The sequence below is a fragment of the Primulina tabacum genome, chromosome 6, assembly GCF_025594145.1.
Source record: "Primulina tabacum isolate GXHZ01 chromosome 6, ASM2559414v2, whole genome shotgun sequence".
Lineage (NCBI taxonomy): Eukaryota > Viridiplantae > Streptophyta > Magnoliopsida > Lamiales > Gesneriaceae > Primulina > Primulina tabacum.
The window spans coordinates 2,071,841-2,331,388 of NC_134555.1; the positions used below are offsets into that span (position 1 = coordinate 2,071,841).

Consider the following 259,548-nt stretch of genomic DNA (forward strand, 5'->3'; position numbering starts at 1 on the left):
TCAAAATTCCATAAAAAATCTATGTGTGATTTACTTTATGTTATACGCTTCCTTATCATTTTGATTCATCTACTGATTATCACTCTAGTTCACGAACTTTGAAGGTTGAGGTACGGATTCAATTGATAACATCAATTGAGATTATTGCTATTCAAATTTAAAAAAGAAAAATTAATGAGATATTTGTTCAAACACTTTCAAAGTTCCTACAAATATCAAGCTAGTGGGAACAATGCCAGTTAAATTTTTATTACATAGAAGGTTTCAAGCTATTGTCACATTTTGCATTGTCTTCAAATAAAATAAATTAATGCTTTCTAACATGATTTATTTTATTAATTTAAATATATCATACAACTGCGTATATTTTTCTCAATACAATTTCTTTAAAATCCAAATCTGATCCTAATTTAGGGTTAGGAATCAATCATTCATGTAATGGAAAACGAGGTATCCATCCAAATATTTGTGGGGTCGGAAATTAAATTTGGCTGCAAATGCAAAGAATCCTATGGTTCAAGATTTTCTTGCTACATGTCCACACAAAATGTTTATCATATATGAATTGGCCACCTATCTTTTCTATATATATAAAATAAATAAATATAATTTTTTCCTAATTTTTTTAGAAGCATCATAAATTCTTGAAATTATTATTTTATACTTCGAATCAATTTAGTTTTACATCGGCCTATACTTAAAATGATTCTTATTAATCAGCGACACCCGGAACTATTCTATAAAGGAACTCTAAGAGATTTTTTTATATTTAGTGTGTAGTGATTAAATCAAAACAATAATAATTTTAGAAAAGTTTGATTCATATAAAAATAACAATAATAAAAAAAATGATTTGAGCTCGAATGAATTATATAATGTTGATATTATTAAAGATGTTCAGCATTAAAATATGAATGAATAGAGTTAGGTTGGACAAAATCCATAGAATTGAGAAAAAAAATGATTAAAAAAATATATTAGAGAATTCTAAGTTGAAAATCTTCCAAATGAAAATGATCTGCTATGTTTTGGAAAACTTTTTTTTAATGAAAATGGTAAGCTATTATTTAAATTGGGCCAATGCCTCAAAATCTCACGTTGTATAAAAATGGGTAAAGATGATGACTGAGAAATTATTATAAAACTCGATTTCATAGATGGGCTCGATTTCATAGATGGGCTATCCTTGTAATGTTGTGGGCCAGACCAACCATAGGGCCCAAAGTGACTCGTATAAAACCCCGCGTAAAACCTCAAAACCGGAGTTTCTCTCGGCGTGGCCGGGTCAATCTGTTCCCACACATGCCCTCGTCCCCCTCCACGATACCTTTCCCTTGCCTAGTTTGTCTTCTTCTACGAAATCTTTACCACAATTACACTAAAATTTCTCCCGAATCCATTATTCTGCATGCAATTTTACTAAATATATGAGTTGAAATTTCGCTTAGTCGAGTGATTTCCGCGGGAAAATTGTCCTACCAAGGCATGTTTTCCCCTTCTGTCCCTGCCTTTTCTTGCGATTTACGATTCTCTTCCGCTTCTCCTTTCCGTTCTCTCGTCGGGGCTAGCCACACTTGTGGATACTGTCTACTAAGTCAAGCTCATGATATTTAAAAACCACGTTAAAAAGTACTATTCAAACAATGTTAATAAAAACAAAAAATGTCCAAATATATATTGAAGTTTTCATCAAACGCCAACCAAAGAAGACGCAGTTTCTTTTCTCTTCCATTTTATTTGATAAAGACATTCTATGCTAATCAAAATTTGATTTGACCAAAGTTTTAGTGAAAAAGAAGGGAATAAGACAAAAAGAAACCACAAATTATCTCATTCTCTACATGTATATATAAGAATAACATGTTTAAATAAAGATGGTTATACTCCAATAATGCAAACTATCCCCCTAAAATATAGGAAACTGAAAGGGTGGGAGAATGACTGTAAGGTCAAATGTGCATGGCCATATTTTTAACGTACAAAAAAAACACCCTCATTTTGTTTTTTTATATTCCCATGTCGAAATTATTTTGAGTTTGATGCGATGTTAATTGCAATCCATGCATATTCACACCGGCCATCCCTCTAAACGATTCTTCTTCTTGCCTAAGAAACTTACGATAAATCTGTTTACGATTGATCAACCTCTGGTTTGATCAGGAGGGTCTGTCTTTAACCTTCAAGGATCGGACCTTTTTTTGTGGTTTTTATAGGTTTCTCAGTCGAGACGTCGAGGGCGAAATGGGTGCATGTTGTTCGTGCCAAAAGGGTGGCAATTTCGAAGGTTTTTTTGTCGAAGGTGAAGAGCATGAAAGGGATTTTGAAGACGAAAACATCGTGTTAACTCGGGATGGCGGTGCACGTGTCAGGCTGCAGGGATCGTCTAAATATGTGTCTATGTTCTCTCAGCAAGGGAAGAAAGGGATCAACCAAGACGCCATGACTGTTTGGGAGGTACACGTTTTTCTATTTTCTGAAGAAGAATTTCTTCATTAGTAATTGATCCATGCAGAGATTTTTGGCTTTTTCTCTTCTTCTTTTTCAGGGACGATTTTCAAATGATTAATCCGTGTTGTTCATTGATGTTCATGTTCCCTTTCATTTGCTTTATGATCTGAAGAATTTTGACAGAATAAACTACCAAAAATTATACACGAAATTTGACTATAAATGCCGTGGTTTTCAGAGCTTTTCTGGGGACAAAGATATGTTCTTCTGCGGTGTGTTCGATGGGCATGGCCCTTCTGGCCACAAGGTGGCACGTTACATTCGCGAATCTTTACCAACAAAGATATCATCTTTATACAGACAGCCCAGTGTTGACGGAAATGATTGTGTTCTTGATGAGGAAAATTACGATGGCTGTGAAAATTCCGATTTCAATAATCCATATTTCTTGTCATGGAAGGCCAGATTGATCAAGTGTTTCCATGAAGTAGACGAAGAACTCGAGAATGAAGTCTCGATTGAAAGCTATTGCAGTGGGACAACAACAGTGTCTGTGCTTAAGAAGGTATAAATTCCCATTTGCTTGAAAATTTCATCGTCAAAAAATAACTAATTTTGGGAGTTCTTGTTTTTGCTTCTCGTTTTCAGGGCGAACATCTGATTATTTCAAATTTAGGCGATTCTCGGGCTGTTCTTTGCACGAGAGATGAAAACGATGAGCTTATTTCCGAACAACTCACAGTTGATCTTAAACCAAATCTTCCATGTTTGTGTTTCTTCTTCTTCTTCTATTAATTGATATCCTTTTAATATAATACATTGCCTAACAGTTTAAATATATATATCAGCTGAGGCTCAACGAATCAGAAGCTGCCAAGGCCGAGTAATGGCAATGGATGAAGAGCCAAATGTGTACAGAATATGGATGCCTCATGAAGATTGCCCTGGTCTAGCCATGGCTAGAGCTTTCGGAGACTTCTGTTTAAAAGATTTCGGCCTCATTTCCACTCCCAAAGTAACATACAGAAAACTCACTGAAAGGGATGAATTTGTGGTCTTAGCCACTGATGGGGTAAGAAAAAACAAAAGAAACCATAAATCTAACTTGATGGGTTGCTACATTGGCTCCATAAATAGTCGCTTTCTCGACTTCTGAGTTTTCGGAGTTCTGTCATCTAATGTAATTATCATTTTGGGCTTGGATTCTTTTATAACATACTCATGATCTAACATCAAACTCGTTGTCTCGTTAGATATGGGATGTGTTATCAAACAATGAAGTGGTAAGGATTGTTGCATCATCGAGAAAGCGATCCATGGCGGCTAAATATCTTGTAGACCATGCGGTTAGAGCATGGAGATATAAGTACCCTCGAGCCAAGATTGATGATTGTGCTGTGGTATGCTTGTTTTTCAAACGACAGAGGCCGGTTTTAACGAAATCTGTGTCGGAAATGAGCGAGTTGAGCTTCAACCAGACATATAGTTATGGTAAAAGTATGAGAAGTGATGATGGACTTGACACGGTTTTGAATTGGGAAGGTGGTGGAAGCTCTGAAAATGGCGGAAATGGCTCGGGTTTGGGTCCAAATAGGATGAGGAAAAGAAGGCAAGGGAAGAAGAAACTTGAGAATGTTGAAGAGTGATGGAGTTTGGATATAAGCTGAGTGTTTTGATTAATTGCTGAGTGGTTTGTGTGTAAATACTGAGGTGAAAAAAAAACCTAGTGTGGGCTTAAGTGGTTAGTGGGAGGGGAGACTCGAGGATATGTGTGTTGTGTAACTTTGGTTTGTTTAATTTATTTTTTTGAAAATTTTAAAAAGAAATTTTAAGGTCTATTTTCAAGTGTTCTGAACTAAATTTCAAATTGGTCATATTAGTATATGTTGTATATTTTTGGATTCATTTGATATTATCATAAATAGCATCACATAATTAGTAGTATTTCCTTGATTAATGGTTTAGCTTTACATGTGTTATCTTCTCACTTCTTTATTCATTTTGTTCATCATGCGGTTTTTTTAATAGAAGACTCGATGTCGTTATTCATGGGCATGTCTTTAGTGAGATGGTCTCACGAATTTTTATCTGTGAGACGATCAATCTTGTCGATATTCACAATAAAAATATATTTTATTTTCTATAATTAAACTTTTAAATTTAAATCATATACATTGAGTAAAATATAAATTCAAATTGAACAATTTTTAAATAATATTACTTCTCAACGCCGCCACCCACCTTATGATTTTACCATTTCGAATTTCGATGTAAAAAAACATCATCAATCTGTAAGCAACTGATATCGGACAAACAATTACACCGACTTGCTCGCCGTTTCACATTCTCTTATTCTCTCACGCTCCGTGGTTTTCTTTCTCCGTTCATTCTCTCATGATTTCTGCGTGTTTACTGGTTTTTTGTGTCGATTGATTGTCGAGTTTCTCCATTGGGGACAGGTGCACACTTTGTTTTCTTCTACTTTTCGTTGGATTTCTTGCGATTGTGCTGTTATTATTTTCATTTTTTTTTTGGCTGGCAATCAATGTTTTGAGTCAGAATTATGTGTCGGAAATATGATTGTTCCATCTGTGTGTTCTGGGTTTATAAGTAGTTTACTGAACTGGTAATGGATTTGTTCGAAGTGTTTATGTGTTCCACTGGATAATGTACATTTTGTGGCCATTTGTGGGAGACTGTGAAATGAGCGGTTCATTAGACTTGAGATGATTTTCATGGGGGATCTCGAAAATATTGTTAAAAATATATTTGAAGTTAAATTTAGTGGTGAATACAGGAAAGGGTTTTAAAATTTAATTTTTTGTCGATGGATACGATTTTGTAATGCTTTCAAATTGATTGGAATGAACCCTTTGGGAGGATAATTTGTAAGACGTAGTGATGAATTTGGCCTTGGGGAAATTGTGGTTCGTGGACTCGAAAGGACAAAAAAATGTATACCCCCTTTCTTTTTTTAGGATATTGGTGTGTATATGGACGATTGAATAATGTTTCACTTGAATGATTCAAGTATCATATGAAGATTATTTCTTTTTTATTTATGTTTCTTTTCATAGAGACCCTAACACAATCATTTACTTTCCTGGATATCGATTAACATTGCTGATTGCATTTTTTGTGTATAGGTAGCGAACAAGAAAAAATGACTGCCTACTAAGTTCTGAATCTGACAGTTCTATATTTTATTGAATTTGTTTGTGATCGTGTTCTATCTGTCCCTCTTATTGTACTGTTTTTGGGACTTAAGTTGTGGCTTCAGTTTCTCAACTAATTTTGATAATTTCTTTCAACTACTCCCCTATGCAGTATCAGGAGGAGAATTCAGATATTTAGTCTCAGTGGAACTTCTTCTGTGTGGATGGCTTCTATTGTGAAATATAGGAATTTGAGTAAAAACCAACTGGGAAGTGTCATATTTGGTTGCACGGATAACACCAAGAGCGAATGTATCACCAAGAAGCTTTTTGGTTAGTTTCAATAATGTTGGTATCATCTCCATAAATTTAGTACATTGTTCTGAATTGTTAGGTTGTTAAATACATCCTCTTATGATAAATTTGGGATTGCACTTATGTTATTCCAGTGGCATTTACTTCTTTATGTTTCTTAGGACTCCCAGCTCAGCACTTCTCATATGTAAAGAACATCGAACCAGGTTTGCCACTATTCTTATTCAATTACAGCGACAGGAAACTTTATGGCATCTATGAAGCCGTTAGCTCCGGGAAAATGTATATTGATTCATATGGCTGGACCTCAGATGGTTCAGATAGAACAAGGTATCCTGCTCAGGTATTATGTGGAAACTACTTGTTGTTTTTGGTTTTATCTGAGTGTGATAAGAATGTTGTCAAACTTCAAAGATAGACTGAAGTATCTGATCTTTTTTTTTTGCACAAAGGTTCAAATACGTGTACGTTGGGAATGCCAGGCGCTTTCTGAAACTCTATTCAAGCCAATAATTGTTGACAACTACTACAGTCAAAATCATTTCTTGTTTGAGTTGGATCATGTTCAAGCAAGCAAGTTAACTTCTAAACTCACCTCTCTAGCATTTGCTCCAAGCGTCTATACCCCACAAAATTCCCCGAAATTGTCATCAGCAAAGCAGATGTTTCCTCTAAGCATCCAAAGAAAGGAAAGCCAAGCTCCAGAGCGGCCATATTTTACAGATGATTTTGCCAACTCTGATGATCCTTTTGGAGCACTGGGTAATTCAGATGATTATTTGTGTTTGAATGGAGACAACCTGTTGATGGAGGCAGCTTTAGCCAACAAAAATGCCGAACCTGAAGAAAAGGACCTTATATACATGAATTTAAAAGAATTGGCCCGACATAGTCCGTCTTCAGCTGCAGCTATAGCTGGAAAATCTGGAGAAGTTACTTACATGGAAGATGTGGTCTTGGAGCATGAGACTTGTGTAAATGGCATGTCAACTTTGGGAAACAGGAATAATGAAGGGCCTTATCATTCTCTTGATTCTTACGCAACCTTATCACAGGTATTTGTTTCAGTATTCAAAGGCGATTTTGGTTGGGATAGTAAACAAGCAAATTGAATTGGTCTTGGAGGTTTTTGAGCTCAGCTGAAGTTTGATTGACACTTCGGAGTTGCTTGATGGCTTCTACGAGTAACTGAGTAAAGACATGAAGTACATTTATAATTGCCCTTCGTCTTCTTTTCGTAGCCATTCTGTAAATCCTCCACCCTATGCTTTTTTACAGTTCACGCCTCTCTAAAGCAAGTCAAACTCATCCCATGTTCTTGTGAACTTATGTAGCGTCAATTTCTAGCTCCAAAATCCCCAAATTTATTTAATCATCCCCCTGATGTATTTCATAGGTATATTTCCGAAAACCAAGTATTTCGGTCAGAAAATGAAAATAGTTTGAAGCCTTATTCAGGAGACATTTAATGTTTATAATTTTATAGCATCACAAAGTCAGTCAAAGACTCAACGCTGAGTCTGTGTATTCCTTTCTAACAGCACTTCCAAGTTATTAGCGCGACACTAGAAGATCAATCATTTATGAGATTTTCAATTTGTTCTCAAGTTTCAGTATTTATAACGTGAACATTTTTTTCATGCATTAGTCTTCATGATATTTGGACATAATTTATTGTATTCATATCCCTTGTTTTCAATTTCAGTTTGCATTAAATTTAAGTTTGGAGGTTGACAGGATCGGTTAGGGGGATAAATCGATGAGCTACAATAGCTCGGTTCTTGAAATATTGAACACCGATGAATTAAATCGAGTTTGGTGTTCAAACCAAGCGGAAGACACTCGAAATAATCCTTCGTAGAAACCGATTAAATATTTTGTAAAGCATTTAAAATATATGCAAGTCGAATGAGTAAAATATTTTGGTTGAAGCATTTTATCAAACACATGATATACAATATTTTGGTATTTGAAGAACACATAAAATGCTTCAACAATGCATCTTTAAAACTATGAAAATGATGAGCAAATTCAATAAATAAATAGACACGAATTTTATGGATGTTCGGAGACTTCAAATGCTCTTACGTCACCCTTTCTCCACCTTGGGAAGGATCCACTAGAAGACTTTGATTTATACAATACTTTGTACGAACACATTTCAACATAGGACTTATCTCTTGCCTAATTGAAACTCCTAGAACTCAAGATTGCAGGCAGCACCTCACAATCGGCATATTGTTTAATGTCTCATATGCAAAGACTACATACACAATTTTATCGTCTTTGTGCAAGACTCATTCAACTCTCTTGTATATATGTGAGTGATTGTGTGTGAGGAATTCATCATTTGCAGTGTACGTCTCAAATGTATCCTCACACAAGGGTTTGTGCTCTCAACTAGCTTATATATTCATGCTAACTGCACATGCTTTGAATCATCTTCAAAAGCTCTTGTTTGATCTTCTAGTTGTTGTATTTATAGGCCGCTCCAACAATGATATATACGTTAGACACAAGAATATGACCGTTAGGAAAGTTTTTGTACTGTTTCTGAAATTACAACGGTCAAATTCGCCTTGCTGGGCATTTTCCCGAGTGGTCAACTGGTTCAGTTCAACTGTCTTCAGCTTGGTCTAGTTCAGTTTCAGCTGGTTCAGTTCAACTGGTCTGGTTCAGCTGATCTGGTTCAGTTCAACTGGTCTGGTTCTATTGGTCTGGTTCAGTTTCAGTTGGTCAGCTGAAATCAGCTTAGCTGATTTCAATTTGTGCAGAACCAGTAGCTTAATCGTCATTTATCAGCATCTTAAGCTTCAATTCAGACTCTTGACGTCTGAAGATGATTTGTAGATCATCGTCTTATCTTTCCAACGCACACTGAATCGCTTCATTCTAATAACCGAGCTTAGAGATATGACCAAAATACCGCAACTGCTCATACCCAATTGATTGCTGTTTTCGTGCAATCAGTTCGGTAATTCACGATCAGTTAGACCTCGATAACATCCGATTTTGCCCAACTGGCCTGAAATAAGACTTGTTCCAAATTGAGTTTTCTGATCAGCTTAGTTGGCGGATTGTCATTTGAATCATCCAGATTGAGAGATATCATCAAAATACCGAAGCTGGCCAGAAATTCAGTTAGTGCAGAATTCAGTTTCAGCTTGCTTCTTGTTTTAATAACTTCACACTAATGTTAGAAACACAATAACAAGTTTTGTTAACATCAAAATAAAGATTGCGAACATAAAATGATCCAACAGAGGTGATCCTAGTTTAATTGGTTGCTTGCTGAAAATTTGAAATTTAATCTAAGTAATGCTCACATGACAAGGTTAGGTTTTGAATGCGAGTTCTATATTGAGAGGGACAGCTTTTTCATTCTAGCTTTAAATTTATACATTTGTTTATTCATACTATGAATGCAGCTGTATCGGGAAATGATGGAGCTGAAGGCTTTCAAGCAAGAACAAACATGTAAAATCGGAACTTTGGAAAAGAAATTGGTATTCCCTTTTCCTTGCAATATTACATAGGCTTACCTGTTTTATCGAGTTGAGCCCCATAGGATTTTTTTGTTACCCAGATGCTCATCTACATGAAATTTCAATAAAATAGGATGGATTACTGGTCTTATTCTGATTCCAGTGATACTGATTTTTCTTTAACCTTTTGTTAGTCAACAGCTCTTGATGTTTAACATCCACCATTCTTGCTCGAGAATAGCTATCTGATTATGATGTTTAAATGGTTTGGTCTGGTAAAAATCCCTACAACATTCTTATCTGATGCTTTATATTTTTTTAGGCTGAGGCAGAACTGGAAATTCAAAGACTGGGAAAAGTATGCATGAGATTTGAGTCCGTGCCTGAAACTTCAATGCCAGTTGGTGCTGCCACTGGCAATGAAACACCGGTTGAGTCTCCAGATCTCAATGAGTCAATATTTTTAGTAGGTGGATATGATGGTGTATCATGGTCATCGGCTCTACATTCCTTCTCGCCTGTGAATGATTGTCTTAAAATCTCTTAAGCCAATGTTTTCTGTTCGGTCATATGCCTCAGTTGCAAAGTTAAATAAGGAACTTTATGTATTCGGTGGCGGAGATGGTACTTTGTTGTATGATACAGGTATAGCATGATTTTCCTTTCCTTGTTTTCTCCACTTTTTTGCTCAATTTTTTAACATTTAGATCTGTTCACGTGAAGTTGAGTCGTACAATCCTGTCAACAACCAGTGGACTTTGCGTCCATCCTTGAACAGAAAAAAAGGCCACCTAGCTAGTGCCGCTATACATGGAAATATTTTTGCTATTGGTGGTGGAAATGGGGCTGAATGCTTCTCAGACGTAGAAATGTTTGATTCAGATGTTGGACGATGGATTTCTACACGCTCAATGCTGCAAAAGGTAACCTGAGCCATTCCTTATAATAGAAGAATATCTATTAAGTGTTGACTTGTTACAGGTATTATTACTTCACCTTTTCTGCATTTTTGGATGAATTTTTTGTTGAATTTTGATTTCTCTAAAACCACCACACCAAACCTACATTTTATTGAAATATATTAATTACCTGCAAACATAGTCGTTGGACATTTGCAAGCCTTTCAATTCAAAGAAGGTGCTATTATTACCAATAACCTGTCTGTTGTCATCAATGTTTTCTGCCTGGTGAATCCCCAGGGAGAGTTATTATATGCATATGCACCGTACAAAGTTGTCACTACGGCTTCTCCAATTTATTTTCTGGAAATGAAGGAAAACTCATTATTTTTCTCGGTTTTTCACGACTGTTTCTTTACAGCGTTTCGCTCTTGCAGCTGTGGAGCTCAATGGCGCTCTGTATGCTGTTGGAGGATATAATGGAATTGATTATTTGATGTATGTTGTTTAGCCAGTTTGCCACTCTCTTATCCATATTTGCCACTCAATATTTACTCTGGGTTTTCTGCTATCTCAGGTCTGCTGAAAGATTCGACCCCCGAGAACATTCTTGGACCAGAATCAGGAGTATGAACACAAGGAGAGGCTGCCATTCATTGTTAGCTATGAACGAAAAGCTGTAAGGCCATTTTCTGTATTTTCTTTCAAAAAGTACTGATCACGCTTTGGAATTTGGATGCGTTTGATACTTTTGACGATTATGACCTATCGATTTGCAAGGACTCTATTTGAATGGTGTTTTGCAGATATGCTGTTGGTGGTTTCGATGGGATTGATATGGTACCAAGTGTTGAGATATACGACCCTCGTGTTGGAACCTGGATGATCGGAGAGCCAATGAAGCAGAGCAGGGGATATTCAGCTGCTGCGGTTCTTAAGGAATCCATTTATGTCATTGGAGGCGTTAGAGCTAACGAGGTCGTACTGGATACGGTAAGCTTCTGGTGTTCTCTTCTGTTCTTTTATTCTTGAATTTAGAGTAATGGTTATTGCAATGGCAGATTGAACGCTACAAGGAGGGGTGAAGGTTGGGAAACAATACAGTCGAGGTCAGTCGGACAAAGGACCTTTGCCTCTGCCATTGTCTTTCACACAGATTGAAATTCAGCTCGATTTTTGTAAGCAAATAGGATGTAACGTACGCCCATAGGGTCGTCATCGATCGGTTCGGTTTTTATTTTGGTTTTTATTTCGATTTTTGGTTTTGAAAATGTATAATTCGATATCCGAACCGTTTTTTTCGGTTAGGTTTTCCAACTTAACAGTTTGTTTATTTGGTTAGATTTTTTCAATTTTGATAAATATTTAAATTAGTAATTAAAATATAATATATTATTTTTTAGTTAATTTTTTAATAAAAATTTAAAGTATGAAATAGTGAACTAAATCAATAACAATCAACTAAAAATTAAAAAAAAAACATTCTTAATTTGATTGGAGGATAAAATTATGAAATGATTAAGAGAGAAATGATAAAAAGAATGATTGAAGTAGAAATATAATATATGATGATAAAATAATATTATTTTTGATATGATTGTTAAGAATGAGATAATTAATAATTTTGTGATGAATTGACAAATTTGTCCATCCACTTCGGCGACGGTGATGGCGGTAGATGCGGTCGGTTTGCGGCGGCGGCGGTCGGTGGCGGAAAGTGGTGGTGAGTTTGGATATAGGAGAAGTGTAAAATTCGAAAAATAGGATTATTATTAGTTGGATAAATAATCATAAGGGGTGATGAGTGATTATTTTATCTCAATTAATATAACCTAATCATTTATAGATAGAATTGACTTGATTAAATAAAAATCATATTAAAAATGAGATTAGATGGGTTAAAAAACTATAAATTCACCTAATATCTCATACCAAACGTAACATAAATATTATACAATAAAGTATGAAATTTAAATAAAATTTTTATTTAATTAAATTTAATTTTTCGATCGACTTGGTTTTGATAAATAAAATTTTAAATCGCATATAAAATTTTGAGTTTGAATTGATTGGAACTAAAATTTATTTTTTCAACATTAAAGATAAAAAAATTTATAATACTATTAAATAATATTAATCTTTTTAGTTTTTTATTCAAAAGAAATAAAAAAAAGGGCTGAATTTAATTTATATAAATTGTAAGATTGAATATTTATTATAACAAAAATTACAACCGATGATAATAGTACAAATCAAATATTTTAATTCGTACAACAGTTCAAACAATATAATTAATAGTTTTCTCAATAAGTATGGTTACGTGTGATATAATCAATCTGACACGAAAGTCCGAAACTTGAAACGAGGTATCGATTTCATAATTCAAATAAATCAACTTCTCCCCATCTAAAAAAATCATTTTAGATTTGCAGTTCTACAGCAAATTTGCAACGGAAATAGCTATCCATGTACATAATTAGATTTGCAGTTCTACATTAACTGCAACATTAATTTTCCCATTGACGTGGTCAAAGTTTCAGAGCACGTGGAGGTCCAAGTTGAAAGTTCCTTGCCTCCCAGCTGACATACCTAGCCGTTTCATAGGATTCCCGCGTTCACCATCTCCAGAACTAGCCGTTGGGATCAAATTCTGCAACTTAGATTCCCTTGTTCAACGTACTCATAAAAAGGCAACCCACATGCCACCAAAAAGCCATGCTAGAAAACGATAAGCTTGATTCCATATAACCATTTCTCCCTCCATCTTCTTATATTTACCATTTCATGGATGATCAAATTCATTACTCAGTACGGTTTCCGCCGTGTCGGATGGAAAGAGAAGCTTATTTGAGGTGGGCTTCAGATAAAAGTAAAGAAAGGTGGTTGGAGCAAGCCCGCTACCTGTTTTGCCTCTTTCTGCTTCTTTTTTCCAATTTCAGGTTTGTTTCAGGCAAGAATGATGGTGGATCGATCGTCAAGCTATCAGATTATCAGGCCCTAATGGCCTTGAAGAGCGGACTTGTTGATTTTAGAGGGGTCTTGAAGAGCTGGAATGACAGTGGTTTTGGGGCTTGTTCAGGTAGATGGGCTGGGATCCAATGTCTCAATGGGCTGGTTATCACTATCCAGCTTCCATGGAAGGGATTAGGAGGTCGAATATCCGAAAGAATTGGGCAATTTCACGCCCTTAGACGCCTTAGCCTCCACGACAATGCCCTTGTCGGACCCATTCCCAGGTCTCTTGGGCTCCTTCAAAATCTAAGAGGGGTTTATCTTTTCAATAATCGGCTTTCAGGAACCATCCCTCTGGGGATTGGTTACTGCCCTGTTCTTCAAACTCTTGATCTCAGCAATAATCGGCTCACAGGCAGTATACCTCCCATTCTTTCAAACTGCACCAGGTTATATAGACTTAATTTGAGCTACAATAATCTCTCTGGTTCTGTTCCTGATTCTTGGAACGGTAACTTCTCTAGTTTGAGTTCCCTTGATTTATCTAGCAATAACATCGATGGAAGCTTTCCAGAATCTCTAACCAAGATCTCTTCTTTGGTTATCATAAATCTGAAAAACAACAATCTTGATAGCCAGATCCCATATTCCATCGAAAGACTACATAAACTTTCGGTGCTAATCTTGAGAAACAACAGGTTCAAAGGCCAAATCCCAGACACAATTGGTAATATTACCATGTTGACCTTTCTTGATTTGTCTAAAAACTATTTAACAGGGCAAATTCCAATTTCACTGGCCAATCTACCAAACCTTTCTTCCTTCGATGTCTCCTACAATAATCTATCAGGTGCCGTTGCATCCGTTCTTGCGAAGAGATTCAACTCAAGCTCCTTTATTGGTAACATGCAGCTATGTGGATACAGTGGCTCAACCCCATGCCCTTCTCCCCAACCCGATAATCTCTCTTCTCCTTCTAAGGGGTCGGCTATGAATCCCGGAGGACGAATGGGGACAAAAGACACTATTCTAATTTCTGTCGGTGCCATTTTACTCGTTTTGTTACTTCTATGTTGTGTGTTTATGTGCTGCTTGATCATAAGAAAAGCTGCATCCAAGGGCAAAAATAGTAACACCAGGGGCCTGGCATCCAGAAGCAAGATTGAAGTTGAATCGGGTGGTGAAGCTGGGGGGAAGTTAGTCCATTTTGAATGGTCATTTTGTGTTTACAGCCGATGACTTGTTAAGCGCAACCGCTGAAATAATGGGTAAGAGTTCTTACGGCACCACATACAAGGCTACACTAGGGGATAATAATCAAGTTGCGGTGAAGAGGCTAAGAGAGAAGATCACAAAGGCCAATAAAGAGTTTGAAATCGAGCTAGCGAAGCTCGGAAAGATTCGACACCTAAATATATTGGCCCTCAGAGCTTATTATGTGGGACCTAAAGGAGAAAAGCTTCTTGTCTATGATTGTATGCCGAATGGAAGTCTTGCTTCATTTCTCCATGGTAAGCCCGTCTTAACAAACTCCCGAATCTTTCTTACTATACAATGTTATAAATAACCCGTTGAATGTTTTTAATCTGTCGTGATGCAGCTCGAGGACCTGAAAAGATAGTGTCGTGGAAATTAAGAATGAACATAGCTATCGGTATAACTGAAGGACTGCACCACCTTCACACGGAAGAAAATATAGTGCACGGGAACCTTACATCAAGCATTGTCCTCCTTGATGAGAAGAACAAACCGAAAATTGCTGATGTCGGCCTTTCTCATCTAGTAATAAACGCAGCCAAAATCGACATAATTGCCACGGCGGGCACGTTAGGATATCGAGCACCAGAGCTTTCTAAACTAAAGAATGCGAATACCAAAACAGATATGTATAGCCTTGGGGTGATTATATTGGAGCTACTAACGGGGAAATCACCTAGTGAGGCAACAGATGGCCTCGAACTGCCTCAATGGGTCGCGTCAATTGTGAAAGAGGAATGGACTAATGAAGTTTTCGACATCGAGTTAATGAAGGATGTGTCGAATATCGGTGATGATTTGCTTAATACATTGAAATTGGCTCTGCATTGTGTGGACCCTTTGGCAGCAGCAAGGCCCGAGGCTCTGCAAGTTCTCCAAAAACTTGAAGAGATTCAAGCAGGCTCCACGGTTGCATCTCCGGCCGCCTCGGTGGATCAGCAGAAAAGTGAATAAAGAGATCATCTTATGGAGATATGAATATTAAAACGGATACTAACGAAAGCAGCAATGCAAATTTTCTAGGTGATAATATATACGTATATACATATTCAAGCACTCAGTAACAAAATTATTCATTCATTTTTGTACTTGTTATTATCATATTATTTGTTGAAGATTAGAGAAAATAAAATGGCCTTGGTTCATTCATTTTGCGTACTAATTTTGAATCAAGGTAAATGAACTATTTGGATTATCTTGTGGATTGTAAATTTATTTGCCATTCTTACCCTTTATTTTCTTTTGATGACAATTAATTTTAAAATGATTGATTATTGGAGTAAATTGTAAGGATTTCCTGCATTTTAATTGTGACAAAAACTTGTGTGAGCCGATCTTACGGGTCGTATTTTGTTAGACATATTCGGAAGTCAACGTTAATCTTAACATCAAAATAACGATAGGGACCAATTCAAAACAGTAAAAAATGAAGAGGGACAGAAATGAGAAAAATCTTACCTCAAATAATAAAGGAAAGTTTGTCTTCCTTTTATAAATGACTTTCGATTTCGGGCTGAAGTCTGAACCATTAGCCTCTTTCTTATTTTAGCTCGGTCGCTCACAAAATGGATGACCGTCCGATTGACAAAATCGACATCTCAGGCGCAACATTAGCCTCACTTCTCCATCGCTCCGCCGCTTCCCCGGCGGACCTACATGGCTTTCTCTTTGGTCACGCCACCCTCTCCACTCCCAATCCCCTGTCCGATGAACCCACCTCCCCCGCCACCCAAATTATCACCGTCACTGTCACCTCCTTCCTCTCCCTCCCTTCCCATCTCCCCCTCCCTCCGCCCTCTCCCTCCCCCGCCTCCTACCTCGTCGGGTGGTTCTCCTTTCGCCGTAAAACCCCCCTCCGCCCCTCTTTGAGAGATTCCACCACCACCCTTACTCTATCTTCATCTCCTTCCCTCGCTTTCACCCCCCAGAACTCCACTATTTTCCTCACCCCCTCCCTCTTTCTCCTCCTCACGACACCGTTTCAAGATCAGTTGATCCACACGCACGAGTACAAGGCTTTTCAGTATCGCATTTTTGCCAACTCATTCGAGCCCAAGAGCCTGACTATTATCAACATCGGACCTTCTTTTCGATCCCAATTCGATTCTTTCATCCCAAATGTTCCCTTCCCTTTTATGGATTTCGAACTCGGGAGTTCGGATGCGATGGCAGAAGATGAGAAAGAACAGACTTTGGCGAGTACGAAGAGGAATTTGATTAACCAGAAGCAATTGGACATGTGTGCGGAAGAATTTGATATTCGCAGGCTCAATAAATTGATGGGCTCGGAGGCTGCAAACTACACCAGCGAGTTGGAGGATTTATATGGTAAAATGCTGGCTAAGATGGATGGGCTATCAAGATTGGTGGAGCAGACCTCTGCGAAAGTTTTGGAGCAGGTGAGATTTGACAATAAAGATTTTAAGCTTGTGAAGATTTTGAAATTGGATTAATGTCGAAACTTTGATCTAGCACAGAGTATTATTCTTTGACCAACAATGGTTTGATTCTTCTCAGGAGAGTCATAACATGACGTTGAGGTACAAAGTTGCTGGCTTGGAATAATTCCGTGATGGTGGCAATCCCTTTTTGTCAGCTTAGGTAGTTTTATTACTCCTTTTTCTATTCAGCATTCAATCCTTCGTTTGGTAGTTTTGTTACTCCTTTTCTATTCAATCCTTCATTTGGTAGTTTTATTGCTCCTTTGCACCAAAACACATGATGAAAGGAGTTGAATATAGTGGTACAACTTAGTTTTTGGTAAGCCCAAAGGCAAGAAACACAAAAAATTTTGTGATAAATATGGACACGATTGATCCTGTCTCAATCCGTGAGATTGTCTGACAAGAAAGAATATGCTTATTGATTTATTGAATGTGAATCGAATTGCTAAAGGTTTTAGCAATGTGCCTGTAGTGGGTGGTGAGACTTGAGAGGCTTTCTAGATAAGTTAGCTTTGGATTTAAGGAGTTTTTGGGTCGCTGAAAATGGTACATTTCACATGTGAGTGTAAATTGACTTGTTATTTAGGACTTTTTCGAGCTACTTGAATTAAAGTGAATCACCAAAACATTAGGGGCTTAATTGATCCCTTGTCATTTCTCTCACATATATAACGAGAGCAATGCATTTGTTGGCACTTGAGCCAATTGAGCGTTCTTTTTTGGAGGTTTTCTGCTGGCAGATAAAAAGATAAAATCTTTTATTAGTTTAAATTATATAGGATTTGACTTTCTCCTATTAGGTGTGCGTTTTCACAATTTTACTGAAAGTCACAACTGGTCGTAATATTGCAACTCTTGAACAATTTTGGATTATTTTTGGTATTCTTTTGGGAATTTCCCTTGATTTTTCAGCCTATTTGTCTCTTTTTTTTTGTTCTACCACAATTATCTTTAGCAAATTTTAGATTTTATTTTAATTAAATATTTCGTCTTTATCCTGAAATTTATGTGTGTAGCGTGTCACAATGCTATCTGTTTGGAATCATTTGTGCTGGATTCACTTTGCACTTCCTTAATTGTGATACACGGAATATGTTATGTATACCGAAGGGATTTCTTAGGGATCGGACATTATTTAAAATTAGTTGAAATTGTCCTTACTAGTTTTATTTTGTTTGATGGTATCTGTGCTCTATAAATTATTCTGCTGTCTCCGTGTTGAACTGAGTGGGGGTTTCTATCCCATGTATGGTATCAAGGAGTTTAAACAAGTTGTGTTTGTTCATAATCAACGAAGTATATCTACGCATCTGCCTTGAAGCATGTCTGTTTAGAGAGAGAGTTTTTGCTTATTTTAAAGTGATTTTTCTAAAATTATTTTGAAGCGAGTGAAAAATTATTTGAAAATAAAAATATAAAGCTAATACAAGCTAAAGTTTGAGTGTGTGGAGAACAATTGTTTTCAAATTTAATTTTTAATAAAATGTCAACAATATCCTTAACTTATATAACATTTATCTTTTTTAATTATCTTAATTTTTGTACACGCATCATCAACAATATATTTATATAATTATTATCACATACTGAATATTTTCTATCAAAATTAATTTATTTTATAATATGAATGTGTGGGAAATTTATATAAGATTAATTAAAATTAAAAAAACAAATGAAAAAAAATTGTATAAATTTACAAAATATGTAAAAAAAATTATTTATGAAATTGAAAATTAATAAAAATGCAATATATATTTTTTTATAATTAATTTTTTAAATAAAATATTATTGGAATTTTATGGAAGATGTGTATGTTTTGGTTTAAGAGTAACAGGATTTGAGGTGCCTTCAAGATTCAACAACTGTGATCAATGAATCAATTGTTTGGATATGCCAAAATTTTGAAAAGCTTTTAGAATTTGTGTAGCAAAAACTATTATAAGGACATCACGACATTATTCATTTTTTTTGAGATTTTTTTTGGCGGGAGTTGTCTACAATTAACGTTTCTTGTCTACAATTAGCCTGAAACGTGGAGATCAATTGAATCATCTTTCTATGAACATTGAAAAAGTATTGGATCTTGCATACCTTGTTATTTTATTCGATTGTCTTGAGTTATAATGCCTTTACGGGGATTTCGTCGCTTGAGTAGCTCGTCCCTGCTTATTATCTAGATATTCATAACATGATGACGGCATTCGCCTCTGAGCTATTTTGCTTGTCCATTTCTTGCATCCCATTGATCTTTTTCCCCGACTCTAATCCGGTTTCTTCTTTGTTAGTCCATATCAAATAGTATCGAAGGAGGAGCCAAATGGTTGGTTAATAAGATGAAAGGTTCTACTCTTGCTGTTCTCTCTGCATTTCTACTTTTAAGATTCTGCAAATTGCTTATGGAAAGAAAATCTTACCTCCAACACATCAGTTAGTATATATTTCTTCTATATCATAAAATTAAAGCATCAAACTGCTTCTCTTGAAAGGCAAAAAGAAATCTTTCACCAATTTAAGCCTCGGTTCTTCATATAGACATGATGTATCTGAATTTCAGATTGCATTGATGTCACTCCTTTGATTAGAATCATGGATTGTGATCATGCACAAGCTTAAGAAGCAGCCTCCTCAACACTGTAAATTGAGACAATATTTGACTATTGCATATCGATAGCTTTTGATATTCTTGCTACATAGTCAGAAGATTTTTATTTTTTTGAAACTTTTGCTCCAAATAAATTCAGTCAACCCTCTTGTCCCTCTCTCCCAAATTTATAGTTATGCTCTGAACATCTGATCCTTGTCCTGAAAGGTTTACAACATTTAATCGGAGTTTATTCCATCAAGTGTGACAGAGAACTTGTCTTTTCAGGAAAAATGCAAAAACCTTTGCCAGAACTTCTCAAGGAGTATGACCTGGCTATAGGAATATTTCCCCGTGATGGCACGAACTACGAGTTCAATGAGGAAACAAAGAAGCTGATTGTTTATGTTCCATCAATCTGTGAGGTTGGTTACAAGGATTCGTCTGTACTACGTTTCGCAAATACTATAATTGGATGTCTGGATAAAGGTAAGCTCGCTGATATAGAGGGAATCAAAATTAAAGTGATGATTTGGGTTAAAGTGACTGGCATTACATCCGAACAATCAAAGCTTCATTTCATTGCTGGGATTAGGAAAACCAGAAGCAGGGATACATATGAGGTACTCGGAGATGGGATAGGCGTTGGTGGCAAATTCTATTATCTTTCTAATCTTTGGTCATCGGTTTAATCATCTAGAGTTGTAGCAATGTTTCTTGGGAAGTTGGACCATTTTTAATATGACTTGTACAATCCATCAATTGACTAGTATTTTTGTGAATGTTGTATTCTTAATTTGAGCTGACTTAATAACATGGCAAAAACTTGTGTGAGACGGTCTCACGGATCGTATTTTGTCGTATTTTGTGAGACAGATATCTTATTTGGGTTATTCATGAAAAAATATTACTTTTTATGCTAAGAGTATTACTTTTTATTGTGAATATCGGTAAGGTTGATCTATCTCATAGATAAATTTTCGTGAGACCGTCTCATAAGATACCTACTCTAATAACATTTAAGAACATTGATAAACAATCAGAAATAAATAAACTAACATTTGGTTGTATCAGTTCCTATCATGCAATGTTATCCTAGGTTTCTTGAAAAGTATTCTTACTCTCTTGCGTGGACATTGTATCAGGTCTTCACGGATCGGTCCGCACGGGTAGTGAGCGGGCGGGCCAGGTTGGCCGGGGGGTTGGAAAAAATTTTCAAAAAGAAAAATTATTTATATAGATTTTTTGTTGTGAACAATTATGAGATTTTAAGGATAAACTTCTTATTTTATAGCTTTCTGATCCCTATATCTATTCTATTTTATTAAAAGTGAGGATATGATAGTAACCACCCAGAGGGACACCAACTTTTTCTTCCAACTTTACCCTTATATGATACTAATATCACACTTTTGTTTTTTTAATTTCAACACACTTTTTTTTATATTTTTTATTTCAACAATTCAAATATCAATTTAGTTCCTTCTATAATTTGTCAAATTTCACTTTAGTCCATCGATAATGATAAAAAAGATTGTACACACGCATCGCGTGTGCAGAATAACTAGTTTTAACTAAAATTTTGATGTAGCATATTGAAAAATAATACATTGTCCCACGTCGAAATTTTAATAAGAGACGAGATTCCAATACTAAAAAATGAGAAAACTAACCCTTAATATTTTGTATAAATGTGATATCGATTATTTTGAATTTAAATTATTATTATTATTATTATTATTATTTTAAAAAATTAGGTGGCCCGTGGATTGCCCACCTAATCTACAGGCTTATCTTGGGTTGGTTGGGTTGGGTTCATAAATTCTCAACCCACCAAGAGTCGGACCTGGGTTTTTGACTAGGCCAACCCGTTTGACAGCTCTCCTAAGATGATCGTTTTCCCTAGACGCTGAAATGGAGCACCGTAAGATTTAAAAAATAAAGGATAACCCACAATTTAATTGGTATATTTCCAGGCCATTTGATTTCTCTTCCGACAACTTATGACAACTCAACAAGATAACATCTTTTCATAAAAACAGCAGTCTTCAGTGAAAAAATTTACGGATCAATTCAAGAACTCCACGTCGTGTGAACAGATTACATGAAGCCAAGACACCTTTTGAATTTACAGAATGATGGGTTTCGGATATTTCGTCCAGTACCATAAGATTCTGGATTAGACCACGAGCCAACCACACGCCCTTGTCCAGATGCACCCGTTTTTGTACTCTACGTGTCACTTCTTCAATGGCCAAAGGTTCGCAATTGTGACTTTGCCTTTTCTATATAATTCAGCCACCAGACTTCCAAGAATTCCACGGCCAGCCCATTCTGGATTGTGTTGATCCAACTCCCAGTTCTTCTTCTTTTTTGTAATCTGTTTGAAACCCTTTAATCTTTTGGAGAAGAGATGATTCTTGAGGCGATTTCAGCTGTTTCCATGCCGTCATTGCGTGGTTCTTCCAATCTTGGACTCTTACAAGATTTAACCAATCCAAATGCCATTTCAACTGTACCATCTCCTTGCTTGAACCCCTTTACATCTTCGTTTTCTTCCTCAATCTTCAGTCTTTCTTTGGCTAAAAGACGCGATAAAGGTTTCGCCACCAGTTCCACGAATGAGACTGCAAGTTTGCCACTCACCGGACTTGTGTTTCAGCCATTTGAAGAGGTTAAGAAAGATGAATTTATGGTACCAATGGCTCCTCTTGTTTCACTTGCTCGCCAGAGGTACTCCAAAGAGTGTGAGAATGCCATTAATGAGCAGATCAAGTGAGTTCTGGACAATCTCCTCCTGTTTTTATTGAAACTTTTGGTGTTTAAGTTTTATATTTCTACCTGGGTTTATTTACGTTGATTATTCATCCGGTGGGTGAAAATTGTGGTCCTTTTAATCAAAAGGGGATAATTACATTTGAAAAGCTTGGTAAATTCAACTTGGGGAATCTGGGGTATCATCTTTAATGAATTCCGGGCCTCTTGAGGGATCATATCTACGTTGGGTGTTTCAAAATTTCAAACTATGACCATTGCTACTGCTTGTTTGTTGGAATACCACAAGACTTTAAATGTGGTGCAGCTTATTTAACCTGAGCAAAAACTTGGCTTGCATATGAATGTTTCTACATGCTGTTATTATAATGTTGGATATGTTCTTATGATTTGAATTGTATCAGGCAAGAGTTCTTATTTTGAATCGTCGTAATTAAACAAACAGCAGAATTTGTGATTATAATTCAAATGCTGAAGTTTATGGATATTTTCTTCTGTTTCAGTGTGGAATACTCTGTGTCCTATGTGTACCACTCCCTTTATGCCTACTTTGACAGGGATAATGTTGCTCTAAAAGGCCTAGCAAAGTAAGTGCAAAAGACACACATGTTTTCTTGCTCTTAACTTTCTCTCTCACTTTACTTTTCTTATGATTTGAATGTTTAATATAATGATTTATGGGTAGGTTCTTTAAGGAAGCCAGTGAAGAAGAAAGAGAACATGCAGAAAAACTTATGAAATATCAGGTATAACATGATATGCAGTTGTCCATTGGCTAATCCAACAGAGATATGATGAGATATTATTTAAATTTCATGTAGATTCATACCCAAAAATATATTCAATCGCCACATCTAATACCAGAAGAAAACAAGAGAATCAAACTATCTTAGTCAGACATTATTTAACTGTGATAGCCACCTTTTCTGGTTCTAACTTTGACAAATTGCAGAATAAGCGAGGAGGGAAAGTTATCCTGCATCATATCAAGCTTCCACCTACCGAGTTTGATCACATCGAGAAGGGTGATGCACTGTATGGTGAGTTTTTCGACCTAATAAATCATGTTTTCTTTAATGTAACTTTTGTCAGGATCCCATTTTTTTTTAAATGCATTCTATTACATATTCCGTAAAAATCTTCTTTTGAGTTTTTACTAGAATTCTCTATGATCTCTTGATTCAGCGATGGAACTTGCCTTGTCCTTGGAGAAGTTAACTAATGAGAAACTTCTTAAAGTGCACTGTGTAAGCAGTTTTTAGACATTTTTATGCTGTTAAATTACGTCTGTCGTTTGCTGATCATAGGTTCTTGGATTCCAAACAGGTGGCTGATGAAAATAATGATCCCCAGATGGCAGATTTCATAGAGAGTGAGTTTTTAGGGGAGCAGGTAAGGATTCAACTTGATGGAATTTGTTATACCAATCTAATTGCATTCAAGAAACGTATTAGAAATACATAAAAGCCATCAAATCGAGTTTACAAGTTTGTTTCGCATTTTCCAGGTCGAAGCCATAAAGAAAATTGCAGAATATATAGCTCAATTGAGGAGGGTTGGGAAAGGACACGGTATGATCATATCTGTCTGTTAACCATGATGGAATTCTCAAATCTCAACTTCATAAAAAAAAAAACTATATCTAAAACAAATCAAATATTTGTTTTCAAACATGCAGGTGTATGGCACTTTGATCAGGTGCTGCTTCATGAAGGCGATGGAGTACTTTAAAGAAATCGAGGCCACGCTATATCAGAATCGCTATTCCATCCCGGTTATCAGTTCTGCTATTTGGTTACTTACTGTTGAATGTTGAAGTATGAGACAAAATCTATCCTGCAGTCATTATCGTTTGGTTTTCAATAAGCAATCGTTGTGTACTAGCAGACTGTATTTAGCAGCAAGTCGTGTTATCCTTTAAGAACATGAACAACTAATTCTAAATCACAAGACGTTTGGCTCATGTTTCTGAAAAAATAATGATGCTGGTAAAAGATGAAGCAAAGCTAATTCCCAAACAAAACAAAAAAAATTGAATAAAAAGGCCATATTATCATACTGTTTGAAAACATAATTTCCAAAATTTAAAGCCCTTGCTGCTACTTCCCCTCTCTGTATTTGGTGGATATGATGAGTGTATCATCTCCCACATCACCCGTATGTCCTTGTATCCGGCGCACGCCTCCATATCTTTGTAGAGAGCAATCAACCCTCTTCTTTTTTCTGCATAATAATAAAGTTAAAGACTTACAGAGAAACTTAAAAGTGGCAGAGAAGAAATATCTTGGAAGAGATATGTTTACCTTTCGCTCCATTTCTAAGAAGTGAAGCGGCACTAGCAATGGAGTTGTTGATTAAGGAGATCAGTTTTCTCTTCTCCATATTTATGAAGGATTCTTGAAAGGCCATTCTTGATTCTTGCCTATTTATATAATTTTTCTCCATCACTTGACCACTGCTAAATAATTGCTTTTATTTTACATGAACTAGCCTACAAATGGTAGCGAACAAATCATGAATAATTTTTTAAAAATTTGTCAAGTCATTCTGCTTCATTAAATTTTTGAATATGTTCTCTGTTTTTCCGAGGAATGTACTAAGAAGTTGGGTAGATTTTAACAAAGATGTTATCATTAATTCATTTCAGGAATTTAAATTTGCATTAATCCATTGAAATAAACTAATTTGGAGTATAATTTGTAAAAGAAGAATCTCGATTCGGAGAAAATGTAATATTCATCAGAAACAAACAAATGAGCAGGAAAAATAGGTGTGTAGTTTGGGCCCTAGGTCAAACGGTTGGTTGTTTTTTCTTTCAGTGCCTTTCTGCTTGTGTACACTCTCTTCCCCAACTAAAACAATAAACTTCATCGATGTTATGATTAAATCTAGGATTAATGCTACATGTACAATCACTTTTATATAATAATCTTTACGACAATAATTTTTATATGACAAAGATATCATTTATCAAAATCGCATGATAAATTAATACAAAATATCATGATATAATAGCAAAATCTGACGATATAGTTGTTGTAAATATTGGTGTACCATATATTTGTTGTACATTTAATATAATTATAAATCTAGAAAGAAAACAGCACAATCATGACAAATTTGGTTAAAAAATTTGAATGTAAATTATTAGTGTTGGCAACGGAAATATCATTCCTCCTTTTCGTCATAACTGATGATGGCTATCTTTTTTAGATGGTTATTCGGAATATTTTTCTTTTTTTTGTAACTCGGATCTCCGGGCAGACCGGGCCTTATGCTCGGCTAATCTTGGGGAAGACGGGTTTCCCCGGTAAATAAAATTAATTTTTTTTCTTAATTTTTTTAGTAGTTGTAATAGTTATACCCAAGATAATATGGCCAACTTCATCCCAAAATTTGGTATAACCTGTTCTTCCTGATTTAACACTACAGTACAGGTAGCAGAAGTGAGTTCCTAGAAAGTATGCATGTGAATTCTAACAAATTCTGGTAATGTAGTGACCTAACTCATTCCACTTTTAAAACAAAGTCAAACTTGCCCTATTGTAAATCTTCCGCTCATGTATTCAATTGATAGATAATTCAGTCGATATAAGTCATTAGTTTTTAAGAAATATATTCTGATTTATCAGCGTGTAGATGAAATTTTGAACCAATTTGCAGAGACAAAAGAACCATCAGACTCTAGATATTAGACAACAAAGGTCAGACAAATCAAAGATTACACATTTTTCAACATGAAGAACAAATTTGCATCAGAGTTTCAATAACAAATCATAATCTGAAGACTTTTCCACAAATTGCAAGTTAGAGTAAATACAAAGCAGAATTCAGATTCATTGCAACTTCATCATTTTCCAGATACCATTACATGCATCAAAGGCAGAATGCTTTGCTGGATCAAACTCAAAATTGTCAACTACTTTCTTATCTCTCAACACGATATCTGGACTCATTGAGTTAAAGGAGAATCCTTCAACCAGGGCAGAAGCTCAGAGAAAAATATAATATAAAAGTAATAAAAAGGATACAGCCTGATATTTTGGATAGATCATCCAAGTTTGGGATTATGTTTGTGACAGACGCATGCATTGAAAGCTTCATCCTACAAGATAAAAGAAAATTGCTTAGCTGCTGTCAGTAAAGAAAATTTGGGATAATGATTCACTCATTTTAAGCCATGAGAACATTGAACCACACGGAAACAGGGATAACTAAAAATTAAAAATAGCACCACACAACACCACTTAAAAATACCCAAAGTTTTCAAATGGGTCCTTACTCAGCTCTCAGTTCATCTTGCTCGGATTTCTTAAGGGTCTGCCTTTGTTCTTCAAGATTGGCCCTTTGAAGCTCTAGGTCATCAATTCCATTGACCGTTACTGTGTTTATAATAATAGAGGAAGTAAACCAATTTAATTGGAAACAAAATCAAGAATAGAAAGTAGTTTTTCTAGAATCAGAATATAATCAGCTACATGAACCCGATACTTATCTAAGCTCTTCTCTAAGCATTCGTTCTAGTTTTTGTCTATCTTCCAATTCTTTTTCGAGCAAATCTAGTTCTACATCAGCAACGCTTTCGGATTTTGCAGCGGCTTCTTCCTGCTTGCATGCTTCTATCTTCTTTTTGTAGTCTGGGACAAGTATAATTTAATTGACAGTAAGGAAAAATAATCAATCCATATTTTGAAAGAGCTTCATCTCCCAGACCAAACAAATATGTTCAAGGAGATGGATGCGATCACATAAAATTACAAATTCCACAGACACATAACTTCAACGATGAAAACAAGTCGAAGCATTAAAAGGTCCAGTTATTTATAAGCATCACCCGGAACAAATCGGCTGCAGGGATCTTAGGGGATTCAAATATCTTCTATAAAATTGACAAGAATCGACATCATAATCACGAAGAGACTCGAATAACCTTTAAAAATCTTACTGTAGTCAGTGGACTAGATTTAGTATTTGAACTCTCGTGTCTTGTGCCATAGCAGTTCTAATCGAGTTGATAGTCGAGAGAGTAGCTTCACTGGAAAAAAAAATGCTATACCTGAGCTCGAGAGAGAAAATTCTGCACAACAAACACAGCTCAAATCCTAGTTCTTGTCTGTCAAACTGGTTGATAACATTTATGTGTCTTAAAAACAGCTCAACAAATCAAAAAACAGTATGAACTCTAACCATAATTGTACTTCTGGGCTCTCGCTAGACACGAATTGAAGCATTAAAGCAGAAATTCTAGAGGATAATCGGTATGCAGGAATATAACTCTACCAAATATGTCATTGTTCGATACACGTACAAAAATGGGGCAACAAAAAAAATTAGACTAACAACCGGCAGAACTTAAACCAAATCCAATCATTTAATAACCCGGTAGAAAACGCAGTAAACATCACTGATTGGGGTGAAATTAATAACCTTCAACGGTTAATTGTACTTCGTTGAGATCTTTATCGCACTGAGACTGAAGAGCTTTGGAATGGCGCAGAAAATGCTGGAGACCAACAATGTCCTTCTCGTCTTTCAAGAAATCTATCAAGTTGTTGCTGTACTTCATCAACTCTTCAATATCCATCTTCCTCGATGACTCGCCCATTCTACGCAGCAAATCTTTCTCTCTCGAATCTAAATTCAGAGTGAAAAAAGAACAAAACATATAGTTGAAGTCGATTTTTAGGGTTTTCCGATTGATGGCGATAATTTGCTAAAAAAGTATCCTTTGATTTGGTTAGTATTTTAGAGATCTGATAGTGAATTTTGAAATGTTTGAACGTCGAAAATAGTGATTTTAGTTATTTAAGTAATATTTATTTTAAATTTTAATATTTTAATTTGACATTCAAAGAATTTGTATTTTTTATTGTTTTTGCATTATTGTCTGAAACGTTAGATTCATATGATATTATTTATGTGACAATGTTGTTTTTTTTAGGAAGACTAAGTTGAATAAAAGATAGTTAATTAAATGATAAAACATTTTCTGAAAAAGCATTTAGATTACTCAAAGTCATAAAGTTAAATTATTGGATAAAGAAAGTGACGTAAAAAAGACGGGAATAACGTCTACCATATTTGTAATAAATATAATAATTGATTTTATTGATCATTGAATCCAATTCTATAAATATAAGAACTTTTAAATCAGTTTGGCTATCTGAAATCATCACATAAGTTCAAATATTCAAGGTTTCAATAGATCAACTGCTTTCAATATTTCTTAGCACACACTTAAGCATTGTATCATATCATTGATGATCAGTTTGTGCTTAATATTTTCATTTCGAAATATTTGTAAAATGACAGCTTGTGTATTGTTCAGTGTTGTTTCAGTAAGTAAGCTAAAATAGGAGTTTCAATTAGGCAGTGATAAAGCCATGTTGGATCGGCTTATTACAAAAGTTATAATCTTCAAAGCCTTCTAGCGAACATCCTTTCCACTGTGGAAGAATGATTGACGTATTATTCAAATATCGTAACATTCAGAAACATTTTTGTGTTATTTAAATTTCAGTCGGCTTACTATTGACAACTTAATTGTTTTTCTTACTTAGCCATTGTTTTAATGCTCAATCTGTCAGTTTAGCTTCCTTCCTAACGGAAATTTATTTGATTAGCCAACTGATATTGACCTGAGGAGAATTATAAATCCAAATGTGTTAACCCAATTGAATGTTTGGAAAAACTGGTGTGATTGTTTATTCAACCCGCTTATAAGCAATCAACCGATCCTAACATTGTAATTTGCTTATTTGGCTATTGGACTGATTTTTACTCAATATGATTATAATTATTTCTTGAATTGTCAATATTTAAATTATAATTTGTGTGTTTTTTTTTTTAACAAAAATCAATTATTTACGTTTCATTATTTTGATAATTCTTATTCTGTTTGTATCACACATAAATTAATCTATGACTCGTGAAATTAGGTATAAGGAGTTAATTCATTGAGTTCATTTTTTAGTTTATAAATGTTATTTTTTATAATTCAATGAATTTACGTAACATTTTAAATATTAGTGTTAAGTATGTACAATTAATCAGCGAGCTTGTATATAATACTTGTATGTTTAATAATAAAAAAACTACATAGAATATTCCTTAAAAATTAGCCAAATGCCTCCAATTTTCTGGAAACGGCCTTGATTGGATCATCAGCTGAAAAAAGAGCACGTATAGCTTGGACCATAGCTTGGATCGTAGCTTTAGCATCTGATTCAACAATCCGGTTCGAAACTTAAACCTTCATTGCAAATATTTCAACCCTTATTTATTATAGTTTATGTTTAAATGGATATATATAATGACAAAATTTAAAATTTGTCAATCTTTAATTTAATAATAACAGGTTTAACTAATTTATAACCGAATATTGAATTCTAATTTATATGTTGAATAAACTGATGGAATGATAATATAGTAATTAAATTATATATAATTATATAAAAATTGCAGAGCTATAAAAAGTGGTCGATATGTCCGAGTGGTTAAGGAGACAGACTCGAAATCTGTTGGGCTCTGCCTGCGCAGGTTCGAATCCTGCTGTCGACGTTTTTTTTAAACCCATGAAAATGGGCCAGTCTGTGACCACGTATTACGAAAACCCATTTTGTCAAGTGGGCCGGTCAAGCAAAGCCCACCTCAGCAGAACCCGAGCCATCACCCACCCCCTACTCCAAACCGAAATTCCAGACTCCACAGCTTCTTCAGCAGTGCGCCAAGCTCTTCCAACCCATCTCATTTATTCAATCAATTCACCCCCTAATCTTACCGACTCATTTCCCTTCTATACCCCCCAAGCCCTAACCCATCGTTTCACTCCACGCAAACTCGCCCTTCCCTTTTGGTAAGCTCTCTCTCTCTCTTTATTCTTTCCTCGCAGGAACATATTTCATCCATCTCATGCGTTCCTTTTTCCAAGAAACGTTGGATGCAATTTCGCTTTCGTTTTCGTTTTGATTTTCGTTTGAACTCTCGATTGATTTTATTTCTTGATCGAAATATGGTGAATTCCAACAGTTCATTGGACTTTATGCTTCCGGTGAAGAGAACCACAACTGCAGCGGCGCTAGGAGTTGATTCCGAGTCCTCTTCCCTTAAGAAGCACCGCGGTCTGGCATCAGCTACGTCTGGAACGGCCGTTACCTGTACTATCAACATGGCTGGAGGAAGTTCCAATGGGAGTAACAGCGCCACCAACGACAAGTCACCGATGAGCGATGGTAAGCCGCTGGAGATCGACGAGGATCTGCATAGTCGTCAACTCGCTGTCTACGGACGCGAGACCATGCGCCGATTGTTTGCGTCGAACATTCTGATTTCCGGATTGCAAGGTCTTGGCGCCGAAATAGGTAGGAGCGATCTCTAATTATGTTGATGGTCGCGAATCTGTGTATAATATGTCAGTTTGTTGCATATGCGTATAGTTTTATGAGATACGTGTATGTTTGTGCCGTTTGATTCTTTGCGCATATATTCTTGTAATACAGAGTGACTGCAGCAAACCTCCTAAGCCGTATTTACTGGAATCCATGCCTGATCGGTATTGAACTGTCAGTTTCGTAAAATTTTACATGTCAAGTTTTCTTGCATATACGACGGTTTTAAATAAATGTCAACACAATGATTGTTCCGCAACATTGTGGTTTTTTAATCTCTAATTATATTTTCATTTTGCAAGCTGATGTAACTTTGAAACGTGTGTTTTGAGTTCTGATTCCTGTCATTTTGTAGAAGATTTCTAATCTTTTGTTTGTTTGCAGCGAAGAACCTTATCCTTGCTGGTGTTAAATCGGTTACTCTACATGATGAGGGTTCTGTGGAGTTGTGGGATTTGTCTAGCAGTTTTATCTTCTCAGAAGAAGATTTGGGGAAGAACAGGGCTCTTGCTTCTGTCCCCAAACTACAGGAACTCAACAATTCTGTCGTAATTTCTACTCTAATTACTGAGTTAACCAAAGATGATCTTTCTGATTTTCAGGTGCATTAGCTAAATTTTCCTTTTCTGGCAAGATCTTATTTGGATGTTTTTTATATGCTTAATGTTTGTTTAACATTTTTTATCAGTCGATTTCTTTATTATCACTAAATTCATCAAGTAGCTTTGCTTTTTTGTCTTTGAATAGTTCAGTAGTCTTGTATAGCTGTATTAATTCACATGGTTATCTGCTCGATCCTTCAGCATCTGATTGTTTTGCAGAATCTTAAGTGATCAATTCTGCTATTAGCTTACTTTGTTTCTCTATGTGTCGCTCCTCAGCTACCCTCTTGGTGGTGTCTATCAATCCCCCACACAGGGAGAAACTCTGATAATTTGTGTAATTCCCCCAAAATTAGAAGCAAATTGGGTATATCACATTTCCACCTTACAACCCAGTCGACTGAGTTCTATACTATTGAAGGTTTTACGTGTAACATCTGGTTATGGTTTGTACAACAACATGATAATCTTATGTTTACTGCTTAGGCTATTATTGAAGATCTCAAACATGACTTGTACTTTATAGATCTGCTTGGTGATCTTACTATTCTATATATGCTTTCCAGGCTGTCGTGTTTACAAATTTAAGCTTAGAGAAGGCTATTGAATTTGATGATTATTGCCACAAGCATCAGCCTCCGATTGCTTTCATCAAATCTGAAGTTCGAGGTCTCTTTGGAAGTGTATTTTGTGACTTTGGTCCTGAATTTACGGTTTTTGATGTCGATGGTGAGGACCCACACACAGGCATTATTGCCTCCATTAGCAATGACAATCCTGCCCTTGTGGCTTGTGTCGATGACGAGAGGCTTGAATTTCAGGATGGAGATTTAGTTGTATTTTCTGAAGTGCGAGGGATGGCAGAATTGAATGATGGAAAACCAAGAAAAATTAAAAGTGCTAGGCCTTATTCTTTCACCATTGAAGAGGATACCACTAATTATTCTGCTTATCAGAGAGGTGGAATTGTCACACAAGTAAAGGAACCTAAAGTGTTAAATTTCAAGCCATTGCGACAGGCACTCAAGGATCCTGGTGACTACCTTCTGAGTGACTTTTCCAAATTTGACCGGCCTCCTCTTCTTCACTTGGCTTTTCAAGCTCTGGACAAGTTCATAGCTGAGTTTGGGCGTTTCCCTTTTGCTGGATCTGACCAAGATGCCGAGAAATTAATAGATTCAGTTACTGATATTAATAATGGTCAATCTGATGGTAGATTAGAAGAGATTGACCACAAGCTGCTAAAGAACTTTGCTTTTGGTGCCAAGGCTGTGTTAAACCCTATGGCTGCCATGTTTGGTGGTATGGTTGGTCAGGAAGTTGTGAAGGCTTGCTCGGGGAAGTTCCATCCACTTTTTCAGGTCTGTCACTAGCTTGCTTGTGAACTCGAAATACACATGCTACCTAAAGTTCTTTAAACGAGGATCATGCATAATGCATACTACATATTTGAAGAGGAAAGATAACTGATTACTTTTTTTAGCATTTAGGGTTACTATGCATTTCAAGTAAAAGTCTTGACCCTCTCTTGAATATTGATTCATCCTAATTTTTTTGGTCAACAGTTCTTCTATTTCGACTCTGTTGAATCTCTTCCATCAGAACCCTTGGATCCAAATGATTTAAAAGCCTTGAATTGTCGTTACGATGCTCAAATCTCTGTATTTGGGTCTAAGCTACAGAAGAAACTGGAGGATGCCAAAGTTTTCATAGTGGGGTCTGGTGCACTGGGCTGTGAATTTTTGAAAAATGTAGCTTTGATGGGAGTCTGTTGTGGTGATGAAGGAAAATTAACTATTACTGATGATGATGTTATAGAGAAGAGCAACCTTAGCAGGCAGTTTCTTTTCCGCGATTGGAACATTGGCCAGGCAAAGTCAACAGTTGCTGCCTCAGCCGCCTCTCTGATCAACCCTCGTCTTCATGTCGAAGCTCTACAAAATCGTGCTAGCCCTGAGACTGAAAACATATTCGATGACACATTCTGGGAGAACTTGAGTGTTGTCGTCAATGCTTTAGATAATGTAAATGCCAGGCTTTACATTGATCAGAGGTGTTTGTACTTCCAGAAACCTCTTCTTGAGTCAGGAACCTTGGGTGCCAAGTGCAACACTCAGATGGTAATTCCACACCTTACTGAAAACTATGGTGCATCAAGGGACCCACCAGAAAAACAGGCGCCTATGTGCACTGTGCATTCATTTCCGCACAACATTGATCACTGTTTAACATGGGCTAGGTCAGAATTTGAGGGCTTGCTTGAGAAGACGCCAACTGAGGTTAATGCATATCTAAGTAATCCAAACGAGTATACATCCACTATGAAAAATGCTGGTGATGCTCAGGCTCGAGACACTTTGGAACGAGTTCTTGAATGCCTTGACAAGGACAGATGTGACACATTCCAGGACTGCATTGCTTGGGCTCGTTTGAAGTATAACTTCTTGTTTTTTTGTTGTTTTTGCGGATAAGATTTATTCCAGAAGCTCCTAATTTTATGCTGATGGTGTAATCAGGTTTGAGGATTACTTTGCAAACCGGGTGAAGCAGCTGACATATACATTCCCTGAAGATGCTGCTACTAGTAGTGGAGCTCCATTCTGGTCTGCACCAAAACGATTTCCACGAGCACTCCAGTTTTCCAATTACGATTTGAGCCATCTTCAGTTTGTCCTGGCAGGAGCCATATTAAGAGCAGAAGTTTTTGGCATACCAATTCCGGACTTCGTGAAGTCGCCTGAGAAGTTGGGTGATGCTGTTGACAAAGTGATTGTCCCTGACTTCTTACCGAGGAAAGATGTGAAAATTGTGACAGATGAGAAAGCTACCAGTCTTTCGATGGCATCTGTGGATGATGCTGTTATCATTGATGAGTTGGTCCTGAAGCTGGAAACGTGCAGGGAAAAATTGGCTCCGGGATATAAAATGAATCCTATTCAGTTTGAAAAGGTGAGTTCTTTTGTTTTTTGTTCTTTTTGCATATGCAACTGCCCCGTAGCATGAAGGGGAGGGGTCATATTTGGTGGAATTATTTGGAAATTCACTACCTTTGTTTAAGAATGTCCATAATATGTTTCACTTATTGTCAATTTTGAATTAAGGCAGTCAAAACCCTCTAATATCAAAATTGTTGAGAAGTCAGTCGGTCAGAAAGTGGATGGTACGTATCTTTCTCTGGATTGATATATATTGTCTTGAACATTAATCAAAACTAAACCTGCCTACATTTACTTCTGGTCTAAATTTTTATTCTCAGACCTATGTATTCCATCATTGTTAGTCTTCCTGGTTTACCGTGGTATTTCAACTGCTTAACTGTCGTAGTTGCAAAGTCTGGAGGTTTTCTTTTCTTAGCATCAGGAAAGCTGTTAGCTTATCCAATCTTGTATGCCTCGTTGACTTCTTCTAATCTGTAGGACGATGACACCAACTATCATATGGACCTGATAGCTGGTCTTGCCAACATGAGGGCAAGAAACTACAGCATTCCTGAAGTCGATAAACTGAAAGCCAAATTTATTGCTGGCAGAATTATTCCTGCGATTGCAACCTCCACAGCAATGGCCACAGGCCTTGTTTGCCTGGAGTTGTATAAGGTTCTTGATGGGCATCATAAACTGGAAGACTACCGCAACACATTTGCAAATCTTGCGCTTCCTTTATTTTCCATGGCTGAGCCAGTCCCTCCCAAAGTCCTCAAACATCAAGACATGAGCTGGACCGTTTGGGACAGATGGATCGTGAAAGACAACCCTACTCTAAGAGAGCTACTTCAGTGGCTCAAGAATAAAGGCCTAAATGCATACAGTATATCCTTCGGAAGCTGCTTGCTCTTCAATAGTATGTTTCCAAGGCACAAGGAGCGGATGGATCGGAAGATGGTGGATCTGGTGAAGGATGTGGCCAAAGCTGAGGTGCCTTCATATCGACGTCATTTCGATGTTGTTGTGGCTTGTGAGGATGACGAAGACAATGATGTTGACATCCCTCAACTTTCGATATACTTCAAGTAGTTTGAGTTCACTATTTGTTCTTCAGATTACAGTGGATGTGTGCCCACTATAAAACTTCATCTGGGATTTGGTCAATTTCCATGACAACAATTGATAGTGTTTGATAAACCCACATCAATTCGAAAATGCAAGCTGCATCTTGTCCATGTGTTTGGGAGTGTTTCATGCTGAATGTAAAATAGCTATATGTGAGATTTATGATATACTTGGGCCTTTGTTGACGCTCTATCTCACCAGGATTTGTGTAACGAGTTTATCGGAATTCAGAGATTCATGATGTTCACATTTTTCGAGCGGAACTCTGTATGTGAAGTTAGAAAGGGCTAACCAAGGTTTTCTATAATCACACTGTTTTCTATAATCTACGATGACATAAATTACTCTCTAGTTTTCATTACGAGGCTATGTTTCTCCGAATTTCTCCGAGGCGTTGATTGATACCTCTTCTAAATTTTACCGCGAACATGAACAAAACAAGAATATAGTATTTGTTCAGAAAGACCATAATAGTGATCGTAGTTCTCTATTGCAAGTTTTTATGTTTTACTACTTATATATCATCCATTAATATACGAGGGGGAAATAAAAGGAATATAACTTATTATACAGAACGACACCTACAGCTATACATTGATACACCACTGCCGGTTTCTTGTGTCTTCACATCCAAGTGGAAACTCTTACTAATGGCGTATCCTTCCATTCCAAAACCATCTCATGTTCTCTATAACCTTCAACTTTGACCTTAAATGCCCCCTCTCTTTCACTGACCATTTCCTTAGCTTCCGCCAAGCTTTCTTTGCTCAACTTCCGGCCTGCCAACCCGATTCCTTCTTGAACATTGTAGCTCTTCATCATCTCTTCCCAGTCTTGAAACCAATCAAAAGGGCTCATGAAAGGTGCAAGAAAAAGACTTTCTATGGTGGTTCTTGCCGCAGCCATGTAACTTGGGAGATTCTTCTCCAATGATTCAAAAAGCGCTTGATAATGCCTCAAAAGTTTGTCAAAGAATGACTGATAGCTTGAACAAGTATTCAAGCCATACCCTTCTTCACCATCACCGAGTGTCAATATTCCTGCAAATTTTGATAATAATTCCTTGGCTACTTTTAGGAATTCCAAGACTTGAGATCTTAGCCGCCTCCTTGCCATGTGGGGCAATCCCACCATGCAATTGAACACCAACCATTCTCTCCCTTCTCCTCTTTTGTTCATTCTTGTTATTTCATTTACTACATCCTCCCTACTTTTTTCTTCAATTTGAAGTTTACAGTTACATTGTTTAGCGTGACCTTGAAGCCTTTTCTTTGTTTCCTCAATGTCCCAAAAAGAAGAGGTGCCTTCGCCCTCTAATTTCACCGATGTGAGCTTCAGGGACTTGTTCTTCCAGCTCAAAGCTTCCATTAATGGTGCCCATTGAATCCCTTCTCCAATATCGAAGTCTATTACATGCACTTCTGCTGCATCACTCGGCATAGCTTCGATGATAGCCGAATTCGCCGTTAGATGAGCAAACCTCCCAATTGGAAGCCCTTGATAGAACACCATGAAAGCTTCAATCGAGTTCTTGATTGACTCGAGTCTCAAGTATTCAGTTCGCTTTTCCTTGAACTGGAACAAACTGAATGCGACGCGCTCTATGGTGCTTCCCATGGCACTGCTTTTCTCATTCATGGATTTGACAAGAACTTCTGCGAGATCCTTTTCTCCATTCTCTGTAGCCTCTGCGTGCGCCCTTAGCAAGTGATGGAGGCGTAATTCATCGTCCAATTCAATCTCCGTCCCAGGCAAACTCATCGACATGTCAAACACCGAGTTCTCACCATGTTCAATGGAAACAAAAGAACTCAATTCTTGATCCCCTGATGGAGGGCGAGAATTCCCATCGTCAGTCTCGTTTATCCACTCGCCAATTTCCATGAATTCTGCACTTGAAATAGTCTCCAATCCCTCTACCGATGAGATGATCTGATACTCATCACAAAGATTTTGAAGATCAAGAAACTCATCTTGGAACATGGTTTGATCATATGAGTTCGAAGAAATGACAGAGGATTCCTCATGGGTAGCAAATGAAGAGGAGAAATCATGGTCATCAATATCAAAAAAGTCCATTTCTTGATTGCAAGTCATGTATTGGTTTGAGCATGTTAGATTAAAGATTGGCCCAGATGGCGTAAGTATTTCTGGCTGCATCATCTTTCTTGATTTTGTTTTTCAGAGCAGAAGCTGAAGGATGAAGTACTGAGTGTGTGTGTGTGTGTGTTTTTTTTTTTTTCTTTTTTTGGAGGAATGAATTATCGAGAGTCGACAATGGGGAACAAACATATATAGTAGACACATGGACTTATAAATTCTTTTTATCATTATTAATGGATTAAAGTGTAATTTGACAATTTATGAATGACTAAATTGATATTTGAATGGTTGAATTAAAAAAAAAAAAAGTGTGTGTTGAAATTTAAAAAAAAAACCAAAAAACAAAAAACAAAAATGTAATATTAGTATCATATAAGAATAAAATTGAAAGAAAAAATCGGTGTCCTCTTAGATAGTTACTATCATGTGTTCAATCTTAATAAAATAGAATAATATGTAATAAAATAATATAGAAAAAAACTATAATATAAAATATGAGAGGAAGATATATACAAAATTTGTTCGAATAATAAAATATTATCTATTCTCAAACTAACAAATTTCCGGGGGAAGTCATCTTTCTTTCTTGAAGATTTCTTGGGAATGTAGAGACAATTTCAATATGAATATTTTAACCTCATAGGAATAAAGAAGTTTAATGTTTATTTATGTGTGTCATTTTAGCAAACAGATTGCGTACAATAATGGGTTTGTTGATAGGGAAACATAATACATATAATAATGCAATTTCATGTATAAGTACAAATTAGCAGTAATTTTTTGAATAAATGTATAAAATTTACTGGCAATTGACAGATTTCAAAGTGCTCTTTTGATTCTTATGAATACTGGAATCATTTCTTAATTATTGTTGTTGCTTTCCAATTATTATTTAATATATGCATTAGATTAGTTCATTTGTAGATAAATTAGGCTTTAATTTTAGATATATTAAAAGTTTAAATAATGATAATACGGTGTAAAAATGATTGATCTGTTTCGAGATCAATATTATATATATTACAAAAATTTGTGTGAGACGGTCTCACGGGTCGTATTTTGTGAGACATATATCTTATTTGAGTCATCGATGAAAATGTATTAATTTTTATGTGAATATCGGTGGGTTGACCCGTCTCACAGATAAAGATTCGTGAGACTGTATCACAAAAAACCTACTATATATATAATATATAAAAGTAGAGCATATTAAAGGGACATCAATTTTTTTCTTCCAAAATTTTATGAATATATCAGTAATTCTAATCATTTTTCATCAAATTTTTTCATGTTTTTTTCAATCAACTATTATAAATGGAATTAATAACTTTTCAATTGATTTATATATTATTTTAGATGTAAAAAATAATAATTAAAATAATCTTTTGAAATATTAAAATATATTATTTATATGTAGTATATAATATTTAATATATTATATTATCATAGAATTATAATAAAATATATGATCAACCAACATTTATCGAAAATGAAAAAGAATAAAAAGAAATGGTTGGATCATCTTATCTTTATATGATACGTGTGTGATGATGCTAGTATTAATTAGTCATATGATCCGAGATATAAAAAAGTTATTAAAAAACATCACATATTTAAAATAGCTAAAAATTATCGTATTTAAATCATTATTTTAATTTATTATTATAAAAACTTATAAAAGAATAGTTTATAATTTTTTAAAAAATTTAATATTATCTTTAGATTTTTCACAATAAATTACTTAATATATAAAAATATTTTTGTATAGCACACATCAGATACGAAACAGCATTAGTTAATTATTAAGCAAAAGATCTTTAGAAGTTTCACCAGTATTATTTTATTCATAAACACATGCTTACAGACAACAAAATCCCCTGGCCCGTAAAAAAAAAAAAAGAGCAACAAACGTTTTAAAAAAACCAAAAAAAAAAAAATAGTTAAAAAAATAGACACAAAAATAATTCAATTGAATCAAATTAAACAAAAAAAAATGTAAAAATATACTTATTTTACACAAATCTTTATTAAATTAAATAAATATGTATTCTAAATATAAGCAAATTAAAGTATGTCTTAATTATATATAATAGTTGTGTGATTGAATGTTTTTCGTTTTGTTAAAAACTAAAATCAGTGGTAATATTGTAACTCAAATACTTTAAACTGTACATCAACTTAAGCATCATGTTTCGATACAACTCAATTTTTTTAAATCATATAATAACACGAGTACTACGTTTCAATTGTTCTAACCAGCAGATACAATTATTAAACTCAACACAATCTTCTTATCAATAATTACACTCCTTGTAATTAATTGGACTTGAACATGTGACTTTGACTCTGATACCAATTATAGAACTGAACGAATGTCACTTTACAAAAAACTATACCTGATGGTAACGACGTAAAACCAAATATTTTAAATTGAATAGTAGTTCAAATCCAATATTTTAATTTTTTTTTACCAACTGAGACAATTATTAATCATTTAAGTTGATTACATCAAAAATTCAAAATAATAATAATAATAAAGAATATATTTATGCGTTATTATCAAAAGCATTTTAATATTCTCAATGAATTATCATAAACAATAATGGAAGCCAGTTGTATGTCATTATTTAATAGGTTCGTTCGTATCGATCGGCCAAATTATCCATCCTACTTCCATTAATTGTTGGCAACTCTTATAAACGACAGAGCTGGAGTTAGTTGTCCCTTTTTAAAATAAAATTTCTTTTATTTTTTTAATAATTTTGTAAACAGAAGCTATAGGAAATAGCAAAAAATATTTACAATTGCATTGGTTTTTTATTTTATGCAGTTTTTATTTTTTAAAAAAATTCTTCATTGAGAATCATAAATTAATACTTAAATCATGCAGCATTAAACGAGATAAATAGGTAAATATAAATAAATAAATATTTATATTTATAAACGTTTTTAAACTTGGTTAGAATGGAAAATAAAGAAGTCAATAATATGAAAAAACAAAAACAAAAAGATATTATTTAATCAATAATATATAGAGAGATGACATTTAAATGATGACAAAAACTTGAGTGAGATGGTTTCACGGGTCGTATTTTGTGAGACGTATCTCTTATTTGGGTCATCCATGAAAAAGTATTATTTTTTATTGTGAATATCGGTAGGGTTGATCCGTCTCACAGATAAAGATTCGTGAGACCGTCTCACAAGAGACATACTCTTAAATGATCTATTATTTTAATTGCTAAATATAATGTGGTAAAATCCTTTTGTGAAGGCCAGAAATAAGAATCTCCTAACCTCAAGGAATTGAATTTTACTGCAACATCTTTCTTTATCCATTTTGATGTACGCCATTGTTTTATTTGCCAACTTTTTTCCATCTGTCTTTACTTAAGTCTATATTTTTTGGTTCCAATTCGTTGTTTTTTTTTCTTCTTCTAACATTTGTTGGAAAATGCATTGATATTATTATAATTTATAATGGTTAATTTTCGAATTAAAAATATTTATAATGGTAATTTTATTTTTTTACAGCTATATATCCTTTGAAGCAAATTGCTGTAAAGCCAAGAGAGGATTGAGGAGCTAACCACTCAATATGTTGGATAAATAACTTGTTATATTAATTTGAGTGTGTAGACTCTATGCACTGTCTAAAAACTATATGGTATCATCATATCTGGAACAGTTATGTTCAATGAGAGAAGTAGAAGCCGTTTCCGTTGATGACTTGATTGATTTTTTCAAAAATTTTAAATCTTAGTTAAACACGTAGAATATAGATAAAATCTTAAGAAAATTTGAAAATTAATCAAAGAAAACCCTCGTGATCTTATTCTTCACGTCCAAGATTATGTCCCAGATCATTAGATAGGAATCCAAAGATAAAGAGAGAAACAAAAAATATTACTACGGTATAAACCAATAGTTTCAGAGTAAGCATTACCCAATCTCCAAATGATTCTTTCGGGCTTTTTTAAAATTTTATTCAGTGCTTTAGTTTTTTTTTATTTACTCACTTGGTGAATTAAAGTTTTTAAATTCGATTTTTATTCTATATATACATATATTATGTTTTGTCCGTCATAATTCTATATATATTTGAATTAATATTAATTATTGTGTGAGTGCGTGTCGGGCAATTGATGGGAAATTCTTAGTGTTGGTCATATTTAAAGTGGAATAAAAGGCCATGTGAATCAGTCAATACATAAAACACAAACAAAAAATTCCAAAAAACTGCCTCTTCAATAGATGTGCGTATGACATTTCAAAAGGACCAATAAAAGACAATTTACCATTCTAATTAATCAATAAGTTAGAATAATGACTTCAAATATAATATATATATATATATATATATATATATATATATATATATATATAAAATTTGTGTGTGAGGTTTGCACGGGTCGTATTTTGTGAGACATATATCTTATTTGGGTCATCCATGAAAAAATATTAGTTTTTATGCTAAGAGTATTACTTTTTATTGTGAATATCGGTAGGGTTGACCCGTCTCATAGATAAAGATTCGTGAGACCGTCTCACAAGAGACCTACTCATATATATATTAATTCTCTTCCAAATTTAATTTGGGCCGTTTACATAATCTTTTGCCCTATTTGGATATAAGCCTTAAATGATCTTCAAATAATTAATTTAAGCAAAACAATTCCTATAATTATTTTACATGAATTAAGAATAAATTTAGACATAAAAAGGTGTAAATTAACTCCAAATTTAGAGGGGTTTCCATATGATAAGAAGAAAATAATCATAGAATCTCACACGCGACAAATGTTGTGGGAACAATAGGTTAAATCGCACCCGAACTGACTCGAACTGGCAAGGCCTCGACAAGAACCGATGTTTTTGCATTTGGGATTCTGCTCCTAGATCTAGTTGGCATGCGGGAGGGGCTTGTAATTTCTGAGATGGACGGCGCGCGAAGTCACATTGGTGGACTGGGTGGTGGAGTGCATGCAAATAGTCAGCATATTTGATGCAGTTGATGTTAAATTATATAGTTGAAGAGATGGAAATAGTATTGGGACTTGGCCATTTTGTGCTCCCACCTACCCAAAGGGGAAAAAAAAGCCTATTAATGAAGTATGTCAATGGAGATGAATTGCTGCCATTGTTGGATAAATTAAGCTCAGTTGGTTCGAGGAGAAGTGTTGAAATCACATCAAGATTCTTGGCTTTCGGGTCGAGTGATGGTATCAACACCAATGCATCACGACTCATTTTCTGTAGGGGAAATGTCTTCTATTTCATACCGGCTGATGAAGATTAATAGCCATTTGTGACATAAAAATTTCATTCCATCTACTTTAAATAATCTGATTTCACGTCAATATCGGTGTGTGTACAATGTAACATAATTGATATTAAAACAAATATTTAAGTGCTTGATACCCAAGGGATGAACCCATCAAGATCTGGCCTAAACTCCCGGCCCATCTCTAAAGCCCAAATGGAAGACAGACCCATCAAGGGCCCATGTATTCTCCTATAAATATCAGGTTTGAGTGTTAATTTGAAAAATTCACTATATTGTTTTCAGCAGCACCCTTAGCTGCTCCCTCCATATATCCTCAGTCACTGACTTAAGCGTCGGACGGGCTACACCAGGACACCCTCCTGGCCCCCTCCCAACGGTCTTATTCGTAATTTCAGGCTCAGGGTAATTGCAAAACCTGCGTCTGGACTAGTGACACTAGCTGGAAGCGGACCCTAAATTTTCCGTGAGTATCACTTGGCGCCGTCTGTGGGAATATTTGAGTTGAGATGTAAAGATGGTAGGGAGGAGAGGGAGTAGAAGAGTTAACTCAGCGTCATCGCGTCCTCAGAGGGGACCCGAACAGTCTCATGCTGAGGCGAGGCAGGAACAACCCCATCAGGAGACAAGAACTGAACAACCTCGTCAAGAGACCAGGGTCGAGCAACCCCGTCCTAATGAAAATATGGGGAACTTGACCCTGAAGCAGTTGGGTCAATTTATCACTCGGACAGTGGATGAAGCTATGAAGAGGAACCAAGAAGCTGTGTTCATTGAAGAGCAGGCCACTCGTCCAGGAGCGAGAGGAAAATGTTGAGGGCCAGCAGAGCAGAATTGAAGAGACCCAGCCCCTCCCAAGCGAAGGGAATGCAGAGATTGGAGAGATGTGGAAGGAAATACGGATGTTGAGACAACAGGTGGGAAGTAGAGCGTCGGCCCCCAAGAAAGGAAAGTCCTTTTTCGCTTGCCATTATGAAAGAAAGACTTCCCCCGAGTTTCCGACAACCGAACGTTGGAGAATATGATGAACATACCGACCCCGAAGAGCATTTGGGGAGATTTGAGAATGCGGCTCTGTTGCACCAATATTCAGATGGAGTCAGGTGTAGGGTTTTTCTGGGCACGTTGGTGAGGTCAGCCCAGCAGTGGTTTAACACTTTGCAGCCCAACTCTATACGTTCTTTTGAGGACTTCTCATATGCCTTCTTGCACCGATTTGCTAGCAGCAAGAGGCACCAGAAAAATTATTTGAGACTGTTCGTGATGAAACAGCAAGAGAATGAAACTTTACGAGAATTTGTCCAGCGTTTCAACAGTGCAGCGCTGGAAATACCAGCGGCTACATCCTGACATCATGATAAGTGCCTTCACACAAGGATTGAGGGGAGGGGAGTTTTTCAAGTCGCTGGTCAAGAAGCCCACGTCAAGCTATGATGAACTGTTGGCTCGAACTGAGAAATATGTAAACTTGGAAGATGCCCAACGGTACAGAAGGATGGAGAACCGGCACGGAGGAAGTAGAGTTGAGGGAGTGGAGAAAGGAGGAAGGAAGAGGGGTGCGGGGGAAAGAGAGGAAGACAGAACTAGAAGTAGAGGTTAATTCTCATCACATGTTCCCCTGGATAGGAGTCGTGACGAGGTGATGGAGGTGAGGGAGCCCGAGAGGAGGTGGGAGAAGTCACGAAGGGTTGAGTGCAGTGCTAGATTTCCTTCGCGAGACAGATGAGAAGGATCCGCATCCGGGAGTCGACCGAGGTCTCACCCGTCCCCTAGACGTGGTCAAGGCCCTCCATGGATAAATCAGGGGGTTGGGGAGCAGAGAGGGGAATGTCGAGGTCAAGATGTCCTTCAGGAGCCCGTCGAACCGAGGAGGGGAACGAATGAGGATAATCACCCTACGAGAGGAATGATTCATATGATCTCGGGCGGTGCTACTGATGGAGGCTATGGGCGAGCTCGGAAAGCACATGAGAGAAGATTGGAGAACTTTGAGATATATAGTGGTGCAGACTTACCACAAGACCCCGTCATCAGCTTTGGGCCGGAAGACCTCCGAGACGTTGTGACTCCACATAACGATGCCTTGGTGGTGACGGCCACCATTGCCAATTATGATGTGGCAAGGATAATTATTGATAATAGAAGCTCCGTGAACGTCTTGTTCAAGAGCACGTTGGATCAAATGAAGGTGGAAGAATTTGAGTTTGAGCCGGTCTCCACCCCGCTGTATGGGTTTGCAGGACATGCCATCTCGCCGCTGGGTCAGATTACTCTTCCCATATCTTTGGGACGTGACTCTCGGCGGGTGACAAAGATGATAACATTTACCGTAGTGAATACTCCGTCATCGTATAATGGAATCCTGGGGCAGCCAGCCTTAAAGGATTTTAGAGTCGTGGCTTCCACTTATCATCAGAAGCTTAAGTATCCTGTGAGAAAAGGAGTTGGAGTCTTGTGCGGGGACCAAAAAGTCGCACGTCGTTATTATGAAAGAATCGTGAAGAAAGAAGAAAAGAGAGGTCGCGAGCATTCGCATGGAAGCTTGAGCTCAGTCTTACAGTTGTAGAGTCATTCGCAGAAGCTTCTAAGTGGGTAACTTTGTCCTGTGGAGATACAAGAGGAGCAGAGAAGAAAGTTAGAGAATGCGCTGGGTAATGCTCTAAAGAGGCCCGGGAGCACTTATCACCTTAGAGAATATTAATCTTGACTTGAATTTTGCTGTATTTCATTTCTAAATTTGTCTATGTTATCAGTTGAAATTTAATAAAGCCAAGTTCTTATATTAAGTTCATGGATGTTGTTGTATTGTGAGGATGAAATAAATTTTATTTTCCTACTAAGGCATCGCCTAATAGAGGAGCAGCGTATAGAAAAAAAATTTCATTTTCCTACTAAGACATCGCCTAGTAGAGGAGCAGCGTGTAGAAGAAAAATTTTATTTTCCTACTAAGGCATCGCCTAGTAGAAGAGCAGCGTGTAGAAGAAAATTTTTATTTTCCTGCTAAGGTATCACCTAGCAGAGGAGTTAGAGGGTGAGGATGTTGAATTTTTATTTTCCCGCTAAGTTATCACCTAGCAGAAGAGTTAGACGGTGGAGGCGTTAAATTTTTATTTTCCTGCTAAGTTATCGCCTAGCAGAAGAGTTAGACGGTGGAGGCGTTGAATTTTCATTCTCCTGCTAAGGTGTCACCTAGCAGAGGAGTTAGAGGGTGGGGGCGTTGAATTTTCATTCTCCTGCTAAGGTGTCACCTAGCAGAGGAGTTAGAGGGTGAGGAGGTTGAATTTTTATTTTCCGGCTAAGGTATCACCTAGCAGAGGAGTTAGAGGGTGGAGGCGTTGAATTTTTATTTTACTGCTAAAGTATCACCTAGCAGAGGAGTTAGAGGGTGGGGCGTTGAATTTTCATTTTCCTGCTAAGGTATCACCTAGCAGAGGAGTTAGACGGTGGAGGCGTTGAATTTTCATTCTCCTGCTAAGGTGTCACCTAGCAGAGGAGTTAGAGGGTGAGGAGGTTGAAATTTTATTTTCCTGCTAAGGTGTCACCTAGCAGAGGAATTAGAGGGTGGGAGGTTGAATTTTTATTTTCCTGCTAAGGTCTCACCTAGCAGAGGAGTTAGAGGGTGGGGACGTTGAATTTTTATTTTCTTGCTAAGGTATCACCTAGCAGAGGAGTTAGAGGGTGAGGTTGTTGAATTTTTATTTTCCTGCTAAGGTATCACCTAGCAGAGGAGTTAGAGGGTGATGGCGTTGAATTTTTATTTTCCTTCTAAAGTGTCACCTAGCAGAGGAGTTAGAGGGTGAAGAGGTTGAATTTTTATTTTCTTACTAAGGCATCGCCTAGTAGAGGAGCTAGAGAGTGACGAGGTGAAATTTTTATTTTCCTACTAAGGCGTCGCTTAGCAGAGGAGTTAGAGGGTGACGAGGTGAAATCTTTATTTTCCTGCTAAGACGTCGTCTAGCAGAGGAGCAGAGGAGTTAGAGGGTGACGAGGTGAAATCTTTATTTTCCTGCTAAGGCGTCGTCTAGCAGAGGAGCAGAGTTTGGCCGGAGAAATATTAAATTTTCCTGCTAAGGCATCGCCTAGCAGAGAAGTAGAGTGAAGGAGGAGAATTAAATAAAAATTTTCCTACTAAGGAATCGCCTAGTAGAGAAGCAGAGTTTGGGAGGAGAAAAATTTATTTTGTTTGTCGATTTATTCAGAAACAATCATTCACAAGGGAATATCTCTATTGTAACCTCTTCGAAATAAAAATCTCAACATGCTTGGGCGGGGCTTACGAGGGGTGAGCACGAGGGCAGTGCTAGGGCGAGAGGATGCGCGCTGGGGAGTTTGGGGCGAGGCTGCATGAGGGCGAGGGGCGAGGCTGTGCACTGGGGCGTTTGGGGCAAGGCTGTGCGAGGGTTGCGCACTGGGGCGAGGCTACGCGCTGGGGAGTTTGGGGCGAGGTTGCGCGAGGGCGAGGGGCGAGGCTGTGGGTTGGCGTGCGCTGTGCAGGCGAGGCGCGCGAGGTAGGTGAGGGGTGAGGGAGATGGGCGAGGCGAGGGAGAGGCAGGGCGAGGGACAGGGCAGGGGCGTGGGCGGAGAGGGCCTTGATGGGCGAGGGCGAGGGGCGAGAAGCAGTGGGGGCGAGGCTGTGCACTGGGGCGTTTGGGGCGAGGCTGTGCGAGGGTTGCGCGTTGGGGCGAGGCTACGCGTTGGGGAGTTTGGGGCGAGGTTGCGCGAGGGGCGAGGCTGCGGGCTGGCGTGCGCTGTGCAGGCGAGGCGCGCGAGGTAGGGGAGGGGCGAGGCGAGGGAGAGGCAGGGCGAGGGAGAGGGCAGGGGCATGGGCGGCGAGGGCCTTGATGGGCGAGGGCGAGGGGCGAGAAGCAGTGGGGGCGAGGCTGTGCGTGGGAGGGGTGAGGCGAAGCGAGAGCTCAGGGCACGTAGATAGATGTGGGCGAGATGGTGTGTGGCTAAGGGGCAGAGCGCGCGGGGTGGGTGAGGGCGTGTGGCTGTGGCGAGGTGTTGATTGGAATGAAGCGATCTGACAAAGAGGCAGAAGAAGAACACACAACTCACATGTTGTAAACCGAGAACAACACAATTAATCGAACTTTGAAACTACGATTCAGTTCGACTCGGGAGGGGGAGACTGGTGATACCCCAGGGATGAACCCATCAAGATCCGGCCCAAACTCCCGGCCCATCTCTAAAGCCCAAATGGAAGACAGACCCATCAAGGGCCCAGGTATTCTCCTATAAATACCAGGTTTGAGTGTTAATTTGAAAAATTCACTATATTGTTTTCAGCAGCACAGTTTGGTCTAAACTATATTATAAGCACTGATACTCACGAAAAATTTAGGGTCCGCTTCCAGGTCAGCGTCGGAGGGGCTACGCCAGGACACCCTCCTGGCCCCCTCCCAACGGTCTTATTCGTGATTTCAGGACTAGTGACACTTGCTGGAAGCGGACCCTAAATTTTTCGTGAGTATCAGTACTTATAATATAGTTTAGACCAAACTGCTAGCATGTTCTTGCGTGACCTGGTATGTCACACAGAAATGCGAATTCGGATTTTCATCGTGAACGTTCAATGTAACATTATTGGTCAAGAAAACATATACGAGCGCAGGAACATGCGCTCGAAACATTGATTCATGCGACATCTAAAACGTGATACAAGGAAAAGTTTACATAGTTCTGAAAAATTGCTATTAAAATTCAATTTTTTTTTGGTTTGTTAGTTGAATGCGAAGTGCTGCCACTCTTGTTAGCTCCGGGCACGGTCCGGCCCTTGGACTTCACTATTGAGTGGTAGAGACTACGAAAGCCACAGCCTTTTACGTCGCTAACACCAACTGGTCGAGAAAAACTAGCATTAGAACTCGGAGGAGGAGAAAACAGCAGTTTCTTTTGTGCTAGAGATGCAGCAGCTAGAGCTTGAGCATCTGGAAGAAACCTTTGTATCATGAAATCGGGAGACTGGTTGGCGTCGTCAGGCTCCTCGGTAGAACATGTTTTGCAGTTTTCCGCAAAGCCTTCCGTTGTTTCGGCTAATGAAAATAAATCAATTGCTTCATTACCTCCAAAGCCATCAACACGGTTACGGAGTTGATCGGCAATTTGGATATCTTCGTGAGCTCCTAGCCCTTTTTCAACTGCTGACGGCTGCCACCGGCTGGAAGGCGGAGGAGTTGGCGGTGTCTGATAGATGTTTCCTGTGTTGGCAGGGATTCGATCCCAAGAAAAGGGTGCCGCTGTGTTGATGGCGGGGGAGTTGAAATTTTCTTGCAATAGATTGACAGCGAAAGGGCAGTTCAGTTTTCTGGTCCGCTGCCTTTTTAGAATATGTTTCTTCTTGTCTTCCTCCATCTGTCGTTACTAAACATTATTGAGTTAACCAGTTCGACTATTTAAGGGTAAAGCTAGGCTGAAGTAGTTGATTGACAGTTGGGATATGGGGTTTCTCGTGTAGCCCACTAAAAGTTTGGCTTTTAGGCTAAAAGCAAAGGTCTATCTATTGTGGATGGGATTACATACGAGTTACGTGTACATAAATAGATTCGTACGTATAATTTTGGTCTCAATTTTTTTTAAACGGAAAAATTTTAATTTACTAATGTCAATTGTCTTTTCTCTCATTCGATGTGGTCCGCTACAAATAATATGAGAAAAATTCCATGTAATCTGTTGCTGCGTGTGACAACAAGCACACGCAAACCGGATGAATGTATCAAAAAGCGTGGAAGTATAAAGGGTTACGTTGCTGTTTCTGATATTCACGACTTCTCCTAAATTGTTCTCATTGAAGTCCAAAGATGTTACTTCACAGTTTATCGCAAACTGATGGGATTTCTCCAACGACATTATTTGCTAGAGACAGGAAAATAGTAGGGGTCGCGAAAACGCCCATGTTCACTGGAGTGGCCTTTTCACAGTTATCGTTTGAGAAATCCATGTAGCAAGCTGAAGCTAGAATAATTCAATGGGTAACTCATCCACTGGCAGGTTCCGCTTTTGGGTGCAAGTCTAGTGCACCGAGATTTGTAGGCATTTTGAGGATTTGGTAGAAATGCCAAGGCCACAATAAGAAATGTTTTATAGGCCAAAGAACACTCCTTCAAATCCAATCTCCCCATAGTTATTTGAGAGTACACTAAGACGCTAAGATGCCTTCGAGCCAGAGCCAAACTTGCTTTTTTGCACTCAGTATTTCACATTTTCAGTTGTGTAACATTATGATTAGAGTCTGAAATTTGAGAGAAACTGGAGAAGATCGAGAGTCTACATGCCAATAATTGTACGCAAGTTTTCCAGCCATTAAATAGTTAAGAGCTTTAGTAATCGGACGGGGCTTAGTAATTGGGTTTCAAAATTGCTTAAGCTTGGCTTATACAATCATATGCCCGCTTTTCTGCACCTCGCACGGGCCTCGCACGGTACCTGGAAGGTTACCCAGGCACATGAGGCGTGCGCCTAGGAGCTCGCTCTTAACAACTATAATCTACAAAATCCAACAGGGAATTTCTCCCTTGAGCTGGTTGTCGGACAGGTCCAAAAATTTTGATTGGTTTTTCCCGATCAGTATATAATAGTTCAGATTTCAAGAAGCTAGAGCTAAAACTTTGAGGATGGGAAATTGGGAAATTTTTAACCATTACCGGTTGCATCAATGGTCAAACTGTTGAAATTGAGTAATGTTCCCATGTTCATCAATCTTTTTCCTTGGCAAGTGAGTGCCACTGAAAGTCATTACAAAGCAGAACATAAAATTCCTTGAGTTGGAAGAAACATTCCAGAATTGCGAATAGGAGGCCCGTATCAGCTAGTAATGCTTAAATCTAGATCATGCAGGTTAAAATAACAGGGGAGAATCCCTACACTTGGAAAGTAAATTGGTCATCACTCATCCAAAATTTTTGCGACAAAGGGCGGTAGTAAGTGCATAGACCCCAAATAATTGAACACGAGATTGTTAAGGCTTTCAAAACGGTTGGAAGATGGTAGGTCTGTCTATATATGCGGGCTTCTGAAACCGTGGAAACGAACAAGGAAAAAGGTATACAAGAAATCCAACTAAACTACTCTGTTTTCTTGGTTGTTCTGGATGAAAGTGGGCCGGGGAACTTGATTATAATCCTTGTTTCAAATGGAACAAACCAAATTCTAGAAATCGTAATCAAACTCGATAGCGTATCAAAACAGAACAAAAAAGGAAAACATGAACCATAATGAGAAGACATTAGTAAAGCAAAATTGAGCATAACCAAATAAAAATCTCAAGCCAAGAAGACGTAACAACGTTCTAGTACAGATTAAATCCCACAAATTCGAAAATAGCATTGAGAGAAAGAAATAACACAAGGGCACTACTTAGATCTCTGTCTCATCTTTCGGCGCTTCCTCTTCAACCTCCTCATACGCTTCTTCTTCCACTGTTACAAATCACCACACAACACATGAAAGAAAAAATTGAAAAACAGATTTTAAAAAAGTCAGTAAAATTTATGCCTGTAATCATGAAAACGATGAATTTACAACAATTTACCTTGGCTCTCATGGCGAAAGAGAATTGGTGGCGAAATCAGAGCGCCTCCCTCTTGCAATGCGATGACAACGCGCAATTCCAAAAACCTAGAGTTAAAGCGAGTATTTATATCTGGTGTCCTTTTCATGGGGCAAGGCCCAATTATATTGGGCTTCTAGCAGCCCAGTTCAAGTTCATGCTCAACCCAATTTTTAATATGTAATATAAACGATTTTTCGAATTTCTTGTCTTTGGTATTACGTATTCTCGCATGTTTGATTTGAGTATATATTTTTATTTTGAATATACTGAGAAATTAAAATATACTTATTTTTATTTTTAGAAAATTAACTGTGGCGAAATGCGATTCTATCACATAAATTTTTTGAGAGTAGATCTCTTATTAGACGGTCTCATGAATATTTATGACGAATCAACCCTATTGATATTCACAATAAAAAATAATATTTTTTCATCAATGAATTAAATAAGAGATATGTCTCACAAAATACGATCTAGAGATCGTCTAACACGAGTTTTTTCCGATTTTTAACGGGGGGATTTGTTTTGTATAATAAGATATACAAGATTTGTTTGAAATGATCACAATCTAAAAATTTCATTATTCAAACAAAAAAATCCACGAGTAAGTCATCACAATCTCCCTATCATAAGCACGGAAAGATAGAAGGGGGCGACTTGCATTTCTTGGCATCTTCGCATGTGGAATGTGGCCGACAGAATTTACTAGCCATGTGATTAGGATTTTGATTTTCATTTCAGAATAGGCTTTTGTTTTGTCTTGATAAACCGTACATCAGCGTTTAGTATCGATATTATAAAATTCTCTACTGCTTCTTCAGTTATGTCACCTTGAAATGTAGCAAATGTTCCTCTCTTTGGTTTGTAGGCCACCAAGAATTTGTGTGATGACTTGAAACCTGATTTCTCGAAAGCATTTAAGAATGATTGGTGCTTGGTAGCATCGAGGAGAGAGTAGGAAATTGAGGTACTCGGACCAGAGGCTGCAGTCTGTTTTCTGGAGAATGATTTTTGAGACACCTAAAAAGACCAAGCAATGAAATAAACAGTGAGATTGCTGCTTCAATCATATCGTCACAGAACATAAGTAGGTTCTTTATAACATCTTCATATGTCGATACACCCATTAGTAAAAAAATCTTACTTACAGATTGTAAAATTCTTTTAAGGTTGTCCCTTTCTTGGGATGACCTGAACGCGCCAATTAAGCAGACGGGAGATCCATCTCCACATATATCATGAAAGTTTGCTCCTGTAAGAAAGCGTATGTGATTATCTCCTGATTCAGGATGGTTTGTTTTGGATGAAGCAACCTTCTCGTTTTTCTTCTCAAAATTTTCAAGTAAACCGCTGAGGTCTTGAACAGCAGATTTTAAATCTTTCACGACTACCCCAGATTTGAGAATCACTTTCTCCCCATTTGATAGCCAGCCGACAATAGCAGGAAGTGAATCGACCCCTAGCGCCCTCACAGAAGGATCAGAAACGTCGCGAACCTAAAAATAGTCAAGGTTATCATTAGTTCATTTTATATAGCAAACATCAAATATAAATCCAAGTTCGGTATATCGTGACAGGAAAGAAGTAATCACCCCAGAAACACACAAAAACTATTTATCGTAACGTAGGAGAGGGACACGCAAAATTACCACTGCATTGTAGAATGCAAAGCGTTTGTGGTATAAGCCACTAAGTGCCCGCCAGATAACAGGATTATTTTTCTTCGTAGACAAAAGTATCACTTTGGGCAATGTTACGGCTTCAGCAGCAACTTTGAACTGACTCAAGTTGACGCCCTTTGAAATTTTGGGTAAATTGTCTTGACAAAAACTTTTTAGGCCTTTCACATCTAAATCACCATTGTACTCAACCAAAGAGCCACTTTCACCTTTTGAGTACGAATAAACATAAACCTTTGGAGCTCTGCCTAAATGTACACCTAGCTCCTTGCAAAATGATGTTTCAGATTCACAGTTTATGCTTCCAACCTGTGTGTGTCAACATTTCCATACTCCATGAGTTGACGTTATCTAGATTAGTAGTATGTGAATAGAAAAAGAACTTGTACCTTCAATGCCCCCACCAGTGGAGCGGCAACCTCCTCTATAACAGATTCATAATCATAATATTGTTCCCCTTGGAGATTGGGAGAGTAAAATAACAAGAGCCAGCTCATCCCTCTGTCATTTATTTCTCTCTTATAGAATTTTGAATTTACAGATAAAATGCTCTTATCAGAACCCCGACCTCTGTATTGAGACCTACTTGAACTACCGAAACCACCAAATGGACTCCCTCCTCCCTTGCCACCTCCGAAAAGATTGGAAAATATATCATTTAAACCAAAACCAAATGAGCTTTGCCCACCATAACCAGGATCACCGCCAAAAGAAAAAGAGAATGACTTTGAACCTCCCTGTCCACCAGGCCCAAAATTAAATCCACTCTCTCCGGGCCCGCCACTAGTGAAATAGGTATATCCACTATGATCTCCAGAAGTTTCAGTATCAAATCCATGGTTTCCTTTTTCATCCCCAAAAAGATCATAGTTTTTCCTCTTCTGTTCGTCAGATAATATGTCATATGCTGAAAAACAATTAATATAAACAAAGATCAAGAGATTTTACCAAGAGAAGAATGTACCAGACCATGACCCCCAAGAGAACACGTATCAGCGAAAACAAGGAAATGAAAACAAAAGGCACGACCACCAACAACTCATTAGACATTATGTGAGAATAAAGTAGGGCAGAAATGTTTTCATTCTAAATAATATCAAACACGCACAAAAAAAAAAAGCAGAATCATGCTTGGTTATAAGTACGCTCATGTTATTTACTATTGCATTCTTTAAACAAGTTTGGCCTAACACTTTAATTTTTACACCAGCACGAATCCTTTCCAACCCCACCAAAGCACACCGACCGATTCTAAAGAATACAGTATTTCTTTTTCCATATTGGACAGTAGCAGCTGAATTTTTCAAATTGGCGGAGGAACTCAAAGTAGATGAGAATACTGTACCGTTATTAATCTCAGCAAACTTCTCTTGGGCACCCTTATTCTTGTTTTTGTCTGGATGATATTGGAGTGATAGTCTAACAAAAGACATCAACATGCAAAAAATCAGTCCAAGTATAAAACTTCCATGTGACCATAAGATTCAACCAAGAAGACCAACGAAACACAACAAAGAGCTCAAAATTGCAAAGCGGGCATGTACTTGTGAAAAGCTTTCTGAATTTCGCGTTGACTCGCACTGCGATCAACCCCAAGTACCTGATAGGACATATTAAACGTATCAAGTTAAAAAAAAATTGTAAAAAAAAGTTCTCCGTCAAATGATAAAAAGGTAAAGAAATTCTCAATGAAAGAAGCATAATGCTCAACTTTCTGTCCTGTTTCAAAATTGTAATATGTACTTCAGGTTATAAGAACCTCATATTTATACATCTTATTTATAATTGATAAAGCGAGTGTCTTATTCCCAACGGGAAGTAGATTTAACGGCATGTCATAGAACTCCATAATCGGCAAATCTAACTATAATTTCCTGCATATGCAAACTGGTACTGCTGATATTAAAAAAAAATTCAAAGGGAAGTTTGAACTTTTTCTCTAGCATAAGCATTAGACTCTTTCTAGAAGGCTAGAGTCCCACACGTAAACAAAGAAATACGGGTACGGCACCATTAATCAAGGGGACACCGGCACACAGGTGTGTAACCCTTCATCAATAAATAATCATACAAAATTTGAAGAATGCAACCAATTAATTCTTTGAAGAACTTAGCGCATTGTCCTGATTGTGCGAAGAGCCTCAATCGCAAGGAACGAAACCAACATGGATAATTTTTCAGCACTCCACAAATCCTAACTCCATCTTCTCCCAATCAAAAACAAAACACACAATAAAGGATAAGAAGATAATTCCGACAACAACAAAAAACTTGTATTAAAACCACGTGGAAGATTACCTTGTAAGGATCAAGCTTTTTGGATTCACAAGATATAATTAGCAGCAATCCGGCGGCAATAATCAGCAGTCCCAAACGAGCCTTCATGATTGAATCCTAAACAATCAACGCCGACACCTAATTTCTCACAAAAATTCCCTCGATGAAGCTTGTTTGATAAGCAACACGAAAGAGGACGGGAGAGGCAATTTATAGATTTGGTTTGGAATCGGGGCGGGGACGATTCTAGAGCAATAATGTGGGTACACGTGGCACTTTCAAAATTGTGCACGAGTTTCGCCCAATAGGATTTCAGCATTCCCGTCTTGTCGTGTTGCAGCTTTTTATTTATCACACAGTGACAGTGTCGTTTCATTTCTTCGTAGAGAAGAAATCAAATTTAAGTTATTACAAAAAATATTATTTTTTATTTTAATTATTATTAATTATTCTATGTTTGAATCAGATAAAAATATCTAAAAAAATATATAGATTCCTGAACAGGAAGGTAGTTATAATTTTTAGTTTGGTGGGTGAAATTTTGTTTCAATTTTTGTTGTTATGCCAATATATTTTGTAAAATTTTCCCTAGATATAATAAATAATTCACACAAATTAATTGTTCAGTTTGATTATAAAACACACAAATAGAAACCACTGAATTAAATAACTCCGATTTCTTTTGTGAAACTAGCGGAAAACAATGCAAATAGAGCAACTAAAAAATAGTAAGCATCCAAAATCAGTGAACTCCTCGACATAGATATCCAAATTCGATCTCCAACATCCAGAATGTACATCATAACGTCTTAAATACGATGTCAAAAATTCAGTTCAATCCAACATTTATATTTACGCAATTTGTCTTCTCAAGAAGATTGTGTAGAAACTATGCAATAAAACAACATATTATGTTCGTCGTCCGGAAACTGATTCAAATGACACAAACCCAATCTCTACCATTCCAAATTTATTTAACTGTCTTCTTAAATTACTGACCAATTTTTAGCTCGATCTAACGTTTCAATTTGTCACAAACATTTATGAAATATTATTGGTTTGCATAATGGAAATGCAAAAATACTTTCACTCTCTCTATCTTATAGTGTATTACTTTGGCGATTTATACATATGTATCAGACTACACAAATAATATTTTATTCCACTCTGTGCTACAAAATTAAGTTACACTTTGGTAAAACAAGTCTCGTTTGCACGAATTATTAAAAATTAAACGCATCAAACACTATACAGAACAAAACATGAAAGATGAAGAATTTGACTCACTTGCAACTATTGATATCTTAATAAGGTGCATAAGCAGATGTAAAATTTGTTTAATTTAGACATGAGAGAGACTAAGCTCATACAAAGATACAAGATCTGAATTTCATCGTGAACAAGTATGAGATTGAAAGTTTATTGAAATTTAACATTTCAAACTTATTATCGTCGACATAGATATCTAAATTCGATCTCCACCATCCAGAATGCATACCACGACGATTGAAATTTAACATTTCAGACATTATAAACACATGTCCTTAACATCCTAATTCTTAGGTCTTTAACTCCTAAGAAGAAACAGAAGTAAGGAATAAAATACCAAACCAGTTCTGTATCACCAAACTAGTACGCATTGATTCGATTGTCATCTCCAATTCCTTGCATTCTTGAAAGCGTCACAAGTCGACATTCAACATTGTCTAATTCGTATATTTGGCTAAGGAAGTTTTCCGCTTGACAGTCAGTTTAGACACCAACTTCGGATCGGTAACAAGCAAAGTAAACCCTGAATTGTAACCTTTTAGCACTCGTCCAACTGCTGAGAACTTCGTCACATAGTGTCAACAGTACATTCCACCATGATGGTAAGAATTTGTTCATTTAAAGTCGTCGCCGCAGGTTCCAAGACTGGAATTCTTCCATGCCACGCAAAATAAATAAACTAAAACAACAAATGAATGATAGAAATGAAATAATTGATATTTTAATGTACTTATATTTTACATTAAAATTTAATATAAATGCACAAATTCAGTGGAATAAATCACGAATTTACAATAATATATGGATTATAATTTTTTTTATGGCGAAGGAACTATGTAGCTACCTTTTGGTGAGCTTTAAATAAACCTCAAACTAACGTAATAGCTTGTAAACCACGTTATTCAAGTAAAAAACACTGGGCAAACATTGTGTGACAAATTGACACGAGAAAGTTTTGATATAGGGGAATTGAACTCCTGACTAGGGATGGCTATGGGACGGGCGGGGGCGGGTTTGCCATCCTCATCCCCGTCCCCGAATTCCATCCCCACTCCCATACCCGCCCTCATCCCACTTTTTCGGGTTCGGAGAATCCCCAAATCCGAAACTTCGGGGATCAACTTCTCATCCCCGCCTCAATCTCCGTTTCAAAAATATTAATATGATAAGATGATGACGAATTTGAAAATTTTTTCAAACTAAAACTTATTATTATCTATTATTATTAGTGAAAATATATTAATATATCAATATTAATAACAATATTATTATTAATATTTTAAAAATTAATAATATTATTAATACTAATAATACTATTAGTTTATTATTGATATTATTTTCGGGACGGGTTCAAGGATGGAGATAGTAATCTCATACCCGCCTCGAACTACATCGGAGATTTAAAAAAAATCCCCGAACCCCAATCTGAACCCGAAAAATCGGGGATCTCCATCCGTGTTTCGGGTTTTCCCCGTGGCGCTCCAAACCCGTGAGGAAAGTTGTCATCCCTACTCCTGACTATTAACCAACACTCACCTGGATGATCATGCGGATACATTCTGAAAATTTAATAGCATGTTATTTCTTAAATGCCTGGTATTTTTGTCGCAATATAAATTGGGGTAATTTACTATTTTCTAACGATGAATTATATGTATTTATTAATTGTCAAAAGGTCATGGTCGATTGGTGTAGTAAGATTTTTCATTAGAATCAATAGAAAATAAGCAACACAACATTTGGAGGATATAAAACAAAAATTTTAGCAATGTTTAAAAAGCGACAGACAGACGATCACCTGCCGTCTAATCTCCAGGCGTTTAGAGGGTCGCCTGGGCGAGGTCTAGACAATTTATATATGCATGCCTCCTACACAATCACCAAGGCCTATTCACCTGTTGGAACATTATTTGGCCGGTGCTGTGCAAACTGTACACTATAGTTATTGTCAGTTTGATTGTAAGATGTCCGAGGCTCGGAAAACATGGTCATGATACTGCACAACTTGCATGTATTTTAAAAATTGTTGTGTGATTTCCTGAATTAGGTTAAAAGTTTGCATATTTTCTTTCTTAAAACAAAATTGAAGAGGAAGAAAATAAAGTGAGCACGAGAAATAAATAAAATATAAGTGGAAAAATATATAAAAGTTTGCATATTTATCAATAAATACCGTCACTAACTAGTTTTTCAAAATAGTAACCAAATTGCTAAAAAATGTACTCGGAGAACTTATAATCGTTTTCAAGAGGTATACACCTTACTGTGTTTAGAGGAAAAATAATCCAAGCATGAATGTTAATGCAAAATTTGGTGCAAGCCCTTCGATTTTTCTCTTCAAGTTTTCATGTTGAAATATTTATTTTTCCCATCATCTCAATGGCTGGTTGCCAAAGCTGTGACCAATAGACCAAGAACAAGAAAAGGCTGGGCACTAGCCTGCAATGAATGCGCAAAAAGATCGAATTCATTAGTAAATGCTCTCAAATGAAAGATGGCATGATTAAAGACCTCATCTGATCCCATATTTTCTACTTTAAAAAAAAAATCAAGTTTCATCCTATTAATCACATCTTCTTTTCCCGGCTTGTCCCTATTTTAACTCGTGGATCCGCTCTAATACTTTCGTCGATGGTTACCAGATGGAGGGTAGAATAGTACCTGATATTTGACATCATATTTAACCGGGTCTCTGAGGAAGTATTTGAACTGCAGCACACAACAAAAGATTTAAATCAACGTACCAAGGTTGGAAATCTGATGTTCATTTCTTTATTTGTTTCTTCTGCGTTGTATCGACAACATTCGGAATGTTGATCAATAATAATAATGGCAAAAAGATTTGAGTTTCTTTACTTGGAAAAAGACTTGTGGGGCAATCAATCCAAGAAGTGCTAAAGCATGATAAGGTTTATCAGCACCTAGAAGATAGCCTGCAAAAGGCACAGCACATAACAAGAGTTTCAATGTATTCCCAAAATTATTACTATGATTCATACTTTGAGAGCCTTTAGTGGTAGTTTATATATTCAGGAAAAAAAATCATCTGAATCAATAACTATAAAGTATATTATCACCAGTCACAAATATCTGAGTGATGTCAATGGCACCAACACAGATCCATTTCGCAGAGTCAGAACCAAAAGCTACCGGAAATGACTGTAAAGCACATCACCGTTGCGAGTGATTGTAAATAAGAATAAGGCATATTTATTAAATCCCAGATTGAAGACACACCTGCAGTCCCATTTTTCTGTCTCCTTCAACACTCTTGAAGTCATTCACAATTGCTACACCAAACTAAAACATGAATGAGAATAAAAATTAGAAATAGTCTCAATCGGCTAAAGGGATCAGAATACTTTGAGAGATATCTCATACACCAGCAATGCTGTACAGAAGCGTTAGAACGACAATGTCAAGCGTAATGGTCCCGAACAAAGCTTGACCTGCCCACCTATTATTCATATAACAAGGCTTTTAACCAAAATTACACCGAAGTGTAGAAATACTTAATCTCCCACAGCTTACAAAAGACACTTGATATATAATTCTCATTTAATGGAATTACCAAGGTAAACTTATATAGCTTGCTCCCAAGGCGAAATTTCCAATCCACCAATTTCGTTTAAGCTGCGGTAAATAAGAATTTCAATCAGAGTTCAGCTGATCTTTTTTTTCGAAGTCGAGATAAATGTCCATGTTGAGGAAATGCAGGAGGTCTTGAATACCTTTAAAGGTGGCGCTGAGTAGATGTAAGACACCAAGGACCCACCAAGAGCAAGGTAAAAAATCACTGGAAAACTGTGTCCTGCCTAACAATTAGGCGTTACTAGGGGGAGATTTAGATTACTTAAGAGTAGAAATGAAATTGTTTTAGATTGCGTGCTTACCCACACATCTAGTAGACCAGCCAAGCCGACACCCGCTAGAAGTAGCACCCATATTTGTGTAACCACCTGAAAATATTGACAAATGTAATCAGGAAAATGCTTGCAGCATGTAATTCCAGACAGCAATCAGAGTACCACATACCTCATTCTCAGATATTGTGCCAGACGGCATTGGACGATAAGGCTCGTTGATGGCATCAATTTCTCTATCATACCAATCATTTAATGTCTATAAATTGAGTTGTGAAATATCATTATTGGTATTCTCAAATATATACTAGAATTATAATGTTAAGTAACTTGTCATGATGTAAGAATTACCTGAGTGTAGCCAGTTAGACATGGACCAGACATGATCATACAAACAACCGATTTAGCTACATCTTCGAAAGTCCAGTTGAAGTTTCCTGAGTGGGAATACCCTTTGTCAATATAGAATTGTGATCATAGACTTTAATATCACTACCAATACGAGATAGCAAAATGTCGAGATTTTACTTCATGGTTTCACGATTTCTTCTAACTATGTTTCTACTACGAGCACATAAAATGGTTACATTCACTTCAATGTAGGAACACAAATGAACCAAAAAATGTGGAATCCTACAGGTCCAAACTAATTTTATATTGTCATCATACTGATATCACGCTGAGGAAAAGTACTTGAGATCAGCCGGGAGATAAAAGAACCAAACACAATTTGGATGCAAGAAACATTAACGATAATGTTTTTGAGCTTGAAAAGAGTCGGATGCTTGCATTAGTGAGTAATATCACAAAAGTGTAATAAATTACCAGATGCAGCGGCTCCACATGCTACGCCCCAGATGAGAGGTGGCCAAGTTACAGGCTTAGCTAGCTGGAGTCGAATTTTCCACTTATCCTGTTGAATTGCACAAATTATTTGAAAACTTCATCTCTTATTCATTGTTTCCAATAACACATATACGATTTACTCGATCATTGTCTTAGATGCGGTCTTAAAGGTGAGTACTTGTATCAACCAGATACTTAAACAATTTTTTTTTATAATCTGCATTTACTATTTATGGTTGCAACTGAAAGCACCGATGCGAAAGGGCTTTGCAAAATCACAATCATCAAAGTTGGTTAATGTCCTTGTACCTGATTTCTAAAAGAAATATCAACTTCAGACTTAGGAGCTAATAAAGTGCACAAAAATTCTTGAAAGGGTGCAAAGTCCAATTCCTGATCACATTCTAAATATTCCTACAGTCATATTCCATTTCATCTAGAAGATCAAAATACATTTTGGCTATTTTAGAAACTGTGTCATGCGGTGAACATAATGCTAATGTTTGCTAGATCGAGATGATATTTGTGACCGATATATCTGACTGGAAAATCTAAAAAGCCAAGTTTAGCAAATTCCTTATCATTAGTAAGCTTTTCGAGATCCACTTTCAATGTTCATAAATATGTTAGTATATGATTATGGAATCATCCGAATCAACGAAGTTTTGAACTTTATATTGTCAGCCACCTAGCTTTCAGTTTCAGCATATTCGTTCGTGTAACTGTAAACTGGAAGGCAAATAAATTCTGATATTAACAAACAAATCAAACACTCACGGTTTCTTGCTTGGCTCCTTTTATGCCAAGAATCTGATTGATACTTGAACCACTCTCAGCAGGTGCCCTGTCTGGTGCACATACTAAAACAAATCAAATCTCATCGAAACCGAGTATCACTAACAGCCGAATTCCTCAATTACTCTAAAGCTGCATTTGACAGATGAATTTGAGATTCGGAAGTCAAATCTGCTGTTTACATTGGGCAAATAATTTTATCAGGCAGTTCAAATTATACATTTTTCTTCGATATATCTTTTGTGTGTATTTTGAAAGAACTTGAAATAATTACCTGCTACGTAGCATTTTAGTACAAAATGGTAGTTCGAGATACACGAACAACAGCCAATATTCAGAGCATGGATTTGAAATCATTTCATTCAATATTCTACTCCAAACGCAAATTGAAGTACTCACCATGCCAATCTACTTTTCAGTTTGCAAGACCCGCAAATCTAATCCAATATATATATATACCAAATATAATAAAATAAAAATAAAAAAGAAGCTTAACAAAAAGATAAAAAAGAAAAGAAATCGCAGCAGACCTTCATTTTCATCGGTTTCAGTGGCTCTCACCACACGCCTCCGTCCTAGTGCAATCCAGTGGAAATAAATGAGCAAACTTTCAATAAAATAATGTCGAAAATTTCGAAAGAATAAGCTTACTGTTAAGAGAAAGAGAGATTGATCTTGATGGGAGATGTGGAGTTCTAATCATAGCACTCAAATAGGAAGAAAATCGTTTGGAGTAGACAGTGTTGACTGAAGAAGCCATAGCAGAGGCAGGAGGGGGACACTTGACTGAGTTTAAGGAAGATCTTCAGTGAAAGCTCTCTGCGTAGTTAGCGCCCACACTCGAGCAACTCTGTTTTTTGCCAAAATGGAATACTACATAATATATTCTTCGAAATGGGGCCCCGAGGTTCGGTGGGTGGTAAATGGGACGTCAGGCGCGTCTGCGCGGGGGAGTGCAACTCATGGCCCGATTTGCAATGTGTAAGGGTACGTGCGCGACTTAGTTACTTCGAATGTTAGACTGATCAAGGTAAAATTGCACATATGTCTTTTGCTATTTTCCTAAAAATTTATTTTCCAAAATTTACTCTAAACATTTCTGGATGTGACCTTCCACTTGCCTTACTTGATGCTCTATATAGATGATTGTTGATGCTCCAGTTGAGCAAGTTTTAGCATTTCGAATGGCCAATCTATAAATAGTGCATATGGAACTCAAGTGCCTATATATAAAGACAGTCTCGAGCCCTCTCGCATATTACTTTCAGTTCTCTTCTTGTCTTTGCCTCCGCTCTGCTCCAACTTGTGATAAAGTTTAGGTACTTTTTCAGTTCGTCGACATAATATCTTCGTGCTAAGTTACTGCTGATTATCTTGTTATATATTGGAAAACAATTGTCCAACTTGGTACTCGAAGCCATGCCAAAGGGAACAAATATATTTTAAAAATATTTTACTTCATACATGTATATATTTGTTTTATTGTTTTTATACAACTCTCTGAATCTGCTCAAATTTTACATTACTTTATTCTTTTTTGAGAACTATGATATTGGATTACAAAAATGACATTATCTGTGTTAATATATGCATACGTTGATAAAAGAGTAGAGTTGCTTGTGTGTGTATTTTATGTTATATAAACTTATCGTTAATAAACTTATATGTTAAATAAAGTGTAAATAACATAACTAAGTTGGAGCGGCACCATGAAAAATATAAGGTTGTACTGGGATTCCACAATAACAAATTTATTGATTTTTTAAAATATAATTTTTACTTATATCATAGTTTATCATTATTCTAAATGTTGTCCTTCAAATTTTGCTTATTTTTACTTCTAAATGTTGTCCTTCAAAGTAATTTAGATTGTGTCTCGATTTCGTTCCATCAGTTAGTTAATCGTTAACAGTGGATGGCCGACGCACTGAGGACCACATGATTTTATTCTTTACCCCCATATTGACCAATCAACATCCATAAACCTAATTTCAGTCATAAATTGAACCCTTAAATTATGACTTAGGGATGCATAGCGAGATGAACTCAAATTGAGGGAAAATAATGTGCTGCTTGTCAAGTCTTAATGATAATCTACTGATTGGGATAAAATCGAGATACAATCTAAATTCGATAGATATAACTTAACACACACAAAACTTAAGGAACGAAATTGAAAATAAGGGTAAACTCTAAGGACATAATTATTAATTATCTATGTTTCTTGAATTAATACATTTGACAAAGAATTTAAAATTTCAAATAATTGTTTTTAAATTAATTTTGATGAATTTCAAATTTAATCATTTCAAATATTTCATTCAAAACAATCCCTCGAATCCAAACAAAACTTAAACTCGTGAATCAAGTAAATTACCTTTTAAAATTTAAATTTAAGTTCAAGCACAATCTCATCAAAACTCAAGCTCAAACTCAAACTCGATTGATTCGAACACACCCCAGTCGCACACGGCGAAGTAGTAAATTAACAAGTTCACCATATGAACCTCGACATTAAATTTGGGATAACCCAAACAAAGCCCAACGCGTAGTCCGAACAAAAACAATAAAAACAAAAAAAACCGTATGAAGCAGGAAAGAATGAAAGAAAAGCCCAATGCTCGGCCTAAATCCTAAACCCCTTCGCAGATTTCGTGTCGATATACATTCATAAAAAGTTTGTACTGTTTTTAACCCAAACAAGTCATTGTCAAATGGTTGAATTGGTGAAAGATAAAAATTTGTGTGAGACGGTCTCACGGATCGTATTTTGTGAGACGGATATTTTATTTGGGTCATCCATGAAAAAGTATTACTTTTTATGCTAAGAGTATTACTTTTTATTGTGAATATCGGTAGGGTTTACCCGTCTCACAGATAAAGATTCGTTAGACCGTCTCACAACAGACCTACTCTCGGGTCGAGAGTAAACTAGCCACATGGATTCTCGAGTTTTAATATATATACACACACAGAGACACATACATACATGTTTTTTATACGTTTTAATCACATCATTTCCTACATACATACATACAAGCATGCATGTTTTTTATACGTTTTAATCACGTCACTTCCCCTTGATTATGTATAGTATGATAACATCATGTCATAACAAGTTTGGTTTTATTTCGACACTCGATATAACTAGAACCTGATGCTAACCGAACTAGGAACCGAAATCCCCAGAAAGTAGGCTTAGTTGATGCGTATGCCCAACCGTGTCTCTCAAATGCTTCACGTTATGCTCTTGATGCTTCAGATTCTTGTGCCCAAATCTACACAGAATTGGATTCCCATTATGCCCAATCAAATTGGCATTCCTATGAAGTTGCCAACATGTTCAAGTACCAGTCAATTCTTATTCGAACCCAAGAATTATAGTTCCAAGGGCATTTCAGGAACTAAATGTTTTATGATGTAATAATACGATATATCTTACTTGATGAATATTAAAATATTTACGAATAAATAAATCAGTGTTGGATTGTGCTTAAGATATCCTCTAATTCCACCTAGTCTTATCCTTGATTCTCTACGGAACTACGATATTTATAAGATGCGCATCATACGGATTTGAGGGGTATAATAATTGAAATATATATATATATATATATATATATATATATATATATATATATATATACACACACACGTCTTCTAGAGGTGTGTAAGTTGGTGGAACAGGTATGAGTTTGAATAGTCACGAGGTTGATTCTCTTACCAACACTTTTTCGATATATATACACGTATTTTAGAGGTGTGTAAGTTGGTGAAACAGGTATGAGTTTGAATAGTCACGAGATTGATTATCTTACCAATACTTTTTCGAACGAATTTATTGGATAAAACTTGTACAATATGATTTACTTGACTAACATTGTTTTTTAAACTATTGTATTACCTCACTGATTTTATGTGATGTACAACGAAAAATAGCTATATTCGTTAAAAATTAAATATGCAAGATTTGACTTTTACGGTTTCTGACATAAAGTGTGTAATATAATAAATATTGGCTTTCAATTTAAAATTTTGAGTCAAATTAACCCTGGTAGATTACCAGTGATTTAATTAATTAATGGTTTTATAAGCTTGATTTAAAAGGTAAAGGCACTTTGCGCGTAATACTAACATATGCACCCAAGTAACACTTGGTCTAATGTTAACTCGCATTTCACATCTTCGAAATTTTTTTATGCATGAAATATATTATGTACTTGTGCCGATAATGTATGGTGCAAATAACGAAATGTGCAAAATAAGTTCGATAGTCTTAATCTAATGTCAATGGATATATTGAGAAAAAAAAAGGGGTTTTGTTTGGTTGTGTTTTATCTGAATTATGGTTGTAAACGAATTGAATGGATTAGAATATGTTTAAGAATTTAATTTCGAATTAGACTCGAAATAGATATATTCGAGCTCGATTCAAAGCTCGAAAAATTTGAATCATTTTATACGAATTTAGTTCGAATCAAAGCTCGAATTTCGAATTCGATTCGAAATATTCGAAAATGTTCGCGAACTATTCGAATTATTGCTCGAAAATAAATAATCGAAATCTATTTATATTATATTATTAAAAAAATCTAGGCTCGCAAGAAGTTCGTGAACTATCAAACAATATAATTTAAGTTCGAGTTCGGCTAGAAAAAAGTTCGACCATATTTGAGTTTGACTTAAATTCTATAAATTTGAATATAAATCTAATATTTTTCGAGTCAGATCGAGAAGTTTGTGAACCAGCTCATAAAAGAAGAAAACAAAGTTTCTTGTACCTTTCAAATTATTTAAGTTTATCCTGTCTTGATTCTTCGATATTATATAAAATATTTATAAATTTAAAATATATACAACGTGCAATATAATATTTAGAAGTTTTTTGGGATGAATGAAATGTTTATATTAAGGCATAGTTTGGTACTATAAGATAAGGAAGTGATTGATAAATAATCCTCCTTATCTCATGTTTGGTATTTTTTTAAAAAGCCAATGATAATATCATGGACCTTTGATAAATAATTTTTTAGAAGGATAAAATGTCCCTTCTATCAGGTGTGATGATTTTAATTTTATGATAAAATACACTACAAATGACTTAATTGTCCTCAATTTATAAATGATTTTTATAAATCTATGCTAGTAGGTAGAAATTAAAATCAAATAAATATTTTTATTTATTTTTATATATTATATAATATGATAATAATAAATGAATTCGAGATAATTATATAAATAATTTTATAAATATCAATAAAATTATTAGTATCACTCGATTAACCTTAAAAATTGATATCTGACTTGACTCACAAAATCAAGGGCTCAATTATCATATTATATAATATATAAAATTAGGTAAAAATAAATAAATCATGCAAGCACTATCGGCACATGAACAGATAAAAAATATGAACCCAAGCAACAATTTTGAAATTATAAAATTTATTATCATAAGGTTAATTTTGTCATTACAATCTAATATATAAATTTAATCACTCTTATTAAAATCATATCAAACATTAAATATAACATCCTACATCTTATTTATCCTTAACTTATCCTTATATTATATATCACATGTTTATCCTATTATGTGTACCAAACTATGCCTAAAAATAGTGATTATATTGGGTGACATGAAATTCCTTTTTAAAATTGATCTAATGTTTTTTTTTTCCTGAATATGAACAAACAAATCGAATAATTTCTCTCAGTTTTAATATCAACGGGTATTTTGAATTAATTATTTTTTTTTAACATGTCAGCACATGCACACCCATGTTAGATTTGGGAATACTAATAATCTTGAATTTGATGATAACGAAACTTTTATTATGTTATCAACAATTTACCCGTGTGTAGTTGCTTGTTCAAGTTCGAAGTACTCAAATGTGTAGTTGCTTGTTCAAATTGAAAGTTCTGAATGATGAATCCGCAATCAGCAAAGTTGAACATCTAGTTAGCATAAGTGTTTTGATGATATACTCTATCATTCAAATTAGCAGTCACCAAAACTAACGACCAGAAATCTAAATTTGTTAAAAGTCATACTTCTGGTCTGTTTAGCTAAATCGGATGTTATAAAAGCAAGCTGATGGTTGCAAGATCAAATTGAATGTAATGTAAACATCGATCAGCTTGACACGAGCAGCTGTGGTATTTTAGTAAGCCTGGTTAGCTAGACTATAAGAATGAAACAATTCAACGTGCTCTACGAAGCTAATACGATGATCTACAAATCATATTCACAAGTCAAAGTCTAAATCAGAGTTTGAAGGTTATGATAAACTACAATGAAGTTGCTAGTTCTGCACGGGAAGAAATCAGCAAGGCTAAATTCAGTGGACCTTAAATCAGCAATTCAAAATCCTGTTGGGATGCAACCAAAGTCCCATATTGAAATATCTAGAGAAAGATCATGGGTTAATAAAGATGGAATGATATCTCCATTGATATGAGGCCTTTTGGGTGGTTCCAAAAGCAAAATCATGAGGGTTAAAACCCAAAGTGGACAATATCATACCAGTTTGGAGATATCCGGATTCCATTGGTCCTAACAAGTGGTATCAGAGTCAAGGTCTAGATCGAGCCGTGTGGGTAGAATCCTCGATACCTAAACGAAGGAGGTGAGGGCTCCTGGTAAAAATCCTTGATTAAACTCTCGAGGTGGTTTATGCTCCCAGTATTCATGTAAGGCGTGTGCTCCAACGCAATGAAGTGGAGTAACCTCGATTGGAGGACGAATAAGGCTTGAGGGGAGGCTCGGACCATGAGAAGAATAGTGAAACTTCGTTTGAGGGGAGGATTGTTGGGATGCAACCAAAGTCCCACATTGAAAGATCTAGAGAAAGATCATGGGTTAATAAAGATGGAATGATATCTCCATTGGTATGAGGCCTTTTGGGTGGTTCCAAAAGCAAAACCATGAGGGTTAAAACCCAAAGTGGACAATATCATACCAGTGTGGAGATATCCGGATTCCATTGGTCCTAACAAATCCAACATCGCATAATTCAGCACCGCATATTCAACAGATAGATCCAGCATATCAAAAATCAGCAAACTGAATTTAGCAGACCAATTCGGCACCGCAAAATCAGCAGCGGTCAGAATTCAGTAGCAGTCAAATTCAACAAATAACCATCAACGCAAATATAACTGTTTCAATATCAGAAACAATACATAAACTTTTTCAATAGTCATATTCTTATTTAAATCGTTCATATCATTGTTTGATGCTATAAATACAACTTGAAGAACAAATATAATAATTGGAAATGGATTCGAAGCATGAGTAACATACACAAAGAAAATAGCTAGAATTAGAGAAAGTCCATGTGTGATGATACATTTGAGATATGCATACACCGTAAATGATTAAATCCTCGAACGTATCACTCACACATATACATTAGAGTATAGATTCAAAGTTTAGATGGACTTGTCAATGCACAAAGCCATTAAAATATTGTGTTTGTATAAGAGACATTAAAAATGATGCGGATTGTGAGGTTGTGGCCTACAATCAAATGTGTTAAGAGTTTCAATTAAGTAAGAGATAAGTAAAAAATTGAAATGAGTTTCTACTAAGAGTCGTATAAATCAAATTTTTCTAGAAATATTTTTCTAAGTAGAAGAAAGGTTGACATGAGAGTTGTTATTATCCGAACATCCATAAACAAATTTGTGCATATTTATTTTATTGTATTTACTCATTGCTGCTCTTTTTAAGATGTATTGTCGAAACATTTTATATTTTCTTCAAATGTCAAAATATTGTATACCGAGTGTTCGATAAAAAATTTCATCCAAAAACGTTTTTACACATTCAACTTGGATATCTTTTAAACATTCAACTTGCATATTTTTTAAATACTTTACCAAAATATTTAGTCGACTTCTATGAAATATTATTTTGAGTGTTTTTCATTCAGTTTGAAAACCAGTCTCGATTTAATTAATCGGCGTGCCAAATCGGCCGCAATTTCTTTTTCCCTCTCGAAATCGAACGTTTGGTAGCATAGTTTCGATCGCGTTTTGAATTTAAGGAAAAGGACCTTGTACTAATTCCACCCCACTCGTAAAGACCACATATTCATGCACTAAAAATCTACCCCAATCCCATCTCATTCAGACCACAATCGGGTCACTCCAATAATCAATGTCACAAGTTTTTTTATTCGTCTAGTAAAATAGATAATTTAATATTAAAACAAAACTATTTTAAAAGATTTGATTTTATGCTATATTAATTCACGAGTTATTCGAATGTGTTATTTCATGAGACCGTCTTATTATTTATATATATGAAACGAGTAGATTTGATCCATATTTATAATAAAAAAATCATACTTTGATGTCAAAGTAATACGTTCTTATGAATCATGTTGGGTAAGAAATCTGTCTCGTCATAAAAAAAAAGTTGTGCTATAATCTAACATGTCACCATGCTATGGTGTTATAAAAACAAAGATATTGAATTTAATTAAAATTAAAAAAATAAGTTGGTTGTTTGGTAGCTATGTGTGGCACATTTTATTTAATTTATTAATCAATTTTAAAATTGGCTGCAGGGTTATCTCCTGAGGGTCGCGGAATTTTGTCGTCCCCATGAATCGGTCCTCCCGAATAACATCGTTGTATTATTTGGACCAATTATGAGGCTAATATAAATTAACTTGTGAGCCCTCACTAAAAAAATAAATTCTGCTTAGCGACGGTTTATTCTATGATTCATAATCTCCATATGAGCTAAATTTTTTTTTTTAAAAAATGTACAAATGTTTTCTAAGTTTGCAACAAATTACTCAAAAATAGAATGTTCGGAAAATATGTTGTGTTCGATTCCATTGATTGTAACATCTATTAATGATCAGTTCTTTGTAAACATGTAACTCAATAACAAGCAGATAAACACAAATGAATACTGATTATCGGTTGTGAAAAAAGTTGGTATTCACTATCATATTCGTGTGAATAATAGAAAGTTGTTTTAGACTTTATGCGTTTATGAATTGGCAGCTCACATTTCTACCGATTTATGCGTATACGATGTGAGTGTTTTGATTTGGAATTCGAAATGATTTTATATTTGGATGAATTTGAAATAATCGAGTGTTTCGATTTGGAATTCGAAATGATTTTATATTCGGATGAATCTGAAATAAAACAGCAATGACTCTCAAATAACTATTTAAAATTCGAAATTCAAGGTCAAATTGATTTGTCTAAAACAAATTTAATGAATTTTTTCTAATTTATCGATCTAAATGCAACATTTAGTAATTTCTGCGGAATACTTATACAATATGTGTACCCAATAAAATATGTAAACTTTTTACAATATCGTGCAATTCTTTAATTCTAATATAATGCAATTAATGAAATTTGAGGTTTTTAACGAAGATTTCACAGAATAACAACGTGCTTAATAATCAGTCAATTATGTATAATAAAAAAATTGTGATTCTGACTTCAAAAATTAAGGCCATGATTGTATGTTGGAGTGAGATAAGTAGTGAATATAATCAACTTCATAATGAAAATTATTCATATAAAAAATACATGATAAATTTATTATTATTAAAAGATATGAAAAATATAAATGAGAGAATATATAAATAGAAAAGTTTGGAGAACAAGGTTAGAACCAGAGTTTTTGGAATCGAATCGGACCGACAGATCTTACTAGTTGAATCGGGACTCATTGACCTAAACGATCTGGATGTGTGATAAAACCCAAAAAAAAATTATCGAACATTTTAAAACCGAATAAAATAGTTAAAACCGTTGATCCGAACGATCTGATATAAATATATTGGGTCGGGTATCAATCCGGATAATTAGTTGCCAATCAATTCCTATTCTTGAAAAGCAATTGAAATATGTCCGGACTCGGATAACCGGTTTATATTAAATTTGAGCAGAAGCATATAAAAACCAAAACTCGGATAATTCTGACTTGTATCCACCGCCAATAAGCACGTCTCCACAAATATCTTTGTAGATCACAAGTCACTGCCTTACAAGAATCACAGTCAATCTATTAAAATAGAAGTAAATCCATAACATAATTATCGGTAGAAAATATATTATTTTATATAAAAGTCGTTCCACTTGTACAAGTAAGCCGCTATTTTAACGTTGTCTCGGGCAACATAATTCACGTTTTTAAGAAATTACAACCCCGAATTACATATTTAAACTGTTGTCATTTTCATTGTTAATAATAATAATAATAATAATATCAATATTTTTAATTTCATTTAACCTCAACCTATCTCACACCTCACCTAATTACGTTTAGACTAGAGAATTTGATTAAAAATATGAATTTAAATATGTCAAAATAAATTCATTTAAATAATAATATATATTCAAAATATATAGTTTCAAATATTTTTATCCAAATCCAACTGCATGAGCGAAAAAAATAAAATAAAATAAAAGAGATTTGAGTAAGTCTTTTGTGAGACAGTCTCATGAATATCTAGTTGTGAGACAGGGTCAACCCTATCAATATTCACAATAAAAAATAATATTCTTAGCATAAAAAGCAATACTTTTTCATGGATGATCCAAATAAGAGATCCGTCTCACAAAATACGACCCGTGAGACCGTCTCATACAAATTTTTGCACAATTTGATAACTTAATTATAGGGGCAAGTTCGACATTTCACCGAAAACTTTAGCCACAAATGGAATTGAATTATAATTATAAAAAGCAAAAAGGAAGAATAAAAGAATATTAATTAGTGTGGTATTTCTCCGATTCTCAGCTTTCCCTATAAATAGCCCGCCTTGGCCCTCGCCTACTGAGTAATACAAAGCAAGCTCCCCCACTCACAGCAGTAGGGTTAATCGGCACGACAATCCACAAGCACACAAATTTCACGTACGTAGAATTGCAAGCAGTGTTTTGTATATATACATATATATTTATATACAGGAAAATGGATGCTTATTCGCTGCATCTGGCTATGGCGGCACTTTTTGGAGCGTCGTTTGTGGCGGTTTCGGCGTATTATATGCACCGTAAAACTTTGAATCAGCTATTGGAGTTCGCGAAGGCGATAGAGAAGGACAAAGAGGAGGCGGATGAAGGCCGGGACTCCGTGGAGCATGTCAAGAAGTATTATCCGTCGAGGAGGAGCTACGGGAGGCGGAAGGCCAATGGCGGGAGCTATCGCCGTGGTTCAGCGTCTTTGCCTGACGTAGCTTCGTTTTCCGGTGCTGGTGGAGAGGTCGAGGAGAAGAGGAACGGTCCCGTGCACATTGATTATATCCCCCCGGGTTTGCCGAGGCTCCACACGCTTCCTGAAGGTATCCAAATGGCGGCAGGAGTAATGGATTTGTTTTTATAAACTCTATGTGTTCTGAATACGATAGATGTGTGACATATAATTTGCAAATTTTTTAAATCATAGTACGATTATGCAAATTTGGCTGGGCATTGTGGTTGCTTTTGTTTAGATGACCGAGTCAATTAGTTGAGTTCTATGTGCATAATTGGAAAGGAGGATAGCTGGAGTTTTGGAGCATGTATTGCTGTTAAAGCGTTGCGGTTGAATACATCGTACTTAAAGCTGTTTGGTGCCATAACATGGATAAAGACTATATTGGCCGATTTCCGTTGTCTTGCGTTCCATCTTCACTTATTTAAATTTAAGAATGCCAGTTTTACGCCGTTGTCTGTCACCATCAGATATGTTTCCTGTCCGAGAAATGCTGTGAAAAATTTAATGAGAATGGGGGAATTGTTGACAATTGATTAAGCATTTTACAACCGCTGGTTAAATTACTAGATGGCATCTGTAGGCTGAGAATGCCAAATTCCTATTTACCTGTATTTGGCAAACATAGAAATTAAAGTTATACAAACACTTGGTTAGGAACACCAGAAAACTACCATGATTGTGTAATATATAGAAAATGTAGCTAAGGAGTTGTTGACATCACAAACCATGTGAAAAAGGTCTGATGGTAAGGTTTTAGTACACTAGTTAAACTCATGTGTAGGCTTCGCATTTGTGCTTGACCTGATATTACGATTTCGAAAACAATTTGATAGTAAATTGTTCTTGTTTGAATATTCCCTTGGTTATGAAATATTGCAAGAGTTTGGTTTTCTTTTAATGAGTTACTGCCAGTGACTATGGTGGCATAAATTATGTTTCTTATTTTTTTTTTCACCTTATAATTGATCTTAATAATGAAGCCCGGGAACTTATTTTATTTCAGGGAAATCTGGTGGCGCTAGTTCAACAATGAGAGCAGGCCATCATTCTCGCCCCATTTCTCCCAAATCACCCGTTGCTAGTGTTAGTGCATTTGAGAGTATAGAAGGTTCAGAAGACGAAGACAATTTGACTGATGCTGCTCAATTAGATACGACATATGTTCATACTAATGGAAGTGTGGTGAGCTACATGGATTAATAAAAAATGCTCAGGCACAGAACACAAGCAGTAGAATGATATTTCCTAAGCATTTGCAAACCATGATATTCTTTCTATTCACATTTTTGAAAACTTTTCAATATTTAGTTGATTGTGCCCCTGAGTGTGAAAGCATATTTCAGAACTTGCCAGATCACATCCATACAAATGGAGAACAGATGCCAATGGCTACATCAAGCATAATTCGCTCACATAGTGTATCTGGTGACCTTCATGGAGTTCAACCTGATCCTGTTGCTGCTGATATTCTGAGGAAAGAGCCAGAACAAGAAACTTTTGTGCGATTGAGAATTTCTCCAACAGGTATTGTCGTTATCCATGCCATCTTCCATTGAATATTTTTCAGTGTTATTCTAGTGAGAGGTGTGTCGCGATAACTCTCAATCCTCACCAAGCTAAGGGTCTAGCTGACACGACGTTCGAAGCAGAAGCAGAAGCAAAAGCAAAAGCCTTTTATCATTTGTCTTTTATGGGATTTAATATAACAATGCTTCAAAGCTGATCAAATTTTTCATTTTGAATCATAGCTGAGTTAATCAAGTGTTTGTGGCTGTACTTTTCCATATGTAAATTTTCTTGTTGATTCAACTTCATTTCTAATCATCATGTGTCAAACGGTTGAAGTATTGCTGGTCAATATTGTGTCAAATATTTCAGAACTGTTGATATTTCTTGAAATTCATGTTACAAATGTGCAGTTCTGACTCTTGATATTGAATAGTAATTTGGTTTTTGACTTTTGTCTTCTAATCGTCAACTACTTGCTGAAGAAGTATGTTTTGAAAATAATTTCTGCACATTCATCTTGATTACTTTTATAAAGTGCTTTGTGTGGAAGCTTTGGTACATATGCATGCGAGAAATTGATTTCAGTTCCTTGTGATTGCTGTTAGAGACACCATCTGCTGATGAAGCAGAGGTTTACTGCAATCTTCAAGATTGTCTTGAAATGAGGAGAAGTTATGTTTTTAGAGAAGCTGTTTCTCCTTGGGAAAAGGAAATCATATCTGATCCTAATACCCCGAAGCCAATTCCAAACCCATTTGATCATACACCAGAGGTGAAATCTGACGTAAGGCTCTGTATGAACTCATGTTCTGGCTTTTTTATACTTGATTTTCTAAGTTAAATTTCCTTTTATCTTATGTTCCTTGTATGCTACTGACGCCCATTAAAATTGAATGTCAACCACGTGATTTGTTCCAAATTCATGCAGCACTATTTTCAGATGGAAGATGGAGTTGTTCATGTTTATGCAAATAAAGAGTGTGAGCTGTATTTCATTTTTATTGATCAAACTTTCTATTAGTAGTATGCCTCATAAATGTGTCTCTCTGTCTCTCTCTCTATTACCACAGCCGAAGAGAAACTTTATCCAGTTGCCAATGCTACCACATTTTTCACTGACTTGCATCATATCCTTAAAATTATTGCTGCTGGGAATATCAGAACACTTTGTCACCATAGGCTAGTTCTTCTAGAACAGGTTCATTTATCATTTTTGCAATAATTTGTCTGGAATGTTTATTTTGATGTCCATTTATTATGGTTCATCTGATTTATTCTTGGAATGCGTTTGAAGCAGAAATTCAACCTTCATCTGATGCTTAATGCGGACAGAGAATTCTTGGCTCAAAAAAGCGCACCACATCGAGATTTTTATAATGTGAGAAAAGTTGACACGCATGTCCACCACTCCGCTTGCATGAACCAGAAACATCTTTTAAGGTTTATAAAGTCTAAGCTGAGGAAGGAGCCAGACGAGGTAATCTGTTGTTTCCTATTACCCTTTCATTCCAGCTCTCATTCTAATAACAACAGAATTTATCATGAGATCAAAATGATCAGAAGGAAAGGGGAAAACATAAATGGAAGTCAAAGTTGCAGAATCTATGAAGTTAAATATTTTAATGTGATGCAGCTGCATAGGGATAACCCTCATATCCTTGTCTCAGGTTGTTATTTTCAGAGATGGGACATATCTTACTTTGAAAGAGGTGTTTGAGAGTTTGGATTTGACTGGGTAACGATATGGACTTACACTTGAGGGAAAGGATGCACATGCTTTCAAAAAAGTGGAAATGTTATGTAGTTTATTTTTTACTCATTGTTAATATGTAAATGACTTCTTGTTCGAATATATTTGACAGTTACGACCTAAATGTTGATCTATTAGATGTCCATGCTGATAAAAGCACCTTTCATCGCTTCGACAAGTTTAACTTGAAGTACAATCCCTGTGGTCAGAGTAGACTAAGGGAGATCTTTTTGAAGCAGGATAATCTGATCCAAGGTAATCTCTGATGTTGTCACAAGATCTTATCAAGTGCTTTCCCCCCCTGATTTAAGCTTCATCCCCTCTTGATTTTGGTTGATTGTATTTATTGATGGAATTTAATTTAACCTGTAATTTTTTCAACAGGTCGATTCTTAGGTGAGCTAACTAAGCAAGTGTTCTCAGATTTGGCTGCAAGTAAATATCAAGTGCGTGTCTAGGAGAACGTTTCGTGGATTTATTTGTTACTGATACAATTTTGTATGAATTAGGGTGTCATTATTTCTGTTTGGGTTGTCACGATGTTGGGGATTTTTAATTTGCTTTTTGATTGTCAACTCATTTTAAATTTTATCTTTTCACCTCTCATATATTTTATTTGTGCTATGCTTACAGTTCCTAGAGCATATGTTTCAGGGGAAAGAAAGTAAATAATCTGTATATGCCATTTCTTTCTATATTCCTTTTGTTCCTGAGATCTTATCTTGCACTTGAACAGATGGCTGAATATCGAATATCAATATATGGCAGAAAAATGAGTGAGTGGGATCAACTGGCAAGTTGGATTGTAAATAATGATTTGTATAGTGAAAACGTTGTATGGTTGATTCAGGTAAAATGTTGGTAACTCATTCATTTAATATAGTTTCTGTGTTTGTGTATCATATTCTCGCTCACCAGTGATTATATTATAGAGTTTTATTTTGTAAGAGGAACTCATCTAATGGGGAATAAATATGACATCCTTTTCAAACAAGTCTACTTGATTTATACCAATCTGAGATGAGCATCACTCAACTAACCAGAAAGTTTGTAAAGTAATAGGATACTATTCTTCTCTGAACATTTATATGCTGATAAAGTTTAATGGAATATATGCACATGCATAAAGGTTTATCTTTATAATGATGCAACGCGAAAAAATAAAGTAAGAATTAGATCTTTTTGTAGAATTATATTAAATGGAGTAGGTTGGAGTGTAATCTCTTTCTTTAATTGTCACATTTTTCTCGTGCGTTTGGCATTGTCCGCTTTATCTGCCAGAATATCTTTTAGCATGTAGAAATGTGAATGATGTCATTCTCACTTTAGAAATTTTGTCTTGTAGCTCCCTAGGCTCTACAATGTGTACAAGGAGATGGGGATTGTCACCTCATTTCAAAACATCCTTGATAACATCTTTCTGCCTTTGTTTGAGGTGACTGTTGATCCGGATTCACATCCACAGTTGCATGTGTTTTTAAAGCAGGTGATTCCCCTCATATGACTTCTCTTTCAAATTCTTAAGCACGTTTATAGATCAGAATTTATTAAAATTGCAAATGTGCTCACCTCAAATCACCAATTTGGTTCTATTGATATAATGTATGTGTTATGCAGCGAGTGTTCATTTTGGGACACGAGTCATTTTGGGGAAAAACCGGTATAGTTTATGTCTGGACGGTTTCTTTTGCTTTACCTTAGATACTGCTTGGGCCTTTTGGTTACACAGCCCTTGAAAATTAACTTTTATGGCAGAGAGTCGGATATTCAAATTTAGTATGAAACCTATTTCTTCATGGGATTATGATAAACTACCATGACCTTTGGTCTAAACAGGTTGTTGGACTGGATCTTGTGGATGATGAAAGCAAACCTGAAAGACGGCCTACAAAACATATGCCTACACCTGCTCAGTGGACCAATATATTTAATCCTGCATTTTCGTACTATGTATACTACTGCTATGCTAACCTCTATACCCTGAACAAGGTACAGAGCTGTTACTTTGTGATCAATCTCTCTTACCATGGTCCCAAAGGTCATAGTTAAAATTCGTTCCTTTTTTACTTGTACTTGCAAGCTTGCATGGCTGTAATTTTTATATAGCTTGAGCACTCAATGTCTATAGGGGGTCATTTTATCCAGGATATATTTCAGTCAATGATAATGTCCTTATTAGTGAGGATGCATTTGTCCCCTTTTGCTTAGTGAGCTGTGACACGTACTTGTTTCACCATGAACATAAATGTTTTTACTAGCCATGCTTTGGTCAATGTCCTGCAATTCTACTTATTGGTACTCTTATTTCCAAATTTTTTACATCACTTTAATTGTCAAAACAGCTTCGTGAGTCGAAGGGTCTGACAACTATTAAGTTTCGGCCCCATTCTGGAGAGGTGTGTGTCAGGTTTCATCCATCTAAGTGTTCATTACTTTTATGGTCTGTATACATCACTTACACTGTGTGATCAGGCTGGTGATATAGATCATCTTGCGGCAACATTTCTTACATCTCATAATATTGCACACGGAATCAATCTGAGAAAATCTCCCGTCCTTCAATATTTGTACTACCTAGCCCAGGTAAGAAGTCTAAGATTGATATATGCTATTCATCTTATTCTACGATGGTTTCTGGTGGTCGGAACTGACATATAATTCAGATTGGTTTGGCGATGTCTCCATTGAGCAACAACTCTCTATTTTTAGACTACCATCGAAATCCTTTTCCCACGTTCTTCTTGCGGGGTCTCAACGTGTCCCTCTCGACTGATGATCCATTACAGATCCACTTAACCAAAGAACCTTTGGTTGAAGAGTACAGTATAGCTGCTTCTGTAAGCGTGCCCAACTTAGTTTTCCACTTGTATATACTTGTTCATGAAATCTGACTCTTGTTATGACCTTTTCCTATTGTAGGTTTGGAAGTTAAGTTCATGCGATTTATGTGAGATCGCTCGGAATTCAGTTTATCAGTCCGGTTTCTCACATGCTTTGAAGGTATGAAGTTATGGGAATTATTGACGTTGATGGCATTGATGTGGACCACACATCAAAGGCTGTAGGCACTTGGCTATAAGAAAATTTGTTTCTTGTCAAAACGTAAATATAAAATAACTTTGTTTTCATGAAAGGCACGTGATGGTAATAAAAGGTCTTTCTGCTGGGTAATGAAATGTTTTAGCTACTCGAACACATGCCTTTTTTTGTAATAAGCAACATATGTTTTTATGGAGATGGTGAAAAGAAAGTCAGAAAGTTTAGTTTTTTCTCTACTCTTTGCTTTAGGGGATCAAAAAAGTTTTTGATGTCCCATGGGCCATGAATCCAATATCGGTGCGTTATATCTTTGGTTTGTTTCAATTATAAATCTGGTCTGTTGAGTCAATTTTGTTAATCTGATGCAAGTGTATGCAGTGTGACCATTTTATTTATCATCCTCTACCTAGAAGCATTCTGTAACAGAATCGTAAGTACTTGAGCTTTGTTACTAATGCTCATACTTGAATATCATGATTTCAGTCTCATTGGATTGGGAAGATGTACTTTAAACGAGGACCGGACGGAAATGACATACACAGGACAAATGTGCCTCATATTCGACTAGAATTCCGTGAGATGGTATGCTGTACACTTCATAGATTTATCATAAATAAAACAAGATCTGGAGAATGTCACGCTGTAAATTCTACTTTATCTAGATCTGGAAAGAGGAAATGCACCAGGTATATTTGGGCAAGGCAAACTTTCCCCAGTTTATTGACACATGATGAGCTTGGCTAGTCTTCATTCCGAGCATGTGATGATACCATGAGATACAAAGGTGTGTTTGGCTTAATCTTGCATCCTGTATGAATTATGAGTATTTGACAAACATGGTTTTTCCTTTCCTGTGGTTACAGGGACCAGCGACCCAATCCTTTGAAATTTCTGCTGTAATATAAGCTAGAGCTCTCATCCGCGACGAATTATGGATTCTGTGATCCTGCTTTGGGATGTCTGCTTGCTCAAGAAGAGATGAACCTGGCCCGAACACAACCCGTAGCAAAAGTTTTACTTAAAACGGTATATAAATATATATAGGAGTTATATACCCCGTATATCAAATAAGTGAATCAAGCAAGAATGTGTACCCTGCTAGTCAGGAGTCCAATGCCCAACATGTGAATGTTAGACCTTGAAAGTTGTATGTACACTAGGAAAAAGGCAAAACATAGAATAAGAACGGGTAAACTTTTAACTTAAAGGAATATTTTATTAGAGTTGTAGAATGAATGGATTTCTTGGTAATGTTGGGGCTAACGTACTTCAATATATTCCAAATCAACCATTCAAAGTGTTATTTTTACACGGGTACGATCATTTTTAATTTTTTTCAAACAATCAATATTTACTTAATACAATTGAAACAACCATATAAATGTAGCCTTTTCCATTTACTATATGGCCCATCATAACTATTAAATATTACTATTGATTCGGACACACACGTCGTGTTTAATATATATTATGCATAAATATAATGTGTATGGTCGTAACTTAAAAATAGAATCCTTAAAATAAGACAACAACGTTGTTGATAGAGAAAGAAATTGATGCACTGGAGAGATGAACATGTCCAATTAACAGAAGTGGAGAGAATGTCGATGAAAATTGTGATGAGATGTTGGGACAAAGATGGAAGAAAATTTGGTGTCTTACAAAAACAGTTTCTCTAACGTGGCCATATATCTATTATATCTATTATACTAGTTACTCTGTACACGCGATGTGTGTGTACAATTTTTTTTATCATTATCGATTGATTAAACTGAAATTTGACAAATTATGGAGGGACTCAATTGATATTTGAATTGTTGAAATAAAATAAAAATAAAAATGTGCGTTGAAATTTAAAAAAAAAACAAAAACAAAAGTATAATATTAGTATCATATAAGGGTAAAGTTGGAAGAAAAGTTGATGTCCTTCCTAAGTGGTTACTATCATGTTCTCAACTTTAATAAAATAGAATAAATAATAGTATGAAATTTCATAAATATCAAAATTTGAAATTTTTATGTAGAGAATATTTTAAATCTAAGAAAAAATTCTAAATCAAATCAAGTAAAATATATAATCGAACGCCGTGATCACTATGGTAGTATTTATAAGGGTTTTTGTGAAAAATTGATTATAATTTTTTTGATGAAGTTGCAAAATTTTATAGAATGGATTCATAATCAACTTTTTTAAGTGATGAAGCAAATAACTAAATTAAGCGAATCAAATTCGATGTTATTCGGGTTATTGCAGCAAATCAAACCCGGACTGACCCAACATGAACCGACCCGACCTCTTTCGGAGCAATTGAATTTGGAAGTACTCTGACCTTAAACCCTAAGTCGAGTTACATTTAAGCTTTCATTCTTATCTGTTACTACTAAACTGTGGCGTCTCATATTTTATTGAGACGCATTGTTCACACTCACCGGCGCAACCTTCTCTCCCCTATTCCGTTCCTAAATTTCGTTAAATCAAGGTATCTTCTGTTATTGTTTCGTGTTTTCAAATTATTATGTTGTTCTTTAGATTTATGTGTTTTATTGTATAGATGGCGTAGAATTGTATAAATCACGGTATTTTTGTAGATCTGGGGGTGACTGAATGTAAAAAATTATATGTTTTGGTGATTCATTGTGTTAATTTTATTTTGCTAAATCAGAAGATGTGAAGCAATTTTGACCGAGTAAGTTTTTATCAATTTTTGTTTATAGGATTAGTATTTTGTCAGTATTTTGGTGGTAAATAGCTCATACACAATTTTGTCAAATTTACATCTGACCTTTTTTGTGAACACTTGCAGTTCGTGGTTATAAATGCATGCATGTATGTTAGTCAGCGGGAAATAATTTATGCATTTAAGAACTGTAATAATTTGTCACTTGGTAATTGCGGGGATCACAAGGAGATTACATCTAAGATTTCTGTGTTGTCGAAGCACTTTTATGTGTGTATTGAAATTATGCTGGTGTCTAAAGTATTCTGTGCTTTTCATAATTTATCATCAATTTGACGTGTTATTTTCTCTTCTCTCAGCGTTTCAGGGCTAGTTGGTAACGAAATGACGGAAGAAACAGGAAAAAGCTTTGCTCGAAGAGATAAACTTTTGGAAATTGAGTCACAGGTACAGAAGATGTGGGATGACGGCAATGTGTTTCAGGCTGATCCCAAGGACTCACCACCAAAACCAGGTGAGAAGTTCTTTGGTAACTTTCCATTTCCATATATGAATGGATATCTCCATTTGGGTCATGCCTTTTCCCTTTCGAAGCTTGAATTTGCTGCCGCTTACCATAGATTGAGGGGAGCAAATGTGCTCTTGCCATTTGCTTTTCATTGTACTGGGATGCCAATTAAGGCTTCAGCTGATAAGCTTACGAGGGAGATCGAAATGTTTGGCAACCCGCCAGTTTTTCCTGTTGTTCAGGAAGAAGAAAGCGGCGAGCCCGGGGGGAAATCAGAGAATGAAAGTGAAGGGAATCAAGCTCAACCAGGTGGTAACTTTAAAGGTAAGAAATCGAAAGCTGTGGCGAAGTCTGGTGGTGTCAAGTACCAATGGGAGATTATGCAGAGTTATGGTTTGACTGACGAGGAGATAGTGAAATTCACAAATCCATATCACTGGCTCACCTTTTTTCCACCATTGGCCGTAGAGGATTTAAAGGCTTTTGGGCTGGGATGTGATTGGAGGCGCACATTTATCACGACTGATATGAACCCATATTTTGATTCATTTGTTAGGTGGCAAGTGAGGAAATTGAAAGCAATGGAAAAGATTGTTAAGGACTTGAGATATACTATATATTCACCTTTGGATGGCCAACCGTGTGCTGACCATGATCGGGCTTCTGGTGAAGGTGTTATCCCACAGGAGTATATTCTCATAAAAATGGAGGTTATTGGTCCATTCACTTCAAAGATGAGTGTCTTGGAGGGAAAGAAGGTCTACCTAGCTGCTGCTACATTGAGACCAGAGACTATGTATGGGCAAACCAATTGTTGGGTATTACCCGATGGAAAGTATGGGGCTTTTGAAATTGATGACAACCAGGTGTTTATCTTAACAAGAAGGGCTGCTTTGAATTTGGCTTATCAGAAGCTGTCACGTTTTCAAGAGAAGCCAACTTGTTTGCTAGAGTTGACTGGTCAAGATCTAATTGGTCTGCCTTTGAAATCCCCTTTAGCATTTAATGAAATTATATATACTTTGCCCATGCTATCAGTTCTCACTGACAAGGGTACTGGAATTGTTACTAGTGTTCCAAGTGATTCTCCAGACGACTACATGGCGCTTCAAGATTTGAAAGCAAAGCCAGCATTCAGAGCCAAGTACGGTGTGAAGGATGAATGGGTTGTGCCGTTCGAGATCATACCCATCATCCACCACCCTGAATTTGGAGACAAGTCGGCAGAGAGAATATGCATTGACAAAAAAATTAAGAGTCAGAATGACAGAGAAAAGCTCGATGATGCCAAGAAAATTATATACAAGGGAGGATTCTACGAGGGTACCATGCTTGTGGGTGAGTTTACCGGAATGAAAGTTCAAGAGGCTAAAAGTTTGATAAGGAACAAGATTTTAGAGTTGGAGCTAGGTGTGATTTACAGTGAACCCGAAAAAAAAGTCATGTCAAGATCTGGGGATGAGTGTGTTGTGGCTTTGACTGATCAGTGGTACATCACTTACGGTGAAGAAGAATGGAGAAAGGCAGCCGAGGAGTGTTTGGCCAGCATGAATCTTTATTCGGAAGAAGCAAGACATGGCTTTGAGCACACCTTGAGCTGGTTGAATCAGTGGGCATGTTCTCGAAATTTTGGGCTAGGAACTCGTATTCCCTGGGATGAAGAGTTCTTAGTTGAGTCTTTGTCTGATTCCACTCTATACATGGCATACTATACTGTAGCACATGTTTTGCAGAGAGGGGAAATGTATGGGGCTGATAGGTCTTCTGTAAAACCAGAACAACTAACGGATGAGGTTTGGGATTTCTTATTTGTCGGTGGACCGTATCCCAAATCCTCAGCAATATCTCCATCTCTTCTTAATAAGATGAAGGAAGAGTTTGAGTATTGGTATCCATTCGATCTCAGAGTATCTGGCAAGGATCTCATCCAAAATCATCTCACCTTTTGTATATACAACCACACAGCACTCGTGCCCAAGCACCATTGGCCTCGTGGATTCAGATGCAACGGTCACATTATGCTGAATTCTGAGAAAATGTCGAAGTCAACTGGGAATTTCAGGACTCTTCGAGAAGCTATTGAGGAATTTTCAGCTGATGCCACTAGGTTCTCCCTTGCAGATGCCGGTGATGGGATGGATGATGCCAACTTTGTCTTCGAGACTGCTAATGCTGCGATATTACGCCTTACAAAAGAAATCTCATGGATGGAGGAGGTTCTAGCTGCTGAGTCGACTTTGAGAAGTGGTCCTGCCAGCACTTTTGCAGACCGTGTGTTCAACAATGAAATAAATATTGCTGCCAAGATGACTGAGAAGAACTATAGTGAATACATGTTCCGAGAAGCTCTAAAAACGTGGTTTCTATGATCTTCAAGCTGCAAGGGACGAGTATCGACTTTCTTGTGCTTCAGGGGGAATGAACCGTGATTTATTATGGAGATTTATGGATGTCCAAACACGACTGATTACTCCGATCTGCCCACATTACACAGAATATGTGTGGAAGGAGCTCTTGAAGAAGGATGGGTATGCCGTGAAAGCTGGATGGCCTGAAGCTTATTCACCAGATCTTACCCTCAAAAAGGCGAACAAATACTTGCAAGATTCAATTGTTTCTATGAGGAAGCTTTTGCAGAAGCAGATCTCCGGTTCCAAGAAAGCCAAGACCCCCGCAACAAACGTTCAGAACAAGCCCACAGTTGGCCTGATATTTGTAAACGAACGGTATGACGGCTGGAAAAAGGTGTGTCTCAACATACTCCAGATGAAGTTCGACGCAGCAACCACCACCTTTGCGCCTGATCAAGAGATACTTTCCGAATTACAAAAAAGTGAGATTGGTAAAGAAGGAAACTTTAAACAAATCCAAAAGCTGTGTATGCCTTTTTTGAGGTTCAAGAAAGACGAAGCTAAGGCGGTGGGTGCACAAGCGTTGGATCTGAAGCTTCCTTTCGGTGAAATCGATGTTCTTAAGGAGAACTCGGAACTGATCAAGCGGCAGTTGGGACTCGAACATTTGGAAGTTTTATGTGCGGCAGATGCTGATGCTACTGCAAGGGCTGGGGATTATTCCTCCGTTTTAATCTCTAACCCACCCTCCCCAGGAAATCCTACCGCAATCTTTGTTAACTAGATGGAATATTTTTGCCGATTTTAGTTGGTCCATATTTGTTGTAATTTTCTGTTCCTTCCTGTGATTCACAAAAGAAAATTTGTAGTTGGAACTACGGTATTTGAATTAAGCTTCTATATTTATTCTTTTTGAATGATATGAAATGTTTCTTTTGTGGGTTTACTTGTTAAATTAATATGCTTTGTTCCTAATTTTCCAAAGTACTGGTTAATTCTTCTTTCTTCTAAACACTGATAAATTTTCTCAAATATTCTCACCAGTAGTACCCTGATACAATATACAATAATTGAGTCAAATTTTTTTTACCTGTTAATTAATTTAAATCACTTCTACTTTGAATTATGTTAAATCATTTGCTTCAATTTTCTAAAATCTAATCTCTACGGATGTGTATAAAAATAAAGTGAGAATAAAGGGAGAAGTTAAATTTTTTTGAAATCTACGTTTGATAAATAAATTATTTTAATACAAACTTTTGATAAATATGTTTATTTTAATGTTTGTAAAACATATGATTTGAAAAAAATATCATTTCTTAAACAAAAATACCAGGGATTATATTTTTCATTTTTTTTAATCAAAATTTGAGTTTAAGAAAAAAAATCATCGTCGTATAGAGTGGATATTTACGTTCCATTTTGTGTTATCTATATTTCATATCATATGTAAAATATATGTCAAATTTATTTATAAATAAAATACAAATAATAAGAAATAAATTGTAAATATCAACTCTCATTGTCGTATATCAAACTAACACAAAATCTTTTATGAAATCGTCTCGATTTTTCGAAGCAACATGATTCATAAAAAATATAATTTTTTATATTTTTAATGCAGGCGCAGCTATAAACCGATCGACATCTCATGTACAGAAGGGAGGAGACATTGAGACCGAATTCCGAATAAAAAATAATTTCATAAACATAATGGGGTCAAAGTGCAATATTTAAAAGATGGGGGGGTATGTACAGTACTTTCCCAAAAAAAGAAAAAGAAAAATGGATTGAATGCATTATGTTTACGCTCGCGGCTGCTTACGGTTCTCCACTATCGCACCAGGTTCTCAACAACTTCTCGATCTTTCTCGTCCCTCCCCCGCGCATAAGCACACGCAGGCTCGAACAATCACAAGCTCGAAAATTGCAGTGCCCTATTATTTTAATTAGTTTCCGTTTTTTTTATTTGTGATTTCACATCTTCAGCAGGGATGTTAGGAATTAGCGCGGACGAAGGCAGTTTTTATGATTACGAGTTTTTTTGGGGGAAAAAATGATACAGAGATGATTTTGAGTGGTCAATCCACAGGAAGTATTATCCTGTAGGCCTAAAAATTCATATTTTTGGTACAACTCATATCTCTAGGTTTTTTTTTTTAAAAAAAAGGAAGCAGATTTTAGCTTTTTTCAGCTTGCTGATGAACATGGGATTTTCCAGTTCCTTTGATTGTTCAGTTTGGGTAGCCATTGTTTGCTTTGTTTTTTGAGCATGAAGATGACTGAACCTGTTAAGACCCGCATTGTATATCATTTTTGTGTAGCTTCATTTGTTTTTGGTGTTCACTGTTTTGATGATTGTATATCGTATCTCCATAAAATGCACAATTGTAAATAGAAAATGGGAGAAACTTGGATGCAAAGTTTTGTTCCCAGCTATACACGTCTATGTTCATTTTCTTTGAAACGATACAGATAACCTCTGATCCTACTCCTGTACAGGCAAATGTAATTTGTGTCATAATTCAAGCTTGATGCACGTGAAATAAGATTTAGGCCTTTAACATGGCATGTAAGAAGATATTTGGTTTTTTTATTACCAAAAAATGATTATGGAGTAAATGGTTCCATTTGGCGTCTATTGTTCTTGTAATTTTTTTTACCTCTCCCTTCTATCCAAAACAAAATGGATTTTCAGCAAAGAAGAGTATATTTCTTGCATTAACTAAACCTGGTAATTTTTGCTGCAGTCACTGTTTCTAGGAATTTTTCCAGAGGTTATGGCTAAGCATCATCCAGATTTAATCATGTGTCGCAAGCAACCAGGGATAGCTATAGGAAGGCTTTGTGAGAAAGATGATGGAAAATGTGTGGTTTGTGATTCCTATGTGCGCCCTTGCACGCTTGTTCGTATATGTGATGAATGCAATTATGGATCTTTCCAAGGCCGGTGTGTCATCTGTGGTGGGGTGGGAATCTCGGATGCCTATTATTGCAAGGAGTGCACCCAGCTCGAAAAAGATAGGGATGGATGCCCTAAGATAGTCAACTTGGGGAGTGCTAAAACTGATCTATTTTATGAGAGGAAGAAATATGGCTTCAAGAAGAGGTGATAGCCTGCTAGTTATGGCTGTTACATTTCCTTTGCCTTTTAACAACATTGTCTTATGTTCTTGGGTTTTGTTATTGGGACTCTTGCCTTCTATGTGTGGTATGGAGGTGTCCACTAAAGATTCGAAATGAAGTTGAGTTCAACATGAAAGACGGGCTTTTGTTGGTAATCCTGAACATTCATGATGTTATGACGTTTGTAATACTCAGTCAGCTGGATGGATGTTATTTCTGTTTAAGTTGCGTTTTTTCAAGTTTCTAAAATTCGCTAGATGTTAGTTGAGCATCGGACAAGCGTCTAGGCCGCCTAGGCGGGGACTATACATCGCTAAGCGTATTCCACGGTGTCAGCTTAATAAGATTAATGTTTGTGTGTTAGGGCAAACCAACAAATCATATTTTTTGTTGGACTTTGGTTTAAGACTTATAAAAAAAATTACTCTTCATTTTTTAAATTGGGCTTTTAATCTGTCTAGCCTGGCCGAGTAACACTTTTTCGGTGTGGTCGGCCGGCGCCGCCCTATGTTGATTTTTAGAACACAACGTGTTTCAAATGACTATTTGCCTGCTCCCTAATTTGTTTTGATTTCATATTTGCATCTCCACCTTAGGGTTTGCACCACAGGAAGACAGGGATTTATCCTGTTACTTGGAATTGGGAACAAATAAATTTGGCCTAGCTTCCCTTCTGGTTGATTTTACTCACAGCTTGTGTCATATGTGCCAGCAAAAATATTGGAATAGTTAACTTGCGATGGATTCGGAAGCATTAAATATCTGGTAAGGCAAGTAAACAAATGGAAGGAAACTGGGGAGAATAAAACCTTCTTTCGCTGGAATCTAGTGGAGAAAAAGTGATTTGTGACAGAGAGTGTAACACTTGTAATTTGGGAAAAAATATATTAATTTTTCTGTAAATGTCACACGTCGCAGAAAGTGTAACTTGCGGTTTACAAAGCTCAGACGACACCAAACTCCTCCAAACCTTTGAGATGTGATTCCAATACGAGCATACTGCGATGTGCTCGTCTCTTAGACCAGCACGAAACCAAATACCACCAATTCCAAGAAATCGATAAACATTCAGATACTTCCATGCTTCATCACATGCACTAGTTCTAACACTCTCAATTATCCATCTAAAGCGTAAGGCCACTACCTCTACTCCTTAAGGTAGCGTTGGAATTTCCTTCTAAGTATATAACACTCTTACAAGCGTTTTCTTGGAAATGAACAGAAAGGAGGCACATTAGGCTAACAAGCAAAAGCACAATTCACGCCATGCGAGGTAATATATATACCTTTGTTCACAGCTGTAACCTTGCCACCTTGGTTTAGTCGTGCAAAGATGCAGACATACAACCACATGCAGAACCTCTAAACTGGTCTCAACAAAGTGTAATTCAATTTTCCTGAGATGGGATAATGCTAATTCATTTTGAATTTATACAACCGGAATGTGACAAATTCCTCCGACTGTCTCGACCATCCGCCAATATCAACTACTCCATTCGTTTATCGAAAAACACCTAAATAATTTAAGTCAATCCACCCAATACGAAGCCTTTTTCTGAACCTTAATCCAGGGACAAGATTACAGCTTACAAGCGGCTTCGATTGCGTAATGCGGCTGGTTTAAAACTGGCTATTCCAGTAATCTCTCTGCCAGATACCAAGGTGTTGATATCATAAGTACCTTCAAAAGTGTATATTGGTTCCAAATCAACGAAGGCGTGACAAAAGAAAGTCACATGTGGAAGTGATGGAGTCATCAACTAGACACTCATGGCTCAATAGAGCTAGAAAAACACCAAACTCTCAACATTTATTATTATTATGAAATGCCACTTTCATATAAACATCATAACTGGAAGTAGCTTACTGCTACTAACCTTTGCTACGAGGAAATCGGCTAAAATTCCATTTCCACCCAGTAACTCTCGCCCAAGAGAAACAGTCTCCCTGGTTTTCAATGAATTCCATGACTAAATCGAACAAAAATTAATCAGTTAAAATTTATTATTAATAATCCCACTGAATTCCAGATACAATGAGCAAGCAATGGTAATAGCTGACCTTGCCCATACTAGCATGACCTACCACTATCATACACCGCCACCCACAAGGAGCATTGCTTGAATATTTCCTAGCATGAGGACTAGTTTTTGCTGATTGAGCTGAAAAGCTGCCAACGGAGCACCAAATTGCTTCCTTTCCTTTAAGTACCTTTCAATATGAATCGATCAATTTCATGTTAAAGCCTACAAAAACTTCTCTTGGATGAACCACACCAAAAATAAAAACGGGTTTAAATACCTGTGACACATATCATAAACACCCATTGAAATCCCAATAGGCTGCCAAGCAACCATTACTCGTGAAACAGCGAGCACCTATTTGCAGGAATAGAAGTATTCTGAGGTTCAAAGTATTTATAAATAGAAGGTGAGAGACACAATCACATATAAACTCAGCAGAAGCTAGGCAACAACAAGAAGCCAGTATCTTTCAGCTAATTTCTTCGGGAGAGAAATTATTTATGGTGTATAAAGCTCCCCAAGTTATCTATCTGGAACTAACATTAATAAACAACCAACTAAAACATTGCATCAACCTTCAAGACTCTTGAGAATACCTTACTTGTATCCTGAAAGGAATTAACTCCAGGCAGTATGTCTTCATCAGGGACAAAAACTTTCTTCAAGAGAATATCTCCATTTTGTACCATTCTCAAACCAATTTTATTTTCTATTTTAGTAGCTTGCAGACCTGGTACGTTCTTCTTTAGGATGAATCTGTCAGATGAGGCTCCACCATGAGTGATGTAAACAGATAGTATAGGAAAGTATAAAACCCAAACATGCCTATATTTTGGCAGTGGCTCGAGGGATCTCAAGAAACAGGAAGGCATACACCAAAAGGAAATTGATGACTTTGAAGGCATAAACAACACACAGCAGTACTATCTCACAATTGAAGATGGTATGCATATAAAAATACAAAGGTAACTGCGTTGAAAAGGACACGAGGGACAACTTAATACTGACCCATTTCTTTGATTTGTGTCAGTGTTTCTAGCAAATATAACTAAAATATCAGCAAAAGTGCTGTTTCCTATCCAGCGCTTTTGGCCTTCAAGTATCCAACCTCCCTCGACCTGATAATCAGAAACCAACATATTAATTTAAAAAATGGAGAGCAAGACCATACATACTACGCTGCAAAACAAGTCCATGTTTAGTGGATGACTCCAATGCGTTTAATAATCCCCGAGTTTATACTTCAATTATTGATCACATACACACAGAAAAATGGAGAAAAAAAGCTTATAAACCAAGCCTTCCTTGCAGTTGTTCTCAAAGAGCTAGCATCACTTCCATAATCAGGTTCTGTCAGGCCCTAAGTTCCATTGAACACATACTCCAGTTACTAAAAATGGAGAAGTTAAAGATGCACAACGTGTTAAAATACAGCCTTGTGCAAAAAACTATCCTCACCCAGCATCCTACAGTCTGAAGCTTTCTTCTATTAATTCAGTTCAGATTTCGCAAATAAAAAAAAAAATAGTAAAAGAAAGTGAAATGGAGAGAATACGATCAGTAACAATCAAACAGTTTGGAAGTGGGGGTGGGTATTATATACGGGAGAAGATACGTATGAAATTCTTCCGTACGGATAGGCAAGCAGTTTAATTATAATTGGGCTTTTCTGATGGGTTGGCCCACATCTGTTCTATTACAAATACATATTTGAGCCGATATCTCAAATTACAAACTTAAAACCATTATAAATAAAAACAAGTTTTGTTAGGCCGTCTTAGTCTTGCATGTCAATTTCGTTAGATGTATAGTTCGCTTAATCTAACTTATAAAAAAATATTATCTTTATGTCAAAAATATTTTTTTCATGATAAAGATAGATCAAGCCGACCTGTAAATCTGTGATATCGTCTCAAAAAATACTTACTCATATATAAATAATGGATGAGCAAGTCAAACATTATGACAAAATTATTGTACCAAATCATATATTTTCTATTGCATAACATGATACAACCCCCCACTAAACAAATATTTTTTTATGCATGAATTTATTCATATGATGACATCATGCAAGTGAAATTTGAGTTGCAAATTGATTTATATTTCGATAAAATCATCAATTTATTTGTATATTTCTTGTTTGTTAAATTAAATATGTTCAGATATGTGAAAAAAAAAAAAAGAAGAAGAAGAAGAAGAAGAAAGTAGTCTACGAGTGGACTTAACATATTAAGTATCGATAACTTCGATCCTATTCATAATGCAAAAGAAGAATAATAATAATATTTAAATTTAATCGAAGTCAGATGGTCGGGCCCGCAGAAGCAACATGGGTGGGCCGGGTCCTCTCACAAATATCATCCTCGTTAAGTTAGCGTACAAATCGAGAAATCCGTAAAAAATAATTTTGAAACAAACGGGAAGGCGCATTTTGAAGAAATCAATTAAGAGATCGACACTTCGGCATGTTCGCTAAACGCTTGTTTCTCAAGGCTACTCATCGTCACCTGGTATTGCAATTTCGTTGATTTTTGAACTGATTGGATTCTGTTGCATGTGAAGCTTGAATCAAGAACTCACGAGTTTCGTATTTTTGTTTGATTGCGTGTATGAATCGCGACGATGTGTTGGAGCTGGGAGCTCGCTTCTTTTTTATGTTGAAATTTGATTCGTCCTTTCGTTTTCTTGATTTTTTTTTTTCCTTTCCTTCTTTTGTTCAGCATCATGAAAAGAGTTCGTTGACGTCAGAGGACGTTGGTTTTAGGATCGATGTACACTATGGTATACCATCCACGGCATCGATTCTTGCCTTTGATCCAATTCAACGACTATTGGCTGTTGGGACTCTGTAAGTCTACCACCTTCATTTTTTAATTCGAGACATTTAGGCAGAGACGTGTATTAATATTAGTGAATGCCTGTATTAATGTTAACACGAGTAACCTTGGCCAAAGATTCATCAAATATCGATGGTTCAGCTGATCATCCGTGAAATCATATTAAAACTCTTTAAGATCATGCGCAAACAATGTGAAAGTTTAGACTTAATGAGAGGGGTGGACTCAATCTAGCTAGTTTATGAAATGTGGATTGTATTCTATCCTCTTTTTTATTTTAATTAATTATACATATATTTATTGATTCAATGCTTCAAAATTTTAATTTTTTCCATCAAGATGTCGATGATGGGGCTTTGGTTTGGTTATAGATGTAAGTGATCTCTAAGATGGCTTGATATTAGGTTCCAGATTTGCTCTTAATATATTTTATTCTTAGTTAGTGGAGGAGACTTCAAAACGATCAATTTATTTGTCTGAGTTTGATTATGCACCATTAGAGGGTGAAAATATCAGCATGTAATGATTACTGTCTAAATAGCAACTGAAAATATATGTTTAAGCCTTTGCTCCATCGTTAACACTGTTTCCCTGTGATATGCAGGGATGGCAGGATTAAAGTAATTGGTGGCGATAACATTGAAGGTCTTCTAATTTCCCCAAAGCTACTGCCTTACAAATTCCTGGAGGTGTGTCTTACATTCATACTAATTCTCAACCTTGAGCAATTGGCATGAAATGTGCTTTGAATATTTGAACACCATTTATAATGTACATGCTACTGTCCCTGCTTTTTTCTGTCCTGGTGGCCCCACATGTCTAATTGTGCATTGGGATTTGATTATGGTAATCAATTGACAGATCCAGCGGTTGAAAGCAATTCATGTATCAACTTTACTGCCTTCTTTATTTCTCATTATCAGGTTGTTATGTCAACATCCTCGTGTTTTGCAAAATTGTTTTATTCTGTATGTCTCAGGAACTCATGTTACTGATTTGGCTTGCTGTATTCATTGAAAGTTAAAGCATGCTTATGCTTTTCATCTATTGTTTCTTCAGGCTGATCGCCATTCTCTTCCATCGTGTCAGCTGTCCAACTTTGGGTGTTTCTAAATCATTGTCTCCTTGAACTGCTTGGTCCTTCTTTAGATTTTCATTTATGCTGATGGAGAATCCTCCTCTCTTGTAGCCCCTCCTTTTTTATAGACTTGGTTATGAAGATATTTCCTGCTTCTTTTCTAATGTACTAGTTCTAGTCTGAATTTTGTTTGTGAGTCGGGAATAAGAGTAAGAAAATTCCTCATGATCTGATGCTTAACTGATCCAAGTAACTTTAGAAGTTTTGGAAGATACAGAGGCATGGACGAAAAATTAGAGATCCTCTGTTTGTTCTCTCTTCATTGATTGGTTAATGAAATTGCAATTCATGTATCAGATTTGAAAGTGACAATTTTTCGGAGTGCTGGAATCAGTCTGTATATCTAATTATATGTATTTCTTTTTTGACAGTTTCTTCAGAATCAAGGTATCTTAATTAGCATTATGAACGACAATGATATTCAGGTGAAACATAATTCTTTGATTCTATTCAGTTGAAAGTTCGAAGAGATTCTAAAAATCATGAAGAAAAATTTGAGATATTATTATTTCATGCGTGTGTTTTAGTAATTTTATTGATGAAAAAATATGAACTTGTGTCCTTGATGCTCAGAAAGCTGATTTGACTTGTGCAAGGCAAAAATAATGGAGAAAAGAGAGAGAAATGTTTATTAGGAGAAGAGTCAGAAAAATGTCAAACTTAATTGGAGAGAAATTTGAGAAATAAGCAAAGTTCCATCGTTGAGTGTTTCTCTCATTCACAGATCTGGAATCTGGAGAGGAGGTCCATAACTTGTAGTTTGCAGTGGGAATCCAATGTAACTGCTTTCTCTGTCATCAGTGGCTCTTCCTTTATGTACGTTACTGATATAAACTTGTGATATTTCCATTCCATAGAGTAACGCCTACTGGGATTGGAATTGGCTTTGTGATAAATTACTTCTTCCTTTGTGTGACAGCTATGTTGGCGATGAGCATGGATTAATGTCTGTTCTGAAGTATGATGCAACTTGTGAACAGCTTCTGCGGTTGCCTTACCATCTATCTTCGGATTCACTTTCAGGTGATCACCACGAAGACCCAATTAATATTGCTTCAAGTAATTTGTAGATTTGTGCATCTACTTAAATTGTTTTCTAGTTTTCAAATTCTACTAAACAACTTCGAAGTTGCAACTTTTCTTTTTGTTTTTTGAGAAAAACTGTCCTTGTTAGTTTTGACAAACTCTTGATTACTTGGTTCTATGAGCGTTTATCGCTACCTTTGGCAGCTAAGCTCCTGCAGAAGTTCCAAGCTTTTAACAACTCAAGCAAACACATGCACAATGTCTATCCTTGGGATGGGGTTGTGCTACGGATACAGTAAAATGCTAAAAGATGCTTGAGAAAGAGCGCACTTTTGATTTCCTGTGGAGGCTTAATTCAAATTTGGATGTATGTAGGAAACTGCTCGCTATGAACCCTCAAACAGTGATTTGCAGGGGTGAGAAAAGAAGAGAGCAGGAAACAAGCATTGATGAATCCATCACAAACTAAAATATTCCATCACACACTAAAATCAAACCCTGTAGTTGCCTGAAATTCTTCTCTTGCAGCAAAAAAGAGAAGATGGTGGTCGTGACCCTCAATTCAAGGAGAAAATTTTGTGCAATTGTTGTAAAAAACCGAATCATACCCAAGAGACAGGAGCTCCATGGTAAGCTTATTGGCTGAAAAAACAGAGAGCGTAGCATCTTAACATGGCGCAAGTGGCAGAATCTGAGCCCGGAAAAGCTGTGGGGGTTGTGCTTGTTTTTATTTTGAACAGAGAGTTGCAAACCTTAACTTTTCTCCTGAACAGTATGATGGGGGTATTGGAGAATCTAGAAGATACTTGACATCTCATGAGATCTGAGAATAATTTTATGGTTTGATTGGGCAGATTTCTAGGCATAATCGTTTATATATTTGTTATAGATGTTTTCTTTTTTAGGTGGACTCTTTATAATCTTGTGTTTATGAATATTCCCTTAGTGGAATGAAAAGTGATCAAGAATAATTCAAAAGAAAAAACAACACTTGCTGCTAGGACATATAAATCTAATTATCATACTCGAGAAACAATTACATTTGTTCAAAAAATAGTTGAGGTTTCTAACTATTTTATTACTTTTGTTAGTTAAATGAAAAAATACCCTGTTTCATTTTTAACAAAACTTGAATGCTACACTTATACTGCTTTTTGTGTCCTTGTATATTTAAATGACACTACATTGTATGCCTAACACCATGAATTTTGATAACTGACAGAAGCAGCAAAATATCCATTTGCTTATCATCGACCTATAGTTGGAGTTCTTCCACAACCTTGTTCTTCAGGAAATAGGCAAGATTAGTCTCTATTTCTTTTATCTGGGCTTCTTGATTATGTGTATTTTACGTTCCATGAATAGGAACAAATTTGTTTTTGATTTTCTCATATTTGAATTTGGTGGTTTATTTTTCAGTGGTAGACCTGAATACCAAAATGCTATTGTTGATTCAATGGTTAGGCATTTTCGATAAAGTGAGTTGATGAGGCTTATTTAGGCCCCTTATGGACTTTATTATAAGGAACATGTGCTATAAACAATTTTTTTTGGATTGTCTGCTGCATAAAATGGATAATTATGATTATCTCCACCTGGCGTGGGTGTTATATGCTAAAGGGATTTGACTATTTCTATAGTAAACTAAGTCCTGATTTGATATTTATATTATTTTATTTTTTTTGAGAATGATTTGATATGTTATTATTTAATTTAAGGGATGTGTGCAAAGGCTAAAGTTTTTTTTCCTTTTGGTGCCGAGTGAAATAGCTTTGATAGGTACACGATGACAAGAAAACTGTTGTGGAGGGAGTAAAACATCATAAACTAATAGAAATGATCCTACTTTTGCAGGTTAATAATTGCATATGAGAGTGGGCTCATCATACTTTGGGATGTCATTCAATCGCATATTGTTGATGTTCGAGGTGACAAGGTCCTCCAATTGAAAAGCGAGGTTGTTTCTGAAAATACTTTGGATGCCAGCAATGCGGATGAAACATCTTCCAATGATTTAGAGGAGAAGGAGATCAGTTCTCTTTGCTGGGCTTCTAGTGATGGGTCCATTCTTGCTGTGGGATATGTAGATGGCGATATTTTATTTTGGAATGGTTTTAAAGCAACATCTCGAAAGGAGCAAAAATATGGGTTCTCAAAGAATGTTGTTAAGCTGCAGTTGTCATCTTCTCAAAAGAGGCTCCCCGTTGTTGTCTTACACTGGATGGCTGAAAACAAATCTAAAAATCAAATAGATGGTCGGCTACTTATTTATGGTGGTGATGGGATCGGAGGTGAAGAAGCTGTAACGGTGGGTTATCAACTTGGCACTTGACAGAAATTACATTCAGTCTCTATTATATAATCCAACAGTGATCACTGAATGAGTTTTTAATATCGTATTAGATGTTGATTTCCTAATATTTGGATTCTTTCTCATAGAATTTGAAGTTCACGTGATAAAAACCTCAAGTGTTCAATAACCTTCCCCTTGAGGCCGTGATATAGCATAATGTTACACAAACAAGGACAAATAGAATTTTTTGGTGGGTCTGTTTTGTTGGGAACAATACTTTCCCGAAGCCAAAGAAAGGACAGCTAGTATGAGACTGGGTATTGAGTTTCCTCTGAAATCTTAGTTGGAAATGATAATTGTCTCATAATTTTTTACTAGTAGTTCTTTCCACATTATTAATGAAGCAAATAAGTCTGCTATACAGTTTTTTCTGAAAACCAAATGCTGCCCAGGCTTGGACACTGGCAGAGGTTCCCGTGCATTTTGGTCTGATGCGCTTTAAGTGTATTAACATAAATCTTCTGGTATAGAAGTTTGTACCAATCAAGACACGTAGGGACTATAAGTTGGTTAGGTTGTTCTTATAAATTCTTTTGGACTTTCCAGGTTCTAAGCCTTGAATGGACATCTGGAATGGAAGTACTAAGATGCATAGGTCGTGTGGACCTCACTCTCGCTGGTTCCTTTGCCGACATGATCATAATACCATCTTCCGCTACAACCAGGAGCAAAGAAGACACTTCTCTGTTTGTTTTGTCAAACGCTGGACAGATACATGTTTTTGAAAGTGCCAGTCTTTCTTCCCCATCATTGCAACGTCGGAAGGAGCTACCTTCCTCAGCCATAAAGTTTCCAGTTTGCATACAAACTGTTGATCCTTTAATGACTGTTGCTGAGCTTTTTTATTTATATGGAAGTAGAAAAAGACAGTCTACGGTAATATAATTCTGTGACACATCATAATTAAACATTTGTTGGTGGTTTTTATGCTATCTCAATCTTGCATAACAGTTCATGCATCTATGCTAAAACAGATTGTCGAAATGACGAATTACCGTTCAACACAAACATTGCCAGGAGCTCAAAAATGGCGTCTTACGGGGGGTGTTGGTAATCACATTTCCTTTGCTAAGAATAACAAGGTTGACAAACTGTATATAGCTGGTTATCAGGATGGCTCAGTTCGAATATGGGATGCTACTTATCCAGTCTTTTTACTCTTTTGTGTTTTATCTGCTGAGGTTTGTAATAATTAGAGGAAATTAGTTACAGAAGATATAGTTTTCAACATTGTTTTATGGCTGTAATATTTTTTTATATATATATCCATTGCTTCTGTTGAGTTATATTGGATGAATGTCAGGCTTGCTGTGAAGGTATCGTCAGTTCTGGCGCTCCAGTGTCAGAAATGGATTTTTGCTCCTCCACTTTGAGATTAGCAGTGGGCAATGAATGTGGTCTGGTCAGAAATGTTTTTGATCATTCATTTCATAGACTTAGTTTTCATGCTTTGCTTATTCTTTTCTGTACTTAATGTTTGGCAGGTTAAACTTTACAATCTATCTCGCAACGAGGATTCAAGCTTCCATTATGTCACAGAAACCAAACATGAAGGTGATATAAATTGCTGGCGATAGTTTTTTTTTTCTGAAAGCTTTCATAACCAATTTATTTGTGTTTTTGTTTTTTACCATTTTATAAAATATTATTTCTTCCAGCTGGTTTTCCAATCCCTGGGTGAAAGGATATATGACTAGCTCATCTTAGCTAAACATATAATAAGATATTGTGTTGTAAGAATTTTAAGATTTTTGGTGAAAAATTTTGAAGACATTGAGCATCTCCAATTGTTTTACAGTTAGTAATTCTGCTCCAGTTGAAGGACCTTGGTGTGAAGCTGTTATTAACCTTCATAAATCAGGTGTTCAAAAGCTGAAATTTACAAATGAAGGCACCAAACTTATTGTTGGTTACGAATTTTCCAAAGTGAGTAGTATCCCAGGTTAATAGTTGATTTACCTTTTATATATTTGTGCCTGAGCACATGACGTGACTTAATCCCTTTGCTAGATCCCACTGAATGGCAAAATGCTTTTTTTTCCTCCGCTTTTGGAGAGCAGTCGTCTGGGTCATGACATTTTCCTCCAATGTGTTTTTATCATGTTGTTTTTTAATTATTAGTATTGCTTATGGTCCAATGCCGTTGTTGCAGATTGCAGTGCTAGACTTAAATTCATGGTCTCTTATTGCATTGATACTAGACTCCATATCCAGCCATAACGTACCTATGGTATCTGTACTCTGGGAAGCTTTTATTTCTAATTCCGTTAGGAATACAAATGAGCCTACACCGATAATTCCGGATAGCGCTACTGCGGAACTGGTCTTTGTATTAACCAAGAATGCAAATATCTATGTCATTAATGCTAATAAAGGTAGTCTGATTAACTCGAGACCTCTACACTTGAAGAAAGAGTCATCTGCAATTTCTCTGTACATTATAGGTGATTATGTCCTGACATTAATATTTTTTTTCCCTTACTTTGATTTGATCCATTATTTACTAATTTTACATTGTGGGCAAGTAAATCTTTACGGCAATTTTTATCCTTTGGCTTCTTCATAATTTACTTATTTATAATTCAGAAAGTCACAAGCGATTTTCCCTGTCTGCAAATGAAGAGCAGATTGTCAAGGATGATGTTGTGATTAAAGATCATTCCCAGAATGACACTGCTCAAGGGAGTGAGAAATGTGAAACTGACACCCACTATTCAGATAAAAAAACCCCTGGAGAAATTATGAAGGAATCCCTGTTTTTACTTTGTTGTGAGGATGCACTACGTATGTACCCTGTAAAGTCTGTGATGAATGTGAGCATCTCCTTCCCCTTTTACACTTTGGTTTTGTTCTCTCTCAAAATAAAATAAAGCAGTATTTCTTATTAGGGGGAAAATAAATATATACATAAAGTCAAACTTGTGAAGCCCTGTTGTTGGACATCTCTACTAAGGAAAGACGAAAAGGTTTGCGGGCTGGTAGTGTTCTATCAGACTGGGGAGATAGAAATCAGGTAAATCACTTTATTTCAAATTTCTCTCTAAAATTTTCTGGGAAACCTGCAGCACAGCTTTAGATCTTGCAGAAACTCTTGAGCTTTTGTAATTGCCATTTTTCTGCAGATCAGTGACTGATCTAAAAATGGTGAAAGAATATTCTTTAATGTCAGATTTACGGTGGAACTTTCAGGCAAACATGGAAAGGACATTTAGTTCTACAGATAATGGGCAGATTACGATGGTAAGTTGGTAGCACTGCCAGAATGTCTTAACGTTGCTAAACATAACCGTTTGAAAGCTGAAACATGAGTGGTAGTTTTGAAGTTATCACGAATAACTGTACATGTACTCTCTTTTTCATTTTTATTTTCTTCGAAAATATGGATTGCAGTGTGGCACTTCTTCAATAATGTGATTTGTCACAGGCAAATGGGTGTGAAGTGGCATTCATTTCTCTACTAACAGGCAAAAGTGACTTCTGGTATGGCTATCCTGTCCATGTAGCTAATTCTGTATTACTGGTGCTTCCATGAGAATCGACCTAAGAAATTGCATTTTCTGCCCGTTAAAACATTGGAATGGAAATCAGCGTATACTGAACATGATGAATAACATTTTCCAGGATTCCAGGCTCCCAGCCTAACCTTCATGATGAAGTATTTGCAGCTGCAGCCGATACTGCAATTAGTATTTCTTCAAAGTCCAAGTTAAAACAGGTTTTAATAACTTGTACTGTTTGTTATAACATGCTGATACCTTAATGTGCTATAATTTTATTGACTCTCTCTGGAGATGCTGCAGGGTGCGAATACTGGGATTTTAGGCGGTGTTGTTAAAGGGTTGAAGGGAAAGAAATCGAGTAAATTGGCTAAAATTTCTTCCACTTCTAAATTTGAGTTTAGCCATTTAGAAGACATCTTCACGAGGAATCCATTCCTGGAACCATCAATGACTACAAGTGAACAGGAAGCTCGTGAGCTTACGATAGGTTTCACTATTCTGCACTTTTTTGTTGACTTCAAGATGCGTAGCTTTAATCATTTATGTTTGTGTTTGAATTGAAAGATTTGATTCGAGTAATGGACTAGAGGAATTGATTTAGAATAATCTGTTGGCATTGTTCTATCAACATGAGTAGATTTCAAATAATGATACAACATATTCTATTCTTGGATTCTTCCAACCTATGCAGTCTCAGAGCTTTTTTGCACTTATGCACGGATGTTATCCTCTATGCTCTATAACTTATGGTATATTTACACAGATGACATTGAAATTGATGAACTTGTACCTTTGGAATCTACCCTATCCCATGAAGTAAAGAATGGAGATAAAGGTAAAGAAAATATTGCTTTTGTTGGCCTTGATTTGGCTACCCTTAGAGCAACTAGCAATGTTTCTTCAATCATGTAGATAAGAAAACGGAACGAGAAAAATTGTTTGATGGTGCTGATGTTAAGCCCAGAATTAGAACAAGGGAAGAAATTGAAGCTATTTACAGGAAAACTGGGGTAATTTCCATCTGGTTATTCTTTGAGCTATCACATTCACCTGGTTGGAGCCATCTCAAGAACTGTGCTGCTTCATCTGTTCTTTTAATTCCAGGATGCCTCATCAGTAGCTGGAGAAGCAAGAAACAAGCTTTTGGAGCGTCAACAAAAACTTGAGGTTAACAAAAAACTCAAGTAACACATGAGAACTGACTTATAGTGAATTAAAAATTCTAATGAATAAAAAAAAAATCCCTTATTTGTATGGACAAAACATGGTTATCGTTTTCCTTCAGTGGTCTGAATTATGATGTTTCATGTACTTTAGCTATTCCGGTGGTCCATACCACAGTCATTTAACATTGCAATTTTCTTCAGAAAACCAGGAGGCAAACTGAAGAATTGCAAAATGAAGCCAAAGAATTTGCATCATTGACGGATGAGCTTGTCAAGGCAATGGAAAATCGAAAGTGGTATCATATATGACAGGTGGTGTATACAAGGTGATTTCCATTGCTACCGATAGATTCCTCATTTAGTGTGTCCATTTTAAGGGTAAAGAACTTCTTTGTGGAAATGCAGAGGGCCGATCATCATTGTTCCCTTGTGTGAAGGTACTGATATTCGAGAGCAAACAATTACCAACCAATCCCCTTTTCCTGAACCTGGGAGACTGTTTCTTTTTCCCTTTTTTGCCTTCTACTTGTTTATAATTTCTGCAATTGACCATACTGTGTTCATGTTGTCATTAAATCATTCAAGAACCAGTACCACATTACTGCAACTGTTTTTAGGAGCACCGGTGGACATGTTTGAATTTCTTCTGATTCTTCCCAAGTGAAATATGTAGTGTTTTACTCAGATGTCTTCTCACTTCATACAGTGTATCCCTTGTAAATCCCTGGATTGTTCATCTGTGTAATGGTAGAGAATGGAAAATATTTGAGTTTTTATTTTACATTTTTGGATTAATTGGAGTTTTAAGTTTCAAGAAGTTGGAGAGATACGCATGCATCAACCGATGATGGAAACATTGTGGGACGAGGAATCCCATGTTTACTACAATACAATGAGTAAAAATTTGGAAAATTTTAATCGAGAAAAACGGATAGTGAAATTTGTATCTTTTGAAAATTAAATTCTAAACTTTGAAGAAATTTTAATTCGAGCAAACAACTATCCCTGTTACTTAATATGAAAAACTTGCAGAACAATAATATACGATGAATTCAAAATTTAATCGACGTGTACGTGGATCAAGAATTAATTGTGCCACCCCTTTAATAACCTATTATTTGCAATAATTAATTGTGCTGATATAGCTTTAATCATTTTTACTTTCAAGATCTTGACTTCTCTCTGTCTTTAATTTCTATTATTGTTTTTTGTCTTCGTTTGACTTGCATTAACACCAACTTTTTTTGCCTTCTCCAAGATGAGATTTTTAGGAGAATTGACCGTATAAATACAAATATATATTTATATAATAATTATGAAAAATATTTTGATCCAACTCTTGTTCCACTTCTTTTTTCCCACGAAATTGTGTTTCATCTCGGGTTAATTTGATACTATATATTTTTAAAAATATATATAAAAAAATATCCAATGTTGTTAAGGTTGGTATATAACTAGACAAGAGATGGGATGTCCTTGCACGTTAAAAATTTATGCTTGAGATTAAATACATTCAATTAGAGAAGTGCTCCGATTGGGTTGGAAATACTAGCTAGTATGCAACCTTTTCTTCCAAGAAACTGAAAATTCAAAGCTCAAATTTCTTGTCAATGATTACAACAACGTAGGCGGTCACCTAGGATTCAAGACCATACACACTCAAAAGTCAAAGAAAATTTAATGGGAATACAATTAAGACAATCACACTGGTAAAACGCATTAGTTTTAATACTGCAACCAAATATTTATACTTGAAGAAGCAAAGACTATATAGCATAGAAATATCAGCTGTAAATTTATTAGCAATAATTTATTGGCAAAAACTTATGTGAGACGGTCTCATGGAACATATTTTGTGAGACGAATATCTTATTTGGGCCATCCATGAAAAATTATTACTTTTTATGCTAAGAGTATGACTTTTTATTGTGAATATCGGTAGGGTTGACCCGTCTCACAAGTAAAGATTCGTGAGACCGTCTCACGAGAGACCTACTCTAATTTATTAGCACCAACATCTACACAATTAGTTAGCATCCACGACTAAATTAAGAATCCAAATTTACTAAGCACTTATTACCATTAAAACTAGAGAAACACAAAATATTGATCAGTACTCACAATCAGTTAATCTTTCATTCCTTGATCATAGAACCAATTTGTTTCATGTGTAATCACGTCTCATTTTGTATGTATAAATGGAATGTAACGAATATCGCAGTTCATCTGAAGATATGAAACATGATCATCGATTTTTTCGACACATCTTCGATGTAAAACATAACTAGTGATAGCTAGTATGATCACATGTCTTCTCTTCTAAGCTTGTTCAAGAGAGCTGTGATTAGGGCATCCCTTTTCTCAGCCCTAGCTTCTTCCCTAATCTTCCATTGGTGTTCCCTTTCCCTCCATCTTTTATCCATCATTAACCTCTCATTTTCCAGTCCCTCCATTGTTTGTCTCCACTCCATTTCTCTTACTCTCCTTTCTTTTTCCCTTTCCTCATAAGCTTTCAGCCATAGCGTTTCCATTTGGATTTGCTTATTCATGAAATCCTCCATTATTTCCTTTATCCCATTTATCATATTCTTCGACTGAGTGTTGGTGTTGATCCCACTTGGAGGATTTCTATTATTTCCCTTTATTTTCCTTTTCTTTTTCGGCACGCCGGATTTGTCGTGTTCGCTGTCTTCTTTCAGAATATCATCTTCCTCTTCGGAAGAAAATAGCAGCGCCACATTTTTCTTGGAGTAGGAGGCGGCGGCTCCGCCAGCTTCAACCTCAAGCCATAATATTCTCTGCATTCTTGCTGCAAATATTACTTTAACTTCATTGTAAAATGGAAAGGACTGTTGCTTCATGGCTTCTGTCACCATTGTTTCACATCCCTGCAAATTAATCAATACATCAGATATCCAAAATAAAAAAAAAAACTAAATGTATCTCGTGTTATTAATATGTTTGATGTATCACTAAAATTACTGATTACAGAATTTAGATTTAGATTTTCTAATTAATGAATTTGAGATTCTTGATATCAATTCATGATTCATTGCGAACTACTTAATTGTTTAACGAAATAATAATTAAAAAACATGATGATGTTTTACGCTTTAATTAATTTATTCAATCTCCTCAAGAAAACCAGCTTGGTTAATATTTTTTGCGAAAAATAAAGCTGTAAATTAATTAATTAATCGTTTTCATGCTCATTTCATGTTGATAATCAAAGAAATAGCTAGCTCACATTTTGGCTATATGTATAGATGATACCTTGAATCGGGTAACGAGATTTTTCCACTTTCCCTTACACTGTTCAGCGCTTCTGGCGAAGCCCTTTTCTTCTTTCATCCGTGTGGACACGAGTTCCCACAAAATCTTGTTATGTTTATTTTCCATGAAATTGGGGTCTAAGTCGGCACGAATCATCAACAGATCCCGGGTTTCTTGAATACTCCATTGAGGAAACCTATCCCCGCCAGTAGTAGCAGCATAATTAGAGGAGTACCGATCATGATGCCCCTGAATATGATGATGATCCATATAACTACTGGCTGGCTAGAGATTAAAAACCCACCAAGAATCAATTCAGCAATGGCGATATTAGTTATTTCTGTAAAAATAACACGGATCAATGCGAAAACAAACAAGGTGTTTTTGGTTTCATCTGTTTAGAAGTCAAACAAGTTTCAGAAATCAAGAAAATGAATGTAAATATAGTTTTTCCTTCTTCTGCACAGCTTAATGGGTCTCATCTCCCTACGCGGAAACTGATTTTTTCTTTTTACATATCCGCATAATACACACACATATATATATATATATATGTATGTATGTATCTTGTACAACTGTTCACACGCGTATCTGTGTCGTCATGCTGATGACTTATTGACAAAGGTCAAACCAACAGCTGCTGTGTGAATTTCACTCACATGTCAACTTAAAAAATAATAAATAATAGATGCGCTTGAGTCAGTTTTATCAATACTTTATTTATATTTATAATAAAAAATAATAATAGTTTTTAATGAATCTGAGTTAAAATAAAAATTTATCTCGTAAAATTGACTGCTGAGATATTTTTCATAAGAATTTTTGTCTAAATAATATTACATAACTATTTTTATAATATTATTATTCAGAATTAAATAAAATTACTCTAATTAGATGTACGGTACTGTAATTATTTCCTTTGAAAGTTTTTCAGATATCAGATAGTTAAATTAAATTAATTCAATGTTTAATTATTTATAGCCAATATATATAAGATATAATATTGACTTAAAAGTCCCTCTCAAATTCTAAGCAAATATTTGTGCAGGTCTAGCCCTTGGCTAAGATTAAATATGACCATAATATAATTTCGAAACAAAAAAAAATTATAGACTTTGCCCTAAAAACTATTTCATATGAATATAGAGTAGATCTCTTGTGAGACGGTCTCACGAATCTTTACCTGTGAGACGGATCAACCATACTGATATTCACAATAAAAAGTAATATTTTTAGTATAAAAAGTAATATTTTTCATGGATGACCCAAATAAGAGATCTGTCTCACGGAATACAACCCGTGAGACCGTCTCACACATATTTTTGCCATGAATATATATATATGCTTTCTCTATAACGGTTAATTATTTAGTTCATGGGTTTTTTGTTTTCAATTATGGTTTAAACTAGGTCTACAGGACTTAGACATGGTTATTGTTTGGAGTAAATCCCTATAATTTCTTGTACGTCGTCGAGTCAGAAATTTCCGGCTAAATTAATTAATCCGACGTAAATTAACATGACAAAAATAGCAAAAAAGACAAATAAATTTGATATTAACCCTAATTTTACTGGTGAAAGAACTAGCCCCCTCAATTTTTTTTGTTTTCTTGAGTTGCTATTAGGCTTGTCAAATTGGGTCAGGCCCGTCGGGCCGGCCCGCCCTGCCATAAAAATTGAGCGGGTTGGGTTGATAAAATAGCAGCCCGTTTGGAGGTGCGGGCCAAACGGGTTGAGCCCGTTTGGGTTGCGGGCCAAGACGAGGCGGGCCTAAACGGGGCGGGCTGGCCCGCCAAATTAGGGTAGAATTTTATATTTTTAATTTTTATATAAAAATTCCTATTTCTTCCTTATTTTTTCTCATGTGCCTAACTTCAATCACTCTAGTAAAATCTCTATGCTTCTATTTTTTTTTTGAAGATGTTATACTCTCTAGTCTCCTCCCTTTTCTTTAATGTTTAACTCGAGCTAATCCAAAATTATCGAAATAATAGAGTAAATAAATTAATTATGTGTATTGTTGAACACATAATATTTTCTGAAATTTACCACAGTCTGTTTCCTCGACTTTCTGTTATCTTCCAATGTTTCTCACTTTTTAAGAAAATGTGGATGGTAAGAGCTAGGTGCCTTGTGCGGACAAACCCTTAAGATCGTTAATTTTTGTTTTCTTGTGATGACAAACCCTTGAGAAACTGGAGAAAGTATATACTAAAAAAGACTTGAAATTCAATTTAAAGGTTTCATTGTATTTACGGTTGGTGATATTACGATGAAATCTTGTGTGAATTAGAATAAGCATTTTATTTTTTATGGATTATGTTGATTGTTATATGCTTTCGATGTATTATTTCAATGTTTTTAAGTTTTTTATGAAACTATTTGACTGAAATATATTTTTCTTCTATGTTTATTTTAATATTGTTTAGTATTTTTTTAAAAAAAATAATAAGCTGGCCCGCCCCGCCAGCCTTTTTTGACATGTATAGTTGCTATGGAGCTTTTATTGGCTAGTGGAGGAGATTGGGAAAGATAATGTGATATATGTTTATATAATTAAGTATATAAATTAAAATCCCTATATTTTTATTATTATACTAAAGTAAGATTATTTTTTAGAATCAATTTTCTTATAGATCATGTTTATATAATTAATATTATTTTGTGAGTAAATGTTAAAACTATATATCTATTTTAATTTTTATTCTATTATTCGTTATTTCATTATTTTAGTCCACTAACTTTCGTATTTTTTTTAAATTTTAATTTATTTTCATCGGAATACTGAGGTAGCGCCCGAGAATGTTTACGTGATATAAAAAAATACTTGACACCAAAAAAATTTTAATATTAGGATTTGGATCTAACTCAACTCCAAAAACTAGCTCTAGGGGGGAGGATTGTCCAAGTCCATATATTCAACTCTCAGGTATATTATCCAACCGATATGAGACAACTAGCACATCCCCTCACGCCGCAAGAATGAACATATGGGGCGTAAAGTTTACAAACGACACAATTATGGACAGAACGGGTAGATCAACTATGGACAATCCAATACATAACGGTGGAACATGAGCTCTGAAACCATGTTAAGATTAGGATTTTGACCTAACTCAACCCCAAAAGCTAGCTCTAGGGGGAAGATTATTCAAGTCCATATATGCAGTGCCGTACCTGTGGTTCACAGGGCCTGAGGCAATATGTTAAAAAAAATCTTGTTATGATAAATAATCGTAAAGCTCATTTTGCAAATTAAAAATAACCAAAAAATGGATATAAGGAAAATATAATTTACGAGTTATATATTTATCTCTTTGCGCTTTTTTTCTTCGTGCGCCACAACATCAACATAGCTCTAACAGTAATGCAGTATCATATGAACAATTATATTGAGAAAAGATTGAAATTGACAAAAATTGTAAGATATGTTGCCAAAATTGAAATTTATCAATATAAACTATCAAAATAACAATGTGATAAATATAATGAACCGATATTGTAAAAATATATGATTTGTTTTAAATAATAAATATAATATTTTATTCAAAAAAATAGAAAATAAAGATATGTAAAATAGGTAAGTATCACAATTTTTTGTGTTTTATTTTTTTTTTGAAATGGGTCCAACTACGTAAATTCAGGAAAAGAGGCCAAATAATCGACAAGTAAAGTATAAAGTTTAACACATGAGTTGACACAAGATAAAATAATAAATATATTGGATAAATATTACCATTTTATACATACAAAATTTTTAAAAATGTAATCAATGAGCCGTGTAGTTTTATAGTTTGGGCTCTACATAATTTGATTAAATCCACAATAACACAATCATCATATTTAATCATATTTTCAATGGATCAATGTCAAATTTTTTTAAATGTGCATTACACATACTATTTAGGTGCATACCTAAATAACATGAGACTTATGATTTTTCTTTTTTTTTGGCCCTTGTGAGGGCCGGGCCCTAAGGCGATGGCCTCTCTCGCCTCATAGGAGGTACGGCCATGCATATATACAACTTTAAGATATATTATCCAACCGATGTGGGACAATTAAAAAAATCCTGACAGTACGCCAAAAATGATAATATATAGTGCCACGTCAATATTCCGTGAAAAAATATTAATAATGAAAAAATAAAGTTAACATGATATATAAATTACTGGACAAAATACCATAATTTATATTCCGGGATAATATATAGATACCCATTCCCATGTCCGATCGGGAAGTAGCAATGCACAGAATGTTGTACCTGCTTCGAGAAACACATGCAGTCGGCAGAAAAAAAAAAATCCCATGTGTTTCACACATTGTTGAGAGCCTTAATTGCTATCAACACATGCATGCAGAGTATCAAAATCAAGAAAATTGTTGCCAGCTAGCAGACAAGTACAAGCCAAATTGTGTAAATTTTTTTTAAAAAAAACAAAAACATTATAAATATTATTTAGCATAAATTCTTTAAAAAAAATACTTCATTATTCTGAGTAATTTAAGTTAATTTTTAATTTTTTTAATTAATTATATTTTTTTAAAAAAAAAACATTCTGACTGATTATAATGTGGAACATTTGGTGCACATGCATATGTGGCCGGAGATATGCGGATTGATGCAAATTAAAGCCACATTTCTCGGTTCCGGATTGTGCTTCACCAATTCCCTTCAATTATTGAGATGAAATTTCCAAAAGTAGAATGTAGGAGAAGAAATTTGCACGACATTTCTTGTCCCAGACAACCCAAATTATTCAGCATATATTCACGTTTTTTTCCCATCTACATTGGACAATTTTTATCACTATTATTATTATTTTTTCTTTGAAAGAACATTGGAAAATATTAATTAACTCACCTACTTTTCTTTTTTTAAAATTTTTTTTACTGTTTTTATTATTATTATCAATATTATTACATGGGAGGCTTTATGATCTCGATCCCGCAGAAGTTTATGTCACTGCGACACTATAAATACTTGGATGGAATTATTAGCAAATTAATTGAAAACACACTAACAAACCAACCAATAATTATTGAATCTTTCTAAATAAACACAATATAGATTTGACTGTTTGGAATGAAAAAGAAAGATCGGTTGAAAGGGGCCTTTCAGTACCCACAAAAATAGGTAACCTTTTTTTCCCTTTGTCAAATTAGACCTTTTTCCATTGTAAAACTTGATGCTTGACATTTTACCTTATTATTATTATTATTATTATTATTATAAATGCAATTTGGATTTAAAATGATTTAATAAATATATTACGAGATAGAATTCAAACACATGATACATCGTGTGTGTGTGTGTCAGAATGTAATAAATATTTTTAACATAAATATATATATATATATATATATATATATATATTTGTGTGAAATCAAAATATGAACTGCTTGAAGAGCTGGCCGGAACCCGTTATCAGGGTCCAAAACCTGTCGGAAAACGGAAAACGGGCCATCCCCGAACGCTACGTCAAAAGACTTGCTGACAAGCCCGGTTTCCCCGACTCAAAAGCAGTAACGGATCACGATGCTAACATTCCCGTGATCTACATGCAGAGTTTATTCTCTGATGGGCGGAGGGCGGTGGATCTCATCGGCGATGCATGCCGTGAATGGGGGTTCTTTCAGGTGGTGAATCACGGAGTGAGCCACGAGCTGTTGTTGGGGACGCGGGAGGCGTGCCTCCGCTTCTTTCGGCTGCCCTTGGAGGAGAAGAACAAGTACGCGAACTCGCCGAGTACTTACGAGTGATACGTAAGCAGGCTGGGAGTGGAGAAGGGTATGTCCTTGGATTGGAGTGACTATTTCTTCCTTCATTATCAGCCGGTGAAGGTTAGGGATCCGAATAAGTGGCCTGTTTTGCCCGATTCATGCAGGTGAAAAATTTTGAAGTTAAAAAAGTTTTAGCACGTTTTACATATGTTGACATTAGATTTCAGGCGTGACATGTAACGCCCAGACAATAAAGTATTCTTACATGCGTTAACCTACTGAACTCCGGATGGAAATATAAATTATCAAAAGGTATTTATTTTAGGCAAAAACTTGTGTGAAACGATCTCACAGGTTGTATTTTGTGATACGGATCTCTTATTCGAGTCATCCATAAAAAAAATATTATTTTTTATGCTAAGAATATTACTTCTTATTGTGAATATCGGTAGATTTGAGACAGATAAAGATTCGTGAGATCGAGATCTACTCTTATTTTAATATATGACGTTGTATGTTTTTGTGGGTTTTCACGGGCCTAAATGCGGCTTGCCGACTTGTAAGAAATTTTGGTCGAAACTTCAAAATATCTAAATCTAAAGATAATAAATATGTTGAAAAATTGATGCAAAAGTATTCCAATGAATTTTTACAATTTTTCAAAAAGTATTATTTAGCATTAAATTGCGATTTTGTTGTGTTTTGAGTGCTAGAAATGGAGATAGAGAAGGGGTTATTTGGACATAATACACTTCTTGCAAGGAATTGTTGGCGAAATACAGTGAAGAAGTGGTTAAACTCGGTAACCAACTGATGAAGATTTTCTCAATAAGCCTTGGTTTAGAAGAAGGCTACCTTCTTCAAGCCTCCGGAGGGGAGAACAATTTGAGTGCATGCATGAGGGCTAACTATTACCCAAAATGCCCTCAGCCCCATCTCACTCTGGGCCTGTCATCACATTCGGACCCGGGTGGAATGACCATCATCTTACCCGACTACAACGTATCGGGCCTCCAAGTCCGCCATTGTGATTATTGGGTTACCGTCAAGCCCATTCCAAATGCCTTCATTGTAAACTTAGCGGACCAACTCCAGGTCAACGTTTTCTCCCCATATCAATAATACATCATGATATTTTTTTAATAATATGTCTTTGTTGAGACGGTCTCACGAATCTTTATCTGTTAGACGTGACAATCCTACCAATATTCACGATAAAAAGTAATATTCTTAGCTTAAAAGGTAATATTTTTTCATGGATAATCCAAATAAGAAATTCGTCTCACAAAATACGATCCGTGAGACCGTCTCACACAAGTTTTTGCTCTCTTTTAAATGACCCAACGAATTACTCTTGCCCTTTTGCGTGAGACGTAAATTAAATCAAATAATATATAATTTCTGACATCTTGGAAAATGTAATTCAAAAATCTGCATTTCCTTGTGTTAATTGGTGGGGATTGTAGGTGTTGAGCAATGGAAAATACAAAAGCATGGAGCACAGAGTGTTGGTCAATGCATGGAAAGAGAGGGTGTCATTGGCTTTCTTCTACAATCCAAGAGGTGACACACTCATCAAGCCAGCTAAGCCACTTGTGACCGAGGCCGAGCCACGGCTCTATCCGGCCATGACTTTTGATGAATACGGACTCTATATCAGGACCAGGGGCCCTTGCGGCAAGTCCCAAGTTGAATCCCAACTCATCAGATCTCCCCCATAATTATCATGTCGTTCTATGTTTTTAGAGGTTAATATATGATATCCACTGTTACTGAAAAATAAATAAATACATTTCTATTGTTTAATACATCGCTAATGTCTATTGAAATAATCACATAAATAAAGCTCAACAAGTACATGGCATGTAAACACAGTCACAACACATGAATGAATCGAAGTATTTTAAATGTCTGGCTCGACGAAGTAGCGGAAGATATAATACCAAATAGGCTTGTCAAATTGGGTCAAGCCCGTCGGGCCGGCCCGCCCCGCTATAAAAATTGAACGGGTTGGGTTGATAAAATAGCAGCTCGTTTGGAGACGGGCCAAATGAGTTGAGCCTGTTTGGGTTGCGGGCCAAGACCGGACGGGCTGACCCACCAAATTAGAGTAAAATTTTATATTTTTAAGTTTTATATAAAATTCCTATTTCTTCCTTATTTTTTCTCCTTCCATCACTCTGGTAAAATCTCTGTGCTTCTATTTTTTTTGAAGATGTTATGCTCTCTAGTCTCCTACCTTTTCTTTAATGTTTAACTCGAACTAATCCAGAATTATCAAAATAATATAATAAATAAAGTAATTATGTATATTGTTGAACACATAATATTTTCTGAAATTTACAACCGTCTGTTTCCTCGACTTTCTGTTATCTTCCAATGTTTATCACTTTTTAAGAAAATGTGGATGGTAAGAGCTAGGTGCCTTGTGCGAACAAACCCTTAAGATCGTTAATTTTTGTTTTCTTGTGAGGACAAACCCTTAAGAAACTGGAGAAAATGTATACTAAAAAAGATTTGAAATTCATCTTTAAAGGTTTCATTGTATTTACGGTTGGTGATATTACATGAGTTAATTTTTAGTACATGTGTACGATGAAATCTTGTGTGAATTAGAATAACCACTTTATTTTTTATGGATTATGTTGATTGTTGTATGCTTTCAATGTCTTATTTCAATGTTTTTAAGTTTTTTATGAAACTATTTGACTGAAATATATTTTTATTCTATGTTTATTTTAATATTGTTTAGTATTTTTTTAAAAAATAAAAATAAACGGGTTGGTCCGCCTAACCCGCAGCCCAAGGTGGGTTGGGCTGGGTTGGCCATTTAGAGACCCGACCCGCCCCGTCTAATGGCGGGTTGCGGCGGGTGGCGGATTGGCCTGCCCCGTCAGCCCGTTTTGACATGTATAATACCAAGTATAAAGGAATATTTTCATAAAAAGTGACGCACCTACCATGGAAGAAGACTGCCTTATTCCTTCCATAATTACTATAATAAACATCACAAACTAGTCTGCAATAGATGAAAGACAATGTTTGATGTACCAAGTTGTTAGCACTCACCAATCACCTCAATCAAAGGGGGACCCCTACTGCTTGCCACGCTTCATGCAGGATGGGCATTTGTATTGCTTGATGTTCTCGGCTTTTGCAGGATTCATCTTCACGCACTTCCCATGAAACCACCTTTCACAGATGTCACAGCCGATCCAGAACTCATCTGCACTGTAATTTCCACCACAGCTTCCGCATAGAGCTTCGCCATGTTCATCTTCATCTTCTTCGTAACCGTCGCCTTCCAGTTTTTTATTACTTTTAGCCTGGCCATCAAGGGACCTCTGTATATATATAGATACATATTTAATGTTGATTGATATCACAATCAATTATCAAAATCTAAGACTCCTGAACAAAACCTTAACGGAGAAGCTTACAGGTCAGAAATATTCTCACACTTCATTATCTAAAAAATTTAGTTAAAAAAAGATACTGCTTTCGGATATCTGATGACATTTTTTACCTACAAGAAAGAAGTGCTAATTATTCATAAGGAAAAGATCGATTATGAGTAGCAGTTGTGATTTACAACAATTCTACCTTTGTGCCACCACGAAATATGCTTCCACTATCCACATTGGGCTTGTCTTTTTCAGCCGTTCTTTCTGTCACAATTTCATAGACTGTAGGCAGATCATTGATCAAGCTAAACATGCGTTTTCTGCAAGTACAGAAACAAATTTATACCCATGAATAACCCATCTTGAATCAAATATAGAACTGCATCTGCCTCCTCATGCACACATGTCCAGAAGGAAAGCATGGTCTACAACAGATTTAGAAAATAGTAAATGCTCGTAATTGAGTATGATCAGTAAGTTATCAAGGTTGATAAACTTTCATGCTTTTCAATAATAACTTGAAACTGCGGTGGAAAACAAGCATGTATTTGAGTTTTCTTGAGATGCTGAGATAAATTTTCTTCAAAGACAATTTATGACGATATTTTAAGTTTAAAAGCTGAAAATGAACCAACTCAGCATTCAGTGAGTCAGATACAGCCTCCAAGGATGTGAGCCATTAAAAACCAAAAAAAAAAAAAAAACTGATTACTTTCGAAACTGTTTGCTTATGCTCTGCAAACTGGACCACAAATCAGGATCGGTACAAGTCCCCAAGGGGATGCATCAGAACGTCAAAATTACGCACTGCAGAGTATCTGTATTACATTCCAAATTCTAGAAATCAAGGATATTATCGCAAAAGACTCTTATTTTTAAATTTTAAGCAAACAAAATAGAGGAATAATGTTATTTTTATGAGAGTAATAACACCTAAATTATGTTATGAGTAGATCTCAGAAAAACCAAGGCATTCAGCAATTTCAAAAAAATTGTTGCATAACTCGACCAATGAATCATTTAATAATTGAATATTATCAAATGAATTCCCAAACAAGAAAAACTTCAGACCTATGTCGAAGAGATCTGATGGTACCAAACCCTATGACACTCGGGAAGAGTAGACTTTTGTTATGGTTGTTCAATATGGGTGGGATAATACCATACTAAGTCCCTCGTTTTATGTCATTTCCCGATTTAGTCTCTCGTTTTCTAATTTTGCCAAATTGGTCTTCCTTTTTTCCAAATTTGGTCATCCTATCAAATTGAATGTTAAAATTGACGAAAATTCGGTATGTGATGACCATGTGCTTGTACGTTAGGGGAATCGATGAAGAGAGGCTTTTTGGGGCCCTTAGCTTCTAATCGTTATTATAATGCAATCTGATTAGGGTTAATTAATTACAGTGGAAAACGAGTGAAACAATGGCGCCCTAGTGCGTCGGGTTCTGTCCAGCACACTCAATAATGCCGCGCTGGGGCGGTTAAACAATGGCACCCTAGCGCGTCATGTTCTGTCCGGAATGCCAGGTTTCGAATTAGCAAAAGTGGTAAACATGAAAGTTGTAGATCTATGTCTTGACTTTCATTTGGCACTAACCTCACTCAATTTGGATATCGGATGCAAAAGTTATGCTCATTCTACCAAAATGTGTCAGTGCAGAGCTGCAATGCACACGATACACTTCGTGATGATTTTGTCCCTATTTCCAAATGGATTTGGACAAAACTCAAAACATGAAAGCCCTAGTACTATGTATTAGCTTTCTAATGAAATTGATTTCATTTCATTTGGACTAATACTCAGATAAATATGCTGAAAACCGTCACATGTGTCACTTTTCCATTGCGGTTTAGCATATTTTTCAAATGCAATTCAATTACTACTACAATAATTCATTATCAAAACATATTTTCTCTAATAACATCACAATCTCATGAATTATCGATAATCAACATAAGGCAACTTTCGGTTCACATGATCAGCCACATCAAGAAACTTGTAGCAAGACATGTGATGTATACCTTTCATTTCTGTTGAGCCTTGCTCCGAGATAAAAAGCAACTGAGAGCAACCAACAATCACTGTGCACAGCAACTAGGGAAAGCCAATCTTTTCGGTTCATTCCATCCCGGGCAAAATTGATCCCAAGTGCTGGCTCTGGAAGTTCTGGTGGAACTTCTTCGGCTGGTACATTCACTTCCCACAATTCATCGGGATATCCATATAGACATAAATTTTCCTTCTCTACGAACAAATTATGCAAGAGACAAGATATAAGACACGAAAATCTAAGATGAAATTAAATTCCATATATCACGAGACAGTGATGATAGCCATACACACTAGCCACAGATATATTTCCAATTACAAAGGCCCTTTCGATTATCAGCGTTAATAGAAAAGAAGCAGAAGGCAGCTTCGGCCTTCGTGGAACCAAAAAAGAAGCAGCCCTGGTGACCCAATTTGAAGAAGTAGCAGGTTGGTAAATTACAAGTCTTCGTCCCTTCCGATCATCAGAGTTGATAGAACAGAAGCAGAAGGCAGTTTATTTGAACCAAATTTACAGCTCACAACAGAACAGCGAAAAAGAGAACCCAAGTAATAAGAAAAACAGCAACATTTCCGACTAAAAACTTCAGAAAAATAGCAAAGGCAAAAGAAGCAAGCTCATGTACCTTATTCTATCATGCTTATGTAGAAAGGAGTTAATTAGCCCACAAGCTAATGCATATCGACAATTTTAATGAACTTCAAAAAAATGTCAATATCATTAAGATTCAATTTTTCGTCTTTACACAATAAGGACGAGTCACGAGAGTCAATTAGATAATATTCCGACTGGCAATAAAACGATGATAAAATTCATGAAGTAAATTAAACTAAATCTGAGCCAAAAATATTTACCTGGATCGCAAAGCCCGTAAAATTCATCCACTTCTGAGAAAAAAACAAATAAAAAAAATTACAAACAGAGATATAAACATTTATACCACACAAAGAATACTGTCTATGTAGAGTTGTGTATACAAAGTACCGTCAGTTAAAGCACGAACAATTCCAGAACGGCGAGAACCGTAATCTTTGAAGATCTCATCTACCGTTCGGATGCTTGAAGAAACTGCGGCCATTTCTGCATCTAATTTAAGATCTGAAATCAATAAGTAAAGACTACAAAAGAGGGATTGAAAAAACTGTATGAATTCGAACTACAGACATGAAAAGAGGTGACGGTTGAGTGTGCATGTAACATGAGAATCAAGACAGAAGAAAAGGTCAAGAAGCGGACGACGTCGTTTCGGCTACATGTTTCCTGCAAGTGAACCACATCGGTTTTTATTTTATTTTATTTTTTTTTTGAAATGATTTTATTTTATTTTTTTGAAAAACAAATTTAATTAGAATATCTGTTAACTCATCTTGTAAATAATAACAATAAAAATCATGTTTTACTAGCGAACACACGCATCACATGTGTAAAAAATATGACTATTATTGTATATGAATCATGATCGTTAATAAATCGAGCTAATTCATGAAATTTTGTTATAGTTTTTAATTATTATTTGGATAAGAATAATGTAATTATATTAAATATATGATTTGTAGAGATAGTATATGAATTTTTAAAATAAATTAGATATTGTATTTATGAGTACATCATGTGAAAACATTACTTATATAAATGAATAAAATATTTCCGTAAAAACTAATTATTAAAGATCACAACATTTGTATATAATATAGATATATAAATAAAATATATTGATGATAACACCGAAATGAACCATTTCTAAAAAGCTTGATTTTGTTATATATCTCAGTTTTATTTTGTGATTTCAAGTTTTGGTACAAAATTTTTATGGTACAGTTAGATCAGCGGATCAAGCGCATTGAGAAACAACAAATTATCAATAAAAACGTACTTGATGAACACGACCTATCAGTAAAAATACATATCAGAATATTTTTATTTTTTTATTTTTTGGGAAGAGAGTAATAAAGATTCCATGGATAAGTTGGGTTTAGCATTTTTTTGTTTTTGAAAAATAGTTGGGTTTAGGGTTTTTTGATATTACAAGTGGGCTGGGTGGAGGTGGGATACCTATTTTGTCTGTGCCAAACCATCTAGCAAGGTGTTGGCCACTTGGGTTTGGGTGGTTTTGTGAATGAAGAAAACGGACATTCAGTCAAATCCAATGCGATATTAGAAAATGGCCAAAAAAAACTTCAAAAAGAAAATTCAAACCAAGGTAACATAATCCCTTTATATTCATTTTCTTCAAAAAGATTCATCTTTAGTAAAAACCTACAAATGAACAATCTGGAACATAACCGATTCCGGATTTAAAAAAAAAAAAACAATTTTTAGCAATTGATGAGGTTAGTCAAAAAGAAAAAAATTTTGGTTTTCTTGCATGTAGTTTTACGCTTACAGCGCCGGCATAACACCATATTTAGACAGACAATGGAGGGAAATCATCTTCATCTTTAAGTGAGTATGAAGACCTCATTGCGATCCTACATTTTCAGGGCAGAGAAACGCTCAAACAAAACACCAACCATATTTAGTAATCAGAGAATCCCGAGATTCTTTACCTATCACGTTCCCTGCTGAATCCAGGTTGTGGCCCTTGCGTCGCAGGGAAACTCCTAGGAGAAGAAGAAGAAGAAGAGGGTCTCTGTCGCCTGCTTATGTCTTGCATGGAGGTTCCAAATGCATGTCCGACCCCAAATCCAACTGTTCCCTCAGGTTCTCGTTCGCTGGCCAAGCCATTGCAGTGAGGAGAAGATGGCTGGCGGCTATCAGAGGATGGTGCTGGCTCATGCAGGCTTCTGTCAAGCATAATTGGCTCCATAAATATTGGGTTCCACTCGTTATTAAGGTGAGTCCTTGGTGGAGCCTGACTCCTTCCTTTCAGAGCCGAAGGTCGATAGCCTTGTGGGGGTTGGTTCTGCACAAAAAATGCATCCAAATATTCATCCAAGCTCGGAACCTTTTTTCACAAATTTAATAGGGAAAGCATGAATTTCTATACCGTATTGGGGAAATATGTTCCTGTGCCTCGGGTCTTTGGCATTTCTTCCCATCCAAAAGCCATACCTGGTAGCAGTAAATGTGGCATGGCATACACTGGAGAACCCGGATGGAAGCTATTGGGATGTCGGAAGGAAAACCCATTGGTCGGCAACTGTGATGGAGATTGGACATCATCCTGAGGATTCTTGGTCTGAAAAAAAGGAGGGCTTCGAGAGGGAGGCACCGGTGAAGAAGGTACAGCTAATGTATATTCATAACACCGCCGACCATATTCTAACCCATACAAGTAACTTTCATAATCCCCAGTAAGATCAACCGAAAAATTCAACAATTCAGGTGTCTCAGTCCTATTAGCCGAACCCTGAAAAGTTAATGGCTTTGCGCCATCCATGAGAATCTCATTTGCCTTAACGGAAGAAACACCCGCTTTACGATCATTGCAGTGATCCGAATCTGATTTTCTGTTCCTTGTACTCCCGACCCCGTTATGCATTTTTGAATTGGAGAAAACAAGGTGAGAGGCAAAAACGTGCTTAACAGTTGCACGAGCACTCTCAATAATCGGAACCATAGTGTCAGGAGGAAAGTCACTGGAAATCCCAAGGCCTTGCATACCTGAAGTGGCAAGATCCTTTGCCAAGTGAGAGTGATTAACATGTGTTTCAAAGGACAAGATGTCGTTTTTTCGCAACTCTGCCTTAGAAACAGGTAAATCGGTGATGGTACCATTGCAAGTCGGTGGTGGAACAAATTCTTGAACATCATGCCTTTGTCCGCATCTATGCCTAGCCATAGAGTCTGAAAAGAACTTATGCAACTCCTTAGGAATTACATGTTCAGGCTGCAAAAGTATTCGGTCAAGTCTCTGAGTACCATAATTGAAAGCGCTGCGAATCCGGTAAAAATTTGCTGTACAAAAATTGCAAGATTAGAAATAAATTAAAGGGGGTTTGCTTTAATGTGCAAATATAGAGAAGATCAAATAAATAAATGAACCCAACTATTCCAGTCCATGCTACCTTTATTGACACTACGGCCTAGATTATTCGTCTCCTTTAAGGGATCAATTATGTTTAGATGCTTCTGCTGAAATCCACGGGAATTTGTGGAAGGGATCGAGAATGCTTTAGTACAAGAACTTAAGAAATCATTTGTCAGCATTAAGCCACCACAACAGTCTTCCAGTATCTCAGCTGCAAATTAGAGAATGAACAATGGTTTAATTTTAATCTCAAACATCTTAGTTAATGTGATTCAAGGTGTTACTTACGCACAACATCTGGCAATGAGGAAAGTCGAACAGGCCCTTTTAAGCTGATACAGTAGGTTTCCCAGTCAAATTTACTGAAGTAGTCCAAAAATTTACGTAAAACCTATTTACAGAAATTTCAAAAATTAGGTTCTTTTTGTGAGCATAATCTAAACTTTAAAGAGAGTAACTTTCTTAGGAAGCACTCACAGATAAAGGACCGTTTAATGTCGAGTAGAAGAGATGGAAGATGTACAAAACCATAATCTCCAGAGCATATGTCGAAATCAATCCATGATCAGCACCAAGAATACGACTTTCATAATAGCACCAGGCTTTGGTCAGTATAATACTGCGCTTAAACAGATGATCTTTGCCAATGAAGCGATCAACCTGAAACATAAGAAAGGTAAATAGGTCATGAGAAACTGTATGGGTCTGCCCTTCTTATACATAATTAGAAAGAAAATGTGATGAATTAATAAATATAACAAAAAAACGTAAGTCGTCATTTATAGAATCAGAAGATTCATGAAATAATTTAAGAATCTATCATTGTAAAACTCATGTTCGACTTAATCAGACTACATTAATCAACAAATACGAGAATATTTAAAACATCAATCTTAATTATGGCTCTCGACCATGTGAGTTATGAGTAGATGCACATATCTTAATTACTTCAAGCTTTTAGGTTCCTCTACCTGCTCAAGAAAACATAAAGCAGACAGGCCACCAATTTGATTGAGGGAGATGTCGACAACAATATCCTGAACAATGCATTTCACAATCTTAACCTGCACCAGAACATCAAGGTCAAGGATCTAGAGAAAGAAGCACACAGGATGATGATTCATAAAACACCTTCAAAAGAATTTTTGAATCTTCATTAGAAAGTGCTATCAAAAGAATGGCACTAGGGACATTTAAAGTTCAATAAGTTATTAATTTAGCACATATATTCTCTCAAAGAATTTATTATCCTTGCTCTACAGCATTCTGAATTAACAGAAGATAGGATGATGATGAAAACCAATTTAAAAGAAAAGCATGCAAATTAATTCAAGTGCTGATTAAGTTCTTATATTCTGCAAGTGGAAACTTATACACCGTTTATTTTGGGTTATTTTCACACTTGCCCTAATTTAAAACATTGTCATATACGGAGTTGCCATGATATCATATTTGTTGCAAAAGAGAAATCTTATCCTCATTCACATGCAGTCAGCTGCTAGGTAACTTATTTTCAACTCAGCAGCCTGTCACAGTCATCTGTATGTCCAAATCTACAGCACTAAAACAAGCTCTTTTTTTTTACCAATACCCGTTGTTCCAAGTAGCAAGGAGTTTGGTTCCCATAAAACATGCTTGGGTACGGGTTTCGTGAATTAAGAGACAAATGTTTGGAGTGCTCTCAGTTCTCACAATGAGTCCAACCAGTTCAACCCCAAATTAATCTGGGATCAATGTGACTCCAGGAGTTGAGATGGGTAGGGGCGCCTCTACACCAAAACCCATGCTTAAATGTCTACCTTTTACACATGATTTTGGATAGAACATGCCCTCTTGGTTAACCTTTAATTATGATCCATTACCCAACAGCTCTGAAGCAGCCTCGGTAAATGCATTCCAGCTATAATAAAGTGTTATACAAAAATATATCTTTTTCTCTGGAAATACTCGTCTATAACCAAAACAAAATGTGCTTTATGGTTATAACCCTTGTATTGTTTGACCAAATGCATCAGACTATTGTACATCATTTACATGTTTTTTGTTAAGTTTTCATTTCATATGATGCCTCTACCCTAGTTTCCTACTATTTGATTTCAAAGAAGAAAACGGTGCACCAAGCAACCATTTATGCTGGACCATCAGATCACAGAATCATAAAATGTATAGTGGAAGCAACACGGAGTAGATATTGGGAAAACTTATGTCAAGTATGTTGACAAGGCCAGAATTTTTGAAGTAAAATTTAGCGAGATAGAAACCTCAGCATGGATTAGCTGGACATCCTTTACAACAAACTCGGCTTCCGTATTTTTTGCCTCCTCTTCCAGAGCAAATTTTATTTCATCAGCCAACTTATCTTCGCTATTCGCACCACCAAAGGCAGTCAGATCAATGTCTCCATCAGGGAGATAAGTTTTCAACGGCACAGATCCATAAGGAAATACCTGCAAAGTCCAAATCTTTAATGTCACGAGGAAAAAGGATTGATTGACCAGAAAAACTTGCATGCATCAGTTACCAAGAACATGAATGAGTAATATAGGCACAAAACAGAATGGTAGTGCAATCCAATCAAGGATAGCAAAAGAATTTAGTAACGTTCTGATTTCTTCACAGGTTTCTATCCATTCAGATCTATTAGGGCACAAATTCCACCATCATAAATGATAATATTGCTACATAAAAAGATTTGATAAATACTTAAGCAGAAAAAGGAAAGCAAGTCATTCCAACATGGCCAAACTTGACAATAAATTAAAGTAAGCAGAAAACCGGCAGGCTTGGCCCATTTTGACAGCTCTAATCTCATCGGTTTTCTGTTTTTCAAGTAAAAACCGATTTTATCTTGCACAAAATCTGGTGGCATTCGATTCATCGCTATAAACTATCATTTTTATTTCGTTAACTTGTTAAAGCCTTCTTCTAATCACTAAAAGTTGCAAAAGCTGCCGCAATAGATTTTACAGCAGAAGCAGTATGCTGCCACACACGATTGTGATGTTCTTCTCTCATATACCAATGACAGCGACCAATTCCAGACCAGCACGTGTTGAGAATCGATGGAAAGTTCTCTAAAAATATTGGATTGACCTTGATAAAGGGCTTCCAAGATACCAATCACTCCCTGGTACATGGTATGTTCCTTATTTCTTAGATATCAATCATAAAAGCTACGGCATACATGCTCGTACCCCTAACGGTTTTTTTCTTTCCTTTGTTGATAACCACCAATTGCGAATCAGCGCGTGTAGAGAATTGATGGAATATTATCATGAATCTTGGATTCACCTCAATAAAAAAATCCGTTCTTAGATATCTATCCTACTTTGCATGTTTCAAAACCTCTTAAAAATTCAATCACAGAAGCTACTTTAATAAATACTATAAACAAATTACATTTTTCCGATCGTACGAATAACAGCAACCTATTTCAGCGACCACATGTAAAGAATTGATGGATCATTCTCACAGATCCAAGATACCAAGCATTCCCTATTGCTCGGCAAGTTCATAACCCCTTAAAAGGTCAACTTTTCATATCCTCAAGTAGTTTACATTCTTCAGATCAAACAAATTAATTTATGAAAACTCAGTTTACCACAAGAACTATCCTTGCCAGAGCAGATTATCATTGAAATAACACAAAAGATAAAGTTTAGAACATAGAAAACCTAGAAGCCTCTGCAATTCAATCTCCCAATAAAAAATTCCTCAAACCCTGAAAAAAAAAACGTTAGCCACAATACCCACACCCACAAATGTTGCAACTCGCAAATAAAACATGCTTTCAAATGCATCTAACAGCATGCATCGCAAAAGCTAGACTAGTGCAATCAAACTTTATACCTCAGCACCAAGACGATTCCTAATGAATCTCTGAACGTAACCAGTAATTTTCCCTCTCCTCTCTTCTGATGCAGCAGTTAGCTGGACCTTCTGAATTAGCTCATGTGCAGCCTGTTCTGTCTGGGCCCAACGCTCCGGTCCGAAATCAAACTGATGGGAGTCAAAGATCGATGATGAAGGTGAAGTGACCTTAGCCGGAAGATCAACCATTTAATCTCTTACAAAAAACAGATTTTTTTAAAAAAAAAAACTTCGCACTTTAATTATTTCTGCACACAACTGATATCTTACAGCAAAAACCACCGAACCCTTTTGATTATAATCACATACACAATCAAAAATCAAGTTCCGGTGTTGGAAAATCAAGAATCAAGAATGCCCACAAAGATCAACAAAAGTTACACTTTCTTCTTCCTCCACCCGCATGTGTGTGAAATGGGTTCTGGTCTGAAGGTATAAGATTCGAGGAGATTAATAATTAGTAGGCCGCGAGGGTTTAAAGATCGAAAGAAATATTTAGGGGTCCGTACATACAATTACGCTCATTCGCAAGTGATTTCAGTTGGGTTGTGCAAATTAGATTACACAAATCTATATTTGTAGACTGCTACGGTTTCTTGACCGCCGATTCCCTGCCTTTCAAATTTCCCTTTTTAAAAATTAATACATGATGAGTAATTCCTCGCAGGCTTTTTTTTTGTTGATAAATAAGATATTATGCATTAATTAAATCAACGATAGCTATATTCATCAACCACAATGGATAAAAACCCTTCATCCAACATGAACGAGAAGGATGAGATAAAGCAAAATTCGCTAAACAGTGCGCTAACTTGTTTACATTTCTACTAACATGATCTAACTTTTTAAATCTACCAGAAGTTAAGATATCCAATATGTTCAAGACTAAGCGTCTTTGATGGTTGCGAGAATTAGACTTGTTGTATCATGTTATAGAAAGAAAAACAAATAGTTTTTTTATTGATATTAAAATAATATATTTTTGGTTATTTTCACATTTTATGATTTTATAATTATATTTTTTTAATTAAAAAATAATCATAACATTGCATAAGTATCACGTTTTATAATACGACTCATATTTAAAGCGAAAACTGATATTTGAAGTATAAAAATCAATATTTTTTAAGGAATCAGATCTAATTAAATATATGTTTCATAAAATTGACTCATAAGAATGTCTCCATGTATTTTTGTGGCATTATATTACCATTGTGATTACGATATAATAAAAATACGGATGTTTATTAATTAATAGTTGATAGCCATAATCAAGTTTTGACCTTTTTTTCCATTTTTATGATGGGAAAAAAATAAATGTGCTTTTGCTTAACGGAGAGTTTTAATTGTTTGATGATTGAATATTCGTTTTTTCTTTTTCCTTCTATTCAATATGCGTGCATATTCTGCCAAAAATGTGTGTGCATATAAATAATAATATAATAATAATGTATCTTCTGTACACATCTGGAAAGAAATGGGGTAAAAAAAAATGGGCATGTCATGTATTTAAAAAAATAATAAAAATTATGAGGTATGGACCTCTTGGAAATAGGGTAAACAACTACGATACAATTAATACACAAGTTTTTATTTCACTGACGAATATCGGTTATTCATATATAGATCGTGTATATCATGTTTAATCATTTGTATCTAAGTTTTTCGACCTTCTTTTCCATATACTGATATGAGTACTAGTCATGAACTCGCATATCTTAACTTGAATATATGTTGGTCGTCTTTGTATGTGCTCATATCATTTCATGCGTGTCTCCCTCATTTTTTATTCGACTGACACAAGCTCGATTTTTCTTCTAATATACTTGTTTCTTAGCTTATACACATACAATACAATCTTGATTCAATTTTTTTAAAAAAAATGAGATTCTAACACAAAACAATTGTACTCCCTTGATGTACATGTTTTTAATATAAAATAAGAATACTCACAATTAATTAATTTCGATACCTAAAAGATGTCAAATTTATTCCTTAAAGATCTCATTCTGAACCCCACTCTTATCGTTATATGGCTCGCCATTATAAACGAACATGGGCTTATACAGAGCCCAAAAATGATTATATTGACCGTTATGTAATTTTCTGAGAAACGCATGCGGCCCAATCCCTTTGAGCTTTGGCCCAAAATCGAGGCAATTGGAGATATGTTTTTAATATGACATCTCCATATTTATATGAACTCTATTCTCATCAAGATGTCTCGAAAACACAAAATCCACAAGCTTAATTTTACTTACTAATCTTATATATATATATATATATATATATATATATATATTGAATAGTTCACAAAAACTATATATTGACAATATAAATCATGAATAGCCAAGCTATTTATAATATTTTGTCAACTTATAGTGGGTGGAAAAATTAACGGAAAGAAACTCAGGTTACGTTTGGATTGAAGAATTTGGATTTGATGAAGTATCTGAGGGGTGATTTGAAATGATTTCATATTAGAATGAATTAGAAATCCATCACAAAGATTTAAAAAATAATTATTTTAGATTTGAAATTCATTGTCAATCGGATTTGTTCAAACAAACCAATAGATTTGTTATTGTGAATTTAAAATATGTAACTTTAAATTCATCCGTCCAAATACAACTCATTTGTACACATTGTATTTTGATATGTTATTCAACAGCTGTGCATGGTTTTTGTGTCTGCCAATGAAGTGACTCTCACATATTGTAATTTTCATATATTTGAAATATTATTACTTGCAACATGATATATATATGACTCTTTTTCGCGGTTTCATTAAAATTTATATCCCGAATCTCGCGTGTCCAATATTGGACCAAAATGTTAAGGTATTTACATGAAACTTTTATTATAATTAATTTATAGAAGTTAGTATTTATATATATATTTTTTTTCCCGAAGTTAATGTAAATTCAACTCCCACCCAGCAGCTGATTGAAGCTTGCTTGGCGTGGGTCAAATTATATCTGAAAAATTGAATGCAGTACGCCAACTGTATTACATCAGTTTGACTGGGCAGCCTGTATGCTATGGATTAATTAGTCATCTAATAAATGTACTTGTTCGGAAAATTGGAAACACGTCTATAGTATAAATGACATAGATAATATATAAAAATATAAACAAAAATTGAAAAAAAAATCTAAAATATTGAGTTTGTTAAATTTTAGATTTAATATTTAATATTTAAAACAAATTGTTTCATAATTAAAGATTACTTTAATATCTTATAATAAGAATTTATTCAAAAAAATTTATCAAGATGAACGCAAATATATATATTGAAGAATAATTAATGCACAACAAGAGAAATGAGACGAAGATACAAAAGAATTTAAAGATATGTTTTTGAAGATGTCACAAAGATGAAGCATCGCTGTTTTACTATGTTGTTGTGACGTATTAGAGACATTTGAAGACAACAATAGTATGAAGTGTTGATTGAAGAATTGTTTAATTGCTCCGAAGACCACAAAGATGTGCATTATTGTGTTTTCGGTTATTTTTGTTATTGATATTTAGTATGAATTTTACTTACTTCACTTGTTAAGAAATATATTTTTTTATTACTTCACTAGTACTTGTTTAGTAAATCCGATTTTTTTCTTAGTGAGTATTTTTATCTCAAACATCACACAAGTATGTTCACTTGTACATAATTATATATGTGTCATTTTTAATTAAGTTATTTATTTGTATATTAAATTATTAGGATGCATTTTGTCACGACATGTTATGACATCTGAGACAACTCTGACCGTGGCACCGACATGATGTTATGTCACATCGATATTCTTGATTTAAAAAAAAAACTTTAAAAATTGAGAAATATGTTATGATTAAAACTAAAACTTGAAAATATAAAAGTCATCAAATTTGCAATTTGTCCTTCTTATTATTTAGAAACTTAATTTTTTAAAAAGACCTGAATAATAAATAACTTACCCCACGAAGACATAATTCAATTTTCATTACAGATTGTGCATGTGAGTTGTGACACTTATATTGAGAGCCACTGTCCTTTTGAAATGGACATATATTATATTTACTAAGCATTAAATATTCAAACCACCACCAAATTAAAGTGCTACAGTCTACAGTCCCCTGAGCATGCATCCTCAATAATACTATACTATAATTATATATATATACATATATATATATATAATTGTTGAAAAATATATTTAAAATGTGAGTATTGAATATTTGAATGTTGAATATTTGAATGTTGAAAATAAGAGTTGTAAATATTGAAAATTAGTGTGTGATGATGTAGGTAATGATGTATTTTATTTTTGGATTATTTGTAAAGATTTCTTATAAATAGATCTCTCATTTGTGAAGAAAATTACAATTGAGTAGAGAGAAAAATATTATAAAGTGTGTAGTTTGGTAAATTTTGAGAGTTTGAGATTTTTACTTTTTACCATAAATTTTTACTTTTTCACAACACGTTATCAGCACGAAGCTCTAAAAGTCCTATATACTTTTCCAAGCTCCAAACAGAAGAAAAAGGTAACAAAAATAATTATATTTATTTTACTGTTATTTATTTATTGTGTATTTATTTAATATACAATATAATGTTATTATTAGAAATAATAAAAATAAATTTTTCATAAACTTGTTATAAATCCTGGGAGGATGTTAAGACGACATCCCACACTCCCGGTAAGGGATACGACAAGTATAAAAGCCTATAAGGTTTTTAAACAAAATAAATTATGACACTCATTATAATATTATGATATGATATACATAATTATTTAAACATGTCTAATATTATATATATCATATTATTATCATAAAATTATACAAATACATACCTTTATTTTTTTTGTACCCCAACGGTCATAAATGGTAAAAAACGGCTAGTTTTTGCCCTATAAATATGATCTCACAAACACATTCCATCACTCCAACTTTCTCTTCTTCTCTAAAAATTATTCATCATCAAATTTTTCGAAGAAAAAAGAAGATGGCTTTCTCAAGGATATTTTTAATTATTTTGGTTGTCATACTCACGAGTCTTGTATTTATCGGAGAATATCCTCCTCGTGCGTTTTCTTTATTTTTACAAATACTTGTACTTGTTGTTTATCCGTTACTTTGTATTGCAATAATTATTAACTAATAAAATGCATCGTAATTTTTTTTAGTACCACCATGTCAAATTTAACAAAGCTCGAATTTGTTGCGCTCGACATCACGTGAAAGAATTATATGCCATGGACTCTAGATGTAGAAATGCATCTTGAGTCATTGGGTCTAAGCGAGACCATTAAAGAAAATGGCATATGCACATCACAAGAAAAGGCAAGAGCCATGATATTTTTGCGTCGACATCTCGACGATGGATTGAAATGTGAATATCTGACTAAAAAAAATCCCATGGCTTTGTGGAAGGGATTAAAAGAAAGATTCGAACATATAAGAGAAGTTATACTTCCGACCGCCCGGGACGAATGGAATACATTGAGATTCCTAGACTTTAAAAAAGTCAGTGATTACAATTCGGCGATGTATAGAATAATCTCGCAATTAAAATTTTGTGGACATGAGGTCACAGAATCTGAGATGCTTGAAAAAAATTTTCCACGTTTCATGCATCAAATATTACTCTACAGCAACAATATAGAGTACGTGGATTCGCGAGATATTCTGAACTCATCGTCTGTCTTCTTGTGGCGGAAAAAAAAAACAACGAATTTAAACCTGGAAACCAAAATCAAATTCAAAGACAAGGTTTTGGTCGAGGTCGAGGTCGTGGACGTGGACGTGGACGTGGAATTGGCCGTGGTCGTGGTCAAGGCCGTGGTTTTGAAAATAATCGAGATAGTTATTTTTATAACTCATCTCAAAGGAACGTCCCAAACCATCCACAGAAAAGGCATCATGAGAATACAAGTGTTAATGAGAAGCACTCAAAAAGATATGAAAGTTCTTGTTACAGATGTGGTACTCCAGGACATTGGTCCAAAGTTTGTCGAGCCCCTGAGCACCTTTGTAAACTTTATAAAGAATCATTAAAGGGGAAAGAAAAGGAGACCAACTTCACTGAACGCAGTGACCGTTTGAGTGATTCAACTCATTTTGATGCTGGTGATTTTATGAATGATTTCTCTGGAAATGATCAATATGTTGGTGGGACAGAAATGAACAATATTGATTCTGCAGATTTTCTCAACGATTTCTCTGAAAATGAACAATATAATGATAGAATATAAATGTACAATAATCTATTTTTAATGTATTCATAGAATAATGTTTTATTGTATAATTATGATTTGTGTTATATTTAAATATATATTGCAAGTAATTTATTTCATTGCATATTTTTTTGAAATTCAAATATGGAAAATGCTATGAGCAAAGCTGAAGTTTGCATACCCGATAGTGGTACAACGCACACTATCCTCCGAGATAAAAGATATTTCTTGAAACTAAAACCAACAAAAACAACGGTGAATACAATATCAGGTCCTGTAGACTTGATTAAAGGATGTGGTAAAGCACAATTTTTGTTACCTAATGGTACAAAATTTTTGATCAATGATGCTTTATATTCACCACAATCGAAAAGAAATTTGTTGAGTTTTAATGATATATATTCCTATGGGTATGATACTCAAACAATGAATGAAGGGAATGAGAAATATATGTGTCTTATCACATATAAATCAGGAAAGAAATATGTGATTGAAAAACTACCAATGCTCCCTACTGGATTGCATTATACACATATAAGTCCCATTGAATCAAACATGGTAGTTGATAATTCTTCGATATTAACCAATTGGCATGATCGATTGGGACATCCTGGTTCAACAATGATGCGAAGAATTATAGAAAATACACATGGTCATCCACTGAAAGACCAGAAGATCTTTCAGAATAATAAGTTTCAATGTAAAGCATGTTCTCTTGGAAAACTTATTATAAAACCATCACCAGTCAAAATCCAAACTGAATCACCAATGTTTCTTGAACGTATTCAGGGTGATATTTGTGGACCAATCCATCCACCATGTGGACCATTCAGATACTTTATGGTATTGATTGATGCCTCCAGCAGATGGTCACATGTATGTTTATTATCAACTCGAAATGTTGCATTTGCAAGATTACTTGCTCAAATAATAAAATTGAGTAATCAATTTCCCGATTATACAATCAAGAAAATTAGACTTGATAATGCTGGTGAATTTACTTCCCAAACTTTCAATGATTATTGTATGTCTATGGGAATCATTGTTGAGCATCCTGTTGCTCATGTACATACACAGAATGGATTGACTGAATCATTGATTAAACGTCTGCAAATGATTGCTAGACCAATGATAATGAAAACAATGCTCCCTATTTCTATATGGGGATATGCAATTTTACACGCTGCTTCATTAATTCGCATCAGACCAAGTTCATATCATAAATACTCCCCATTGCAGCTTGCATTTGGTAAAGAACCAGACATTTCTCATCTGAGAATTTTTGGATGTATGGTGTATGTGCCTATTGCACCACCGCAACGAAAGAAAATGGGACCTCAAAGAAAGGTTGGAATTTATATCGGTTATGATAGTCCATCAATCATTCGATATATTGAACCTCAGACAGGCGACGTGTTCACAGCACGTTTTGCTGATTGTCATTTTAATGAGGAAATCTTCCCAATGTTAGGGGGAGAACAGAAACATACCGAAAAAGAAATTACATGGTATGTATCATCATTGTTACATGTGGATCCAAGAACAAAACAATGTGAAAAAGATGTACAACAAATTGTACACTTGCAAAGAATAGCAAATCAAATACCAGATGCATTTGCAGACACAAAAGGGGTAACTAAATCATATATACATGCTGCAAATGCCCCTGCTCGAATTGAAATTCCAAAGAAACAAATGGAAGATACTCATTATGTCATTAAACGCCTGAAGCGTGGAAGGCCAGTCGGTTCCAAGGATAAAAATCCTCGAAAAAGAAAATTCATAGAGAAACACGATGATCACAAAATAAAGAATGACGTTTCTGAAGAAACACATGATGATCACAAAATAGAGAATGATGTTCCTAAAGAAACACATGATGATGAAAATGTTCTGTCAGAACCACAAACTGACGAGAATCATGAAATCTCTATCAATTATATTAATACTGAAAAAATATGGAACCGAAAAGATATAGATGAAATTGATGATATATTTTCTTATAATGTGGCAATCGACATCATAAATGATAACGAAGATCATGAACCAAAATCTTTTGGTGAATGTAAAAATCGGCAGGATTGGATAAAATGGAAAGATGCCATCCAGGTTGAATTAAATTCGCTAAATAAACGTAATGTTTTTGGACCTATAGTCCTTACACCTGAAGGTGTAAAACCTGTTGGATACAAATGGGTTTTTATTCGAAAACGAAATGAGAAAAATGAAATAGTAAGATATAAAGCTCGACTTGTTGCACAAGGCTTTTCTCAAAGGCCTGGAATTGATTATGAAGAAACGTATTCTCCTGTGATGGATGCAATTACGTTTCGGTATTTGATTAGCTTGGCGGTATCTGAAAATTTAGAAATGCGTCTTATGGATGTTGTTACAGCTTACTTATATGGATCACTTGATAGTAATATATATATATGAAAATCCCTGAAGGATTTAAGATGCCTGAAGCACAAAGTTCAAAACCCAGGGAATGTTATTCTGTGAAATTACAAAGATCATTATATGGGTTAAAGCAATCAGGTCGAATGTGGTATAATCGACTAAGTGATCACTTGATGAAAAAGGGATATGTAAATAATTCAATATGCCCTTGTGTTTTCATTAAGAAAACAACATCCGGATGCGTAATTATTGCTGTATATGTTGATGATTTAAACATCATTGGAACGAATAAAGAAATTCAAGAAGTTGTGTCATACTTGAAGGAAGAATTTGAAATGAAGGATCTTGGAAAAACCAAGTATTGTCTGGGTTTACAAATTGAACAAAAAGAATGTGGAATGTTTGTTCACCAGACAAATTATACAGAAAAGATCCTTAAACGTTTTAATATGGATAAAGCAAATCCTTTAAGTACTCCAATGGTTGTTAGATCATTAAACATAGAAAAGGATCCATTCCGTCCATGTGAAGATGATGAAGATATTCTTGGTCCAGAAGTACCATATCTAAGTGCCATCGGTGCCCTTATGTACCTTACAAATTGTACAAGGCCTGATATATCTTTTGCCGTGAATCTGTTGACAATATTTAGCACATATCCAACAAAGAGACACTGGAACGGAATTAAACATATATTCCGTTACCTACGAGGAACGACAAACTTGGGACTTTTGTATTCAAAAGATGCTAATCCAAGTATAATTGGTTATGCTGATGCTGGATACTTATCTGATCCACACAAGGCACGTTCCCAAACTGGATATGTATTTACTCGTGGAGGCACTGCAATATCTTGGCGTTCTCAGAAACAAACGCTCGTAACAACTTCATCAAATCATGCCGAGATTATTGCACTACATGAAGCAAGTCGTGAATGTGTGTGGTTAAAATCAATGACCCAACATATCCAAATTTCATGCGGATTATCATCTGATGAGAAGCCTGTGATACTATATGAAGATAATGCTGCATGTGTTGCTCAAATGAAAGAAGGATTCATAAAAAGCGAAAGAACTAAACATATTCCTCCTAAGTTCTTCGCATTCACTAAGGAGCTAGAGAAGAATAAATATATTGATGTTCGTCACATTCAATCAAGTGAAAACTCATCAGATCTCTTCACAAAGGCACTTCCTACGTCAATATTCAGAAAGCACATATATAATATTGGGATGCGCAATCTACGAAATTTGTGAAGAATTGTTCGTGTCAACATGAGGGGGAGTTTACGTGACTGCACTCTTTTTCCCTTACTATGGTTTTTATCCCAATGGGTTTTTCCTAGTAAGGTTTTTAACGAGGCAGTATAAAAACACGTAATGAAGACAATCATTATGATCATCATCACAAGGGAGAGTGTTGAAAAATATATTTAAAATGTGAGTATTGAATATTTGAATGTTGAATATTTGAATGTTGAAAATAAGAGTTGTAAATATTGAAAATTAGTGTGTGATGATGTAGGTAATGATGTATTTTATTTTTGGATTATTTGTAAAGATTTCCTATAAATAGATCTCTCATTTGTGAAGAAAATTACAATTGAGTAGAGAGAAAAATATTATAAAGTGTGTAGTTTGGTAAATTTTGAGAGTTTGAGATTTTTACTTTTTACCATAAATTTTACTTTTTCACAACAATAATTATATATATATATATATGTATATATATAATTATATGTATGTATATATATATGACATGCATAAAAATACATACAAGTTCAATTCCCTCGTGTAAGTGTTTCCAACAATAACAATACTAAGCATTAAATATTCAAACCACCACCAAATTAAAGTGCTACAGTCTACAGTCCCCTGAGCATGCATCCTCAATAATACTATACTATAATTATATATATATACATATATATATATATAATTATATATATATATGTATGTATGTATATATATATGACATGCATAAAAATACATACAAGTTCAATTCCCTCGTGTAAGTGTTTCCAACAATAACAATGGCAATCAGCTCTCGTTTTGTGCTTAAAGCTACGTGCCTGGTTCTAGTAGCGTTGGCGGTGGCCACACCTGCGGCAGAAGGGCAGCTCTCCTGCGGCCAGGTGACGAGCGCCTTAGCTCCTTGCTTCGACTACGTGTTGCGCGGTGGCCTAACCGTGCCTTCTAATTGCTGCTACGGTGTTAAGTCGCTGTACAAGGAGGCGGCCACCACCGCCGACCGTCAGGCTGTTTGCTACTGTCTGAAAGCCGTCACCAACTCCGCCTCTAGTCCTGTCATCGCCAACGCCGCCAGCCTCCCCAAGAAATGTGGCGTCATCCTTCCATATACGATCTCCCCCACCATTGATTGCGCAAAGTAACCAAAAACAATTTAACTTATACATGTCGTCCAGCTTCAATAAATTGTTTATCTTGAAATTGTTTATCCAATTAATCCAATGCTAATTCATTGTTGCAGAGTGCGTTGAAATCCAAAGATCAAGCGTATCAGACGAGCAACGGGGATCTACACCAGGAATAATAGCAGGATCATAATTATTAAGAATTCTGAGTTTTTGATTGCTACAATTTAAGGTTTATCGTATGCTCGAAGTCCTGATTATTAAATATGTAATGTTCGTGCATGCATGCATGGAGTACCCAACAAGTACTATATGTTCCTATGTTTTGTTTAATTTATAGTCAGTTTCCGAGTAAGAGATACTAATAATGCTTCTCGTTTAATTTGACTATATTTGTACAGCGGCCTCCCTAATTCTTACACCGTCTTAATTAGGCTTAATCAAACATTTGAAAAAATGACAGTAGCAAGAATGAACAACTAAATGATATCCAAGGTATGTATACTGGACAGCGAGGGGGGAGATTTAAATAATTCCAAAATTGAGGTTTTCTTCTTCGTTTGGGTTATTTAACCGAGAATATGATCGTTGGGAGTAATAGGTGACTAAAATTCGGTTCGGTCGACCCTACCCCTGCGGGCACTGCCTGCAGGGGTCGATCCAACGGCTCGGATTTTTTCGAGCCAGTTTTTTTTCTTTTTTTTTACAGGGAGGTGGGCCCGGATCACTCACGTGGAGTGATCCGGGCCGTTCATTGCCCGTGCAGGCACTGCCTGCACGGGTATGTTGAAACAAACCCTAAAATTCTAATGGAGTTGGAAATTTAATTCTTATATTACCAGCCAAAATTAATCACAAGCCTCTCGATTTAATTAATTTTTTCCTAAAAAAATTTATATGTGAAGGCAAACACAAAATAATTAAGAGGACTTGCTTTTAAATCCTTAAATCTAAACATGAGTTTGTGTTCAATCACTGTCAAGGAAAAAATGTTTATGTACATCTTGGTTCGTACAAAAAATAATTACATTCAGTGGTGATGAAAATCGATATAAAACATTAACGTTATGGTATTTATATATAGTATGAGAGTAATTATTGTTTTAGATCTGACAAAAAAAATAATATTTTAAATATAAAATTGGGACTTTGCAATCAATTCAATCTAAAGTTGATTATTGTTTCGGACTATCTATGAAATCTAATGGGATCCAGAGAGACCATGTCATCATCCATAAAATCCTAAGTACCGAGTTAACAATTGCCGCGAGTAAATATATTAATGACGAAGTTCATTGAATAGAAACATTAAACTAAAAACTCATACAAAATGAGCACCTAGGAAAAAAACGTCACATGCAACTTTATTAATATCAACATTTGCAATTTTATTAATATCAACATTTGTTAGGGTATTCAAATGTCATATATTAATATCAGAATTTAAATTTTTTATATTGATTTTTATCAGATATGAAATATGTGTTATTAATATCAATATTTTTTATACATGTTTAAATGCTCAAAATTCGTATATTTTTATCGAATTCGAATCATTTAATACTCAAGTATTATATATTATCATCACGTTTTAATATTTGTATTGATTTTCATTCGAAAAATATATATTAACCAAAAGAGTGCTTGTAACATTTTTTTAGATGAAATATTATAAACACATTTTTTTTTATGAAACCACAATCCAAATTTGAGTTTAGAGATTTAAAAACAATTTACCCAATAAATAACTTGTTGAATTCGATAGCTTTAGCGGTTGTCGATTAATGTCTGTTCAGCTTCTCTAGCTCCGAGACAATTAGTATTTATGAAATTAAATGGGCCGGCATGGCATACTGCACGAAATTGACACGCGCGCATTTAAGTTTTTACAATTTTCGAAGTGGAACTATGCACTATATAGATAAAAATTTTACAGAAATTTTAGTGCAAATATAGATAAAATCGGAAATGAATCTAGTGTTGTGTTTGGATATTATCAACACCATGACATAATATGTAGCAAAAATTGATTATTTAACACACACATAAATTTTTACTAAAAAAACACCAGTTTTAAATTATGCACAAATATATTACTTGTGCATAATTTAAAACCGGTACTTGTGCAATGTCATATGGTTAAAATTCACTAGAAAATGATGTAAATTGTTTACACAATATAATTCTAGTGAAATAAACAAAACTAAATTCTTTTGACACTTCAAATAATTACAATGCATCAAAATAAACGAAACTAAAACACAAGATTCAAAAACCAAAGTTGCTTAAAAACAATAAAAGAACACTATTCGATCAACACTCCGCGTTAGTGTTGTTCTGCACGTGTTTTCAACACCAATTAGCAACACGACATAAACGTAAGTCGATCACTCAAATTCTTCAGCATGAAATTTCTCTCCGACTCTGAACGTCGTGTACGTTCAAAAAAAAAAAAAAAACTCCAGCAGCTAAGTAATAGTCGTTTCCAAGTCGTCTTTAATTCCTCACTCGATATTCTATATATATAGATCTTCATATCTTGACCTAATTATCTTTTCATGAACACACTATGTTACAAATATGGAAACAATAATTTATTAAGAATAAGACTCTATTCAAATTTACGATATTATATCTTAGAGATAAATATAAAAAACAAATCACATAGATAAATGTCAAGATTAAATTATGTTAAACAAATTTAAAAATACAAAATACTTATATTTCAAATTAAATAAAATCTAAATATTAATTAAGAATAAAATATTCATTTCATAGCACCTCTTTTGATTTATTGATGGTTTGATTCAAAGAGTAACTCGTTCTCCACGTTTTTCTATTTCGTCGTACTGATATTATATGCAAATGAGTGGATATATTTTTAGATATAATATAAAAAAACAAAAACGATCTTTGGTGAATTAATAATTTTGGATTCGGCCTATTAAAATTTCAAATTTAGTTTCAATATATTAAAATATAACTTATGTTTATTTTGATTTAGTTGATGACGCGACATCTACAAGTTAACAATTTTCGATTTCACTTCAGTATTTTTCAATGTAACAACATTGACAATTAGATGAAAATTTCTGAAAACTAAAATTTAGTATATCAAAATCAAACATTAAAACCTCAGTCGACCAAAAACTCAAAAATTATATAAATTAATGTGGAAAAAACTATTTTACCTGAGACTAAACAACTTTTAATAAAAATAATATAATTTTGTTTTACAAATAAAAATATAAATTTTACTGTCACCGATATAGTACAATAAATTATTTCTCAATGAAGTGTCGAGTTGGAAAAATAAGCAATTTCTATTAGGACGTTGAAACTTTGATTAGATTGAAAAAATCGTAAATCCAAACACAAAAACCAAATCCCAAATCAATTCAAACAAATTTTTTAATTTTGATATAAATGTTAAAAACGAAGTTTATATGGTTTCGAATTCATATTATATATATGTTAAAATCAAACTGATTAAAAACAAAAATGTAATTAGATAACTGATTTTTTTAGACTGTATATTGTATGAAATATAGAGTGAATTAAGAATATTTTAGTTAAAATTTAGTTGATTTTTTATTTACTTAAATCATTTAAACTTTATATTTAAGTATTTTGCAAAATAATTAATTAAAAATATAATATATTATATTTTAAATTTTAATTATTAATTTAAATGATTAAAAAAACAAATAAATCAAACCATTTTGATAGAAACTGAACCATTGAAAAACGGTTCGAATATCACATTATATATTAATGAAACCAAAAACTAAAATAAATTTTGTAAAACTGAATCGAATCAACTTACAAACATGTCTACTTTCTCTATAAAAAAATTATTTTATTTAGCGTAGTTGTTTTAATTTAATTTTATTTTTAAAAAGCATAAATAAATTTGTATGTGGAGACAATAATAAATTGTTTGCATTAAACACAAATGAAATGCCCTGAATAAAGCTTTTGAAATAATTAAAATCCAACTGTCCACCAACCAAATGTTGACTATTTCATTAATTCCTCCGAAAGCCATCCGTAGCTCTCTATAAATATAGACTTCCTAGCAAAGAAAATAAACTCAAAACTTCCATTCTTCCTAAGCCAAATTCAACCTACTTTTGTCATCTCAATGGCAAGCTTCTCCGCAAGGACGACGTACTTGAATCCAATGTACGTTGCACTAATAGCATTAACCGCCGCTGCGCTGATTGCTCCGCCCCCTACGGCTGAGGCAGTGGTTTCATGCAACTCGGTGCTGACCACTCTGTCTCCATGCCTCAACTTTGTTCTGGTCGGAGGTGCTGTTCCACCAACTGAGTGCTGCTACGGCGTAAAGTCTCTTGCAAACGCCGCCGCCACCAAAAAGGACCGCCAGGCCGTGTGCTCGTGCTTGAAATCCGTTGCTAGCTCCGCCACCCCGAGCATCATTAACAACGCCGCCGAGCTCCCAGGAAAGTGTGGCGTCTCTATTCCCTATGTCATCAGCCCATCCACTGACTGCTCCAGGTACATTATACACATATACTGATATATACATTTATATGTATGCATTCATTTGTCTTCGTTCTAATAATATTTCCTTACATAATTATTTTGCAGGGTGAGCTAAGTAAAGTTATGGAGTTGGAACAAAGATTTTCCCTTGTTGACCACAAATTTGTTTGGAGAACGTATTATTACGGACGTGACTTATGATTAAGAAGAAGTTTTAGCTAGTATTAAGTAGTAATTTAAGGTTTGATTAAGCTAGCTACTTAAATATTGCTACCTATTAATGAAGACGATGTACTGTATCAGCTTTGTTTGCGCCCTTATTTTGCATATTATCCATTTTAAATGCATGCGCATTTATGGAATTGGCATTAATTTACATGCATATATACCCTATGAAAATATGGAAACAACCCCAGACAGATTTTCAAAATTTACCCTATGAAAAATATGTAAAATAACAACAGATCAGGAGAAATACATGCAGGTATGCATGATTAATTCATATATCACAATTATAAATCATGTGAACTTTTACAGTGTTTCGTTTTACATATGTATAAATGTAAATGGACACAAATCTAACCTTTCAACTAATCATATTGATTTAATAAAATGAATGCATCAACTTATAGTTAGTGATAGAAACACATACTTGGTTATTTTTATTGAAGTTTTCTGATTATTTGACATACTTTCTCTCATTATATTTGAATTTTATATATTTACAAACTCGTATTCTTTTTTCAGAAATATTTTTAAAAAAATTGGGCCATGGAATCTGGTTTTTACCAGTTGATTAATCTTTCTGGTTCTGATAACTGTTGGCTGAAATTTTTTAAGTCTGAATTATTGGGCCGGACTGGATTCTGGTTGAAGCCTATCGAGAGCCCGCTTTCACTCCCGAATGACGCCTTATAGCTCCAAACATGACCAGAAACGTACAAATGTGAAATATGGCCTTAAATTGATTTTTTTTAATAAGAATTTATGAAGGAAAGATAGATTGCTTGGGAGCTGCGAGCATATATCCCTCGCTTGTGCCGTCTGTTAAACCATACATTATGTGTTTCTTGCATGTTATCCGACCTGGAAAACAGTTTCCACAATTACTCATTTTTGGGACCACATCTTTCGAATCTTATTCATTCATTAGCATTATTATTGTTGTTGTCTGCAAAAGAAAATTATTATTTGATTTTTATTTTATTCACGCCAATTGCTTTGCCTTTTATTAATTATTGTAATTTTATCGAATATTTATCGTGAACACTTATTTGAGCATTGCTTAGATGATGACTTGTGCATCCAATAGATAAATATTTTCTTAACTGATGTTCATTTAGAGGCCAGTAATAAATGCTCAATATATCAAAATTATGTATATCTTGTAAGTTGTGAATATTAATATAATACTAAATGAACATAAAAATTATGGATAATAACCTTTTTTAGTTGAAAATGAGATTTTCGAAATTGATATCTCGTTCGAGGCAAAAATTTGTGTGAGACGGTCTCATCTGTCGTATTTTGTGAGACGGATCTCTTATTTGAGTCATCTATGAAAAAATATTATTTTTTTATTGTGAATATCAGCATGGTTGATCCGTTTCACAATAAATATTCGTGAGACCATCTCAAAAGAGACTTACTCTCCTCGTTCAAACAACTCAACACCTCATTTTCTTCTAATAATTTTTAATCCTAGAAGTTTATTTAGGATTCTATGAATGCCACCTACCAGATTCGGTGGGGTCACACACACCGACTGCAGGTGATTCTTAGTATTCACGCCCACGCCTAACCAACCCCACCGTGGCCCATATATAGCTGAACGTAACCATCACCGATTGCCATTTTGGAGTCAATCACACTAACCAACCCCAAGTCCCACCCTAGCTCCAACGCAACCTCTGCTCCTATGACACTGTGTCCACCGCCCTCTGCCTCCCTAGGGTTTCAATCTTTCCTCAAAACCACCACGCGCTGTAAACTCTCCATTTCGCCGGCTGCTCCTGGAGGCTTCTCCCCTAATCTCTTACCGTTGGGCCGCCGAATTTCGCGGAATCGCGCGCTGCTTGTATCTGCCGTTTCTCATGAGGAATCGGTGACCTCTCTTCTCTTTTACTTTAATGTTCGTCATTTATTTGCGAGATTTGACTTTCTGCATTGTAGGGAGGACGGGAACATATGCAATGTAAATCGCTAGACCCGCGCGAGCTATGCTTTGTGCTTCTAGTTTTATTGTTTGTAGCAAGAATATTTTCGGACTAATTTGTCTAGTTCTTAATTTTATTTTTCCTTTCCTTATGTTTGGTCGGTCTGCAAGTGGGGTTTGGGGTCATTGATGACATTCTTGTACTTGATTGCTTAATCACCTTATGTGCCCCTCACAATTTAATTGAATTTGACTGCTAAAGGATGTGTACAAGATTTGTTGTTTGCGTTTAGATTTGATGCTTACATTCATTTTATGTTTTGGCGAGAAACTTGGGTAGCTTGAGACGGTTGAGAAACAATGCAACTAAGAAAGGAATGTGTAATTTCTGAAGGCTGACTTTATGTCGGTTTCTGTTGTTAAGTGGAAGTCCGGCTTTGGAATTAGGCGATTCTAAATTCAGTTTTATTCATATTCCAGGGCTGTGCTTGTTCTCTACTTTCATCTTACATTGGAAACTCTTTTTTTTTCCTTTCGCTGTACAACTGTGCGATGTGATGTTTTCTTTGTGCATCAAAAGCTTTTTGAACGTCAAAAGCTTTTTGAATCATAGAATCATAATTCCAGTTCAATTTGTTTTCAGAAGCCTTCAGATATTGGTATAGAGGAGGAGGATTTGAAAGAGGGAGCTGAAGAATCACATGTGGCATGGCAGCAGATGCTCAAATCTTTTAAAGAACAATCCTTAAAATTGCAGAGTGTCTCAAAAGAAGCATATAAACTTTACAGTGAAAAGGCAGTGATCTTATTACAAGAAACTTCTGAAAAATTGAAAATTCAAGCTGAAAAAGCAAGACTGGATCTGAGTATTATTGCTTCAGAAATAACTGAAGAAAGCAAAGAATACTTGGCCACGGCTGCAGATAATTACCCGGAGCCTGTGAAGGATATTGTTGACACCTTTGCTTCTTCCCGTGATGAGTTGAATGATGTCTCTAAAGTGCGAGACTTCTACGTTGGAATACCTTATGGTATGTTGAGCAAAAAAGTGCTTGCTCGCATTTGCTCTGTGGAAATTTGACTTTTAACTGATACAAAAAGTCACACCGGCTGAAATATTTTTATGTTCTTATCCTACTTACGCTTTCCAGGTGCTGTTCTTTCTGTTGGAGGCTTTCTTTCTTTCATGCTCACTGGAAGTATACCTGCCATCAGGTTTGGCATTATTCTTGGTGGTACTCTTTTGGCGATGAGTATATCAAGTTTGAAATCTTGGAAAAAGGGGGAGTCATCACCTTTAGTCTTGAAAGGGCAAGCAGGTCTGTATTCCATTGGAAATTTGTACATTTATTTCATTTTTCTCTGTATTGATGGCAGTTTTGCTTTTCCTTGGCTATCTATCTGTTCATTGGCATTGAAAAGCATGCTTGTAGTTACACTTGCAACTTGCTGGCTAAAAGCTTGTTAATCATCGAAAGGTGTCTCATATATGATCCTTAACTTTCAAGCTTTTCCTGAGAAATTGTTTGATGGACGCTTGCTGACTTGCTCATACCTTACATATATTATGCATTAGTCCTTGTTTTATACTTTCAGTTTTATATTGCATCACGTTGTTTGCCCCTCTAAGATTTTGCACTGTACATGGTGTTGTCTGCTTGTAATTAGATTATATATAACCATTTATACTAGGACACAATTATTATTCTGTTATGTATCCCATGATTTGGTTGTTTATGGGAAGGAATCATCTTGATTTAGAATAATCTTGTCTGATCGAGTGCTTTCTAAAATTGGAATAAACTTTACTAATGCTATTCTTGATGTGATTTTGGATCTGTTGTTGCTGCAGCAATTGCTACTATATTATTTCTGAGACAATTGCGCTTGTTGTCTTTGGTAAGTTCTGTTTTCTCACAGCCATGAGAGAATGTTAATTTGATGAAGTTGTAAGCGATGTTCTTTTATTGCTCTAACATCATTCATTTTGTGCTCCTTTGCAGCGGCCATTTATATTCAACTTTTTCACAACCTTTGTCAGGTCTCCGGTTCTCTGAAATTCTGAATTACGATTATCATACTTCCTCTTACTGCTATTTTACTTGACTAAACCCCAGTAGTTTTATATTCTGCTCTCTGATATACAAATTCTTACCTGTCCAACGTGAAATGCTTTTGATGAGAATTAGAACTGAAGGACTTGTTGACCATCCATGTATGACTGAAGATGTTTTCCCTTTCAAACCAAAGATACCACACCAAAATTTAATGCTCCTAATTGCCGATGTTATGATTTTTAGGGTTTTCTTCTCAAACCACAATACTGTATTTACTAATCTGCATGGTGAGATAATTGGAAAAGGTTTTATTTGAAAGTTTGAGAATGTTATAAATTTGTGCGAACTACTAAACTCAGGAGTGATGTGACTACCAAAAGTTGGAAAGTGAGCACCTGACAAATTAAAATGATGAAAGAGCATGCATCGTGCACGTTGTTCCTTTCTACTTTCTTGAATCAAACATTGGTTAATCTATGTTCCAACGATGACATGTAATGTGCAGTGGTGGAGTATTTGCATTCTATCTCTATAGGATCATCAGAGATAGAGGTCAGCCCAGGGAACCTAATTCGGGAGCAAGGTTACAGGATTAGTTAATCTACATGCGTAGGTGAATGATCTTGAATCTTCCTTCGTAGTCTCTTTAAAGCCAATGGACGGTAACACTTGATCAGTCTTTATAAATTAAATTTTCGGGTGAGATCTTGCTATTCAGATAATATAGAAAATAGGGATTTCAACTGTTTCTGGTGTTCTGACTTGATTTACTTCTTTAATAAGGACAAAGCAGGATTGATTGAATGCAAACAAATGTAGACGTTATCTCCAAATGCTTTTATTGTGTATAATGTAGTGTGTGTCCTATCTTCGTTTCAACTTGTAATGACCTCAATATTTTTTTATGCGTGTCCCAAGTTTAATGAGTTCGATAATTTACTGTGATTTAATCAATATCTTAGCACAGATTTATTGGGATTCCAAAACACTCCATGACTCCATGGACTTCTTTCTTTGCATCAAATCAGTGCGTAATGGAGTGGATTCTTAACTGAAAGAATAAAACATCAAAAAAGTTCAGAACTCTGCATCATGTGAAGCTCCCCGGCTCGAATGCAATGCTTAAAAACGTTTGCATTGATATATACAGCCATACAGCTACCCAAGAAAAATTTCCCAAAGTGTTTGGAAGTCCAAGAAAGGTAGCAGCATGTATGTATATATAAGCTCCATATTGTACAAGAATGATGCCTGCAGCAAAGATGTTTTATTTCACCTCCCTCGCGAAGTTCAAATTACATTAAGCATTCCCACGAGTCATTTGACCGGGTGATTTATTACTACTGTTCAAGGGCGTATATTGCGGCCTCTCTACCTTAATCTCTGAGTCCATCTTTGTCTGCATAGTCCAACCATAAGAAAGCAGGCCTGGCGTGGATTTTGCACATCCTTCCTCATTGCTATCCGCTCAGAACTATACTCAACCCTTCCATGGTGAGAAATAGCCTCCCTCAACCAAAGATTTATGATGACCATTTCTCCTTCAGATATTTCTTTGCTTTATTTTGTCAACAAGATCCTTGCCGATGTCGCGGCGTTCTTGGTAATCGGAGGCTCAACAACCCTTATAGCTGCTGCTCCACGATTCAGTGCTTGTAATAAGCGCTTTCTTGTTACTATTCCAGTATTCCTATATGTACACGCGTAAACGATAATAAACAGCATAAATAAAATAAAAAAATAAGAATAGGTTCTTCCCGGCTTCGTCTTTAACTCAAAGATCAGTATTATCATTGACAGATTTTGAGCTTCTTTGCATCAATGAATAAACCTTCATGTGTTTAAAGAACCAAAACGAAGCATTAGTCAAAGTTGACCCGGTGAAATAGAGTTAGATGGATAACATTAATAAGTTTTGGAGATTAGGAAAAAAATATTTTTCAAAATAATCTTGGGTGCTTATAAATGTAATCGGCACGATTTGTTGATCTAATAGTTTTTATTCTAAATGGTAGGTAAATCACGTAAAATTTTGTTTAGTAAATGGTATTAAATTATACTTGAATTGATATAGATAATAAGTAAAAAAAACTTTTTTATTTTTGAAACCAAGTTAAAATGAGATTTTGAAGATAGATGACTTGTCCAGAATATTACTTAATTATATAATTTACGAGAGTTGAATAGTAATTAAACTGAGATTTGAACATTACATAATTTTCTTGAATATTATGTAATAACAGAATATTTATGAGAGAGAATAAAAAAAATTGATTTAAATGTAACGACTATACCGAGTAGGGTAAATATTGATAGAAATGTAATTTTGGGATAAAGACTCACTGGGGTGATGATACTTGATTTTATTTTGGATAATATAAAATGAGTTTTTGAAAAATAAAAACAAGCATTGCAATATTTTTTTTTCTAAATACACACTTGACTTCTTTTTCGTGATACCGCCGTATAGCTCAAGAATATCCATATATGCTTGCAACTTGAAAGAAATTGTATGCGCACAATGTGCCTCATTTTGACCAATACACAAACATATCCACAGAAGACCATAAAAGGTCCGAAACTTTGGACAGCACATCAAATTCAGGTAACCAAAAGTGGCTGCATAACTTACAGTAGAGAGATGGAATAACTCTGAAAAAAATCCTGCGATAAGGATATTTACAGGTTAGAAATATTTAATTTAGATGATGTGCAGCACAACAAGAGACCCGACCCCTCACACACAATGAACGATAGAACTATCACATTAGCATATTTTGTACAAAATCAGGCAATGCTGCTGCCACGCCATCAAAACTTAAATCTACGGTCAATTTCATATTTATATGTTTCATATTTGTCAGCGTCCAGAGCCCTCAAATAAAAATCTGAGATCTTCGACTGTGAGGCGAGTAGCAGGCATGCCACTTTGATCTTCACCAAAAGCAGATGCGACCATCTTCCTCTTGTCTTCCTGTAGGCATGATAAACAGAGTTTTAGCAGTTGACACCATTTCTCACCAATTACCAGAGCAAAATAATCAATTCACCATTATTGTCCTTAAAACTTGCATCAACTCATTTAGCTCAAATCTTTCAAGTCCAGAAAACACAGCTCAACAATCTCACTGAGAAGGAAATCAATTGCAAAATGCAAAAAGCGAATTCAATTTTATCATTGTCCCCATCAATTACGGAGCTTCAGATGACGTACAAATATTAAATCTCAAATGAGGCCAACCAATAGCAATTCCAACGTAACAAACAAGCCAACAGCAACCATTCACATTGGGATTCCAGGAAAGAGTAGAATAAGTAAACAATATCTTTTTACATTAACAAGTTCTTGAAAATAATGATCACGTAACAAGTTACTAGATACCAGCCTATTGTCCATAAGAAGGCCAAAAAATATTCATTTCCAAGCAAAAATAATAGTCAACCTAGTTAAAACTAAACTTATCTAACGTGAAGTCAACAGCAGGTGGATTGCTCGTTTGTTTCATTTGAGTAGGGTTACAACACATCTTTATTTGTTGAAATAGGGTAAAACAAGTAGCCAATGTTTACTTGTTTTTGTACCCAAATGTTCATGAAGAAATATTAGAGAATTCTACGGCAATAGATTGGTTAGGAGCCCTCAGTAGTTATGGTGACACACTAATGCCAATAAATTTATAAAAAATAAGAAATTATAGAAAATATCTAGCGTTCAACAAAATAAGAGTGTCAGCTGAGATGAATGACAACAGGGATGGAGTAAAATAGAAAAGAGATGCCTATGCCTTCTATGTATCACTAGAGGATAATCAATCAAACAATCAATAATTTCAACAAATTCAAAGAAGCCTGTCACACTACAGGCAATGCACAACTTTGCCACAAGTATTTGGGCAATCCTGGTCTAACAGAGAAATAAATTCATGGAAATAAGAAGAAATAACTTCATGGAAAACAAGAAAAGGAAATATGGTTCTGATTAAGAACGAACCGAGTTGAGAAATTATATGGCAAAAAAAAAAAAACTCGTGAGAGCAAGATGAAGCGGCTAGACAAAAAGATTGTAATTTGATTAAAGAGACGATCATAGAGGCATGAGTCAGAAAAGAGCCTAGAATAACCATGTCAAGGTGTTCAATCCATACCCAGACTCAATCAGACAATAAATACAACCTCAAAGCTCAATAAATAAATATATCAACCAATAAACAATGTTCAAAAGATTAGACGTGTGGATACCTGAAGAGCCAAAATGCGATCTTCAACAGTGTCCTTGATGGTTAACCTTGACACTGTAACAGGACGAGTCTGTCCTATCCTATGTGCTCGATCAACAGCCTGATCTTCTGTTGTCGGATTCCACCAAAGATCCAAAAGAATTACGCGGCAAGCAGCAACCATGTTCAAGCCAAGATTTCCAGCTTTTAGAGACATCAACATGACATCCACCTGGGAAATAAAGTAATATTGAACGGGAAAACAATTGACCAGAGGTAAATGACTGAGGAATAATTCTGACACAATCCATGATGGTATTTGATAACCAAAAAACCATAGACACGTGATTGGGCCGGGTACTAATGATTAAGTGGGTAAAAAGATTGACGAAGGGCAGACTTTCCATCTCAAGTCACATTACTCTGTAGTTGAGAAATGTTTCAAGCTCAATTTTGGAACGAAGAAGTAACTCCTTATTTAACTCTTTTTATCACTGTTTGAATCCTTATCCACTAGCCAATGCTTGGAGTTAGAAAAAGAAATATGTCGAGAGGTTTGTCAAACACATAAACATAGAAGTTTGATACTCTGCATCCAATGGGAAATTCTATCCTAATATATTTAACAACCCTTCCAATGGCTAATCCCACACCAAGAGTGTTACCCCCGGTGTAGGCTAGAATTTTCCGTATCCGATAAAATGAAAAATGTCAAGTTTATAGGCTAAAAATATACCTTTCCTCTCTATAGAAGAACCCGACTTTATCATTTTATAAATGCTAACAATAGACAAGTCTACAAGTTGGTGCCACTTGCCGATTAGAAATACCACATTTCATTCAACGATGTAAATTTTTTTTGACAAGAACCTCCAACATGAAATTCAACAACTATATCTTCAATCAGATACAATTGAAGCCAACAAGAATGGAAGACGTCCAGACACCTTAGAGAAAAATACACTTAAATTTTAACTAGCAAGAAAATGACTAACATGGAGATCAAAGTCTAACCTCTGGATCAGTGTTGAAATCTTTGACAGCCTTGTCTCTTGCAGCTATTGACATTGTACCGTCAAGCCTACGGAAATTTATATGGGAGTTCTTCAGTGATATCTCCACTAAGTCCAACATGCTAGTCCACTGGGAAAACACAATGGCCTTTTCAGGTTCTTCACTCTCAGAATCCAAGTAGAGACCACTTGAAGATGAAGCATCTCCCCCAACTGTAACCAAATCATACGACTTTGACCTCTGACCTTTTGAAATGCAATGTAACTTGAGAATTTCCAGAGCAGATCTGATTTTAGAAGATATGTAGTCAGTCTGCAGAACCTTAGATTTTTCACCCGTTTCATATGAAACGGCGGTATCACTGTCAATATCATCAGATAAACATCTTCGTAAAGTCGCTCGGGAATAAACAAGATCTGCACCAAGTTGTTCCTTGCACTCTGGGGCTGGACAAGTACTGTCTTCCCCTGTCAAATGATCTGAGACACACTGATAACAGAAAACATGTCCGCACATTGTGACGATTGCATTTTCAGGAGGATCCTGTAGAATAATAAACCATTCAAAAAATACTTTAGCCTTTTGTGGTTAACATATGGCTTACCTGCAATGAAAAATCAACAAATGAAAGTTGTCATTAATTAATTTTTCATCACTCATGTAACTGTTACCATGTGAACTATCAGAATCACCAAAATCATATTGTCATCCCTACATATTGCATGATGAGAAGAATCCAACAAGCATGCATTCACAGTAGTATTATCTAATAAACAGTTCCCAACACCAAACATGATTGACACCGTAGACACTAGACAATAAATCAATCACTAGCAGGACCATTATACAGAACTCATAAAAATACTAGTTGACAAGCATAAAGAAAGGACTGAATCATTTAACAATCTCATCAATATATAGCCAGCCTCCAGAAAAAGTGATAACTAGACATCAGTCATGTCATTTTCCAATGCATAAAATCTATGAACCACCTCAAGTTTTTACTCGAAATCCCAAATCTCCACTAAAGGGTCACCTCTAGCATTTGATCGACCAAGAAAAAATGGTCAGTTGGTCAGGAAAGCACAAAGAAAACAGTAAATTAGATGAACCAGTTTCATGTGATAAGCACCAAAAAAGGTCTTAAGTGAGAGATATCGTACTTTGCATGCAAGACATATGGCCAAAGAATCTTCCAGAAAATTATTTAAATTAACAAGTAATTCCCTCGGGAGTGATTTGGCCATCTCAGAGGAAACTTCTCCAACAGGATCAGAACGGAACCCTTTGACAAGTAATGGATGGTCACAGGCTTGACGAAGTCGGAGAAGCAGCAGTAGTATATTTGCATAATTTTGATTCAACGTGCCAGCAGCAGCATATTCCTGAAAATTACCTATTTTAAATCCAAACTTTTTTACAATCACAATCAAAACTAAATGTCATTAATCCACCATCAAGTAAAAGATACGAGTGAAAAACATAAAAAAAAACCATAGATCTAATTAACAACCACGATCTGACAAAGGACTCGTGAATTTAAATCATGGCAAGTAAAAGACTTGACACCTGTCCTAGAATTTGTCTCATGGCACCACAATCTCCAGGAGTTTGTGCTACTGATATCATTGAAAGGACCACAGATTCTCTGGCACCAACCTCAATGTTGTATCTACTAATGTCTAACGGGCAAAGTTATCTCCAGTAGATATGGAGGAAAGTGTATAAATTACCCCATTGGTTCATAAAACACCACAATATCAGCAGTCTTCCTATCAAAATATAGCATTCTATCAATTAGTTGATAGTCTCTATTTCATCATTGACAATGTCGGGTTAAAAGGTATGGTTAGTCTGATGACCTGTAATCCTATTTCATTCCATAAATATATCCATATTAAACATAAAAACACAAAGCAGACACATTGAAACCAACAATTACACATGACACTAAACCGAGAGAGAGAGAGAGAGAGAGAGAGAGAGAGAGAGAGAGAGAGCTGCAAAATATCGGAATTAAAAGGAATTAACTCATTATTGTGACCCAGAAATGAACCAAGATGGTTACAAGGGGATCATCAACAACAGCTTATTATAATAAATTAGATCCCACCTAAGAACACCTAATGACTTTTTTGTACAAGTACCACTTCTTTAAGATAATGATGCCCATCATAAAAGAATATTTGGCAGATAGCCCCAGGATGTTTTAGACCATAACGTAGCAATACCGTAATATAAGGATCCCACCACATTCACAAATTAATGTTTCCATCCCTAATTGCGTACCTATAGCTTCAAAAAGAACACTGTCAACAACTGATGATTCAAGGTAAATTACTTCAGTTAATAACATGGATACCCACATGCCAGAGGCAAATATAAAAACATCAAATTCAGTTCCACATAATCCAATAAAATAGAAACAATAAAGATATCATGAGCAAAGTCTTAAAGGTATTCCAACATAATTTATTCGAAATTGAATTCATAGAGATGCTATCATAATAATTTTACAGAGGACCGGTAACATCAGGGGAGGAAACTAAAGTCAAAATGAAAAAAGTGATGACTAATAAAGCACCAAAACACGGACAGGAATAACACTGGTGGATGAAATCGGCAACAGATTCCAGTAGTAAACATCAATAGAATCACATGAGTACACACATTTACAACTCAATTGAAACTGGAATAAGTGGATGAGAGATACACACAAACAAATCAAAATAAACACGAGTCACACACAAAGGAAGAGGAACCTTAAATTGCTTGCGTGAATCTGCTTCAAGTTTGCTATAAAAGGTCCTTTCTTCTGCAGCAAAGTCCACCCGCTTTAAGTGTACTTTCTTGGGTGGCAGGATAATTATAGGCTTGCCATCAATAAATGTGCCTAAGCCACAAATAAAGGATTATTACCATCAGCCAATATAAATTATCTATACATGTGAAATCAACTGAGGCCATTTATCGTTGCATTTTATCGAAAACAACATGAAAATTAACCATTTCAATTAAAAATGACATACTAAAGTCTTCAAAAGAAATAAGATCTGATTAAAAAAAAAGAATTAATCAAGTAACACAGAGAAGCTGCCAAAACTACTTGCGCTGCTGGGATAATCGAAGTTTCCACCCTTGACAAAAAAATGGTCACTATATTAAACCACAATATCCATTCATCCAGTGTTGGTACAACCAATAAATCAAAACGTACACAGTTCAATACTGTCGAATGTGAAACAGTTAGAATCACCCTTGACAAAAAAATAGTCGCCATATTAAACCACAATACCCATTCATCCAGTGTTGGTACAACCAATAAATCAAAACGTACACAGTTCAATACCGTAGAACGTGAAACGGTTAGAATCAGTAGCCTCGTCGGAATTGGGTGTTGTGCAATCATAGAGCACACGATGCTCACTGTAGAAACAAATTATACAATCTATGGCATTCATCCTTCTAATTATAACATAACATGGCCAAATGCGAACTCTCAAATCTAAACAAAAAGTGTCACAGTAATGTCCAAGTTCAAACTTTAATTGAGAATGCCGCTTCCAACATGCACCAACTGTAATTTCACGACTCTTGCCTTGATGAATATTCAAAGGAAAAGAACAACCATCTATTGAATGAAAACTCTAGAATTAAGAATGAACAGCAAAAGCATACACAGAATTGAAAAATAAGTCATCTACAACTTCAAAAATTATGTTTTCATAAGTTGCAGCTTCAACTGTTAAAAGTACTTTCAATATTCAAAAAGTATGATTCCAATTAAGGGAGAGTCGTTTAGATAAATATAAACATTGAAGAGATTGAAAGCTATTAGAACAATGAAGGTGGATAAACTAAAAAGGACTAGGTTCGTTAGTGTTAAAAAAAGAAACTCGCAGGTGAGAAGGCAATTCTGCCAAAAAAATATCGAGCTCAACTTTCATTTTTCTACTATTGGGTATTATCATGATGACCTTCAAATTGTTTGTTTCGAGTAGACAGCTAAAAGATTTTACATCAAGAAAAGTAATGATATCCAAAATAAAAACGAAGACGCTTACAATAGAGTGTTACTTTTTTATTACAGCAATGGGATTCCTCCGGAGGAAAAAGTGAGCTGACGAAACTGAAAATTCAAGCAAAACTAATTTCGTAAAATATATCATTTTACAATACAGAATCAGTTGAAACCCACAAATGTTTTCCACTACAAAGTATTCAAATATATTATTAATCATATAAGGGTACTAGACTAGTATTAGAAAAAAGCAAGGGAAGATCCTGATACAGCACAGTTAAGAATCTCTCCAACTTTCCCAAATTAAAAATATTAATGTCAAAAACTCATAGATAAGTGTTGAATCATGATGATTTGAAAAAATAAACATCCTTTCAAATTTTTACCACCTTCCGCATTCCAGAACATATTTTCTAAAAAAAACAAGAACCCTATATCATTTTAGCAAGCCTCTGCGAATTCTTCAAAAGATAGAAACATTGTTGTACAAAACTATTTTATATTAAAGAGTATTCTCACGGATAAATAATGATAGAAGAAATTGAAAATCACCTTTAGTTCGACGCAACATGATATTTCTTAACACAACCTGAAGCTTTTTGTATCCTTTGGTTGAATCCCTTGAAATTAGAGTCTTGATCGAGGAGACAAACGTTTTATACTTATCATATGGATCATATCTCAAAAATCTGAAGTAGCTGAATAATTCATCTATTGAATTTTGTATTGGTGTTCCAGATAAGCACCATCTTCGCTTTGCTCTAAGGCTGCAGCAGGCCCTGGCCACTTGAGTTCTATGATTTTTTATGGTTTGAGATTCATCCAAAATAACCCTAGACCATTTTACCTTCGCTAATGTGCCACAATCACTATCAAAAGCAGAAATATTGATGTCTTTTTTACCCTTCTTGGACCTCTTATTAGCTGACAACTTTTTTCGTTTCTTTGCCATGGAAAATGTAGAAGATAATCCATATATGTCTCCATCTTTAGGTTCACTGTCGTCCTCTTCAACCAAAGGTTGTTTTGGAACTTCATTGGACACAATGGCATACGTGGTCAAAACCGCATCATATTTTGCTAATGCTGCAGGACTTTTGGTCCTACTACCTCCATGATAAATCAAAACAGAGAGTTTAGCTTTATCTGTAACTTTCTCATGCAGCTCCCGAGCCCACTGTCGAAGAACACTAGCTGGACACACAATCAATGTACCTGCTGTCGGCCTCCTGCAATGAAATCCCGTTACTGTGTTACTCGTCTGTGGAAGTATAGTAAATTCTTCACTCTCTTCAGCCTGCTTTCTTTCATCAGCTGCAATATCCCTAATTTCATCATCGTCATCCAAATCTAAGGCTTCAGTTTGGATATTGCATGAGTCTTCGGGCTTAGATTTTCCCTCCAGAATTCTCTGTGCGTGAATGAGGGCAATCATTGACACAGTCTTACCAAGGCCCTGCAAAATGGAAAATTTATAAGAAAGACTGTAGGGGAAAAAATGAAGTGGCAGCAACACTAGTTCGCAGACCTGATCATCAGCCAAAATTCCGCCCAAGCATAAACCAGATGATTCCTTCTTGAGCATCCACGCCAAAGCAGTTTTCTGCATGTGAAAAGTCCTATGCTCAGAAGTACATGTGCACAGCACAATTAAAGGGTGTCTAACAGAAGCAGACAATGAATGACCTGGTGCCTAAGCAGAGATACAGACAATGTGCCATCAGGTAATGTAGCTTCTTCTTTGGGTTGATGCAAATCCTGCAGGAAAATGACAACGAGTCCAGCATAATATTGTTCACTTATTTAGCAATCAAATGGAATAAGGTCTCAAGCTGGGTACACAGTTGCAAGAAAATCTTCTCAAAAATAGGTCGGTCTTTTGTAGGTTGCAAACATGAAATAGAGTAAAAAATACACAACAGAAAGAGAGAGGAACAATGTCCAAGTTACTGAATTTTGCTCAAAAGTGAACTATAGAAAACACTGTACAGAACTTCGATACAGGCACATTGATACAACCAAAGTACCTTCAGCAGCAACCCACACTGGAGTCTAATTCTAGTAGAGAATAAATAATACTTTTCGATTACCACCATTGTTTAGAAACTGGAGATGGACGTTCAACTAGGAACTGCATTCAATCCAGAATATTCAACAAGATAGTTAGTTGTACAGATTGGAGTGATGCACACTGGCAAACCGGCCCTGATCAGAAATTTCCAACTCTGATTCCAATTTCTCCAAAATTACGAATTTTAAAGTTTGGTACCCCAAGAATTTGAATTCTCACTGGTTATAATGGTTGAACAAAATAATAGTGATGAAGAAGATTTGGAAAACACCGAAATGCTGGAAATGGAAACATATGAGTCATGTTGTAAAACAATTTTACATTACTCTTCCATAATGCCAGCCTAATTCTCTATCCTCATTTCAGTTTTCATTCTAACTAATCCTACATTCTTTCATTTCCACCGACCACCACGATGTTAAAGGCTTCACTCAGCTTCTGAAAACGAATTTATTTGCCAAAAAAGTTCAAATTGGCACCATCAGGCAACAGCTAAAAAACTCATTAAAAATACAATTAGACAATTAGTTGAATTAATAAGTGAATTTTGTGCCAACAGGATATGCCAAAATATGGATGACTCCACCCTGGAGTTAAAAGAAATGATGGGGTAATCCAATTTGGGACGAAAAAAACAAACATGGTCAATAAAGAAGAGTTAAAAATCAAATTAGTCAGTTCGAATCATGTTTCATATAACTATAAACCTATTATATGACTCAGTTGTTATTTAGTTGGAGTGGTTGCCCCCATCATGTAATATCCCAGAATATTTTCTCACCCATAGTCATCATAGACTTCCAAATTAAGCAAAAACAAAAGAGTTGTAACCCTAGATCTATGGTCAAACCACGTCAGGAGATATAGGCCCTCATTGATCATGATTGAGTAACAATGTTTAGCTGTGTTCTATATTCCTCTTTTGAGTATTCTCTCTATCATTGAAAAGTTAACAAGAAGATAGAGAGTAAAGTCACCCACTAAGCTTCTTAATCTTCAGAAAGTAAAGGCACTACTAAAACATGAATAAATATAAATCTTAGAGAATTGTCTGAGTTGATAGAGTAGATGAGCATTTGACCAATAATCAGGAGTTTGAACGCTATTGTGTTATCCCGAATATTTTTCAGGCGAGTTTGTCACATAGGGTTTGCCCACTGTGGTTTACCTAGCTAGCGTAGTTTGCACGCTATTGTGTTATCCCGAAGGTTTATCCAGTGCGCACCGAAGAGTAGCAGCTACGGTTGTCATCATCATAAAAAATACTCATAAAACATTGCAAATAAATGGAATAAAGAAAGTGAAATCAAAAAAAATTTAGAATACGGATGACAACATTGCTGGGATAAAATCAAGATCAATGTTGCTACGTGGATTGGTAATCACGAAGAATTTAAGAACGTGTCAAACCCATATATAATTGAGAGATTGGGCTTATGTGTATAATTAATAGTGCATCGATCTTATGTAGCTTCAATTGAAAGTGAACCACTAGTCCACTGATTGTAATTAACATTTTTAAAATTATTAATAAAATATCTTTTCTAATAAAAAAATCGAAAAAAGGTGAGATACCAAAGTTACAGATAACAAATATCTATCCAATTGTCTAGGAAAACAACAAATATAAAGCACTAAACAATCACCCGCGAATATGAAATTAGGAATCATGTCAAACAAGTACCTGCAAAGCTGCTTGGTAAACAAATCTCTCATCAGCTCCAGCAATCCTTTCTTCACCAACCCCTGTTTGATGCATGGAATCATTTGAATTAAGAACCTGAACGGTTGGAGAATATTTCCCAATCATCAAAGATGAAGGTAATAGCCGATTCCCTCTTTTCTCATACAATGTATCATTCACAGTGACCCGGTGAAAATCTTCGACCACGTGGTTCTTTCCATTTAAAGAATCTGACAATGTTGCAGGTTGATAATATTTTCCATATGTTTCACGAATTTGACTGCCACCAACATTCTCCACTAAATTGTTCGATATCGTTCTCGATATGGAAGGTTGGATGGATGCAGGAAGTGCTCTCTTCATGGATTCAGGAAAAGAACGTAATTCATGAGTAGTGTTGAATCTACCAGCGTTGTTTAAACCATTAGATTGGTACGAATTCCCATCCCGATCCATCCTTGAACTTGAAGCTCTATGGACCTCGTGGCGTTTTGAGGAAGTTTCTCCATTAACAACTGGCCTCTTGGAGGAGGAAAGAACTTGATGAGAATGACCATTGTAACCTGTCAAATGCATTAAAGCAAACTTGATATATAATATACTTCAATAATACTGTGAAGGTGTTTGCATGCAGCAATTCAGATATTACTCGTCGAATGTGGAGGATTTGAAGATCCCCATGATGGAAGTACCCTGAGATTTACAGAAGAGGCACTATTCGTCACAGGAGACCCTTCTCTATAATTGTCTATCTCCCGTAAGTCTGAGTCACTGTCGGATGATGAACTGATATCTATAGGATCCAATGAAGCCATTTCTGATTTACCTACCACCTCTGTAAAATTTCCAAATGCTGAAGAGACCTGCTTTTCACGTAGAAACACCTCAAAATAGCATAAACACAACAGTGGACGCATGACACAATCATCTGGAGGCAAAATGTTTCACTTACAATGCAAGAAATTTGTCTTAAACCACCAAGTATTCCACGAAAAATGATGAGCATTTCTGACTGATCTTTATTAAGCTAAACATGGGATCCATATGGACAGCAATTTGTTGAAGTACGTAAACTTGGTAAAAAAACATTGAATCTTCAAGAATAGGACATGATGTGTTGCTAAAGATACCAAAACCCTGTCGAACCTGCCAAAAAGGGGGAAAAGAATATACATATTGTATGAAATGGGTTAACACGCAAATAAAAATGGATGGAAACTAATTTAACCAGGGCGGGAACGGATGTAATTGACAAATTTAATTTATTTTAGGCCATACACTTGCATTAGTCCGAAACCCAGACGTCGCCAGGGTTTAACCACATGCATAAAAAACAAATTTTTTAAAAAAATACGCGTCTTGAAGGAAAAAACCAACACTGATGGATGAAAGAAAATATTCAAGCAGATTAATTTCATCTTTAACACATAATTCTCAATATTCAGCCGAAAAATTTTATCTCGACTTTCGAACTTCGACAAAAAGTAAGTATCACGAGCAGTAACAAATTTTTAATCTGGGACTACGTCAAATGGCTTTTAAAGTTCCAATTCAGTAAAAAAAACACACACACACACACAAATGTGGGAAATGGGGAAGTGAAGGAAGGATTTAGAAACCTGGAGTATGATTGTGGCATTGACTGCGGAACTGGCGAAGAGGGAATGTCGACGCTCGGAATACTGGTCCGGACTTCTGTGCTGTGCGCTTGAATGTACCAGAGGAAAACCCTAGTTGGGGAAGAGACTCTCCGTACTCAATTTAGTTATGCGAGTTTATGAGAGTGACAATTCCGCAGCCTTTGGTTAATTGTCTGTGCATATTTCGACTTAGCCCGATCGTGTAGGTAAAGGAGAAAGATGTAATTTACTTCGGGATGAATACTTTTTATATGCATATACATATTATAGTTTGATGTGCATGCTTTACATTAAAACATACAAACCTCATTTGTCTATTAATATAGAAATTATTTATTATTATATAAAATAAAAAATAAATATACCATGTTCAAAATCGGATTCGACTGGTTCAACCGATAACCGTTCATGGGACTAGTCCGAAAAACACTAAAAAATTGTTTGACCGATAAAACTGGTTAAGACCTGTCAAAAACCGGTCTCACTTGTTTGCACATTTTAATTTTTTTAAAATAATGATTTTATATTTAAAATTATATTTTTTGTTATATATATATATATATATATGATTATTTTGATTTTAAATCTATTAAAATATTATTTTAATAATATTAGATCTTATTTTGATTTATTTATTTTTAACATATATATATATATACATAATTATATTTGATTATATGTATAATGTTTAGATTTTAAACTTTGATAAATATATTTTCTTTATTATATAAAAGATATTTAAATTTTTAAATATATTTTTACTATATTATATTATTATTTTACGTAATATAACGATTTATCAGCTCGACCGTTGATTCAACGATCGAATTGATTGAATTATTTTTATAATAAACCGGTTCGATCCTCATTATGAAAATGTTGTTCATGTACATTTATATATTGGCACACGTGGCAATTATTATTATTATTTTTGGCTGAAAAGTATGTGGCAAAGTAATTTGATTGTTCTCAAATAATATTTCAGATTCAAACCTTAACAAAGCCAACAAGAGTAAGATTTAGACGAAAAGAACATTTTTATATATTTTATTTTAAATGCTCGGTGAATTTATGTACACATGACTCTCAAAGTTGGTTTCTTAAATTTTTATGTATATAATAATTCTGATTTATAAATTTAAAGATGCGTACAATTAAAGATTTAACTCAAAACCTTAAGTAACTTGTAGGGTTTGGTGGATGCCTAAAAAAAACAAAAAAAAAAAAAAAAAAACTGAATCTGTGGATTTTCCCAAGTTTTGTGTTTCCGGACATTATTATGTACTCTAATCATGATTTTCTTTCATAACATGAAACACAAACATACTTTCTTATATCGCAAGTTTAATATTGTCCAAGTTTTAGCACCGTCTCATCTTGCATGATTCCAAATACCTCAACATTTTAGCCAAAAATAGACAGATTAATAAATAAAACTATAATGTTTACCCTTGAAACAAACATAACATATCATACTGGAGTTGCTAATATAATAAAATCCAAAAGATTTCACTGAACAAAAAGGAAATAACCAAAAACGAACTGACGAAATCATAATACAAAACCAATTAAATCCACTCGAGAACCCATTTCCATTCTTTCCTGTATTGTGTCAAAAAATTGAAGAGAATCCTAGAAAAAAATTTATCTACTGTGAAGATCTTTTTAGCGGGGAATGCTAACATGTGTTTAAATAATATTGTAAAAACACACACGAGTAGAAAAATTCTGACAAACAGCTAATGCATCCGACATCTTAACATCCCATTTTTGCACGTTTCATACTGATGGTATTGAAAGGTGAAACACTGCCACTTGGTCCCAGGCTCTCCTCTCTTATGTTGGAATTTATCATGGCTAACTCATGGAGTTGCTGACTCTTGACAAAATCCTGTGATTCATCCTTCAAGAAAACAAACAAAACAATAATAAGAATGTGCAAAGATGACCAGTAGCAACCGAAAGCAAGAATGTTTTGGCATGTTCTAACTACAGAGAGGCCAGTATCAATGGCACTCATGGTCTAACTAAGACGAGATTACAGAATTCACTGTCGTTAGAAGATCCAGGGAGGAATCTTTAGCATTTACTAGTGAATAGAATTAAAGGGTCCAGCTATTCAGACTTGGGACTTGCTTTTCAGCAATTTGAAGTTTCAGAAAACAGAGAATTAATTACACAGTGCAGGTGAATACGTTTCTTTCATAGAAATATACGCACCACTGGCTTCAGCAGTTCCTCGATTATCTCTTTTGCTTGCTGTAGTCTAATATCAACAACATTTGCGGGTAAATCAGCCTCAATTAGGACATGGAGCGGTTCATTCAGGTGCTCATAACCTGGTCGGCCCCGTAGCTTCTCTTCCTTCAGAAGACAAACACCGGCAGAATGAAGTTAAATTTAACATCCATTAAAATCTCAAATCATGCCAATTAGCAGTAAATGTACATTTCTACAATAAAAGTACGTCGTATAATTTTGATTCTCCAAAAAAAATGCTACAAAACTCTATCACGAGGAGGGGGAGGGACAATATCTTACCTTTTCAGGATCCTTTATTGAACCCTTTCCTCTAATATATACTCGACATCCTGTACTGGCTTCCACTCGTTTCAATGAATTTCCTCTAGGGCCTAAAAGTCGCCCCACAAAATTGAACTATGAGGCCATAAGATAGGCATTAAGAAGATACTCTAGTGAGGAAGGATGCATGCTGACCCTAGAGTGTGAATGCACAAAAAATGTATTATTGAGAGTCAGGGAAACCAGCTCAATCAAAATCTTACGTTAGGATAGGTATCAACAGGAATTTCTAGGCGCATGATTCTTTTGACGGTGTATGCACTAGGACTTGCTGGAGCTCCATGCCAGCTCATTGTCATGCCAGCGGGGCCGTACCTCTGTAATACAATGGAGAAGTCAAATGGATGTATGTAGTAATTAGGTACCCAAGGCAAAACGAAGGTATGCTCACAGCGTATTCACTTCCAAATTCAATAAGCCGAGAAATAATAATGAAAATCATGAAAAGTTAATGCTGTATCTTTTACAGAACTACTCTTATTTAATCTTTAATTCGATAGAAATTTAAATCCGATCGTAAATTGTAATTGCCACAGAAAAATTGTGTCATAAACAATGAGATCCATGAACCCAGTCCTTTAGATTTTACTTTCATAAAGAACTTTCCTGAAGCCGCATTGATTAAACAGATGGTTTACATGATTCAAAGATTTGCAGTATACCAACCATATTGACTGAAGGAATTGTTACGTTTTAACGATTTCCATTGTTGCCTTGTGAACAGAAAGGCCAAGGTGAGACACTAACATAACCCTTGCACCAAAATTTGGAAGGACTTACCCAATTTGCAAGGTATGGCATTTTGGTAATAATGCAATAAAAGCACTCCTCCAGATAATAACAGATATTAAGAGATATCCAAATTCAAAAAGAAAAGGAAAAAAAAATATTGCAGCCATGTTTACTTTTAGCCTGTAAGTGCAACACTAGCTGTGTGTAAGCATTTGAGTGCACATATATTACAAAAGAAACCAATTACCTCTTGAGTTAGTCCGTTCCAGCCAGCTAACCCTGTACCACCGGCATTTGATAAAAGGTTTGAAGAAGCCATAGGGCTGGGACTTCTATGTCTTAGCCTCTCAAATTCTCCGAAGCCGTGATTGGGCATCATCCCAGTAACCCGCAAGATCTCTGGACAAATAAAAGAAATTAACATTCAAATGATTATCAAACAGCAGCAAAGATATTAGAAGAGGTGTATTTTTACACAAAATATTCATTTACATTTAGATTCTGAACGAAAGATTTCCAAGACCTGATATAAACAGCACCACCACTCATATATCTAGAGCCAACAAGCACATATAAAAGCATAGAGCGGCTGTCTGAAAAAAGGCATAAAATATCCAGACAAAAAGGAGAAGAAGATCCAATTAATTCCCGAAATATAACCTTGATTCAGGAGTCTGCTACAGATGGGAAGAACTTGTGCGAAAGGACCTATATTTTGATGCTCCGCCAGTAGCTCTGATAAATACCGACTGCTAAAATGTGTTTCGAAACAAACACAAAAGGGAGAACCCATATCAATCAGAATCATCAAAATCTTTCAAGTAAACTATAAAAAGAATACAACACAAATATGAAATCAGACCTGTCCGCATCTGGGATGCTTCTAATCTGCGGAGACACGGTTCTGGATGGCGAGAAGCTGGGCTTGTAATGACCCGCCATGTTGAGCTTGCAAATCAAAATATCAGCTGTTCTGTGTCAACACCCACAACTCGAGAAGATTCAAAGAGGGCAATGACAAGAAGAGGAGACGAGAAGAGGAGGAGAGAGATACAAAGACACGGAATACACAACCCTACCCCCAAATATAATGTTTATGCGTATCAAAAATATAATAATATTGTAATTAACAAAAAGAAAATAGAAAATTAGGGTAGAAAAGAGCTGTTAAGATATCAGAGAGGGGGAAAAGAACAGCAAAATAGCCATTTTTTAGCTCAATCTGCCTCGGGCTTTACTCGACTCGACTTCAATCACGGAGTTGCTTAAAAATTGTAGAAAATTGACAGTAACATTAATCGGAAAGTAAAGATTACCCTGTAAAACTTCGATTACCCTGTGAAACTTCGATCACATATTTACCAATACACAGAATGCACAGATTTGCACTTCTTCCTAAATAAAGTTGCTTGGTTTTCTGTCTCCTCCATTAAAGTACTTCTGCGACTCATTTCCTACTGTTTTAGTTGGATTTTTACACTAAATGATAAAAAAAAATGGATATAATTTTGATATCTTTCTTCTCGATTACGATAAAAAAATGTTCGATTATATAAAAAGATCTTGAATTTTCAGTGTCGTGAGAAAAAGTTAATAAGATGAAAATGCACACAGTAATCTTGGGTTTATGACAGATTCGTGCTCATACGATTTATTTTCATATGGATTAAATCGATGAATAGATCTTTTGTGAGTCACACGAATTTTTATCTGTGAGACGATCAACCTATCAATATTCACAATAAAAAGAATGTTCGTAGCATAAAAAAATAATATTTTTTATGGATGACCCAAATAAGAGATCTGTCTCACAAAATACGACGCGTGAGACCGTCTCACGTAAGTTTTTATTTAAATCGATTTATGTTCAAATGAAAATAATTTTTTTTATGAAAAATCTGCCACACAAATTATTTCCTGAAATAATCTCATATGAATTTTTATATTGTTTTTGTCACGAAAACTAGAACATTTTGAGAATTATTTTTTATATTTTAAGAATTTCTTGGATTATTTAAGATGAAATTTTAAAGAATATTTTATAATTGGGATTGCTTTGAAACAGCCCATTTAGAGGTTCATTTATGGCGTGAATTCGTGATATTTACTAATTTTCATTTGATCAAATGGAATCTTGCGGTGGTGAGAAACATGCTACAAATTACATTTGTTTAGTTTTTGGTACTGATATATATATATACACATAGCTCTTATTGCTACTGATATAAACAGCTTGAATATATGATGTTGGAATCCATTGGTTATGGATATGGACTTATTTATTTCATCAACTATTTCGAGGAAGGCGAAAGGAATCAAAGTTCGGAATGTATCGAGGGAGATGAATTTCAAATATATTGATTTCGATTATTTTTATTGTTTAATACAAAACAATAGATCAAATATTAAATTTACGTTTACTTATTTACATATTAATAATATAAAATATAATGAATTTCAGATGTGATCATTATTAAGTTAACTTGAAGTTCATATATATTAACATGAAATATTATAAAAACACGTAAGGGATGAATTTAAAGTTTATGATTTTAATTATCTAATTTGTGAATATCACCCACTTGAACTGAAAATACGATTTTGAAAAAATAATATCAATACTAATTATCCAATATCAAAAGTGAAATATTAAAATCTATTTCATAATGGAATGAGATCATTTGATCGAGTAGGTCTCTTGTGAGACGGTCTCACGGATCTTTATCTATGAGACGGGTCAACCCTACTGATATTCACAATAAAAAGTAATACTCTTAGCATAAAAAGTAATACCTTTTCATGGATGATCCAAATAAGATATCCGTCTTACAAATACGACCCGTAAAACCGTGTCACACAAGTTTTTGTCCTGATACAAAAGGCTACAAAACTTACACGAGGTGTGTGTTTTAACACTATAAATTTTATTTAAAAAAATCTGATATGCAATTGAATTTTGTTTAAAAAGCTGCTTATTCGGTTTAATAAATTTTCCACAAAAAAATAACCAAAATAAAACAAATTTTCTATTTTTCTTTTTTATTTTAGCAATCCAGGTTCATGAAAGCCTGATTTTTCAATCTTTATTTATTTAGTGAGGTGTATTCGATTCAGAGTTTTGATGATTTTTAATACTTTTTCAAATGATAAACTTTTATGGATTTGATAGATGTTTATTGACTTTTACATAATCTCACAGATTTATGTGGATTTATGTGGATTTTTTTGCAAGATTTTTATAAACTTTTGTGGACTTTTTTTATAGAATTTTATAAATTTTGTACTTAATTATAACATATTATTTTTTATTAATTTCTTTGAATTAACAATTAATTGACATGTATAACATATTCAGTTTGAAATTATTTGCAGTATTTATATTAATAAATAAATTTATTTATTTAAAAGTTAAATCATCTAATCCTTACATGTGTTTATATATGTGGGTTTGTATGTATGTTGGTAAATTTTTTAAAATACATCAATTGATTAACATGTAACCTTGTTTTTAAATTGATAATGTACATGTGAAAATAATATTATTTAGTATTGTGTGAATATAATTTTGTATAAAAATATCATAGTTTACATATTAATTGAAAATGCTAAAATAAATTTAAAAAATCATGGTTGATACGAGACTATTCAATTATTAAGAATTAAGCAATATTTTTTTGGATCATCTTTTATTATTATTGAATATTACATTAATTTGTATAAATCTTAAATTAAAAATCACAAAATCAATTCTAGAATTCAAAATTTCATGTGATATTAAAATAAAAAATTATTAAATGAACAATCAGCCAAAAAATGAAAATTTTGAAAAGGAAAAATGAAAATATATATAGAGATACACTTCGAAAATTTGAGAGAGTGATAGAAATATATGAGAGGATAGAAGATAAGAAGAGAGGTGACGTGAAGCGACAGAGAGAAAAATAAATAGCATGTGTCTAAAAGTTAATTTATTTATTTAGTGGTTAGTTAATTTTTTAATTATTGATTAAAGAGTAAGTCTTGTGAGATGGTCTCATGAATCTTTACCTGTGAGACGAGCTAACTCAACTAATATTCATAATAAAAGTAATACTCTTAGCATAAAAAGTAATAATTTTTCATGAATAATCCAAATAAGAGATTTGTCTCGCAAAATACGATCAGTGAGATCGTCGCACGTAAGTTTTTGACATGATTAAAAATAACAAAATTAGTCACATCCAATTATTTATTAAAAATTGACTTAATTCGGTTTAATGTTTGAGTAAATATAATAGAAAACATATGAGTTGTACCTTTCCAGTAAACAAGAAGCATGAAAATGATCGTGAGTCTTGGGCTAGCAGCTTTTTTCTTCCTTCAGCTACCTTGTCTTCGATCGATTAACGATCCGTCGGATTTCCTAATTTAGGATTGCCTCGAGCCCTAATTTCAGTCTCCTCCTGCAGTAATCAGGTCAGCTACACGCTATCTATCTCTATTTATTCTCTGTATTGTTCTTTCTGTCGTTGCATTTTCTTACTTGGACCGTATCTGCGTCCTGTCATTGTGAATCTCCTTCTTTTCACACACACACACAGCCATATATATATATATATAGACACACACACATAATTCATTTTTGGGGGGGGTGAAGTCTCATACTGTGGACTTTTTATCTGGATTTGTGGAATCTCTTCCCCTTTTCTACTGTTTTTGATCATTTCTTGGGTAGCATTTGGTGACAATATTCACGTGACTTTATTGCGCAAAGGAATATGATCCCTCTTCTGATTATTTAAAGTACTTGTTTTTGTTAGTAAATGAGTAGTTTCAGTTTAACTGCGGGTGCAAGTGTTTTGGAGGAATCTTCTCAAGTATCAGCACCGGAGGACAATCGTTTTACTTTGGCTGTGAACAACACGTCGCTGAATCTTCTTTCGACCACATGTGCTGTATGCCAAAGAATCTTATCGTCTGGCAATGAATCGAGCGGCATAGAAGCCCTGCCGGGTGTCTGCGGAGATTGCAGATTCTTTTTGGAGGACATTGAAACCAATTCACCTGATGTTTATAGAAGGAGAATGCCTGTGACAAGAAGGAGAAATTATGGGAGTTCTGAGTCAATTGAAACTTTGTTTTCGCAACAATTTTCCGAATTGAATGCTATGGAAAGACAAACCCACTCGGTAGCGGTGGAGCATGATAATCAATCTGTCAATTATTATGGAACTCGAAGGTTAGTTCAGCGTGCTAGTTCGCATACTACTCCGAGTGGGTCCAGAAGATGGAGGAGAGTGTTTTCTGACACTGAAAGTGATGGTTTTGATTCTATATATGGGGAGAGTGAATCAAATGCCAGCCTCATGAGATATAGGGTTTTCCATGGTGAGGGTGATACCTTATCTTCTAGTGCCTACGGTGGAGATTCTGATGTGTCAGCAGACGGGCAGAGTTTTTTGGAGATAGGAAATTTTGGATATGCTGATGGAGGAGGTGGCCTAGATAGTGATACTGATATTGATCCAATGAATGCTGGTGTCTACCAATGGAGTTCGGAAGATCAGGGGGTAGAAGATGAAGAAGAAGATGACAATGGTAGTGAATGGGAGGAAGCTAATGTCGAGGAAAACATGGTTGAATCATTGAGAACTGGAGACCATCATCATGGTCCATTAGGATTCAACAGGAACAATTTGTACATGGCTTGGTCCAGACAATCACGGTCCCCTCGTGTTGATGGTACAATTTCACTTGGAGCTAGGAATAGGACTCGTTCCGGTTATACTGAATTGTTATCAAATTTTGACGAGTTGGAGACACAAAACTATGCTGGAGTTTTTGGAGATTACATGGATGTGAGAGAATTTGAATATTCTCTGGAACATCTTGCTGAAACTGATATTTCTATGATGGGAGTGCCTCCTGCTGCCGTGTCTTTTGTAAATAGCTTGCCCGAAATTAGGATTGATGGACAGTATGAAAACCTGGATAATTTGTCATGCGCAATCTGCAAGGAATGTCCAAGTGTGGGCACTGTTTTAAACCAACTTCCTTGTCTTCACCTCTATCACCCCTCTTGCATCTTGCCATGGTTAAGCACACGAAATACATGTCCTCTCTGCAGATATGAGCTTCCAACTGATGACATTGATTATGAAGAAAGGAAAAGGAACAGGGGAAATGAAGTTGAGATACTTAGTATGCATCTGAATGATGATGGTTCGTCAAATGACGTGGATAATGCTGTGGCAGATGAACTTTCTCAATTTCATCATGGCGAAGGTGCTCAAGTGGAACCGCTTAATGCAAATTCCGATACAGAGAACTGTGGTTGGAAGATTCCAAGAAATAGATGGTTCTTTGCGGCTGCAGTTGCTCCTATTGTCAGTATGATCGGCATTTCTCTCATGTTATGGTTAGGCAAGCCTTCGGTGGATGGAGTATGCTCAGGTGGCCACATTCCCTGCCGCAAAGAGAACGGCCAAAGGAGATGGTGGTCGTTCGTATAACTTGTTATGTAACGGTCGAGTTGTGCCACTGACATATATATTTCATCCAAAGTAGTGTAACCCTTTTTTATGTTTTTCTTTGGAAATTCCGAAATCGAGCCTCGTATTGTCGGGGCACGTTAGTTGTCATTTCAATCGAACACAATTATTAATTTGTGTATGCATGTATCTCGGGGGCACGCTTAGTCCGCCGTTTGTTGTTTCCTTGTCATTGGCTACAAGGCGTTTAAAGTGTGGAAGATTATGGGCTTTATATGCAAGAAGTGTAAAGGGGTTGAATTTCATTTATTTATTTTCGTAAAATAAATAATTAAATAAGAGTAAACAACCAAAATCTTTACACGGAAAGGCCTTTGCTCTAACAATGTGAATTATGAGCCTTCCCAGGAGCTTTGTAGCATCTGCTACCGCTCTATGATACTAGTCCAGGTCGATTCGTCAAAACAACTACCGCGAATGCCATCTTATTGTGTTACATTTTAAAAGAGCAAGTGGAGATAAAGAATAATCCATCCAGCCATTGAGAAAATAGCAAATATATGAACCCAGAATAATACACCAGCTGCCTCCCGCCCACATCCTCTCAGATTGGCAACAGCACCTGTGAATGGGGGGATGGAAACATCATTCTTAAATTACCGGTTGATTGCAAGTCAAAGTTCAATCGAGTTAAATATAGAAAATGTCATGTTGTCTTCATACTATGTTTACCTGCAAGCACAGACGAGGGCATTGTGTGCTGGAGGAGGAGGACAAATCTGAACATTTTATCATTCGGGGGAAGAAAACCGAGCTTGTCAGCTAGCATGACAATGCCAAGTCCAGTTGGAGGAACCAAGACCAGTCTCCCAAACACAATAGCAATGGTAGTTCGCAAACCAAGTTTTGAGCTACCTGGTCCTGAAAGGCAAATCATATCCCGGAATCACTTGACTTGATCAGGCACCACGAATGAACTACTATAGGTTATTGAAGGAATTTTGCTACGATAACTCGACTAAATCATCGTGTACAGTACTTCTAAATCATCGTGTACAGTACTTCTAAGTGCCAATTTAGACAACATACATACCATCCACTAGATTGCCTCCTAAGGCCAGCAGTATGCATGGAATCATCGCCTCCCTGATAATCAAATATATTAAAAATAATCATAGCATTTGCAGAGTTTATATAATGGGCAAAGCCAGGCCCACCAGGTCAATTTTTGTGGTATGGGTATATAACCACGGACAATGAACAAGTCAAACACTAAGTATCACGAATATGTAATGATCAATTAACCTATACAAAAATCCATCCATAATTTCACATGGAATAGAATTTTTCAATACCACCCGGAGTTCACCGGAGCTTGAACTAAAACCTATTTAGAGGAAAAATCATATTTTTTCCTTGGTTGATGGGATTAATTTTTTTTAAAAAAATAAATAAATATTTCAAGCCAACAAGTCCATCAGTTAAGCATGTTATCTATCCTCTTTTTGGGGTATAGGACAGACAAGTAAGCACGTCAGAACCAGAGGTTTTCTGTTTTAGTGCATATCATGTCCATTCTTCAATAAGTTAATGATCCCAGAAACAAAGCTAAAGTAATCCTCCAGTTATGAGACAATTAGTTCACCAATGTAAAATAATCAAAGTAATATGGTCAAAAGGTAAATAAATAACTAGATAGATTCACCCTGGGGAAAGAAAAGCATACCCAAGAATCATACAGCTGTCAGTGAAAAAATAGAAAGGAGCATCCGAAGTAAAGATTAATTTCTTCAAAACAGGGACACATCCTATAAATATGGCAACAACCTACGAGGAAAGCAATTTGTTAAATACAAAATTTCATGGAAACGCAGTCGACCAAATCAATGGGATAGCCAGATTTTCTACCAAAATATTCAAAATGAGGAACAGTGAATTACTTCTATCCTCACTCTGTTTATTGTCAATATCCTGATGAACATGCCTAATTGCAAATCAACATGTCTGCACATAAAATCAAGTTGGAGAAAATCTATTGTGAAATTCTATTCTGGATCCATTTTGGAAACTTATTTTGAAATTAAACTTCTTAGTGGGTGTAGGCTAAAAATAGAAAGTAAGAACATTGCAACAAGGAAAAAGGAAACTTATAATTCAACATCTAGAAAGTGCTGCTGAAGAACATGACTAATTTTTACTAATGCAAATAATCAATTTTGAACTGGTATTAATGATTGACAATGATAACTAACTTCCCAGTCAAATGTTGCGAACCATAAAAAATAAATACTATGAACGACATTAGCTGCACCAAGCCATAGAGTAATAAGAAAGCTAATAAAAGATAAGAGAAACTGATCTTACAGAAGCAATAATTGGTGGTTGAAAGATTTGATTGAGCTTCAATTTTTCATATATAATTTTTAGAAAATGTTTAACCTGCATGGCAAGACAGCAGAAGGCAAAATAAAATTAATGGCAAAACTTATACCGACAAATCCAACCATCTAAATAAACTTCATCGCATGTCTCACTTTTGCATTATAGGGGGAGCATCGAGGTCAACAGGACATTTTCAAAATAACTAAATCTAAGGCTTATTGTGGACATCACTCTTTATAGTTTTTTGAGATGTCGAAATTACAAGACGATTAATAACTAGCATAAGCACTAAATGGTGGCTTTTCTTACTTTGTGACTAAAAAATACCAGACATACGCAAATATTCATACAGCTTTAACACTAAAAATGATGGGAAACCTTTGTGTTCTACAGTTAGATAGAGGCGAAATTATATCTGCATTAGATCTTGGATAAGAAAATGAAACTAACATAAGTTCTTCAGTTCTCACCTTATCTTTCTTAGTATAGCTAGAATCATTTGAAATAGTCTCCTCCATAAGTAGGGGAACATTCTGAGAAGAACTATCTTTAGCAGCAGAGTTAGAGCTTATCCTTGTAGGATTCTTAACAGGAAGTTTTCCATCTTCAACGTCAAATGTACCACCGGGTGGCGGTGCTAGCATATTAAAAACATATGTATATACAACAATTGCACCAACCTGTGGCAAAAAAATTGCATAGTTACCATGTGCGCGTAAAGTTGTTGAAAAGGCTTAAAGCCATATTGGCTTATGTTTGAGTGGTGTGTGCTTTTTCAGTTTTGATGCTAAGCATCATGATGTCTATCTTGGATATATTTCCAAAAAGCAACAACTACACAGAAGAGGAAACATGTGAAAGGCCTCAAGGGTCTGTGTAGCTCCAAAAGCTGCAAAAGGTTGGATGTGGTTTTCTTCATTTAAAACTGGTGTATTCGCTGAATCTGAGCTGCAGTAATCATGGGACTAAATAAAGCAACGACTTACCCATTGACCGAATGAGATGTAAGCATTTCCATCTTGAGAACATTTACTACTGTCCCCGAAAGGATTTGACTTATCTTGACACAATGCAGCAATCAAAACAAGAGGCACATTTCCAATATTTCCTGAGAGCAGAGAAATTCCAATATTCAACTTTTAGATTCATGTCCTAATGCAATAATTTTAAACCTATTTTCAACCCAAACTTCAAAATGTGACAAGAAGTGCTCATTTTAAGACATGCCACTCGGCTTGACAACATGTAATCATACAGATTAGAATGTGTTAATTTTTAAGCATCAATTATCATGCTAGTGTCCTATCCCTGAATCATGGTGATAACTCGCAACAAACAATTATAGTAGCAACCTTTATGAATCAATAAACACGCATCTTGTTCTTCTCACCCTAAAATTTTGGAAATGATAATATTAAACCATAGATGACCGTAGAATTTGAACAAAGGAAGGAAAATTAAATTATCTTCACTTTAAAACATTCATAATTATATTATGGTGATAAATTGGTGTCATGTTTGTCCCTGCTTTTTGCAATATCTCAAGAATAAGCTATTGCTTGTGATAAAAATCACCCAGCCGAAATCTCCATCAACAACGAAGCAACAAAGTCACATTCCTAAAACTTCTAACGAACCTCATACTGCTACAGGAATGAAATTAACACTTGAATATTTACCGATTCCAATTTGTATTATGGTAAACTTGAAGAATGGATAAGGAGGACGAGCAATGCAGGCAACAAGAAGCCCTATGATAGAGCCTGTTATAGTGGCTATAACAACATTAACAGGAATAAACCACCTGCAAGACAAGAACATGGATTGAGCACTTAAATCGGTCATTGCTATTTAAGAAGAGTGAATAACTGATACAAAATCCTTACCATTCAATCATTTTTTGAAAAGTGATTGCTTGTCCTAGTTGAGAGAATATCAAACATGGGAGCAGAAGTGAGAAGACGAGCTGCGTCAAGTCATACAAACAATAACAACTGATGAGAAGACAGACATAAGATTCAAATCTGGAGAAAAATCTATGTTGTCCACTTACCCCATTTAAAAGTTTCCTTCCATTAGAAGGTAAGATGTTTACAAACTTCGAGGCCATAAGAAATCCAAGGAAACACATGGTAAAAACTTTTGCTATGGGCAGAACAGCAATCTTGATGCTTCCAAGCAACGACGTTCCGCCCCTGGGTGGTTCAGTTAGGACCTGAACCAGAAACCTTTGCATTCTATTCATCATCTCCTCTCCTTCAAAATATTTTTTAAGCTTCAAATTGTAGCAAGAAATAGTTATTCTTGAGACTTGCGGTTGAGAAGTCCCCGCTGGATATGTCTGTTTAACGTAACTTTCTGTGTCCACAAAAATTCAAAAGAAAAACAAAGTTATTGGAAAGCAGGGAAAACATCATAAAGAGAAATCGTGGATGGAAAGAATATTTTTTCTTAATACATATACATATAATAAAAATCCCGTCTTTAAGACAGAACGAATAAAAAAGGGCAGGGAAAAAAAGGACCCGATAAACCAATAAAAAAACGGAGGCAAATCATAACGTCGACGATGAATAAGGAACAGCGAGGAGGACATACAGCTGAAAATACCCCAACAGTTGAACTACACAGCAGGCTGGCAGTGGCAGGCCCTGATATTCCTATTGCAGCAGCCACGCAACAAAATGCACCTGTTCCTTTTCTGACAATAATAACGCCAACAACGAACACTATTCCTTGTGGGAACCGAATAATGTAAGAACGATAGACTTGACAGATGTATATAATATATAGGGTTCGGTACAAACCAATAGTCACAATGACGATGTTACTTAACGATTCCTTTTTATAGTCAAAGTCTTTCGATTCCAGAACAGAATCATCCGGTTTCGAAATCAACCATCCCCACTTGTTCTACCGAAGTTTCTCGAGAGTGGGATCCACCGATACCCACCATATGCTGTGGTTCTTGTGGCGTGGGGACCTTCCTCGTGATGCCAGGCGTTGCTTTTGCTTCGACGTTACGAATATTTAATCGATAATCGATTGATTATGTGAGTTTCCATGGAATAGAATAGTGCCTGACCCCTTTTGATGCCGACTCTTGTGTTTTTTATATATGGACCTGCGTGTTTCTTTCACTCTATTAATTAATTACTGATAATGGTTCCATTTTGTCTTGCTCGAAAAAAATAAGAGAAATAAATCAGTAATCCCATTTTTGTCAAATAATTCTCCAGAAAATTTCTATTGTGAGACGGTATCACGAATCTTTATCTGTTAGACCGGTCAATTCTACCGATATTCACAATAAAAAGCAATACTCTTAGCATAAAAAGTAATATTTTTCCATGGCTGACCCAAAAAAGAGATCCATCTTACAAAATACGACATGTGAGACCGTCTCACACAAATTTTTGTCATTCTCCAGAACTCGTGAGAAATAAACTGATAAAATACTTGATTGAAAACTCATCCGGTTTATTATTTTATTCAGAAAAACTCATGTGACACAGTTTCATAGATCAAATTTTTATGATATATATTTTATTTGGATCACCCATGAAATTTTTTAATTTTTTATTGTAAATATAGATATAGTTGACTCATTTAATCGTCCCTTGATAGACCTACTGTTATTTTATTCTACGAGAGTCAATCTGCAATTCAGAGCAACCCACCCATTTTGTGACCTGGGGTGGCCATCATTTGGATGAGGCCAAAAATTGTCAACCATAACTCTTCAATTTTTAGTTATATTACGCGGAATTGTGACGGTATGATGTGGTCGACCTGCCCGTTATTTGGACGAGTCAAGAAATTATAGATCCAACCCGTCTATTTGACATGACTGGAGCAATCCAACCTGACGATCTAGCCATTTTGATAGATCTCCTAGATGAGATGAGGAGCTTTTTTAAATAAGCCATTATCATCACATAGCATATATATACTACTTGTTCGTACCGTCTTTTTCCTCTTAAGTTTCTTCGATTTTTTTAATTAATATGTAATGTTTGGATACATGCAGTTTGTGTTATTTTATATTTAGCCAGGGATATTATTATTGGAAACATCTCGATAGAATATAGTAACTCACATGTGATATCGATTCGAGTATTACGATCTACTAGTTTGTTAGAGATGATTCAAATTGTATATACAGTAATTCGTTCATACCACTGCACATAATCATCATCGGTTTCTCTTGATCTTCCATGTCGTTCACCTTACACAACGTACCTAGACTTTGTTTCCACATACGAATTGCATTTTTATCATATTCATTACATTATGTATTGCGATGACTTATCTTTGTGATATTGCATAAGTCATCGTAAGTTGGAATAGACGGTCTCATTTTGAATTGTCACATCATGTGATTGATATTATGCATCTCTAAAATCTCAAAGCAGATCAAGAGGCAAAAACTCGTCAGATATTATTATCGCATGAATCAATAATAATTTCTACATTCATATCATTTTTTTGTACATGATCTATTCAAACTGCCAAAAAAAAGTTACACAATATTAAAAATGATAAAAATTAAATAAAGGTCAATTAATAATTAAAAAAAACTCAATATTGTTCATATGATCAAAACAATCCCTTATAATTATTAGCATGTGTGTCGATATATGAGTGGAACTAAATACAGATTTTCACCTAATACATGGAAAAATATGATTATATATTCGAATATTTAAAATATTTTATATTATGACATCAATTTCAAATATTAATGACCATAGAGAGCAACTGGAAATGTTTCGAGGTTACGAACATGCACTACAAAAGATATACCATGTATGTCAGGGTTAACAAATTTGATCTTGCTATATGTCTATATCTGTCAATTATTATAAATAAACTAAAAGATGTATAAAATAATAAAATATATTATGTATACATGTCGGATTTTAAAGACCCGACTATATTAGACGTTCCTATACAAGTTTATAGCATAACTCGCGATATAAAAAAGTTAAAATTGCACTACCTCAACTATAGGGGTTCACTCGATCGATACCACGGAGTAATTGCAAAAACAAAAGCCCGACTTCTTCTCCTTGGTAATCTAGAAACATTATTCTTCTGATTATCACCAATGCCACACATGGACTATATTTAACAACATCAACATATGATCTTTCATTATCAATACTGGTGGATTCACAACGAGCATGTAAAAAGATAATAAACAAGTAATTGTCTTCAAAATGTGATGATAGATGTTCATATCCCAACAACTCTAGACACATATGTCACCATTCAGTAACTTTATTTGAATAATCTACTATAATCACATGTTTCCCATCAATATTTAAATTCCAAATAACATAAACATCTTGCAAAGTGATTGGAGCTTCACCATTTCTAAAATTAAATTGATGCATCTCACGGCGCCACCGTTCAACAATAGTAGTAATAAGATAATTATCATATACAGGAAAGTCATATTTTAGAACACTATATAACCTCATATGATTTAAATACGCAAACTCACGATTGTGTATATTATCTATAAGCTCAAATAATATTAACTCATACAATATTATCAATATTTTTTAAAGAATCTGTTAATCAGATGTGTTGATTGTAAATACAGAACACTATGATCTTCTGAAACTCGATTAACAGCCACCATGTAACAAATAATAAAAATCATAAATTACTATTAAAAATATATTAATATTTAATAAATATAATAAAAGTGTTAATAACTAAAATATTTTATAATAATACTAAATATGCATATATATAACATCATTGGATGATATAAGTTTCTCAGAATTTCATGAAAATTTACACTATATCTTAGAGATCCAAATACTAAAATCTGATCACATTAAATAAAGGTTGAAATATTTTAGATCACACCGATGTAAATATAAAACAATTATTGAAAAGTTTGGCGGATACCTATTTATGTGATTGAAAACCATTCAAGTTGTTGTCACATCGGTTTGTATGCACCACACTTCATGAATTTAAATTAAATTCACTGGAACGTTTTGATTAATACAGATAGGCTAGATTCCTCATAAATAATAATTTATTAATCGAGTGAGTACGTTACACAGGGACGGAATCCAGGAATATGAGTTTGGGGGTTTGAACTCAATATAATAAGTTACATATTATTAAAAAAATTACATTATATTGTTAAACGAAGTTATGTCATATGAGATTTTGATACATAAAATTCATTTATAATAGAATTTACAACTATATGTTTAGCTAAATCTCATTCAATATAGAGTGTCAAATAATCGGCAAGAAAATCATCCTCCATTTTATTGCGAAGTGCCGTCTTCACATATTTCATTGCTGAAAAAGCTCGCTCAGTACTGGCGGTAGACACAGATAATGTCAAAACAAGATGAATCAATCTAGTCAATCAATGACTCAACAACAAACAATCAAAATTTAAGAATCAATGGCTCATAAACAAATATTCAAGCAATATCGATCGATTAAATGACGAAAAATCTATACAAATCAGCTTATAAATTTTTTTATAAAAAAATTTTACAAACAAATATTTAAGTATTTTTCCACTAATGAAACATTAAAAACTTTTTTAAATTACTTATCTAAACATAATCCAATTATCGATTCTTTAAAATTTTAAATTTAAAATATGACATCAATAATAAAAATTAAACTAACAAAAATCTGAAAGTTTTTGAAAAAATCATTTATAAATATTTATTAATCGACAATACAACATATTATGAAAAATGGAGTTAAGAACGCATAGCTGATAGGAGAGGGATTGTCATATCAATGAGGAGTATATAATGGCGTAATTAAACGTGTTCCAAAAACAAACAAAAATCCCAATTATTAATAGCAGATTAATGTTCTATTTTGAAATAGTTCAAGTTATAATCCTAAACAAGTAATAAAATAATTATCAAACAAATAAACAAGTAATAATCAATTAATGATTCAACAACAAACAAAGAGGACAATAAGGTGTACATGTACGTTAGGGTTGTGAATGTATTTGACTGATAGTTCAAAAATCAAATTGAATAAATGAAAACATTATATTATAGGGCAAAGCTAACTCCTGGCTTTTTTTCACCTTTTTGTCTAGCATCAGCATTTTCATGGCCACCGCATCTTCCCATGTGTAGGCAACGATTGGCAGTCCTTTTCTACAAGTTTCATGTCATTACATGTTCTTATGTCCTAAGCAGTAATTGTGGAGCTAAGAAAATTGGTGGGATGGACTATGAACTTATGGGTGGGCTGAAATTTTTATTAAGTATAAAAAAAGGGCTGGGCTACAGCCCAGTACAAGCCCTCAGCTACATTCATCCCTAATGTTACATATGGTGTATCGAATACGATTTATCTAATTAACGTAGTTTACATATTATTGTATTAGTCGAATAATTTATCTAGTGTTTACCGAAATATAGGGACTTCTAGTTTTATCGTCATAAAAAATTCATAATAATAGAAAATAAATGATTTAAAGAATAAAATTATATTACAACCGATATTTAAAAATTCATTATGCTTTATTCAATTTTAGATAAATTAAATTAATAAGTTAGAACTTTTTATTTGTATTACTAAATTACACCAAATTAATAATAAATCAAAATTATTTATTTAGTAATTTGTACGTACATGCAACGCACGTAGATGACACAAGGAAAAAAAATTAAGATTTTCTCGCGATTTTAAAAAAAATAAGCCCAAAAATAAATAACCGCTATGCATTTGATAAAACACAATTAAAAAGAAAAAAAATGGTAAATTTGTTTTAAATCACTACACTCAAACTTATATTTGAATTCGGTCTCTGTCAAAAAAATTATATATTTTTACTACCTGATCCACGACAAAATATGTTTGCACTATCTGAGTTCACATGTCTTATTTCAGATAAAAATCGATACAAAACATTAAAAACATAGTAATAATATATTATATGTGAGCACAAACTAATTCTGATTTTGTATTAATAGATATGATTTTTGAGTACCAAAATATGTATAATAAATATTTATATTAATGACACATTTATCATCTCATATGAAAATTGAAATAAAATATTGAAAATATGATAATAATAAATGATATAGAGTATCAACAGTTTCATATATAATATTAATATATGATTGTTAAGTAATTTAATATATTTAATAAATATTGATATTAATAAAGTTGCTCATCTTATACTCAAAATCTCAACATTTTATGCCAACGACACCTTTTACTCCATTATTTTTACTAATTAACCTTTTTTAAAATAATCACAGATAAATTTTTATATATCTATTGAATAGAATTTCATAGGTAAGTTGGCACTAAAAGAATTAATTACACAAAGCTGAATTTATTTAATCTAAAAAAGCAAAAAAATAAAATAAAAATAATGTGTGAGTTTTTAATCGTTTCAATAAATTTTAGGTTAGAATAATTATAATTACGAAGAAATTGTATGGTTTTTTTGGTCCCTGGATAATACTGAAAATTAATTTCGTCCCATTTTAGGGCAAGATTCATCTTGGAAACACTGCAATTTAATTCCTTTTATTGGCTTTATAAATCTTGTTGTGCTACAATTGAACCCTCGATTTAATTGTTTTGATGCTCTGTTATACGTCAGAGATTTTGAGCTCGGATTCGTGCGAATTCAGTTAAATTTTGACCCAATTCTGATTTTTGTTTTTTTGGCGTAGAAGATTTGTTGTTTTTCATTGGATTGCGGGGATATTCAGACAGATATTGTACCTTTCCGAGACTGTTGATTGATACTGGCATTCCCTCTTGGAGTCATGGGGTCTGAGTTATGTGCGAACGGATTGGAAATGGAAGGTACTGTATCTTCTAATTTCATTCATAATTGCGTTTTTCCGAAGGCGGACTCTCCCAAAGTGGAAGAAAAGAACGTTAGAAGGTTCCCTGAATCTCCGAATTTGACATTGGATCAGAGACATACATCTACTGGGCGGACTGTAACTCCCGGTTCCGACCGAACGAGAGCGGAACGAATCCTTGATATGCCATTCCAAGTCACGTCGGTTTCTTCCCCTCCCAATGTGCGTTGCTTCGATTTAATCGGCAACGGCTCGCAGACACCTAAAGAGAGCATCTTTGATCAGTTTTCTCCTGTTCTTGACAAGTTAATGCTAGCTCCTTCCCGTCAGAAAATGCATGGAAGAATCTCGAAACAATATCGTGAGGCGGCTCAGCTTCTCTAGCACGACAAATTCGGTAATTAGGAATCAAGAAGCCCGCGATTATAAAATCTCTGAGGAAGAGCAGATGTTCGATATTGTGTATAACGACCTACTGGATGTTATTACTTCGGAGCGGACCAATGGATTTGCTTCCAAATCCCCGTCCCAGGTTTTGGATTCAGATGGATTTTGCACCCCTAAATTTGCAGTACGCCTTGCCGGAATCCCTGAAACATGTCCTGCAGCACCAAAGAAGTCCAGGAGTAAGTATAGAAACATTGACAAGAACTTACGTAGAAAACTGGAATTTTAGCTGCTTTTCTTTGAGGGATTTATGAAAACTCCACGGAGTGCAATAGAAATCTAGCTCATACTGACTTAGATCCATGTATTTGTACCTTGACATCTTCTTGTCGCCTTAATGTCATGTTATCTTGTTAGCATTTTTTGTTGGACAATTCCATTTGTACTATTTAGTCCGTTAGTCTCCCCTGTAATGGCAACTAAATGTGAGACAACTGTTAAAATTCTCTGGGTAGGAGAAGAGTTGTATGTGATTAATCTTCATTCGATATCATGTTCCTATTTTCCCAAGGCACTTAGGATGCGTTGTGTTCCCCTTCTTCCTACGTTCGCATGTTAAAAAGTATGGCTGGTGCAATTTTCTGGTTTCTGTAGAGTTTAATAAGTAGGCAAAAGGACACATGGCTTGATGGTAACTAAGTAATCGCCATTGAAAGAGAATGGAAGGTCAGGTTTTGGATATGTGTCTTCGAGCTTTTGAAACAAAATGTGATACAATGAAGTAGATGTGTTTGTTAAACAAAGCTACACATGAAACAATGTAAATCTGATATGTTTTAAATTAACCAAGTGCAATGTACTTACTCATACACCGTAGATAGATCAAAACTAATACGTAGAATATATCCACGTTATTCTGGGTCAAACGATGAACAGTGTACAAACATAACAACGAACTAGTTTAGAATATACAGTACGCTTCATAATAAGTTTTACGATCTTACGTTGAAAAGCATATTATATGATTATTGTATATTCAAGAACTTTTATTTATGCACCTTGTATGAATATACAAATAAATTAAATGTTATAATCAGATAAAATTATAAAATATTATTAAAAAAAATATTTTTATATAAAATTCGATAAAACTCATGCTACAAATTGTGTCGTTCGATATCTACCTTAACATCATACAGGGGGCAGAGATGCTTGTCACTTGTCAGTTTGTACTTGAGTTTTATTTAGAAACTATTTATTTATTAGCGTATGTCAGTTTCCACCATAGAAACGAGGTGGGCTTTTGAGACGGATTAAATGGGTTGAGCCTGAAACACAAACCTATCAGCCCGACAAAATATCATATTGTTTTTTTTATAAACAATATGATAAAAATTATTTTTTTATTTTTATAATTTCAAATATTTTAGAATTTTTCTAATTAAAAAATTGGAATTATTTTTAAGTAAAAAATTAAACGGGCCGGCCAATTTAACCCTCGATCAAGACATATTGGGTTGGGTTAATCATTTGAAGGCCCTTCCCACACAGCCTAATAACGGGTAGTGACGGGTTGTGAGCTGGCCCGACCTTGACATCCATACTTTTAATACTACATTTAACTCTAAAATGGTATAAATTTATATTAATTGTTATTAAAATGAAGTGTAAAAAAGATAGCTTTCACATAACACACACCAATTAGCTCCGATAATAATAAATAAAAGATAATGAGAGGATGGTGAAATGAAACAAGAAATATGTTTTAGTTACTAATAAAAACAATATAAATAGAAACAAAGAAAAACAGAATGATTTTTCTATTTCTGGGAAGTTGTCAAATCATAATCATTAACTTTTTTCTTTATATTTGGATAATAATAATGTTATTATTGTATTAAATTGAGAGCCATAAAGAGCATTGAATGCTCCTAAATAAAGTTCACAGCTCGACTCGTCGTCTTTATTTGATTGATTGATTGATTAATACATTATGAAAGCTATCTGTACGTAATTAGTATATAAATTTAAATTTTGAAATAAAAAAAAAAGAGTGAAGACATTCCCCTTCAGGCTAAATGAAATTGATTTTATATTTTATTATTTGAGTAAGTCTCTTGTGACACGATTTTACGAATCTTTATTTATGAGATCGATCAACTCTACCGATATTTACAATAAAAAGTAATACTTTTAGCATAAAAAAGTAATAATTTTTCATGGATGACTCAAATAAGATATCCGTCTTACAAAATACGACCCCGTAAGACCGTCTCACATCAATTTTTCTCTTATTATTTTTATATTGATATAACAAAAATTATTATTATTGTTTAATTAATTATAATATAAAATGGATAAAGATACCGCCTACAAATTGGTTTGGGTATCGGATTCGGTGCCACCCGACAACCCGGCTCCATCACCGCCTTCACCTTGGTACGGCTGTTAAATAGTATATATATTAATATCAGTGGTCATTTTGAGTCAATAGCTGCCATGCGCGTCGGTATGTATATCTGCGTGATCTCAATTCTTCTTCTTCTTCTTCATCAATCTGGAGGTTGATATTTTATTATGTATATAATCATATTTGAGGTGAATTTACTTACCTTGTCTTTGAATTTTTGTATTTAGGATTCTGGGATATCAATTGTTTGTGGTTTTCCTTGTATCTTTCATCTTCATTTCGGCCGGGGCAATGAGGCGATGTTCTTTGATTTCGTATTTTTCGGGTGATATCTTCCGTTAAATCATATATCTATGAGAAACCGCAGTAAAGTATTGGCTTTTAGTCTCATGCTTCTTGCATTTGTAATTTCTGCCGTTGATTATGCGCCGTCGGAGAAGATTTTCTTGAACTGTGGAGGTCCTCCTGACTCTACCGATTTAGATGGCAGAAAATGGACATCAGATATTGGCTCAAAGTTTGTCTTGTCCACCAGGAACTCTTTAACTGCCTCTGCTGCCACCCAAAAACCCTCTGTACCCCAAGTACCTTACATGTCAGCTCGAATTTCCCACTCCGATTTCACCTACAGTTTCCCGGTTGCATCTGGGCGTAAATTCATTCGTTTGTATTTCTATCCAGCTTCTTATAATGGATTAGATGCTTTCCATGGAGTTTTCTCTGTCACTTCTGGGCCCTATACTCTTTTGAACAACTTCAATGCTTCTCAAACAACTGAGGCTCTGAATTATGATTATATGATGAAGGAATTCTCTCTTAATGCTCCTTTTGAATGGTTGAATATAACATTCACACCATCCCAGAACGTTTCCAACTCATATGCATTCGTGAATGGCGTTGAGATTGTTTCGCATCCAGATATGTATAGTACAGATGGGACCGAAACTGTTGTGGGGCAATCCACTGGGTTTAATATTGACAACAGCACAGCACTTGAGAATCTTTATCGGCTGAATGTGGGTGGAAACGACATTTCACCTTCTCATGATAGTGGTCTCCAGAGGTCATGGCATGATGATTCAAATTACATATTCAGCGCGGCTCGTGGAGTTACAGAGGTCCCTGATCCAAATGTAACAGTAAGATATCCTTCAGGATCGCCTAGCTATATCGCCCCGCTTGATTTATACACCACTTTGAGGTCGATGGGTCCAAATGCATCTGTTAATCAGAATTACAATCTGACATGGACTTTCAGCATCGACTCTGGCTTCTCTTATCTAGTTAGACTCCACTTCTGCGAGGTATCAGAACTTGTTAACAAAGTAAACCAGAGAGTTTTCAGTATCTTTATGAATAATCAGACTGCAGAGAAGGACGCAGATGTGATTGGTTGGGCAGGAAGCAATGGTGTCCCTGTTCACAGGGACTATGTGGTGTTTGTCCCCACTGGGCCGCCTCAACAGTATCTCTGGCTTGATCTACATCCTTACACTCCCTCAAAGCCCCAACGATATGATGCTATCTTGAATGGACTAGAAATTTTCAAAATAAATGGTTCCAATGGGAATCTTGCTGGTCCTAATCCAGCTCCTCCCCTTCCGCAGCCTCTAGTTGACACCAGCCAATCATCGGGCTCTACTCAATTGAAAAATCGCAAAGCCGTTATTGAGGGAGCAGTTGGAGGTGGGCTTGTTGCACTTCTTGCTGCTGGTTTGATCGTATACATTGTTTCCTTCCGACGTCAGATGCGCAAAAAGGATCCCAGCGCTGGTGATGGCTGGCTTCCTTTGTCTTTGTATGGAAATTCACATTCTTCTGGTTCTGCCAAAACAACTACCACGGGAAGCTGTTCATCCTCATACCCTTCGAACCTTTGTCGCCATTTTTCATTTGCCGAGATCAAAGCTGCCACTAATGACTTTGATGAGGCTCTTCTCCTTGGTGTTGGAGGATTTGGCAAAGTTTATCGCGGTGAGATTGACACCGGAGCAAAAGTTGCAATTAAGCGAGGGAACCCACTTTCTGAACAGGGAATGCATGAATTCCAAACTGAGATTGAAATGCTCTCAAAACTTCGCCATCTCCACCTTGTATCTCTGATAGGGTATTGCGAAGAGAATTGTGAAATGGTACTTGTATATGATTACATGGCTTATGGAACTCTGCGGGAGCATCTTTACAGAACTCAGAATCCCCCACTGCCGTGGAAGCAGAGGCTCGAGATTTGTATTGGTGCTGCACGTGGTTTGCATTATCTTCACACTGGTGCGAAGCACACCATTATCCACCGCGATGTCAAGACGACAAACATCCTCTTGGACGAGAAGTGGGTTGCCAAGGTTTCGGATTTTGGCCTGTCAAAAACAGGTCCATCTCTGGATCATACCCACGTCAGCACAGTGGTGAAGGGTAGTTTTGGTTATCTGGATCCAGAATATTTCAGACGGCAACAACTGACTGACAAATCCGATGTGTACTCATTTGGAGTTGTACTTTTTGAAATCTTATGTGCTAGGCCGGCGTTAAACCCAACACTTCCAAAAGAACAAGTTAGCTTGGCTGAGTGGGCGCTGCATTGCCATAAGACGGGCATGCTTGACGAAATCATTGATCCTTATCTCAAGGGGAAGATTGCACCAGAATGCCTTAAAAAAGTAGCAGAGACAGCAGTGAATTGTGTGTCTGATGTTGGAAGTGATAGGCCTTCGATGGGTGATGTGCTGTGGAACCTTGAATTTGCTCTGCAACTTCAGGAGAGTGCAGAGGAAAGTGGCAGTGGTTTTGGTCTTGGAGACACAGAATTTTTTGAAGTTAAGAAAGATCCAGATTTGTCTCCTATGGGTTTTGATGATTCAAATGGCAGCAGTGGCGGACAAGGATTGTCAACAAGCATTGGGGGCCGCAGCCTCGCCAGCCAGGACTCAGATGGGTTGATTCCAAGTGCCGTCTTTTCACAGATTATGAATCCAGAAGGGCGGTAACACGGATACATACAGGCTCACACATTATATATCTACATCTAGCTAGTAATGGCTAATGGTGCATTGATATATTATTTCGACGAACCACAGGAAATAATACTTCTTTGTATCTTATATTTCTTCTCAAACCGTCGACCTTCTATCATATAAGTTTGTAACAATTCCTGGCTAGTTTCAAAGATGAAAATCAGTAGTTTCATTTATTTTTATCTGTTTTTCTTGGTGTATAGCATTCCTAAGAGTCTCTGCATACTCTCTGTTTCAACTAATATATAAGAAAATTATCTTGAAAATATGGTCCTTCTACTGTTTGCGCCAGACACCTCTTACCGGAGCATTCATTCATTATTGCTGAATAACGAGCTCTCACAAATTATTTTAAGCTTGGCCATGAATTTAGCTTCAAATATGTTTTTGCATTTTTCTTATTTCTCAATCGATTAATTTTACCATTATTGATATATTAACAAGGATGACAATGAGTCGGAACATGTTTGTCATCCTTGTCTTTGAATTATATCTCCGTCCTATAACTGATTCTATCGAGAATCCAATTTGATTCTGTTCTTTAAGTCGCTCCAAATGCATGTGCAGCATCTTGACATGAATTTCTTTCAGACAAGCCTGCAGTTGCACGTATAGACTGTAAGGTTTCTCAGTTCAGCAAATCAAAGACCCAGATGTTGATGGGAGTGTTACCTTTGCTTTGTAAATATGGAGACGTTTAATAATGACTTCCCAATACTCTACCACCTTGGCAGACCCAGATCGCATTTGAGACTCAATCTGGGATTGAAGGGCCTCTAGTTCACCATAGGTTTTTCCTTGCAAAAGATTCTTGACATCTGCTTCGATGCTCGCATGCAAACCCCTTTCTTCACCTGTAATCTCTGGTGGTAGTTGCTCTCCTCTTACTCTGGCACGCTCCAGGGCATCCCTTTTATTAGCTTCAGCTAGTTACCATTCACAAACAACCAGAAGTGCCTGTTCTTGCAACAAATTGGGAGCATAAACATACGCATCAACAATTAAAATCAAAGAAATTCACAACACTTTATAAATTGATATTACTACAAAAATTACACTTGTCATAGATGTGCTGACTAAACACTTATATACAAAAAAAAATCCATGAATAATTTGAAGTATAAAATGAAATTAGATTCTACCTCCAAGATTATGTTTTCAATAAAATTACAAAAGTCGTTATTAAGATAATTCAAACACATGTGACTCATTCATATTAGTAGATACTCATGAAAAGTTTACTATAATTGTCAAGTAATTAAAACACAAACGTGAAATAAAAGACTTGAAAAATATTAAATTTTCTTTTGAGCTATGGAATCGATATTTCGAGAAGGAATATATGTTAATTGGTCATAGTACACAACAAAAAAAATACTTTTATATAGATATGATATATCCATTAATAGTTGTTTGATAATGCTCAAAAGATCTTTGATATCGACGTATCGTATATAAGCATTAATAGAATATAACGTGGCCGATCTTTCATAAGAGCATTACCGATATTAAATTTTGAGAAAGTAGCAGTCAAGATCGGGCAACGACTTAATGATTTTGAGCAATGCTTGCAACATGGAGAGTAGTTTAGACTATACTCTTTATAAATTGTTTATGAATTTTTCCAAGCGGTTTTTCATAAAAGCCTTCAATGAGATGGTTAGCAAGAAGTAAGAGATGTCGTACTATTTTTCTTTCACTGAATTTTGTCACATTAGGTTTTTTGTGGTAATGTTTTAATGAGACGTATCTATCCGCAAGAGAACTTACAAGGAGAAATATATATTGTTGTTTTTTTTCTTTCGCTCGAGTTGTTCCCACTAAGTTTTATTATCAATGTTTTAACGAGGCAACACCTGACTCTCCGTGAATTTTCAAGCAACCATCTTAACAAATTAAATATTCAACAAAATAGTTGTTGTGTAGATAATCATCTAAGGTGGAATGTTATGATATAATTTTAAATGTAGATAGATTTTCTATATATTAAGATTGATATTTCAATCTTTCTATCTACTGATTTGTATTCTACTATTGTATCTTATAAATAAAAATTCTCAATTATGAATAAAATAGTTCGGAGTTTATTCTTTGAACTCACGTTCTCTCGTCTACTTCGTTTCTTATTAAATTTATAACGCATATAAAATAATATATAAATATACTAATAAAAATTTGTAGAGTTTAAACGACAATCAACCTCAGTCAGTTGAAGTGACTATCTACATTTAGATAAATAGGTATCTTGTAGACGGTTTCACGGATATATATATGTAACATAAGTCAACTCAATCCATATTTAAAGTAAAAAATACTATTTTTGAAAATTTTTCCATGAGTCGTATCGAGTAAAAAATCCGTATCACAAAATTGACTCGTAACATATTCTCATGATAGCTTTTTACAAATACAATACACTAAAGTTTACCCTTATAGACATCAGTTGGTTGATTCAAAATGTCATCCAAATTGAGAATCCAATAAATTCCTAGTATCAAGATCTGTGCCTGAAACAATTTTTCAATATTTAAAAAAAAATGAAAAGAGAAGCTGATGCCTTGAGACCACATATCTTGAGTGTTCTTCGATCACAGCAACTGAGGAGACTGCTATAATTTCGTCTCTGGTGATCTACATGTTGGAGGTGCATGTGAAACAGATCATTGCTAGAACTAGCATAGCTCTCCCACTGTTTCTTTCCCTTTCAGACGTGAGGATCATTCTTCTCAGTACCTCACGAAAGGGAAATTCGTTCACCTTGCCTTGTGGATTATTCACATCACCTCAACTTTTTAAAGCAAATCATTCTATGACTTCTACTGATTCACGTTACATTCATTCAAGAATGAATCTTGTTGGTTTAGGAACTTTTTCCAAAAACTTTTGTACTTGGGAATGCCAAGTTCAAGCCACGGTTTCATGTTTCCATCAAAATGCAACATTGTTGCAGAATTGACAGCTTCCAAATCGATGCCATGGTTACGTCCTAGACCAGATAACATCCAACTATCATCAAGAGCATAAACTAAACCTTGGAACGTGAGCAGGCTAGCACTTAATGCAGCAGTTTCGGATGTTCCCTCTTCTCTGCTCATCTGCACTTTTCAACATCAAAAAGAAAGGATCAATCAGACATTGGATGTGGGCTAGTAAAACTGTTTCCATGTTTGCCAAGTGATCCCCTTTTTTTCTTTTTAAGTTATCAATCTATGACATGACAAATCGTAGATAAGTGGATCAACAAAAAAATTACTCAATAATCCTAATCAACAACACAAATTTCAAAAGATCTGTTTTTATTCTTGAATAGCATTATACAAAACAGCAGTCACATTTTGGAAGTGTATGCACCACCCAAAAACACCTTATAGGGTCTACAGTAGGTAAACATTCCCGTTGATGGATCAAATTTGAATTGATTGTTAATATTCCTAATATGATACGGCTGACTGTTAGCATGACCAAATTGGCAATGGATGCCTAAGTACAAAACTGCCAGGGTAGGGGGAGCAGAATAAATAGCGTAGGAAACAAGTGACGTGATGTGAACAGAAGCAGTAAAAGTTGTATCCGATGGAATGCGGATAAAAACAAATAGGCAAGTGCTAATGAAGTTAAATAAAGAAGTTGGATCATCTTGTCACTTTTTAAACATTCTTGATTTACACACTTCAACTTCTCTAGGATTAAAAAATGAAGAAATCTTCACTTTTAATTGAATAACACCTTACAATTTCCAGTGAAAATTACTAGTATAGTAACATAATTGTTCGAACTCGGAGAGGATTCTAAAATGTTAAACTAAAGTTAACAGTCATCCATTTGTCCTCATGACGATGCTGAAATAAGACTACAATGCTTGATACACATCATTCATTTGACACGATCATACGACAAATGGGCCTGTGAGAGACTAGGATATCCCATCTTTCACCTTTCTACAGTTGTATCCATACACGCACACAATTTGATGAAAAGTTGAGAAAAGAATAATATCTAAAGAAAAATTCAAACAAAAGAGTTGCCACGCACCTCTTGCACCAACCTCTGAAATGTTTCTGAAATATTATGTGCCCTCCACCTCGATAAATCAATTACGTTTACCCCAGAAGTCCAAGCACAAGAGTTTTCATAAATAGTGTTCCTGGAGAAATAATTTTTCAGCTGAGACAACTTCACTGCACAGAATTGCACAGCACCATTCACTTTTTCCCCCATGTTAATGTTCCAGAGGGCTGACAAGTCACTCTGAACAACTATGTCATCTTCCAAAACCACAACTTTCTCCAGAGTACGATATATTTTAGGAAGGAGATAGTGAGAATGTGAAAACATGGATATGTATTCTGTTCTAGATAGTGAGAAAGACAGTTCATCAACCCTACGAAATGAAACTCGAAATTCTTCAGGCAATGACAGATGCAACGGTGCCATCTTATGGTCAAACAACGCAATGTCTTCAATGTTCAGCACCTGAACTGAGGCTTCTTTATACTTGTTTCTGAAATACCAAAACTTCATAGCAAAGTAATTTTCCCTGTCAGTGAGCAGATGAAAAATCTGTTTCTCACTTTCCTGCAAAGACAAAACCCTCATGAATAACAAAAACTGTTTAGACTAAGAAAAAAGTTTGGAGTTAAAACAGAGATGATGAAGTAAATGAAGAAACATAAACAGGCCATACTTTCGCATGCATCACGGTTGAGTTGATCACAACTGATGATGCAAGTATATTCGTGGAGAACACAATGTAGTGGTATAAATCCGGATTTAGAAATTTCTCAACCAGCGCAGGCTCAGTATCAAATGAAGATCTAAAACTCTCAACAGTTAATCGCATTGACAGACAATGGAGACTCTTCGGCATGGTTTGAGTCGCAAGTTGGTAGAGGAAGGCACTCTGCTTCGTGTGAAAATTCGATTCATCCTCTGTCATATCAACTAGCTGTCTAAATTTCTTATCAACATTGTTACAATCAACAGGACACGATTTTGCTTTTACAATCACAGACTTCATTTTGGAAATCTTCTTCCCATTCCTGATGAAATAATCAAAGTTGTGTATTAGTCTTCCAGGTTCTTCATGAGTGGTAGAATATTAAGGCAAATAAGGAGGAAGAATACATTTGTGTATGTCATATTCAATATTCATACACACACACATATATATACAGACTTTTAGTCCTATGTTAGGAAAGTAAACTAATCAAATCCCTGCAATCAAGGTAAATCATATCTACATATGTATTATTTCTATACACAATCTATACCACTCTCCCTCAAGTTGGACCATAGATATTGATTATGCCCAGCTTGTTACAAATATAATCGACCCGAACTCCATTTAAAGCTTTTGTGAAGGTAACTCCCAACTGTTCTCCAGTATTCACATTTCCAGAAGTGATCAAATCTACTGAATATTTTCACAAATGAAATAACAATCAATTTCGATATGCTTAGTTCGCTCATGAAATAAATATTGGAAACGAGATGTAGAGCTGCTTGGTTAGCACACCACAATTTGGTTGATATTGAAGTTTTAAGACCTACTTCAGTCAGAAGCTGATATATCAACATTATCTCACACACAAGTTGCCATAACTCTATATTTTGATTATGCACTCGATCGTGAGATCACATTTTGCTTCTTACTTTTCCATGAAACTAGATTCCTCCCAACAAAGACACAATAACCAGATATGGTTTTATATGGATCTTCGATCATCCTTGGATCCCGCCCAGTCAAAATCTGAAAAACACTCAACCTTAGTATGACCGTGATTGCTATATAAGATACCTCGTCCAGGAGCTCGTTTCAAATAGCACAAAATTTGTTCAATAGCTGCCCTGCTGCCCAATGATTAATTGTCGGAGAAGCCATATATTGACTCACAATCCAGATTGAATATGTGATATATGGACGAGTTAAATTCACTTTCCAACTAATCTTCTATACCTCTGAGGATTCTCAAATAATTCACAATCTTTTGTGAGTTCCAGATCAGAAATCATTGGAGTACTACATGGTTTAGCCTCCAATTTTCCCTTTGTCGGACAATAAATCAAGTACATATTTTTTTTCATTCTTAATTCTTGTTATCACAACACCCAATAAGTATTTTAAAATCCCTAAATTCTTTGTATGAAACTGACTGTGAAGAAAGGATTTAAGACATGAAATACCTGTAATATCATTTCCAGTAATGACAATATCGTCCACATATACAACTAACAAAATGATGCCCACTGCAGATTGTTTGTAGAACACAAAATAATCAGCCTTACTTTTCTTCATTCCAAATTGCTCGATTGCCTCACTAAATTTGCCAAACCAGGCCCCACATAAAGATTTTCGAAGGCGACACACTTTCCCACACACATTCCAAACAACATGATGCAAGATAAACTAATGAGCACAATCCCATAGATCTAAGAAACAATACGAATTTTGGTAAAGCATAACAACTACAGAATGTAGCCCACGATGATAAGCTAGGTAGAGAAAATGTAAACTCACATCATATCTTGTCTTCATTGGACATGATACCACAATACTTCAGTTTTCAAACACTTGAAATAAATGTCATAAATGACACATTTTCATCCATAAATCAAGAGACAATTGCAACAACACCCTCAATAACAAGCTTTTACCAGATAAAAGAAAAGATCGGTAGTCAGTCAAGCGAGATATTCTCAGTTGATATCCACCTATTTACAGAAATATTTAGAATGAATAAATTTAAGAGATTGAACATTTAATAACCAGAAAGCCAGGACCTAAATCAAATTCACATTTCTCGAAGGAGATATGCGATAATATATATTAAGAACATTTAGGAAAAAGTATAGTAGAAATGATAAGATTCCAGTGTAGTGGTGCATAAGAATTAAATTGAGCCGAAGGCTAGCTAATATCTAAACCTTGAGTTTAAGCTGAAATCAATTCGAACATCTTCAATCTCGATTCAAAGCTCAAAAGGCATAAATTTGAGCTCCTGCTTGGCTTGAATTACAATTCAAGGTCGGGCACGACTTGACACAATCTAGCCCAAATCGAGCTTCTTCGAGCTCTATCTCTCCATTCAAAACCATGCCCGTAGTAACTCACTGGGAGTTCAAAGGCTAGTTGAACTAACAAATTACTGTAATTACACCAAAACATAGAGGAAAAGACATCGGTATAAAGTTGTTGAGTCCGCTCCACCATGATGATTCATTTCCTCATTGCAGCTCAGAAAACCAGGAATAATACATATAAAACTCCACAAAACATAGAAAATGAAAAAATTCTCAGGCCACAAAGATAAAACGCATAACCATCATCCCTATTTTCTTTTGATTTTTGACCTTATTTAATTTTTTCTTTGAAAAGTAGCCTTTACTTTAAATTTTCCCCGTCATTTAGTCAAAATTACTTTTATTCAATGGCCTCCTATTTTTCTCCGCCACCTCCGTCCAATAATCCATGGCTGCTAACTCACACCCCCAAAGTCCAATACTATCCTCGAGCTCTGTACATCGCACCACCCTCCATCGCTGACCTGACAGCTGAGAAATTGGAACCGTTGGTCTAAGAATCCATGACTGCACACGCACATAAAGCCACTACCATCCTCAAGCCTACCACGTTGCACTACCCTCAACCGCAGCGGGTCTCATAACTCCTCGTTCCCCGCTCTCCACCACTCGGTTCTCCACAACTACATCAGCAACTTCCCACCAAAAACTACCACTCAAATTCTTTTGTGCCTTCTCTTGCGTTTCCATTGGATACCCCCACTGCACAACCATCGAACCATTGACATTGCAGGCCACTCAACAGTAATTGCTGCCGAGGGCAATGATCCAGTTCAAGAACACCGTGAAAACTGAAACGGGCTCTCTTCTTATTCCCGTTCTTTCATTTTCAGGTTTTGCACTTCTTAGCGGAACTTTTTCCACCGCTACCCCCCCTATTACATTGCTTTCTCATTTAGCTTATGCAAAATGGCAAAGAAAAGTTCTTTCCGTAGCTAAAGTGGCACTGCAATTTGTTCAAAGGGAAAAATGTTGACCGGAAGAATATGAATATTTTTATAAAACTAAGAATAGAAATGTCTATTAGTCTACTAATAAGAGTAAAAAAGTATATTAAATCATTTAGAAATGTGAAGGTTATATATCCATTTTGTTTTAATTGAAAGATTAATTTCTTAAATTTTCCCATTAAATTTTAAGATATTATAATAAAATATAAATACGCTAAGGATCTCAAGAGGTGGAATAAAAGAAATTAGGCTCAAGTTTGACTATGAACCGAATTTCATTCGAGCTGGTTGAAAAATCTCACAAGCCACCAAGATATGTTTGCACTTTTAGTCCAGCCCTTTTTATTATGCAATAATATTGGTGAAATAAACTAAGTCTATGGAGTTAAGAACTTCCCTCAAGTCCTTTCAGATGCAAACATATGTTATTATGAAAATTTCTAGTGGTGATCAAACTTGTCCAGAACCCTTCAGAATTTCACATATAGTCCTTGATCTTCACAATAGAAAGACGCGGAAAAAAAAAAGATAGGGGAAGATTATGTCATAAAAAAACAGATTGATAAATCAATAAATTTAAAGCTAAAGTTATGAACAAATGATATATGAAGACGGTAATGAGAAGGCCACAACAACGAAAATACCTGAAACATTTTCTTAATTTTGTTTAAAATAAATCCATAAAATTTGAACATACCCAGGGGGAAGATCTTTATCTGTCGTAGTTTCGCTAAGAACACGCTCGAAATCCTGAATATTTTGCTTCATTTCATGAGACAAATTTTCAAATGCTGGAAGTTTTGCAATACTTGGATAGTAAGCACGGGCAACAAAAAGTAGGTCTTTCATCCTCTTCACCACAGTATCTTCCATTTTTTCCTTATGTTCTCGACGCCATAAACAATAACTCCCAAATGTAAATTCACATATCAGATCGCTTTCATCAGCACTTCTTCTATGCTCCCCGGTATAGTTTTTAACAACAGGTCCAATATTCTACAGCACATTACAAACATTTGTGTCTGACAATCAACACAAATTTTGAATTCCAAAATAAAAATTAGGAAGTTTTAACAATGTATCATACAATTACTGGCTGTGCTTGTATTGGTGAATCGGCTGTCATGGAAAAACCTGTGTAGATTTTCAAGAAAGAAAGATGAAAAAATGGAACCTAAATCATGAGAGAGAGAGAGAGAGAGAGAGAGAGAGAGAGAGAGAGAGAGAGAGAGATTCTTTTGAAATTATTTACCATTTTCATCCCCACCTCTCTTGGAGATGTTCCCAAATTCCTGAAAAAAGTAGGGTAAGAAACATAGATGTTTGAAATAAGTGCAACAAGGTGCCTTCACCAGCCTATCTTTTTTTTTATGTAGAGATTTTTCAGTCGAGATTGGATACAAAACAAAGATAGGTGAATTGGACGGGGTCAATGCCGTTCCCAGATGGAAAATGAAATAAGCAGAATGTAGCATTCAAGTAGTTGTCTTAACCATCAAAGCATATCCAACAGACCTTGGGTAAATTATGGGTCAATCTTTCATAAACGTCCTCTACATGTTTAGATAGGGGAACCTACAAACAGAAACAAAAACAAATAAGAGGGACTAACTTAAGATGTGTCCCAGAACGGATCATAGATTGGGGCAGGTGAATGAAAAAATAGTAGGATATATTTTAGCCCACTCTGTAGAGCCACGGCATGAAGAAAATACAATTCTTCAACAAACATCCACACAAGTGTGTGCCAAGTTAGGAAGGTTGACAACATTCTTATATACCTCTGATTTTTCTCTTTAAGTGGCATCATTTTGTTGATCAATAAATCTCAATGGATACTAATTGCATCCGAAGATTGAATAAAAAAAAAACAAAGAAAGAAAAGTAGAGTATCAATCGACAATCATCGATCTCCATTTATTCGGAATGAAAGCAACCATAAACGCAAAAGAAATCTCTAAAACTATCATTGATATAAAAATTCTTACAGGTTGTGAATTCCGCTGTTGAGTGGCGTCTCCTGAAAAATGGTCGTGAGAAATCAGTAGATGAACTCTAGAACAACAGTAAATGCACGTCCACTCATGAGCGGACACACGCAAACAGAGACGCATATACATTCAAAACAGATCTAATCCATACAGTATCCGGAAAATCGAAAAAAAAAAAAGAAAAGAAAAACAGCACACCAATGGAGTGCGAACCGTTGTGGAGGCCGAGCAAAAAGACAAGCGGGACGAGCATTGACAGGACGACGAGTCCAACCACCGGAATCACCAGATTTTTCCATCTTCTCTTCGCCGAACCCCCGACCACGCCCTTCATCTCTCAAACTCCTCGTCCTCCACCTTTTTCGCCTCTTCAAATGCACAATCTCAGCAAGGAATTCCCATTCAATACCAACAATCACTTCGTCTTCGAAACAATAATGCCACAAATTCACAAACTTCCGCCAATCCCACTCCTGTTTGGAGATGCGATCTCTTTTTAATTTTTTGGATGCACAAATGTACACAGGCTACTTCATTTTTTGGCCCTTCCAAATTTAATATAATTGTTATTATTCCTTCGTATTAAATGTCCGCGTTTTTTTAAAAATAAAAATAAAAATAGCCGTGATCGCATTTAGTATTTAAAATTGCTATTTTAAATAATTTATGTCGTATTAGAATTTAGCCAAAAACTTGTATGAGACGGTGTTACATGTCGTATTTTATGAGACGAATATCTTATTTGGGTCATCCATTAAAAAGTATTACTTTTTATGTTAACAGTATTATTTTTTTATTGTGAATATCGATAGGGTTGACATGTCTCACATATAAAGATTCGTGAGATCATCTCACAAGCTATATACACTAGAGGTTATCATAAGATGATAAATGAATATTAATTTAATCTCATCTAATTACTGCTTCCTATCAAATTTATACTAATTATATTGACTACGTAATTAAAATAATATATATCTGATTATTTCATGGGCAATTTGGAGAAAAATACATCTGTCTATGATTTATTTAAGATTCAGTACCCAGGAGTTTTTTTTTTTTTTTGTATTTTAATACCTTACAAAAGATCAATTTAGTTTTTAATACATGTTTTATGCATTTTTATCTTTTTACCCTTTTAATTAATAAAAAATGATATAAATACCTATTTCTATTGGTCATCTTCTCTTTCCACTCATCATTCCCAATGGATTTGGATGACATGTAAATTGAATTTAAATTTAAAAAAAAAACAAATTCGCAACTAATTGAACTTTTTAAAATACTTAGTTTTACTTGCGAAATACTTAATTTCAATTTTAAAATACTTGATTTAGTAAATAAAATACTCAAAATGTGTATTAAAATACTGAATATTCGAATATGCAACGCAAGTTCACCAAATGCTCGCATTTCCATCCAAGATCCATTTGGATGACATTTTCATTTCATTTAATTATTTTTTTATTGTTAAAAAATAAATTCGCAACTAAGCATTGAACTTTTTCAAGTATTTAGTTTTACTTGCGAAATACCTAATTTCAATTTTAAAATACTTTATTTGGTAAATGAGATACTTAGAATGAGTATTAAAATACTGGATATTTGAATATGCAACCTAAGTTCACCAAATGCTCACATTCCATTCAATATGCATTTGGATGACATGTTCATTTCATTTAATTATTTTTTTAAAAAAATTCGCAACTAAGCATTGAATATTTTGAAGTACTTACTTTTATTTACGAAATACCTAATTTCAATTTTAAATACTTCATTTGATAATTGAGATACTCATAAAAATTAATAAAATACTGGATATTCTAGTAGGCAATGTAAGTTCACCAAGTGCTCGCATTTCTATCCAAGATGCATTTAGATGACATGTACATTTCATTTAAATATTTTTTTATTTTTAAAAGAAAAACAAATTTGCAACTAAGCATTTAACTTTTTCAAATACTTAGTTTTACTTGCGAAATACCTAATTTCAATTTTAAAATACTTGATTTGGTAAATGAGATACTCAGAATGAGTATTAAAATACTGGATATTCGAATTTGCAACGTAAGTTCACCAAGTGCACGCATTTTCATCCAAGATATATTTGGATGACATGTTCATTTCATTTAATTATTTTTTTATTGTTAAAAAAAAAAACAAATTCGCAACTAAGCATCGAACTTTTTGAAGTACTTAGTTTTGCTTGCGAAATACCTAATTTCAATTTTAAAATACTTGATTTGGTAAATGAAATACTCAGAATGAGTATTAAAATACTGGATATTAGAATATGCATCGTAAGTTCACCAAATGCTCACATTTCCATCCAAGATGCATTTGGATGACATGTTCATTTCATTTAATTATTTTTTTATTGTTTAAAAAAACAAATTTGTAACTAATCATTGAACTTTTTCAAGTACTTAATTTTACTTGCGAAATACCTAATTTCAATTTTAAAATATTTGATTTGGTAAATGAGATAGAATGTGTATTAAAATACTGGATATTCGAATATGCAACGTAAGTTTACCAAGTGCTCACATTTCCATCCAAGATGCATTTGGATGACATGTTCATTTCATTTAATTATTTTTTTATTGTTAAAAAAACAAATTCGTAACTAAGCATTGAACTTTTTCAAATACTTAGTTTACTTACGAAATACCTAATTTCAATTTTAATATACTTGATTGGGTAAATAAGATACTCAGAATGAGTCTTAAAATGCTGGATATTCGAATATGCAATGTAAGTTCACCAAGTACTCGCATTTCCATCCAAGATACATTTGGATGACATGTTCATTTCATTTAATAGTTTTTTAATTGTTAAAAAAAAAAACAAATTCTCAACTAAGTATTGAACTTTTTCAAGTACTTAGTTTTATTTGCGAAATATCTAATTTCAGTTTTAAAATATTTGATTTGGTAAATGAAATACTCAAAATGAGTATTAAAATACTGGATATCCGAATATGTAACGTAAGTTCATCAAGTGCTCGCGTAAGATGTATTTGGATGACATGTTCAAGGACATTTCAGCAGCCACAAAGCTTTGAAGGAGAAAAAAAGGCTTAGAGCGAAGATTTGAAGATTTCCGGACAATGTTCTTCGAGAGAATAGTCCGTGATAGGAACGAGTAGCATAATCCGTGGATTTACAATTTACAGAGAAATATGAAGTCGGATACACGTTGATAGTCATAGTTCAGTAGGTCGAAAGCTATGAGATTTAATAAAACGACATGCAATTCACCATTTATAAATAATTAAAGAGATTTAATTACTTCACTGAGTTAAATTAGTTTGGCATAGCTTGAGATGGCGTGTTCAGTTGGATATGAAATCTCGTTGAAAGCATAGATCATTGTCGAACGAATTAAGTAGATTAGCGAGGGGTAGGTGAACCGAGATTCACAACAAATTCATTTCTCATTGAACTATAATCAATCATTCTAGCTTATTTATTTCATCATTTAATCCTTGAACCATTTCATTGAGTTTTTATTTAATAATCGTAGTAGTAAACAATCATCTGAAATATCGCTGCTAAAAATTGAATAACTGAGAATAATAATTGAGAAATACAGTCATTAGACAATGAAAGTTTTGCTCAATCACTAAGCATGGAACATTTTGACATCATGCACTTGCGATTATTGAAAGTCAATGACTATATTATTACTTGACATCGTGCACTTGCGATTATTTCGAGCTTGAATATTATTAATTTTTACTAAGAATTTTACAATGAAAGTTTTGCTCGATCACTAATCATGGATTACATATTCATCTTATTTAATATTTTTTTGGTAAAAAAATTCTCAAATAAGCATGAAAATTTAAAAGTACTTAGTTTTACTTGAGAAGTACCTAATTTGAGTTTGTAAATACTTGATTTCGTAAATGAGATACTCACAATATGCATTAAAATACTGGATATTCAAATATGCAATCTTTCCATGGAAAATTCATTAGTATACTTATTCATATCATTTAAATAAATAAACATAGTTCATTATTCATCATGAACTAATTGAGAGATGCATTATGAACATAGTTCGTAAATGAGCTTGAAGTTTGCACTTTAAGCATATCTATCGATTCTTGGATCAATGATTTATAAAATACTCATAAATATTAATTGACAATACTTTTTGATATTCATTGAATGACTTATTTGACAATTATACTTATTTGACATAATACTTATTGGTAATTATTCATTATATTTATTAGTATTTTTTTCTTTAAATGAGATGAATATGTCATCCAAATGCATATTCCATGGAAAGATAAACACTTGGTGAGCTTACGTTGCATATTCGAATATCCAGTATTCTATTACATATTATGAGTATCTCATGTACCAAATTAAATATTTGCAATCTCAAATTAGGTACTTTTCAAATAAAAACAAATACTTTAAAATTTTTATGCTTAGTTGGGAATTTGTTTTTTCTTTTACAGAAAAAATATTAAATGATATGAATATGTCATCCAAATGCTTATTCCATGGAAATATCAATACTTGGTGAACTTACGTTGCCTATTCGAATATATAATATTTTAATACATATTGTGAGTATCTCATTTACGAAATCAAGTATTTACAAACTCAAATTAGGTACTTCTCAAGTGAAACTAAGTACTTTAAAATTTTCATGCTTAGTTGAGAATTTGTTTTTTTTTAATTATTAAATGAGATGAATATGTCATCCAAATATATCTTCCATAAAAATACCAACACTTGATGAACTTACGTTGCTTATTCGAATATCCAGTATTTTAATACATATTGTGAGTATCTCATTTACGAAATCAAGTATTTGCAAACTCAAATTAAAATACTTCTTATTTAGGAAGTAATATAAAGTATTGGTAGACTCGAATTAGATATTTTTTGTACTAATTTAGATATCACATTTTAACTTCACAAATGACACATCAAAAGTCACTCAATATTACTAACTATATTTTTTTATATCCCGAAATAATCAAAATTGAGTCTTAAAATGGTAAAATCAAGTATATGTGAAATCAAAATAGGTACTATTTGTACCAATTTTAGGTAGCACGTTCTTTATTCACAAATCTCATCATAAAAATATATTCAATATTATCTTCAACTTATATATTTTGACATACTCAATCGAATTTGAGTATTTAAAAGGTAAAATCAAGTGTTTGTGAACTCGAATTATGTATTATTTGTATTAATTTAGGTATCACATTTTTGTTTCACGAATATCATCATCGGTGTCACTTAATATTAACTTCAAATTATATTTTGGCATCCTCAAATAATTGGATATGAGTATTTACGGGGTAAAATAATGTATTTATATACTCTAATTAGATACTATTTGTACCAATTTAAGTATCACATTTTAACTTCACAAATGATACAATCAAAAGTCACTTAATATTACTTGAAACTTAAGTATTTTCTTACACATTTGAAGTATTCAAATAGCCAAATCAAATATTTGGAACCCGGAAATAGGTATTTTATTGATCAAAATAAGTAATTTTTCTAATTCAACAATGAGTGAGAAACCGTGTTTTTTCAAAAATTAGATGACATGAATAAGTCATCTTAATGCATTTTCAATGAAAATACCAACTGTATTGAATTTATTGTGATAGCTCGAAGATCCAGTATTTTCTTACACATTTGGAGTATTCAAAGAGTAAAATCAAGCATTTGGAACTCCAAAATAGATATTTTGTTGGTCAAAAAAATACTTAATCTTATTTCATGATGAGTGATGACCTATGTTTTTTTAAAAAAATAAAATGACATGAATAAGTCATCCTAATGCATTTTTCATGAAAATACCAACAATGACTGAATTTACGGTGAATGCTCGAAAATATAGTATTTTCTTATATATTTGGAGTATTAAAATAGCGAAATCAAGTATCTGAAACCCCATAATAGGTACTTTGTATGTCAAAATAAGTATTTACTTTTATTCCGTGATAATTGAGAAACAATATTTTGATAAAATTATATTTTAAATGGAGAAAAATGATATAATTTTGATGGATAAAATAATATATTTATTTAAATAATAAAGGTACAAATGTAAAGTTTTCTTAATGGGTAGTTAAAACTAAATGTATAGAATTGTCAGGTACTGATTTCTAAAAAATTATGGCTAGGTACTGAATTTTAATGAAAACATTGACAGATGTATTTTTGGGAAATTTACCGTTATTTCATTCATATTAAAAAAAGGTATCCGATAATTGGTTCTCTAATAACATAAAACCCAAAATTATACGTTGGAAATAATATAGCTTACATTACAGTGACCGGTATTTATTGACACACGATGCATGCATATTTATATATTAAATGTTACTATAAAACTCAATTTTACTTGTACTAAAATTTATACAAGCGTAATTATATTCATACAGCTTTTTAAATAAATTTGATATAGATTTGAGAAGATAAAACAATCATCCGGGATAAAATGAAAAATCATTGATCCTGATCTTGAAGGAGAAAAAACTCTATTTGATGACCATGAATACTATTCATCTGGTGACCATGAATACTGTTCATAGGCATGCTTATCGGTTACTCGAGCCAGGTTTCGGTCCATTTGATATAGATTTGAGAAGATAAAACAATAATATTGGATAAAATAAAAAATCATTTATCTTGATCTGGAAGGAAAAAAAACTCTATTTGATTACCATGAATACTATTCATATCGTGACCACGAATAGGCATGCTTATCGGTTACTCGGGTCAGGTTTCTGTTCAGTTCTGACCGATGTTCGTACCGGTCGACTCCAGATATGTTCATGGTGTAAAAAAGAAAAGCCACAAAATGGATGACAATATGTCTAGAAGTGGAGCAATTGGGATCTCATGATTCATGAACCAATACAAGATGAAATGAATATTTTATTCCTTTATTATTTTGCTAAATTGATAATATCAATTTAAGATTTTGCCTTTCTAGATTAAGAGATTTTATTTGATTTATTTCTAGATTATAATCTTTTGCTTGATTTATTTCTAGATGATAAGATCCTGATTGATTTATCTATAGATATTATATGATTTGTTTTTAATATGATTTTTATCTCCAAGATATTTTATTCTTGTTTGAAAGTGTTTTATGACTAATGAAAATATTATTTCTATATTTTCTAGGACTTTTTTTCTAGGTCAAGCAAGGAATATAAATAAGTGAGCTTCACAAACCGTACAAGGTGTGGAGAAGGGAGAGAAAAGATTTGTGTGATTCCAGAGACTTTTCAGAGAGTTGGTGAGAGAATGAGCTTTTGAGAGAAAAGAAGTTTTGAGAGAGAAAAGATTTTCGTGGGGTTGCAGGAAGAGAGTTCTTTTGTGTCTTCGTGAGCTTTCTCGTGGGTGATCTCTGCGTGGTTTTTCGTGGACTTAGTGCATAGTCCTTTTACAGAGATTACTGAAGAATATTTTTAATGTTGAAGACTTTGTGTGATTGATTCACATATACCGTGTTGCCGATTGATGTTACCAACACTCAAGAACAACACTGACGCAGAGTGTTGATCGAAGAGTGTCTTCGTTTGGTTTTAAGCAACACGCTTTTTGTTTTATGCATCTAGTCTTTATGTGATTTATTTTGATGCATTTTTAGTTCATTGGAGTGTCAAGGAATTTGGTTTTGTTTTCTCACTAGTATTGTTTTGGTGTAAATGATTTACATAATTTTTCTAGTGAATTTTTTGTCATGAGGCATCGCACAAGTATTCGTACTTGTGCATAATTTAAACCTGGTATTTATTCATTAAAGTTTACGTGTGTGTTAAAATAAATTTCCGCTGCATGTTGTGTCATCGTGTTGACAACACCAGAGCACAACAATAACTTCTGATACACACATTATAATTAATATTTTAATTTCATGTACGTTTATGAGCAACAATCCCTTTCAAGTGGTATCAGAGCCAACGCTTGATACACTAAGTGATTGATTCTGGTTTATTGTTGCTTTTTTTACAGGAAATTTAACAGAATCCCAATGGACGTACTATCCACGAACACTGTTTTTTTGAAGGAAAAGTGATGGCTACAAGTCAATCCGCATGGTGTTGCCTCTGGTGTTGCAACACCGGGCCGCAACACCACTTCAAAATCCTTGTGTCTTAATGCTAAATCTCACAATGACTCAGGTAATCATGAAATCCAGGATACTAATTACGATGAACTCACATTTGAATGTGTGCAGGCTATGTATGAAGAGCTATACGAAGATTGGATCAAAAGAAATGAAACAAATTCTATGCTCTCAAAGGAAAATACTGAGTTAAAGAGTAGCATGTCTCGACTGGAAGTCTTGTTGAGTAAGAAGGACCTCGAACTGTGCAAAGTCAAGGATGATCTTGAGAAGGCCTCAAAGACTATTGCTAAATTTAGCTCAAGTTCATCAAAACTTGACTCAATGCTAACTATGGGAAAGGACAACAAAATTGGTCTTGGATATGTTGAAAGCACATATGAACATGGTGAAACTTCCAACTCTAAAATCAAAATCAAACGTGTTTGTAAAGGGAAGTAAAGACAAATCTATGAACCATCTTAACGAGAATGTTCCAATCTCAAAGCTGGCCTCGGAACAAAGGCCGAGACAAAACAAAGCTTCTCCCTTTCCTTTGAAAGTTGATCCACCAGTGAAGATGTCACAAACCAAGAAATCATAGTCAACTTCTGAACCAAAGCAAAGAAAGCGCCACTTTATTTGCCACTACTGTCATAAGCCAGGTCACATCAAACCTTTCTGTTTTAAACTGAGAAATGACTATATGAACTGGCATGCGAATCTGGTGTTGCCCACTGTGTTGTCCAACATCAGGCGCAACACAACAGTCAAGAAACCTCCTGTGAAAAAAGTTTGGGTACCAAAAGCTGTTATTCATTGCAATGTCATTTATACTTCTTTAAAAGCTAACATTGCAGGTGTATGATACTTTGACAGTGGGTGCTCACACCACATGACCGGATCTAAATAACACATCACGGATTATGTTGAAGTAAAAAGTGGGTGTGTAACCTATGGTGGTGGTGCCAAAGGAAGAATTGTAGGCAAAGGAACCCTGAATGTTGACGGACTTCCTGAACTTCATAATGTTCTACACGTTGAAGGACTTAACTCAAACTTAATAAGCATAAGTCAACTTTGTGACAATGATTTACATGTTAAGTTCAATAAAAATAATTGTGAAGTTTTTAATGATGTCAATGTTTGTGTAATGTCAGGTACTCGTTCTGCTGACAATCGCTATCAATTGGGAGAAAGTGATGATTGCCGAAGTGCCAAGGTGAGTGATTTAGACCTATGGCATCAAAAACCGGGACATATGAGCTTCAAGACTTTGAAGAATCTGTTTAAGTTTGATGCTGTGAGAGGTATGCCAAATTTAAGTTCAGGTAACTCATATGTCTGTGGACCGTGTCAGAAAGGTAAACAAACTCGTGTTGCGAACCCGGTGTTGCAACACTTTGGGACAACACGGTGCCTTGAACTCTTGCATTTGGATCTAATGGGTCCGATGGAAGTTGAGAGCTTGGGTGATAAGAAATATTCGTTTGTTTGTGTTGATGATTTTTCGCATTTTACTTGGGTAAGTTTTCTTAGAGAAAAATCTGATACATTTGATGCTTTTAAAAAGTTGCATGCTAGGATAACAAATCTGTATGATATGAGGGTGGTTAAAATAAGAACCGATCATGGTGAGGAGTTCGAAAATTCTCATTTTATTTCTTTGTGCCATAAGAAAGGTATCACTCATGAATATTCATCTCCGAAGACCCCTCAAAAAATCGGCATAGCTGAAAGGAAAAATCAAACCCTCTTAGAAATGGCTCGAGTCATGCTTAGTTCTAAGAATGTGTCAAAATATTTTTGAGCCGAAGCTTTAAATACGGCATGTCACATTTCCAACCGCGTTTATTTAAGGAGTGGTTCTACAATGACTTCATATGAGATTATCATGGGAAGAAGACCAAACCTTAAATATTTTTATATTTTTGGATGTGTATGTTATGTGATGAATGATAGAGATCATCTAGCTAAATTTGATTCAAAAAGTGTTAAATGTCTTTTTCTTGGATACTCTATTAATGGTCGTGCTTATCGTGTATTTAATCTGAGAACTAGGACTACAATGGAATCAATTAACGTTGTGTTTGATGATCTTGCAGATCTGACAGTTAAAACACCGGAGGCTGATGTAGAAGAATTGCTGGATATAAATGAGGCACTGACCAGAAACAGTGTTGAGTCTGGTGTTGAGACCAGTGAAGCAACACCAAGCACAACACCGCCTCTGAACCAAACAGAAACTGTGGATAATGATAACGATGATTATGATGATGTGGTGATCAATTGTGAAAAAGAAATTCCTAGCAAGATTCAGAAGAATCATCCATCATCACAAATCATTGGTGAATTGCATGATGGTGTGCAAACAAGAAAGAAAGAAATGGTGGACTACCGCAAAATGATTGGTTTAATCTGCATGAGCTCCACGTTTTCTCAGGTAAGTCACTCGTGTTTTGTGTCTCAAATTGAACCCAAGAATAATAATAATGGCATTTTGAATGAGGAAGCCTATGTCAGTCAACCTAAGGGATTTGAAGATCCTCACCACGTGGATCATGTCTACAAATTGAAGAAGGCCCTGTATGGACTGAAACAGGCTCCACGGGTAGGGTACGGTAGGTTAGCTGACAATCTGATAAACTTGGGCTTCAAACGAGGTGAGGTTGACAAAACCCTTTTCATTAAAAAACTGAAATATGATATTTTGATCTGTCAAGTGTATGTAGATGATATTATTTTCAGTCCTTCATCTCAAATGCTTGTGAATAACTCTGTGGATTGCATGTCATCACAATTCGAAATGAGCACGGTAGGAGAACTAACTTTCTTTCTTGGATTGCAAGTTAAGCAATTGCATGATGGTATATTGTGACAACTCAAGTGTTATAGACATTTCTAAGAATCATGTTCAACACTCTCGAACAAAACACATAGACATAAGACGTCACTTTATTCGAGATTTTATTGAAAAAAGGCATAATTCGACTGGAATTTGTTAGGACCGAGAATCAACTGGCTGATATATTCACGAAACCTTTGGACTTCGAGAGATTTTCCAATCTTCGGAAGTCTCTCCGCATGTGCGTACAATAATCACACACACATGTTTTCATTGGTGTTGCCAACACCGGTTACAACACCATTTTTGCATGTATATTTTTAGGATACTAGACATACTGCATAATCATAACCATCTTATTTATTTGTGTAATGTCTGAAAAGTGAAGACAATTTCTGAAAGGTACTCTCTGAGTGTTCATACTTCCAATCAAATGTTGAGGAATAAATTATGCTCAATCCAAGCCATCGAGTAGTTGAGGATATTCATGGAAATCGTGATCTTGTCTAATGTGAAAAAGTGACTTGGAAAATGTGAGCATAAGGAGAAAAACAGAAAAGATGTACATAAAAAAAATTGTTTAGAAGAAAATGGAAAAAGCTACCTAGAGGAGTCCTTTGAAGACCGTTCTTCTAGTGTGGGAGCTACCACTTCTAAGTAAAAATAGTAATGGAAAAAGCTACCTAGGGGAGTCCATTGAAGACCGTTCTTCTAGTGTGGGAGCTACCATTTCTGAATCAAAAGAAAATTTTATGGAAGTTTGACTAAAACTCAGTAGTGTTGTCATGAGGTGTTGCCAACACCAAGTTCAGACACTGCACAATTTATACACTGCCTGACATTTAGATATTTCATCATATTGGAGGCATATTTAAGGCATGCATATTGATTTTTGTTTCGTGAATTCATCATGTGCAGTGACATATCAGTGTTGACCTATGACAGTTGATAAAAACCTTGATTACCTAGATTTTGAATTTATGTGTATACTTGTGTCAGTGAGTTATAATCGACGTGGGTTTTACTGGATATTCTTTTGAAATCTTCGTAACACGAGTTTGAATCAATTTTACTGTTTGTTTTTGGGATAGAACCGTAATTAGTGTTTTGGGCAAATTTCGGAAATATCATCTTTAGCATGCGGATTTTTTTTTTTTTGGAGCTGAAGAATTGAATCGGTATATTTTTTTTTTTAGAGTAAGATCATATATGTTTTGTTACAGTTGAATACCTGATAATTACTCTTGCTTGTTCTCATTTACCCTTGCAATATTTCCTTACTCTCGTGATTTCTCTTGTGCGGTTTTGTGTATAACTCCTGATATACCTTTATAACTTTCTCTCACGTTCTACAGATGGCTGAAGATACTGTTGATGTTAAGTCCGATGTTGTCAACACTGTGGACGACATTGACTATTTTTATTTATTGAAAAGAAGACCACTGACATGGAGGCGTATGGCCAACAAAATTTGACGGCTTAGGTTCTTCAAAGATCAAGGACTATTTGCTATAATTGTCAAGTTCTCCCCGACTATCATCAATGAATGCTACAATACCTCCGTGGATGAAGAATATGAAATCACAGAAGACATCAATGCTATCATTGATGAATTTTTTTCCAATCTTTGTGATACTGGAGTCATAAGGGTTTCTCAAAAAGAAGATGAGATCCTTTTTTTATGTGAGCGAAACCCTCAAGATCGCTTCTCCTTATTTCAAGGGTAACAGAAAACTGAAAATACCTTGTTCAGCTACTGGTGTTGGCAACACGATATCCTCGCCCACTTCTCCTCACAATGGATTTGTCATGCTCTATGCTTCTTACTTAAATGACCAATTTGCGTTTGATCTTCAGCAAATTCAAATGGCCAAAGAACTCATTGCGTACTAAGAATAACAGGTGGATGAGTAGATGATGCTTTTGGAAGTTGGCTTACATTATGGCCAAAAAGGGGGAGTAGGAGGACCAAAAATGCAAAAGAATGATGCTGAAGTATCTGGAGTTGCTGAGATTGAATTAATACTTATACTCTGTCTTAATGTTGTTTTTGGGTTGCTTTGCGTGATTAATGAATTTATCATTCGCATGTTTTCTTATGTTTTCAGGTGTTCTAATGATGGTGTTGACAACACTGTCAACAACACCAGTGCTCTAACATGTTTAATTCAGGGGGAGATGAACTTTAACTCAGGGGGAGACACACTCTAATGCAGGGGGAGCTTAACTGACTGCGATGCTTATCAAGATTATCATTTTTGGATGTTTTGTCCAGAAAGGCAAAAAGGAAGAGATTGAAAGGAATATTTTATTCCTTTATTATTTTGCTAAATTGATAATATCAATTTAAGATTTTGCCTTTCTCGATTAAGAGATTTTATTTGATTTATTTCTAGATTATAATCTTTTGCTTGATTTATTTCTAGATGATAAGATCCTGATTGATTTATCTATAGATATTATATGATTTGTTTTTAATATGATTTTTTTATCTCCAAGATATTTTATCCTTGTTTGAAAGTGTTTTATGACTAATGAAAATATTATTTCTATATTTTCTAGGACTTTTTTTCTAGATCAAGCAAGGAATATAAATAAGTGACCTTCACAAACCGTACAAGGTTTGGAGAAGGGAGAGAAAAGATTTGTGTGATTCCAGAGACTTTTCAGAGAGTTGGTGAGAGAATGGGCTTTTGAGAGAAAAGAAGTTTTGAGAGAGAAAAGATTTTCGTGGGGTTGCAGGAAGAGAGTTCTTTTGTGTCTTCGTGAGCTTTCTCGTGTGTGATCTCTGCGTGGTTTTTCGTGGACTTAGTGCATATTCCTTTTACAGAGATTACTGAAGAATATTTTTAATGTTGAAGACTTTGTGTGATTGATTCACATATACCGTGTTGCCGATTGGTGTTGCCAACACTCAAGAACAACACTGACGCAGAGTGTTAATCGAAGAGTGTCTTCGTTTGGTTTTAAGCAACACGCTTTTTGTTTTATGCATTTAGTCTTTATGTGGTTTATTTTGATGCATTTTTAGTTCCTTGGAGTGTCAAGGAATTTGGTTTTGTTTTCTCACTAGTATTGTTTTGATGTAAACGATTTACATAATTTTTCTAGTGAATTTTTTGCCATGAGGCATCTCACAAGTATTCGTACTTGTGCTTAATTTAAACCTGGTATTTATTCATTAAAGTTTACGCGTGTGTTAAAATAAATTTTCGCTGCATGTTGTGCCATCGTGTTGACAACACCAGAGCACAACAATAACTTCTGATACACACATTATAATTAATATTTTAATTTCATGTACGTTTATGAGCAACAATCCCTTTCACAAGACACAAGCCAATTTGAGTGCTTGCCTGTCTAAAAGCGAAGATAATAAATTTAAGCTTGAGTAATTATTGAAGCAACACATGTTGAGGGCATCTCCAATTATGTACCAAAATGGTACAACCCATTGTTCTCCAATGGAAGCTGCGGTATTTTGCTAAAATATCGCAGCCTCATTCTTTTGCGCCAAATTTGGCTGCACAGAGAAACGCCTCTGCGCCAATTTGGCGCAGAGGTTTTCATTTTTTTATTTTTTTATTTTTTGTTTTTATTAGAAATTTTCTTTTTAAATTTTTTAATTACAAATAGTTATGTTAAAAACTATAAATATTATTTAAAATTATTAATAATATAATATTGATTATATAATATAAACATAATTCATAATTAAAATACACTAAATAAAATATAACCATTAATATATGTAAAAAAGAATATTTCGAGAATATTCTTTTTGGTGTAAGATTTGAATTAAATGAATTGAAGATGAATGTTGTATTTGGTGCAAAAATCACACTATTTTAATGTAAAATTTGTACCAAAATAGATTTTGTCGTTGAATATGACCTGACAATGCGACTTGAAAATGGCAATGCACAAAGAAGAAACTCAAGGAAAAAAAAAAACTGGAGACAAAATGCTCTCTTTGCTGCCTGATTATAACACCTCCAAAATCTTGAGGCGCATAGGTCAAAACTGCAAATGTTTCGCAGACAAATTTTCATTGTCAGCTCATCTGTGCACCCCCTAGTGTATCACTATAAAAAAAATGTCATCCTAAATCTTAATGAATATTAGTTACTTTGTACATGCGGTGTGTGTATAGTTTTTTTTTAAAAAATTATCGAGAGACTAAAGTGAAATTTGACAAATTATCAAGGGATTAAAGCGCTATTTGAATTGCTGTAATTAAAAACAAAAGTGTTTGTTGAAATTATAAATAAAAATAAAACAAAAATGTAAAAATAGTATAACATAAGGACAAAATTGAAAGATCAAGAAACAGACAAAGACACTTTTTTTGGTCTTTATCATAGAGATTCTTAATAATAGTAATAGATTTACCTTTACTATAAAAACATTTAAAACTGCACAACGTAACAAGAATAAAGGGTCTACGCAAAACATGCAGTATTCCAAAAACAATTGTATGTAAAAACAAATTTCATTATCGGTGATTTCTGGTGTTTTTTTTAAAAAAAGGAGTCATTAATCAACACTGCTTGATCAAACAAATTATAGAACTTCGATTGAATACTCGACATCCTTCGTAGATGAACGTTACTACGGTCGTTCGAGTTGATTACTTGGGATGAAGAAACTTTGTGCGTCAAGTAATTGAGGAGCTTCATAAGTTCTCTAAAAGTAATTTCAGTAAAGTTGTTGTAAGTGGCATTCAGGCGCTTACAACACCGATTTGTATTGAGATATGAGTTTTCATGGATCAATTTATTTCAAATAGTGTATTTTGACATTATTCATCAGAATTTTGGATCATGAGACACTTCAATGATGAAACGACATGTTTATGCAAATTGATAACATTATACAGAGGATTGTAGGTCAATATAAAAACATTCAATCATAAAATTTCTGAATACACATTTTGCATTCATCTTGTCTGCATTTATTCCTTCCAAAATCAAAGATAGTTTATATCATGTTTTGTTTATAAAACTTGTGATTTTCTCTGATCATTATAAGAGAATTTGTATCTTGAAAGAAGACGGACGATCACTGAAGCACCAAAGCAGGACATATTCTTCTTAAGGACATAATGTTTGATGACTATCGGGTCAATCGGGTAAGAGCTTAGTGCGCGATTGCACCGGGTCGAGTTGATGAGCTGGAGATGATTGCCCCTTCGGGTTTTCTTACATGTGTAATGTCACATTAACACTCCCAATAAAAAAATAACTATTTAAAAAAAATCAAAAGATGCAAAATTAAAATTGAAATTTGATATACATCTCTAAAATCGCAAAGTGACAGAGACCGGGCGCTTGGTCCAGTGGTCTCACTTGGAATATCTAGTGTATAGACTCGAGTCCTCCCCACCTCTAGATCAAGATTAAAGAAATCGTAAAATAACAAATATAGAAGATCAAAAATTATTTCAGTATTGTGCAAATTCAACTATATTATTTTGGTTTTGTAAACAAACTAATCAATACATTTCTATATAAATTTTAGCATTCCAAATCAAATAATAAAAAATATATAATTATTATATTGATTGACAACGGCATACATTATGTTGTATATATTTGGATTTTCACCATGTTTTTAAAAAGCGTGCTCTTTGACATTCGAATATGCCAATTTCGTACGGGGCACCATCATCTTACGGACAAAAATTTACGTAAGACAGTCTCGCGGATGGTATTTTGTAAGATGAATATTTTATTTGGATCATTCATGAAAAAATATTATTTTTTATACAAAAAGTATCACTTTTTATTGTGAATATCGGTAAGATTGACCTGTCTCATAGATAAAGATTCGTGAGATCATCTCACAAAAAACTTACTCTTATCTGACATGAGTTGTGCCCCACCGTTAAAACTTTACTATCTATATAATATTGAATTTATCATTCACTTTATATGTCAATGTTAGGTAAAATTTATATAATATTTGTGTATTAAATAATTATATATATCATCCCGTAAAATTAAAAGTTTATATTAATCAATTTTTATGTGGTGCTATTTTCATAATATTCTTATGACAAAAACTTGTGTGAGACGGTCTCACTGATCGTATTTTGTGAGACGGATATTTTATTTGGGTCATCCATGAAAAAATATTATTTTTTATGCTAAGAGTATTACTTTTTATTTTGAATATCAATAAAGTTGAGTAGTCTCACAGATAAAGATTCGTGAGACCGTCTTACAAGAGACCTATTATATTCTTTTTATCATTTCAATTTCAATATACGAGTATATATCTTATAAAACGATCTTATTGATATTTTTTTTAAAGAGACAATCATACTCATCTTTACAATAAAAAATAATATTTTTAATATATATATATATATATATATATATATATATTATATAGAGGTGAGATGGTTGGATTTTTTTTTTTGGTGTATATTATAGATTTTATATAAATTTAACGGTGTGCTTCATGCAGGCCAAAGTTGAATTTGTAATCGTGACCACAAACTAAGGAATCTTCAAGATGGCCAATTAGAAATCGATTTGGGCCTCAGTTCGTATGGATGGGGCCCTGAACTATCACACGAAACCTCCCCTGCCACTGATAAGCCAGGCTATCGTTCGATTTCGGATTCTTCCACCATCCAAACTGAAAATATATTTGTGATTGTTGTTGTTTTTGGTGGAGAAATCTCATCCATAATAAGTGTTACTGATATTAATGTGAATTTTTCTGTGTCGTATTGTAAGCCAGGAGCATTTGGGGATTGTGGTTGGCGAACTGGTTAGTGTTCTTCTGGGTTAGAATTTGAATGTGTATGGTAGTTGATTGTTGAGATTTACTAAGCCGAGCTGAATTGAAGGATGGAATCGTCGTGTATATTATGTGGCGGAGTCTCGACTGTACTTTACAAGTCTCCTGGTAACGGATGGCGTCCCAAAGAATCATTTTCTCTGTACAATCGAGTACTGATAGGCTCTCGAATTCCACATCGTATACGGGCTAGTGCAATTACGAAGAGGAGAAGCGGTGGGAAGAAAGGAGAAGAGAAAGTTGGAATTATTCCTAAAAAGAAGCTGGGGCAACCGCGGCAACCTGGTGATCAGAGAAGCTTGCTTACCGTGCATCAAAACGGAGACCCTATAGGACGGAAAGATTTGGGGGAAGGCGTGATGAAATGGATACGCCAGGGGATGAAGTCCATGGCTTTGGATATTGCGAAGGCGGAGATGCAGGGGGATTTATCCGAGTTCAAGCAGAGAATGGGTCCGGGACTGACTTTTGTGATCGAGGCGCAGCCTTACCTGAACTCCGTTCCGATGCCTCCTGGCCTTGAAGCCAACTGCCTCAAGACTTGCACTCATTATCCAACTCTCTTCGACCATTTCCAGAGGGAGCTCAGAGATGTTCTCCAAGACCTCCAGAACCAATCGCTTATCGTTGACTGGCGTGAAACCGAGTCCTGGAAGCTGCTAAAGGAACTCGCTAATTCAGGTTCTCTCTCTCTCCCGAGTTGGTCAATTGCCAATCCTGCTCCTCTTGATTTTTAGAGTTTATTTTGCAGCTCAGCATAGAGCCATAGCGAGGAAGACTCCACTGTCCCTCCATGGTGTTCTCGGAATGGACCTCAACAAGGTCAAAGCCATTCAGCGCAGAATCGACGAATTAACCAAGCATATGTCTGAACTACTACGTGTGGAAAGGGACTCCGAATTGGAGTTTACTCAGGAGGAACTGAATGCCGTTCCTACACCTGATGAGAGCAGCAGTTCACCAAAACCAACCGAATTTTTGGTCAGCCATGCCCAGGTCGAGCAAGAAATGTGTGATACGATATGCAACTTGAATGCAGTCAGCACAGCTACAGGTCAAATGACTTCTTTGTTGGCCTTATGCGTCAGCATTTTCTTTACTTAAATTAACTGAGTCTGCTCGTGTTTACAGGATTGGGAGGAATGCATTTGGTTTTGTTCAAAGCTGACGGAAGCCACAGATTGCCACCCACTAATCTTTCTCCTGGAGACATGGTTTGCGTGAGAATATGTGATAGTAGGGGAGCTGGTGCAACTTCTTGCCTTCAAGGCTTTGTAAATAATCTGGGAGAGGATGGATGCAGCATCAGTGTGGCTCTTGAATCCCGTCATGGGGATCCCACCTTTTCCAAGCTTTTTGGCAAGAACATTAGGATAGATCGCATACAAGGATTAGCTGATACACTCACATATGAGGTACTGTATGACCTCCCTCCCCCAAAACCAACGAAAGTATAAATAGATTGTGATCCATCATGGCCATAGAGATATACAAATCTACACCATTGTTCTGTGAATTAGCCACATGTAGCCTCAGTCGGAATAAATTACACCAAGATGCCTCTTTTCTTTCTTGCGTTTACTAAATGAAGTAGCTAGAGATGAGGCCGCATCATAGCCACATTTCAAAAAGTATTTACTAATCATGTCAAGATCAAAACAATGTTTACCTGGATAATGTCGTAGATGATCCGGAGAATGTGCAAATGAAATGAATATCCAATCAAAGTGGTATCAGCCCTGGATATGAAAATTTAGATCAACTTTCACTTTATATTTTCTGTGAGTTTTCATAAGTTTTTATGTGTTTATCACTTCATCTCTTTCTATTGGCACATTATATATTTTTTCTGCTTATTTCTATTTTTTATGTGCAGCGTAATTGTGAAGCTTTGATGATGCTTCAGAAAAAAGGTTTACATAAAAAAAATCCATCAATAACTGTTGCAGCTACAGTTTTTGGTGATAAAGAAGATGCTGCGTGGCTTGAGGATAATAAATTGGTGGATTGGGCTGAAATGGAATTGGGAGAATTATTAGACACTGAGCGTTATGACGCGTCACAGCAAAGAGCAATTGCATTGGGTTTAAACAAGAAGCGTCCTATGTTGATAATTCAAGGGCCTCCGGGAACTGGAAAGACTGTCGTGCTTAAGGAACTAATTTCACTTGTTGTTGAACAGGGGGAAAGAGTGCTTGTCACGGCAACTACAAATGCAGCAGTGGACAACATGGTAGAGAAACTGTCTGATATTGGAGCTAATATAGTGCGTGTAGGTAATCCGGTACGAATATCCCCTGCAGTAGCTTCAAAATCTTTGGTCGAAATAGTCAACACCAAACTTGCAGATTTTAAATCCGAATTTGAGAGGAAGAAATCAGACTTGAGGAAGGATCTCAGCCATTGCTTAAGAGATGATTCTTTAGCTGCTGGTATACGGCAGCTATTGAAACAGTTGGGGAAGACAATGAAGAAAAAGGAAAGGGAAACAGTGAGAGAAGTTCTATCTAGTGCTCAAGTCGTGCTTGCGACGAACATTGGAGCAGCTGACCCATTAATTAGATTGCTCAACTCTTTTGACCTGGTTGTCATAGATGAAGCAGGTCAAGCCATTGAGCCTTCTTGCTGGATACCAATATTGCTGGGAAAGCGCTGCATACTAGCTGGGGACAAATGCCAACTTGCCCCTGTGATCCTATCTAGAAAAGCCCTGGAAGGTGGTCTTGGGGTATCTCTGTTAGAGAGAGCAGAAACTTTGCATGATGGGGTTTTTTCAACTCAGTTAATGACACAGTACAGGATGAATGACGCAATTGCGAGCTGGGCTTCAAAGGAGATGTACGATGGAACACTGGAGTCCTCTTCAAGTGTCACTTCTCATCTCCTTTCTGATTCTCCGTTTGTAAAGGTAAAGTACAGTTTCTCGGTTCTTCATTATGTGGCATTTATTGTGCAAGCAACCTAAATCTGTTCCTTGGGCTGTGTCGAAATATGCTTTGTCTGCAACCCCAGAGCAATAAAGTATACAATATCGTTGTGTTAAAAGATTGGCCTAGCCCTTAGGTTTAGAGTAGTGAGTGTAGGGTACCTTAGTGGATGCACAAAATATTATGCAACCAAAGCCAAAATCCCTGTCTTGTCAACACAGATTTGTTTAAAATGGGTTCTCTTTCCAAAATAAGCATATGTTTAGGACATGCAAGATTCCCATGTTCAGTGATCTCCAAAGAGTACTTTGAGAGATTTAGGAAGCCAGATTTAATCCTTATAATTTAAGAATGGAAAGAATTGAAATGAATCTCTTCGACTTAAATAGTGAATGTGACAACTTTATGTTGTGATGGCAGTATAGCACCTGGAGAAGTTCTTGAAATGAACAAACGAAAATTATTGAGATTCTGGATTTCTGCCTGCCCAAGTCCAAAAAATAATTGCGTCTGAAGTTGGGCCGTAATTGAATACTTATTTATATTTAGAAGATACAGAATGAATTCATTCAAGCTCTATCGGATTGAAGAGTTTCATTTAATTGATTTGAAATTAAATGACTCCAATAAATGAGGATTTGAAATATCTTGGTTTTGTTAAAAAAATGCTTTAAAATTTAAGAGAATGGATTTGAAATACATGGATTCGAAAATTAGCCAAACAATTTGAGCGGTTTGTATTAAGGATTTGAAATTCGAATCTTCAATTCAAATGTAGCACTGTAGGGATCTTTCTGAGTTCATGAACACAATAAAGCAAGACTCTACCGCAGCTGTGCTCATTGTTATCTGTACCCCATTCCAGGCACTTATCTGTGAAGTAACTGAATTAGCTTTCTTTTATCTTCGTACTTCGCAGCCAACGTGGATAACACAGTGCCCATTGCTATTGCTCGACACACGATTGCCGTATGGAAGCTTGTCCATTGGCTGTGAAGAGCAGTTAGATCCAGCTGGCACAGGCTCTTTCTATAATGAAGGGGAAGCGGATATAGTCGTGCAACATGTCTATTCTTTGATTTATGCTGGTATCTCATTTACACCTTTTTTTTCTTCATGTAATCTCCTCCAATTCTGATAACCACAATGAGTGGGGGGGAAGAAAAATGGAAATCAGAAATATGACTTCCATATAGTTATGGAAATAAAGTTTCATGCGCACCCTTGACGCATTGCACATCATCAATAAATTATATTATAGAAGAGTGATTTGAGGCGAAAGAGATGGAAAAGTAAGAGGACGTGTACATTCTATACATCTGGTTTTAAGCATTTTCATTATACGCAGGAGTAAGACCATCATCCATAGTTGTGCAGTCTCCCTATGTTGCACAAGTGCAATTACTAAGAGACAGGCTAGAGGAGTTTCCCATAACCACGGGCGTTGAAGTTGCAACAGTTGATAGCTTTCAAGGTCGTGAAGCAGATGCTGTTATTATATCAATGGTAAGCTTTGATAATACCTCTACCTCATAAAAGGTTGAAATACTCTTTGTAGCATGCATGATTCGTGCTTGGCTGTTTTTCTTGAGTCTGTGCAGGTTCGCTCAAACAATTTAGGAGCTGTCGGATTTTTAGGAGACAGTAGACGAATGAATGTGGCTATAACACGTGCACGCAAACATGTTGCGATTGTGTGTGATAGCTCAACGATATGCCATAACCCCTTTTTGGCGCGGTTGCTACGACATATACGATATTATGGTCGGGTGAAGCATGCTGATCCAGGTGGTTATGGGGGAACTGGATTTAGTATGACCCCAATGTTGCCTTCATTGAGTTAGTGTGGTGTGGGTAAATTGAAATTTGTATTTCAGATAGCAATTGCAGGTGGGTAGTCGGGACAAATGTCTAGTAAATATTTAGCATTTCATGAAATGTATTCGAAAATATATTAAGATTCTCGAATTGTTTGGATACAGGAAATATATATTTTTTTAAAATATATATATATATATATATATATACACAGGAGGTATTGGAGCAACACAATTTTTTGAAAAGGCTTTACTGCGAATTTTTTGCCTAAACCATAGCTATTTTGGATGGCTTTCCATACATAAAAAAAAAATCTCCAAAATTTTTTAAATATATATATCTGAAAATTTTGGTATTTGGGTTTAAATTTTCTTTTTTGAAGGTAAAAAAATCGTATGATTTTATTCAGATGCAAAACCATTTTATGTTCAAGTGCAATACACGTTTATTAAATATTTTTTCAAAAATAAATCTTCTATATTTTGAGTAGGATGTGAAAAATTCGAATACGAATAAAATTTTGAGGCTTGAATTAGATATATTCGATTTTGAGTTCGATTTGATCCTCAAAATTTTTAATATTATTTGCTTGAATTGAGTTTAATTAAAATATAGAGTTCAAGTTTGGCTTAAAATATTCGAATATATTGTCAATTTACTCGAAAATAAATGTTCGAAATATATTTAAATAACATATAATTATATTATACTAATAAAATATTAAAATTCGAGCATTGTTCGCAAACAAACAATCGAAAAGAATGATTTGAAGTCGAGTTTAGCTCAAACTCGATAATTTCAAATAATTGTTGAGTCATATAAACTGTCGACTAACTCGATTCGATTAGATAACTAGTTTCAAGTTATATATATTGAAAAATATTTTTTTGGACATAGTTTTGCTTACTCGATTCGTAAATATGAAGAAGAATACAATAGGAGCGAACATCTCCAATAACTTGATCATCTTCTCATGAATCACCAAGCAAAAATGTAGAATCTCATAATATAAATATGAGACGACCCCAGACAGAAAAACTCATAAACAAGAAATATCTTCAAAATTTTTTAGAAATTGTTAAACCTTACTAAAATGTTCATAAAAAATCTAGCAAAAAAAAAATGTTCAGTCCATTACTAAATAAGGATACAAGATTTCTATAAACATAAGAACACACAAAATGATTAACCCTATTAAAATAAATTTTACTAAAATCTCCCTGAAATGACTATTTTTGAAGATGGAGATGATATGGTATTATATATAGATGCCAATGATCATTGATATGAAGCGATTCTTACAAAGTTCACACCAAAAGGAGAACAATCATGCATGTATTGCAGTGGACTATTATCAGATGCAGGAGACGTAAGATGAATTAGAAAATGAATTTTATGCAGTGAAAATAACTTTTAAAAATTGGTTATTATTTTTACTTGTAAAAAAAATTACCTTAAAGTTGATAATACACATATTTCTCAATAAATGTGAACGCTCATGTCGAGCCATTATGAAAATACAGAGGCATTTTGAGGAAACATCTTGAAATGTTTCAAACAGAGTTCAATAAAATTGCCCTAAATGCAGATGTTGCGAGTAGGCTACAACAAGTAGATAAGAGCATTATCTTTGATCGAATAACATGTTGTTTACAAGCTTATACTCATTTATTATCTATATTGTAAAAGCCGATCCTTCAGACTATCGAAAAGCCAATGATTATATTTCTCAAATGAAGAGTTTTCAAGTACATGGCTCTATATCTGGAGCAGGAGATTCAAATACTCCTAGCACAAGTGCTAAGTCGGGATCATCTTTAGATGAGTCGACGAAGGCAAAAATTCAAGCTCTACATCCTTATCTCAAACATTCTAGTCAACCCTTCACATAAAAAAATGAAGAGGTAGAGATCAACCTTAAATCTCAAACCGACAAAGAAAAATATTAGGTTGGTACGAAAAAACTTACAGTTTATCCATTTCAGATATATCAACAGGACTGCGAGAAATTGAAAATAAGAATACGTATCTCCCCGACCACAATACGGGTTATATATCATGAAAGTATCTTATGATATGGATGAAACCAAAATCTTATCCTAATGAGATAAAAGCATGGTATGAATTTGAAGTCCTGCATCAGTTTATACTACATCACTCACCTTCTCAGAAATTTCAGCACCACAAAAATGGATCCAAGAAGTATTCATGAAACATTGACAAATAATGATTATTCGCCAAGATGAAATATTCCGGAGTTTAACTATTTTACTACTGCACCATAACCAGTCAGAAAAGGCTTGCATGAAGCCTTTCACTTCATCAAGTTGAGAAGACCGGATATAAACATTCATAAGTTCATCAAGGATCCTCCGGATAATGAAACATATGTGGTTTCATCACTCATTGAAGATGATTTCTCCACTAGACGAGGATGAAGATTATGTTTTGTCTCATAGAAATGGACAAAGTCAATTTTTCCTTTAAGTTTTATAAAATTTTGTAAATGAATATTTTCTGTTAAATAAAGTGACTCGAAAAACTATAAGCTTTGCAGAAAAACATTTTGTGGAACAGTAAGTCGCTGGTGATAAAGAAACTCGTCAGAAATTCTGTAATATGGCTCATATGGGAAGATTGTAATCAAGAATCTGTCCAAGATGCCCAAAATAGAAAGAGCCTGAATTCGAAAGGTTTTCGGCATATATCTGACCAAAAACATATTATGGAGACGAGTCCAAGTCGTGAAATTTCATACAAATCACGTTTTCTCAGGGAGTATGTAAAAACAGAATATTCATCGACAAAGTTAAAGAAGGCATGTGTTCAACTATTTCATTATTGGAAGATGAACCACTCAACTACCACAACATGACAACCCATTAACGAGTAGTACACCAAATAAAAAATGATGTCGACCATAGCTTGCAAAGCAATTAACAAATTTGAAGTTTGGATTTTAAATCCACAAAGATTTCTATATATATCAGGACAGAAGAAAAATGGAGACATCGTTCGATATCTTCATTTTTCTTTCAAAATAAAATTTGTAATATTTCCAGTTTATGTATGTTACAATTCCAGCTACAAGTTTCCCCCTTTGTACATGAGATTACAATGTAATAATATACTGTGTGTTTGAATAAAAGAACCAAGACTTATTGCCTATCTCATATGTTTTTTCAAAATTTTTCTTCAATATACATATTGAGGTATGCAACAAGCTATTTGCTGAAGAAACCAATTGTTGCGAGTGTGTGGTTAGGCTACGAGGAGCAATTTGTAAAACTCGGTGGATATAACCCGATGACGTTCTGATAAAAGATGTAAACAATTTAATTTATTTTATGGAAGAATGATGATCTAATAACAAAAAATGACATATAAGCTGTAAATCTTGCGAAACTATACGTCTTTAGGCTATATGTTTTAAAGAACAGAATCGATATGTATAAGAACACCACGTATCAAAAGCCCAAAGATATTATTAAAAATTTTAAATAATTAAGGAGCTCAAACAAATTCTTAAGGGATAAAGGAGTGGGGATAAAATGAGTGTTGGGTTTTGGGAGTTATTGACAATTTGCTCAATTGATAATTAATATTTTTTCGTACGCTCTGTGTGCATATTAAATATTAAATAAATTTTTGTGAGAAATTTGGATAATATATTAAAATTTAAAAATTTGAAAATGGTTTTGTTTAATAAATTTATATGTTATAGATGATATGATAATTTAAAATTAAAAAAAGTGATAAAAATAAAAATATTTTATTAAGATATGTTAGATAGAAATGATATGCATATTAACTGAAATAAGTTTTAAAATTTTTATTTATAACAAAATATAATTTTTATAATTTGAGAACATATTATAAAAACAAAATTAGTTTTTATAAACTTTTCAACATAATATACAGAATTAAATTTCCCCCAAACAAAATTCTCGTAAATTCCTTGTAGATTTTAATTTATATATCAAAATTATAATATAATTTCTTATTATTTTTTAATTATATTTTAATTTTTATTTAAATACAAATAGGATAAATTATAAAAAATATTTTACGATGCAAGCAGTGTAGCAGTGTCCTAGTTGCCTACTGAGCGGCGTGGTTGGAATTAACTGTATTTTCAGACAAACGCATATATATATTTTGTGAGTAAGAGAAATTTTTGGGAAAACTATTGGTCGATTGATCAACGGCGAGTTGCCTATGAGCAAGCCCAAGGAGCGCACTCTGCAAGACATCTGCCATGCCTCTTCGACTCCTCCTCAGTCCAAGGTATGCCAATTAGGGTTCCCTTTCGCTGCACGTTCGATTTTTGGTATATTGAGGCAAAGCCTGATTCTTATCTGCATTTTCTACATGTAATGTGTGGGCAGACACGCTGCTGTCGTTCAATGATATCATCTTTTCCTCTGTCTGCTGCCTTCGCTAGCCCTTTTTTTTTAAATTGTTTTTTAAACCTACTGAAACCTACACAAGAATGAGGAAATTCAGAATGATTGCTCGAATGATGAGTTTGTTATGGTGTTTGATAAGTTAGCCGGGATACTGTTACCTCCACTTTCTAATCTTGGTTCAATCTTCTGATTGAGTAATGTTAGGAACGCTGTCCGCTTTTCTATATTATTGTTTTCTGGTACGATTTTAAGCCCGAACCGCACTGTCCAGGATTGATTTTCTCTCTCCGAGACCCGTATCATTGAATAAACCTAATGTTCTTCAAATCTGTGGAAGGAGCGTAGCAGCTAAACAGTAATAAAGTCTCTCTGTGCAAGAACTAATTGTTTTTATGCTTAAATGCATTGTTCTGTACCATGCAATATGCATTCTGGTGTGGTGACTAAAGCACGTGTGTTGAGAAAATTATTCTCTTTTGAAGATTTGAATGCTGGGATTATTGTTATTCAGTTGTCATTTGATGACTTTTTTTCCTGGCACTGCTCACCTTCCCATGATCCTATTTCTACCACCAGTTGTTTAAAATTGAATGGCTAAATAGAAGAGAGCGAGATCACCAAATAGTTGGTGTTCATCCTATTAATAAGTGAAATGATGCTGAAGAAATAAATTTACTTATGAACATATCGATTCACATTTCTAAAGATTAACAAGTGTCCATTATTGTGTTGGAGCCTGAGATCACAACAGGCTCATAATTTAGTAGAAATGTGGGAAAAGGCAGATAGATTACTGTATTTTAAGACCCATGTCAACTTTTGATTTTTTCTTGATGGTGCTGAACTGCTGATAATTTGTTTTATTGGAGAATGTGCAGATTTCGAATGTGCCTTACAGATGATCTATTTTCTTTTCCATTCTTTTGGGGAAATCAAATGGGTATCTTTTGCCTCAGATCTCAATTTGTAATTATTTATGGCCTTTGCTGTTGCTGGTGTATTGTAGTACAACTGTTGATACTTTTTATGTCCTTTGTTCATAAGATGGTGAGGAAATGTGTTGAACTGATTTGCATATGCATCTTATAATTGAAGCTGGTATGAGCTCAAATGCCTGTATTAAAATGCCTCATCCTACCCTTTCTTTTATATCATATATCACTCAACCTTATTCTGGATTGTAATTGATCTCCCCGTTGCTTAAAAAAAAAGCAACATGCCAAGCCACTCTCCTGTTTCCAGTGATCACATGTTATTGCATTATTGTCAGTCCCATCTAATCCTATTGATCTATTCAGCACTCTTGTACATTTTTTTTTTCTCTAGGCGGCGTCTCAAATTCAGAAAGGATTTGACAGTTTTTCAGATAGAAGTCAAAATGTTGACTACAGGGGGAAATCCGGGAAGTGCAACTTGTGCTCTACCCCTTGCTCATCTTGCTTTCATATGAATCAAATTCACACGAAGTCAACAGAAGAGTCTGCTGGAGAAACCTGTGCAGAAAACATTGTAGCTGACAACGAAATGAGCACTGTGGACACTATGATCTCAACTTCTGATTCCTCTGAAAATGCTGTATGTAAAGCATTCTCAAGGACTTCTGATGCATCTGCGTCTAATGAAATGGTGGTGCATACAAAACTTGAGGCTCAAAAAATTTCAGATGATTGTTTGTCATGTGACAGCGGCACTAATGAAGCCACCCAAGTGTTCACTTTGCACAACAGAAAAGTAGACAACACAAATCTACCCTGCTCTTCAGTATTCACCAGTTGTGCACCTGTTCAAGGGTATGGATATACAATTGATTGTCAGGCCCTCTCCGAACGTGGAAATAATAAATCTGAAGTCGAACATTCTACAGCAAATCATAGTAGGCTAAGCAAAATTATCGGAGAATTTTACCATAAATTGCCCTCTGGTGGTTTGCCAATGGGATTATCTTCACGACATCCAGGTTTTTCTAGCGACCGCCTGAATTCTTTACTGACTGGAGACGTGGTGACTGATATTTGCGGTGATCTACCTGCTAATGCTCTTAATTCTGTCGAGAAGAATGTGGATGCGGGGGTAGATACCCATCTTGTTGATGATACTGATGACTCTGATATGGTGGAGCAGGATGTAAGAATGTATTCTTGCTTATTTAGTAGGGGATTTTGCTATCATGGTTTAATAAACCTATCAAAAATTATTTCATGTGTCACATTCATTTTTAATCTCACTCCCTTTTTCAATATTTATCATTTAAATTTGTTTAAAGGCCTGAAGCAGCTTGAGCATAACCTCTGTCCTTTTTGACTTTGAATAGAGCAGTGTACTAATGTTAAACACCCTAGTTACAGTTATTGCCGCTTGTTTATATGTTTTGATGAATAATATTTTCTTTTTCTTGACATTTTCATACTTGACTCCGCGGGGTTAGGATAATAAATGATTACCTACATGAGATATTATCACTATTATATTTCTTGAATAATTCCACTACTACAACATGATTTTGCTTTATTATTATTTTTATTTTGAAATTAAATTTTTTATTAGCAATTAAGGTTTGATGAACACTTGGATCCTATAAGTGTGACCATGCTTGTGACTAGTGTTCCCCTCAATTGATGCATGATCCGATAAATACATTTTTGGAATCATCGCGATGAGTATACTTATATAAATATTTGCATTATCGAACTCTTGATTCGGAAAGAATACCTAAATTGTTTACGAGCAAGTTTCTTCATCTTCTATGATTGTTTTTTTTTCCAAAATCATATTATATGACTGTTGGAGAACAATAATTTTCTGGGGTAAGATAATGATCAAAACATTGGGTAACTATACAATTTAAAAGACTTGAGTTACATTGTTATTACTAGCTATAGATTTTGATAAAACGACAAGTTCTATTTTACAATTGGTATTAGAGGTAAGGTTACACGTTCGATTATCAAGGAGTTCAATTATTGAGATGAACATTTTTGGAGAGTAACAAATATCTTTGCTAGGATAACAATCGAAACATGGTTCTTTGGCTGTTATACAGTTTAAAAATATTGAGTTTTGTAATTATCATTAGCTATAACTTTTAGTAAAGCGGTAATTGTTCGATTCTATGATGGTTTTCCACTTAAGATCTCATTTGGTTACCAAATCGAACTCTTCATTAAAGTTTTTTTTGTTGAAATAGGTTAAAATATGTGACATCTGTGGAGATGCAGGTCGGGAAGATTTGCTTGCTATATGTTGTAGGTGTATTGATGGTGCAGAACATACGTAAGCTTTAAAAGTTCTCTATCGTCTTTTTGTCGATGCTACATTATATTTGAATGCATGTGAAATAAGTACCACCTAATCGTCCGATCTCAGTTATTGCATGCGAGAAATGATGGCTAAAGTCCCTGAAGGTGACTGGCTGTGTGAAGAATGCAAATCCAGGGAGCAGACTAGAGGTCAGAGACGAGATAAAATTGGAAGGGTAGATGGTCACGAGAAAAATAACTCCCCTGGTCGATCAATTAGCGAACATGTAAATAGTGTTGATGTGGAGGGAAATAGAAGTAGAAGCAGTGTGAAAATTCCAGACAAAAGGCAAAGAGACGACGTTGATGCTGAAGTTTCTTCTATCATGAAGAAGCCGGCTGTTGAATCGATGGTTAGATTGCCAAAGTCCTCATGGTCCGACAAAGCAGCTACCCTTTCTCGTGAAAATTCCTTAAAGAACCTGGACAAGGAAAGAGTGCAATCTTCTCACGATGGTCCGTCTTCTGATGCTGTCTCAAGTAACGATAATCCAAAGTTAGCACGGTCTGCTTCGGATCTGCGAGTACATAATTTTAAAGGTTATATGCTATTTAGCACATTGTTTATCTAACATTGACATTACCGGAGTTTCCTTTTATTTCATTAGTTTGTGTAAAGAAGTAGGTTTTGCTTCAATAAATAGTTTTTGTTTCTACATCACTCACCATCAGGATCAATCTTTTCAATTATGCAGGTGTTTTCTCTAGGTCTAATTCATTTACTTTTATAAATTCAAAGCCAAAGGTCAAGCTCGTAGATCAAGTTCTTTGGCGGAAGAAATCAGTAAAGAAAGTTTCCCTTCATCAACTTAAGAATGGCGGTATCCGACCCACGGACAAATCTAAGTTGTTCAAAGAAAAAAATTCAATTGGTTTTGAATCAAAAACAAAAATGCTATCTCCTAGAGTGTCTCACATCCAGGATATTAAAAATTCAAAACAGCGGAACACATTTGAATGGCAGAGCTCTTTCAAATCAAAACATGCACCAACTAATTCAATTATAGATACTTCAATGGGTCATGTCTCGAGAAGTGAGACTCCAACTAATCACCTTGAGACAAGGTCTGTGCAACTTGATGGTAAATCAGCTGCATCATCAAGATCATATAGCCTTTCATCTCGAAAGAGTTCTGATTTTCCCAGTTCTTTAGGTATGATTTGATCAAATGATGCAGGTTGATACCTCATACTGGTTTTGCCTTCTCAACACTTTTTGTGTTACTTTGGATCGTTTGTATTGGACAGGTGAATTTAAAAGGCCGGCGTTGTATGGGCGTAATGCGCACGGGGTTTTATCTACCAAGATAGTTAATAACATCGATAAAAATTCTAATCAAAGTAACTCAAAGGCAGATACATCCTCATGCTCAGGTGTTTCTGAAAGATCATCTTTCAATGCTGACGAAGACCAACATGATGGATTGTCTCGGCCCAGAGAGTCCTCTAATTCTGTTGAACCATTTAGAGAACAATCTGGAAGTTGCTCTAGGGCTTCATATGTGAGCTCTTCATGGGACAAAAACAATAACCTGAAAACTGCTATCCAGGCTGCAATTTTGAGAAAGCCTGGAGTATACGAGAAGTATAGGCCTGATGATGCATCAATGACAAACATGGGTTGCGATATAGCTTCTAAAGATCATTTATCAAGTTCTGCTGTAAGGAGAATTGAGTCTTCTGCTGCAGGGGTTGCTGATAAGTATACACCGTCACAAAATTTGTCCACGGAAACTCTGGGATGGGAACAACTCAACAATACAAAGCATTTTCCATCAGAACCTGTAAAAGCTTCTTCTGGAGGAGATGACACCCAAATATTGTTGGAAAGGTACCCTTCCTCGAGGGATATGTTAAATAATGATGCTGCAGCGATGGCGTTATTTTCGAAATCCTTGGCCATCCCTAAACATGAATATATATGGCAGTAAGATCTTAGTTTTCTCCAAAAAAATTTCCAATTGACTTCGTCTACATTCTAGTTTTGTGCTCTCAGACATTAATCTCCAAATGCAGAGGAAGTTTTGATGTTTACCGAAGTGGTAAAATGTTTGTCTCCTGGGATGGAATCCAAGCCCACTTCTCTATAAGTACATCGCCTAAAGCTGTGGATGCAGTAAAGAACTTTAAAAACAGAATTCTTCTGTATGAAGTGCCTCGTTTGAGCACGTGGCCTATTCAGTTTCAGGAACGTGGGGTTGTTGAGGATAACATAGCCCTTTTCTTTTTTGCTAAAGATCTTGAGAGGTAATTTCTTATTTTTTTCTCACTTCATTGATTGGTATATTTTTATATTCATGTGAATGGTTCTTGCAATCAATTTTCTAATGTTTGAAAGTGGCCATGTCATCCTACAGTTACAACAAGATCTACAAAGTTTGGCTGGAGAATATAATGAAGAATGATCTCGCTCTCAAAGGGAATGTAAATGGTGTTGAGCTCCTAATATTTCCTTCCAATCAGCTTCCAGAAAATTCCCAGCGTAATTTGAACTTTGTTTAATCTTGTAATCAGATTAAATTTCCCCTTATTTCAGAAAGTGGATAAATAATGTCTCCATTTCTGCTTGCATTGAACACGTTATAAAATTTCTGTTAAGAGTTTGTCATTGTTATTGATCATAAAGGGGAAACTTTTCATGTTGTGTGCGGTTATACCGAAAACCAACCTTACAGGTTCATGCTATTCAGAAAGCACGTGCCCATTTTAGAACATCTACTAGAGATATCAAACTATATTTGATGTTAATTAAAATCGAGCATGTCATGCTGGCTGGCTTCAAGAAACAAAAGTAGCTTTTCTGTGTTCCTGTGTATAAGCAAATGAACTTTGACGAGGTTGTAAATTCCAGAATTCTTGCATCCAAGATAGGATATAATATTCTTGATATCATCTACCTGCAGGGTGGAATATGTTATTCTTCTTATGGGGTGTGTTCAGAGGAAAGATGGAAAGTCACTTGGAACATATGCCTGATAATAGGTGTTCACTTAGTCCTCGTGCTAGAGATTTGCCTGCATGTGGTGCTCTATCCCCTGACCCTAAGCCGCGTGCTTCCGTAGAGTTTTGTAGTTTATCGTCGTATGGAGCGAGCGACGGAGATTGTGATGCCAGAGTATCTTCTGTTGATTGTTTGGATGGTGGACCGAATTCCAGTTCCTCTACTGCAGCAAGAAGTTTTAGTGCAAAACAATGTCGAGAACTCAGGGATACTTATCCGGTATTTGTCTTTTCTGTTTATGTATGCAGAAATTTCATCATCACATATAGGTTTTTTGAATTGCTTGTTTGTTTTCGTTAGCCTTAACGAAGCGAGTACGGGACAGTTTTTATGGTTTGCTTTATTATTGTCTTCTTGTTCTGGAGTATAGATCTATGTAGCATCTTGTTATGAATATGTTCTGGTTCAACTCACTGCTGAACTTTCGATATTTACATATACATAATTTAATAGGAAAAAGGCATCAATTCGAGCAGTGAACCACTCCAGGGTAGGTCGACTATCAATGATTCTGTAAGGGAGCAAATGTCAATGCAATTCGATACTCCTCTCGGGAGCCAACATCCATCGTATCATTTTGACAAATCTCTAGATGGTATTTTCGATATATCTACAGATAAAGGCATAGAGGAGGCCACTGTGTTGGATAAATTCAGGGTGGATGCCAAAAATGATGCAGAACGTAATCAACTGTATCGAGCACTTGGAAAGGTAAGTATAAGCAAATTAAATTTGATTGATCTTGTTGAATTCTTGCAATGATAAAAGTTCTTGTATTGACTATTTTCATATTTTGCCTCAAAGATGAATCTTCATGTTGCTTCTGGCTCCCATGAAGTGGAGAATCAACACCATGAAGCCTGTAATGAGACAGTCATACCAGAGCATTCGGAGAATGCCAGAAGACAGTTCTTCCCTATGGAGCAATCCAGGCCTTGGGAAGCACGTTCGTCAGAACAAAACATGCTTCATGATAGATTACCGGACCTGGAGCTTGCTTTAGGGGCCGCCGAAAAGACTCGAGCCATGCAACCAGAGGAGTATATTATTGATGAAGCAGCACTCAAAGAAGAGGATGATGTACCATCAGCTCTGTCCCTTTCACTTTCATATAGACTTGCCAAGGAGGAATGAGCTAGAGTCCTGCTCTAAATATAGGGCAGCATAGGGATCACGCCAATGTCTCAAATTCCATTTTTTGCGATTTAGGATACAAGTAAAGCATGCCAGAAAAAGAAAGTCATTGGAACCCATCTGGCTGTTGAAGGTACATGCGTACTTGAATCAGGCGTGGTGATTTTCCGATGGATTCTTGAAATAATACATCGAAAAATTTGGAGGGTACGCCTATAAAATGCCAAATCCCACCAATCCTCCCGATGGTTGCGAGTACCATACGTAAATATTATCCTCATTTTGGACTATCACGGAGTAAAATCTTTCCACTTTCGTCTGTGAAATTATTGGTCGGTTGACACTGCTTAGCGCTTAAATAAATTACTGAAACTGAGTCGCCCGCCAGACAAGGGATAAAATAAGATCAATCTTTCTACAAGAATAAACATGCAGGATCTTTGAAAAACATTGAACTGTGAGCCGACAGTAGATGGTGGTGTAATACGCAAGCCAGGTCTCTCTCTCTCACCAGAAAAAATCATCAAATTTTAATCTATTATTTTTATACAATATTATAGAGGAGGAAATGATTAATGATTAGTTTGGAGATCGAATTTGCAAGCTGTCTCACACATGAATTAATTAATTTCTCGTGTCAGTTCCGAACAAAAAAATCTACCTAAAGCACTGTATTATTGAATAATGTTATAGATGAAATTGAAATTCATATAAATTTCGATTAATTTTACTATATTGAAATGATATATTAAATCTTAAATACACATTTTATTTATATACACATTAATAATATATAATAGATTGAATTTCAAATGACATAAGTTGAGTGAAATTGAAATTCATCACTATTAACCTTAAATACTATATAAACATGTAAGATGTAGTTTGAATTTTATGGTCTTACTTATCTAAACAACAAAAATACATTTGAACAAATTTGAAATTCATTGATGTGATCCGTGTGAATCGGGTGTGATATATACATGGGCAATCCACCGAATAATGATGATAATTAAGTGTTTAAGAAATTCAGTGAAGGTAATGGCCTCGATAGCACCCGAAAACAAAAAAGGAACTTGTGAATGGGCGTCAAAGGGGTATCCGGCGTGGCCACTCCGATGCTAAAATCAGCAGATTGAAGAATGAAGAGCACAAGCGATACCTGTGAGAATATATGTGTGCTTAAGAGTTCAAAGATTTTCAGAATTTGTAAATGAGAAATATATATATTATTTATAGGGGGAAATACAGTGTCACCTATTAAGTATGACAAGTCGGCTACCCATACTTTCTGATGACTTCTATAACACGCCAAACACATGCTACTCTGACAGTTTAGATAGCTCATACCGATCACACTCGAGTGCGACGCAATTCTCGAGGTAGCTCGGTAGAAAGTTCCCGGGAGCTTGTATGAGAGCCCGAGCTCTTGATTGCCCGGAAAGAGAATATGTGCCCAGTTGATGAAGATAATACCCTGCATACTGTCTCTGGACTATCAACTTAATACTGCGGGTCATCCATGACCCGGATCCTTATGGGAGTATCACCATTCATAGATTTGAAATTCATCAATCCAAATACAATCTTAACAATCTTTTGTATTTTATATCTAAAGGAACCCTAAACGATTAGTCTTGCATATACAATTCGACCTATGTTATTCTTATTTCAATTTATATAGCTCACACTTCATTTGATGTTTAAAATTAATTATTAAAGTGGAATTTATGTAACACAAACTAGATGTAATTAAAATCACCCATATAATTATTATCTAACATGTTTAGTTTAAGATAATTGATTTACTAATTAATTAATTAATTAATTATATATATATATATATTTAATGAGATATTACTATTTTTAACACAGACATGCTCTTTATGCGATTTCTAAGTATATTTTAAAATAGATAAAAATTCCCTTTATTATTTTATCAAGATTAACAACCCCTGAACATTCCAAAAAAATTCAAATGCGTGGATCGTGCCAAATAAATTAAATAAATATATAAAATATTTTTTGAGAATATATAAAATATATATATTAGGAATATCTTATTTTAATATTTTCGAGGATGACGTCATAAAATTTCTTAACTTTATGCATATGAAAGCCGAAGAAGAAATATTCACAGGTCTCCTGCCTCTGACAGCGTCTTCCTTTTTTCTTTTCCAAAAACAGATAATTAAACAAATCGTCAGGGGCAATCCTGTAAATTCAACGATGAGATCATCGTGCTTTCAAGAACCGGAGAAATGAGTTCTGTAAAAAGTTGTTCACTTTGATTAACTTCAATTCTGTCTCTCTCTCTTTTCTCTGCGATTTGTATTCAGAGTAACTAATTCACTGTAAATTAACGGCAGATAGATCCAGATACATTGGATCCATGTATACATATAGGACAATGTCCGCATTTCAGCGAAGACCCATCTTCATTTGAAGCCGATTTAAGCGCCTCTTTTCTGCAACATCTTCTACTTTTTTCATTATATAGACATGTCTTCCAAATCCAAGTAAGTCTTCTCTTGTTTTTATGTGATGTTATATGTGTGGATCTGACTTGGGTCTGTTTCTTTTTCAGTTTATCTAGTCTAATTAGCTTCAGGTGTTGTGGCGATGCATTGTCGTATTGTATTTATCCTGTTTCTTGAATTTGATGACCAGAGTTTTTGGAGTGTCCATTGAAAATGATGATCAATCTTTTTTTTATTTAGTTTAGTCTATTGGGACTGGTTATGTCGTGTTGATTCATCCAGCAATGTCCTGGATCATCACCTTTTGTGGATTGCGATTTCCTTGCCGCTTTTTCCTCATTGCTTTGTCATACACTTCACCTGATTTCTTTACGTCATCAGTTAATATCTTTGCCAAAATTCTTTCTCTGGGTTCGCTTGGTTCCAGTGCCTTGTTACAGATGCATTTGTAGATTTGGCAGCGAAGAATGACATGATTATTGAGATGGTTTTATCCTTGTACAGATCTACGTTATCTGAAACTCCAAACAGTAAGGTATCACTAGCTTCCCCTCCGATCAGCAGGTCAACAAGCAAAGGAGTGGCTAAATCTGATGCCGATTCGGCGTCTCCTCTACAGAGTGCTCGCCTTTCAGTTGATCGTTCTCCAAGATCTATTACATCAAAGCCTCCAATAGAACGGCGGTCTACCAAGCTTGGTGTTGGTGTTGGTGTTAATCCCCCTGATGTAAGTTTTAGTAGCTTATTATTTAGTTATTTGTTTGAAAATAACATTGTTGCTAGTTATAAGTGAATTACATCAACATAAATCATTTGCAGAGGTAAGGCATGGTGTGTTCTTATCTTATGCTAATTTTTCACATTCAGAAGAAGACAAGTAGGTTGTCGAAGCCATCAGAACTTCAATCAGAATTAAGCCTAGCTCAGGAGGATCTTAAGAAGGCCAAGGAGACTATAGGTTTACTCGAGAAAGAGAAGGAAATTTTTTTAGACGACTTGAAAGAATCCCACAAATTGGCCGATGAAGCGAATGAGAAGCTTAGGGAAGCTTTTTTGGCTCAAAAGAGAGCGGAAGAAAATTCTGAGATTGAAAAGTTTCGAGCACTTGAGATGGAGCAGGCAGGTATTGAAGCGGCTCAGAAGAAGGAAGATGAATGGCAGGAAGTGCTTGAAGCTATTAGAAATCGGCATGCCTTGGATGTGGCTGCCCTTCTATTTGCATCTGAAGAACTACATAAAGTGAAGAAAGAACTTGATATGGCAGGTGATGCAAAAAACAAGGCACTTGCGCGTGCTGAAGATGCAACAAAAATAGCAGAGATTCACGCAGATAAAGTCGAAGCTCTTTCAGCCGAGTTGGTCCACTTGAAATCTTTGCTCGACTCAAAGCCCAAAATGGAGGACAACGAGAATGATAAATTCGTGACAGAATTGAGTCTGGAGGTGGATTCTCTGAGACAAGAACTCAAGAAGATGAAAATCTTTGAGGAGAAATTGGAAGAGAGGGAGGCTGCCTTAGAGCATCTTAGTGTTGATCTGGAGGCTGCAAAAATGGCTGAATCTTATGCGCATAATTTGGTGGAGGAGTTGCACTACAGAGTCGAGGAATTATCTGCTCAGGCGGAGCAAGCAAAGAGATTGGAGATATCTGCCTCGGAATCTCTGGAATTTGTCATGAAACAACTTGAAGTAAGTAATGATTCTCTGCAAGATTCTCATACTGAAATCTCTTCACTTAGAGAGAAGGTGGGCTTATTGGAGTTCTCTATTAGAAGGCAGAAACTGGATCTTGAGGAATCAGAACGTCGGCTTGAACTGGTTAAAGAAGAAGCTTCGGTGATGATAAAGAAGGTTGAATCTATACAATTTGAGCTTGAATCTTTAAGAGAAGAGAAAATCCAGGCCTTGAGCAATGAGAAACTGGCAGCTGATAGTGTCCAGACTCTATTGGAAGAAAAGCATGAGCTGATTAATGAGTTGGAGAATTCCAGAGACGAAGATGAGAAAACCAAGAAGGCATTGGAAAGTTTAGCATCGGCTTTACATGAAGTTTCTGCAGAAGCTAGATATGCCAAAGAAAAACTGTTGTCTGTTGAAGTCGAGCGGGAAAACTATGGAACTGAAATAGAACATCTAAAGATGGCCCTTAAAGCAACAAATGAGAAGTGTGAAAGCATGCTAAATGATGCAAAACAAGAGATTGATATTCTAAAAAATGTGATCGAAAAGTCCAAGAGTGATCACAAGAAATTAACTGCTGAGTGGGAGCAGAAGGAGCTTCATTTGACGAACAGTGTGAAGAAATCTGTAGAAGACAACTCTTCAATGAAAGGTGAAATAAACAGGCTAGTTAATTTGGTAAAAATGGCTGAGGTAGAAGCTTGTGCGGTAAAGGAGGAAGAAGAGCGTTGGAAAGATACTTTCAAGGAAGCTGAATCCGAGATAATTTCCCTGAAGGATGTCCTTGGTCAGACGAAGGATGAGAGCATGAGATTGAAAGAGGTTTTGATGGACAGGGAAAATGAAATACAGAATATTCTGCAGAGGAACGAGGAACTACGAAATAGAGAAGCTGCTTCAGTGATAAAGGCTGAGGAGTTATCTAAGTTACTTGAAGAAGCTTTGGCCAAGGAGAAAATTTCGGAAAATGGTGAGCTGACAGACAGTGAAAAAGATTATGACATGCTTCCGAAAGTAGTGGAATTTTTTGAACAAAATGGCACAGGAAATCTGAAGAAGCCAAATAAGAATTCAAATGACGAAGCTTCTGTCACAGAGAATTTGAACGGGAAACACATGGAGGATGACATGTCTGAAGAAGTCGATATTAAGATGTGGGAAAGCTGCAAGATTGATGAAAAAGACCTTTCTCCCGAGGGAGAAACGGAACTTGAAGCCTTTGAGGATGAACCAGACTCAAAAGCTGATGGGTATGATAAAGTCAATGGTCTATCCTCTTTATCAGAAAACCTTGACAATGGCGGAAGCTCGCCATCAAAGCAGCAGAACCAAAAGAAGAAGAAGCCGTTGTTTCAAAAGTTTGGAGGTCTACTGAAGAAGAGGAGCCCTTCCAGCCACAAGTAGCATACCAGCCAACCATGGCTGGATTCTACATCACCACCGGAATGTATAATCTAATTTTTATTTCCATTTTTACCATATCTTGTGCAGAGGTGTTCTAAATATGAGAAAGGTGTGAAGATTGCTTCATTATAGAAAAATTGTTTTGGCACAAACAGTGAATGCATGTGAGATTATTTTGTAACCTTGGGTTGTCGTGCCATTTCTTTAAATTTTAGTTTAATATATGATTTCCAACAAAATTACAGAAGTATATTCGATTACTTCTTTTTACATGTTTTCATAAACATATTGTCGTGCCATTATATTGATTTAGAACTTTGCTGTGCGTTCTGTGGGTGACAACTGTTGCACAAGCAGGTTTCATAGAAGTTTTTCCCCTTTTTGATTGATGGATCAAATATCGAGTAAATTTATACTTGATATCGTTTATTTTTAAGGTTTAGGATCGTGTTGGGACAAGTTAGATTAAAAAATATGACAGTCGAAGCCATTTGACTAAGTATGGTAGTGTCACAAATGTGAGAGAGACTCCAAGAAATATATATAACAAATTTCTTTCTTTTTTCATGAAAATTTGAACACTTGCCAGGGGCGTAACCTAGGCCCATTTTTATCTGTAAAAATTAAATTTTATTTTTATGATTCAAATTGAGTCCCAATAAAATTCTTATACACGTAATCACCGTTCCGACCAGATTCGTAAGAAATAATATTTATTATTTTCACTTTGAATCGATGTCACGAAATTTATTTAAGAATCAAGATTCAAGAAAGCCCTGGAGCAAGGAAACTCGAGTCGGAAGAAATAGAAAGACTTGGAGAGCTGCAGGGAGAAACAAGAATGATCTGGGTTGCGCTGATATGCGGCATAATTCTTTTCCTTTTGCTGAAGCCCTTCTTTTATGAAGAGGATAGTCTCTTGTATCTCGACACTTCCAACGCCAATGCCCTCTTCTCCGTCGCCAAAAGGTTCACCTTTTATTTCCTTCTGTTTTCTATTTTCTATTTCGTGGAAACTACCCTTTATGATATCTGTTTTCCATAGGTTGGAAAAGCTGTATCGTGGAAGCAGAGTCTACCTTGGGCTCCAAATTCCAGACCCTGATTCCGCTTCTCGTCAGAATATTGATCTTGTTCTTGTCACGGATGAGTAATCGACCTTTCTTTTTTATCCTTTCCCCCCCTTAAAATGTTTTTTTAATATCTTGTTTCTTCTATTGCTATGTTGAGAAAATCTATTTTAACTTTCGCTGCTTGTAGTTTTTATTCGATTTTTGAAAAGTGCTGAAAATTTGAAGGGTTGATGATTAACAGTCACGTTTTTATGGGTTCTGTGTTGCTTTGCTTGTAATGATCTGCAGAGAGGCGGTGGTGATTTCTGTAAAGAATGTATCGGGATTTATCTCCGTGGATAAGGATGGCAATTGGGTTTGCACCACTGGTAAACACCATAAAGCCGAGCTTATTCCAAACCCTGTAAGTCACTTCTTGTGTCTAATTAAGAAATACTTAGTAGAATTCATTTAGTAGCAGAACCCTTTTACTAGTAGTGAATCCAGAGTGAAACTTCCAGTTTTTTAAGATCAATAAAGCGAAATTCATTTTATCCACCTCCTTGACCTCACATCCTGCCTTTCAGTGCTTTAAATATTTTTTCCCTGTGGTTTGATCAAAATTTTCTCACATGACAGCTATAACAAGGTTTTACCGTAACTACATTTTATACATCAAATATTATTTATGCTTTCACAAAAAGAAGTTTGCTTCAGCTGAGTTATCTAAACTAACCATTAGGATATATTTGGTGTGGAGGCGATTTGATTTAATGGAGTTTTTCTCTCTTCTGTCCCTTTTAAGTCATGAATCTGTCAAGTGGTTAAAACTGGTAAAGATGTCATGGATGTTCATGGCATGTTCTACCAATTAAGATGAAGCAATCAGAGTATCTTCGTGATACTTCTTACATTTGTGGAAAAACTTGCATCTTGAAGGAGTTTCTTTTAAAGTAATTATTATGCCTAAAAGACATGAATACTTTTGTGATGCTATAATCACATTTGATATTATCAAGATTATAATAGCTATGCGTGTTAAGTTATGCTTTGATGTAATTGTAGTGATTTTCTCCAAATGTTATGTCTCATAGATGTTTTTTAATCTACATGATGTGGTTATTATGAAATCAAATGATAAGAATGTTGGATAATTGAACATAACTGGTCCTTATGGGAAGCTCTCTTCTTACCATTCAAATTTAAATTGGTTTTCTCGTATTAATATTTTTTTTTCAAAAAATATATATGCTGCTATCTTTTGATGCCCATTTACTCTTCTTTTATGATTTATCTTTGAGACCTTATATTGATGTCTTATGTTAATGCAACTTAGGTAGCTGAGAGCAAACGATTAGTTTCTATCTTAGAAGAATATCTTGAACAAAGGGGAGTTGCTCTTCCTGAAGATTATCTATGTTTTAAAGTCATTTGCCCAAATCCAAATTTCCGGTAAGGATTCTATCTTTTCCTCCTTTTGTTGTGTTTGCAGTATAAGAGTCAATGTTTTTAGTTTGTTCTCCTCTGCCTCCTTCACGTAGACTGGAGTTGGATTATTCTTGGATGTTTGATATGATGTATCCATGTGGTGTGTTTCCGTTCATATTTATGCAATATCACTGTGAAAAGATTGTCTGAGTGCTCTGCACCCTTGTTATATTGTATATATTTATATGCAAACTTTTGGAATAGTTGGTTGAGGCAAAGCTTCAGTGCATAGATATTAGGCACCATTTTAATCTTATAGACATATTTATTCAATTCTTATGAACTTCTCTCAGCCGACGTCAATGCTTATGAACTTCACTCAGCCGACGTCAATGCTTATGAACTTCACTCAGCCGACGTCAATGCAGTAATTAATTATTGAGAATGCCTAGATGATCCTAGTTTCACAGTCAAGAGTATTTTATAGGAACTTGAGTTTGCGACTATTTATTGAGCCGTATTATTCCATTGGAATGCTCCTGCACGTTACTGATAATACACATGGAAAGGCCTGGTGAAAATGACTTCGGGCTTTGCATGTTTTTAGCTATGCCAAAGCAGTAGGTCTAAGTGAAACTGTTTCTACTTATTCTTTCAACTCTATAAATTTATCCTTGGTTATTATTGACCATTTTCCTTTATTTCCCATGTTTACCAATCTTTATATTCTTCTTGCAGTTCCATCCATTCAGACAGTTTTCCTCCCGAGATTATTACTTATGATCAGTGGACACAACTCAAACCCGAGCAAAAAGATGTGAGCTCTGGATGGCTAAAAGGTGCATTTTTGAGAGGAAAGAAGAAAAATCAAGAGTCGTTTAGTGAGAAGATTAACTCGGTGCTCAGCACTGCTCCGGTTTTGGATAGGTCCGTGGCAGTATGATATGTGTTATATATTACCATTTAAGATTGATATTACTTCCTAATTATCGACCAGAATGTAAGATGAGGAAGAAGCATTTGCTGGTTCCAGGAAAATGCTAGTGGCTAACCAATTAGTCAGTGCCAAAGATCGTGTTCATATCATGGAGCCTTTAAAAAAAAATCAAGGATCATGTCGAGTTTAGTTGTGCACCTTCACTTCTAAATATCCTGAAAGAAAATTCTAGTTAATTTATTAGAGTTTATTGAGTTCAAAGATAAAGATCACCTGAAGAATGATCTAGAATGGGAGCTATAATAATTTAAGCACGAGGAATGCTTTTGTGCTATGCTACTGTGTTTGCAATTGCATATTTCTAACACTTTCCTCGATATTCTATGGTTATTGTTCATTCTGGATTAAATCTAACTCTAGTCTACCTGTTTTTATTTCTGTGTGAACATTTTAATTTGTTAAATTCACTATGTCTAGTTGTGTTTTGCTATAATTGATTGTAAAAGTCACTCCAATGAAATTCAGATTAGAGCTTAAAGGGAACAAATATATTCTTGGTGAGTTTCTTGAATTCAAAGGAAAACGAGATGATATTCATGCATTGAGAGAGATCAAGAGATCTAAAGTCAGTCACCTTACTGTCCAGAAGATAAGCATGTTCGGTTTTGGTAAGAAATGAATGATTCAAGTACTTTATTGCGAAAGTGATCTTATGGCATGCTTGTGGTTTAACAAATTCACTTTGCAACTGATGCAGCCCATTCAACTCTCCAACTTTTGTATGCACCTCGTGATTATCATAGCGATGGACCTTCTTCGTCGTCACAGTGGAAAGAATTAACTGTCAGTTCAAGCATAGAAGTTGTATTTCAACCCCAGAACTCCACTAAAGTGCGCAAGTATAAGTTGTCTAAAGTTACTTCCATGTCACTCAGTGCCTGACTATAATAAGTAAACAGTTTTAAACTACAATCACTGTGTATAATACTCTTACCTTGATATCCATGCTAGATAGAAATGGGAGAGTTGATGATATTGCCAGTTGCCACATTGTTCATGTGGTGAGAGGATCTATTTAATATGTATTTCGTTTTCTTCAATGGATAGAATTTGGATAATTTTAAAAAATTATTCATGTGATCGTCCCAGTTTTGTCCCTGGATGAAGTTGCTTGCTAATGGCATCCAGTTTTTTCATGAGAATTATTTAGTATAAAATTCGTTTTCTAAACTTCCATACCATAAATTTCGCCTGACATATGTATAATAGTGATTTAGCAATTTGTCAATGTATTTGTATGTATTATGTATTTAACTCACAAATCTTTATCTTTGAGACGTGTCAGCCATACCGATATTCAAAATAAAAATTAATATTCTTAGCATAAAAAATAATATTTTTTCATGAATGATCCAAATAAGAGATGCGTCTCACAAATACGATCCGTGAGATCGTCTTACACAAGTTTTTGTGTTATATCAAATGCTTATTTAACACCTAGTGCGCTAATCATTATATATAATCTAAAACTAATATATCCTACTAATTTTTTTTATCTATAATTTAAATTTTTAAATAATCATATATAAAATAAAACTATTATATTATATATTGTTCGCATTATTTATAACAAATATAAAATTCAGTTAGATATATCTACATGGTCAAGATATATTATGAAAAAATTAGATGATGTTTAATTAATAATTTAATTTTATAACACTAAATTGATTTGCAGATTTAATCGGTTACATATAAAATTATAATTATAATTATAATTATTATAATAACATAATAGAAAAGTAAAGAGAATCTCTGGTCAGAGGGAGAGAGTCGTGTCAGTTCTCAGACGAACGCAAAGCTCTGTTTCGGCTCTTGCGTTGCATCTATCCGGTACTATTTCGAATGCCGTATGATCGCTACTCCGTGTTCCTTTCCTGATTTACTGCTCAATTTTTTAAGCTTTTGTTTTGAATTTGTTTGATTGCCTGATCTCTTGCCTAGCGGCTTCTTAATTTACCCGTCAACTGTGTCTTTTACGTTGTTTGACATACGTTGATTTGTAGTTTGGTATCTAGTTTTTTGTGGGGATCTTTTTTTTTTAGATATATGCGATTAGTGTCTTTTGCAGAAATTATATCGATTATTTAAGCCTTGGTTGTATTCAACTTGCGAAAAGACTTTAGTTTTACATTTGCGGTGACCATTATGAGCTAGTGCGGCGGCTTCAGGGTCTTTATCTGTTTAATTTGAGATATTGAATTTGTCATTGCATGATCTTTTTAGGGTTTTCGCTCTGATTTTCCATTAACTTTTTTTAAAACAGGTTTTCTACTTTTGTAGTATAAAGGTTGAAAGCATTCAGTTCTTCGTTGGTTTTTACTGAAAACATGAGCGACAATTTGATGGATAAAGTCAATGCCTTTGGCGAGCGCTTGAAGATTGGAGGCAGCGACTTGGGGCTGAAGCTTAGTGCTGGTGTGAGCACCGTGGGTTCCAAGATGAAGGAACTTTTCCAAGGCTCAAACCAGGCAGACAAGCTTGTAGAGGAAGCCACAGCTGAAACTTTGGAAGGGCCTGATTGGGCTACAAATCTTGAACTCTGTGACATGATCAACCACGACAGGATTAACAGTATTGAATTGATACGTGGAATAAAGAAAAGAATCACGTTAAAGATCCCGATGATTCGGTATTTGGCTCTGGTTTTGCTTGAAACTATTGTGAAGAATTGCGAGAAAGCCTTCTCTGAGGTTGCGGCTGAGAGGGTTCTGGATGAGATAGTGAAGCTGATTGACGACCCTCAGACTGTGGTTAATAACAGGAACAAGGCCCTTATGCTGATTGAGTCATGGGGGGAATCCTCAAATGAGCTTCGCTACTTGCCTGTTTATGAAGAGACGTACAAGGTAACACCGAAGTTGGAATGGGAGCGAGCGATGGAAAAATCCCTCCCCCATTTTTTTATGTGTAAATTTTTTGGTACTCATATAAATAATATTTGTATTTGTTTTCTGTTTGTCAATTATCACAACCTTTTAACAGTTTCCTTAATGATTGATGCATGATGTAATTATTCATGCATGCAAGTACAATAAGACAACTTAACCAAGTCATCTGATCCCTTTTATATCATTCATGGATTGGATGAATAATTGTTGCTGGAAGTTTTCTCATTTATTGTGTATGTACCACTTTTCTTTATGAAACCATGCTTAGTTACCTTGTTTATGTCAGCTACTATTCAGATGACACTGTTACTGGAATTTATCTCTTGAAAATATGTTTTGATGTATTAGACCATACTTCTTCCCATTTCAGAGTTTGAAATCAAGAGGAATACGTTTCCCTGGTCGCGATGATGAGAGCCTGGCTCCTATATTTACTCCTCCAAGATCTGTATCGGCTTCAGAATCAAATGCTGCTCTGTCACAACAACATGATGTTATCCCTGCACGAAGCTTTTCAGCTGAGCAAACAAAGGAAGCCTTCGATGTAGCTAGGAATAGTATAGAGCTGCTAGGCACTGTCTTATCATCTTCACCACAACAAGATGCTCTGCAGGTTTGCATTGGTTTTTTAAAGTCCAATTTAACATGTGAAGTTATCTTGGGTGTATTAAAGCTCATTTTCTTATTTTTTACTGCCCTTCTTCTCATCAATTCAAACTAATTTTAATTTTTGAGAATGCGGTCCGAACTCGTTTCTTTGATAAGTTCTCTACATTCACCATTCAACCGCGGGAAAAATTGGTGAAATCCATCCTTGCTTGTTCTGTTACCTTACTATTAATTTAGAAAAAAAAATCATATTGAATGCCATCAGAATCGAGATTCTAAATCATCAGGCTTCTTCTGAAGTTTGTGGATCTTAATTTTTGTCGTGTTATATATGAGTAATAGTTGCCTTTTGCCATTGATGAAAGGAACAGTTTGTTGACCTTATTCAGTAAGATCTCTCTTACCATAAATAAGAATTATATTTGTGAAAATTAGAGAGGTTTATTTAGTGCATCCAAGTAAAAATGTCAATGTCAGGTCCAAGAAAGAGGTTTACATTCTTCCTTACCAAAGTTTTTGTTTTCCGTCATTTTTGACCTAGGAAGTAATTGCGTTTATATTTCAGGCTCTTTTCATGTTTGTGAAATTTTAAGGTTTTTAGTTGCAATCCAGCGTCTCTGCTGTTCTTTTCATGCCGGAATGCACTACCATGGAATTTGTCAAATTTGAGGGGGGACGTTGGGCTTGTGAGATAGAAGAGTAAATAGTGTGCAAACTGATTGAGGCGCCGAACGTTTCCGATGATTGGCCGAATAATTTCATATTTTCCACTAGACACTTTCTTTCTCTTCGTTCTTTATTATTTTTTGGAGAAATATTGGGATTGCTCAAAAAGTCGTTTTATTTTATTTTTCCAACAATTTTAGTTTTCCAATGCTGCCTTAGTTTGAAGGCTCACTTTGGTTTTCCTCGTGCTTTAAATTTGTTGCAGGATGATTTGACCATAACACTTTTACACCAGTGTCGTGAGTCACAATACACTGTTCAGAGCATAATAGAGTCGTCCGGGGATAATGAGGCCCTCCTTTTTGAAGCACTGAACGTTAATGACGAGATTCAAAAAGTTCTATCCAAGTATGAGGACATGAAAAAACCTTTGGTGGTTCCACAGGAGCCCGAACCTGCTATGATACCTGTTGCTGTAGAGCCTGACGACTCACCCCGTGTGGGAGGCGGCAAAGAAGAATCCTTGGTCCGAAAATCATCCGGGATACGGTCTGGAAGCCATGGAGGAGCGAACAACGATGAAATGATGAATGATCTGGATGAGATGATATTTGGTAAGAAATCCGGTGGCACATCGGAAACAGAGCATGATATAAAGAGAAAGCAGACGCCGAAAGATGATTTGATTACCTTTTGAGTACTATGCTTCATGTACTTATATTCACCCCCGGACTGTCTCCATGTCTGGACTCAAATATACTCGAGAAAAATGAACGCAATTGCGTTGTTCCTATCATTTTGAAATTTGGATACTGGTACATTCATGCTCGTGGCAGATATATATGTTTTTTTTAATGTATTCACATTAATAGACCTGCATTGGATTGAATATAACAGTACTTACCTGTTGTTTGATGGGTATACGGTAATCGGCGCTTTGTTCGTTGAATGGGGGAGGCAGTATTCATTGTCGGAGATTTGATGCAATTATATTTGATTGAGGTTTTATATTTTAGTTTATTATGGTCGAGGACGTGCAACGCATTATTATTATTTGTGTATGTATAATAATTTGGTCTTTTCTTAGTTGTTTGTGACATGCCAAGTTGTCATGTGGAATGCGGTGATGGCCCCTTCCTTGCAATTGCAACCCACGCATCACCCACTTATGTCCCATTTCAATTTTTTTCCTTATTTCCCATTTCTCAGCTGGCATTGATAAGAAATTTAAGCATGAAAACCAAATATTTTTCATTGAAATAATAGTTTTGTCGATATGGTTAGGTTAGATATTCGTCTTTCAATGTGTACTGAATAATCAATCGGACTAAAACAATAATATACAAATTGTAGTAAAATGTAGTGATCCCATACAAATGGGATTTTTAGTAAAACTAATGACGTTGTTTTTTGACTAGATCGTATCCAAGTAATAAGGAAAAGAAGATGGTGGAGATATTGAGTAAATCTTGTCCGAAAATATTACTGTGTATAAAAATTTGAGCTTATTCGGTGAATTTTTCATTCCCAGCCTGTCAACTACGTTACGGACGCGCATTCAGCCATATGATGTATAAGTATTGCATGCTAGGCATACTAGCACATATGTACATATTTTGTATACAGAGAGAGATAGAGAGACAGGAAATACAGCAACTTCGTTCTAGAGAGAAGAGAAATGGAGAGATGGGGGCGGTAGAATTCTTTTCCGGCTCCGGCTCCGGCTCCGGCTCCTTTACATTTTGAGTTGTACTTAAAGAAAATCTCAGGTATATGTGATTTCATCATTTTCAAGTATTTACCATTTGTTGCATACAAGATTGGTTTAGCAAATCTCTCACGCAATTGTATTTGTTCAATTTATATCACGGCCTGTTCAATGGTTTTGGTAAATTCATTAAAAAAATTCAAGTACTTTATAAGATGTTAATGGCTTTTTCGAAAGCTTTTTAAAAGATCTGGTGATTGTGGGACGAGATTGTTTGATAATGTATGCGGATCAAGAGTATCTTGAATGCTTTAAATGAGTCCATTTAAAGTTTTAAACTTAGTCAATGGTATTGAATGATTATCTGATCTAGTTCGAAATTGTTGGTGTGCCTGCAATTTAACATGTCAGCTTGAACTTTGATACGCCTTTAACTATGGCTATTGAACTTTATTGCAGATCTGTTTATATTAATTCTTCAGGTTTAAACGGCACATTCTTGATTTAATCTTTGAAATTAATGGCATCCAAGTCATTTACGGCCAGCAGGTCGAATCTATCGACGTCATCTGACTTGCTCGATTCACAGAACGGCAAACCGCCATTGCCTCCACATGTTACTTTTGCTCGGAGGACCTCATCTGGTCGATATACTAGCTACTCAAGGGATGATCTTGATAGTGAACTTAGTAGCAGCGATTTTATTAATTACACGGTACACATGCCACCAACACCTGACAACCAGCCTAGTAATCCTGCCTCGCAGAAAATTGAAGAACAATATGTTTCTAGTTCACTCTTCACCGGTGGATATAACAGCATTACACGGGCTCATTTGATGGATAAGGTCATCGAATCTGAATCAAACCATCCCCAAATGGCTGGCTCGAAAGGCTCTTCCTGTGCAGTAAAAGGATGTGATGGCAAGGTGATGAGTGATGAAAGGGGAAACGATATTCTCCCATGTGAGTGTGATTTCAAGATATGCCGGGATTGTTACATAGATGCCCTCAAAATGGGAGAGGGGATTTGCCCGGGTTGTAAGGAGCAGTATAAGACCACAGATTTGGATGAGGCTATGGATAACTGGCAAACATTACCACAACTTCCACCGCCAGTGTCGAAATTGGAGAGAAGGTTGTCGTTGATGAAATCAAGAAAGTCCGCACTCGTGAGGAGCCAGACGGTGGATTTTGATCATAACCGGTTGTTATTTGAAACCAAGGGAACATATGGATATGGAAATGCTCTTTGGCCGAAGGAGGGAGGCCTTGACAATGAGAAGGATTGTAATATTGTCGAGCCTCTGAACAAACCATGGAAGCCTCTTACCCGTAAACTAAAGGTTCCAGCCGGCATCATCAGCCCATACCGGTACATCATCTTGACCTATATTTTCCTTTAGAAGTAGGAAAATAATCTTGTTTGATGATAAGTTTTTGCTCTTCCATACTCTAGTTATGCACAGAGCATGTGGTGAACTGAACTTTTTGCTTCCCATAATTATGTACGCTTGTGCAGCCTTCTAGTTGTTGTTCGTATGATCGTTCTTGGGCTTTTTCTGACATGGAGAATCCGCCATCCAAACAATGACGCAGTTTGGCTGTGGGGAATGTCAGTAGTTTGTGAGATATGGTTTGCTTTTTCTTGGATTCTTGACCAATTACCAAAGCTCTGTCCTATAAATCGAGCTACTGATCTTAACGTCCTGAAGGAAAAATTCGAAACACCAAGTCCCGGCAATCCAACTGGGAAGTCTGATCTTCCAGGCATAGATATCTTTATCTCTACTGCAGATCCAGAGAAAGAACCTCCTCTTGTCACTGCCAACACCATTTTGTCTGTACTGGCAGCTGATTATCCGGTTGAAAAGCTAGCATGCTATGTCTCTGATGATGGCGGGGCACTTTTGACCTTTGAGGCTATGGCGGAAGCTGCAAGTTTTGCAAATATATGGGTCCCATTTTGTCGAAAACATAGCATTGAGCCTAGGAATCCAGAATCGTACTTCAATTTGAAGAAAGATCCTTACAAGAACAAGGTTCTTAAGGACTTTGTCAAAGATCGGAGACGAGTAAAGCGTGAGTATGATGAGTTCAAGGTTCGAATAAATGGCCTACCGGATTCTATTCGTCGTCGATCGGATGCCTATCATGCCCGAGAGGAGATTAAAGCCATGAAGGAACAGAGACAGAAGAAAGAAGATGAACCTTTAGATGCTGTCAAGATCAAGAAAGCTACGTGGATGGCGGATGGAACACACTGGCCTGGCACTTGGTTGAATGCTTCAGTTGATCAATCAAAGGGTGATCATGCCGGAATAATACAGGTAAATCTTCAACTTGGTTTTTTATAGAAGACACAATTCAACTTGTCATGCTCAAGTATCAAGAAGTGGATATAGTACTACCCTCTTCTCGTTGTGCTGCAGGTGATGTTGAAGCCTCCCAGTGAAGACCCACTCAGTGGAACAGCCGAAGATCGCGGTTTTATAGACCTAACTGATGTTGATATTCGTCTACCGTTGCTTGTTTATGTGTCTCGCGAAAAGCGTCCTGGCTATGATCACAATAAGAAAGCAGGTGCCATGAATGCTTTGGTCCGGGCTTCCGCAATCATGTCTAATGGTGCATTTATTCTTAATCTTGACTGTGACCACTATATTTATAACTCCCAAGCTATGAGGGAAGGAATGTGTTTCATGATGGACAGGGGTGGCGATCGTATCTGTTATGTTCAGTTTCCACAGAGATTCGAGGGTATTGACCCATCTGATCGGTATGCTAACAGAAATACTGTCTTTTTTGATGGCAACATGAGGGCTCTTGATGGGCTACAGGGTCCAGTTTATGTTGGAACTGGGTGTCTTTTCCGGCGGATCGCCCTCTATGGGTTTGACCCACCTCGGTCCAAAGAACACAGTGCAACCTTCTGCAGCTGTTGCTTCAGCCACCGAAAAAGGAAAAGGCATGCTGCAATTGCTAATACACCAGAAGAGAACAAGGCTCTGAGAATGGGCGATTCTGATGATGAAGAAATTATTAATCATTCTCTTGCTCCGAAAATGTTTGGTAACTCGATCTTATTAATTGATTCAATTCCTGTGGCGGAGTTCCAAGGTCGACCTCTTGCTGATCATCCAGCTGTCAAGAATGGACGACCATCTGGAGCTCTCACCATACCTCGAGATCTTCTTGATGCATCGACTGTTGCAGAAGCAATAAGTGTCATATCTTGCTGGTACGAGAATAAGACTGAATGGGGACAGCGTGTTGGATGGATTTATGGGTCTGTTACAGAAGATGTTGTCACTGGTTATCGGATGCACAACCGGGGATGGAAATCAGTTTACTGCGTCACAAAACGGGATGCCTTCCGTGGAACCGCCCCTATCAACCTCACAGATAGGCTCCATCAGGTTCTTCGTTGGGCAACGGGTTCAGTTGAGATATTCTTCTCCCGCAACAATGCCTTATTAGCAAGTTCAAGAATGAAGGTCCTTCAAAGAATCGCATACCTCAACGTTGGAATATATCCCTTCACCTCCATTTTCTTGATCGTTTACTGCTTTCTTCCAGCTCTGTCACTCTTCACTGGCCAGTTCATCGTCCAAACCTTGAACGTAACATTCTTAGCATACCTCCTAATCATCACTGTCACACTCTGTAGTCTTGCAGTACTAGAGGTCAAGTGGGCTGGAATCGAACTCGAAGAATGGTGGAGGAACGAGCAGTTTTGGCTGATCGGTGGAACTAGTGCCCACTTAGCTGCGGTGTTTCAAGGCCTCCTAAAAATAGTTGCAGGAGTCGAGATATCATTCACATTGACATCAAAATCAGGAGGCGATGATGGCGATGATGAGTTTACTGATCTTTATGTCGTAAAATGGACTTCGCTTATGATCCCTCCAATAGTGATCATAATGGTGAATCTGATAGCTGTTGCTGTTGGTATCAGCCGGACAATATACAGTGTAATACCGCAATGGAGCCGTTTACTTGGTGGGGTGTTCTTTAGCTTTTGGGTTTTGGCTCATCTATATCCCTTCGCAAAAGGGTTGATGGGAAGAAGAGGAAGGACTCCAACTATAGTTTTTGTTTGGTCAGGGCTTATTGCTATCATCATATCGCTTCTATGGGTGGCAATTAATCCGCCGGCTGGGGCAAACCAGATTGGGGGCTCATTTCAGTTTTCGTAACATATTAATCATTCATTGTGCAGTCTGAGTTCTTAGGAAATTGAGCAGACAAAAACATGGGGGGCTTTTCTTTTCTTTTGTCTGCTTAGATAGAGCGGCTGCTGCATGTATTCATCTCATTTATTGGTTTTATTCTTTAAAGTTTCCATTAAAAAGAAAAAGAAAGAAATCATACATGTCAATTTTGGAAATTTACTAGATTTCAGACTACCACCTCATGGATTTTAATTTACCAAGATTCAATCCAATTATTATATGTAAAGGATTAGCCACATATGAAATTTTTTGAGAGGGGGCAAGAAAAGCTCAGAGAGTAAACTGTCCCCTTTCACCATATCCTCCTTTCATTTGCTTTTCAGATTAAGATCTTTTAGTAATAGCTATCATTTCAATGTCTTCTGCTGCCGTATAACTAACACATGTAAAAAAAGAAATTTAAGTGATTCTGGTCATTTTTGTGTATATCATTAAATAGTCAACATTGGATACCAATTACAGGTTTGGTCATTTCAGCTACACAAGAAATATTTCGTCTTTTACTCAACAATATTTAACTGTTCTTGTTATACAGTAAATAAATGACGGGAATATGGCATGCAATGAGGATGCAACAACCAAGAGAGGTTCAAAATCTAACAAAGTTCATGAAATGTTTCGAGCATAATCAAGAAAAATATAGCTAATGTGAAAACTGAAACAAACATCGTAACAACGTAACATATCAATGCCATTTGTTTAAACGTACATCAGAAATCGAATTATACTTGAAAAACTCACAGTTGAGGGAAGAACCGTCATATACCGGGAAACGAGCCACCCAACGACTCCTCATAAATCCATACTGCTTCAAGTCTTTGAATAGTTGAAGCCACAGGCCATTGAAAACCTTAATTCCATGCTACGAGTCAGTGGTTGGAGTAGGATTAGCGGCTTCAGATGATCTGACAGTTTCTTCTTCAATGCTTTCCATGTCTATCGTCATATCTTCATGAACCTCTGCTTCCTCTACCTCGGTCATTATTTCATCTTTGTCTTCTTCGGCGGGTTTGACACCATTTTCTGCTGAATTTGTCTGAGGCAGGGTCCTTCCACATTCTTCATGAGCTCCATTTGAACTTTGTTCGGTCGAAGGAGGATTACCATCAGTAGAGATTGTCAACATAGATGTGACCAACAAATTCTGTTGAAATAAGAAACAGAAAACCTGAATTTTTAACAAACCTAGCATCATGGTGTAGGTATATCAGGAGTAAACCAAAATTTGGCCATACAATACTGATGATGCATTTTCTTTATCGCTCATCAATAGTGGCAGGAAGCAAATCGTAAAGGTAAACCATAAATGGAATCATATCATGATATTGGAGTGTAAAAACAATGCCAAGTGGGGTGAAAGAAATCCACAAAAAAATGTAGGATTTGTCCAGCTAAACTGAAGCTCGGGCATTGAAAAAAAGACTCCATTTGGTTTCATATAAGATGGGGAAAAAGGAAATGAGGGGGATTCAAATTTTGTTTCTGAATTTAGGGTGTTTGGTTTTAGGAAAGTAAAGGTGGTCCAACGTAGTCAGTTGTAGGAGTTCCACAATTGTTGGTAGCATTAGATTTTTACGCGAGTTAGTGGCCATCTTTTAGGGAACATGATACGTCAAAAACACAGTGAAATAAGATTTTCATGAAAAAATTTCTGGAAAATATTTATCTCCTCATTTTTCTTTTATCCGATTGCCAAGGAACCAAATGAAACCAAACTCTCTATTGTCTTCTGTACAAATGAGAATATAGGAAAATCAACCTTCTGAACTAACCACGACTTCCAAGAATATCAAACACCAAGCGATTTGGCTTTTTGTGCATAAAGATTAAATAACATGCATCAAGTCTCAGGGAATTTAAACAATAGAAGAGCTGCTTCAGTATAAAGTTTAACCGCCACAAGAGATTCATATCACTTTTCGAATTCAACTGGTGTCATTTTTATTGGTGGCGGCGGCCACGGTGTTAGTAAAAGTTAATGAAATACCTTTTCTAGAGCCAATGTGAGCTTTGCGAGCCTGGGATATATACTTCTTGCAGACAATAGGATCTGTTTAATCAGGATTACAACTACGTCACAGATGCATAGATTAGAAAATATAATTGAAAGAAGGTAAAACAATGAGACCTTGATCCAGGGCCAGAAAAATGCTACGATAAGAAAATAACAGAAACTTCCAGGGAAAAAAAACCGGTAATGAAGTCATCGACAAGCTCACCTCACAAAGCCTTTGCAAAGTAAATGGAGGACCTTCATCAAAGCTACCAAGAGCTGCACAGAATGACACAATAGGTGAGCTCGACGCCGGTATTAATATCCTAAATCAACTCGAGAAAGATCTATTATTCAAACTGTTAAGTGAGCATCGACTCGGAAAACAACTTTTCAGACCCAATTAGAAATCAAGGATGTCTCATGTTGCCAATCATGAATCTTGGCTCATGTGAGAGTAGTAGCCCTGGATTTTTTTCCTCGCCCATAAATATACATATACCGCTTACTTCAACATCATGCAAAATAAATAACAAGAAAATTTGGCCTCTCATTCTTAGAAGATTTAGGATGTCTCAAATCGCTGATCTTGAATCTTAGCTCATATGAGTAATAGGTCCTGATTTTTCCTCACCCATAAATATACATATACCACTTACTTCAACATCATGCAGCAATAAATAACAATAAATTTTCGCCTTTCACCCTTTCAGTGAAGACAGAAAAAAATAAAGAGCCCGAATAGAGAATAAAAAGGCAAACACAGAGTTGCTTAGCTTGCATATTACAGCAAGCGTTGTCGCTTAGTAGTATTTGGGGCAAAGGCAATGGATGACTCAGACCCGACATCATATCACAATAAATAAAATAAAGAAGGTGCACCACTGGGAAGTACCATCGTCCAACCTTTTCACCAACACCTGGAAGGTTTCTCCTAATAAGGAAAACTGTTGATCTATAGTCATCTTTGCCTCTGGATATTCTGACAGGATCTTAAAATGAAAATTATAAGAACTATTGTCAATATTTAAAAAATTTATATTTTGGTCACAGAAAAATCATATCAAACCAGCAGGTAGAGCAAAATCTGTATTTAACCCCAGTCATGGAGATTGAAGGTCTACTCAGATATAATAAATGAAACACAAAATGTAGTAACACACTATTGACAACCTGTCATATCTCCCAATACCTGTTTAAGATAGTAAGATAGAATATTCTTTAACTTTTTCCAATCTTGCCTGAGATGAAACAATAGAATGACAATTAATCCGTAATAAATTCAAATATTTGGAACAGATTCCTCTAAAGCAATACAACTAACATGTATATAACTTATGAAGTAGATCAGACTTCCTGGTTGTGTTATAGGTTGCAATTATAGACATGCTCAGGGGTCATAGTTGTTCATAAATATTTTTGTAATAAATATTCACTTAGTTTTGGAGTTCTATAGTTAAAAAGGTTTGTGTCAAAATTGATGCTAGAATTCTTTATATTTGGTTCCACTGGAAATACTCAAATGCTAAAGAAAATAATGAATATCATGCACCGATGACTAATAATTAATCAAATTTTGCGACAACAATACATGATAATTTCTCAGCAACAATAAAATGGAAAATAAATGTAGGATCCCGTATCTATAATAAGATTTATTAATATTACAAACATACAAAAAAACATATTAAGAGTCTAAGACATGAAACGCAAATCTAGGAAGGAACACTTCGATAACCGAAAAGCATACCAAAACCTCCCAGTGGATGCACTTGTTTCTAATGCACGTCTTACTTCTTCCGCCGAAAATCGAAGGGATTCTATGCCTCTGTTATCTCAAATCACAAGGAATTAAACACAAGAATATATAAATAATTGAAAAACAGAACTTCGATAGGGAAACTAAAACTATTACACGTGATTCGACAAGTCGGAGACAGAACGGTCGCAATTCTGTTCCGCGTCATGGTCGGCTGTAACAGCCAAGTTCTCAGGGTTCTCATTTGCAGCCACCTCCATTTACAACACCTCTATCTGCAGAATGCGTTCATTCACTTATAATCAATCATCAAACAACGAAAGTAAATCAAGAAAACAATTTATTCAAATTGTTTACAGCTCCCGATTTAATCGAAACTCGTATCGAAACAGGCATTGAAAACCCTAGATTAACAGGCAAGTAATCACAAAATCCAAACTGAAATAGAAAACTCGCCACAGAGAAGAAAAATTCTGGGAATAGAACTTCGAATCCAACGGTAAATGAGAGCGAGCGAGCGACTCTTCGTAAACGGTAGAATTAGAGAATTAGTCCTTTACTCATAACAGTGAGAGAAAACTGTTTTGGACTTGGAATATGTTTATACTTGGCATATATATATATACGTATATATATATATATATATATGTATGTAATATTTAAAATGTGTGTATTGAATATTTGAATGTTGAATATTTGAATGTTGAAAATAAGAGTTGTAAATATTGAAAATTAGTGTGTGATGATGTAGGTAACGATGAATTTATTTTTGGATTATTTGTAAAGATTTTCTATAAATAGATATCTCATTTGTGAAGAAAATCACAATTGAGTTGAGAGAGAAAAATATTATAAAGTATGTAGTTTGTTAAATTTTGAGAGTTTGAGAGTTTTACTTTTTACCGTAAATTTTTACTTTTTCACAACACGTTATCAGCACGAAGGTCTAAAAGTCCTCTATACTTTTCCAAGCTCCAAACAGAAGAAAAATGTAACAAAAGTAATAATATTTATTTTACTGTTATTTATTTATTGTATATATAATATAATGTTATTATATAATAAAAATTAGAAATAATAAAATAATTTTTTCAAAAACTTGTTATAAATCCTGGGAGGATGTTAAGACAACATCACACACTCCCGGTAAGGGATACGACAAGTATAAAAGCCTATAAGGTTCTTAAACAAAATAACTTATGACACATCATTATAATAATGTGATATGATATACATAATTATTTAAACATGACTAATATTATATACATCATATTATTACCATAAAATTGTACAAATACATACATTTATTTTTTGTACACCAACGATCATAAACAGTAACAAAACGGCTAGTTTTTGCCCTATAAATACGATCTCACAAACACATTCAATCCCTCCAACTTTCTCTTCTTCTCTAAAAATTATTCTTCATCAAATTTTTCGAAGAAAAAAGAAGATGGCTTTCTTAAGGTTATTTTTAATTATTTTGGTTATCATACTCAAGAGTCTTGTATTTATTGGAGAATATCCCCCTCGTATGTTTTCTTTATTTTTACGAATGCTTGTACTTGTTGTTTATCCATTACTTTGTATTGCAATATTCATTAACTAATAAAATGCATCGTAATTTTTTTAGTACCACCATGTCAAATTTGACAAAGCTCGAATTTGTTGCGCTCGACATCACGGGAAAAAATTATATGTCATGGACTCTCGATGTAGAAATGCATCTTGAGTCATTGGGTCTAAGCGAGACCATTAAAGAAAATGATATATCTTCATCACAAGAAAAAGCAAAAGCTATAATATTTTTGTGTCGACATCTCGATGAAGGTTTAAAATGTGAATATCTCATCGAAAAAGATCCCATGGATCTGTGGAAAAGATTAAAAGAAAGATTTGAACATATAAGGGAAGTTATACTTCCGACCGCCCGTGATGAATGGAATATGTTAAGATTCCAAGATTTTAAGAAAGTAAGTGATTACAATTCAGCGATGTATCGAATAATCTCGCAGCTAAAATTTTGTGGACATGAGGTTACAGAATCGGAAATGCTTGAAAAAACATTTTCCACGTTTCACGTATCAAATATAACTCTACAACAACAATATAGAGTGCGTGGATTTGTGAGATATTCTGAACTCATCGCATGTCTTCTTGTGGCGGAAAAGAACAACGAACTCCTAATGAGAAATCATCAGTCTCGACCCACTGGATCAACAGCATTTCCTAAAGTAAATGTTGTAGGTAAAAATGAATTTAAACCTGGGAACCAAAATCAAATTCAAAGACAAGGTTTTGGTCGAGGTCAATGACGTGGTCGTGGACGTGGACGTGGAATTGGCCGTGGTCGTGGTCGAGGCCGTGGTTTTGAAAACAATAGAGATAGTTATTTTTATAACTCATCTCAAAAGGGCGTCACGAACCACCCACAGAAAAGGCATCATGAGAACATGAGTGTTAATGAAAATCACTCGAAAATATTTGAAAGTTCTTGTTTCATATGCGGCACTCCAGGACATTGGTCTCGTATTTGTCGAGCCCCTGAGCACCTTTGCAAGCTCTATAAAGAATCGACAAAGGGGAAAGAAAAAGAGACCAACTTCACTGAACGCAGTGACCGTTTGAGTGATTCAACTCATTTTGATGCTGCTGATTTTATGAATGATTTCTGTGGAAATGATCAATATGTTGGTGGGATAGAAATGAAAAATATTGATGCTGCAAATTTTCTCAATGATTTCTCTCAAAATGAACAATATATTTGTGGAATATAAATGTAAAATAATTTATTTTTCATGTATATATGTGATAGTGTTTTATTGTGCAATTATGATATGTGTTATATTTACATATGTATTGTCAGTAATTTTATTTCATTGCATATTTTTTTTGAAGTTCAAATATGGAAAATGCTATGAGCAAAGCTGAAGTTTGCATACCGATAGTGGTACAACGCACACTATCCTCCGAGATAAAAGATATTTCTTGGAACTAAAACCAACAAAAACAACGGTGAATACAATATCAGGTCCTGTAGACTTGATTAAAGGATGTGGTAAAGCACAATTTTTGTTACCTAATGGTACAAAATTTTTGATCAATGATGCTTTCTATTCACCACAATCGAAAAGAAATTTGTTGAGTTTTAATGATATATATTCCCATGGGTATGATACTCAAAGAATGAATGAAGGGAATGAGAAATATATGTGTCTTATCACATATAAATCAGGAAAGAAATATGTGATTGAAAAACTACCAATGCTCCCTACTGGATTGCATTATACACATATAAGTCCCATTGAATCAAACATGGTAGTTGATAATTCTTCGATATTAACCAATTGGCATGATCGATTGGGACATCCTGGTTCAACAATGATGCGAAGAATTATAGAAAATACACATGGTCATCCACTGAAAGACCAGGAGATCTTTCAGAATAATAAGTTTCAATGTAAAGCATGTTCTCTTGTAAAACTTATTATAAGACCATCACCAGTCAAAATCCAAACTGAATCACCAATGTTTCTTGAACGTATTCAGGGTGATATTTGTGGACCAATCCATCCACCATGTGGACCATTCAGATACTTTATGGTATTGATTGATGCCTCCAGCAGATGGTCACATGTATGTTTATTATCAACTCGAAATGTTGCATTTGCAAGATTACTTGCTCAAATAATAAAATTGAGGAATCAATTTCCCGATTATACAATCAAGAAAATTAGACTTGATGATGCTGGTGAATTTACTTCCCAAACTTTCAATGATTATTTTATGTCTATGGGAATCATTGTTGAGCATCCTGTTGCTCATGTACATACACAGAATGGATTGGCTGAATCGTTGATTAAACGTCTGCAAATGATTGCTAGACCAATGATTATGAAAACAAAGCTCCCTATTTCTATATGGGGACGTGCAATTTTATATACTGCTTCATTAATTCGCATCAGACCAAGTGCATATCATAAATACTCCCCATTGCAGTTTGCATTTGGTAAAGAACAAGACATTTCTCATCTGAGAATTTTGGATGTATGGTGTATGTGCCTATTGCACCACCGCAACGAAAGAAAATGGGACCTCAAAGAAAGATTGTAATTTATATCGGTTATGATAGTCCATCAATCATTCGATATCTTGAACCTCAGACATGCGACGTGTTCACAGCACGTTTTGCTTATTGTCAATTTAATGAGGAAATCTTCCCAATGTTAGGGGGAGATAAGAAACATACCGAAAAGAAAATTACATGGTATGTATCATCATTGTTACATCTGGATCCAAGAACAAAACAATGTGAAAAAGATGTACAGCAAATTGTGCACTAGCAAAGAATAGCAAATCAAATACCAGATGCATTTGCAGACACAAAAGGGGTAACTAAATCATATATACATGCTGCAAATGCCCCTGCTCGAATTGAATTTCCGAAGAAACAAATTGAAGATACTCATGATGTCATTAAACGCCTGAAGCGTGGAAGGCCAGTCGGTTCCAATGATAAAAATCCTCGAAAAAGAAAAATCATAGTGAAACACGATGATCACAAAATAAAGAATGATGTTCCTGAAGAAACACATGATGATCACAAAATAGAGAATGATGTTCCTGAAGAAACACATGATGATGAAAATATTCTGTCAGAACCGCAAACTGACGAGAATAGTGAAATCTTTATCAATTATATTAATATTGGAAAAATATGGAACCGAAAAGATATAGAAGAAATTGATGATATATTTTCTTATAATGTGGCAATCGACATCATAAATGATAATGAAGATCATGAACCAAAATCTTTTGTTGAATGTAAAAATCGGCAGGATTGGAAAAAATGGAAAGATGCCATCCGGGTTGAATTGGATTCGCTAAATAAACGTAATGTTTTTGGACCTATAGTCCTTACACCTGAATGTGTAAAACCTGTTGGATACAAATGGATTTTTATTCGAAAGCGAAATAAGAAAAATGAAATTGTAAGATATAAAGCTCGACTTGTTGCACAAGGTTTTTCTCCAAGGCCTGGAATTGATTATGAAGAAACGTATTCTCCCGTGATGGATGCAATTACGTTTCGGTATTTGATTAGCTTGGCGGTATCTGAAAATTTAAAAATGCGTCTTATGGATGTTGTTACAGCTTACTTATATGGATCACTTGATATTAATATATATATGAAAATCCCTGAAGGATTTAAGATGCCTGAAGCACAAAGTTCAAAACCCAGAGAATGTTATTCTGTGAAATTACAAAGATCATTATATGGGTTAAAACAATCCGGTCGAATGTGGTATAATCGGCTAAGTGATCACTTGATGAAAAAGGGATATGTAAATAATTCAATATGCCCTTGTGTTTTTATTAAGAAAACAACATCCGGATGCGTAATTATTGCTGTATATGTTGATGATTTAAACATCATTGGAACGAATAAGGAAATTTCAAGAAGTTGTGTCATACTTGAAGGAAGAATTTGAAATGAAGGATCTTGGAAAAACCAAGTATTGTCTGGGTTTACAAATTGAACAAAAAAAATGTGGAATATTTGTTCACCAGACAAATTATACAGAAAAGATCCTTAAACGTTTTAATATGGCTAAATCAAATCCTTTAAGTACTCCAATAGTTGTTAAATCATTAAACATAGAAAAAGATCCATTCCGTCCATGTGAAGATGATGAAGATATTCTTGGTCCAGAAGTACCATATCTAAGTGCTATCGATGCCCTTATGTATCTTACAAATTGTACAAGGCCTGATATATCTTTTGCAGTAAATTTATTGGCAAGATTTAGCACATATCCAACAAAGAGATACTGGAACGAAATTAAACATATATTCCGTTATCTACGAGGAACGACAGACTTGGGACTTTTGTATTCAAAAGATGCTAATCCAAGTATAATTGGTTATGCCGATGTTGGATACTTATCTGATCCACACAAGGCACGTTCTCAAACTGGATATGTATTTACTCGTGGAGGCACTGCAATTTCTTGGCGTTCACAGAAACAAACGATCGTAACAACTTCATCAAATCATGCCGAGATTATTGCACTACATGAAGCAAGTCGTGAATGCGTGTGGTTAAAATCAATTACCCAACATATCCAAATCTCATGCGGATTATCATTTGACGAGAAGCCTGTGATATTATATGAAGATAATGCTGCATATGTTGCTCAAATGACAGAATGATACTTAAAAAGCAACAGAACTAAACATATTCCTCCTAAGTTCTTCGCATTCACCAATGAGCTTGAGAAGAATAAATGTATTGATATTCGTCACATTCAATCAAGTGAAAACTAATCAGATCTATTCACAAAGGCACTTCCTACGACAATATTCAGAAAGCACATATATAATATTGGGATGCGCAATCTACGAAATTTGTGAAGAATTGTTCGTGTCAACATGAGGGGGAGTTTACGTGACTGCACTCTTTTTCTCTTATTATGGTTTTTATCCCAATGGGTTTTTCCTAGTAAGGTTTTTAACGAGGCAGTATAAAAAC

At 35.3% G+C, this 259,548-nt stretch overlaps 35 protein-coding genes, 2 long non-coding RNA genes, 1 other non-coding gene and 3 pseudogenes across 72 annotated transcripts; 25 read left to right on the forward strand and 16 right to left on the reverse strand.

Moving 5' to 3' along the window:
• Positions 1 to 2,037: 2,037 nt before the first annotated feature.
• Positions 2,038 to 4,287, forward strand: LOC142547986 (putative protein phosphatase 2C 65). Its single transcript, XM_075656359.1, has 5 exons — positions 2,038 to 2,454; positions 2,687 to 3,013; positions 3,097 to 3,214; positions 3,297 to 3,520; positions 3,702 to 4,287. Exons 1-5 carry the CDS (start codon positions 2,242 to 2,244, stop codon positions 4,092 to 4,094), a joined length of 1,275 nt encoding a protein of 424 aa, XP_075512474.1. The 5' UTR covers positions 2,038 to 2,241; the 3' UTR covers positions 4,095 to 4,287.
• Positions 4,288 to 4,704: 417 nt separating this feature from the next.
• LOC142548607 (uncharacterized) lies at positions 4,705 to 11,704 on the forward strand (annotated as a pseudogene).
• Positions 11,705 to 12,958: 1,254 nt separating this feature from the next.
• LOC142548608 (probably inactive leucine-rich repeat receptor-like protein kinase IMK2) lies at positions 12,959 to 15,738 on the forward strand. The gene is given in 3 exon segments (XM_075657022.1): positions 12,959 to 14,466; positions 14,468 to 14,765; positions 14,855 to 15,738. Coding segments are annotated over 3 exon segments (2,289 nt in total). The 5' UTR covers positions 12,959 to 13,086; the 3' UTR covers positions 15,466 to 15,738.
• A 269-nt stretch (positions 15,739 to 16,007) lies between these two features.
• Positions 16,008 to 20,007, forward strand: LOC142548609 (uncharacterized). 5 transcript variants are annotated; one of them, XM_075657027.1, is made up of 3 exons: positions 16,008 to 16,910; positions 17,029 to 17,112; positions 19,879 to 20,007. In XM_075657027.1, the coding sequence occupies exons 1-2, from the start codon at positions 16,077 to 16,079 to the stop codon at positions 17,074 to 17,076; spliced, it is 882 nt and encodes a 293-aa protein (XP_075513142.1). In that variant the 5' UTR covers positions 16,008 to 16,076; the 3' UTR covers positions 17,077 to 17,112; positions 19,879 to 20,007. The 5 variants fall into 5 exon arrangements, with proteins under 5 accessions (XP_075513142.1, XP_075513139.1, XP_075513141.1 ...); XM_075657024.1 differs by having other exon boundaries at positions 19,825 to 19,961; XM_075657026.1 differs by having other exon boundaries at positions 19,808 to 19,941.
• On the forward strand, positions 18,644 to 20,228 carry LOC142548610 (uncharacterized protein At5g01610-like). Its single transcript, XM_075657028.1, has 2 exons — positions 18,644 to 19,295; positions 19,765 to 20,228. Exons 1-2 carry the CDS (start codon positions 19,289 to 19,291, stop codon positions 20,226 to 20,228), a joined length of 471 nt encoding a protein of 156 aa, XP_075513143.1. The 5' UTR covers positions 18,644 to 19,288.
• On the reverse strand, positions 19,658 to 20,622 carry LOC142548612 (uncharacterized). The gene is made up of 2 exons (XR_012820980.1): positions 20,545 to 20,622; positions 19,658 to 20,342 (listed from the first exon to the last, which is right to left on the reverse strand). It is a non-coding gene; the product is annotated as an uncharacterized LOC142548612 (long non-coding RNA).
• Positions 20,623 to 21,837: 1,215 nt separating this feature from the next.
• On the forward strand, positions 21,838 to 24,274 carry LOC142548613 (ferritin, chloroplastic-like). The gene is made up of 8 exons (XM_075657029.1): positions 21,838 to 22,311; positions 22,815 to 22,898; positions 22,997 to 23,057; positions 23,264 to 23,351; positions 23,497 to 23,558; positions 23,638 to 23,703; positions 23,819 to 23,882; positions 23,990 to 24,274. The coding sequence occupies exons 1-8, from the start codon at positions 21,950 to 21,952 to the stop codon at positions 24,040 to 24,042; spliced, it is 840 nt and encodes a 279-aa protein (XP_075513144.1). The 5' UTR covers positions 21,838 to 21,949; the 3' UTR covers positions 24,043 to 24,274.
• Positions 24,275 to 25,978: 1,704 nt separating this feature from the next.
• Positions 25,979 to 28,083, reverse strand: LOC142548614 (kinetochore protein SPC24 homolog). Its single transcript, XM_075657030.1, has 5 exons — positions 27,739 to 28,083; positions 26,806 to 26,948; positions 26,594 to 26,694; positions 26,343 to 26,416; positions 25,979 to 26,257 (listed from the first exon to the last, which is right to left on the reverse strand). The coding sequence occupies exons 1-5, from the start codon at positions 27,974 to 27,976 to the stop codon at positions 26,148 to 26,150; spliced, it is 666 nt and encodes a 221-aa protein (XP_075513145.1). The 5' UTR covers positions 27,977 to 28,083; the 3' UTR covers positions 25,979 to 26,147.
• A 1,706-nt stretch (positions 28,084 to 29,789) lies between these two features.
• TRNAS-CGA (transfer RNA serine (anticodon CGA)) lies at positions 29,790 to 29,871 on the forward strand. Its single transcript has one exon. It is a non-coding gene; the product is annotated as a tRNA-Ser (tRNA).
• A 141-nt stretch (positions 29,872 to 30,012) lies between these two features.
• Positions 30,013 to 35,612, forward strand: LOC142548615 (ubiquitin-activating enzyme E1 1-like). 2 transcript variants are annotated; one of them, XM_075657033.1, is made up of 7 exons: positions 30,013 to 30,166; positions 30,340 to 30,671; positions 31,083 to 31,300; positions 31,867 to 32,661; positions 32,866 to 33,734; positions 33,817 to 34,249; positions 34,717 to 35,612. In XM_075657033.1, exons 2-7 carry the CDS (start codon positions 30,353 to 30,355, stop codon positions 35,311 to 35,313), a joined length of 3,231 nt encoding a protein of 1,076 aa, XP_075513148.1. In that variant the 5' UTR covers positions 30,013 to 30,166; positions 30,340 to 30,352; the 3' UTR covers positions 35,314 to 35,612. The 2 variants fall into 2 exon arrangements, with proteins under 2 accessions (XP_075513148.1, XP_075513147.1); XM_075657032.1 differs by lacking the exon at positions 30,013 to 30,166 and having other exon boundaries at positions 30,308 to 30,671.
• Positions 35,613 to 35,973: 361 nt separating this feature from the next.
• On the reverse strand, positions 35,974 to 37,512 carry LOC142548357 (protein NODULATION SIGNALING PATHWAY 2-like). Its single transcript, XM_075656657.1, has one exon. It carries the CDS (start codon positions 37,510 to 37,512, stop codon positions 35,974 to 35,976), a length of 1,539 nt encoding a protein of 512 aa, XP_075512772.1.
• Positions 37,513 to 50,965: 13,453 nt separating this feature from the next.
• Positions 50,966 to 51,395, reverse strand: LOC142547987 (uncharacterized). Its single transcript, XR_012820833.1, has 2 exons — positions 51,268 to 51,395; positions 50,966 to 51,154 (listed from the first exon to the last, which is right to left on the reverse strand). It is a non-coding gene; the product is annotated as an uncharacterized LOC142547987 (long non-coding RNA).
• Positions 51,396 to 51,865: 470 nt separating this feature from the next.
• LOC142548616 (dnaJ protein ERDJ3A-like) lies at positions 51,866 to 55,513 on the reverse strand. Its single transcript, XM_075657034.1, has 7 exons — positions 55,266 to 55,513; positions 54,512 to 54,567; positions 54,313 to 54,386; positions 53,357 to 53,874; positions 52,938 to 53,276; positions 52,437 to 52,784; positions 51,866 to 52,308 (listed from the first exon to the last, which is right to left on the reverse strand). The coding sequence occupies exons 1-7, from the start codon at positions 55,350 to 55,352 to the stop codon at positions 52,021 to 52,023; spliced, it is 1,710 nt and encodes a 569-aa protein (XP_075513149.1). The 5' UTR covers positions 55,353 to 55,513; the 3' UTR covers positions 51,866 to 52,020.
• Positions 55,514 to 58,676: 3,163 nt separating this feature from the next.
• LOC142547988 (chlorophyll synthase, chloroplastic-like) lies at positions 58,677 to 62,912 on the reverse strand. 2 transcript variants are annotated; one of them, XM_075656361.1, is made up of 15 exons: positions 62,669 to 62,912; positions 62,548 to 62,592; positions 62,000 to 62,070; positions 61,202 to 61,289; positions 60,728 to 60,813; positions 60,549 to 60,635; positions 60,407 to 60,472; positions 60,245 to 60,328; positions 60,085 to 60,146; positions 59,895 to 59,970; positions 59,751 to 59,813; positions 59,591 to 59,672; positions 59,370 to 59,446; positions 59,175 to 59,222; positions 58,677 to 58,952 (listed from the first exon to the last, which is right to left on the reverse strand). In XM_075656361.1, the coding sequence occupies exons 1-15, from the start codon at positions 62,775 to 62,777 to the stop codon at positions 58,890 to 58,892; spliced, it is 1,107 nt and encodes a 368-aa protein (XP_075512476.1). In that variant the 5' UTR covers positions 62,778 to 62,912; the 3' UTR covers positions 58,677 to 58,889. The 2 variants fall into 2 exon arrangements, with proteins under 2 accessions (XP_075512476.1, XP_075512475.1); XM_075656360.1 differs by having other exon boundaries at positions 62,000 to 62,082.
• Positions 62,913 to 72,803: 9,891 nt separating this feature from the next.
• LOC142548617 (AMP deaminase-like) lies at positions 72,804 to 80,808 on the forward strand. Of its 2 annotated transcripts, XM_075657035.1 has the most exons (20): positions 72,807 to 73,344; positions 74,263 to 74,441; positions 74,603 to 74,783; positions 75,374 to 75,552; positions 75,697 to 75,748; positions 75,839 to 75,966; positions 76,066 to 76,245; positions 76,436 to 76,503; positions 76,631 to 76,773; positions 76,903 to 76,964; positions 77,255 to 77,368; positions 77,864 to 78,004; positions 78,355 to 78,507; positions 78,861 to 78,914; positions 78,991 to 79,101; positions 79,182 to 79,355; positions 79,438 to 79,518; positions 80,041 to 80,139; positions 80,220 to 80,341; positions 80,421 to 80,808. In XM_075657035.1, exons 1-19 carry the CDS (start codon positions 72,975 to 72,977, stop codon positions 80,286 to 80,288), a joined length of 2,538 nt encoding a protein of 845 aa, XP_075513150.1. In that variant the 5' UTR covers positions 72,807 to 72,974; the 3' UTR covers positions 80,289 to 80,341; positions 80,421 to 80,808. The 2 variants fall into 2 exon arrangements, with proteins under 2 accessions (XP_075513151.1, XP_075513150.1); XM_075657036.1 differs by lacking the exon at positions 80,421 to 80,808 and having other exon boundaries at positions 72,804 to 73,344; positions 79,228 to 79,355; positions 80,220 to 80,273.
• A 1,083-nt stretch (positions 80,809 to 81,891) lies between these two features.
• LOC142548618 (leucine--tRNA ligase, cytoplasmic-like) lies at positions 81,892 to 86,040 on the forward strand. The gene is given in 3 exon segments (XM_075657037.1): positions 81,892 to 82,037; positions 82,595 to 85,094; positions 85,096 to 86,040. Coding segments are annotated over 2 exon segments (3,258 nt in total). The 5' UTR covers positions 81,892 to 82,037; positions 82,595 to 82,619; the 3' UTR covers positions 85,879 to 86,040.
• Positions 86,041 to 86,827: 787 nt separating this feature from the next.
• Positions 86,828 to 88,444, forward strand: LOC142548619 (PHD finger-like domain-containing protein 5A). Of its 6 annotated transcripts, none has more exons than XM_075657038.1 (2): positions 86,828 to 86,940; positions 87,845 to 88,444. In XM_075657038.1, the coding sequence occupies exons 1-2, from the start codon at positions 86,845 to 86,847 to the stop codon at positions 88,205 to 88,207; spliced, it is 459 nt and encodes a 152-aa protein (XP_075513153.1). In that variant the 5' UTR covers positions 86,828 to 86,844; the 3' UTR covers positions 88,208 to 88,444. The 6 variants fall into 6 exon arrangements, with proteins under 6 accessions (XP_075513153.1, XP_075513157.1, XP_075513160.1 ...); XM_075657042.1 differs by lacking the exon at positions 86,828 to 86,940 and adding an exon at positions 87,002 to 87,026; XM_075657045.1 differs by lacking the exon at positions 86,828 to 86,940 and adding an exon at positions 87,052 to 87,189.
• A 1,133-nt stretch (positions 88,445 to 89,577) lies between these two features.
• On the reverse strand, positions 89,578 to 91,695 carry LOC142548620 (acyl-coenzyme A oxidase 4, peroxisomal-like; annotated as a pseudogene).
• Positions 91,696 to 92,598: 903 nt separating this feature from the next.
• On the forward strand, positions 92,599 to 103,048 carry LOC142548621 (uncharacterized). Of its 7 annotated transcripts, none has more exons than XM_075657046.1 (25): positions 92,599 to 92,757; positions 92,968 to 93,095; positions 93,689 to 93,773; positions 94,594 to 94,647; positions 94,947 to 95,038; positions 95,142 to 95,245; positions 96,471 to 96,546; positions 97,103 to 97,556; positions 98,148 to 98,477; positions 98,576 to 98,782; positions 98,905 to 99,003; positions 99,086 to 99,155; positions 99,400 to 99,527; positions 99,754 to 100,045; positions 100,188 to 100,414; positions 100,490 to 100,614; positions 100,724 to 100,841; positions 101,026 to 101,081; positions 101,223 to 101,316; positions 101,402 to 101,588; positions 101,865 to 101,936; positions 102,014 to 102,111; positions 102,206 to 102,268; positions 102,469 to 102,593; positions 102,673 to 103,048. In XM_075657046.1, the coding sequence occupies exons 1-24, from the start codon at positions 92,713 to 92,715 to the stop codon at positions 102,574 to 102,576; spliced, it is 3,312 nt and encodes a 1,103-aa protein (XP_075513161.1). In that variant the 5' UTR covers positions 92,599 to 92,712; the 3' UTR covers positions 102,577 to 102,593; positions 102,673 to 103,048. The 7 variants fall into 7 exon arrangements, with proteins under 7 accessions (XP_075513161.1, XP_075513162.1, XP_075513163.1 ...); XM_075657047.1 differs by having other exon boundaries at positions 102,705 to 103,048; XM_075657048.1 differs by having other exon boundaries at positions 102,469 to 102,579.
• A 1,325-nt stretch (positions 103,049 to 104,373) lies between these two features.
• LOC142547989 (trihelix transcription factor GT-3b-like) lies at positions 104,374 to 106,027 on the reverse strand. Its single transcript, XM_075656363.1, has 2 exons — positions 105,541 to 106,027; positions 104,374 to 105,155 (listed from the first exon to the last, which is right to left on the reverse strand). The coding sequence occupies exons 1-2, from the start codon at positions 105,808 to 105,810 to the stop codon at positions 104,571 to 104,573; spliced, it is 855 nt and encodes a 284-aa protein (XP_075512478.1). The 5' UTR covers positions 105,811 to 106,027; the 3' UTR covers positions 104,374 to 104,570.
• Positions 106,028 to 110,920: 4,893 nt separating this feature from the next.
• LOC142548624 (jasmonate-induced oxygenase 1-like) lies at positions 110,921 to 113,065 on the forward strand (annotated as a pseudogene).
• Positions 113,066 to 114,177: 1,112 nt separating this feature from the next.
• LOC142548623 (PHD finger protein ALFIN-LIKE 2-like) lies at positions 114,178 to 117,962 on the reverse strand. The gene is made up of 5 exons (XM_075657053.1): positions 117,706 to 117,962; positions 117,576 to 117,608; positions 116,693 to 116,915; positions 114,867 to 114,987; positions 114,178 to 114,607 (listed from the first exon to the last, which is right to left on the reverse strand). The coding sequence occupies exons 1-5, from the start codon at positions 117,797 to 117,799 to the stop codon at positions 114,359 to 114,361; spliced, it is 720 nt and encodes a 239-aa protein (XP_075513168.1). The 5' UTR covers positions 117,800 to 117,962; the 3' UTR covers positions 114,178 to 114,358.
• Positions 117,963 to 118,910: 948 nt separating this feature from the next.
• LOC142548625 (uncharacterized) lies at positions 118,911 to 125,141 on the reverse strand. 2 transcript variants are annotated; one of them, XM_075657056.1, is made up of 10 exons: positions 124,541 to 125,141; positions 122,953 to 123,138; positions 121,663 to 121,755; positions 121,169 to 121,351; positions 120,980 to 121,082; positions 120,729 to 120,902; positions 120,436 to 120,618; positions 119,708 to 120,324; positions 119,268 to 119,623; positions 118,911 to 119,189 (listed from the first exon to the last, which is right to left on the reverse strand). In XM_075657056.1, the coding sequence occupies exons 1-10, from the start codon at positions 124,748 to 124,750 to the stop codon at positions 119,126 to 119,128; spliced, it is 2,169 nt and encodes a 722-aa protein (XP_075513171.1). In that variant the 5' UTR covers positions 124,751 to 125,141; the 3' UTR covers positions 118,911 to 119,125. The 2 variants fall into 2 exon arrangements, with proteins under 2 accessions (XP_075513171.1, XP_075513170.1); XM_075657055.1 differs by having other exon boundaries at positions 119,708 to 120,618.
• Positions 125,142 to 135,160: 10,019 nt separating this feature from the next.
• On the forward strand, positions 135,161 to 135,925 carry LOC142547990 (non-specific lipid-transfer protein 1-like). The gene is made up of 2 exons (XM_075656364.1): positions 135,161 to 135,570; positions 135,673 to 135,925. Exons 1-2 carry the CDS (start codon positions 135,215 to 135,217, stop codon positions 135,680 to 135,682), a joined length of 366 nt encoding a protein of 121 aa, XP_075512479.1. The 5' UTR covers positions 135,161 to 135,214; the 3' UTR covers positions 135,683 to 135,925.
• A 3,739-nt stretch (positions 135,926 to 139,664) lies between these two features.
• Positions 139,665 to 140,431, forward strand: LOC142547991 (non-specific lipid-transfer protein 1-like). Its single transcript, XM_075656365.1, has 2 exons — positions 139,665 to 140,077; positions 140,171 to 140,431. The coding sequence occupies exons 1-2, from the start codon at positions 139,701 to 139,703 to the stop codon at positions 140,178 to 140,180; spliced, it is 387 nt and encodes a 128-aa protein (XP_075512480.1). The 5' UTR covers positions 139,665 to 139,700; the 3' UTR covers positions 140,181 to 140,431.
• Positions 140,432 to 141,801: 1,370 nt separating this feature from the next.
• Positions 141,802 to 145,231, forward strand: LOC142548626 (protein FATTY ACID EXPORT 3, chloroplastic). Its single transcript, XM_075657057.1, has 6 exons — positions 141,802 to 142,169; positions 142,864 to 143,251; positions 143,372 to 143,539; positions 144,073 to 144,119; positions 144,224 to 144,261; positions 144,783 to 145,231. The coding sequence occupies exons 1-6, from the start codon at positions 141,984 to 141,986 to the stop codon at positions 144,871 to 144,873; spliced, it is 918 nt and encodes a 305-aa protein (XP_075513172.1). The 5' UTR covers positions 141,802 to 141,983; the 3' UTR covers positions 144,874 to 145,231.
• A 1,628-nt stretch (positions 145,232 to 146,859) lies between these two features.
• Positions 146,860 to 159,108, reverse strand: LOC142548627 (helicase-like transcription factor CHR28). Of its 3 annotated transcripts, none has more exons than XM_075657058.1 (12): positions 158,904 to 159,108; positions 158,237 to 158,430; positions 157,934 to 158,150; positions 157,285 to 157,847; positions 155,216 to 155,287; positions 155,058 to 155,132; positions 154,082 to 154,985; positions 152,271 to 152,401; positions 150,672 to 150,893; positions 149,509 to 150,051; positions 148,517 to 148,726; positions 146,860 to 147,251 (listed from the first exon to the last, which is right to left on the reverse strand). In XM_075657058.1, the coding sequence occupies exons 2-12, from the start codon at positions 158,288 to 158,290 to the stop codon at positions 147,138 to 147,140; spliced, it is 3,105 nt and encodes a 1,034-aa protein (XP_075513173.1). In that variant the 5' UTR covers positions 158,291 to 158,430; positions 158,904 to 159,108; the 3' UTR covers positions 146,860 to 147,137. The 3 variants fall into 3 exon arrangements, with proteins under 3 accessions (XP_075513173.1, XP_075513174.1, XP_075513175.1); XM_075657059.1 differs by having other exon boundaries at positions 157,934 to 158,147; positions 158,904 to 159,107; XM_075657060.1 differs by lacking the exons at positions 158,237 to 158,430; positions 158,904 to 159,108 and having other exon boundaries at positions 146,861 to 147,251; positions 157,977 to 158,115.
• A 1,344-nt stretch (positions 159,109 to 160,452) lies between these two features.
• Positions 160,453 to 163,712, reverse strand: LOC142548628 (KH domain-containing protein At2g38610-like). Of its 2 annotated transcripts, none has more exons than XM_075657062.1 (7): positions 163,102 to 163,712; positions 162,900 to 162,988; positions 162,487 to 162,638; positions 161,711 to 161,824; positions 161,466 to 161,582; positions 161,145 to 161,288; positions 160,453 to 160,827 (listed from the first exon to the last, which is right to left on the reverse strand). In XM_075657062.1, the coding sequence occupies exons 1-7, from the start codon at positions 163,179 to 163,181 to the stop codon at positions 160,681 to 160,683; spliced, it is 843 nt and encodes a 280-aa protein (XP_075513177.1). In that variant the 5' UTR covers positions 163,182 to 163,712; the 3' UTR covers positions 160,453 to 160,680. The 2 variants fall into 2 exon arrangements, with proteins under 2 accessions (XP_075513177.1, XP_075513176.1); XM_075657061.1 differs by having other exon boundaries at positions 162,900 to 162,991; positions 163,102 to 163,710.
• A 2,825-nt stretch (positions 163,713 to 166,537) lies between these two features.
• LOC142548630 (uncharacterized) lies at positions 166,538 to 168,931 on the forward strand. Its single transcript, XM_075657063.1, has 2 exons — positions 166,538 to 166,694; positions 167,039 to 168,931. The coding sequence occupies exon 2, from the start codon at positions 167,042 to 167,044 to the stop codon at positions 168,728 to 168,730; it is 1,689 nt and encodes a 562-aa protein (XP_075513178.1). The 5' UTR covers positions 166,538 to 166,694; positions 167,039 to 167,041; the 3' UTR covers positions 168,731 to 168,931.
• A 57-nt stretch (positions 168,932 to 168,988) lies between these two features.
• Positions 168,989 to 174,194, reverse strand: LOC142548631 (protein PIN-LIKES 6-like). 4 transcript variants are annotated; one of them, XM_075657064.1, is made up of 11 exons: positions 173,654 to 174,194; positions 173,145 to 173,449; positions 172,978 to 173,057; positions 172,771 to 172,895; positions 172,078 to 172,199; positions 171,562 to 171,771; positions 171,074 to 171,148; positions 170,436 to 170,536; positions 169,803 to 169,855; positions 169,442 to 169,630; positions 168,989 to 169,331 (listed from the first exon to the last, which is right to left on the reverse strand). In XM_075657064.1, exons 1-11 carry the CDS (start codon positions 173,685 to 173,687, stop codon positions 169,210 to 169,212), a joined length of 1,416 nt encoding a protein of 471 aa, XP_075513179.1. In that variant the 5' UTR covers positions 173,688 to 174,194; the 3' UTR covers positions 168,989 to 169,209. The 4 variants fall into 4 exon arrangements, with proteins under 4 accessions (XP_075513179.1, XP_075513183.1, XP_075513182.1 ...); XM_075657068.1 differs by having other exon boundaries at positions 173,899 to 174,193; XM_075657067.1 differs by having other exon boundaries at positions 173,702 to 174,193.
• A 5,365-nt stretch (positions 174,195 to 179,559) lies between these two features.
• On the forward strand, positions 179,560 to 181,067 carry LOC142547992 (uncharacterized). The gene is given in 2 exon segments (XM_075656366.1): positions 179,560 to 180,273; positions 180,275 to 181,067. Coding segments are annotated over 2 exon segments (717 nt in total). The 5' UTR covers positions 179,560 to 179,895; the 3' UTR covers positions 180,614 to 181,067.
• Positions 181,068 to 182,778: 1,711 nt separating this feature from the next.
• Positions 182,779 to 185,933, forward strand: LOC142548632 (receptor-like protein kinase FERONIA). The gene is made up of 2 exons (XM_075657069.1): positions 182,779 to 182,833; positions 182,962 to 185,933. Exon 2 carries the CDS (start codon positions 183,088 to 183,090, stop codon positions 185,716 to 185,718), a length of 2,631 nt encoding a protein of 876 aa, XP_075513184.1. The 5' UTR covers positions 182,779 to 182,833; positions 182,962 to 183,087; the 3' UTR covers positions 185,719 to 185,933.
• Positions 185,934 to 186,150: 217 nt separating this feature from the next.
• LOC142548359 (splicing factor Cactin) lies at positions 186,151 to 186,740 on the reverse strand. The gene is made up of 3 exons (XM_075656658.1): positions 186,737 to 186,740; positions 186,418 to 186,671; positions 186,151 to 186,342 (listed from the first exon to the last, which is right to left on the reverse strand). The coding sequence occupies exons 1-3, from the start codon at positions 186,738 to 186,740 to the stop codon at positions 186,151 to 186,153; spliced, it is 450 nt and encodes a 149-aa protein (XP_075512773.1).
• A 1,388-nt stretch (positions 186,741 to 188,128) lies between these two features.
• On the reverse strand, positions 188,129 to 196,306 carry LOC142548633 (putative galacturonosyltransferase 7). Of its 4 annotated transcripts, XM_075657073.1 has the most exons (10): positions 195,980 to 196,306; positions 195,764 to 195,795; positions 195,557 to 195,613; positions 195,291 to 195,350; positions 195,028 to 195,067; positions 194,863 to 194,909; positions 194,473 to 194,771; positions 190,430 to 190,784; positions 189,778 to 190,320; positions 188,129 to 188,840 (listed from the first exon to the last, which is right to left on the reverse strand). In XM_075657073.1, exons 6-10 carry the CDS (start codon positions 194,899 to 194,901, stop codon positions 188,562 to 188,564), a joined length of 1,515 nt encoding a protein of 504 aa, XP_075513188.1. In that variant the 5' UTR covers positions 194,902 to 194,909; positions 195,028 to 195,067; positions 195,291 to 195,350; positions 195,557 to 195,613; positions 195,764 to 195,795; positions 195,980 to 196,306; the 3' UTR covers positions 188,129 to 188,561. The 4 variants fall into 4 exon arrangements, with proteins under 4 accessions (XP_075513188.1, XP_075513186.1, XP_075513185.1 ...); XM_075657071.1 differs by lacking the exon at positions 195,557 to 195,613; XM_075657070.1 differs by lacking the exon at positions 195,557 to 195,613 and having other exon boundaries at positions 195,965 to 196,306.
• A 16,958-nt stretch (positions 196,307 to 213,264) lies between these two features.
• Positions 213,265 to 218,452, forward strand: LOC142548634 (DNA polymerase alpha-associated DNA helicase A). Its single transcript, XM_075657074.1, has 7 exons — positions 213,265 to 214,211; positions 214,282 to 214,584; positions 214,662 to 214,945; positions 215,407 to 216,438; positions 217,377 to 217,545; positions 217,806 to 217,963; positions 218,059 to 218,452. The coding sequence occupies exons 1-7, from the start codon at positions 213,581 to 213,583 to the stop codon at positions 218,299 to 218,301; spliced, it is 2,820 nt and encodes a 939-aa protein (XP_075513189.1). The 5' UTR covers positions 213,265 to 213,580; the 3' UTR covers positions 218,302 to 218,452.
• Positions 218,453 to 222,361: 3,909 nt separating this feature from the next.
• Positions 222,362 to 230,563, forward strand: LOC142548635 (ASI1-immunoprecipitated protein 2-like). 3 transcript variants are annotated; one of them, XM_075657077.1, is made up of 12 exons: positions 222,362 to 222,562; positions 224,011 to 224,808; positions 225,869 to 225,954; positions 226,048 to 226,520; positions 226,676 to 227,134; positions 227,229 to 227,907; positions 227,997 to 228,227; positions 228,338 to 228,462; positions 228,884 to 229,200; positions 229,435 to 229,471; positions 229,598 to 229,692; positions 229,786 to 230,563. In XM_075657077.1, exons 1-12 carry the CDS (start codon positions 222,494 to 222,496, stop codon positions 230,113 to 230,115), a joined length of 3,699 nt encoding a protein of 1,232 aa, XP_075513192.1. In that variant the 5' UTR covers positions 222,362 to 222,493; the 3' UTR covers positions 230,116 to 230,563. The 3 variants fall into 3 exon arrangements, with proteins under 3 accessions (XP_075513192.1, XP_075513191.1, XP_075513193.1); XM_075657076.1 differs by having other exon boundaries at positions 229,435 to 229,692; XM_075657078.1 differs by lacking the exons at positions 229,435 to 229,471; positions 229,598 to 229,692.
• Positions 230,564 to 232,290: 1,727 nt separating this feature from the next.
• On the forward strand, positions 232,291 to 235,933 carry LOC142548636 (WEB family protein At3g02930, chloroplastic-like). Of its 2 annotated transcripts, none has more exons than XM_075657080.1 (3): positions 232,291 to 232,634; positions 233,100 to 233,322; positions 233,466 to 235,933. In XM_075657080.1, the coding sequence occupies exons 1-3, from the start codon at positions 232,618 to 232,620 to the stop codon at positions 235,677 to 235,679; spliced, it is 2,454 nt and encodes an 817-aa protein (XP_075513195.1). In that variant the 5' UTR covers positions 232,291 to 232,617; the 3' UTR covers positions 235,680 to 235,933. The 2 variants fall into 2 exon arrangements, with proteins under 2 accessions (XP_075513195.1, XP_075513194.1); XM_075657079.1 differs by having other exon boundaries at positions 232,293 to 232,634; positions 233,463 to 235,931.
• A 383-nt stretch (positions 235,934 to 236,316) lies between these two features.
• Positions 236,317 to 240,238, forward strand: LOC142548637 (uncharacterized). Its single transcript, XM_075657081.1, has 7 exons — positions 236,317 to 236,648; positions 236,725 to 236,829; positions 237,041 to 237,155; positions 238,068 to 238,183; positions 238,898 to 239,086; positions 239,622 to 239,764; positions 239,854 to 240,238. Exons 1-7 carry the CDS (start codon positions 236,521 to 236,523, stop codon positions 240,036 to 240,038), a joined length of 981 nt encoding a protein of 326 aa, XP_075513196.1. The 5' UTR covers positions 236,317 to 236,520; the 3' UTR covers positions 240,039 to 240,238.
• Positions 240,239 to 240,867: 629 nt separating this feature from the next.
• Positions 240,868 to 244,251, forward strand: LOC142548638 (TOM1-like protein 1). 3 transcript variants are annotated; one of them, XM_075657082.1, is made up of 4 exons: positions 240,868 to 240,989; positions 241,440 to 242,005; positions 242,418 to 242,660; positions 243,588 to 244,251. In XM_075657082.1, the coding sequence occupies exons 2-4, from the start codon at positions 241,487 to 241,489 to the stop codon at positions 244,017 to 244,019; spliced, it is 1,194 nt and encodes a 397-aa protein (XP_075513197.1). In that variant the 5' UTR covers positions 240,868 to 240,989; positions 241,440 to 241,486; the 3' UTR covers positions 244,020 to 244,251. The 3 variants fall into 3 exon arrangements, with proteins under 3 accessions (XP_075513197.1, XP_075513198.1, XP_075513200.1); XM_075657083.1 differs by having other exon boundaries at positions 240,869 to 240,989; positions 241,423 to 242,005; XM_075657085.1 differs by having other exon boundaries at positions 240,893 to 241,006.
• Positions 244,252 to 244,953: 702 nt separating this feature from the next.
• On the forward strand, positions 244,954 to 249,690 carry LOC142548639 (cellulose synthase-like protein D3). 2 transcript variants are annotated; one of them, XM_075657086.1, is made up of 4 exons: positions 244,954 to 245,091; positions 245,490 to 246,404; positions 246,552 to 247,359; positions 247,462 to 249,690. In XM_075657086.1, exons 2-4 carry the CDS (start codon positions 245,551 to 245,553, stop codon positions 249,226 to 249,228), a joined length of 3,429 nt encoding a protein of 1,142 aa, XP_075513201.1. In that variant the 5' UTR covers positions 244,954 to 245,091; positions 245,490 to 245,550; the 3' UTR covers positions 249,229 to 249,690. The 2 variants fall into 2 exon arrangements, with proteins under 2 accessions (XP_075513201.1, XP_075513202.1); XM_075657087.1 differs by having other exon boundaries at positions 244,968 to 245,091; positions 245,513 to 246,404.
• Positions 249,691 to 249,850: 160 nt separating this feature from the next.
• Positions 249,851 to 253,291, reverse strand: LOC142548640 (uncharacterized). Its single transcript, XM_075657088.1, has 7 exons — positions 253,173 to 253,291; positions 253,008 to 253,085; positions 252,450 to 252,498; positions 252,153 to 252,249; positions 251,484 to 251,536; positions 251,252 to 251,314; positions 249,851 to 250,408 (listed from the first exon to the last, which is right to left on the reverse strand). The coding sequence occupies exons 1-7, from the start codon at positions 253,274 to 253,276 to the stop codon at positions 250,127 to 250,129; spliced, it is 726 nt and encodes a 241-aa protein (XP_075513203.1). The 5' UTR covers positions 253,277 to 253,291; the 3' UTR covers positions 249,851 to 250,126.
• Positions 253,292 to 259,548: the final 6,257 nt, after the last annotated feature.

Coding starts and splice junctions, on each gene's coding strand:
- LOC142548617 (XM_075657035.1), top strand. CDS start 72,975: ATGGATGCTTATTCGCTGCATCTGGCTATGGCGGCACTTTTTGGAGCG. Junction 76,774..76,902: donor GCAGGATAATCTGATCCAAG/GTAATCTCTGAT, acceptor TTTTTTCAACAG/GTCGATTCTTAGGTGAGCTA. Junction 78,915..78,990: donor TTCGGCCCCATTCTGGAGAG/GTGTGTGTCAGG, acceptor CTGTGTGATCAG/GCTGGTGATATAGATCATCT.
- LOC142547991 (XM_075656365.1), top strand. CDS start 139,701: ATGGCAAGCTTCTCCGCAAGGACGACGTACTTGAATCCAATGTACGTT.
- LOC142548635 (XM_075657076.1), top strand. CDS start 222,494: ATGAGCAAGCCCAAGGAGCGCACTCTGCAAGACATCTGCCATGCCTCT. Junction 222,563..224,010: donor CGACTCCTCCTCAGTCCAAG/GTATGCCAATTA, acceptor TTTTTTCTCTAG/GCGGCGTCTCAAATTCAGAA. Junction 227,135..227,228: donor TGATTTTCCCAGTTCTTTAG/GTATGATTTGAT, acceptor TGTATTGGACAG/GTGAATTTAAAAGGCCGGCG.
- LOC142548615 (XM_075657032.1), top strand. CDS start 30,323: ATGGTGAATTCCAACAGTTCATTGGACTTTATGCTTCCGGTGAAGAGA. Junction 31,301..31,866: donor ATGATCTTTCTGATTTTCAG/GTGCATTAGCTA, acceptor TATGCTTTCCAG/GCTGTCGTGTTTACAAATTT. Junction 33,735..33,816: donor ATTGCTTGGGCTCGTTTGAA/GTATAACTTCTT, acceptor TGGTGTAATCAG/GTTTGAGGATTACTTTGCAA.
- LOC142547988 (XM_075656360.1), bottom strand. CDS start 62,777: ATGGCTTCTTCAGTCAACACTGTCTACTCCAAACGATTTTCTTCCTAT. Junction 62,593..62,668: donor AATCTCTCTTTCTCTTAACA/GTAAGCTTATTC, acceptor GGATTGCACTAG/GACGGAGGCGTGTGGTGAGA. Junction 60,329..60,406: donor CTGGTCTACTAGATGTGTGG/GTAAGCACGCAA, acceptor CCTAATTGTTAG/GCAGGACACAGTTTTCCAGT.
- LOC142548632 (XM_075657069.1), top strand. CDS start 183,088: ATGAGAAACCGCAGTAAAGTATTGGCTTTTAGTCTCATGCTTCTTGCA.
- LOC142548616 (XM_075657034.1), bottom strand. CDS start 55,352: ATGAAGGCTCGTTTGGGACTGCTGATTATTGCCGCCGGATTGCTGCTA. Junction 54,568..55,265: donor AAAAGCTTGATCCTTACAAG/GTAATCTTCCAC, acceptor ATGTCCTATCAG/GTACTTGGGGTTGATCGCAG. Junction 53,875..54,312: donor GTTTGCTGAGATTAATAACG/GTACAGTATTCT, acceptor ATTGTTTTTCAG/CATATGACATATTATCTGAC.
- LOC142548357 (XM_075656657.1), bottom strand. CDS start 37,512: ATGATGCAGCCAGAAATACTTACGCCATCTGGGCCAATCTTTAATCTA.
- LOC142548614 (XM_075657030.1), bottom strand. CDS start 27,976: ATGTTTTGTTCTTTTTTCACTCTGAATTTAGATTCGAGAGAGAAAGAT. Junction 26,949..27,738: donor AGTACAATTAACCGTTGAAG/GTTATTAATTTC, acceptor TACTTGTCCCAG/ACTACAAAAAGAAGATAGAA. Junction 26,695..26,805: donor TGCTTAGAGAAGAGCTTAGA/TAAGTATCGGGT, acceptor ATTATAAACACA/GTAACGGTCAATGGAATTGA.
- LOC142548613 (XM_075657029.1), top strand. CDS start 21,950: ATGATTCTTGAGGCGATTTCAGCTGTTTCCATGCCGTCATTGCGTGGT. Junction 22,312..22,814: donor GCCATTAATGAGCAGATCAA/GTGAGTTCTGGA, acceptor CTTCTGTTTCAG/TGTGGAATACTCTGTGTCCT. Junction 22,899..22,996: donor GCTCTAAAAGGCCTAGCAAA/GTAAGTGCAAAA, acceptor ATTTATGGGTAG/GTTCTTTAAGGAAGCCAGTG.
- LOC142548623 (XM_075657053.1), bottom strand. CDS start 117,799: ATGGCCGCAGTTTCTTCAAGCATCCGAACGGTAGATGAGATCTTCAAA. Junction 117,609..117,705: donor TGTTCGTGCTTTAACTGACG/GTACTTTGTATA, acceptor TTTTTTTCTCAG/AAGTGGATGAATTTTACGGG. Junction 114,608..114,866: donor TATTTCGTGGTGGCACAAAG/GTAGAATTGTTG, acceptor ATATATATACAG/AGGTCCCTTGATGGCCAGGC.
- LOC142548609 (XM_075657027.1), top strand. CDS start 16,077: ATGGATGACCGTCCGATTGACAAAATCGACATCTCAGGCGCAACATTA. Junction 16,911..17,028: donor CTGCGAAAGTTTTGGAGCAG/GTGAGATTTGAC, acceptor GATTCTTCTCAG/GAGAGTCATAACATGACGTT.
- LOC142548631 (XM_075657064.1), bottom strand. CDS start 173,687: ATGTCCTCCTCGCTGTTCCTTATTCATCGTCGAC. Junction 169,856..170,435: donor GACAGCTGTATGATTCTTGG/GTATGCTTTTCT, acceptor TTTGATTATCAG/GGAGGCGATGATTCCATGCA. Junction 169,332..169,441: donor GCCCTCGTCTGTGCTTGCAG/GTAAACATAGTA, acceptor CCCCATTCACAG/GTGCTGTTGCCAATCTGAGA.
- LOC142548637 (XM_075657081.1), top strand. CDS start 236,521: ATGATCTGGGTTGCGCTGATATGCGGCATAATTCTTTTCCTTTTGCTG. Junction 236,830..237,040: donor CTTGTTCTTGTCACGGATGA/GTAATCGACCTT, acceptor AATGATCTGCAG/AGAGGCGGTGGTGATTTCTG. Junction 239,087..239,621: donor ACTGCTCCGGTTTTGGATAG/GTCCGTGGCAGT, acceptor AATGAAATTCAG/ATTAGAGCTTAAAGGGAACA.
- LOC142547990 (XM_075656364.1), top strand. CDS start 135,215: ATGGCAATCAGCTCTCGTTTTGTGCTTAAAGCTACGTGCCTGGTTCTA.
- LOC142548639 (XM_075657086.1), top strand. CDS start 245,551: ATGGCATCCAAGTCATTTACGGCCAGCAGGTCGAATCTATCGACGTCA. Junction 246,405..246,551: donor GGCATCATCAGCCCATACCG/GTACATCATCTT, acceptor ACGCTTGTGCAG/CCTTCTAGTTGTTGTTCGTA. Junction 247,360..247,461: donor ATCATGCCGGAATAATACAG/GTAAATCTTCAA, acceptor GTTGTGCTGCAG/GTGATGTTGAAGCCTCCCAG.
- LOC142548634 (XM_075657074.1), top strand. CDS start 213,581: ATGGAATCGTCGTGTATATTATGTGGCGGAGTCTCGACTGTACTTTAC. Junction 214,946..215,406: donor CTGATACACTCACATATGAG/GTACTGTATGAC, acceptor TTTTATGTGCAG/CGTAATTGTGAAGCTTTGAT. Junction 217,964..218,058: donor ATGCTGTTATTATATCAATG/GTAAGCTTTGAT, acceptor GAGTCTGTGCAG/GTTCGCTCAAACAATTTAGG.
- LOC142548359 (XM_075656658.1), bottom strand. Junction 186,343..186,417: donor TCCATATTTACAAAGCAAAG/GTAACACTCCCA, acceptor GTGCAACTGCAG/GCTTGTCTGAAAGAAATTCA.
- LOC142548638 (XM_075657082.1), top strand. CDS start 241,487: ATGAGCGACAATTTGATGGATAAAGTCAATGCCTTTGGCGAGCGCTTG. Junction 242,006..242,417: donor TTTATGAAGAGACGTACAAG/GTAACACCGAAG, acceptor TTCCCATTTCAG/AGTTTGAAATCAAGAGGAAT. Junction 242,661..243,587: donor CACAACAAGATGCTCTGCAG/GTTTGCATTGGT, acceptor AATTTGTTGCAG/GATGATTTGACCATAACACT.
- LOC142548628 (XM_075657061.1), bottom strand. CDS start 163,181: ATGGCGGGTCATTACAAGCCCAGCTTCTCGCCATCCAGAACCGTGTCT. Junction 161,825..162,486: donor GGAACGGACTAACTCAAGAG/GTAATTGGTTTC, acceptor ATTGTATTACAG/AGGTACGGCCCCGCTGGCAT. Junction 161,583..161,710: donor CTGTTGATACCTATCCTAAC/GTAAGATTTTGA, acceptor ATGGCCTCATAG/TTCAATTTTGTGGGGCGACT.
- LOC142548633 (XM_075657070.1), bottom strand. CDS start 196,100: ATGAAGGGCGTGGTCGGGGGTTCGGCGAAGAGAAGATGGAAAAATCTG. Junction 194,910..195,027: donor GAGAGGTGGGGATGAAAATG/GTAAATAATTTC, acceptor AAATCTACACAG/GTTTTTCCATGACAGCCGAT. Junction 190,321..190,429: donor CAACCGTGATGCATGCGAAA/GTATGGCCTGTT, acceptor TTGTCTTTGCAG/GAAAGTGAGAAACAGATTTT.
- LOC142547986 (XM_075656359.1), top strand. CDS start 2,242: ATGGGTGCATGTTGTTCGTGCCAAAAGGGTGGCAATTTCGAAGGTTTT. Junction 3,014..3,096: donor CAGTGTCTGTGCTTAAGAAG/GTATAAATTCCC, acceptor TCTCGTTTTCAG/GGCGAACATCTGATTATTTC. Junction 3,521..3,701: donor TGGTCTTAGCCACTGATGGG/GTAAGAAAAAAC, acceptor TTGTCTCGTTAG/ATATGGGATGTGTTATCAAA.
- LOC142548621 (XM_075657046.1), top strand. CDS start 92,713: ATGTTCGCTAAACGCTTGTTTCTCAAGGCTACTCATCGTCACCTG. Junction 93,774..94,593: donor TGCCTTACAAATTCCTGGAG/GTGTGTCTTACA, acceptor CTTTTTTGACAG/TTTCTTCAGAATCAAGGTAT. Junction 101,937..102,013: donor AGTAAAGAATGGAGATAAAG/GTAAAGAAAATA, acceptor TCAATCATGTAG/ATAAGAAAACGGAACGAGAA.
- LOC142548627 (XM_075657058.1), bottom strand. CDS start 158,290: ATGCTCATCATTTTTCGTGGAATACTTGGTGGTTTAAGACAAATTTCT. Junction 157,848..157,933: donor AAATCCTCCACATTCGACGA/GTAATATCTGAA, acceptor TGCATTTGACAG/GTTACAATGGTCATTCTCAT. Junction 147,252..148,516: donor ATCGCATTTTGGCTCTTCAG/GTATCCACACGT, acceptor TCATGCCTACAG/GAAGACAAGAGGAAGATGGT.
- LOC142548626 (XM_075657057.1), top strand. CDS start 141,984: ATGACACTGTGTCCACCGCCCTCTGCCTCCCTAGGGTTTCAATCTTTC. Junction 142,170..142,863: donor CCGTTTCTCATGAGGAATCG/GTGACCTCTCTT, acceptor ATTTGTTTTCAG/AAGCCTTCAGATATTGGTAT. Junction 144,120..144,223: donor AATTGCGCTTGTTGTCTTTG/GTAAGTTCTGTT, acceptor GCTCCTTTGCAG/CGGCCATTTATATTCAACTT.
- LOC142548636 (XM_075657079.1), top strand. Junction 233,323..233,462: donor TTGGTGTTAATCCCCCTGAT/GTAAGTTTTAGT, acceptor TTTCACATTCAG/AAGAAGACAAGTAGGTTGTC.
- LOC142548619 (XM_075657038.1), top strand. CDS start 86,845: ATGTACAGTACTTTCCCAAAAAAAGAAAAAGAAAAATGGATTGAATGC. Junction 86,941..87,844: donor GTTCTCCACTATCGCACCAG/GTTCTCAACAAC, acceptor TTTTTGCTGCAG/TCACTGTTTCTAGGAATTTT.
- LOC142547989 (XM_075656363.1), bottom strand. CDS start 105,810: ATGGATCATCATCATATTCAGGGGCATCATGATCGGTACTCCTCTAAT. Junction 105,156..105,540: donor ATCTCGTTACCCGATTCAAG/GTATCATCTATA, acceptor ATTAATTTGCAG/GGATGTGAAACAATGGTGAC.
- LOC142548640 (XM_075657088.1), bottom strand. CDS start 253,276: ATGGAGGTGGCTGCAAATGAGAACCCTGAGAACTTGGCTGTTACAGCC. Junction 252,250..252,449: donor TATCTTACTATCTTAAACAG/GTATTGGGAGAT, acceptor TTTCATTTTAAG/ATCCTGTCAGAATATCCAGA. Junction 250,409..251,251: donor TCACATTGGCTCTAGAAAAG/GTATTTCATTAA, acceptor TTATTTCAACAG/AATTTGTTGGTCACATCTAT.
- LOC142548630 (XM_075657063.1), top strand. CDS start 167,042: ATGAGTAGTTTCAGTTTAACTGCGGGTGCAAGTGTTTTGGAGGAATCT.
- LOC142548625 (XM_075657055.1), bottom strand. CDS start 124,750: ATGGTTGATCTTCCGGCTAAGGTCACTTCACCTTCATCATCGATCTTT. Junction 123,139..124,540: donor GGAATCGTCTTGGTGCTGAG/GTATAAAGTTTG, acceptor TGGACTTTGCAG/GTATTTCCTTATGGATCTGT. Junction 121,083..121,168: donor CATTAAACGGTCCTTTATCT/GTGAGTGCTTCC, acceptor TTCTGTAAATAG/GTTTTACGTAAATTTTTGGA.